At 36.0% G+C, this 282,266-nt stretch overlaps 19 protein-coding genes and 5 long non-coding RNA genes across 33 annotated transcripts; 13 read left to right on the top strand and 11 right to left on the bottom strand.

The window, feature by feature from the left end:
* Nucleotides 1-6,529: 6,529 nt before the first annotated feature.
* On the top strand, nt 6,530-6,923 carry LOC116402197. The gene is made up of 2 exons (XR_004214649.1): nt 6,530-6,631; nt 6,807-6,923. It is a non-coding gene; the product is annotated as an uncharacterized LOC116402197 (long non-coding RNA).
* A 37,673-nt stretch (nt 6,924-44,596) lies between these two features.
* Nucleotides 44,597-45,216, top strand: LOC116402171. Its single transcript, XR_004214615.1, has 2 exons — nt 44,597-44,924; nt 45,100-45,216. It is a non-coding gene; the product is annotated as an uncharacterized LOC116402171 (long non-coding RNA).
* A 33,791-nt stretch (nt 45,217-79,007) lies between these two features.
* Nucleotides 79,008-79,627, top strand: LOC116402169. Its single transcript, XR_004214612.1, has 2 exons — nt 79,008-79,335; nt 79,511-79,627. It is a non-coding gene; the product is annotated as an uncharacterized LOC116402169 (long non-coding RNA).
* Nucleotides 79,628-80,076: 449 nt separating this feature from the next.
* LOC116402199 lies at nt 80,077-81,347 on the top strand. The gene is made up of 4 exons (XR_004214650.1): nt 80,077-80,317; nt 80,410-80,482; nt 80,666-80,769; nt 81,299-81,347. It is a non-coding gene; the product is annotated as an uncharacterized LOC116402199 (long non-coding RNA).
* A 23,937-nt stretch (nt 81,348-105,284) lies between these two features.
* Nucleotides 105,285-107,198, top strand: LOC116402074 (soyasapogenol B glucuronide galactosyltransferase-like). The gene is made up of 2 exons (XM_031880870.1): nt 105,285-105,850; nt 106,509-107,198. The coding sequence occupies exons 1-2, from the start codon at nt 105,416-105,418 to the stop codon at nt 107,196-107,198; spliced, it is 1,125 nt and encodes a 374-aa protein (XP_031736730.1). The 5' UTR covers nt 105,285-105,415.
* Nucleotides 107,199-108,897: 1,699 nt separating this feature from the next.
* LOC116402073 (GTP-binding protein At2g22870) lies at nt 108,898-118,572 on the bottom strand (the record flags this gene model as incomplete). Its single annotated transcript, XM_031880869.1, is given in 5 exon segments — nt 108,898-109,317; nt 109,420-109,582; nt 118,033-118,102; nt 118,193-118,457; nt 118,459-118,572. Coding segments are annotated over 5 exon segments (822 nt in total), but the record flags the coding sequence as incomplete, so codon positions are not given.
* Nucleotides 118,573-123,941: 5,369 nt separating this feature from the next.
* LOC105434615 (cysteine-rich and transmembrane domain-containing protein WIH1) lies at nt 123,942-124,757 on the bottom strand. The gene is made up of 3 exons (XM_011651005.2): nt 124,596-124,757; nt 124,355-124,514; nt 123,942-124,168 (listed from the first exon to the last, which is right to left on the bottom strand). The coding sequence occupies exons 1-3, from the start codon at nt 124,645-124,647 to the stop codon at nt 124,123-124,125; spliced, it is 258 nt and encodes an 85-aa protein (XP_011649307.1). The 5' UTR covers nt 124,648-124,757; the 3' UTR covers nt 123,942-124,122.
* A 1,091-nt stretch (nt 124,758-125,848) lies between these two features.
* Nucleotides 125,849-128,321, bottom strand: LOC101208254 (peroxidase 51). Its single transcript, XM_004147032.3, has 4 exons — nt 128,028-128,321; nt 127,572-127,772; nt 127,277-127,442; nt 125,849-126,691 (listed from the first exon to the last, which is right to left on the bottom strand). Exons 1-4 carry the CDS (start codon nt 128,256-128,258, stop codon nt 126,282-126,284), a joined length of 1,008 nt encoding a protein of 335 aa, XP_004147080.2. The 5' UTR covers nt 128,259-128,321; the 3' UTR covers nt 125,849-126,281.
* A 9,311-nt stretch (nt 128,322-137,632) lies between these two features.
* LOC101208011 (formin-like protein 6) lies at nt 137,633-142,708 on the bottom strand. Its single transcript, XM_011651004.2, has 4 exons — nt 141,005-142,708; nt 140,730-140,929; nt 139,384-139,625; nt 137,633-139,293 (listed from the first exon to the last, which is right to left on the bottom strand). Exons 1-4 carry the CDS (start codon nt 142,510-142,512, stop codon nt 138,505-138,507), a joined length of 2,739 nt encoding a protein of 912 aa, XP_011649306.1. The 5' UTR covers nt 142,513-142,708; the 3' UTR covers nt 137,633-138,504.
* An 8,268-nt stretch (nt 142,709-150,976) lies between these two features.
* Nucleotides 150,977-158,938, top strand: LOC101222339 (glutamine--tRNA ligase). The gene is made up of 23 exons (XM_004147007.3): nt 150,977-151,311; nt 151,432-151,482; nt 151,573-151,644; nt 151,812-151,908; nt 152,029-152,124; nt 153,382-153,443; nt 153,592-153,693; nt 153,794-153,889; nt 154,111-154,263; nt 154,367-154,422; nt 154,599-154,689; nt 154,775-154,861; nt 155,069-155,266; nt 155,343-155,441; nt 155,999-156,130; nt 156,218-156,354; nt 156,467-156,566; nt 156,646-156,741; nt 157,221-157,321; nt 157,411-157,516; nt 157,615-157,704; nt 157,801-157,930; nt 158,437-158,938. Exons 1-23 carry the CDS (start codon nt 151,174-151,176, stop codon nt 158,526-158,528), a joined length of 2,382 nt encoding a protein of 793 aa, XP_004147055.1. The 5' UTR covers nt 150,977-151,173; the 3' UTR covers nt 158,529-158,938.
* Nucleotides 158,939-170,402: 11,464 nt separating this feature from the next.
* LOC101207767 (serine/threonine protein phosphatase 2A 57 kDa regulatory subunit B' beta isoform) lies at nt 170,403-172,269 on the top strand. Its single transcript, XM_004147030.3, has 2 exons — nt 170,403-171,431; nt 172,015-172,269. The coding sequence occupies exons 1-2, from the start codon at nt 170,403-170,405 to the stop codon at nt 172,267-172,269; spliced, it is 1,284 nt and encodes a 427-aa protein (XP_004147078.1).
* An 877-nt stretch (nt 172,270-173,146) lies between these two features.
* LOC101222100 (transportin-1) lies at nt 173,147-189,560 on the bottom strand. The gene is made up of 29 exons (XM_004147006.3): nt 189,122-189,560; nt 188,315-188,602; nt 187,804-187,893; nt 187,557-187,634; nt 187,378-187,458; nt 186,297-186,347; nt 186,007-186,092; nt 184,160-184,226; nt 184,008-184,064; nt 183,889-183,918; nt 183,681-183,740; nt 183,461-183,574; nt 182,798-182,911; nt 182,468-182,566; nt 182,105-182,230; nt 181,915-181,989; nt 181,690-181,761; nt 181,430-181,540; nt 180,711-180,794; nt 177,609-177,716; nt 177,277-177,378; nt 176,959-177,021; nt 176,809-176,883; nt 176,031-176,102; nt 175,626-175,750; nt 175,154-175,205; nt 175,010-175,078; nt 174,877-174,936; nt 173,147-174,055 (listed from the first exon to the last, which is right to left on the bottom strand). Exons 1-29 carry the CDS (start codon nt 189,302-189,304, stop codon nt 173,972-173,974), a joined length of 2,676 nt encoding a protein of 891 aa, XP_004147054.2. The 5' UTR covers nt 189,305-189,560; the 3' UTR covers nt 173,147-173,971.
* Nucleotides 189,561-193,776: 4,216 nt separating this feature from the next.
* On the bottom strand, nt 193,777-196,324 carry LOC105434614. Of its 2 annotated transcripts, XR_968719.2 has the most exons (3): nt 196,154-196,324; nt 194,598-195,554; nt 193,777-194,478 (listed from the first exon to the last, which is right to left on the bottom strand). It is a non-coding gene; the product is annotated as an uncharacterized LOC105434614 (long non-coding RNA). The 2 variants fall into 2 exon arrangements; XR_968718.2 differs by having other exon boundaries at nt 194,598-196,314.
* Nucleotides 196,325-196,968: 644 nt separating this feature from the next.
* LOC101207523 (phytoene dehydrogenase) lies at nt 196,969-201,258 on the bottom strand. Its single transcript, XM_004147029.3, has 13 exons — nt 200,809-201,258; nt 200,169-200,235; nt 199,865-199,971; nt 199,598-199,666; nt 199,449-199,503; nt 198,974-199,021; nt 198,730-198,887; nt 198,397-198,635; nt 198,194-198,284; nt 197,945-198,073; nt 197,703-197,856; nt 197,523-197,617; nt 196,969-197,446 (listed from the first exon to the last, which is right to left on the bottom strand). Exons 1-13 carry the CDS (start codon nt 201,013-201,015, stop codon nt 197,264-197,266), a joined length of 1,602 nt encoding a protein of 533 aa, XP_004147077.1. The 5' UTR covers nt 201,016-201,258; the 3' UTR covers nt 196,969-197,263.
* Nucleotides 201,259-202,900: 1,642 nt separating this feature from the next.
* Nucleotides 202,901-205,576, top strand: LOC101221865 (protein CHAPERONE-LIKE PROTEIN OF POR1, chloroplastic). The gene is made up of 3 exons (XM_004147005.3): nt 202,901-203,301; nt 204,334-204,682; nt 205,190-205,576. The coding sequence occupies exons 1-3, from the start codon at nt 202,963-202,965 to the stop codon at nt 205,363-205,365; spliced, it is 864 nt and encodes a 287-aa protein (XP_004147053.1). The 5' UTR covers nt 202,901-202,962; the 3' UTR covers nt 205,366-205,576.
* Nucleotides 205,577-206,275: 699 nt separating this feature from the next.
* LOC101207270 (protein ALTERED PHOSPHATE STARVATION RESPONSE 1) lies at nt 206,276-210,467 on the bottom strand. Its single transcript, XM_011651003.2, has 5 exons — nt 210,119-210,467; nt 208,954-209,947; nt 208,406-208,629; nt 207,558-207,781; nt 206,276-207,464 (listed from the first exon to the last, which is right to left on the bottom strand). The coding sequence occupies exons 2-5, from the start codon at nt 209,828-209,830 to the stop codon at nt 206,621-206,623; spliced, it is 2,169 nt and encodes a 722-aa protein (XP_011649305.1). The 5' UTR covers nt 209,831-209,947; nt 210,119-210,467; the 3' UTR covers nt 206,276-206,620.
* A 4,118-nt stretch (nt 210,468-214,585) lies between these two features.
* LOC101221640 (probable protein phosphatase 2C 60) lies at nt 214,586-218,282 on the bottom strand. 3 transcript variants are annotated; one of them, XM_011651001.2, is made up of 5 exons: nt 217,958-218,282; nt 217,051-217,495; nt 216,342-216,709; nt 216,005-216,241; nt 214,586-215,319 (listed from the first exon to the last, which is right to left on the bottom strand). In XM_011651001.2, exons 2-5 carry the CDS (start codon nt 217,367-217,369, stop codon nt 215,050-215,052), a joined length of 1,194 nt encoding a protein of 397 aa, XP_011649303.1. In that variant the 5' UTR covers nt 217,370-217,495; nt 217,958-218,282; the 3' UTR covers nt 214,586-215,049. The 3 variants fall into 3 exon arrangements, with proteins under 3 accessions (XP_011649303.1, XP_004147052.1, XP_031736974.1); XM_004147004.3 differs by having other exon boundaries at nt 217,051-217,408; nt 217,958-218,273; XM_031881114.1 differs by lacking the exon at nt 217,958-218,282 and adding an exon at nt 217,605-217,623 and having other exon boundaries at nt 217,051-217,408.
* Nucleotides 218,283-238,012: 19,730 nt separating this feature from the next.
* On the top strand, nt 238,013-243,483 carry LOC101207030 (translation initiation factor IF3-1, mitochondrial). 2 transcript variants are annotated; one of them, XM_004147027.3, is made up of 8 exons: nt 238,013-238,323; nt 238,704-238,800; nt 239,582-239,649; nt 239,804-239,902; nt 240,528-240,584; nt 241,683-241,751; nt 241,973-242,035; nt 242,137-243,483. In XM_004147027.3, exons 1-8 carry the CDS (start codon nt 238,123-238,125, stop codon nt 243,181-243,183), a joined length of 1,701 nt encoding a protein of 566 aa, XP_004147075.1. In that variant the 5' UTR covers nt 238,013-238,122; the 3' UTR covers nt 243,184-243,483. The 2 variants fall into 2 exon arrangements, with proteins under 2 accessions (XP_004147075.1, XP_011649302.1); XM_011651000.2 differs by having other exon boundaries at nt 238,182-238,323; nt 238,651-238,800.
* Nucleotides 243,484-244,939: 1,456 nt separating this feature from the next.
* On the top strand, nt 244,940-254,011 carry LOC101220698 (probable ubiquitin-conjugating enzyme E2 23). Of its 2 annotated transcripts, XM_011650997.2 has the most exons (9): nt 244,940-245,136; nt 245,226-245,279; nt 247,821-249,851; nt 250,468-250,608; nt 251,177-251,659; nt 251,847-251,916; nt 252,031-252,170; nt 252,274-252,585; nt 253,225-254,011. In XM_011650997.2, exons 2-9 carry the CDS (start codon nt 245,277-245,279, stop codon nt 253,474-253,476), a joined length of 3,432 nt encoding a protein of 1,143 aa, XP_011649299.1. In that variant the 5' UTR covers nt 244,940-245,136; nt 245,226-245,276; the 3' UTR covers nt 253,477-254,011. The 2 variants fall into 2 exon arrangements, with proteins under 2 accessions (XP_011649299.1, XP_011649300.1); XM_011650998.2 differs by lacking the exon at nt 245,226-245,279.
* A 2,098-nt stretch (nt 254,012-256,109) lies between these two features.
* Nucleotides 256,110-256,866, bottom strand: LOC101221163. The gene has a single exon (XM_004147002.3). The coding sequence runs from the start codon at nt 256,745-256,747 to the stop codon at nt 256,310-256,312; it is 438 nt and encodes a 145-aa protein (XP_004147050.1). The 5' UTR covers nt 256,748-256,866; the 3' UTR covers nt 256,110-256,309.
* On the top strand, nt 256,826-258,910 carry LOC101221400 (chemocyanin). Of its 2 annotated transcripts, none has more exons than XM_031880572.1 (3): nt 256,826-256,963; nt 257,464-257,582; nt 257,827-258,910. In XM_031880572.1, the coding sequence occupies exons 1-3, from the start codon at nt 256,893-256,895 to the stop codon at nt 258,177-258,179; spliced, it is 543 nt and encodes a 180-aa protein (XP_031736432.1). In that variant the 5' UTR covers nt 256,826-256,892; the 3' UTR covers nt 258,180-258,910. The 2 variants fall into 2 exon arrangements, with proteins under 2 accessions (XP_031736432.1, XP_004147051.2); XM_004147003.3 differs by having other exon boundaries at nt 256,830-256,963; nt 257,434-257,582.
* A 3,955-nt stretch (nt 258,911-262,865) lies between these two features.
* On the top strand, nt 262,866-266,933 carry LOC101220927. 2 transcript variants are annotated; one of them, XM_011650994.2, is made up of 5 exons: nt 262,866-263,359; nt 263,597-263,729; nt 264,554-264,700; nt 265,610-265,842; nt 265,947-266,933. In XM_011650994.2, the coding sequence occupies exons 2-5, from the start codon at nt 263,606-263,608 to the stop codon at nt 266,763-266,765; spliced, it is 1,323 nt and encodes a 440-aa protein (XP_011649296.1). In that variant the 5' UTR covers nt 262,866-263,359; nt 263,597-263,605; the 3' UTR covers nt 266,766-266,933. The 2 variants fall into 2 exon arrangements, with proteins under 2 accessions (XP_011649296.1, XP_004147049.1); XM_004147001.3 differs by having other exon boundaries at nt 262,868-263,359; nt 265,604-265,842.
* A 1,707-nt stretch (nt 266,934-268,640) lies between these two features.
* On the top strand, nt 268,641-272,060 carry LOC101220459 (pre-mRNA-splicing factor syf2). Its single transcript, XM_011650993.2, has 7 exons — nt 268,641-268,828; nt 269,405-269,561; nt 269,803-270,020; nt 270,099-270,339; nt 270,855-270,991; nt 271,083-271,311; nt 271,737-272,060. Exons 2-6 carry the CDS (start codon nt 269,438-269,440, stop codon nt 271,308-271,310), a joined length of 948 nt encoding a protein of 315 aa, XP_011649295.1. The 5' UTR covers nt 268,641-268,828; nt 269,405-269,437; the 3' UTR covers nt 271,311; nt 271,737-272,060.
* A 729-nt stretch (nt 272,061-272,789) lies between these two features.
* On the bottom strand, nt 272,790-279,219 carry LOC101220222 (heparan-alpha-glucosaminide N-acetyltransferase). Of its 3 annotated transcripts, XR_004214708.1 has the most exons (14): nt 279,045-279,217; nt 278,528-278,665; nt 278,273-278,354; nt 278,019-278,095; nt 277,083-277,183; nt 276,610-276,736; nt 276,189-276,305; nt 276,013-276,098; nt 275,055-275,121; nt 274,754-274,832; nt 274,531-274,622; nt 273,549-273,692; nt 273,312-273,428; nt 272,790-273,118 (listed from the first exon to the last, which is right to left on the bottom strand). XR_004214708.1 is itself a non-coding variant. In XM_031881495.1 (13 exons), the coding sequence occupies exons 1-13, from the start codon at nt 279,150-279,152 to the stop codon at nt 273,390-273,392; spliced, it is 1,257 nt and encodes a 418-aa protein (XP_031737355.1). In that variant the 5' UTR covers nt 279,153-279,217; the 3' UTR covers nt 272,790-273,389. The 3 variants fall into 3 exon arrangements, 2 of the variants coding, with proteins under 2 accessions (XP_031737355.1, XP_031737354.1); XM_031881495.1 differs by having other exon boundaries at nt 272,790-273,428; XM_031881494.1 differs by lacking the exons at nt 272,790-273,118; nt 273,312-273,428 and having other exon boundaries at nt 273,434-273,692; nt 279,045-279,219.
* Nucleotides 279,220-282,266: the final 3,047 nt, after the last annotated feature.

Below are 282,266 nucleotides of genomic sequence, written 5' to 3'. Positions count from 1 at the left end.
AAATTAGTAATTTTTTTTAAAAAAAATGAAATGGTAAACGTATGGAAATTGAAAATGTAGGATTATAGAGAATTGAAAAAGTAAGATTATGGAGGGTTGAAGAGGGATTGAGAAGGAAGAGAGAGAGGGAAGATGGGTTATGATAAGGGTTATGATAACCCTTCCCCCAAACAAGGGTTGGGTTACCATAACCCTAACTCAATAGTGATAACCCTTCCCCCAAACGGCCCCTTAAGTTTTAAAAAATAACCAACTAAAACGATCTAACCTCAAAATTAAAGTGCAAGATGAATTCAATATAGTTGGTCACAAGCTAAATCATAAGGCTACACCGCAAACCATTTAACATAAATGGAAGGATGAAGAAAAGAAAAACAAGACAAGGGAATATCATCCCTATTCAAAATATATTCAATCAGCCAGATAATCACAGGTTCACAATCATCTCAAGAAAATTTGATCATGGAGGTGATCATTGAACTCGGTTACTAAAGGAAGTCATTGGAGCTAGCCAATGGAGGGGTTGTGGTCGAAATTGGCAGTAGGAGGTGATTTTTGTTGGAGTGAGCCACCATAGTGGTCATTGTAGTTGGCTACCGGAGTTGAAACCGTAAGTCGTCGGAGGTGATTGTCGATTTGACTATTGGAGTTTAATTGTCAGAGCTAGTAATCATACATAGTCATTGCCAAAATTGGTTGTCAAAGTGATCGTCGAAATTGGTCACAGTGGTGGTCAAAATTCATCTTTGTCATCGAAGTTGGTTTAACCTTTTACCCCCGTATTTTAATATGTGTTCTACAAATGAGTACAATGGGGCACTTACCAAATGACTAAAGGACACGACTAACTATAATGTTTACCAATGGTATATTAAAATAAATCAATTTATTTCTGTATAATTATCTACTTTAATAATAATATGTATTGAGTTTTCTTGTAAGTTGAGAATCTTTTGGTTTTTGCAATATCTTTTATCGTTATGTCCTACGTAAACATATGTTGTGCTGTGACAAAACTTTTTCATCATATTTTAATTAATCTATAAAATGACTATTATATATATTTCCAAATTTAACAAAGCTAATTAGTTCTTCAAAGAATCCATCAATTCTATTGATTTTTTCTTCTTCTTCACGATGTCCCTAAAAAGTGATGATGAACTTGATATCATTTTCCTTCCATTTGTGAGCCATGGCCACTTGTTACCCATGGTCGATGTGGCCATGCTCTTCGCCAAGCTCGGCGCCACCGCTACCATTGTCACTACTGATGCCAACACTGCCCTCTTTCACACCAAAATCAGCCGTGACAGAGTTGCTGGTTCCTTTTTAAGCTTTTAGGGCTTAGGGCTTCGGGCTTGAGCTTTTAGGCCTAGGGCTTTTAGGGCTTGGGCTTTGGGCTTTTAGTGCGCCTAGGGTGTTTAAGGCGTTTAGAGCTTTTAGGGTGCTTAGGGCTTATGACTTTTAGGGCTTAGGGCTTTTAGGGCGTGGGCTTTGGGCTTTTAGGTTTTAGGGCTTATAGCTTTTAGGGCTTAGCGTTTAGGGATTAGGGCTTAGGGCTTAGGGCTTAGGGATTTTAGGGCTTAATGCTTAGGGCATAGGGCCTATGGCTTTTTGGGCTTAGAGCTTATTGGTTAGGGCTTGGGGCTTAGGGCTTAGGGCTTTTAGGGCTTTGGGCTTAGGGCTTTTAGGGCTTAGGGCTAGGGCTTTGGGCTTTTAAGGAGCCTAGGGCTTTTAGGTTTTAGGGCTTAGGGCTTTTAGGGCTTACCGCTTAGGGCTTAGTGCTTAGGGCTTTTTGGGCGTAGGGCTTAGGGATTTTAGGGCATAAGGTTTGAGCTTTTAAGGTGCTTAGGGCTTTTAGGTTTTAGGGTTTAGGGCTTATGGGTTTAGGGTTTAGGGTTTAGTGGTTTAGGGTTTAGGGGTTTAGGGCTTTTAGGGCGTGGGCTTTGGGCTTTTACGAGTTTTAGGGCTTTTAGGGCGCTTAGGGCTTTTAGGTTTTAGGGCTTAGGGCATTTAGGGCTCATGGCTTTTAGGGCTTAGCGCTTAGGGATTAGGGCTTAGGGCTTTTAGGGCTTAGGGCTTTTAGGGCTTAGGGCTTATTGGTTAGGGCTTGGGCTTAGGTCTTAGGGCTTTTAGGGCTTTGGGATTAGGTTTAGGGCTTTTAGGGCTTAGGGCTTGGGCTTTTAAGGCGCTTAGGGCTTTTAGGTTTTGGGGCTTAGGACTTTTAGGGCTTACCGCTTAGGGCTTAGAGCTTTTAGGGCATTTAGGGCATTTAGGGCTCTTAGGGCTTTTAGGGCTTTTAGGGCTTTTTGGGCGCTTAGGGTTTAGGGCTCGGGCTTTTATGGTTTGGGCTTTTAGGGCTTGGGCTTTGGGCTTTAGGGCTTAGGGCTTTTAGGACTTTAAAGGCTTTTAGGGGTTTTAGGGCATTTAGGGCTTTTGGGGCTTTTAGGGCTTTTAGGGCTTAGGGCTTAGGGCTTAGGGCTTGGACTTTGGGCTTTGTGCTTTTAGGGCTTAGGGCTTAGGGCCTGGGCTTTTAGGGCTTGGGCTTAGGGCTATTAAGGCGTTTAGGGCTTTTAGGGTGCTTAGAGTTTGGCTTTTAGAGCTTATAGCTTTTAAGGCTTAGGACTTTTAGGTCATTTAGGGCTTTTAGGGCTTAGAGCCTTTGGCTTAGGGCTTAGGACTAGGGCTTTTAGGGCTTGGGCTTTGGGCTCTTAGGGCTTTTAGGGCCCTTAGGGCTTTTAGGTTTTAGGGCTTAGGGCTTACCGTTTAGAGTTTACCACTTAGGGCTTAGGGCTTTTAGAGCTTAGGGCTTAGGACTTTGGGCTTTGGGCTTTTAGGGCTTTTAGGTTTTAGGGCTGAGGGCTTTTAGGGCTTACTGCTTAGAGTGTACCGTTTAGGTCTTAGGGCTTAAGACTTACCATTTAGAGCATACGACTTAGGGCTTTTAGGGCTTAAGACTTTTAGGGCTTTTAAGGCTTTTAGGGCTTAGGGCTTTTAGGGCTTAGGGCTTTTAGGGCATGGGCTTAGGGCTTTTAGGGCTTGGGCTTTGACGACTTTTAGGGCTTTTAGGGCGCTTAGGGATTTTAGGTTATAGGGCTTAGGGCGTTTAGGGCTTATGACTTTTAGGACTTAGCGCTTAGGAATTAGGGATTAGGGCTTTTAGGGCTTAGGGCTTAAGGCTTAGGGCTTTTAGGGCTTAGGGCTTATAGGGCTTAGGGCTTAGGGCCTAGGGCTTTTTGTGCTTAGGGCTTAGGGCTTATTGGTTAGGGCTTTTAGGGCTTAGGACTTTTAGGGCTTTGGGCTTAGGGCTTAGGATTTAGGGTTTAGGGCTTAGGGCTTACCGCTTAGGGCTTTTAGGGCTTACCGCTTAGGGCTTAGGGCTTTTCGGGCTTTTCGGGCTTTTAGGGCTTTTAGGGCTTAGGGCTATTACGGTTTTACGGCTTTTAGGGCTTTTAGGGCTTGGGCTTTTATGGCTTGGGCTTTTAGGGCTTGGGCTTTGGGCTTTAGGGCTTAGGGCTTAAGGCTTTTAGGGCTTGGGCTTTTAGGGCTTTTAAGGCGCTTAGGGCTGAGGGCTTGGACTTTTATGGCTTGGGCTTTTATGGCTTGGGCTTTTAGGGCTTGGGCTTTGGGCTTTAGGGTTTAGGGTTTAGAGTTTAGGGTTTGGGACTTTTAGGACTTTAAGGGATTTTAGGGCTTTTAGGGCTTTTAGGGCTTTTAAGGCATTTAGGCTTTTGGGGCTTTTAGGGCTTTTAGAAATTTTAGGGCTTAGGGCCTTTGGCTTAGTGCTTAGGGATTAGGACTTGGGCTTTTAGGGCTCAGGCTTTGTGTTCTCAGGACTTTTAGGGCTCTTAGGGCTTTTAGGGAGCTTAGGGCTTTTAGGGATTAGTGCTTATGGCTTATGGCTTAGGGTTTGGGCTTTTAGGGCTTGTGCTTTGGTTTTAGGGATTTTAGGGTTTAGGGCTTGGGCTTTTAGTGCTTGGGCTTTGGGCTTTTAGGGCTTTTAGGACTTTTAGGGCTTTTACGGCGCTCAGGGCGCTTAGGGCTTTTAGGTTTTAGGGCTTAGGGCTTAGGGCTTTTAGGGCTTAAGGCTTAGGGCTTGGGCTATTAGGGCTTGAACTATTAGGGCTTGGGCTATTAGGGCTTGGGCTTAGGGCTTTTAGGGCGCTTAGGGCTTAGGGCTTTTAGGGCTTATAACTTTTAGGGTTTAGGGCTTTTAGGACTTTTAGGGCTTTTAGGGCGCTTAGGGCTTATGGCTTAGGGCTTGGGCTTTTATGGCTTGGGCTTTGGGCTTTAAGGCTTAGGGCTTAGGGCTTAGGCTATTAGGGCTTGGGCTTTGGGCTTTTAGGGCTTTTAGGGCGCTTAGGGATTTTAGGTTTTATTGCTTAGAGCTTTTAGGGCTTATGGCTTTAGGGTTTAGGGTTTAGGGTTTACGGATTTAGGGTTTAGGGCGGTTAGGGCTTTTAGAGCTTTTAGCGATTTTAGGGCGCTTAGGGCTTTTAGGTTTTAGGGCTTAGGGCTTTTAAGGATTATGGCTTAGGGCTTAGCGCTTTTAGGGCTAGGGCTTTGGGCTGTAGGTCTTTGGGCTTAGGGCTGAGGGCTTATGGCTTAGGGCTTGGGCTTTTAGGGCTCGGGCCTTTCGGGCTTGGGCTTTTAGGGCTCGGGCCTTTAGGGCTTGGGCTTTTAGGGCTTGGGTTTTTAGGGCTTGGGCTTTGGGCTTTTAGGGCGTTTAGGGCTTTTAGGGCGCTTAAGGCGTTTATGGCTTTTAAGGCGTTTAGGGCTTAGGGCTATTAGGGTTTATGGTTTTTAGGGCTTAGGGCTTAGGGCTTTTAGGGCTTTTAGGGCTTAGGGGTTTTGACTTACGGCTTAGGGCTTGGGATTTTAGGGCTTAGGGCTTGGGCTTTGGCCTTTCAGGGCTTTTAGGACTTTTAGGGCTTTTAGGGTTTAGGGCTTAGGGCTTAGAGCTTTTAGGGCGCTTAGGGCTTAGGGCTTATAGCTTTTAGGGTTTAGGGCTTTTAGGGCGCTTAGGGCTTATGGCTTAGGGCTTGGGCTTAGGGTTTTAGGGCTTAGGGTTTTAGGGCTTAGGGATTTTAGGGCTTATGGATTTTAGGGCTTATGGCTTTAGTGTTTAGGGTTTAGGGATTTAGGGTTTAGGGCGCTTAGGACTTTTAGGGATTTTAGGGCTCTTAGGGCTTTTAGGTTTTAAGGCTTATGGCTTAGTGCTTTTAGGGCTTAACGCTTTTAGGAGGACTTAGGGCTTTTAGGGCTTTTAGGGCTTAGGGCTTTTGGTGCTTTTGGGGCTTAGGGCCTTTGGCTTAGTGCTTAGGGATTAGGGCTTGGGCTTTTAGGGCTTGGAATTTTAGGGCTTGGGCTTTTAGGGCTCGGGCTTTGGGCTCTTAGGGCGCTTAGGGCTTTTAGGTCTTTTAGGAATTAGGGTTTGGGCTTCTAGGGCTTGTGCTTTGGGCTTTTGGGATTTTAGGGTTTAGGGCTTGTGCTTTTAGGGCTTGGGCTTTGGGCTTTTAGGGCTTTTACAGCGCTTAGGGCGCTTAGGACTTAGGGCTTAGGCGCTTTAGGGCTTAGGGCTTAAGGCTTAGGGCTTTTAGGGCTTAGGGCTTAGCTTAGGGCTTAGGGCTCATTGAGGAACTGGATTTATCTATTGAGTATAGGTAAAATGGTTTTTTATATTGGATTTAATCAATGCAATGAATTGTTTGATCATAAGACCGATCCCTAATTAAATTGATGATCCCCATCCTAACAAAATGAATTTGATTCATACATGTACACACACGAACTGAACATAGATACATTCACCGAATCATTGATAAAGCAATTATACTTGGCGAGGAAAAAAATTTCAATAACTTGTTGATCCCTATCCCCAAATTTTAAAGTTTATCGTTCTTGAATTTCTTGGCTTAGTGTGAAATCGAAATATACCTAACCTAATCTTAACAATGAGTTAATCAATGAGTGAAAGTATGAGAAATGGAGTTTAATCCCGTTTATAGCATATGACAGACCAATCACTTCCCGAAGGGTACTAGCCTTCGTATTATTTAAATAAAAAAAGAATATCTTTTTTGAATATTTATTATTTTTGTTTATTTTAGACATTTCTTCTAATCACTACTAATCACTATTTTCATTTTATATTCTATAATAAGTAATATAACTATATATTCCAATTTGCAAATTTATGTATATTATTTAAATTAAATAAATAAATAAAAGAAATTAAATAAATAAATAAATAATGCAATTGAATTTTAAATAAAAGAATTTCTTCCCTACTTCTTCTCTAACGGCTCTCTCTCTACTTTCTCGTCCTCTCCCCTTCTCTTATCTTCTTCGTCTTCCTCAAAATCGCGATTCACGGCCATCTTCTTCTCCCGGCCCTAACAGCGCTGGATTTCTCAACTGTCGATCGAGTGACAATCATGCCTGCCTGCTTGACAAAGCCTTTTTCGGTCTACCAATAAAGGAAAAACGATTGCTGGTGACACGAAGGCTGTGCTCGACGCTCTTTTCCTATTCCACTGCGCGTCGTGGTCTTTCCCTTGCTGGTTGGATGACTACTATGGACGAAGAGCACAATTACTTCCAGTCTCTGGTCGATAAGTACCCAAGGAAGGTAAATTCCAGCGAAGAAAGTCGAGAGCTCCTTAGTTGATCACAAATCCTTCCAAATTCTTTGTTCGTAGACTAATTTGAAATCCTTTCAATATGGATCCATGCTGTCTTTTATATCCATAAGATACCAATTAGATTGTGTTAATTATTGTTTATAAGAAAATATTTGTGTGCAGAGTTGCAGTGGGTAAATCTTAATGGCTGGCAGAAAATTGGTTCGGGATATATTACTCTCAAGACAAAGTATTTTTTATCAGTTTACTTCCCATGGGGTATTTGCTCTTCCTATGCTTTATCCTTATCCCGTCTTTCTCCGCTGTAGTCTTCATAGGATGGATTTCTGTGGTGTAAATTTATTCATCTAGTTTGTTTGATTTATGGTTGCATTTAGGGAGAAGGTAAATTACATAAGCCAAAGTAGTTATGGAAAACATCTCCAATTTACAGCAAGTTAAAAAAAAAAAAAAGTAGAGAAAAACAGCAGTTAAAAAAAACTGGGCATCTTGCTTCTTTCTTATTGAAAGTTTGGCCGTTTCTTTCAAGTCAAATTGACCACAAAATGCTCAAATGAGATTCTTCAATAGGAAGATGTAAAAAAAATATAATATGTAAAAAATTTTGTGAAACGTGGGAGAGAAGCGGTAACATTATCCTTCAAAAAATTCAGGAGTAAATATTTATGTGAAAGGACATATTATTTGGCCATTTGACCTTATTTGTTATTGAATTATTTGGTTGGAAATGATAAACTACACATTATTGTTTGCTTCAGTTGTGATCTTGATTATGGGCTATTTGGTATTTTGCTTACAAACTGTATAGTTAATTATCTGTTAGCTTTTGTTTTCCTGTCACAGCTTTATGTTTATGTGGCTCATTGTAGCCGAAAGTTTTATTTATCAATCTTATTTTTCATAGCATAAATGAAACTATGTTTGAAGAATCAGGTGCTGCTACATCATTCAAGGAAATTCGTCGCAGAGGTCCGTAAGTTTTTCCTTTGGAGATGTGATACTAACCTGTTTGAATAAAGGAATCTGACTTGGTCTTTTCCTCTTTAACATTATGGATTAGGTCTTTCTCTTTACCAGATTTCGTAGCTGAACTTTAAGAAGCAATCAAACCGGTGTTAACTTCTTATATAAAGGTTAGTGCTAACTGCTAAGCTTATTTCTAAGATGAAAGATGCTTTTATCCCCTCCCCAAAGAATATCATTACTATTTATGTTGTATTTCTGCTAACTAATTCTTGCATAGCATCTGGTTTGATAAATAAAGTAAAGTTTCTGACATGGAGGTTTTCAAGTTGAATATATATTTATGTTTTAGGTAGATTCCCAAACTTTGAAGAAACGCTGCAGTACTGAGGTAATTGAACGTTGTAAGGCAGAGCATTGGCTTACCAGAGCCAAGGTATCTTCTTCGATAACAAGTAAGGATAGTCCTGATACTACCTTTCTTTTGTTATTGAAATTTATTGTTCCTTTTGTTGGGGGCTTGGTGGTTGTGCACCTATATTGATTTGTACTTCTGTTAATTAATTATAGTCATTCTCTCTTGTCTGAGTAATTATTGTCAACCATTTTGTTAGCAAAGGCTTCCCATGGAAATTCAGTTTGTTGTGCTGCATGTCCACGATGATTTTCGTGATTTTAGTTTTAGATACATAAAAAGGCCTTTGCATCACGACATGAATGACTACTTTTTAATATGAACCTACAATACCCCAAAATGAATGCTGAAGTAAGTTTATTGATGTATGTAATTTACAACAATCTTTTTGAACTTTTTGGTAGGTTATGAATTACGAACTTGTATTGAATATTTGTTAGGTCGTTTTAATAATTCAAGTGATGCTTAGAAAATGCAACCGAGCTTAAACAATTCTGCACATTTTTCTAAAATTTTTAGTTTAACCTCTTTAATAAAATGCGATGGAAATTCTTGTTTTCTTTTTGTAGGAATAAAGGAAAATGAAACATAACCAAACTTGGGATCTTTGCAAGCAAGCTTCCATGAAGAAACTAGGTTACAAGGGAGGTCTTCTGTTCTCTTTTTTTTTCTTTCCATCCGTAGAATCTTGCTTAAAATGCTTTGAGGACAATGCAAATTTTAAGTGGGGGTGGGTTGTAGCCTTGCACATTCCATGTCCTTTGGGAAATTTTCATTTTGCAAATTTTGCTAAAAATGTCAAAATTTAGAAACTTTTGCAATGCTCTATGCTTAGAATAAGTACCATGTCTACTTCGCTTTTTAGCATAAAAAAGCATATATGCCTAACCCATGAGAACGGAGCTCGGATTTGTGATTGTATTTGTTATTTGAATATGTTACATATGTTGAAAATGCATATATTGATAGCTTAGAAATGAGTAGAACACTTGGTTCATTTCTGAATATTGTGAATTATGTACATAATAATATGTGCGGTTGCCTTTTTTATCTCAATTTTAATCCCCTTTTTTGCCATATTCTACTGCCTTTTTTATATTAATTTTAAATCCCTCTTTTGGCCATACACATTTGTATAAGATTGTTTGAAAGCAAAATATGATTGTTAGGTCAAGTAGAAAGCAAAGTCGGCAAGTTCTTAGAGTTCTTCACCCAACATAACAGCCGATAAAAACAAAACAATACGACCAAGCTCCTTAGAGTTGCAAAACCCGACCCCCGCCTAGTGGGTCACTAGAGTTCTTCACCCAGCATGGCAGCCGGTAGAGAGGGAGAGAAAAAAAGAGGGAGCCAAGCCAGCCGCTTAGGTCAAGTAAAATGCGCGCCGAGATCCCCGGTTTCAGAATTTTCGTGGGGATCCTCTCCGCTTTTCTTGCCTAAGCAAAACCGACCCCACCTAGTAGGTTCTTAGAGTTCTTCACCCATCATGGCAGCAGGTAGAGAGGGAGAAAAAAAAAAGAGGGAGCCAAGCCAGCCGCTTAGGTCAAGTAAAATGCGCGCCGAGATCCCCCGGTTTCAGAATTTTCGTGGGATCCTCTCCGCTTTTCTTGCCTAAGCAAAACCCGACCCGCCTAGTAGGTCCTTAGAGTTTTTCACCCAGCATGGCAGCCGGTAGAGAGGGAGAGAGAAAAAAAAGAGGGAGCCAAGCCAGCCGCTTAGGTCAAGTAAAATGCGCGTCGAGATCCCCGGTTTCAGAATTTTCGGGGATCCTCTCCGCTTTTCTTGCCTAAGCAAAACCCGACCCGCCTAGTAGGTCTTAGAGTTTTTCACCCAGCATGGCAGCCGGTAGAGAGGGAGAGAGAAAAAAAAGAGGGAGCCAAGCCAGCCGCTTAGGTCAAGTAAAATGCGCGCCGAGATCCCCCGGTTTCAGAATTTTCGTGGGGATCCTCTCCGCTTTTCTTGCCTAAGCAAAACCCGACCCCGCCTAGTAGGTCTTAGAGTTCTTCACCCATCATGGCAGCCGGTAGAGAGGGAGAGAAAAAAAAAGAGGGAGCCAAGCCAGCCGCTTAGGTCAAGTAAAATGCGCGCCGAGATCCCCCGGTTTCAGAATTTTCGTGGGGATCCTCTCCGCTTTTCTTGCCTAAGCAAAACCCGACCCGCCTAGTAGGTCCTTAGAGTTTTCACCCAGCATGGCAGCCGGTAGAGAGGGAGAGAGAAAAAAAAGAGGGAGCCAAGCCAGCCGCTTAGGAAGTAAAATGCGCGCCGAGATCCCCCGGTTTCAGAATTTTCGTGGGATCCTCTCCGCTTTTCTTGCCTAAGCAAAACCCGACCCGCCTAGTAGGTCCTTAGAGTTTTCACCCAGCATGGCAGCCGGTAGAGGGAGAGAGAAAAAAAAGAGGGAGCCAAGCCAGCCGCTTAGGTCAAGTAAAATGCGCGCCGAGATCCCCCGGTTTCAGAATTTTCGTGGGGATCCTCTCCGCTTTTCTTGCCTAAGCAAAACCCGACCCGCCTAGTAGGTCCTTAGAGTTTTCACCCAGCATGGCAGCCGGTAGAGAGGGAGAGAGAAAAAAAGAGGGAGCCAAGCCAGCCGCTTAGGTCAAGTAAAATGCGCGCCGAGATCCCCGGTTTCAGAATTTTCGTGGGGATCCTCTCCGCTTTTCTTGCCTAAGCAAAACCCGACCCGCCTAGTAGGTCCTTAGAGTTTTCACCCAGCATGGCAGCCGGTAGAGAGGGAGAGAGAAAAAAAGAGGGAGCCAAGCCAGCCGCTTAGGTCAAGTAAAATGCGCGCCGAGATCCCCCGGTTTCAGAATTTTCGTGGGGATCCTCTCCGCTTTTCTTGCCTAAGCAAAACCCGACCCGCCTAGTAGGTCCTTAGAGTTTCACCCAGCATGGCAGCCGGTAGAGAGGGAGAGAAAAAAAAAGAGGGAGCCAAGCCAGCCGCTTAGGTCAAGTAAAATGCGCCGAGATCCCCCGGTTTCAGAATTTTCGTGGGATCCTCTCCGCTTTTCTTGCCTAAGCAAAACCCGACCCGCCTAGTAGGTCTTAGAGTTTTTCACCCAGCATGGCAGCCGGTAGAGAGGGAGAAGAAAAAAAGAGGGAGCCAAGCCAGCCGCTTAGGTCAAGTAAAATGCGCGCCGAGATCCCCGGTTTCAGAATTTTCGTGGGGATCCTCTCCGCTTTTCTTGCCTAAGCAAAACCCGACCCGCCTAGTAGGTCCTTAGAGTTTTTCACCCATGGCAGCCGGTAGAGAGGGAGAGAGAAAAAAAAGGGAGCCAAGCCAGCCGTTAGGTCAAGTAAAATGCGCGCCGAGATCCCCCGGTTTCAGAATTTTCGTGGGGATCCTCTCCGCTTTTCTTGCCTAAGCAAAACCCGACCCGCCTAGTAGGTCCTTAGAGTTCTTCACCCATCATGGCAGCCGGTAGAGAGGGAGAGAAAAAAAAAGAGGGAGCCAAGCCAGCCGCTTAGGTCAAGTAAAATGCGCGCCGAGATCCCCCGGTTTCAGAATTTTCGTGGGGATCCTCTCCGCTTTTCTTGCCTAAGCAAAACCCGACCCGCCTAGTAGGTCCTTAGAGTTTTTCACCCAGCATGGCAGGGTAGAGAGGGAGAGAAAAAAAAGAGGGAGCCAAGCCAGCCGCTTAGGTCAAGTAAAATGCGCGCCGAGATCCCCCGGTTTCAGAATTTTCGTGGGGATCCTCTCCGCTTTTCTTGCCTAAGCAAAACCCGACCCGCCTAGTAGGTCCTTAGAGTTTTTCACCCAGCATGGCAGCCGGTAGAGAGGGAGAGAGAAAAAAAAGAGGGAGCCAAGCCAGCCGCTTAGGTCAAGTAAAATGCGCGCCGAGATCCCCCGGTTTCAGAATTTTCGTGGGGATCCTCTCCGCTTTTCTTGCCTAAGCAAAACCCGACCCGCCTAGTAGGTCCTTAGAGTTTTTCACCCAGCATGGCAGCCGGTAGAGAGGAGAGAAAAAAAAGAGGGAGCCAAGCCAGCCGCTTAGGTCAAGTAAAATGCGCGCGCGAGATCCCCCGGTTTCAGAATTTTCGTGGGGATCCTCTCCGCTTTTCTTGCCTAAGCAAAACCCGACCCGCCTAGTAGGTCCTTAGAGTTTTTCACCCAGCATGGCAGCCGGTAGAGAGGAGAGAGAAAAAAAAGAGGGAGCCAAGCCAGCCGCTTAGGTCAAGTAAAATGCGCGCCGAGATCCCCCGGTTTCAGAATTTTCGTGGGGATCCTCTCCGCTTTTCTTGCCTAAGCAAAACCCGACCCCTAGTAGGTCTTAGAGTTTTCACCCATCATGGCAGCCGGTAGAGAGGGAGAGAGAAAAAAAAGAGGGAGCCAAGCCAGCCGCTTAGGTCAAGTAAAATGCGCGCCGAGATCCCCCGGTTTCAGAATTTTCGTGGGGATCCTCTCCGCTTTTCTTGCCTAAGCAAAACCCGACCCGCCTAGTAGGTCCTTAGAGTTTTTCACCCAGCATGGCAGCCGGTAGAGAGAGGGGGGGAGCCAAGCCAGCCGCTTAGGTCAAGTAAAATGCGCGCCGAGATCCCCCGGTTTCAGAATTTTCGTGGGGATCCTCTCCGCTTTTCTTGCCTAAGCAAAACCCGACCCGCCTAGTAGGTCCTTAGAGTTTTTCACCCCATGGCAGCCGGTAGAGAGGGAGAGAGAAAAAAAAGAGGGAACCAAGCCAGCCGCTTAGGTCAAGTAAAATGCGCGCCGAGATCCCCGGTTTCAGAATTTTCGTGGGGATCCTCTCCGCTTTTCTTGCCTAAGCAAAACCCGACCCGCCTAGTAGGTCCTTAGAGTTTTTCACCCAGCATGGCAGCCGGTAGAGAGGGAGAGAAAAAAAAAGAGGGAGCCAAGCCAGCCGCTTAGGTCAAGTAAAATGCGCGCCGAGATCCCCGGTTTCAGAATTTTCGTGGGGATCCTCTCCGCTTTTCTTGCCTAAGCAAAACCCGACCCGCCTAGTAGGTCTTAGAGTTTCACCCACATGGCAGCCGGTAGAGAGGGAGAGAGAAAAAAAAGAGGGAGCCAAGCCAGCCGCTTAGGTCAAGTAAAATGCGCCGAGATCCCCCGGTTTCAGAATTTTCGTGGGGATCCTCTCCGCTTTTCTTGCCTAAGCAAAACCCGACCCGCCTAGTAGGTCCTTAGAGTTTTTCACCCAGCATGGCAGCCGGTAGAGAGGGAGAGAGAAAAAAAGAGGGAGCCAAGCCAGCCGCTTAGGTCAAGTAAAATGCGCGCCGAGATCCCCCGTTTCAGAATTTTCGTGGGGATCCTCTCCGCTTTTCTTGCCTAAGCAAAACCCGACCCGCCTAGTAGGTCTTAGAGTTCTTCACCCATCATGGCAGCCGGTAGAGAGGGAGAGAGAAAAAAAAGAGGGAGCCAAGCCAGCCGCTTAGGTCAAGTAAAATGCGCGCCGAGATCCCCCGGTTTCAGAATTTTCGTGGGGATCCTCTCCGCTTTTCTTGCCTAAGCAAAACCCGACCCGCCTAGTAGGTCTTAGAGTTTTCACCCATCATGGCAGCCGGTAGAGAGGGAGAGAGAAAAAAAAGAGGGAGCCAAGCCAGCCGCTTAGGTCAAGTAAAATGCGCGCCGAGATCCCCCGGTTTCAGAATTTTCGTGGGGATCCTCTCCGCTTTTCTTGCCTAAGCAAAACCCGACCCCGCCTAGTAGGTCTTAGAGTTCTTCTCACTCAGCATGGCAGCCTGTAGAGAGGGAGAGAGAAAAAAAAGAGGGAGCCAAGCCAGCCGCTTAGGTCAAGTAAAATGCGTGCCGAGATCCCCCGGTTTCAGAGTTTTCGTGGGGATCCTCTCCGCTTTTCTTGCCTAAGCAAAACCCGACCCGCCTAGTAGGTCCTTAGTTCTTCACCTAGCACGGCAGCCGGTAGAGAGGGAGGGAGAAAAAAAGAGGGAGTCAAGCCAGCTGCTTAGGTCAAAGTAAAATGCGCGTCGAGATTGCCTGGTATCAGAGCTTGCATGGGCAACCTCTCCGCTTTAGATGGAATTTGATGAAATGCTTATGTCGAAAGTAGGCATTTCTCTACAGAGTCCTAATGGTCATAGAAATTTATTATGTTTTGTATTTATTTTACTTTGTTGTCAAGAATCAACTTCTTTTCTGATTTGTATGTTTATGTATATGTTGCATCTCTGTCTTGTTATCATGTTGTATTTCATTGTACTCAATAGTCTGATTTGCATTTTTTATTTGTGTTAATAAGTGTTCGTGTAATTGCAATTTTGTTCTTGAAGATATTTTGCTTGAATCAAGTTAGTTCTTTCTATAAGGATCATTTTCTTGTAAGGTTATAACTTCTTGTCCAATTTTTCCAACTCACATTTCAACTTGTAACAGGTGAATCCTTCTAAATAAGAGCTTAAAAAGAAAAAACAATTGGAACCTTTAACCATAAAATCAAGGTACTGCATCTTATTTGCAATGAATTGCTATAATTTTGTAGAGACTCCACAAATAAAATACTAAATTACCCAAACAGTTGGCAAACAGAGACAACACTCTGTAGATCTTTATTTATATATAAATGCCAAAGATACAGTAGAAGGAAATATAAAGAAAGCAATAAAGATGATAATATCATGTCAAACCTCCCCAGGAAAAGATAGTAGTCCTTCCTAGACCTAGCAGCCTCTACAGACCAAATGAAGACAAAAAGTTAACCTAGCCCCCAATCCCGATAAGGCCTTATTTATAGCTCTTTTCTCATTCTTCCCCGTGGGCCCCACTCTCATGTTCTTTTCCTAATATTCTCCCCTTTTCTGCTGCGTGAGCTTTTACGTTTTTACCCCTCCTTTTGTATGTATGGATAATAGGGGGCCTTACAATACCCCTCGGTTCCAGGTTCACCTTGTCCTCAAGGTGAAAGTCAGGGAATTGTTGGTTCATTTGGAAAACAGATTCCCAAGTTGTTTCACTGTCCGGCAGCCCTTTCCACTTAATTAACCATTCATTTCCTCCCAATTCCCGATTCCAACGGACTCCCAACACTGTTTCCGGCCATAATTGTAACTCAAACTCTTCCGTTAGCCTAGGTTGCTGGTGTTGAACAGCTTGTTGACTACCCAGTTTCAGTTTTAACTGAGAAATATGGAACACATTGTGGATACTGGCTTCCGGCGGTAACATCAATCTGTACGCAACTGCTCCTATTTCTTCAGTAATTTTGTAGGGTCCGTAATATTTAGGTGCTAACTTTTCACACTTCTTCCGAGCCAAGGAGCGTTGCCGGTAAGGTCTCAATTTCAAGTAGACTTCATCTCCTACCTTAAATTTTAACTCTCTTCTATTTCGATCAGCCATTTTCTTCATCCTGTTCTAGGCTACACACAGGTGTTCTTTTAAGGCATTGATGGCTAAGTCACGTTCCTTCAGCAGCGTGTCAACCTCATTATTAGGAGTTTTCTTGTAACCATAGGATAACAGGGGAGGAGGCGGTCTGCGGTATACCGTCTGAAAGGGGTCATTTTGGTGGATGCATGGAAGGTGGTATTATACCACAATTCTGCCCATGGAATCAGTCTATCCCATTTTTTTGGTTGTTCATTACAGAAGCATCGCAGATAAGTTTCGAGACATCTATTTACCCTTTCTGTCTGCCCATCAGTTTGTGGGTGAAACGCGGTACTCCTCTTTAGAATAGTTCCCATGGTTGCAAACAGTTCCTTCCAAAAATTACTAAGAAAGATTTTATCCCGATCTGTGATAATCGACTTAGGAATGCCGTGCTTGCTTACTATTCTGTCGATGAATATGGAAGCAACTTGCTTGGCTGAAAACGGATGTCTCAATGATATAAAGTAAGAATACTTACTCAGCCGATCAACTACCACCATGATCACATTAACCCCTCCAGCTAGTGGCAACCCCTCAATAAAGTCCATGGTCCAATCTTCTAAGATTCTGTCAGGAATTGGAATTGGTTGAAGTACCCCAGCTGGTTTGGTTGCTTCGTATTTGTTTCTCTGGCAGATCTCATTGTTCCACATATTTCTTTATTTCAGCCTTCATACCCCTCCAATATAGTTCTCCACTGATCCTCTTGTAAGTTCTTAAAAATCCAGAATGTCCCCCGAGGATAGAATCGTGGAAAGTATGTAGGATCTTGGGTATAAGTGTAGAAGTTTGAGATACTACCATTCTCCCCTTATAGAGCAATCTTCCTTTTTCCACTTGAAACTTGCTTCCTTCTTCTGCATTTTTCTTCAGATTTTCCATAATTTTCTTAAGTTCAGCATCATTCTCAACTTCCTGCTCGATTAGTTTCACATCAATGATTCCAGTAGTTGTCAAGCTGTGCAGCTCCACCGGTTGCTCCATTCTAGATAGGGCGTCCGCTGCCTTGTTCTGATGTCCGGGTTGATATAAAATCTCGAAATCATATCCAAGGAGCTTTGTCAACCATTTCTGGAATTGGGGCTGTACCTCTCTCTGTTCAAGCAAGAATTTAAGAGCCTTTTGATCTGAAAGTATGGTGAACTTCCTGCCCAGCAAATAATGCCTCCATTTTTGAACTGATAGAACTACAGCCATCAACTCTCTTTCATAGATGGATTTGTTTTGAGCCCTTGTGGATAACTTCTGACTGAAAAAGGCAATCGGGTGGCCATTTTGAGAGATCACCGCTCCTAACCCTACGCCAGATGCATCAGTTTCGATAATAAAGGGAATGTTCCAATCTGGTAATGCCAACACTGGTAGAGTAGTCATTGCTAGCTTCAAATTTTCGAAGGCAGTATTTGCTTCTTCATTCCACTTAAAAGCATTCTTCTGTAATAACTTGGTTAGCGGTGCAGCGATCTCTCCATAACCCTTGACAAACCTCCTATAATATCCTGTCAGTCCTAAGAAGCCCCGCAGACCAGATATATTCGTTGGTGGTGGCCAATTAATCATCTTCTTGATCTTATCCTCATCTGCCTCAACTCCTCTTTTGGATATCCTATGTCCCAAGTACTGTATTTGAGAATGGGCTATAACGCATTTTTTTTTGTTAGCAAACAGCTGGTTATCCTTCAAAACATTGAATACCATGCCCAAATGCTTTGCGTGTTCATCTATATCCGCACTATAAACCAGTATATCATCAAAGAAACCAAAACACAGCGCCGAAGGAAAGGTTTAAATACCTGGTTCATCAAAGATTGGAAGGTTGCCAGAGCATTCGTGAGACCAAACGGCATTACTAGAAACTCATAGTGCCCTTCATGTGTGCGGAACGCAGTTTTCTCCACATCTTCCTCTTTCATTCTAATCTGGTGATAACCAGATTTCAGATCTAATTTCGAGAAAACCGTTGCCCATTCAGCTCATCTAATAATTCCTCTATCACAGGAATTGGGAACTTATCCGATACTGTCGCCTGATTTAACTTGCGGTAATCGACACAAAATCTCCATCCACCATCTTTTTTCTTCACTAACAACACCGGGCTGGAGTAAGGGCTATGACTAGGGCGAATAACCCCTGCTTGAAGCATCTCGACCACCAGTTTTTCTATTTCTTCTTTCTGCACATGACCGTATTTGTAAGGTCTTACGTTGATAGGTTTATGGTCAGGTAGGGTTAATATTCGGTGATCAATAGCTCTTTTTGGAGGTAATTTCTTCGGTGTCTCAAATATCTCCGCATAATACTTGAGCAGGGATCGGATCATAGATATTTCCTCCTCATCTCCTTTTAGTCTTGTCCCCAGTTCATATTCATTCTCTACTTCCATCTCATAATTCTGGAATTCTAAGAGGAAGCCTTGATCTTCTATATCCCACGTTTTTTCCAATGTCTTCAAAGAACATTCAGCTTTCACTAAGGATGGATCTCCTCTTAACACGATTTGCTTGTCTTTTGCCCAAAAGGTCATGGTTAATGATGGCCAATGTACCTTCATTGTGCCGGTGGTATCTAGCCATTGCATCCCTAAAATCACGTCAATATTTCCTAGTTCCACCACTAGAAAATCAGTTATAACTGTCATTTCTTTCAATCTCAGTTCCACCTTTCTGCAAATACCTTTCCCTCTACAGCGGGTCCGTCTCCAATAGTCACTCCAAATTGTGTACCGGGTTCAATGTTCAACCCTCCTTCCATTGCCACTGCTTCATGGATGAAGTTGTTCGTAGCTCCACTGTCGATGAGAATCACCACCTCCCTTCCTTTTACATGCCCCTTCAGTTTCATTGTCCCTTTGGATGTTAACCCCGTGAGTGTCTTCAATTCAATTTCGGTGGTTTCAGCAACAACTAACTGGTTCAGCTCCATTACTTCTTCGGTCTCTTCCATTTTGACTTCCTCCCCACCACTCTCTTCTTCGTTAAGTATAAATAACATTAATTCCCTTTTCTCTCTCATCTTGCATCGGTGTCCGCGGTGAGTACTTCTCATTGCATCTAAAACACAAACCCTTGTCCAATCTTGCTCTGAATTCCGTGTCCAAGAGTCTTTTAACTGGAGGTTCATTTTTCTGGTAGTTTCCTTTAATGGGAATAGTGACTTGCTTCATGGGGAACTCAGTCTTCTTTGGTGAACTTTTATCTTGACTGCTTTGTCCCTTGCTTGAGCCTCCTCCTTCCCTAGTCACACTGTTTACCCATTCTGCCTTGGCTAATTTCAAGGCTAGGTTTCTGCCACTTACCAGTTGTGCCTCCTTCATACATTCCTCTAAGGTTTGAGGATGTCTACTAATAACTTCTGCTTGAAGAGCCGGTTCTAGACCTGTCACGAATGCATCTAAGAGCACGCTTTCAGCCATGTGCGGTAGTGGTGCAGAATATTGTACGAATTTCTTGACATAATCATTATAGGATCCATCTTGTTCTATTCGAATCAGCCTTGCACCTAAGCTCTTCTGCCCAGAATCTTGAAAAAATTCAAACATCCTTACCTTCAAATCTTCCCATCCTTCCACCTTCTTTCTATGGTTACTCCAACGGTACCAATCGATTTCATCTTGTCCGAAACTAACCACTGCTACTTTCACTTTTTCTGCTTCCGGTAGGCTATTAATTTCGAAAAAATGCTCAGCTCTAAACACCCATGACTCAGGATTTTCCCCGGTGAAAATCGGCATTTCCAGTTTCTTATATTTGCTTCGGTCGACAGTTACTACATTGTTTTCCCTGGATTGTCGGCTTCTTCCCATTTTCCTTTTAACTTCATGACTGATCCATCAGAAGTTCCGGATTCATCTCGCCTTTTGTAGCTGCTGTTTTCTTTCATTTCATGCCAGTCTATCCATGGATTTTCTTCGTTTCCAGAATCATTTCCTTCAAGCTCAGTATTTCTTTCTCTGTTCCATCTATTCTTTCTTCTATTTGCCTTTGCGCCATCAGCCGCGTCACCACCCCCAGCGTTTGGGCTCTGATACCAGTTGTAGAGACTCCACAAATAAAATACTAAATTACCCAAACAGTTGGCAAACAGAGACAGCACTCTGTAGATCTTTATTTTATATAAATGCCAAGAGATACAGTAGAAGGAAATATAAAAGAAAGCAATAAAGATGGAAATATGTCAAACCTCCCCAGGAAAAGATAGTAGTCCTTCCTAGACCTAGCAGCCTCTACAGACCAAATGAAGACAAAAAGTTAACCTAGCCCCCAATCCCGATAAGGCCTTATTTATAGCTCTTTTCTCATTCTTCCCCGTGGGCCCCACTCTCATGTTCTTTTCCTAATATTCTCCCCTTTTCTGCTGCGTGAGCTTTTACGTTTTTACCCCTCCTTTTGTATGTATGGATAATAGGGGGCCTTACAATACCCCTCGGTTCCAGGTTCACCTTGTCCTCAAGGTGCAAGTCAGGGAATTGTTGGTTCATTTGGAAAACAGATTCCCAAGTTGTTTCACTGTCCGGCAGCCCTTTCCACTTAATTAACCATTCATTTCCTCCCAATTCCCGATTCCAACGGACTCCCAACACTGTTTCCGGCCATAATTGTAACTCAAACTCTTCCGTTAGCCTAGGTTGCTGGTGTTGAACAGCTTGTTGACTACCCAGTTTCAGTTTTAACTGAGAAATATGGAACACATTGTGGATACTGGCTTCCGGCGGTAACATCAATCTGTACGCAACTGCTCCTATTTCTTCAGTAATTTTGTAGGGTCCGTAATATTTAGGTGCTAACTTTTCACACTTCTTCCGAGCCAAGGAGCGTTGCCGGTAAGGTCTCAATTTCAAGTAGACTTCATCTCCTACCTTAAATTTTAACTCTCTTCTATTTCGATCAGCCATTTTCATCATCCTGTTCTAGGCTACACACAGGTGTTCTTTTAAGGCATTGATGGCTAAGTCACGTTCCTTCAGCAGCGTGTCAACCTCATTATTAGGAGTTTTCTTGTAACCATAGGATAACAGGGGAGGAGGCGGTCTGCGGTATACCGCCTGAAAGGGGTCATTTTGGTGGATGCATGGAAGGTGGTATTATACCACAATTCTGCCCATGGAATCAGTCTATCCCATTTTTTTGGTTGTTCATTACAGAAGCATCGCAGATAAGTTTCGAGACATCTATTTACCCTTTCTGTCTGCCCATCAGTTTGTGGGTGAAACGCGGTACTCCTCTTTAGAATAGTTCCCATGGTTGCAAACAGTTCCTTCCAAAAATTACTAAGAAAGATTTTATCCCGATCTGTGATAATCGACTTAGGAATGCCGTGCTTGCTTACTATTCTGTCGATGAATATGGAAGCAACTTGCTTGGCTGAAAACGGATGTCTCAATGATATAAAGTAAGAATACTTACTCAGCCGATCAACTACCACCATGATCACATTAACCCCTCCAGCTAGTGGCAACCCCTCAATAAAGTCCATGGTCCAATCTTCTAAGATTCTGTCAGGAATTGGAATTGGTTGAAGTACCCCAGCTGGTTTGGTTGCTTCGTATTTGTTTCTCTGGCAGATCTCGCATTGTTCCACATATTTCTTTATTTCAGCCTTCATACCCCTCCAATATAGTTCTCCACTGATCCTCTCGTAAGTTCTTAAAAATCCAGAATGTCCCCCGAGGATAGAATCGTGGAAAGTATGTAGGATCTTGGGTATAAGTGTAGAAGTTTGAGATACTACCATTCTCCCCTTATAGAGCAATCTTCCTTTTTCCACTTGAAACTTGCTTCCTTCTTCTGCATTTTTCTTCAGATTTTCCATAATTTTCTTAAGTTCAGCATCATTCTCAACTTCCTGCTCGATTAGTTTCACATCAATGATTCCAGTAGTTGTCAAGCTGTGCAGCTCCACCGGTTGCTCCATTCTAGATAGGGCGTCCGCTGCCTTGTTCTGAAGTCCGGGTTGATATAAAATCTCGAAATCATATCCAAGGAGCTTTGTCAACCATTTCTGGAATTGGGGCTGTACCTCTCTCTGTTCAAGCAAGAATTTAAGAGCCTTTTGATCTGAAAGTATGGTGAACTTCCTGCCCAGCAAATAATGCCTCCATTTTTGAACTGATAGAACTACAGCCATCAACTCTCTTTCATAGATGGGTTTGTTTTGAGCCCTTGTGGATAACTTCTGACTGAAAAAGGCAATCGGGTGGCCATTTTGAGAGATCACCGCTCCTAACCCTACGCCAGATGCATCAGTTTCGATAATAAAGGGAATGTTCCAATCTGGTAATGCCAACACTGGTAGAGTAGTCATTGCTAGCTTCAAATTTTCGAAGGCAGTATTTGCTTCTTCATTCCACTTAAAAGCATTCTTCTGTAATAACTTGGTTAGCGGTGCAGCAATCTCTCCATAACCCTTGACAAACCTCCTATAATATCCTGTCAGTCCTAAGAAGCCCCGCAGACCAGATATATTCGTTGGTGGTGGCCAATCAATCATCTTCTTGATCTTATCCTCATCTGCCTCAACTCCTCTTTTGGATATCCTATGTCCCAAGTACTGTATTTGAGAATGGGCTATAACGCATTTTTTTTTGTTAGCAAACAGCTGGTTATCCTTCAAAACATTGAATACCATGCCCAAATGCTTTGCGTGTTCATCTATATCCGCACTATAAACCAGTATATCATCAAAGAAAACCAAAACACAGCGCCGAAGGAAAGGTTTAAATACCTGGTTCATCAAAGATTGGAAGGTTGCCAGAGCATTCGTGAGACCAAACGGCATTACTAGAAACTCATAGTGCCCTTCATGTGTGCGGAACGCAGTTTTCTCCACATCTTCCTCTTTCATTCTAATCTGGTGATAACCAGATTTCAGATCTAATTTCGAGAAAACCGTTGCCCCATTCAGCTCATCTAATAATTCCTCTATCACAGGAATTGGGAACTTATCCGATACTGTCGCCTGATTTAACTTGCGGTAATCGACACAAAATCTCCATCCACCATCTTTTTTCTTCACTAACAACACCGGGCTGGAGTAAGGGCTATGACTAGGGCGAATAACCCCTGCTTGAAGCATCTCGACCACCAGTTTTTCTATTTCTTCTTTCTGCACATGACCGTATTTGTAAGGTCTTACGTTGATAGGTTTATGGTCAGGTAGGGTTAATATTCGGTGATCAATAGCTCTTTTTGGAGGTAATTTCTTCGGTGTCTCAAATATCTCCGCATAATACTTGAGCAGGGATCGGATCATAGATATTTCCTCCTCATCTCCTTTTAGTCTTGTCCCCAGTTCATATTCATTCTCTACTTCCATCTCATAATTCTGGAATTCTAAGAGGAAGCCTTGATCTTCTATATCCCACGTTTTTTCCAATGTCTTCAAAGAACATTCAGCTTTCACTAAGGATGGATCTCCTCTTAACACGATTTGCTTGTCTTTTGCCCAAAAGGTCATGGTTAATGATGGCCAATGTACCTTCATTGTGCCGGTGGTATCTAGCCATTGCATCCCTAAAATCACGTCAATATTTCCTAGTTCCACCACTAGAAAATCAGTTATAACTGTCATTTCTTTCAATCTCAGTTCCACCTTTCTGCAAATACCTTTCCCTTTACAGCGGGTCCCGTCTCCAATAGTCACTCCAAATTGTGTACCGGGTTCAATGTTCAACCCTCCTTCCATTGCCACTGCTTCATGGATGAAGTTGTTCGTAGCTCCACTGTCGATGAGAATCACCACCTCCCTTCCTTTTACATGCCCCTTCAGTTTCATTGTCCCTTTGGATGTTAACCCCGTGAGTGTCTTCAATTCAATTTCGGTGGTTTCAGCAACAACTAACTGGTTCAGCTCCATTACTTCTTCGGTCTCTTCCATTTTGACTTCCTCCCCACCACTCTCTTCTTCGTTAAGTATAAATAACATTAATTCCCTTTTCTCTCTCATCTTGCATCGGTGTCCCGGTGAGTACTTCTCATTGCATCTAAAACACAAACCCTTGTCCAATCTTGCTCTGAATTCCGTGTCCAAGAGTCTTTTAACTGGAGGTTCATTTTTCTGGTAGTTTCCTTTAATGGGAATAGTGACTTGCTTCATGGGGAACTCAGTCTTCTTTGGTGAACTTTTATCTTGACTGCTTTGTCCCTTGCTTGAGCCTCCTCCTTCCCTAGTCACACTGTTTACCCATTCTGCCTTGGCTAATTTCAAGGCTAGGTTTCTGCCACTTACCAGTTGTGCCTCCTTCATACATTCCTCTAAGGTTTGAGGATGTCTACTAATAACTTCTGCTTGAAGAGCCGGTTCTAGACCTGTCACGAATGCATCTAAGAGCACGCTTTCAGCCATGTGCGGTAGTGGTGCAGAATATTGTACGAATTTCTTGACATAATCATTATAGGATCCATCTTGTTCTATTCGAATCAGCCTTGCACCTAAGCTCTTCTGCCCAGAATCTTGAAAAAATTCAAACATCCTTACCTTCAAATCTTCCCATCCTTCCACCTTCTTTCTATGGTTACTCCAACGGTACCAATCGATTTCATCTTGTCCGAAACTAACCACTGCTACTTTCACTTTTTCTGCTTCCGGTAGGCTATTAATTTCGAAAAAATGCTCAGCTCTAAACACCCATGACTCAGGATTTTCCCCGGTGAAAATCGGCATTTCCAGTTTCTTATATTTGCTTCGGTCGACAGTTACTACATTGTTTTCCCCTGGATTGTCGGCTTCTTCCCATTTTCCTTTTAACTTCATGACTGATCCATCAGAAGTTCCGGATTCATCTCGCCTTTTGTAGCTGCTGTTTTCTTTCATTTCATCAGCCAGTCTATCCATGGATTTCTTCGTTTCCAGAATCATTTCCTTCAAGCTCAGTATTTCTTTCTCTGTTCCATCTATTCTTTCTTCTATTTGCCTTTGCGCCATCAGCCGCGTCACCACCCCCAGCGTTTGGGCTCTGATACCAGTTGTAGAGACTCCACAAATAAAATACTAAATTACCCAAACAGTTGGCAAACAGAGACAGCACTCTGTAGATTTTATTTATATATAAATGCCAAGAGATACAGTAGAAGGAAATATAAAAGAAAGCAATAAAGATGATAATATCATGTCAAACCTCCCCAGGAAAAGATAGTAGTCCTTCCTAGACCTAGCAGCCTCTACAGACCAAATGAAGACAAAAAGTTAACCTAGCCCCCAATCCCGATAAGGCCTTATTTATAGCTCTTTTCTCATTCTTCCCGTGGGCCCCACTCTCATGTTCTTTTCCTAATATTCTCCCCTTTTCTGCTGCGTGAGCTTTTACGTTTTTACCCCTCCTTTTGTATGTATGGATAATAGGGGGCCTTACAATACCCCTCGTTCCAGGTTCACCTTGTCCTCAAGGTGCAAGTCAGGGAATTGTTGGTTCATTTGGAAAACAGATTCCAAGTTGTTTCACTGTCCGGCAGCCCTTTCCACTTAATTAACCATTCATTTCCTCCCAATTCCCGATTCCAACGGACTCCCAACACTGTTTCCGGCCATAATTGTAACTCAAACTCTTCCGTTAGCCAAGGTTGCTGGTGTTGAACAGCTTTGTTAGGTTGTTTTGAAAGTCCAAGTGATACTTAGACACGCCTTGACCACTTTTTAGGTTGGTTTGGAACTAAGTTTGTTGCACTTGCGCATGCCATTTTGGGTCGTGTAGTGTTTCCTTTTTTTCCATACTTCTTGAACTTTTTGGTAGGTTATGAGTGATGAATTTACAAATAAACATTCTTAGGTCGTTCTGAAAGTTCAAGTGATACTTAAACACGGTTTGAAATTTTTTTAGATTTGTTTAAGACTAAGTTTGTTTCACTTGCATACTTGGTTGCCATTTTAGGTCTCAAAGTGCATTTTTCACGCATTTTGATTTTTTTGTTAGTTTGTGAGTTACGAACTTACACTTAAGGATTGTTAGGTCGTTTTAAACACATTTTGCGTTGGTTTGAAACTAAGTTTGTTGCACTTACACATTGGATTGAAATGTTGGGTCTTGAAGTACTTTTTTTCACACTTTTTGAAATTTTTTTAGGTTGTGAGTTACGAACTTACGCTTGAGTATTGTTTGGTCGGTTTGAAATCTTAGACACGTTTTGCACTCTTTTTAGGATGGCTTGAAACTAAGTCCGTTGCACTTACGTACTTCGTTGCCGTTTTCGGCCTTGAAGTGCTTTTTTTACACTTTTTGAAATTTTGGTAGTTGTGAGTTACAAACTTACACTTAAGCATTGTTTGGTCGTTTTGAAAGTTTAAGTGATACGTACACACGTTTTGAATACATTTTAGGTTAGATTGAGTTTGTTGCACTTGGTTGTCATTTTGGTCTTGAAATGCTTTTTTCAACCTTTTTGGTAGATTATGAGTTACGAACCTACATTTAGGATTTGCTAGGTCGTTTTGAAAACTCAAGTAATACCTAGACACGTTTTGAGCACGTTTAGGTTGGTTTGAACTAAGTTTGTTACACTTACACACTTGGTAGCCATTTTGGGTCTTGTAGTGCTTTTTTCACACTATTTGAACTTTTTCTTGTAGGTTATGAGTTACGAACCTAACGTAAGCTGTTTTAGGTCGTTTTGAAAGTTCAAGTGATACTTAGACACATTTTGTTCAAGTGATACTGTTTTAGGTGTTTTCAAGTGAACTTTTTTCTTCTTGTATTGACTGTTTTACTATTTCTTCATGGTTTGTATTCATGGTATTTATTTTCGTAATGAATCTTTCATGATGTGGTAAACATTGCAGAAACACATAATTTCAGCAATCTGTCAAAGAGTTGAAGGAGAAGACAGAAGAACTTAAAGGTCACATGAAGACCTAAAAGTTAGGTAATTTTTTGAAAACTTTTTTCTTTGTCTTGCTTAGTTTTAGTGGTATTTGTTAACAGGCTGAGACATACTCTTGTATGCCAAGGCTGGGTGGCCAATTCAATGGATGGCCTGAGACGGTGAAATGACGAGTGTAGAACAAAGTAGACAATCGAGCAGATTTACAAGTAGGAGGATGGTGTTTGGTCTTACTCTAAAGCTACTGCTAGAAAGGTGATTCTCCCTTTATTTACACATGTTATCTATATTTAATTACTGTTTTTATGTGATGGTGAATAAATATTTAAGTCGTTTCAAGTTTGTACATCATGCTTGAGTTAATACATTTCCCAACTCGCACTAATTTTAAAGTTGAGACTAAGTTTGTTGCACTTACACACTTGGTTGCCATTTTGGATTTTGGAGTGCTTTTTCTACATTTTTTAAACTTTTGGTAGGTTATGAGTATATGAAGTAACACTAAAGCATTATTAGGTCGTTTTTAAGTTCGAGTGATACTTAAACATTTTTGAACACCTTTTAGGTTGTTACAAACTAAGTTAGTTTTACATACAGCCATGGTTGCCATTTTGAGTCTTGAAAGATTTTTTTTCACACTTTTTGAAATTTTTGGTAAGTTATGAGTTATAAACTTACACTTAAGCGTTGTTAGGTGTTTGAAAACTTATACGTGTTTTGAATACTTGTTAGGTTTGTATAGAACTAAGTTCGTTGCACTTACACACTTGACATTTTGGGTTTTGGAGTGTCTTTTTCAAAAATTTTGAACTTTTTGCTAGGTTATGACTTATGAACTTGTATTGAATATTTGTTAGGTCAAGAAAAACTTAGACACGTTTTGAACTCGTTTTAGGTTGGTTTGAAACTAAGTTTTACACACATTTGATTGACATGTTGGGTCTTGAAGTACTTTTTTCATACTTTTTGAAATTTTGGTAGGTTGTGAGTTACAAACTTACACTTAAGCATTGCTTGGTCGTTTTGAAAATTCAAGTGATACTTACACACGTTTTGAATACATTTTAGGTTAGATTGAGTTTGTTGCACTTGGTTGTCATTTTTGGTCTTGAAATGCTTTTTCAACCTTTTTGGTAGATTATGAGTTTCGAACTTACACTTAGGATTTGCTAGGTCGTTTTGAAAACTCAAGTATACCTAGACACGTTTTGAGCATGTTTTAGGTTGGTTTGAACTAAGTTTGTTGCCCTTGCACACTTGGTTGCCATTTTGGGTCTTGTAGTGCTTTTTTCACACTATTTGAATTTTTTCATAAGTTATCAGTTAGGAATCTACACGTAAGTTTTTTTAGGTCGTTTTGAAAGTTCAAGTGAACTTAGACACGTTTTGAACTCGTTTTAGGTTTGTTTGAAACTAATTTTAAACACATTTGATTGACATGTTGGGTCTTGAAGTACTTTTTTCACACTTTTTGAAATTTTGGTAGGTTGTGAGTTACAAACTTACACTTAAGCATTACTTGCTCGTTTTGAAAATTCAAGTGATACTTACACACGTTTTGATTACATTTTAGGTTAGATTGAGTTGTTGCACTTGATGGTCATTTTTGGTCTTGAAATGCTTTTTTCAACCTTTTTGGTACATTATGAGTTACGAACTTACACTTAGGATTTGCTAGGTCGTTTTGAAAACTCAAGTATACCTAGACACGTTTTGAGCATGTTTTAGGTTGGTTTGAACTAAGTTTGTTGCACTTACACACTTGGTTGCCATTTTGGGTCTTGTAGTGCTTTTTTCACACTATTTGAACTTTTTTCGTAAGTTATGAGTTATGAATCTACACGTAAGCTGTTTTAGGTCGTTTTGAAAGTTGAAGTGAAACTTAGACACGTTTTGAACATGTTTTAGGTTGGTTTGAAACTAACTTTTAAACACATTTGATTGACATGTTGGGTCTTGAAGTACTTTTTTCACACTTTTTGAAATTTTGGTAGGTTGTGAGTTACAAACTTACACTTAAGCATTACTTGGTGGTTTTGAAAATTCAAGTGATACTTACACACGTTTTGATTACATTTTAGGTTAGATTGATTTGTTGCACTTGATGGTCATTTTTGGTCTTGAAATGCTTTTTTCAACCTTTTTGGTAGATTATGAGTTACGAACTTACACTTAGGATTTTCTAGGTCGTTTTAAAACTCAAGTAATACCTAGCCACGTTTTGATCATGTTTTAGGTTGGTTTGATCTAAGTTTGTTGCACTTGCACACTTGGTTGCCATTTTGGGTCTTGTAGTGCTTTTTTCACACTATTTGAAACTAAGTTTTAAACACATTTGATTGACATGTTGGGTCTTGAAGTACTTTTTTCACACATATTGAAATTTTGGTAGGTTGTGAGTTACAAACTTACACTTAAGCATTGCTTGGTCGTTTTGAATATTCAAGTGATACTTACACACGTTTTGAATACATTTTAGGTTAGATTGAGTTTGTTGCACTTGGTTGTGATTTTTTGTCTTGATATGCTTTTTTCAACCTTTTTGGTAGATTATGAGTTACGAACTTACACTTAGGATTTGCTTGGTGGTTTTGAAAACTCAAGTAATACATAGACACGTTTTAGGTTGGTTTGCACTAAGTTTGTTCCACTTACACACTTGGTTGCCATTTTGGGTCTTGTAGTGCTTTTTTCACAATATTTGAAATTTTTTCGTAGGTTTTGAGTAACGAACCTACACGTAAGCTTTTTTAGGTCGTTTTGAAAGTTCAAGTGATACTTAGACACGTTTTGAACTCGTTTTAGGTTGGTTTGAAACTAAGTTTTAAACACAATTGATTGACATGTTGGGTCTTGAAGTACTTTTTTCACACTTTTTGAAATTTTGGTAGGTTGTGAATTACAAACTTACACTTAAGCATTGCTGGGTCGTTTTGAAAATTCAAGTGATAGTTACACGCGTTTTGAATACATTTTAGGTTAGATTGAGTTTGTTGCACTTGGTTGTCATTTTTGGTCTTGAAATGCTTTTTTCAAACTTTCTGGTAGATTATGAGTTACGAACTTACACTTAGGATTTTCTAGGTCGTTTTGAAAACTCAAGTAGTACCTAGACACGTTTTGAGCACGTTTTAGGTTGGTTTGAACTAAGTTTGTTGCACTTACACACTTGTTGCCATTTTGGGTCTTGTAGTGCTTTTTTCACAATATTTGAACTTTTTTCGTAGGTTATGAGTTACGATCCTACACGTAAGCTGTTTTAGGACATTTTAAAAGTTCAAGTTATACTTAGACACGTTTTTAACTCGGTTTAGGTTGGTTTGAAACTAAGTTTGTTGACCTTATCCAATTGGTTGCCATTTTCGGTCTAGAAGTGTCCTTTTCACACTTTTTGGACTTTTTGGTAGGCTATGGGTTACCAACTTACACTAAACTTTGTTAGGTTGTTTTGAAAGTCCAAGTGATACTTAGACACGCCTTGACCACTTTTTAGGTTGGTTTGGAACTAAGTTAGTTGCACTTGCGCACTTGGTTGCCATTTTGGGTCGTGTAGTGTTTCCTTTTTTTCCATACTTCTTGAACTTTTTGGTAGGTTATGAGTGATGAATTTACAAATAAACATTCTTAGGTTGTTCTGAAAGTTCAAGTGATACTTAACACACGGTTTGAAATTTTTTTAGATTTGTTTAAGACTAAGTTTGTTTCACTTGCATACTTGGTTGCCATTTTAGGTCTCAAAGTGCATTTTTCACACATTTTGATTTTTTTGTTAGGTTGTGAGTTACAAACTTGCACTTAAGCATTGTTTGGTCGTTTTGAAAGTTTAAGTGATACGTACACATGTTTTGAGTACATTTTAGGTTAGATTGATTTTGTTGCACTTGGTTGTTATTTTTGGTCTCGAAATGCTTTTTTCAACCTTTTTGGTAGATGTTACGAACCTACATTTAGGATTTGCTAGGTCATTTTGAAACTCAAGTAATACCTAGACACGTTTTGAGCACGTTCTAGGTTGGTTTGAACTAAGTTTGTTCAATTACACACTTGGTAGCCATTTTGGGTCTTGTAGTGCTTTTTTCACACTATTTGAACTTTTTTCGTAGGTTATGAGTTACGAACCTACACGTAAGCTGTTTTAGGTCGTTTTGAAAGTTCAAGTGATACTTAGACACATTTTGTTCAAGTGATACTGTTTTAGGTCGTTTTGAAGTGAACTTTTTTCTTCTTGTATTGACTGTTTTACTATTTCTTCATGGTTTGTATTCATGGTATTTATTTCGTAATGAATCTTTCATGTTCTGGTAAACATTGCAGAAACACATAATTTCAGCAATCTGTCAAAGAGTTGAAGAGAAGACAGAAGAACTTAAAGGTCACATGAAGACCTAAAAGTTAGGTAATTTTTGAAAACTTTTTTCTTTGTCTTGCTTAGTTTTAGTGGTATTTGTTAACAGGCTGAGTCATACTCTTGTATGCCAAGGCTGGGTGGCCAATTCAATGGATGGCCTGAGACGGTGAAATGACGAGTGTAGAACAAAGTAGACAATCGAGCAGATTTACAAGTAGGAGGATGGTGTTTGGTCTTACTCTAAAGCTACTGCTAGAAAGGTGATTCTCCCTTTATTTACACATGTTATCTATATTTAATTACTGTTTTTATGTGATGTGAATAAATATTTAAGTCGTTTCAAGTTTGTACATCATGCTTGAGTTAATACATTTCAACTCGCACTAATTTTAAAGTTGAGACTAAGTCTTTTGCACTTACACAGTTGGTTGCCATTTGGATTTTGGAGTGCTTTTTCTACATTTTTTGAACATTTTGGTAGGTTATGAGTATGAAGTAAGACTAAAGCATTATTAGGTCGTTTTTTAAAGTTCGAGTGATACTTAAACATTTTTTGAACACCTTTTAGGTTGTTACAAACTAAGTTAGTTTTACATACAGCCATGGTTGCCATTTTGAGTCTTGAAAGATTTTTTTTCACACTTTTTGAAATTTCTGGTAAGTTAATAAATTTACACTTAAGCGTTGTTAGGTGTTTGAAAACTTATACGTGTTTTGAATACTTGTTAGGTTTGTATAGAACTAAGTTCGTTGCACTTACACACTCGACATTTTGGGTTTTGGAGTGTCTTTTTAAAAAAATTTGAACTTTTTGCTAGGTTATGACTTATGAACTTGTATTGAATATTTGTTAGGTCGTTTTGATAATTCAAGTGATACTTAGAAAATGCAACCGAGCTTAAACAATTCCGCTCATTTTTCTAAAATTTTTAGTTTAACCTATTGAATAAAATTCGATCGATATTCTTGTTTTCTTTTTGTAGGAATAAAAGGAAATGAAATATAACCAAACTTGGGATCTTTGCAAGCAATCTTCCATGAAGAAACTAGGCTACAAGTGGTTATGGGTTTGGGTTTTTCGGGCTTAGGGCTTTTAGGGCTTTTTGGGCTTATGGCTTAGGGCTTTTAGCGCTTTTAGGGCTTTTAGGGCGCTTAGGGCTTTTAGGTTTTAGGGCGCTTAGGGCTTTTAGGTTTTAGGGCGCTTAGGGCTTTTAGGTTTTAGGGCTTAGGGTTTTTAGGTTTTAGGGCTTAGGGTTTTTAGGGCTTATGGCTTAAGGCTTTTAGGTTTTAGGGCTTAGGGTTTTTAGGTTTTAGGGCTTATGGCTTAGGGCTTTTAGGTTTTAGGGCTTAGGGCTTTTAGGGATTATGGCTTAGGGCTTAGCGCTTTTAGGCTTAGGGCTTAGGGCTTAGGGCTTTAAGGGTTTTAAGGGTATTTAGGGATAAGGGATTTTAGGGCTTTTAGGGCATTTAGGGCTTTTGGGGCTTTTAGGGCTTTTAGGGCTTAGGGTGTTTGGCTTAGGGCTTACGGATTAGGGCTTGGGCTTTTAGGGCTCGGGCTTTGGGCTCGTTGGGCTTTTAGGACTTTTAGTGCTCTTAGGGCTTTTTGGGCGCTTAGGGATTTTAGGGATTAGGGCTTAGGGCTTAGGGCTTAGGGTTTGGGCTTTTAAGGCTTGGGCTTTGGGCTTTTAGGGCTTAGGGCTTTTAGGCCTAGGGCTTGGGCTTTGGGCTTTTAGTGCGCCTAGGGTGCTTAAGACGTTTAGGGCTTTTGGGGCACTTAGGGCACTTAGGGCTTATGACTTTTAGGGTTTAGGGTTTAGGGGTTTAGGGTTTAGGGTTTAGGGGTTTAGGGTGTAGGGCGCTTAGGGCTTTTAGGCTTTTAGGGCGCTTAGGGCTTTTAGGTTTTAGGGCTTAGGGCTTTTAGGGATTATGGCTTAGGGCTTTTAGGTTTTAGGGCTTAGGGCTTTTAGGGATTATGGCTTAGGGCTTAGCGCTTTTAGGGCTTAGGGCTTAGGGCTTTAAGGGTTTTAAGGGTATTTAGGGATATGGGATTTTAGGGCTTTTAGGGCATTTAGGGCTTTTGGGGATTTTAGGGCTTTTAGGGCTTAGGGTGTTTGGCTTAGGGCTTAGGGATTAGGGCTTGGGCTTTTAGGGGTCGGGCTTTGGGCTCGTTGGGCTTTTAGGACTTTTAGTGCTCTTAGGGCTTTTTGGGCGCTTAGGGATTTTAGGGATTAGGGCTTAGGGCTTACGGCTTAGGGTTTGGGCTTTTAAGGCTTGGGCTTTGGGCTTTTAGGGCTTAGGGCTTTTAGGCCTAGGGCTTGGGCTTTGGGCTTTTAGTGCGCCTAGGGTGCTTAAGACGTTTAGGGCTTTTAGGGCACTTAGGGCACTTAGGGCTTATGACTTTTAGTGTTTAGGGTTTAGGGGTTTAGGGTTTAGGGTTTAGGGGTTTAGGTGTAGGGCGCTTAGGGCTTTTAGGGCTTTTAGGGCGCATAGGACTTTTAGGTTTTAGGGCTTAGGGCTTTTAGGGATTATGGCTTAGGGCTTTTAGGTTTTAGGGCTTAGGGCTTTTAGGGATTATGGCTTAGGGCTTAGCGCTTTTAGGGCTTAGGGCTTTAAGGGTTTTAAGGGTATTTAGGGATATGGGATTTTAGGACTTTTAGGACATTTAGGGCTTGTGGGGCTTTTAGGGCTTTTAGGGCTTAGGGTGTTTGGCTTAGGGCTTGGGCTTTTAGGGCTCGGGCTTTGGCTCGTTGGGCTTTTAGGACTTTTAGTGCTCTTAGGGCTTTTTGGGCGCTTAGGGATTTTAGGGATTAGGGCTTAGGGCTTAGGGCTTAGGGTTTGGGCTTTTAAGGCTTGGGCTTTGAGCTTTTAGGGCTTAGGGCTTTAGGCCTAGGGCTTGGGCTTAGGGCTTTAGTGCGCTAGGGTGCTTAAGACGTTTAGGGCTTTTAGGGCACTTAAGGCACTTAGGGCTTATGACTTTTAGTGTTTAGGGTTTAGCGGTTTAGGGTTTAGGTGTAGGGCGCTTAGGGCTTTTAGGGTGATCAGGGCTTTTAGGTTTTAGGGCTTAGGGCTTAGCGCTTTTAGGGCTTAGGGCTTTAAGGGTTTTAAGGGTATTTAGGGATATGGGATTTTAGGGCTTTTAGGCATTTAGGGCTTTTGGGGCTTTTAGGGCTTTTAGGGCTTAGGGTGTTTGGCTTAGGGCTTAGGGATTAGGCTTCGGCTTTTTAGGGTCGGGCTTTGGGCTCGTTGGGCTTTTAGGACTTTTAGTGCTCTTAGGGCTTTTTGGCGCTTAGGGATTAGGGCTTAGGGTTAGGCTTAGGGTTTGGCTTTTAAGGCTTGGGGCTTTGGGCTTTTAGGGCTTAGGGCTGTTAGGCCTAGGGCTTGGGCTTTGGTCTTTTAGTGCGCCTAGGTGCTTAAGACGTTTAGAGCTTTTAGGGCACTTAGGGCACTTAGGGCTTATGACTTTTAGTGTTTAGGGTTTTAGGGGTTTAGGGTTTAGGGTTTAGGGGTTTAGGGTGTAGGGCGCTTAGGGCTTTTAGGGCTTTTAGGCGCATAGGACTTTTAGGTTTTGACTTAGGGCTTAGGGCTTAGGGATTATGGCTTAGGGCTTTTAGGTTTTAGGGCTTAGGGCTTTTAGGGATTATGGCTTAGGGCTTAGCGCTTTTAGGGCTTAGGGCTTTAAGGGTTTTAAGGGTATTTAGGGATATGGGATTTTAGGCTTTAGGGCATTTAGGCTTTTGGGGCTTTTAGGGCTTTTAGGGCTTAGGGTGTTTGGCTTAGGGCTTGGGCTTTTAGGGCTCGGGCTTTGGGCTCGTTGGGCTTTTAGGACTTTTAGTGCTCTTAGGGCTTTTTGGGCGCTTAGGGATTTTAGGGATTAGGGCTTAGGGCTTAGGGCTTAGGGTTTGGGCTTTTAAGGCTTGGGCTTTTGAGCTTTTAGGGCTTAGGGCTTTTAGGCCTAGGGCTTGGGCTTAGGGCTTTTAGTGCGCCTAGGGTTCTTAAGACGTTTAGGGCTTTTAGGGCACTTAGGGCACTTAGGGCTTATGACTTTTAGTGTTTAGGGTTTACGGGTTTAGGGTTTAGGGTTTAGGGGTTTAGGGTGTAGGGCGCTTAGGGCTTTTAGGTTTTAGGGCTTAGGCTTTTAGGGATTATGGCTTAGGCTTTTAGGTTTTAGGGCTTAGGGCTTAGCCCTTTTAGGGCTTAGGCTTTAAGCGTTTTAAGGTATGATATTTAGGGATATTTTTTAGGGCATTTAGGGCTTTTGGGGCTTTGAGGGCTTTTAGGCTTTTGAGGGCTTTTAGGGCTTAGGGTGTTTGGCTTAGGGCTTAGGGATTAGGGCTTAGGGCTTAGGGTACTTAGGGTTTGGGCTTTTAAGGCTTTGGCTTTTAGGACTTTTAGTGCTCTTAGGGCTTTTTGGGCGCTTAGGGATTTTAGGGATTAGGGCTTAGGGCTTTTAGTGCGCCTAGGGTCCTTAATACGTTTAGGGCTTTTAGGGCACTTAGGCTTATGACTTTTAGTGTTTAGGGTTTAGGGTTTAGGGTTTAGGTTTAGGGTTTAGGGTGTAGGGCGCTTAGGGCTTTTAGGGCTTTTAGGGCGCTTAGGGCTTTTAGGTTTTAGGGCTTAGGGCTTTTAGGGATTATGGCTTAGGGCTTTTAGGTTTTAGGGCTTAGGGCTTTTAGGGATTATGGCTTAGGGCTTTAAGCTTTTAGGGCTTAGGGCTTTAAGGGTTTTAAGGGTATTTAGGGATATGGGATTTTAGGGCTTTTAGGGCTTAGGGTGTTTGGCTTAGGGCTTAGGGATTAGGGCTTGGGCTTTTAGGGCTCGGGTTTTGGGCTCGTTGGTCTTTTAGGACTTTTAGTGCTCTTAGGGCTTTTTGGGCGCTTAGGGATTTTAGGGATTAGGGCTTAGGCTTAGGGCTTAGCGTTTGGCTTTTAAGGCTTGGGCTTTGGGCTTTTAGGGCTTAGGGCTTTTAGGCCTAGGGCTTGGGCTTTGGGCTTTTAGTGCGCCTAGGGTCTAATACGTTTAGGGCTTTTAGGGCACTTAGGGCACTTAGGGCTTATGACTTTTAGTGTTTAGGGTTTAGGGGTTAGGTTTAGGGTTTAGGGGTTTAGGGTGTAGGGCGCTTAGGCTTTTAGGGCTTTTAGGGCGCTTAGGGCTTTTAGGTTTTAGGGCTTAGGGCTTTTAGGGATTATGGCTTAGGGCTTAGGGTTTTAGGGATTATGGCTTAGGGCTTTTAGGGATTATGGCTTAGGGCTTAGCGCTTTTAGGCTTAGGGCTTTAAGGGTTTTAAGGGTATTTAGGGATATGGGATTTTAGGGCTTTTAGGGCATTTAGGGCTTTGGGGCTTTTAGGTCTTTTAGGGCTTAGGGTGTTTGGCTTAGGGCTTAGGGATTAGGCTTGGGCTTTTTGGGCTCGGGTTTTGGGTACGTTGGGCTTTTAGGACTTTTAGTGCTCTTAGGGTTTTTGGGCGCTTAGGGATTTTAGGGATTAGGGCTTAGGGCTTAGGGCTTTTAGTGCGCCTAGGGTGCTTAAGACGTTTAGGGCTTTTAGGGCACTTAGGGCACTTAGGGCTTATGACTTTTAGGGTTTAGGGTTTAGGGGTTTAGGGTTTAGGGTTTAGGGTTTAGGGTTTAGGGTTTAGGGTTTAGGGTTTAGGGGTTTAGGGTGTAGGGCGCTTGGGGCTTTTAGGGCGCTTAGGGCTTTTAGGTTTTAGGGCTTAGGGCTTTTAGGGATTATGGCTTAGGGCTTTTAGGTTTTAGGGCTTAGGGCTTTTAGGGATTATGGCTTAGGGCTTTTAGGGATTATGGCTTAGGGCTTAGCGCTTTTAGGGCTTAGGGCTTAGTGCTTTTAGGGCTTAGGGCTTTTAGGCCTAGGGCTTGGGCTTTGGGCTTTTAGTGCGCCTAGGATGCTTAAGACGTTTAGGGCTTTTAGGGCACTTAGGGCACTTAGGGCTTATGACTTTTAGGGTTTAGGATTTAGGGTTTAGGGTTTAGGGTTTAGGGGTTTAGGGTGTAGGCTTTTAGGGCTTTTAGGGCGCTTAGGGCTTTTAGGTTTTAGGGCTTAGGGCTTTTAGGGATTATGGCTTAGGGCTTTTAGGTTTTAGGGCTTAGGGCTTTTAGGGATTATGGCTTAGGGCTTAGGGCTTTAAGGGTTTTAAGGGTATTTAGGGATATGGGATTTTAGGGCTTTTAGGGCATTTAGGGCTTTTGGGGCTTTTAGGGCTTTTAGGTCTTGGGGTGTTTGGCTTAGGGCTTAGGGATTAGGGCTTGGGCTTTTAGGGGTCGGGCTTTGGGCTCGTTGGGCTTTTAGGACTTTTAGTGCTGTTAGGGCTTTTTGGGCGCATAGGGATTAGGGCTTAGGGCTTAGGGCTTAGGGTTTGGGCTTTTAAGGCTTGGGCTTTGGGCTTTTAGGGCTTAGGGTGTAGGGCGCTATAGGCTTTTAGGGCTTAGGGTGTAGGGCGCTATAGGCTTTTAGGGCTTTTAGGGCTTTTAGGGCGCATAGGGCTTTTAGGTTTTAGGGCTTAGGGCTTTTAGGGATTATGGCTTAGGGCTTTTAGGGATTATGGCTTAGGGCTTAGCGCTTTTAGGGCTTACGGCTTTTAGGCCTAGGGCTTAGCGCTTTTAGGGCTTAGGGCTTAGTGCTTTTAGGGCTTAGGGCTTTTAGGCCTAGGGCTTGGGCTTTGGGCTTTTAGTGCGCCTAGGATGCTTAAGACGTTTAGGGCTTTTAGGGCACTTAGGGCACTTAGGGCTTATGACTTTTAGGGTTTAGGGTTTAGGGGTTTAGGGTTTAGGGTTTAGGGGTTTAGGGTGTAGGGCTTTTAGGGCTTTTAGGGCGCTTAGGGCTTTTAGGTTTTAGGGCTTAGGGCTTTTAGGGATTATGGCTTAGGGCTTTTAGGTTTTAGGGCTTAGGGCTTTTAGGGTTTAGGGTTTAGGGCTTAGCGCTTTTAGGGCTTAGGGCTTAGGGCTTTAAGGGTTTTAAGGGTATTTAGGGATATGGGATTTTAGGGCTTTTAAGGCATTTAGGGCTTTTGGGGCTTTTAGGGCTATTAGGGCTTAGGGTGTTTGGCTTAGGGCTTATGGATTAGGGCTTGGGCTTTTAGGGCTCGGGCTTTGGGCTCGTTGGGCTTTTAGGACTTTTAGTGCTGTTAGGGCTTTTTGGGCGCTTAGGTATTTTAGGGATTAGGGCTTAGGGTTTGGGCTTTTAAGGCTTGGGCTTTTAAGGCTTGGGCTTTGGGCTTTTAGGGCTTTGGGCTTTTAGGCCTTAGGGCTTTTAGGCCTAGGGCTTGGGCTTTGGGCTTTTAGTGCGCCTAGGGTGCTTAAGACGTTTAGGGCTTTTAGGGCACTTAAGGCACTTAGGGCTTATGACTTTTAGGGTTTAGGGTTTAGGGGCTTAGGGTTTAGGGTTTAGGGTTTAGGGTTTAGGGTTTACGGGTTTAGGGTGTAGGGCGCTTGGGGCTTTTAGAGCGCTTAGGGCTTTTAGGTTTTATGGCTTAGGGCTTTTAGGGATTATGGCTTATGGCTTTTAGGTTTTAGGGCTTAGGGCTTTTAGGGATTATGGCTTAGGGCTTAGCGCTTTTAGGGCTTAGGGCTTTAAGGGTTTTAAGGGTATTTAGGGATATGGGATTTTAGGGCTTTTAGGGCATTTAGGGCTTTTGGGGCTTTTAGGGCTTTTAGGGCTTAGGGTGTTTGGCTTAGGGCTTAGGGATTAGGGCTTGGGCTTTTTGGGCTCGGGTTTTGGGTACGTTGGGCTTTTAGGACTTTTAGTGCTCTTAGGGTTTTTGGGCGCTTAGGGATTTTAGGGATTAGGGCTTAGGGCTTAGGGCTTAGGGTTTGGGCTTTTAAGGCTTGGGCTTTGGGCTTTTAGGGCTTAGGGCTTTTAGGGCTAGGGCTTGGGCTTTGGGCTTTTAGTGCGCCTAGGGTCCTTATACGTTTAGGGCTTTTAGGGCACTTAGGGCACTTAGGGCTTATGACTTTTAGTGTTTAGGTGTTTAGGGGTTTAGGGGTTTAGGGTGTAGGGCGCTTAGGGCTTTTAGGGCTTTTAGGGCGCTTAGGGCTTTTAGGTTTTAGGGCTTAGGGCTTTTAGGGATTACGGCTTAGGGCTTTTAGGTTTTAGGGCTTAGGGCTTTTAGGGATTATTGCTTAGGGCTTTAAGCTTTTAGGGCGTTAGGGTTTTAAGGGTTTTAAGGGTATTTAGGGATATGGGATTTTAGGGCTTTTAGGGCATTTAGGGCTTTTGGGGCTTTTAGGGCTTAGGGTGTTTGGCTTAGGGCTCAGGCATTTAGGGCTCGGGCTTTGGGCTCGTTGGACTTTTAGGACTTTTAGTGCTCTTAGGCTTTTTGGGCGCTTAGGGATTTTGGGATTAGGGCTTAGGGCTTAGGGCTTAGGGTTTGGGCTTTTAAGGCTTGGGCTTTGGCTTTTAGGGCTTAGGGCTTTTAGGCCTAGGGCTTGGGCTTTGGGCTTTTAGTGCGCCTAGGATGCTTAAGATGTTTAGGGCTTTTAAGGCAGCTTAGGGCACTTAGGGCTTATGACTTTTTGGTTTAGGGTTTAGGGTTTAGGGTTTTAGGGTTTAGGGGTTTAGGGTGTAGGGCTTTTTAGGCTTTAGGGCGCTTAGGGCTTTTTAGGTTTTAAGGCTTAGGGCTTTTAGGGATTATGGCTTAGGGCTTAGCGCTTTTAGGGCTTAGGGCTTAGGGCTTTAAGGGTTTTAAGGGTATTTAGGGATATGGGATTTTAGGGCTTTTAGGGCATTTAGGGCTTTTGGGGCTTTTAGGGCTTTTAGGGCTTAGGGTGTTTGGCTTAGGGCTTACGGATTAGGGCTTGGGCTTTTAGGGCTCGGGCTTTGGGCTCGTTGGGCTTTTAGGACTTTTAGTGCTCTAAGGGCTTTTGGGCGCTTAGGATTTTAGGGATTAGCTTACGGCTTAGGGCTTAGGGTTTGGCTTTTAAGGCTTGGGCTTTGGGCTTTTAGGCTTAGGGCTTTTAGGCCTAGCGCTTGGGCTTTGGGCTTTTAGTGGCGCTAGGATGCTTAAGACGTTTAGGGCTTTTAGGGCACTTAGGGCACTTAGAGCTTATGACTTTTAGGGTTTAGGGTTTAGGGTTTAGGGGTTTAGGGTGTAGGGCTTTTAGGGCTTTTAGGGCGCTTAGGGCTTTTAGGTTTTAGGGCTTAGGGCTTTTAGGGATTATGGCTTAGGGCTTTTAGGTTTTAGGGCTTAGGGCTTTTAGGGATTATGGCTTAGGGCTTAGCGCTTTTAGTGCTTAGGGCTTAGGCCTTTAAGGGTTTTAAGGTATATTAGGGATATGGGATTTTAGGGCTTTTAGGGCATTTAGGGCTTTTGGGGCTTTTAGGGCTTAGGGTGTTTGGCTTAGGGCTTAGGGATTAGGGCTTGGGCTTTTAGGGCTCAGGCTTTGGGCTCGTTGGGCTTTTAGGACTTTTAGTGCTCTTAGGGCTTTTTGGGCGCTTAGGGATTTTAGGGATTAGGGCTTAGGGCTTAGGGCTTAGGGTTTGGGCTTTAAAGCTTGGCTTTGGACTTTTAGGGCTTAGGCTTTTAGGCCTAGGGCTTGGGCTTTGGGCTTTTAGTGCGCCTAGGGTGCTTAAGACGTTTAGGGCTTTTAGGGCACTTAGGGCACTTAGGGCTTATGAGGGTTTTAGGGTTTAGGGGTTTAGGGTTTAGGGTTTAGGTTTAGGGTTTAGGGTTTAGGGTTTAGGGTTTAGGGTGTAGGGCTTTTAGGGCTTTTACGGCGCTTAGGGCTTTTAGGTTTTAGGGCTTAGGGCTTTTAGGGATTATGGCTTAGGGCTTTTAGGTTTTAGGGCTTAGGGCTTTTAGGGATTATGGCTTAGGGCTTTTAGGGATTATGGCTTAGGGCTTAGCGCTTTTAGGGCTTACGGCTTTTAGGCCTAGGCTTAGCGCTTTTAGGGCTTAGGGCTTAGTGCTTTTAGGGCTTAGGGCTTTTAGGCCTAGGGCTTGGGCTTTGGGCTTTTAGTGGCCTAGGATGCTTAAGACGTTTAGGGCATTTAGGGCACTTAGGGCACTTAGGGCTTATGACTTTTAGGGTTTAGGGTTTAGGGTTTAGGGTTTAGGGTTTAGGTGTAGGGCTTTTAGGGCTTTTAGGGCGCTTAGGGCTTTTAGGTTTTAGGGCTTAGGGCTTTTAGGGATTATGGCTTAGGGCTTTTAGGTTTTAGGGCTTAGGGCTTTTAGGTTTAGGGTTTAGGGCTTAGCGCTTTAGGGCTTAGGGCTTAGGGCTTTAAGGGTTTTAAGGGTATTTAGGGATATGGGATTTTAGGGCTTTTAAGGCATTTAGGGCTTTTGGGGCTTTTAGGGCTATTAGGGCTTAGGGCTTACGGATTAGGGCTTGGCCTTTTAGGGCTCGAGCTTTGGGCTCGTTGGGCTTTTAGGACTTTTAGTGCTCTTAGGGCTTTTTGGGCGCTTAGGTATTTTAGGGATTAGGGCTTAGGGCTTAGGGCTTAGGGTTTGGGCTTTTAAGGCTTGGGCTTTGGGCTTTTAGGGCTTTGGGCTTTTAGCCTTAGGGCTTTTAGGCCTAGGGCTTGGGCTTTGGCTTTTAGTGCGCTAGGGTGCTTAAGACGTTTAGGGCTTTTAGGGCACTTAGGGCACTTAGGGCTTATGACTTTTAGGTTTAGGGTTTAGGGCTTAGGGTTTAGGGTTTAGGGTTTAGGGTTTAGGGTTTAGGGTGTAGGGCGCTTGGGCTTTTAGAGCGCTTAGGGCTTTTAGGTTTTATGGCTTAGGGCTTTTAGGGATTATGGCTTAGGGCTTTTAGGTTTTAGGGCTTAGGGCTTTTAGGGATTATGGCTTAGGCTTAGCGCTTTTAGGGCTTAGGGCTTTAAGGGTTTTTAAGGGTATTTAGGGATATGGGATTTTAGGGCTTTTAGGGCATTTAGGGCTTTTGGGGCTTTTAGGGCTTTTAGGGCTTAGGGTGTTTGGCTTAGGGCTTAGGGATTAGGGCTTGGGCTTTTTGGGCTCGGGTTTTGGGTACGTTGGGCTTTTAGGACTTTTAGTGCTCTTAGGGCTTTTTGGGCGCTTAGGGATTTTAGGGATTAGGGCTTAGGGCTTAGGGCTTAGGGTTTGGGCTTTTAAGGCTTGGGCTTTGGGCTTTTAGGGCTTAGGGCTTTTAGGGCTAGGGCTTGGGCTTTGGGCTTTTAGTGCGCCTAGGGTCCTTAATACGTTTAGGGCTTTTAGGGCACTTAGGGCACTTAGGGCTTATGACTTTTAGTGTTTAGGGTTTAGGGGTTTAGGGGTTTAGGGTGTAGGGCGCTTAGGGCTTTTAGGGCTTTTAGGGCGCTTAGGGCTTTTAGGTTTTAGGGCTTAGGGCTTTTACGGATTATGGCTTAGGGCTTTTAGGTTTTAGGGCTTAGGGCTTTTAGGGATTATGGCTTAGGGCTTTAAGCTTTTAGGGCTTAGGGCTTTAAGGGTTTTAAGGGTATTTAGGGATATGGGATTTTAGGGCTTTTAAGGCATTTAGGGCTTTTGGGGCTTTTAGGGCTATTAGGGCTTAGGGCTTAGGGATTAGGGCTTGGGCTTTTAGGGCTCGGGCTTTGGGCTCGTTGGGCTTTTAGGACTTTTAGTGCTCTTAGGGCTTTTTGGGCGCTTAGGGATTTTAGGGATTAGGGCTTAGGGCTTAGGCTTAGGGTTTGGGCTTTTAAGGCTTGGGCTTTGGCTTTTAGGGCTTTGGGCTTTTAGGCCTAGGGCTTGGGCTTTGGGCTTTTAGTGCGCCTAGGGCTTGGGGCTTTAGAGCGTTAGGGCTTTTAGTTTTAGGGCTTAGGGCTTTTAGGGATTATGGCTTAGGGCTTTTAGGTTTTAGGGCTTAGGGCTTTTAGGATTATGGCTTAGGGCTTTTAGGGATTATGGCTTAGGCTTAGCGCTTTTAGGGCTTTAGGGCTTAGGCTTTAAGAGGATTTTAAGGGTATTTTAGGGATATGGGATTTTAGGGCTTTTAGGCATTTAGGGCTTTTGGGGCTTTTAGGCTTTAGGGCTTTTTTAGGGTGTTTTGGCTTTTAGGGCTTACGGATTGGGCTGGGCTTTTAGGGGCTCGGGCTTTGGGCTCGTTGGGCTTTTAGGACTTTTAATGATCTTAGGGCTTTTAGGGCTTGTGACTTTTAGGTCTTATGGCTTTTACGGGTTAGGGCTTACTTATTTTCGGGCTTATCGTTTATGGTTGAGGGTTTAGGGTTTAGGGCTTTTAGGGCTTTTAGGGTTAGGGCTTAGGGCTTTACGGTTTGGGCTTTTAGGGCTTTGGGCTTTGGGCGTTTAGGGCTTTTGGGCTTTTACGACGCTTAGGCTTTTAGGTTGTTAGGGCTTAGGGCTTTTAGGCTTTTACGACTTTTAGGGCTTTTAGGGCTTTTTAGGGCTTTAGGGCTTAGGGCTTAGGGTTTGGGCTTTTAGGGCTTGGGCTTTGGGCGTTTAGGGCTTTTGGGCTTTTACGACGCTTAGGGTTTTTAGGTTGTAGGGCTTAGGGCTTTTACGGCTTTTACGACTTTTAGGGCTTTTAGGGCTGAGGCCTTAGGGCTTAGGCCTTAGGGTTGAGGGCTTAGGGCTTAGGGCTTAGGGCTTAGGGTTTAGGGTTTAGGGTTTAGGGTTTAGGGCTTAGTTCTTGTGCTTTTATTGCTTAGGGCTTAGGGCTTGTAGGGCTTAGGGCTTATGGCTTAGGGCTTTGGCTTTTAGGGCTCAGGCCTTTAGGGCTTGGGCGTTTATGGCTTTAAGGGCGCTTAAGGCGTTTATGGCTTTTAAGGCGTTTAGGGCTTAGGGCTTTTAGGGCTTATAGCTTTTAGGGTTTAGAGTTTTTAGGGCATTTAGGGCTTTTAGGGCTTTTAGGGCGCTTAGGGCTTTTAGGGATTTTAGGGCTTGGGCTTAGGGTTTTAGGGCTTAGGGATTTTAGGGCTTATGGCTTTAGTGTTTAGGGTTTAGGGGTTTAGGGCGCTTAGGACTTTTAGGGATTTTAGGGCTCTTAGGGCTTTTAGGTTTTAAGGCTTATGGCTTAGTGCTTTTAGGGCTTAACGCTTTTAGGAGGACTTAGGGCTTTTAGGGCTTTTAGGGCTTAGGGCTTTTGGTGCTTTTGGTGCTTTTGGGGCTTAGGGCCTTTGGCTTAGTGCTTAGGGATTAGGGCTTGGGCTTTTAGGGCTTGGGCTTTTAGGGATTGGGCTTTTAGGGCTCGGGCTTTTGGCTCTTAGGGCGCTTAGGGCTTTTAGGTCTTTTAGGAATTAGGGTTTGGGCTTCTAGGGCTTGTGCTTTGGGCTTTTGGGATTTTAGGGTTTAGGGCTTGTGCTTTTAGGGCTTGGGCTTTGGGCTTTTAGGGCTTTTACAGCGCTTAGGGCGCTTAGGACTTAGGGCTTAGGGCTTTTAGGGCTTAGGGCTTAAGGCTTAGGGCTTTTAGGGCTTAGGGCTTAGGGCTTAGTGCTTAGGGCTTAGGGCTCATTGAGGAACTGGATTTATCTATTGAGTATAGGTAAAATGGTTTTTTATATTGGATTTAATCAATGCAATGAATTGTTTCATCATAAGACCGATCCCTAATTAAATTGATGATCCCCATCCTAACAAAATGAATTTGATTCATACATGTACACACACGAACTGAACATAGATACATTCACCGAATCATTGATAAAGCAATTCTACTTGGCGAGGAAAAAAATTTCAATAACTTGTTGATCCCTATCCCAAATTTTAAAGTTTATCGTTCTTGAATTTCTTGGCTTAGTGTGAAATCGAAATATACCTAACCTAATCTTAACAATGAGTTAATCAATGAGTGAAAGTATGAGAAATGGAGTTTAATCCCGTTTATAGCATATGACAGACCAATCACTTCCCGAAGGGTACTAGCCTTCGTATTATTTAAATAAAAAAAGAATATCTTTTTTGAATATTTATTATTTTTGTTTATTTTAGACATTTCTTCTAATCACTACTAATCACTATTTTCATTTTATATTCTATAATAAGTAATATAACTATATATTCCAATTTGCAAATTTATGTATATTATTTAAATTAAATAAATAAATAAAAAGAAATTAAATAAATAAATAAATAATGCAATTGAATTTTAAATAAAAGAATTTCTTCCCTACTTCTTCTCTAACGGCTCTCTCTCTACTTTCTCGTCCTCTCCCCTTCTCTTATCTTCTTCGTCTTCCTCAAAATCGCGATTCACGGCCATCTTCTTCTCCCGGCCCTAACAGCGCTGGATTTCTCAACTGTCGATCGAGTGACAATCATGCCTGCCTGCTTGACAAAGCCTTTTCGGTCTACCAATAAAGGAAAAACGATTGCTGGTGACACGAAGGCTGTGCTCGACGCTCTTTTTCCTATTCCACTGCGCGTCGTGGTCTTTCCCTTGCTGGTTGGATGACTACTATGGACGAAGAGCACAATTACTTCCAGTCTCTGGTCGATAAGTACCCAAGGAAGGTAAATTCCAGCGAAGAAAGTCGAGAGCTCCTTAGTTGATCACAAATCCTTCCAAATTCTTTGTTCGTAGACTAATTTGAAATCCTTTCAATATGGATCCATGCTGTCTTTTATATCCATAAGATACCAATTAGATTGTGTTAATTATTGTTTATAAGAAAATATTTGTGTGCAGAGTTGCAGTGGGTAAATCTTAATGGCTGGCAGAAAATTGGTTCGGGATATATTACTCTCAAGACAAAGTATTTTTTATCAGTTTACTTCCCATGGGGTATTTGCTCTTCCTATGCTTTATCCTTATCCCGTCTTTCTCCGCTGTAGTCTTCATAGGATGGATTTCTGTGGTGTAAATTTATTCATCTAGTTTGTTTGATTTATGGTTGCATTTAGGGAGAAGGTAAATTACATAAGCCAAAGTAGTTATGGAAAACATCTCCAATTTACAGCAAGTTAAAGAAAAAAAAAAGTAGAGAAAAACAGCAGTTAAAAAAAACTGGGCATCTTGCTTCTTTCTTATTGAAAGTTTGGCCGTTTCTTTCAAGTCAAATTGACCACAAAATGCTCAAATGAGATTCTTCAATAGGAAGATGTAAAAAAAATATAATATGTAAAAGAATTTTTGTGAAACGTGGGAGAGAAGCGGTAACATTATCCTTCAAAAAATTCAGGAGTAAATATTTATGTGAAAGGACATATTATTTGGCCATTTGACCTTATTTGTTATTGAATTATTTGGTTGGAAATGATAAACTACACATTATTGTTTGCTTCAGTTGTGATCTTGATTATGGGCTATTTGGTATTTTGCTTACAAACTGTATAGTTAATTATCTGTTAGCTTTTGTTTTCCTGTCACAGCTTTATGTTTATGTGGCTCATTGTAGCCGAAAGTTTTATTTATCAATCTTATTTTTCATAGCATAAATGAAACTATGTTTGAAGAATCAGGTGCTGCTACATCATTCAAGGAAATTCGTCGCAGAGGTCCGTAAGTTTTTTCCTTTGGAGATGTGATACTAACCTGTTTGAATAAAGGAATCTGACTTGGTCTTTTCCTCTTTAACATTATGGATTAGGTCTTTCTCTTTACCAGATTTCGTAGCTGAACTTTAAGAAGCAATCAAACCGGTGTTAACTTCTTATATAAAGGTTAGTGCTAACTGCTAAGCTTATTTCTAAGATGAAAGATGCTTTTATCCCCTCCCCAAAGAATATCATTACTATTTATGTTGTATTTCTGCTAACTAATTCTTGCATAGCATCTGGTTTGATAAATAAAGTAAAGTTTCTGACATGGAGGTTTTCAAGTTGGAATATATATTTATGTTTTAGGTAGATTCCCAAACTTTGAAGAAACGCTGCAGTACTGAGGTAATTGAACGTTGTAAGGCAGAGCATTGGGCTTACCAGAGCCAAGGTATCTTCTTCGATAACAAGTAAGGATAGTCCTGATACTACCTTTCTTTTGTTATTGAAATTTATTGTTCCTTTTGTTGGGGCTTGGTGGTTGTGCACCTATATTGATTTGTACTTCTGTTAATTAATTATAGTCATTCTCTCTTGTCTGAGTAATTATTGTCAACCATTTTGTTAGCAAAGGCTTCCCATGGAAATTCAGTTTGTTGTGCTGGCATGTCCACGATGATTTTCGTGATTTTAGTTTTAGATACATAAAAAGGGCCTTTGCATCACGACATGAATGACTACTTTTTTAATATGAACCTACAATACCCCAAATGAATGCTGAAGTAAGTTTATTGATGTATGTAATTTACAACAATTCTTTTTGAACTTTTTGGTAGGTTATGAATTACGAACTTGTATTGAATATTTGTTAGGTCGTTTTAATAATTCAAGTGATGCTTAGAAAATGCAACCGAGCTTAAACAATTCTGCACATTTTTCTAAAATTTTTAGTTTAACCTCTTTAATAAAATGCGATGGAAATTCTTGTTTTCTTTTTGTAGGAATAAAGGAAAATGAAACATAACCAAAACTTGGGATCTTTGCAAGCAAGCTTCCATGAAGAAACTAGGTTACAAGGGGAGGTCTTCTGTTCTCTTTTTTTTTTCTTTCCATCCGTAGAATCTTGCTTAAAATGCTTTGAGGACAATGCAAATTTTTTAAGTGGGGGGTGGGGTTGTAGCCTTGCACATTCCATGTCCTTTGGGAAATTTTCATTTTGCAAATTTTGCTAAAAATGTCAAAATTTAGAAACTTTTGCAATGCTCTATGCTTAGAATAAGTACCATGTCTAACTTCGCTTTTTAGCATAAAAAAGCATATATGCCTAACCCATGAGAACGGAGCTCGGATTTGTGATTGTATTTGTTATTTGAATATGTTACATATGTTGAAAATGCATATATTGATAGCTTAGAAATGAGTAGAACACTTGGTTCATTTTCTGAATATTGTGAATTATGTACATAATAATATGTTGCGGTTGCCTTTTTTATCTCAATTTTAATCCCCTTTTTTGCCATATTCTACTGCCTTTTTTATATTAATTTTAAATCCCTCTTTTGGCCATACACATTTGTATAAGATTGTTTGAAAGCAAAATATGATTGTTAGGTCAAGTAGAAAGCAAAGTCGGCAAGTTCTTAGAGTTCTTCACCCAAACATAACAGCCGATAAAAACAAAACAATACGACCAAGCTGCTTAGAGTTGCAAAACCCGACCCCCGCCTAGTGGGTCACTAGAGTTCTTCACCCAGCATGGCAGCCGGTAGAGAGGGAGAGAGAAAAAAAAGAGGGAGCCAAGCCAGCCGCTTAGGTCAAGTAAAATGCGCGCCGAGATCCCCCGGTTTCAGAATTTTCGTGGGGATCCTCTCCGCTTTTCTTGCCTAAGCAAAACCCGACCCACCCTAGTAGGTTCTTAGAGTTCTTCACCCATCATGGCAGCCGGTAGAGAGGGAGAGAAAAAAAAAAAGAGGGAGCCAAGCCAGCCGCTTAGGTCAAGTAAAATGCGCGCCGAGATCCCCCGGTTTCAGAATTTTCGTGGGGATCCTCTCCGCTTTTCTTGCCTAAGCAAAACCCGACCCCGCCTAGTAGGTCCTTAGAGTTTTTCACCCAGCATGGCAGCCGGTAGAGAGGGAGAGAGAAAAAAAAGAGGGAGCCAAGCCAGCCGCTTAGGTCAAGTAAAATGCGCGCCGAGATCCCCCGGTTTCAGAATTTTCGTGGGGATCCTCTCCGCTTTTCTTGCCTAAGCAAAACCCGACCCGCCTAGTAGGTCCTTAGAGTTTTTCACCCAGCATGGCAGGCCGGTAGAGAGGGAGAGAGAAAAAAAAGAGGGAGCCAAGCCAGCCGCTTAGGTCAAGTAAAATGCGCGCCGAGATCCCCCGGTTTCAGAATTTTCGTGGGGATCCTCTCCGCTTTTCTTGCCTAAGCAAAACCCGACCTCGCCTAGTAGGTTTCTTAGAGTTCTTCACCCAGCATGGCAGCCGGTAGAGAGGGAGAGAGAAAAAAAAGAGGGAGCCAAGCCAGCCGCTTAGGTCAAGTAAAATGCGCGCCGAGATCCCCCGGTTTCAGAATTTTCGTGGGGATCCTCTCCGCTTTTCTTGCCTAAGCAAAACCCGACCCGCCTAGTAGGTCCTTAGAGTTTTTCACCCAGCATGGCAGCCGGTAGAGAGGAGAGAGAAAAAAAAAGAGGGAGCCAAGCCAGCCGCTTAGGTCAAGTAAAATGCGCGCCGAGATCCCCCGGTTTCAGAATTTTCGTGGGGATCCTCTCCGCTTTTCTTGCCTAAGCAAAACCCGACCCGCCTAGTAGGTCCTTAGAGTTTTTCACCCAGCATGGCAGCCGGTAGAGAGGGAGAGAGAAAAAAAAGAGGGAGCCAAGCCAGCCGCTTAGGTCAAGTAAAATGCGCGCCGAGATCCCCCGGTTTCAGAATTTTCGTGGGGATCCTCTCCGCTTTTCTTGCCTAAGCAAAACCCGACCCGCCTAGTAGGTCCTTAGAGTTTTTCACCCAGCATGGCAGCCGGTAGAGAGGGAGAGAAAAAAAAAGAGGGAGCCAAGCCAGCCGCTTAGGTCAAGTAAAATGCGCGCCGAGATCCCCCGGTTTCAGAATTTTCGTGGGGATCCTCTCCGCTTTTCTTGCCTAAGCAAAACCCGACCCGCCTAGTAGGTCCTTAGAGTTTTTCACCCAGCATGGCAGCCGGTAGAGAGGGAGAGAGAAAAAAAAGAGGGAGCCAAGCCAGCCGCTTAGGTCAAGTAAAATGCGCGCCGAGATCCCCCGGTTTCAGAATTTTCGTGGGGATCCTCTCCGCTTTTCTTGCCTAAGCAAAACCCGACCCGCCTAGTAGGTCCTTAGAGTTTTTCACCCAGCATGGCAGCCGGTAGAGAGGGAGAGAGAAAAAAAAGAGGGAGCCAAGCCAGCCGCTTAGGTCAAGTAAAATGCGCGCCGAGATCCCCCGGTTTCAGAATTTTCGTGGGGATCCTCTCCGCTTTTCTTGCCTAAGCAAAACCCGACCCGCCTAGTAGGTCCTTAGAGTTTTTCACCCAGCATGGCAGCCGGTAGAGAGGGAGAGAGAAAAAAAAGAGGGAGCCAAGCCAGCCGCTTAGGTCAAGTAAAATGCGCGCCGAGATCCCCCGGTTTCAGAATTTTCGTGGGGATCCTCTCCGCTTTTCTTGCCTAAGCAAAACCCGACCCGCCTAGTAGGTCCTTAGAGTTTTTCACCCAGCATGGCAGCCGGTAGAGAGGGAGAGAGAAAAAAAAGAGGGAGCCAAGCCAGCCGCTTAGGTCAAGTAAAATGCGCGCCGAGATCCCCCGGTTTCAGAATTTTCGTGGGGATCCTCTCCGCTTTTCTTGCCTAAGCAAAACCCGACCCCGCCTAGTAGGTCTTAGAGTTCTTCACCCATCATGGCAGCCGGTAGAGAGGGAGAGAAAAAAAAAGAGGGAGCCAAGCCAGCCGCTTAGGTCAAGTAAAATGCGCGCCGAGATCCCCCGGTTTCAGAATTTTCGTGGGGATCCTCTCCGCTTTTCTTGCCTAAGCAAAACCCGACCCGCCTAGTAGGTCCTTAGAGTTTTCACCCAGCATGGCAGCCGGTAGAGAGGGAGAGAGAAAAAAAAGAGGGAGCCAAGCCAGCCGCTTAGGTCAAGTAAAATGCGCGCCGAGATCCCCCGGTTTCAGAATTTTCGTGGGGATCCTCTCCGCTTTTCTTGCCTAAGCAAAACCCGACCCGCCTAGTAGGTCCTTAGAGTTTTCACCCAGCATGGCAGCCGGTAGAGAGGGAGAGAGAAAAAAAAGAGGGAGCCAAGCCAGCCGCTTAGGTCAAGTAAAATGCGCGCCGAGATCCCCCGGTTTCAGAATTTTCGTGGGGATCCTCTCCGCTTTTCTTGCCTAAGCAAAACCCGACCCGCCTAGTAGGTCCTTAGAGTTTTCACCCAGCATGGCAGCCGGTAGAGAGGGAGAGAAAAAAAAAGAGGGAGCCAAGCCAGCCGCTTAGGTCAAGTAAAATGCGCGCCGAGATCCCCCGGTTTCAGAATTTTCGTGGGGATCCTCTCCGCTTTTCTTGCCTAAGCAAAACCCGACCCGCCTAGTAGGTCCTTAGAGTTTTCACCCAGCATGGCAGCCGGTAGAGAGGAGAGAGAAAAAAAAGAGGGAGCCAAGCCAGCCGCTTAGGTCAAGTAAAATGCGCGCCGAGATCCCCGGTTTCAGAATTTTCGTGGGGATCCTCTCCGCTTTTCTTGCCTAAGCAAAACCCGACCCGCCTAGTAGGTCCTTAGAGTTTTCACCCAGCATGGCAGCCGGTAGAGAGGGAGAGAAAAAAAAGAGGGAGCCAAGCCAGCCGCTTAGGTCAAGTAAAATGCGCGCCGAGATCCCCCGGTTTCAGAATTTTCGTGGGGATCCTCTCCGCTTTTCTTGCCTAAGCAAAACCCGACCCCGCCTAGTAGGTCCTTAGAGTTCTTCACCCAGCATGGCAGCCGGTAGAGAGGGAGAGAGAAAAAAAAGAGGGAGCCAAGCCAGCCGCTTAGGTCAAGTAAAATGCGCGCCGAGATCCCCCGGTTTCAGAATTTTCGTGGGGATCCTCTCCGCTTTTCTTGCCCTAAGCAAAACCCGACCCGCCTAGTAGGTCCTTAGAGTTTTCACCCAGCATGGCAGCCGGTAGAGAGGGAGAGAGAAAAAAAAGAGGGAGCCAAGCCAGCCGCTTAGGTCAAGTAAAATGCGCGCCGAGATCCCCCGGTTTCAGAATTTTCGTGGGGATCCTCTCCGCTTTTCTTGCCTAAGCAAAACCCGACCCCCCTAGTAGGTCCTTAGAGTTTTTCACCCAGCATGGCAGCCGGTAGAGAGGGAGAGAGAAAAAAAAGAGGGAGCCAAGCCAGCCGCTTAGGTCAAGTAAAATGCGCGCCGAGATCCCCCGGTTTCAGAATTTTCGTGGGGATCCTCTCCGCTTTTCTTGCCTAAGCAAAACCCGACCCGCCTAGTAGGTCCTTAGAGTTCTTCACCCAGCATGGCAGCCGGTAGAGAGGGAGAGAGAAAAAAAAGAGGGAGCCAAGCCAGCCGCTTAGGTAGCAAGTAAAATGCGCGCCGAGATCCCCCGGTTTCAGAATTTTCGTGGGGATCCTCTCCGCTTTTCTTGCCTAAGCAAAACCCGACCCGCCTAGTAGGTCCTTAGAGTTTTTCACCCAGCATGGCAGCCGGTAGAGAGGGAGAGAAAAAAAAAGAGGGAGCCAAGCCAGCCGCTTAGGTCAAGTAAAATGCGCGCCGAGATCCCCCGGTTTCAGAATTTTCGTGGGGATCCTCTCCGCTTTTCTTGCCTAAGCAAAACCCGACCCGCCTAGTAGGTCCTTAGAGTTTTTCACCCAGCATGGCAGCCGGTAGAGAGGGAGAGAGAAAAAAAAGAGGGAGCCAAGCCAGCCGCTTAGGTCAAGTAAAATGCGCGCCGAGATCCCCCGGTTTCAGAATTTTCGTGGGGATCCTCTCCGCTTTTCTTGCCTAAGCAAAACCCGACCCGCCTAGTAGGTCCTTAGAGTTTTTCACCCAGCATGGCAGCCGGTAGAGAGGGAGAGAGAAAAAAAAGAGGGAGCCAAGCCAGCCGCTTAGGTCAAGTAAAATGCGCGCCGAGATCCCCCGGTTTCAGAATTTTCGTGGGGATCCTCTCCGCTTTTCTTGCCTAAGCAAAACCCGACCCGCCTAGTAGGTCCTTAGAGTTTTTCACCCAGCATGGCAGCCGGTAGAGAGGGAGAGAGAAAAAAAAGAGGGAGCCAAGCCAGCCGCTTAGGTCAAGTAAAATGCGCGCCGAGATCCCCCGGTTTCAGAATTTTCGTGGGGATCCTCTCCGCTTTTCTTGCCTAAGCAAAACCCGACCCGCCTAGTAGGTCCTTAGAGTTTTTCACCCAGCATGGCAGCCGGTAGAGAGGGAGAGAGAAAAAAAAGAGGGAGCCAAGCCAGCCGCTTAGGTCAAGTAAAATGCGCGCCGAGATCCCCGGTTTCAGAATTTTCGTGGGGATCCTCTCCGCTTTTCTTGCCTAAGCAAAACCCGACCCGCCTAGTAGGTCCTTAGAGTTTTTCACCCAGCATGGCAGCCGGTAGAGAGGGAGAGAGAAAAAAAAGAGGGAGCCAAGCCAGCCGCTTAGGTCAAGTAAAATGCGCGCCGAGATCCCCCGGTTTCAGAATTTTCGTGGGGATCCTCTCCGCTTTTCTTGCCTAAGCAAAACCCGACCCGCCTAGTAGGTCCTTAGAGTTCTTCACCCATCATGGCAGCCGGTAGAGAGGGAGAGAAAAAAAAAGAGGGAGCCAAGCCAGCCGCTTAGGTCAAGTAAAATGCGCGCCGAGATCCCCCGGTTTCAGAATTTTCGTGGGGATCCTCTCCGCTTTTCTTGCCTAAGCAAAACCCGACCCGCCTAGTAGGTCCTTAGAGTTTTTCACCCAGCATGGCAGCCGGTAGAGAGGGAGAGAGAAAAAAAAGAGGGAGCCAAGCCAGCCGCTTAGGTCAAGTAAAATGCGCGCCGAGATCCCCCGGTTTCAGAATTTTCGTGGGGATCCTCTCCGCTTTTCTTGCCTAAGCAAAACCCGACCCCGCCTAGTAGGTCCTTAGAGTTCTTCACCCATCATGGCAGCCGGTAGAGAGGGAGAGAAAAAAAAAAGAGGGAGCCAAGCCAGCCGCTTAGGTCAAGTAAAATGCGCGCCGAGATCCCCCGGTTTCAGAATTTTCGTGGGGATCCTCTCCGCTTTTCTTGCCTAAGCAAAACCCGACCCGCCTAGTAGGTCTTAGAGTTTTTCACCCAGCATGGCAGCCGGTAGAGAGGAGAGAGAGAAAAAAAGAGGGAGCCAAGCCAGCCGCTTAGGTCAAGTAAAATGCGCGCCGAGATCCCCCGGTTTCAGAATTTTCGTGGGGATCCTCTCCGCTTTTCTTGCCTAAGCAAAACCCGACCCGCCTAGTAGGTCCTTAGAGTTTTCACCCAGCATGGCAGCCGGTAGAGAGGGAGAGAGAAAAAAAAGAGGGAGCCAAGCCAGCCGCTTAGGTCAAGTAAAATGCGCGCCGAGATCCCCGGTTTCAGAATTTTCGTGGGGATCCTCTCCGCTTTTCTTGCCTAAGCAAAACCCGACCCGCCTAGTAGGTCCTTAGAGTTTTTCACCAGCATGGAATCCCTTCTAAATAAGAGCTTAAAAAGAAAAAACAATTGGAACCTTTAACCATAAAATCAAGGTACTGCATCTTATTTGCAATGAATTGCTATAATTTTGTAGAGAACTCCACAAATAAAATACTAAATTACCCAAACAGTTGGCAAACAGAGACAGCACTCTGTAGATCTTTATTTATATATAAATGCCAAGAGATACAGTAGAAGGAAATATAAAAGAAAGCAATAAAGATGATAATATCATGTCAAACCTCCCAGGAAAAGATAGTAGTCCTTCCTAGACCTAGCAGCCTCTACAGACCAAATGAAGACAAAAAGTTAACCTAGCCCCCAATCCCGATAAGGCCTTATTTATAGCTCTTTTCTCATTCTTCCCCGTGGGCCCCACTCTCATGTTCTTTTCCTAATATTCTCCCCTTTTCTGCTGCGTGAGCTTTTACGTTTTTACCCCTCCTTTTGTATGTATGGATAATAGGGGGCCTTACAATACCCCTCGGTTCCAGGTTCACCTTGTCCTCAAGGTGCAAGTCAGGGAATTGTTGGTTCATTTGGAAAACAGATTCCCAAGTTGTTTCACTGTCTGGCAGCCCTTTCCACTTAATTAACCATTCATTTCCTCCCAATTCCCGATTCCAACGGACTCCCAACACTGTTTCCGGCCATAATTGTAACTCAAACTCTTCCGTTAGCCTAGGTTGCTGGTGTTGAACAGCTTGTTGACTACCCAGTTTCAGTTTTAACTGAGAAATATGGAACACATTGTGGATACTGGCTTCCGGCGGTAACATCAATCTGTACGCAACTGCTCCTATTTCTTCAGTAATTTTGTAGGGTCCGTAATATTTAGGTGCTAACTTTTCACACTTCTTCCGAGCCAAGGAGCGTTGCCGGTAAGGTCTCAATTTCAAGTAGACTTCATCTCCTACCTTAAATTTTAACTCTCTTCTATTTCGATCAGCCATTTTCATCATCCTGTTCTAGGCTACACACAGGTGTTCTTTTAAGGCATTGATGGCTAAGTCACGTTCCTTCAGCAGCGTGTCAACCTCATTATTAGGAGTTTTCTTGTAACCATAGGATAACAGGGGAGGAGGCGGTCTGCGGTATACCGCCTGAAAAGGGGTCATTTTGGTGGATGCATGGAAGGTGGTATTATACCACAATTCTGCCCATGGAATCAGTCTATCCCATTTTTTTGGTTGTTCATTACAGAAGCATCGCAGATAAGTTTCGAGACATCTATTTACCCTTTCTGTCTGCCCATCAGTTTGTGGGTGAAACGCGGTACTCCTCTTTAGAATAGTTCCCATGGTTGCAAACAGTTCCTTCCAAAAATTACTAAGAAAGATTTTATCCCGATCTGTGATAATCGACTTAGGAATGCCGTGCTTGCTTACTATTCTGTCGATGAATATGGAAGCAACTTGCTTGGCTGAAAACGGATGTCTCAATGATATAAAGTAAGAATACTTACTCAGCCGATCAACTACCACCATGATCACATTAACCCCTCCAGCTAGTGGCAACCCCTCAATAAAGTCCATGGTCCAATCTTCTAAGATTCTGTCAGGAATTGGAATTGGTTGAAGTACCCCAGCTGGTTTGGTTGCTTCGTATTTGTTTCTCTGGCAGATCTCGCATTGTTCCACATATTTCTTTATTTCAGCCTTCATACCCCTCCAATATAGTTCTCCACTGATCCTCTCGTAAGTTCTTAAAAATCCAGAATGTCCCCGAGGATAGAATCGTGGAAAGTATGTAGGATCTTGGGTATAAGTGTAGAAGTTTGAGATACTACCATTCTCCCCTTATAGAGCAATCTTCCTTTTTCCACTTGAAACTTGCTTCCTTCTTCTGCATTTTTCTTCAGATTTTCCATAATTTTCTTAAGTTCAGCATCATTCTCAACTTCCTGCTCGATTAGTTTCACATCAATGATTCCAGTAGTTGTCAAGCTGTGCAGCTCCACCGGTTGCTCCATTCTAGATAGGGCGTCCGCTGCCTTGTTCTGAAGTCCGGGTTGATATAAAATCTCGAAATCATATCCAAGGAGCTTTGTCAACCATTTCTGGAATTGGGGCTGTACCTCTCTCTGTTCAAGCAAGAATTTAAGAGCCTTTTGATCTGAAAGTATGGTGAACTTCCTGCCCAGCAAATAATGCCTCCATTTTTGAACTGATAGAACTACAGCCATCAACTCTCTTTCATAGATGGGTTTGTTTTGAGCCCTTGTGGATAACTTCTGACTGAAAAAGGCAATCGGGTGGCCATTTTGAGAGATCACCGCTCCTAACCCTACGCCAGATGCATCAGTTTCGATAATAAAGGGAATGTTCCAATCTGGTAATGCCAACACTGGTAGAGTAGTCATTGCTAGCTTCAAATTTTCGAAGGCAGTATTTGCTTCTTCATTCCACTTAAAAGCATTCTTCTGTAATAACTTGGTTAGCGGTGCAGCAATCTCTCCATAACCCTTGACAAACCTCCTATAATATCCTGTCAGTCCTAAGAAGCCCCGCAGACCAGATATATTCGTTGGTGGTGGCCAATCAATCATCTTCTTGATCTTATCCTCATCTGCCTCAACTCCTCTTTTGGATATCCTATGTCCCAAGTACTGTATTTGAGAATGGGCTATAACGCATTTTTTTTTGTTAGCAAACAGCTGGTTATCCTTCAAAACATTGAATACCATGCCCAAATGCTTTGCGTGTTCATCTATATCCGCACTATAAACCAGTATATCATCAAAGAAAACCAAAACACAGCGCCGAAGGAAAGGTTTAAATACCTGGTTCATCAAAGATTGGAAGGTTGCCAGAGCATTCGTGAGACCAAACGGCATTACTAGAAACTCATAGTGCCCTTCATGTGTGCGGAACGCAGTTTTCTCCACATCTTCCTCTTTCATTCTAATCTGGTGATAACCAGATTTCAGATCTAATTTCGAGAAAACCGTTGCCCCATTCAGCTCATCTAATAATTCCTCTATCACAGGAATTGGGAACTTATCCGATACTGTCGCCTGATTTAACTTGCGGTAATCGACACCAGTTGTAGAGACTCCACAAATAAAATACTAAACTACCCAAACAGTTGGCAAACAGAGACAGCACTCTGTAGATCTTTATTTATATATAAATGCCAAGAGATACAGTAGAAGGAAATATAAAAGAAAGCAATAAAGATGATAATATCATGTCAAACCTCCCCAGGAAAAGATAGTAGTCCTTCCTAGACCTAGCAGCCTCTACAGACCAAATGAAGACAAAAAGTTAACCTAGCCCCCAATCCCGATAAGGCCTTATTTATAGCTCTTTTCTCATTCTTCCCCGTGGGCCCCACTCTCATGTTCTTTTCCTAATATTCTCCCCTTTTCTGCTGCGTGAGCTTTTACGTTTTTACCCCTCCTTTTGTATGTATGGATAATAGGGGGCCTTACAATACCCCTCGGTTCCAGGTTCACCTTGTCCTCAAGGTGCAAGTCAGGGAATTGTTGGTTCATTTGGAAAACAGATTCCAAGTTGTTTCACTGTCCGGCAGCCCTTTCCACTTAATTAACCATTCATTTCCTCCCAATTCCCGATTCCAACGGACTCCCAACACTGTTTCCGGCCATAATTGTAACTCAAACTCTTCCGTTAGCCAAGGTTGCTGGTGTTGAACAGCTTTGTTAGGTTGTTTTGAAAGTCCAAGTGATACTTAGACACGCCTTGACCACTTTTTAGGTTGGTTTGGAACTAATTTTGTTGCACTTGCGCACTTGGTTGCCATTTTGGGTCGTGTAGTGTTTCCTTTTTTTCCATACTTCTTGAACTTTTTGGTAGGTTATGAGTGATGAATTTACAAATAAACATTCTTAGGTCGTTCTGAAAGTTCAAGTGATACTTAAACACGGTTTGAAATTTTTTTAGATTTGTTTAAGACTAAGTTTGTTTCACTTGCATACTTGGTTGCCATTTTAGGTCTCAAAGTGCATTTTTCACGCATTTTGATTTTTTTGTTAGTTTGTGAGTTACGAACTTACACTTAAGGATTGTTAGGTCGTTTTAAACACATTTTGCGTTGGTTTGAAACTAAGTTTGTTGCACTTACACATTGGATTGAAATGTTGGGTCTTGAAGTACTTTTTTTCACACTTTTTGAAATTTTTTTAGGTTGTGAGTTACGAACTTACGCTTGAGTATTGTTTGGTCGGTTTGAAATCTTAGACACGTTTTGCACTCTTTTTAGGATGGCTTGAAACTAAGTCCGTTGCACTTACGTACTTCGTTGCCGTTTTCGGCCTTGAAGTGCTTTTTTTACACTTTTTGAAATTTTGGTAGATTGTGAGTTACAAACTTACACTTAAGCATTGTTTGGTCGTTTTGAAAGTTTAAGTGATACGTACACACGTTTTGAATACATTTTAGGTTAGATTGAGTTTGTTGCACTTGGTTGTCATTTTTGGTCTTGAAATGCTTTTTTCAACCTTTTTGGTAGATTATGAGTTACGAACCTACATTTAGGATTTGCTAGGTCGTTTTGAAAACTCAAGTAATACCTAGACACGTTTTGAGCACGTTCTAGGTTGGTTTGAACTAAGTTTGTTACACTTACACACTTGGTAGCCATTTTGGGTCTTGTAGTGCTTTTTTCACACTATTTGAACTTTTTTCGTAGGTTATGAGTTACGAACCTAAACGTAAGCTGTTTTAGGTCGTTTTGAAAGTTCAAGTGATACTTAGACACATTTTGTTCAAGTGATACTGTTTTAGGTTGTTTTCAAGTGAACTTTTTTCTTCTTGTATTGACTGTTTTACTATTTCTTCATGGTTTGTATTCATGGTATTTATTTTCGTAATGAATCTTTCATGATGTGGTAAACATTGCAGAAACACATAATTTCAGCAATCTGTCAAAGAGTTGAAGGAGAAGACAGAAGAACATAAAGGTCACATGAAGACCTAAAAGTTAGGTAATTTTTTGAAAACTTTTTTCTTTGTCTTGCTTAGTTTTAGTGGTATTTGTTAACAGGCTGAGACATACTCTTGTATGCCAAGGCTGGGTGGCCAATTCAATGGATGGCCTGAGACGGTGAAATGACGAATGTAGAACAAAGTAGACAATCGAGCAGATTTACAAGTAGGAGGATGGTGTTTGGTCTTACTCTAAAGCTACTGCTAGAAAGGTGATTCTCCCTTTATTTACACATGTTATCTATATTTAATTACTGTTTTTATGTGATGGTGAATAAATATTTAAGTCGTTTCAAGTTTGTACATCATGCTTGAGTTAATACATTTCCCAACTCGCACTAATTTTAAAGTTGAGACTAAGTTTGTTGCACTTACACACTTGGTTGCCATTTTGGATTTTGGAGTGCTTTTTCTACATTTTTTAAACATTTTGGTAGGTTATGAGTAATGAAGTAAGACTAAAGCATTATTAGGTCGTTTTTAAGGTTCGAGTGATACTTAAACATTTTTTGAACACCTTTTAGGTTGTTACAAACTAAGTTAGTTTTACATACAGCCATGGTTGCCATTTTGAGTCTTGAAAGATTTTTTTTCACACTTTTTGAAATTTTTGGTAAGTTATGAGTTATAAACTTACACTTAAGCGTTGTTAGGTTGTTTGAAAACTTATACGTGTTTTGAATACTTGTTAGGTTTGTATAGAACTAAGTTCGTTGCACTTACACACTTGACATTTTGGGTTTTGGAGTGTCTTTTTCAAAAATTTTGAACTTTTTGCTAGGTTATGACTTATGAACTTGTATTGAATATTTGTTAGGTCGTTTTGAAAGTTGAAGTGAAACTTAGACACGTTTTGAACTCGTTTTAGGTTGGTTTGAAACTAAGTTTTACACACATTTGATTGACATGTTGGGTCTTGAAGTACTTTTTTCATACCTTTTTGAAATTTTGGTAGGTTGTGAGTTACAAACTTACACTTAAGCATTGCTTGGTCGTTTTGAAAATTCAAGTGATACTTACACACGTTTTGAATACATTTTAGGTTAGATTGAGTTTGTTGCACTTGGTTGTCATTTTTGGTCTTGAAATGCCTTTTTCAACCTTTTTGGTAGATTATGAGTTTCGAACTTACACTTAGGATTTGCTAGGTCGTTTTGAAAACTCAAGTACTACCTAGACACGTTTTGAGCATGTTTTAGGTTGGTTTGAACTAAGCTTGTTGCCCTTGCACACTTGGTTGCCATTTTGGGTCTTGTAGTGCTTTTTTCACACTATTTGAATTTTTTTCATAAGTTATCAGTTAGGAATCTACACGTAAGTTGTTTTAGGTCGTTTTGAAAGTTCAAGTGAAACTTAGACACGTTTTGAACTCGTTTTAGGTTTGTTTGAAACTAAATTTTAAACACATTTCATTGACATGTTGGGTCTTGAAGTACTTTTTTCACACTTTTTGAAATTTTGGTAGGTTGTGAGTTACAAACTTACACTTAAGCATTACTTGCTCGTTTTGAAAATTCAAGTGATACTTACACACGTTTTGATTACATTTTAGGTTAGATTGAGTTGTTGCACTTGATGGTCATTTTTGGTCTTGAAATGCTTTTTTCAACCTTTTTGGTACATTATGAGTTACGAACTTACACTTAGGATTTGCTAGGTCGTTTTGAAAACTCAAGTAGTACCTAGACACGTTTTGAGCATGTTTTAGGTTGGTTTGAACTAAGTTTGTTGCACTTACACACTTGGTTGCCATTTTGGGTCTTGTAGTGCTTTTTTCACACTATTTGAACTTTTTTCGTAAGTTATGAGTTATGAATCTACACGTAAGCTGTTTTAGGTCGTTTTGAAAGTTGAAGTGAAACTTAGACACGTTTTGAACATGTTTTAGGTTGGTTTGAAACTAACTTTTAAACACATTTGATTGACATGTTGGGTCTTGAAGTACTTTTTTCACACTTTTTGAAATTTTGGTAGGTTGTGAGTTACAAACTTACACTTAAGCATTACTTGGTGGTTTTGAAAATTCAAGTGATACTTACACACGTTTTGATTACATTTTAGGTTAGATTGATTTGTTGCACTTGATGGTCATTTTTGGTCTTGAAATGCTTTTTTCAACCTTTTTGGTAGATTATGAGTTACGAACTTACACTTAGGATTTTCTAGGTCGTTTTTAAAACTCAAGTAATACCTAGCCACGTTTTGATCATGTTTTAGGTTGGTTTGATCTAAGTTTGTTGCACTTGCACACTTGGTTGCCATTTTGGGTCTTGTAGTGCTTTTTTCACACTATTTGAAACTAAGTTTTAAACACATTTGATTGACATGTTGGGTCTTGAAGTACTTTTTTCACAGATATTGAAATTTTGGTAGGTTGTGAGTTACAAACTTACACTTAAGCATTGCTTGGTCGTTTTGAATATTCAAGTGATACTTACACACGTTTTGAATACATTTTAGGTTAGATTGAGTTTGTTGCACTTGGTTGTGATTTTTTGTCTTGATATGCTTTTTTCAACCTTTTTGGTAGATTATGAGTTACGAACTTACACTTAGGATTTGCTTGGTGGTTTTGAAAACTCAAGTAATACATAGACACGTTTTAGGTTGGTTTGCACTAAGTTTGTTCCACTTACACACTTGGTTGCCATTTTGGGTCTTGTAGTGCTTTTTTCACAATATTTGAAATTTTTTCGTAGGTTTTGAGTAACGAACCTACACGTAAGCTTTTTTAGGTCGTTTTGAAAGTTCAAGTGATACTTAGACACGTTTTGAACTCGTTTTAGGTTGGTTTGAAACTAAGTTTTAAACACAATTGATTGACATGTTGGGTCTTGAAGTACTTTTTTCACACTTTTTGAAATTTTGGTAGGTTGTGAATTACAAACTTACACTTAAGCATTGCTGGTCGTTTTGAAAATTCAAGTGATAGTTACACGCGTTTTGAATACATTTTAGGTTAGATTGAGTTTGTTGCACTTGGTTGTCATTTTTGGTCTTGAAATGCTTTTTTCAAACTTTCTGGTAGATTATGAGTTACGAACTTACACTTAGGATTTTCTAGGTCGTTTTGAAAACTCAAGTAGTACCTAGACACGTTTTGAGCACGTTTTAGGTTGGTTTGAACTAAGTTTGTTGCACTTACACACTTGGTTGCCATTTTGGGTCTTGTAGTGCTTTTTTCACAATATTTGAACTTTTTTCGTAGGTTATGAGTTACGATCCTACACGTAAGCTGTTTTAGGACATTTTAAAAGTTCAAGTTATACTTAGACACGTTTTTAACTCGGTTTAGGTTGGTTTGAAACTAAGTTTGTTGACCTTATCCAATTGGTTGCCATTTTCGGTCTAGAAGTGTCCTTTTCACACTTTTTGGACTTTTTGGTAGGCTATGGGTTACCAACTTACACTTAAACTTTGTTAGGTTGTTTTGAAAGTCCAAGTGATACTTAGACACGCCTTGACCACTTTTTAGGTTGGTTTGGAACTAAGTTAGTTGCACTTGCGCACTTGGTTGCCATTTTGGGTCGTGTAGTGTTTCCTTTTTTTCCATACTTCTTGAACTTTTTGGTAGGTTATGAGTGATGAATTTACAAATAAACATTCTTAGGTTGTTCTGAAAGTTCAAGTGATACTTAACACACGGTTTGAAATTTTTTTAGATTTGTTTAAGACTAAGTTTGTTTCACTTGCATACTTGGTTGCCATTTTAGGTCTCAAAGTGCATTTTTCACACATTTTGATTTTTTTGTTAGTTTGTGAGTTACGAACTTACACTAAAGGATTGTTAGGTCGTTTTAAACACATTTTGCATTGGTTTGAAACTAAGTTTGTTGCACTTACACATTTGATTGAAATGTTGGGTCTTGAAGTACTTTTTTTCACACTTTTTGAAATTTTTTAAAGTTATGAGTTACGAACTTACGCTTGAGTATTGTTTGGTCGGTTTGAAATCTTAGACACGTTTTGCACTCTTTATAGGATGGCTTGAAACTATGTCCGTTGCACTTACATACTTCGTTGCCGTTTTGGGTCTTGAAGTGCTTTTTTTACACTTTTTGAAATTTTGGTAGGTTGTGAGTTACAAACTTGCACTTAAGCATTGTTTGGTCGTTTTGAAAGTTTAAGTGATACGTACACATGTTTTGAGTACATTTTAGGTTAGATTGATTTTGTTGCACTTGGTTGTTATTTTTGGTCTTGAAATGCTTTTTTCAACCTTTTTGGTAGATCATTACGAACCTACATTTAGGATTTGCTAGGTCGTTTTGAAAGCTCAAGTAATACCTAGACACGTTTTGAGCACGTTCTAGGTTGGTTTGAACTAAGTTTGTTACAATTACACACTTGGTAGCCATTTTGGGTCTTGTAGTGCTTTTTTCACACTATTTGAACTTTTTTCGTAGGTTATGAGTTACGAACCTACACGTAAGCTGTTTTAGGTCGTTTTGAAAGTTCAAGTGATACTTAGACACATTTTGTTCAAGTGATACTGTTTTAGGTCGTTTTGAAGTGAACTTTTTTCTTCTTGTATTGACTGTTTTACTATTTCTTCATGGTTTGTATTCATGGTATTTATTTTCGTAATGAATCTTTCATGTTCTGGTAAACATTGCAGAAACACATAATTTCAGCAATCTGTCAAAGAGTTGAAGGAGAAGACAGAAGAACTTAAAGGTCACATGAAGACCTAAAAGTTAGGTAATTTTTGGAAAACTTTTTTCTTTGTCTTGCTTAGTTTTAGTGGTATTTGTTAACAGGCTGAGTCATACTCTTGTATGCCAAGGCTGGGTGGCCAATTCAATGGATGGCCTGAGACGGTGAAATGACGAGTGTAGAAGAAAGTAGACAATCGAGCAGATTTACAAGTAGGAGGATGATGTTTGGTCTTACTCTAAAGCTACTACTAGAAAGGTGATTCTCCCTTTATTTACACATGTTATCTATATTTAATTACTGTTTTTATGTGATGGTGAATAAATATTTAAGTCGTTTCAAGTTTGTACATCATGCTTGAGTTAATACATTTCTTAACTCGCACTAATTTTAAAGTTGAGACTAAGTCTGTTGCACTTACACAGTTGGTTGCCATTTTGGATTTTGGAGTGCTTTTTCTACATTTTTTGAACATTTTGGTAGGTTATGAGTAATGAAGTAAGACTAAAGCATTATTAGGTCGTTTTTAAAGTTCGAGTGATACTTAAACATTTTTTGAACACCTTTTAGGTTGTTACAAACTAAGTTAGTTTTACATACAGCCATGGTTGCCATTTTGAGTCTTGAAAGATTTTTTTTCACACTTTTTGAAATTTCTGGTAAGTTAATAAATTTACACTTAAGCGTTGTTAGGTTGTTTGAAAACTTATACGTGTTTTGAATACTTGTTAGGTTTGTATAGAACTAAGTTCGTTGCACTTACACACTCGACATTTTGGGTTTTGGAGTGTCTTTTTAAAAAAATTTGAACTTTTTGCTAGGTTATGACTTATGAACTTGTATTGAATATTTGTTAGGTCGTTTTGATAATTCAAGTGATACTTAGAAAATGCAACCGAGCTTAAACAATTCCGCTCATTTTTCTAAAATTTTTAGTTTAACCTATTGAATAAAATTCGATCGAAATTCTTGTTTTCTTTTTGTAGGAATAAAAGGAAATGAAATATAACCAAACTTGGGATCTTTGCAAGCAATCTTCCATGAAGAAACTAGGCTACAAGTGGTTTGGGGTTTGGGTTTTTAGGGCTTAGGGCTTTTAGGGCTTTTTGGGCTTATGGCTTAGGGCTTTTAGCGCTTTTAGGGCTTTTAGGGCGCTTAGGGCTTTTAGGTTTTAGGGCGCTTAGGGCTTTTAGGTTTTAGGGCGCTTAGGGCTTTTAGGTTTTAGGGCTTAGGGTTTTTAGGTTTTAGGGCTTAGGGTTTTTAGGGCTTATGGCTTAGGGCTTTTAGGTTTTAGGGCTTAGGGTTTTTAGGTTTTAGGGCTTATGGCTTAGGGCTTTTAGGTTTTAGGGCTTAGGGCTTTTAGGGATTATGGCTTAGGGCTTAGCGCTTTTAGGGCTTAGGGCTTAGGGCTTAGGGCTTAGGGCTTTAAGGGTTTTAAGGGTATTTAGGGATAAGGGATTTTAGGGCTTTTAGGGCATTTAGGGCTTTTGGGGCTTTTAGGGCTTTTAAAGCTTAGGGTGTTTGGCTTAGGGCTTAGGGATTAGGGCTTGGGCTTTTAGGGCTCGGGCTTTGGGCTCGTTGGGCTTTTAGGACTTTTAGTGCTCTTAGGGCTTTTTGGGCGCTTAGGGATTTTAGGGATTAGGGCTTAGGGCTTAGGGCTTAGGGTTTGGGCTTTTAAGGCTTGGGCTTTGGGCTTTTAGGGCTTAGGGCTTTTAGGCCTAGGGTGCTTAAGACGTTTAGGGCTTTTGGGGCACTTAGGGCACTTAGGGCACTTAGGGCTTATGACTTTTAGGGTTTAGGGTTTAGGGGTTTAGGGTTTAGGGTTTAGGGGTTTAGGGTGTAGGGCGCTTAGGGCTTTTAGGGCTTTTAGGGCGCTTAGGGCTTTTAGGTTTTAGGGCTTAGGGCTTTTAGGGATTATGGCTTAGGGCTTTTAGGTTTTAGGGCTTAGGGCTTTTAGGGATTATGGCTTAGGGCTTAGCGCTTTTAGGGCTTAGGGCTTAGGGCTTTAAGGGTTTTAAGGGTATTTAGGGATATGGGATTTTAGGGCTTTTAGGGCATTTAGGGCTTTTGGGGATTTTAGGGCTTTTAGGGCTTAGGGTGTTTGGCTTAGGGCTTAGGGATTAGGGCTTGGGCTTTTAGGGGTCGGGCTTTGGGCTCGTTGGGCTTTTAGGACTATTAGTGCTCTTAGGGCTTTTTGGGCGCTTAGGGATTTTAGGGATTAGGGCTTAGGGCTTAGGGCTTAGGGTTTGGGCTTTTAAGGCTTGGGCTTTGGGCTTTTAGGGCTTAGGGCTTTTAGGCCTAGGGCTTGGGCTTTGGGCTTTTAGTGCGCCTAGGGTGCTTAAGACGTTTAGGGCTTTTAGGGCACTTAGGGCACTTAGGGCTTATGACTTTTAGTGTTTAGGGTTTAGGGGTTTAGGGTTTAGGGTTTAGGGGTTTAGGGTGTAGGGCGCTTAGGGCTTTTAGGGCTTTTAGGGCGCATAGGACTTTTAGGTTTTAGGGCTTAGGGCTTTTAGGGATTATGGCTTAGGGCTTTTAGGTTTTAGGGCTTAGGGCTTTTAGGGATTATGGCTTAGGGCTTAGCGCTTTTAGGGCTTAGGGCTTTAAGGGTTTTAAGGGTATTTAGGGATATGGGATTTTAGGGCTTTTAGGACATTTAGGGCTTTTGGGGCTTTTAGGGCTTTTAGGGCTTAGGGTGTTTGGCTTAGGGCTTGGGCTTTTAGGGCTCGGGCTTTGGGCTCGTTGGGCTTTTAGGACTTTTAGTGCTCTTAGGGCTTTTTGGGCGCTTAGGGATTTTAGGGATTAGGGCTTAGGGCTTAGGGCTTAGGGTTTGGGCTTTTAAGGCTTGGGCTTTGAGCTTTTAGGGCTTAGGGCTTTTAGGCCTAGGGCTTGGGCTTAGGGCTTTTAGTGCGCCTAGGGTGCTTAAGACGTTTAGGGCTTTTAGGGCACTTAGGGCACTTAGGGCTTATGACTTTTAGTGTTTAGGGTTTACGGGTTTAGGGGTTTAGGGTTTAGGGCGCTTAGGGCTTTTATGGTGATCAGGGCTTTTAGGTTTTAGGGCTTAGGGCTTAGCGCTTTTAGGGCTTAGGGCTTTAAGGGTTTTAAGGGTATTTAGGGATATGGGATTTTAGGGCTTTTAGGGCATTTAGGGCTTTTGGGGCTTTTAGGGCTTTTAGGGCTTAGGGTGTTTGGCTTAGGGCTTAGGGATTAGGGCTTCGGCTTTTAGGGGTCGGGCTTTGGGCTCGTTGGGCTTTTAGGACTTTTAGTGCTCTTAGGGCTTTTTGGGCGCTTAGGGATTAGGGCTTAGGGCTTAGGGCTTAGGGTTTGGGCTTTTAAGGCTTGGGCTTTGGGCTTTTAGGGCTTAGGGCTTTTAGGCCTAGGGCTTGGGCTTTGGTCTTTTAGTGCGCCTAGGGTGCTTAAGACGTTTAGGCTTTTAGGGCACTTAGGGCACTTAGGGCTTATGACTTTTAGTGTTTAGGGTTTAGGGGTTTAGGGTTTAGGGTTTAGGGGTTTAGGGTGTAGGGCGCTTAGGGCTTTTAGGGCTTTTAGGCGCATAGGACTTTTAGGTTTTAGGGCTTAGGGCTTTTAGGGATTATGGCTTAGGGCTTTTAGGTTTTAGGGCTTAGGGCTTTTAGGATTATGGCTTAGGGCTTAGCGCTTTTAGGGCTTAGGGCTTTAAGGGTTTTAAGGGTATTTAGGGATATGGGATTTTAGGGCTTTTAGGGCATTTAGGGCTTTTGGGGCTTTTAGGGCTTTTAGGGCTTAGGGTGTTTGGCTTAGGGCTTGGCTTTTAGGGCTCGGGCTTTGGGCTCGTTGGGCTTTTAGGACTTTTAGTGCTCTTAGGGCTTTTTGGGCGCTTAGGGATTTTAGGGATTAGGGCTTAGGGCTTAGGGCTTAGGGTTTGGGCTTTTAAGGCTTGGGCTTTGAGCTTTTAATGTTGAGGGCTTTTAGGCCTAGGGCTTGGGCTTAGGGCTTTTAGTGCGCCTAGGGTTCTTAAGACGTTTAGGGCTTTTAGGGCACTTAGGGCACTTAGGGCTTATGACTTTTAGTGTTTAGGGTTTACGGGTTTAGGGTTTAGGGTTTAGGGGTTTAGGGTGTAGGGCGCTTAGGGCTTTTAGGGTGATCAGGGCTTTTAGGTTTTAGGGCTTAGGGCTTTTAGGGATTATGGCTTAGGGCTTTTAGGTTTTAGGGCTTAGGGCTTAGCCCTTTTAGGGCTTAGGGCTTTAAGGGTTTTAAGGGTATTTAGGGATATGGGATTTTAGGGCATTTAGGGCTCTTGGGGCTTTTAGGGCTTTTAGGGCTTTTAGGGCTTTTAGGGCTTAGGGTGTTTGGCTTAGGGCTTAGGGATTAGGGCTTAGGGCTTAGGGTACTTAGGGTTTGGGCTTTTAAGGCTTGGGCTTTTAGGACTTTTAGTGCTCTTAGGGCTTTTTGGGCGCTTAGGGATTTTAGGGATTAGGGCTTAGGGCTTTTAGTGCGCCTAGGGTCCTTAATACGTTTAGGGCTTTTAGGGCACTTAGGGCTTATGACTTTTAGTGTTTAGGGTTTAGGGTTTAGGGTTTAGGGTTTAGGGGTTTAGGGTGTAGGGCGCTTAGGGCTTTTAGGGCTTTTAGGGCGCTTAGGGCTTTTAGGTTTTAGGGCTTAGGGCTTTTAGGGATTATGGCTTAGGGCTTTTAGGTTTTAGGGCTTAGGGCTTTTAGGGATTATGGCTTAGGGCTTTAAGCTTTTAGGGCTAAGGGCTTTAAGGGTTTTAAGGGTATTTAGGGATATGGGATTTTAGGGCTTTTAGGGCATTTAGGCTTTTGGGCTTAGGGCTTTTAGGCTTAGTGTTTGGCTTAGGCTTAGGGATTAGGGCTTGGGCTTTTAGGGCTCGGGTTTTGGGCTCGTTGGTCTTTTAGGACTTTTAGTGCTCTTAGGGCTTTTTGGCGCTTAGGGATTTTAGGGATTAGGGCTTAGGGCTTAGGCTTAGGGTTTGGGCTTTTAAGGCTTGGGCTTTGGCTTTTAGGCTTAGGGCTTTTAGGCCTAGGGCTTGGGCTTTGGGCTTTTAGTGCGCCTAGGTCGGCTTAATACGTTTAGGGCTTTTAGGGCACTTAGGGCACTTAGGGCTTATGACTTTAGTGTTTAGGGTTTAGGGTTTAGGTTTAGGGTTTAGGGGTTTAGGGTGTAGGCGCTTAGGGCTTTTAGGGCTTTTAGGGCGCTTAGGGCTTTTAGGTTTTAGGGCTTAGGGCTTTTAGGGATTATGGCTTAGGGCTTTTAGGTTTTAGGGCTTAGGGCTTTTAGGGATTATGGCTTAGGGCTTTTAGGGATTATGGCTTAGGCTTAGCGCTTTTAGGGCTTAGGCTTTAAGGGTTTTAAGGTATTTAGGGATATGGGATTTTAGGGCTTTTAGGGCATTTAGGGCTTTTGGGGCTTTTAGGTCTTTTAGGGCTTAGGTGTTTGGCTTAGGGCTTACGGATTAGGGCTTGGCTTTTAGGGCTCGGGCTTTGGCTCGTTGGGCTTTTAGGACTTTTAGTGCTCTTAGGGCTTTTTGGCGCTTAGGGATTTTAGGGATTAGGGCTTAGGGCTTAGGGCTTAGGGTTTGGGCTTTTAGGGCTTAGGGCTTTTAGGCCTAGGGCTTGGGCTTTGTGCTTTAGTGCGCCTAGGGTGCTTAAGACGTTTAGGGCTTTTAGGGCACTTAGGCACTTAGGGCTTACTTTTAGGGTTTAGGGTTTAGGGTTTTAGGTTTAGGGTTTAGGGTTTAGGGTTTAGGGGTTTAGGGTGTAGGGTTTAGGGGTTTAGGGTGTAGGGCGCTTGGGGCTTTTAGGGCACTTAGGGCTTTTAGGTTTTAGGGCTTAGGGCTTTTAGGGATTATGGCTTAGGGCTTTTAGGTTTTAGGGCTTAGGCTTTTAGGGATTATGGCTTAGGGCTTTTAGGGATTATGGCTTAGGCTTAGCGCTTTTAGGGCTTACGGCTTTTAGGCTAGGGCTTAGCGCTTTTAGGGCTTAGGGCTTAGTGCTTTTAGGGCTTAGGTTTTAGGCCTAGGGCTTGGGCTTTGGGCTTTTAGTGCGCCTAGGATGCTTAAGACGTTTAGAGGCTTTTAGGGCACTTAGGGCACTTAGGGCTTATGACTTTTAGGGTTTAGGGTTTAGGGTTTAGGGTTTAGGGGTTTAGGGTTTAGGTTTAGGGGTTTAGGGTGTAGGGCTTTTAGGGCTTTTTAGGGCGCTTAGGGCTTTTAGGTTTTAGGGCTTAGGGCTTTTTAGGGATTATGCTTAGGGCTTTTAGGTTTTAGGGCTTAGGGTTTTAGGATTATGGCTTAGGGCTTTTAGGTTTTAGGGCTTAGGGCTTTTAGGGATTATGGCTTAGGGCTTAGGGCCTTTAAGGGTTTTAAGGGTATTTAGGGATATGGGATTTTAGGCGCTCTTAGGGCATTTTAGGGCTTTTGGGGCTTTTAGGGCTTTTAGGGCTTGGGGTGTTTGGCTTAGGCTTAGGGATTAGGATTGGGCTTTTAGGGGTCGGGCTTTGGGCTCGTTGGGCTTTTAGGACTTTTAGTGCTGTTAGGGCTTTTGGGCGCTTAGGGATTAGGCTTAGGGCTTAGGGCTTAGGGTTTGGGCTTTATAAGGCTTGGGCTTTGGCTTTTAGGGCTTACGCTTTTAGGCCTAGGGCTTGGCTTTGGGCTTTTAGTGCGCCTAGGATGCTTAAGACGTTTAGGGCTTTTAGGGCACTTAGGGCACTTAGGGCTTATGACTTTAGTGTTTAGGGTTTAGGGGTTTAGGGTTTAGGGTTTAGGGGTTTAGGGTGTAGGGCGCTATAGGCTTTTAGGGCTTTTAGGGCGCATAGGGCTTTTAGGTTTTAGGGCTTAGGGCTTTTAGGGATTATGGCTTAGGGCTTTTAGTTTTTAGGGCTTAGGGCTTTTAGGGATTATGGCTAAGGGCTTAGCGCTTTTAGGGCTTAGGGCTTTAAGGGTTTAAGGGTATTTAGGGATATGGATTTTAGGGCTTTTAGGGCATTTAGGGCTTTTGGGGCTTTTAGGGCTTTTAGGGCTTAGGGTGTTTGGATTAGGCTCAGGCGTTTAGGGCTCGGGCTTTGGGCTCGTTGGACTTTTAGGACTTTTTGCTCTTAGGGCTTTTGGGCGCTTAGGGATTTTAGGGATTAGGGCTTAGGGCTTAGGGCTTAGGGTTTGGGCTTTTAAGGCTTGGGCTTTGGCTTTTAGGGCTTAGGGCTTTTAGGCCTAGGCTTGGGCTTTGGGCTTTTAGTGCGCCTAGGGTGCTTAAGACGTTTAGGGCTTTTAGGCACTTAGGCACTTAGGGCTTATGACTTTTAGGGTTTAGGGTTTAGGGTTTAGGGTTTAGGGTTTAGGGGTTTAGGGTGTAGGGCGCTTAGGGCTTTTAGGCTTTTAGGGCGCATAGGACTTTTAGGTTTTAGGCTTAGGGCTTTTAGGGATTGGCTTAGGGCTTTTAGGTTTTAGGGCTTAGGGCTTTTAGGGATTATGGCTTAGGGCTTAGCGCTTTTAGTGCTTAGGGCTTAGGCCTTTAAGGGTTTTAAGGGTATTTAGGGATATGGGATTTTAGGGCTTTTAGGGCATTTAGGGCTTTTGGGGCTTTTAGGGCTTAGGGTGTTTGGCTTAGGGCTTACGGATTAGGGCTCGGGCTTTTAGGGCTCGGGCTTTGGCTCGTTGGCTTTTAGGACTTTTAGTGCTCTTAGGGCTTTTTGGGCGCTTAGGGATTTTAGGGATTTAGGGCTTAGGGCTTAGGGCTTAGGGTTTTGGGCTTTTAAGGCTTGGGCTTTGGGCTTTTAGGGCTTAGGGCTTTTAGGCCTAGGGCTCGGGCTTTGGGCTTTTAGTGCGCCTAGGGTGCTTAAGACGTTTAGGGCTTTTAGGGCACTTAGGGCACTTAGGGCTTATGACTTTTAGGGTTTAGGGGTTTAGGGTTTAGGGTTTAGGGTTTAGGGTTTAGGGTTTAGGGGTTTAGGGTTTAGGGGTTTAGGGTGTAGGGCGCTTGGGGCTTTTAGGGCGCTTAGGGCTTTTAGGTTTTAGGGCTTAGGGTTTAGGGTTTAGGGTTTAGGGTTTAGGGCTTGGGATCTTTGCAAGCAATCTTCCATGAAGAAACTAGGCTACAAGTGGTTATGGGTTTGGGTTTTTCGGGCTTAGGGCTTTTAGGGCTTTTTGGGCTTATGGCTAGGCTTTTAGCGCTTTTAGGGCTTTTAGGCGCTTAGGGCTTTTTAGGTTTTAGGGCGCTTAGGGCTTTTAGGTTTTAGGGCGCTTAGGGCTTTTAGGTTTTAGGGCTTAGGGTTTTTAGGTTTTAGGGCTTAGGGTTTTTAGGGCTTATGGCTTAAGGCTTTTAGGTTTTAGGGCTTAGGGTTTTAGGTTTTAGGGCTTATGGCTTAGGGCTTTTAGGTTTTAGGCTTAGGGCTTTTAGGGATTATGGCTTAGGGCTTAGCGCTTTTAGGTTAGGGCTTAGGGCTTAGGGCTTTAAGGGTTTTAAGGGTATTTAGGATAAGGGATTTTAGGGCTTTTAGGGCATTTAGGGCTTTTGGGCTTTTAGGGCTTTTAGGGCTTAGGGTGTTTGGCTTAGGCTTAGGGATTAGGCTTGGGCTTTTAGGGCTCGGGCTTTGGGCTCGTTGGGCTTTTAGGACTTTTAGTGCTCTTAGGGCTTTTTGGGCGCTTAGGGATTTTAGGGATTAGGCTTAGGGCTTAGGGTTAGGGTTTGGGCTTTTAAGGCTTGGGCTTTGGGCGTTTAGGCTTAGGGCTTTTAGGCTAGGGCTTGGGCTTTGGGCTTTTAGTGCGCTCAGGGTGCTTAAGACGTTTAGGGCTTTTGGGGCACTTAGGGCACTTAGGGCTTATGACTTTTAGGGTTTAGGTTTAGGGGTTTAGGGTTTAGGGTTTAGGGGTTTAGGGTGTAGGGCGCTTAGGGCTTTTAGGGCTTTTAGGGCGCTTAGGGCTTTTTAGGTTTTAGGCGCTTAGGGCTTTTAGGGATTATGGCTTAGGGCTTTTAGGGATTATGGCTTAGGCTTAGCGCTTTTAGGGTTTACGGCTTTTAGGCCTAGGCTTAGCGCTTTTAGGGCTTAGGGCTTAGTGCTTTTAGGGCTTAGGCTTTTAGGCCTAGGGCTTGGGCTTTGGGCTTTTAGTGCGCCTAGGATGCTAAGACGTTTAGGGCTTTTAGGGCACTTAGGGCACTTAGGGCTTATGACTTTTAGGGTTTAGGGTTTAGGGGTTTAGGGTTTAGGGTTTAGGGGTTTAGGGTGTAGGGCTTTTAGGGCTTTTAGGGCGCTTAGGGCTTTTAGGTTTTAGGGCTTAGGGCTTTTAGGGATTATGGCTTAGGGCTTTTAGGTTTTAGGGCTTAGGGCTTTTAGGGTTTAGGTTTAGGGCTTAGCGCTTTTAGGGCTTAGGGCTTAGGGCTTTAAGGGTTTTAAGGGTATTTAGGGATATGGGATTTTAGGGCTTTTAAGGCATTTAGGGCTTTTGGGGTTTTAGGGCTATTAGGGCTTAGGGTGTTTGGCTTAGGGCTTACGATTAGGGCTTGGGCTTTTTGGGCTCGGCTTTGGGCTCGTTGGGCTTTTAGGACTTTTAGTGCTCTTAGGGCTTTTTGGGCGCTTAGGTATTTAGGGATTAGGGCTTAGGCTTAGGTTTGGGCTTTTAAGGCTTGGGCTTTTAAGGCTTGGGCTTTGGCTTTTAGGGCTTTGGGCTTTAGGCCTTAGGGCTTTAGGCCTAGGGCTTGGGCTTTGGCTTTTTAGTGCGCACTAGGGTGCTAAGACGTTTAGGGCTTCTAGCGCACTTAGGGCTTATGACTTTTAGTGTTTAGGGTTTACGGGTTTAGGGTTTAGGTTTAGGGGTTTAGGGTGTAGGGCTTTTAGGGCTTTAGGGCGCTTAGGGCTTTTTAGGTTTTAGGGCTTAGGGCTTTTAGGGATTATGGCTTAGGGCTTTTAGGTTTTAGGGCTTAGGGCTTTTAGGGATTATGGCTTTAGGGCTTTTAGGGATTATGGCTTAGGGCTTTAGGGCTTTTAGGCTTAGGGCTTAGGGCTTTAAGGTTTTAAGGGTATTTAGGGATATGGGATTTTAGGGCTTTTAGGGCATTTAGGGCTTTTGGGGCTTTTAGGGCTTAGGGTGTTTGGCTTAGGGCTTACGGATTAGGGTTGGGGCTTTTAGTGCTCGGCTTTGGCTCGTTGGGCTTTTAGGACTTTTAGTGCTCTTAGGGCTTTTGGGCGCTTAGGGATTTTAGGAGATTGGCTTTAGGGCTTAGGGCTTAGGGTTGGGCTTTTAAGGCTTGGGCTTTGGGCTTTTAGGGCTTAGGGCTTTTAGGCCTAGGGCTCGGGCTTTGGGCTTTTAGTGCGCCTAGGGTGCTTAAGACGTTTAGGGCTTTTAGGGCACTTAGGGCACTTAGGGCTTATGACTTTTAGGGTTTAGGGTTTAGGGGTTTAGGGTTTAGGGTTTAGGGTTTAGGGTTTAGGGGTTTAGGGTGTAGGGCGCTTGGGGCTTTTAGGGCGCTTAGGGCTTTTACGTTTTAGGGCTTAGGGCTTTTAGGGATTATGACTTAGGGCTTTTAGGTTTTAGGGCTTAGGGCTTTTAGGGATTATGGCTTAGGGCTTTTAGGGATTATGGCTTAGGGCTTTTAGGGATTATGGCTTAGGGCTTAGCGCTTTTAGGGCTTACGGCTTTTAGGCCTAGGGTTAGCGCTTTTAGGGCTTAGGGCTTAGTGCTTTAGGGCTTAGGCTTTTAGGCCTAGGGCTTGGGCTTTGGGTTTTAGTGCGCCTAGGATGCTTAAGACGTTTAGGCTTTTAGGGCACTTAGGGCACTTAGGGCTTATGACTTTTAGGTTTAGGGTTTAGGGTTTAGGGGTTTAGGGTGTAGGGCTTTTAGGGCTTTTAGGGCGCTTAGGGCTTTTTAGGTTTTAGGGCTTAGGGCTTTTAGGGATTATGGCTTAGGGCTTTTAGGTTTTAGGGCTTAGGGCTTTTAGGGTTTAGGGTTGGCTTAGCGCTTTTAGGGCTTAGGGCTTAGGGCTTTAAGGGTTTTAAGGGTATTTAGGGATATGGGATTTTAGGGCTTTTAAGGCATTTAGGGCTTTTGGGGCTTTTAGGGCTATTAGGGCTTAGGGTGTTTGGCTTAGGGCTTACGGATTAGGGCTTGGGCTTTTAGGGCTCGGGCTTTGGGCTCGTTGGGCTTTTAGGACTTTTAGTGCTCTTAGGGCTTTTTGGGCGCTTAGGTATTTTAGGGATTAGGGCTTAGGCTTAGGGCTTAGGGTTTGGGCTTTTAAGGCTTGGGCTTTTAAGGCTTGGGCTTTGGGCTTTTAGGGCTTTGGGCTTTTAGGCCTTAGGGCTTTTAGGCCTAGGGCTTGGGCTTTGGGCTTTTAGTGCGCCTAGGGTGCTTAAGACGTTTAGGGCTTTTAGGGCACTTATGGCACTTAGGGCTTATGACTTTTAGGGTTTAGGGTTTAGGGGCTTAGGGCTTAGGGTTTAGGGTTTAGGGTTTAGGGTTTAGGGGTTTAGGGTGTAGGGCGCTTGGGGCTTTTAGAGCGCTTAGGGCTTTTAGGTTTTATGGCTTAGGGCTTTTAGGGATTATGCTTAGGGCTTTTAGGTTTTAGGGCTTAGGGCTTTTAGGGATTATGGCTTAGGGCTTAGCGCTTTTAGGCTTAGGGCTTTAAGGGTTTTAAGGGTATTTAGGGATATGGATTTTAGGCTTTTAGGGCATTTAGGGCTTTTGGGGCTTTTAGGGCTTTTAGGGCTTAGGTGTTTGGCTTAGGGCTTAGGATTAGGGCTTGGGCTTTTTGGGCTCGGGTTTTGGGTACGTGGGCTTTTAGGACTTTTGTGCTCTTAGGGCTTTTTGGGCGCTTAGGGATTTTAGGGATTAGGGCTTAGGGCTTAGGGGCTTAGGTTTGGGCTTTTAAGGCTTGGGCTTTGGGCTTTTTAGGGCTTAGGGCTTTTAGGCCTAGGGCTTGGGCTTTGGGCTTTTAGTGCGCCTAGGGTGCTTAAGACGTTTAGGGCTTTAGGCACTTAGGGCACTTAGGGCTTATGACTTTTACGGTTTAGGTTTAGGGTTTAGGGTTTAGGGTTTAGGGTTTAGGGTTTAGGGTTTAGGGTTTAGGGTTTAGGGTTTAGGGGTTTAGGGTGTAGGGCGCTTGGGGCTTTTAGGGCGCTTAGGGCTTTTAGGTTTTAGGGCTTAGGGCTTTTAGGGATTATGGCTTAGGGCTTTAAGGGTTTAGGGTTTAGGGTTTAGGGTTTAGGGTTTAGGGTTTAGGGCTTTTAAGGCATTTAGGCTTTTGGGCTTTTAGGGCTATTAGGCTTAGGGCTTAGGGATTAGGCTTGGCTTTTAGGGCTCGGGCTTTGGCTCGTTGGGCTTTTAGGACTTTAGTGCTCTTAGGGCTTTGGGCGGCTTAGGGATTTTAGGGATTAGGCTTAGGCTTAGGCTAGGGTTTGGCTTTTAAGGCTTGGGCTTTGGGCTTTAGGCTTAGGGCTTTTAGGCCTAGGCTTGGGCTTTGGCTTTTAGTGCGGCTTAGGCTTGGGGCTTTTAGTGCGCTTAGGGCTTTGGCTTTTAGGGCTTTGGGCTTTTAGGCCTTAGGGCTTTTAGGCCTAGGGCTTGGGCTTTGGGCTTTTAGTGCGCCTAGGGTGCTTAAGACGTTTAGGGCTTTTAGGGCACTTATGGCTTAGGGCTTATGACTTTTAGGGTTTAGGGTTTAGGGGCGTAGGGCTTAGGGTTTAGGGTTTAGGTTTAGGGTTTAGGGTTTAGGGTGTAGGCGCTTGGGCTTTTAGAGCGCTTAGGGCTTTTAGTTTTATGGCTTAGGGCTTTTAGGGATTATGGCTTAGGGCTTTTAGTTTTAGGGCTTAGGGCTTTTAGGGATTATGGCTTAGGGCTTAGCGCTTTTAGGGCTTAGGGCTTTAAGGGTTTTAAGGGTATTTAGATATGGGATTTTAGGGCTTAGGGCATTTAGGGCTTTTGGGCTTTTAGGCTTTAGGGCTTAGGGTGTTTGGCTTAGGCTTAGGGATTAGGCTTGGGCTTTTTGGCTCGGGTTTTGGGTACGTTGGCTTTTAGGACTTTTAGTGCTCTTAGGGCTTTTGGGCGCTTAGGGATTTTAGGGATTAGGGCTTAGGGCTTTAGGGCTTAGGGTTTGGCTTTTAAGGCTTGGGCTTTGGCTTTTAGGGCTTAGGGCTTTTAGGCCTAGGGCTTGGGCTTGGGCTTTTAGTGCGCCTAGGGTCTTAAGACGTTTAGGGCTTTTAGGGCACTTAGGGCACTTAGGGCTTATGACTTTTAGGGTTAGGTTTAGGGGTTTAGGGTTTAGGGTTTAGGGTTTAGGTTTAGGGTTTAGGTTTAGGTTTAGGTTTAGGGTTTAGGGTGTAGGGCGCTTGGGCTTTTAGGCGCTTAGGCTTTTAGGTTTAGGGCTTAGGCTTTTAGGATTATGCTTAGGCTTTAAAGGGTTTAGGGTTTAGGGTTTAGGGTTTAGGGTTTAGGGTTTAGGGTTTAGGGTTAGGGTTTAGGTTTAGGGTTTAGGTTTAGGGTTTAGGTTTAGGTTTAGGGTTTAGGGTTTAGGGCTTTTAAGGCATTTAGGGCTTTGGCTTTTAGGGCTATTAGGGTAGGGCTTAGGGATTAGGCTTGGGCTTTTAGGGCTCGGGCTTTGGGCTCGTTGGGCTTTTAGGACTTTTAGTGCTCTTAGGGCTTTTTGGGCGCTTAGGGATTTTAGGGATTAGGGCTTAGGGCTTAGGGCTTAGGGTTTGGGCTTTTAAGGCTTGGGCTTTGGGCTTTTAGGGCTTAGGGCTTTTAGGCCTAGGGCTTGGGCTTTGGGCTTTTAGTGCGCTTAGGGCTTGGGGCTTTTAGAGCGCTTAGGGCTTTTAGGTTTTAGGGCTTAGGGCTTTTAGGGATTATGGCTTAGGGCTTTTAGGTTTAGGCTTAGGGCTTTTAGGGATTATGGCTTAGGCTTAGCGCTTTTAGGGCTTAGGGCTTAGGGCTTTAAGGGTTTTAAGGTATTTAGGGATATGGGATTTTAGGCTTTTAGGCATTTAGTGCTTTGGGGCTTTTAGGGCTTTTAGGGCTTTTGGGGCTTTTAGGGCTTTTAGGGCTTAGGGTGTTTGGCTTAGGGCTTACGGATTAGGGCTTGGGCTTTTAGGGCTCGGGCTTTGGGCTCGTTGGGCTTTTAGGACTTTTAATGCTCTTAGGGCTTTTAGGGCTTTTAGGGCTTAGGGCTTAGGGCTTAGGGTTTGGGCTTTTAGGGCTTGGGCTTTGGGCGTTTAGGGCTTTTGGGCTTTTACGACGCTTAGGGCTTTTAGGTTGTAGGGCTTAGGGCTTTTACGGCTTTTACGACTTTTAGGGCTTTTAGGGCTGAGGCCTTAGGGCTTAGGCCTTAGGGTTGAGGCTTAGGGCTTAGGGCTTAGGGCTTAGGTAGGGTTGGGTTTAGGGTTTAGGGTTTAGGGCTTAGTTCTTGTGCTTTTATTGCTTAGGGCTTAGGGCTTGTAGGGCTTAGGGCTTATGGCTTAGGGCTTTGGCTTTTAGGGCTCAGGCTTTAGGGCTTGGGCGTTTTATGGCTTTTAGGGCGCTTAAGGCGTTTATGGCTTTTAAGGCGTTTAGGGCTTAGGGCTTTTAGGGCTTATAGCTTTTAGGGTTTAGAGTTTTTAGGGCTTTTAGGGCTTTTAGGGCGCTTAGGGCTTAGGGCTTAGGGCTTGGGCTTTTATGGCTTGGGCTTAGGGATTTTAGGGCTTATGGCTTTAGTGTTTAGGGTTTAGGGGTTTAGGGCGCTTAGGACTTTTAGGGATTTTAGGGCTCTTAGGGCTTTTAGGCTTTAAGGCTTATGGCTTAGTGCTTTTAGGGCTTAACGCTTTTAGGAGGACTTAGGGCTTTTAGGGCTTTTAGGGCTTTTAGGGCTTAGGGCTTTTGGTGCTTTTGGTGCTTTTGGGGCTTAGGGCCTTTGGCTTAGTGCTTAGGGATTAGGGCTTGGGCTTTTAGGGCTTGGGCTTTTAGGGATTGGGCTTTTAGGGCTCGGGCTTTGGGCTCTTAGGGCGCTTAGGGCTTTTAGGTCTTTTAGGAATTAGGGTTTGGGCTTCTAGGGCTTGTGCTTTGGGCTTTTGGGATTTTAGGGTTTAGGGCTTGTGCTTTTAGGGCTTGGGCTTTGGGCTTTTAGGGCTTTTACAGCGCTTAGGGCGCTTAGGACTTAGGACTTAGGGCTTTTAGGGCTTAGGGCTTAAGGCTTAGGGCTTTTAGGGCTTAGGGCTTAGGGCTTTTAGGGCTTAGGGCTTAGTGCTTAGGGCTTAGGGCTCATTGAGGAACTGGATTTATCTATTGAGTATAGGTAAAATGGTTTTTTATATTGGATTTAATCAATGCAATGAATTGTTTCATCATAAGACCGATCCCTAATTAAATTGATGATCCCCATCCTAACGAAATGAATTTGACTCATACATGTACACACACGAACTGAACATAGATACATTCACCGAATCATTGATAAAGCAATTCTACTTGGCGAGGAAAAAAATTTCAATAACTTGTTGATCCCTATCCCCAAATTTTAAAGTTTATCGTTCTTGAATTTCTTGGCTTAGTGTGAAATCGAAATATACCTAACCTAATCTTAACAATGAGTTAATCAATGAGTGAAAGTATGAGAAATGGAGTTTAATCCCGTTTATAGCATATGACAGACCAATCACTTCCCGAAGGGTACTAGCCTTCCGTATTATTTAAATAAAAAAAGAATATCTTTTTTGAATATTTATTATTTTTGTTTATTTTAGACATTTCTTCTAATCACTACTAATCACTATTTTCATTTTGTATTCTATAATAAGTAATATAACTATATATTCCATTTTGCAAATTTATGTATATTATTTAAATTAAATAAATAAATAAAAAGAAATTAAATAAATAAATAAATAATGCAATTGAATTTTAAATAAAAGAATTTCTTCCCTACTTCTTCTCTAACGGCTCTCTCTCTACTTTCTCGTCCTCTCCCCTTCTCTTATCTTCTTCGTCTTCCTCAAAATCGCGATTCACGGCCATCTTCTTCTCCCGGCCCTAACAGCGCTGGATTTCTCAACTGTCGATCGAGTGACAATCATGCCTGCCTGCTTGACAAAGCCTTTTCGGTCTACCAATAAAGGAAAAACGATTGCTGGTGACACGAAGGCTGTGCTCGACGCTCTTTTTCCTATTCCACTGCGCGTCGTGGTCTTTCCCTTGCTGGTTGGATGACTACTATGGACGAAGAGCACAATTACTTCCAGTCTCTGGTCGATAAGTACCCAAGGAAGGTAAATTCCAGCGAAGAAAGTCGAGAGCTCCTTAGTTGATCACAAATCCTTCCAAATTCTTTGTTCGTAGACTAATTTGAAATCCTTTCAATATGGATCCATGCTGTCTTTTATATCCATAAGATACCAATTAGATTGTGTTAATTATTGTTTATAAGAAAATATTTGTGTGCAGAGTTGCAGTGGGTAAATCTTAATGGCTGGCAGAAAATTGGTTCGGGATATATTACTCTCAAGACAAAGTATTTTTTATCAGTTTACTTCCCATGGGGTATTTGCTCTTCCTATGCTTTATCCTTATCCCGTCTTTCTCCGCTGTAGTCTTCATAGGATGGATTTCTGTGGTGTAAATTTATTCATCTAGTTTGTTTGATTTATGGTTGCATTTAGGGAGAAGGTAAATTACATAAGCCAAAGTAGTTATGGAAAACATCTCCAATTTACAGCAAGTTAAAGAAAAAAAAAGAAGAGAAAAACAGCAGTTAAAAAAACTGGGCATCTTGCTTCTTTCTTATTGAAAGTTTGGCCGTTTCTTTCAAGTCAAATTGACCACAAAATGCTCAAATGAGATTCTTCAATAGGAATATGTAAAAAAAATATAATATGTAAAAGAATTTTTGTGAAACGTGGGAGAGAAGCGGTAACATTATCCTTCAAAAAATTCAGGAGTAAATATTTATGTGAAAGGACATATTATTTGGCCATTTGACCTTATTTGTTATTGAATTATTTGGTTGGAAATGATAAACTACACATTATTGTTTGCTTCAGTTGTGATCTTGATTATGGGCTATTTGGTATTTTGCTTACAAACTGTATAGTTAATTATCTGTTAGCTTTTGTTTTCCTGTCACAGCTTTATGTTTATGTGGCTCATTGTAGCCGAAAGTTTTATTTATCAATCTTATTTTTCATAGCATAAATGAAACTGTGTTTGAAGAATCAGGTGCTGCTACATCATTCAAGGAAATTCGTCGCAGAGGTCCGTAAGTTTTTTCCTTTGGAGATGTGATACTAACCTGTTTGAATAAAGGAATCTGACTTGGTCTTTTCCTCTTTAACATTATGGATTAGGTCTTTCTCTTTACCAGATTTCGTAGCTGAACTTTAAGAAGCAATCAAACCGGTGTTAACTTCTTATATAAAGGTTAGTGCTAACTGCTAAGCTTATTTCTAAGATGAAAGATGCTTTTATCCCCTCCCCAAAGAATATCATTACTATTTATGTTGTATTTCTGCTAACTAATTCTTGCATAGCATCTGGTTTGATAAATAAAGTAAAGTTTCTGACATGGAGGTTTTCAAGTTGGAATATATATTTATGTTTTAGGTAGATTCCCAAACTTTGAAGAAACGCTGCAGTACTGAGGTAATTGAACGTTGTAAGGCAGAGCATTGGGCTTACCAGAGCCAAGGTATCTTCTTCGATAACAAGTAAGGATAGTCCTGATACTACCTTTCTTTTGTTATTGAAATTTATTGTTCCTTTTGTTGGGGGCTTGGTGGTTGTGCACCTATATTGATTTGTACTTCTGTTAATTAATTATAGTCATTCTCTCTTGTCTGAGTAATTATTGTCAACCATTTTGTTAGCAAAGGCTTCCCATGGAAATTCAGTTTGTTGTGCTGCATGTCCACGATGATTTTCGTGATTTTAGTTTTAGATACATAAAAAGGGCCTTTGCATCACGACATGAATGACTACTTTTTAATATGAACCTACAATACCCCAAATGAATGCTGAAGTAAGTTTATTGATGTATGTAATTTACAACAATCTTTTTGAACTTTTTGGTAGGTTATGAATTACGAACTTGTATTGAATATTTGTTAGGTCGTTTTAATAATTCAAGTGATGCTTAGAAAATGCAACCGAGCTTAAACAATTCTGCACATTTTTCTAAAATTTTTAGTTTAACCTCTTTAATAAAATGCGATGGAAATTCTTGTTTTCTTTTTGTAGGAATAAAGGAAAATGAAACATAACCAAACTTGGGATCTTTGCAAGCAAGCTTCCATGAAGAAACTAGGTTACAAGGGGAGGTCTTCTGTTCTCTTTTTTTTTTCTTTCCATCCGTAGAATCTTGCTTAAAATGCTTTGAGGACAATGCAAATTTTTTAAGTGGGGGGTGGGGTTGTAGCCTTGCACATTCCATGTCCTTTGGGAAATTTTCATTTTGCAAATTTTGCTAAAAATGTCAAAATTTAGAAACTTTTGCAATGCTCTATGCTTAGAATAAGTACCATGTCTACTTCGCTTTTTAGCATAAAAAAGCATATATGCCTAACCCATGAGAACGGAGCTCGGATTTGTGATTGTATTTGTTATTTGAATATGTTACATATGTTGAAAATGCATATATTGATAGCTTAGAAATGAGTAGAACACTTGGTTCATTTTCTGAATATTGTGAATTATGTACATAATAATATGTGCGGTTGCCTTTTTTATCTCAATTTTAATCCCCTTTTTTGCCATATTCTACTGCCTTTTTTATATTAATTTTAAATCCCTCTTTTGGCCATACACATTTGTATAAGATTGTTTGAAAGCAAAATATGATTGTTAGGTCAAGTAGAAAGCAAAGTCGGCAAGTTCTTAGAGTTCTTCACCCAACATAACAGCCGATAAAAACAAAACAATACGACCAAGCTGCTTAGAGTTGCAAAACCCGACCCCCGCCTAGTGGGTCACTAGAGTTCTTCACCCAGCATGGCAGCCGGTAGAGAGGGAGAGAGAAAAAAAAGAGGGAGCCAAGCCAGCCGCTTAGGTCAAGTAAAATGCGCGCCGAGATCCCCCGGTTTCAGAATTTTCGTGGGGATCCTCTCCGCTTTTCTTGCCTAAGCAAAATCCGACCCCGCCTAGTAGGTTCTTAGAGTTCTTCACCCATCATGGCAGCAGGTAGAGAGGGAGAGAAAAAAAAAAAGAGGGAGCCAAGCCAGCCGCTTAGGTCAAGTAAAATGCGCGCCGAGATCCCCCGGTTTCAGAATTTTCGTGGGGATCCTCTCCGCTTTTCTTGCCTAAGCAAAAACCCGACCCGCCTAGTAGGTCCTTAGAGTTTTTCACCCAGCATGGCAGCCGGTAGAGAGGGAGAGAGAAAAAAAAGAGGGAACCAAGCCAGCCGCTTAGGTCAAGTAAAATGCGCGCCGAGATCCCCCGGTTTCAGAATTTTCGTGGGGATCCTCTCCGCTTTTCTTTGCCTAAGCAAAACCCGACCCCGCCTAGTAGGTCCTTAGAGTTTTTCACCCAGCATGGCAGCCGGTTAGAGAGGGAGAGAGAAAAAAAAGAGGGAGCCAAGCCAGCGCGCTTTAGGTCAAGTAAAATGCGCGCCGAGATCCCCCGGTTTCAGAATTTTCGTGGGGATCCTCTCCGCTTTTCTTGCCTAAGCAAAACCCGACCCCGCCTAGTAGGTTCTTAGAGTTCTTCACCCATCATGGCAGCCGGTAGAGAGGGAGAGAAAAAAAAAAGAGGGAACCAAGCCAGCCGCTTAGGTCAAGTAAAATGCGCGCCGAGATCCCCCGGTTTCAGAATTTTCGTGGGGATCCTCTCCGCTTTTCTTGCCTAAGCAAAACCCGACCCGCCTAGTAGGTCCTTAGAGTTTTTCACCCAGCATGGCAGCCGGTAGAGAGAGGGAGAGAGAAAAAAAAGAGGGAGCCAAGCCAGCCGCTTAGGTCAAGTAAAATGCGCGCCGAGATCCCCGGTTTTCAGAATTTTCGTGGGGATCCTCTCCGCTTTTCTTGCCTAAGCAAAACCCGACCCGCCTAGTAGGTCCTTAGAGTTTTTCACCCAGCATGGCAGCCGGTAGAGATGGAGAGAGAAAAAAAAGAGGGAGCCAAGCCAGCCGCTTTAGGTCAAGTAAAATGCGCGCCGAGATCCCCCGGTTTCAGAATTTTCGTGGGGATCCTCTCCGCTTTTCTTGCCTAAGCAAAACCCGACCCGCCTAGTAGGTCCTTAGAGTTTCTCACCCAACATGGCAGCCTGTAGAGAGGGAGAGAGAAAAAAAAGAGGGAGCCAAGCCAGCCGCTTAGGTCAAGTAAAATGCGTGTCGAGATCCCCCGGTTTCAGAATTTTCGTGGGGATCCTCTCCGCTTTTCTTGCCTAAGCAAAACCCGACCCGCCTAGTAGGTCCTTAGAGTTTTTCACCCAGCATGGCAGCCGGTAGAGAGGGAGAGAGAAAAAAAAGAGGGAGCCAAGCCAGCCGCTTAGGTGAAGTAAAATGCGCGCCGAGATCCCCCGGTTTCAGAATTTTCGTGGGGATCCTCTCCGCTTTTCTTGCCTAAGCAAAACCCGACCCCGCCTAGTAGGTCCTTAGAGTTCCTCACTCAACATGGCAGCCTGTAGAGAGGGAGAGAGAAAAAAAAGAGGGAGCGCAAGCCAGCCGCTTAGGTCAAGTAAAATGCGTGTCGAGATCCCCCGGTTTCAGAGTTTTCGTGGGGATCCTCTCCGCTTTTCTTGCCTAAGCAAAACCCGACCCGCCTAGTAGGTCCTTATAGTTCTTCACCTAGCACGGCAGCCGGTAGAGAGGGAGGGAGAAAAAAAAGAGGGAGTCAAGCCAGCTGCTTAGGTCAAGTAAAATGCGCGTCGAGATTGCCTGGTATCAGAGCTTGCATGGGCAACCTCTCCGCTTTAGATGGAATTTGATGAAATGCTTATGTCGAAAGTAGGCATTTCTCTACAGAGTCCTAATGGTCATAGAAATTTATTATGTTTTGTATTTATTTTACTTTGTTGTCAAGAATCAACTTCTTTTCTGATTTGTATGTTTATGTATATGTTGCATCTCTGTCTTGTTATCATGTTGTATTTCATTGTACTCAATAGTCTGATTTGCATTTTTTATTTGGGTTAATAAGTGTTTGTGTAATTGCAATTTTGTTCTTGAAGATATTTTGCTTGAATCAAGTTAGTTCTTTCTATAAGAATCATTTTCTTGTAAGGTTATAACTTCTTGTCCAATTTTTCCAACTCACATTTCAACTTGTAACAGGTGAATCCCTTCTAAATAAGAGCTTAAAAAGAAAAAAACAATTGGAACCTTTAACCATAAAATCAAGGTACTGCATCTTATTTGCAATGAATTGCTATAATTTTGTAGAGACTCCACAAATAAAATACTAAATTACCCAAACAGTTGGCAAACAGAGACAGCACTCTGTAGATCTTTATTTATATATAAATGCCAAGAGATACAGTAGAAGGAAATATAAAAGAAAGCAATAAAGATGATAATATCATGTCAAACCTCCCCAGGAAAAGATAGTAGTCCTTCCTAGACCTAGCAGCCTCTACAGACCAAATGAAGACAAAAAGTTAACCTAGCCCCCAATCCCGATAAGGCCTTATTTATAGCTCTTTTCTCATTCTTCCCCGTGGGCCCCACTCTCATGTTCTTTTCCTAATATTCTCCCCTTTTCTGCTGCGTGAGCTTTTACGTTTTTACCCCTCCTTTTGTATGTATGGATAATAGGGGGCCTTACAATACCCCTCGGTTCCAGGTTCACCTTGTCCTCAAGGTGCAAGTCAGGGAATTGTTGGTTCATTTGGAAAACAGATTCCCAAGTTGTTTCACTGTCCGGCAGCCCTTTCCACTTAATTAACCATTCATTTCCTCCCAATTCCCGATTCCAACGGACTCCCAACACTGTTTCCGGCCATAATTGTAACTCAAACTCTTCCGTTAGCCTAGGTTGCTGGTGTTGAACAGCTTGTTGACTACCCAGTTTCAGTTTTAACTGAGAAATATGGAACACATTGTGGATACTGGCTTCCGGCGGTAACATCAATCTGTACGCAACTGCTCCTATTTCTTCAGTAATTTTGTAGGGTCCGTAATATTTAGGTGCTAACTTTTCACACTTCTTCCGAGCCAAGGAGCGTTGCCGGTAAGGTCTCAATTTCAAGTAGACTTCATCTCCTACCTTAAATTTTAACTCTCTTCTATTTCGATCAGCCATTTTCTTCATCCTGTTCTAGGCTACACACAGGTGTTCTTTTAAGGCATTGATGGCTAAGTCACGTTCCTTCAGCAGCGTGTCAACCTCATTATTAGGAGTTTTCTTGTAACCATAGGATAACAGGGGAGGAGGCGGTCTGCGGTATACCGTCTGAAAAGGGGTCATTTTGGTGGATGCATGGAAGGTGGTATTATACCACAATTCTGCCCATGGAATCAGTCTATCCCATTTTTTTGGTTGTTCATTACAGAAGCATCGCAGATAAGTTTCGAGACATCTATTTACCCTTTCTGTCTGCCCATCAGTTTGTGGGTGAAACGCGGTACTCCTCTTTAGAATAGTTCCCATGGTTGCAAACAGTTCCTTCCAAAAATTACTAAGAAAGATTTTATCCCGATCTGTGATAATCGACTTAGGAATGCCGTGCTTGCTTACTATTCTGTCGATGAATATGGAAGCAACTTGCTTGGCTGAAAACGGATGTCTCAATGATATAAAGTAAGAATACTTACTCAGCCGATCAACTACCACCATGATCACATTAACCCCTCCAGCTAGTGGCAACCCCTCAATAAAGTCCATGGTCCAATCTTCTAAGATTCTGTCAGGAATTGGAATTGGTTGAAGTACCCCAGCTGGTTTGGTTGCTTCGTATTTGTTTCTCTGGCAGATCTCGCATTGTTCCACATATTTCTTTATTTCAGCCTTCATACCCCTCCAATATAGTTCTCCACTGATCCTCTTGTAAGTTCTTAAAAATCCAGAATGTCCCCCGAGGATAGAATCGTGGAAAGTATGTAGGATCTTGGGTATAAGTGTAGAAGTTTGAGATACTACCATTCTCCCCTTATAGAGCAATCTTCCTTTTTCCACTTGAAACTTGCTTCCTTCTTCTGCATTTTTCTTCAGATTTTCCATAATTTTCTTAAGTTCAGCATCATTCTCAACTTCCTGCTCGATTAGTTTCACATCAATGATTCCAGTAGTTGTCAAGCTGTGCAGCTCCACCGGTTGCTCCATTCTAGATAGGGCGTCCGCTGCCTTGTTCTGAAGATCGCGGTTGATATAAAATCTCGAAATCATATCCAAGGAGCTTTGTCAACCATTTCTGGAATTGGGGCTGTACCTCTCTCTGTTCAAGCAAGAATTTAAGAGCCTTGTAGATCTTTATTTATATATAAATGCCAAGAGATACAGTAGAAGGAAATATAAAAGAAAGTGTTGGAATTATTTCCTTTTTTTCTAGGCTTTTTCCTTGTTAGAATCCTAGAATAATTATGGAAAGATTATGGGAATGTATTCCTTATTTTCCTAAATCTTTTCCTTTTTTATTCCATTGTGTACTCTATTTATTCTCCCTTGTACCTATTGCTTTATTCATTAGAAAATAATAACAACACAAACAATCGTGGTTTTTCTCCCGGTACTCGGGTTTCCACGTAAATTGGTGTGAACTCGTTGTCTCTCCTTTCAATATAGTATTATCGCGGGACAATGAAAACACCCTAGAAACCAAAAAAAACCAAACCACTTATGAAAATCAAACAGAAGGGACAGCCATCAATTTTAGTGCTGCCGTAGCTGCTGCCATCGATGCTCGGATGAGTGCTGCCATGGACGAATTATTAAGCCGGCTACAGAAAACGTCCGAAAATAATTTTTCGTCATTACCGCAGCCGTCCGCGCCGTCACCGGACCACGCAGCGCCGCCGCCTGACCACCACGCGCCTGGTTTTCTTCCTCAGACGGCGCCGACCATCCCATCTGTCCAACCCTTTTCTTCGTCCGCGGCCTATATTGCTCCCCACGCCCCGATTTATGTTCTGCCATCTAATTCCAATCGCGCTACCACCGCTTCTGCCGTCAAATCTGTATGGCCAGCCACCCAATGATCCTAGCTACCATCCCGATGTTAAAAACTCTCAAATTCACTCAACATTTGAGGTTGGTGAATCTTCGGCATATTCCAACCGTAACGTGCAAGCTTCCTCGGGAATAGTTCATCAACAATTGGAAGGGCTTCGACAACAGATAGCATCACTTGAGGCTACCTTAGGGACGACATCCACTCTACCGATGTATTCTGAGAATCCGGTAAACTCGTTCCCTAATGTATCCTCTCCTTATTTGACTAATACAGTGGCTCAGTCTTCCATGTATCATCTTTCAGGAGAAAAGTTGAATGGCAACAACTATTTCTCATGGTCTCAGTCAGTAAAGATGGTCCTCGAAGGACGACAAAAATTTAGCTTTCTGACAGGGGAAATACCTCGCCCCCAACCGGGCGACCCACATGAACGATATTGGAAGGCAGAAGACTCTATTCTTCGATCCATATTGATCAATAGTATGGAACCTCAAATTGGCAAGCCGTTATTGTTTGCTGCAACAGCCAAGGATATTTGGGACACAGCCCAGACACTTTACTCAAAACGTCAGAATGCCTCTCGTCTATACACGCTGAGAAAGCAAGTTCATGAATGCAAGCAAGGAACCATGGATGTCACATCCTTTTTCAATAAGCTTTCTCTTATATGGCAAGAAATGGACCTATGCAGAGAACTAGTCTGGCGTGATCCCACTGATGGTGTACAGTACTCGAGAATTGAAGAGAATGACAGGATTTATGACTTTCTTGCTGGTCTTAATCCTAAGTTTGATGTAGTTCGAGGGCGTATACTAGGTCAAAGACCGATTCCCTCCCTGATGGAAGTTTGCTCTGAAATCCGCCTCGAGGAAGATCGCACAAGTGCTATGAATATTTCCGCAACCCCTACTATTGACTCTGCTGCTTTTAGTGCAAGATCTTCTAACAGTAGCAGTGACAAGCATAATGGAAAACCAATTCCTGTCTGCGAGCATTGCAAAAAACAATGGCATACCAAAGAACAATGTTGGAAGTTACATGGTCGTCCCCCAGGAAGTAAGAAACGCCCTTCCAACGACAAACAGAACACAGGGCGGGTGTATGTGAGTGAGTCTGCTGAACCTCCTCAACAATCCGATCCACACAAAAACCAAACTGATCTCAGTCTTGCCACTTTAGGTGCCATTGTCCAATCAGGTATACCTCATTCCTTCGGTCTTGTTAGTATTGATGGGAAGAACCCCTGGATTCTGGATTCTGGTGCCACAGATCATTTGACTGGGTCCTCTAAACATTTTGTATCTTACATTCCTGTGTGCTGGGAACGAGACAATTAGAATTGCAGATGGCTCCTTGGCCCCCGTTGCTGGAAAGGGGAAGATTTCTCCTTGTGCAGGGCTCTCTTTACATAATGTTTTTGCATGTGCCCAAACTATCTTATAATTTGCTTTCGATAAGCAAGATCACTCATGAGTTAAACTGCAAAGCAATATTCTTACCTGATTCTGTCTCTTTTCAGGACTTGAGCTCGGGGAGGATGATTGGCACTGCCCGGCATAGTAGGGGACTCTACCTCCTTGATGACGATACCTCCTCTAGTAGCATTCCTAGGACTAGCCTTCTTATCTTCCTATTTCACTACTTCTGAACAAGATTGTATGTTGTGGCATTTTCGTTTAGGCCACCCCTAACTTTCAATATATGAAACATTTATTTCCACATCTCTTCTCTAAAGTTGAGATGACTACCTTATCTTGTGATGTGTGTATTTCAGGCCAAACAACATCGAGTCTCTTTTCCCTCACAAACCATACAAACCAACCCAACCCTTCACTCTTGTTCATAGTGATGTCTGGGGACCATCCAAGATAACAACCTCATCTGGAAAACGGTGGTTCGTAACCTTCATTGATGATCATACCCGTCTTACCTGGGTCTACCTTATCACTGATAAATATCTGAGGTTTCCTCTATGTTTCAAAATTTCTATCACACCATTGAAACACAATTCCATCAAAAAATTGCTATTCTTCGGAGTGATAATGGTCGGGAATTCCAAAACCATAACCTTAGTGAATTTCTTGCTTCCAAGGGGATTGTTCATCAAAACTCGTGCGCCTACACTCCTCAAACAAAATGGAGTGGCCGAGCCGAAAAAACCGTCACCTTCTGGAAGTAGCCCGTTCCCTTAGGCTTTCTACTTCCCTTCCTTCATACTTGTGGGGAGATGCTATTCTTACAGCAGCTCATTTAATCAATAGAATGCCTTCTCCGTATTCTTTCATTTTCAAACTCCCTTAGATTGTCTTAAGGAGTCCTACCCATCGACTCGTCATGTTTCTGAGGTTCCTCTTCGTGTGTTTGGGTGTACCGCTTATGTCCATAATTTTGGCCCTAATCAAACCAAATTTACCCCTCGGGCTCAGGCATGTGTGTTTGTTGGGTATCCCCCTCACCAGCGTGGTTATAAATGTTTTCACCCACCATCCAGAAAATACTTTGTCACTATGGATGTTACTTTCTGTGAGGATCGACCCTACTTTCCCGTTAGCCATCTTCAGGGGGAGAGTGTGAGTGAAGAGTCTAACAACACCTTTGAATTCATCGAACCCACTCCTAGTGTTGTGTCTAACATCATTCCTCATTCCATAGTCCTACCCACAAACCAAGTCCCCTGGAAAACGTACTACAGGAGGAATCACAAAAAGGAAGTCGGTTCCCCTACTAGTCAGCCGCCGGCTCCAGTCCAAGACTCTGAACCTCCTCGAGATCAAGGTATGGAAAACCCTACTGAACCCTGTACTAAGAATATGATAAGTGAGAATGACAGGTCTAATGTTGCTGTTCTTGAAAACGTGGAAGAAAAGGACAGTGGTGATGAGATTGAGGTCAGAATAGAAACCCGTAATAATGAAGCGGAACAGGGTCATACAGGAAAATCAGATGAGTATGATTCCTCTCTTGACATTCCCATTGCTCTGAGAAAAGGCACCAGGTCTTGTACTAAACACCCCATTTGCAATTATGTTTCCTACAATAGTCTCTCTCCTCAGTTCAGAGCTTTTACAGCAAGCCTTGACTCTACCATAATACCAAAAGATATCTACACTGCTTTAAAGTATCCTGAATGGAAGAATGCTGTCATGGAAGAGATGAAAGCTCTTGAAAAGAATAGTACTTGGGACATTTGTACTCTACCTAAGGGACACAAAACTGTGGGATGCAAATGGGTGTTCTCTCTCAAATACAAAGCTGATGGTACTCTTGACAGACACAAGGCAAGGTTAGTTGCGAAGGGATTTACTCAAACCTATGGTATTGACTATTCAGAAACTTTTTCTCCAGTTGCTAAGTTGAATACTATTAGAGTTCTGCTATCTGTTGCTGTGAACAAAGATTGGCCTTTATATCAGCTGGATGTTAAGAATGCCTTTTTGAATGGAGACCTCGTAGAGGAAGTCTACATGAGCCCTCCGCCTGGATTTGAAGCCCAGTTTGGTCAGCATGTGTGTAAACTCCAGAAATCTATATATGGTCTGAAACAGTCTCCCAGAGCATGGTTTGACAGATTCACTACCTTTGTCAAGTCCCAAGGGTACAGGCAGGGACACTCTGATCATACTTTATTTACAAAGGTTTCCAAAACAGGAAAGATTGCTGTTCTAATAGTTTATGTGGATGACATTGTTTTGACTGGAGATGATCAGGCAGAAATCAGTCAACTAAAGCAGAGAATGGGCGATGAGTTTGAAATCAAGGATTTGGGAAATTTGAAATATTTCCTTGGAATGGAGGTGGCCAGATCTAAAGAAGGTATCTCCGTATCTCAAAGAAAATACATCCTTGATTTGTTAACTGAGACAGGTATGTTAGGATGTCGTCCCACTGACACTCCTATTGAATTCAACTGCAAACTAGGAAACTCTGATGATCAAGTTCCAGTTGATAAAGAACAGTATCAACGCCTCGTGGGTAAATTAATTTACTTATCTCATACTCGTCCTGATATTTCCTTTGCTGTGAGTGTTGTCAGCCAGTTTATGCAGACCCCTAATGAGGAACACATGAAAGCTGTCAACAGAATCTTGAGATACTTAAAATCAACACCTGGTAAAGGGCTGATGTTTAGAAAAACAGACAGAAAGACCATTGAGGCATACACTGACTCGGATTGGGCAGGATCTGTTGTTGACAGAAAATCTACCTCTGGTTATTGTACCTTTGTTTGGGGCAATCTTGTAACTTGGAGGAGTAAGAAGCAAAGTGTTGTGGCCAGGAGCAGCGCTGAGGCTGAATATAGAGCTATGAGTTTAGGAATATGTGAGGAAATTTGGCTTCAGAAAGTTTTGACAGATCTTCATCAGGAATGTGAGACACCATTGAAGCTTTTCTGTGATAATAAAGCCGCTATTAGTATTGCTAACAACCCTGTTCAACATGATAGAACTAAACATGTTGAGATTGATCGACATTTTATCAAAGAAAAACTTGACAGTGGGAGCATATGCATTCCGTACATCCCTTCGAGTCAACAGGTTGCTGATGTTCTTACCAAAGGGCTTCTCAGACCAAACTTCGACTTCTGCGTTAGCAAGTTGGGCCTCATTGATATTTACGTCCCAACTTGAGGGGGAGTGTTGGAATTCTTTCCTTTTTTTCTAGGCTTTTTCCTTGTTAGAATCCTAGAATAATTATGGAAAGATTATGGGAATGTATTCCTTATTTTCCTAAATCTTTTCCTTTTTTATTCCATTGTGTACTCTATTTATTCTCCCTTGTACCTATTGCTTTATTCATTAGAAAATAATAACAACACAAACAATCGTGGTTTTTCTCCCGGTACTCGGGTTTCCACGTAAATTGGTGTGAACTCGTTGTCTCTCCTTTCAATAGAAAGCAATAAAGATGATAATATCATGTCAAACCTCCCCAGGAAAAGATAGTAGTCCTTCCTAGACCTAGCAGCCTCTACAGACCAAATGAAGACAAAAAGTTAACCTAGCCCCCAATCCCGATAAGGCCTTATTTATAGCTCTTTTCTCATTCTTCCCGTGGGCCCCACTCTCATGTTCTTTTCCTAATATTCTCCCCTTTTCTGCTGCGTGAGCTTTTACGTTTTTACCCCTCCTTTTGTATGTATGGATAATAGGGGGCCTTACAATACCCCTCGGTTCCAGGTTCACCTTGTCCTCAAGGTGCAAGTCAGGGAATTGTTGGTTCATTTGGAAAACAGATTCCCAAGTTGTTTCACTGCCGCGGCAGCCCTTTCCACTTAATTAACCATTCATTTCCTCCCAATTCCCGATTCCAACGGACTCCCAACACTGTTTCCGGCCATAATTGTAACTCAAACTCTTCCGTTAGCCTAGGTTGCTGGTGTTGAACAACTTTGTTAGGTTGTTTTGAAAGTCCAAGTGATACTTAGACACGCCTTGACCACTTTTTAGGTTGGTTTGGAACTAAGTTTGTTGCACTTGCGCACTTGGTTGCCATTTTGGGTCGTGTAGTGTTTCCTTTTTTTTCCATACTTCTTGAACTTTTTGGTAGGTTATGAGTGATGAATTTACAAATAAACATTCTTAGGTCGTTCTGAAAGTTCAAGTGATACTTAAACACGGTTTGAAATTTTTTTAGATTTGTTTAAGACTAAGTTTGTTTCACTTGCATACTTGGTTGCCATTTTAGGTCTCAAAGTGCATTTTTCACGCATTTTGATTTTTTTGTTAGTTTGTGAGTTACGAACTTACACTTAAGGATTGTTAGGTCGTTTTAAACACATTTTGCGTTGGTTTGAAACTAAGTTTGTTGCACTTACACATTGGATTGAAATGTTGGGTCTTGAAGTACTTCTTTTCACACTTTTTGAAATTTTTTTAGGTTGTGAGTTACGAACTTACGCTTGAGTATTGTTTGGTCGGTTTGAAATCTTAGACACGTTTTGCACTCTTTTTAGGATGGCTTGAAACTAAGTCCGTTGCACTTAACGTACTTCGTTGCCGTTTTCGGCCTTGAAGTGCTTTTTTTACACTTTTTGAAATTTTGGTAGATTGTGAGTTACAAACTTACACTTAAGCATTGTTTTTGGTCGTTTTGAAAGTTTAAGTGATACGTACACACGTTTTGAATACATTTTAGGTTAGATTGAGTTTGTTGCACTTGGTTGTCATTTTTGGTCTTGAAATGCTTTTTTCAACCTTTTTGGTAGATTATGAGTTACGAACCTACATTTAGGATTTGCTAGGTCGTTTTGAAAACTCAAGTAATACCTAGACACGTTTTGAGCACGTTCTAGGTTGGTTTGAACTAAGTTTGTTACACTTACACACTTGGTAGCCATTTTGGGTCTTGTAGTGCTTTTTTCACACTATTTGAACTTTTTTCGTAGGTTATGAGTTACGAACCTAAACGTAAGCTGTTTTAGGTCGTTTTGAAAGTTCAAGTGATACTTAGACACATTTTGTTCAAGTGATACTGTTTTAGGTTGTTTTCAAGTGAACTTTTTTCTTCTTGTATTGACTGTTTTACTATTTCTTCATGGTTTGTATTCATGGTATTTATTTTCGTAATGAATCTTTCATGTCTGGTAAACATTGCAGAAACACATAATTTCAGCAATCTGTCAAAGAGTTGAAGGAGAAGACAGAAGAACATAAAGGTCACATGAAGACCTAAAAGTTAGGTAATTTTTTTGAAAACTTTTTTCTTTGTCTTGCTTAGTTTTAGTGGTATTTGTTAACAGGCTGAGACATACTCTTGTATGCCAAGGCTGGGTGGCCAATTCAATGGATGGCCTGAGACGGTGAAATGACGAATGTAGAACAAAGTAGACAATCGAGCAGATTTACAAGTAGGAGGATGGTGTTTGGTCTTACTCTAAAAGCTACTGCTAGAAAGGTGATTCTCCCTTTATTTACACATGTTATCTATATTTAATTACTGTTTTTATGTGATGGTGAATAAATATTTAAGTCGTTTCAAGTTTGTACATCATGCTTGAGTTAATACATTTCCCAACTCGCACTAATTTTAAAGTTGAGACTAAGTTTGTTGCACTTACACACTTGGTTGCCATTTTGGATTTTGGAGTGCTTTTTCTACATTTTTTAAACATTTTGGTAGGTTATGAGTAATGAAGTAAGACTAAAGCATTATTAGGTCGTTTTTTAAGGTTCGAGTGATACTTAAACATTTTTTGAACACCTTTTAGGTTGTTACAAACTAAGTTAGTTTTACATACAGCCATGGTTGCCATTTTGAGTCTTGAAAGATTTTTTTTCACACTTTTTGAAATTTTTGGTAAGTTATGAGTTATAAACTTACACTTAAGCGTTGTTAGGTTGTTTGAAAACTTATACGTGTTTTGAATACTTGTTAGGTTTGTATAGAACTAAGTTCGTTGCACTTACACACTTGACATTTTGGGTTTTGGAGTGTCTTTTTCAAAAATTTTGAACTTTTTGCTAGGTTATGACTTATGAACTTGTATTGAATATTTGTTAGGTCGTTTTGAAAGTTGAAGTTGAAACTTAGACACGTTTTGAACTCGTTTTAGGTTGGTTTGAAACTAAGTTTTACACACATTTGATTGACATGTTGGGTCTTGAAGTACTTTTTTCATACTTTTTGAAATTTTGGTAGGTTGTGAGTTACAAACTTACACTTAAGCATTGCTTGGTCGTTTTGAAAATTCAAGTGATACTTACACACGTTTTGAATACATTTTAGGTTAGATTGAGTTTGTTGCACTTGGTTGTCATTTTTGGTCTTGAAATGCCTTTTTCAACCTTTTTGGTAGATTATGAGTTTCGAACTTACACTTAGGATTTGCTAGGTCGTTTTGAAAACTCAAGTACTACCTAGAAACGTTTTGAGCATGTTTTAGGTTGGTTTGAACTAAGCTTGTTGCCCTTACACACTTGGTTGCCATTTTGGGTCTTGTAGTGCTTTTTTCACACTATTTGAATTTTTTTCGTAAGTTATCAGTTAGGAATCTACACGTAAGTTGTTTTAGGTCGTTTTGAAAGTTCAAGTGAAACTTAGACACGTTTTGAACTCGTTTTAGGTTTGTTTGAAACTAAATTTTTAAACACATTTCATTGACATGTTGGGTCTTGAAGTACTTTTTTCACACTTTTTGAAATTTTGGTAGGTTGTGAGTTACAAACTTACACTTAAGCATTACTTGGTCGTTTTGAAAATTCAAGTGATACTTACACACGTTTTGATTACATTTTAGGTTAGATTGAGTTGTTGCACTTGATGGTCATTTTTGGTCTTGAAATGCTTTTTTCAACCTTTTTGGTACATTATGAGTTACGAACTTACACTTAGGATTTGCTAGGTCGTTTTGAAAACTCAAGTAGTACCTAGACACGTTTTGAGCATGTTTTAGGTTGGTTTGAACTAAGTTTGTTGCACTTACACACTTGGTTGCCATTTTGGGTCTTGTAGTGCTTTTTTCACACTATTTGAACTTTTTTTCGTAAGTTATGAGTTATGAATCTACACGTAAGCTGTTTTAGGTCGTTTTGAAAGTTGAAGTGAAACTTAGACACGTTTTGAACATGTTTTAGGTTGGTTTGAAACTAACTTTTAAACACATTTGATTGACATGTTGGGTCTTGAAGTACTTTTTTCACACTTTTTGAAATTTTGGTAGGTTGTGAGTTACAAACTTACACTTAAGCATTACTTGGTGGTTTTGAAAATTCAAGTGATACTTACACACGTTTTGATTACATTTTAGGTTAGATTGATTTGTTGCACTTGATGGTCATTTTTGGTCTTGAAATGCTTTTTTCAACCTTTTTGGTAGATTATGAGTTACGAACTTACACTTAGGATTTTGCTAGGTCGTTTTTAAAACTCAAGTAATACCTAGCCACGTTTTGATCATGTTTTAGGTTGGTTTGATCTAAGTTTGTTGCACTTGCACACTTGGTTGCCATTTTGGGTCTTGTAGTGCTTTTTTCACACTATTTGAAACTAAGTTTTAAACACATTTGATTGACATGTTGGGTCTTGAAGTACTTTTTTCACACATATTGAAATTTTGGTAGGTTGTGAGTTACAAACTTACACTTAAGCATTGCTTGGTCGTTTTTGAATATTCAAGTGATACTTACACACGTTTTGAATACATTTTAGGTTAGATTGAGTTTGTTGCACTTGGTTGTGATTTTTTGTCTTGATATGCTTTTTTCAACCTTTTTGGTAGATTATGAGTTACGAACTTACACTTAGGATTTGCTTGGTGGTTTTGAAAACTCAAGTAATACATAGACACGTTTTAGGTTGGTTTGCACTAAGTTTGTTCCACTTACACACTTGGTTGCCATTTTGGGTCTTGTAGTGCTTTTTTCACAATATTTGAAATTTTTTCGTAGGTTTTGAGTAACGAACCTACACGTAAGCTTTTTTAGGTCGTTTTGAAAGTTCAAGTGATACTTAGACACGTTTTGAACTCGTTTTAGGTTGGTTTGAAACTAAGTTTTAAACACAATTGATTGACATGTTCGGTCTTGAAGTACTTTTTTGAAATTTTGGTAGGTTGTGAATTACAAACTTATACTTAAGCATTGCTGGGTCGTTTTGAAAATTCAAGTGATAGTTACACGCGTTTTGAATACATTTTAGGTTAGATTGAGTTTGTTGCACTTGGTTGTCATTTTTGGTCTTGAAATGCTTTTTTCAAACTTTCTGGTAGATTATGAGTTACGAACTTACACTTAGGATTTTCTAGGTCGTTTTGAAAACTCAAGTAGTACCTAGACACGTTTTGAGCACGTTTTAGGTTGGGTTGAACTAAGTTTGTTGCACTTACACACTTGATTGCCATTTTGGGTCTTGTAGTGCTTTTTTCACAATATTTGAACTTTTTTCGTAGGTTATGAATTACGATCCTACACGTAAGCTGTTTTAGGACATTTTAAAAGTTCAAGTTATACTTAGACACGTTTTTAACTCGGTTTAGGTTGGTTTGAAACTAAGTTTGTTGACCTTATCCAATTGGTTGCCATTTTCGGTCTTGAAGTGTCCTTTTCACACTTTTTGGACTTTTTGGTAGGCTATGGGTTACCAACTTACACTTAAACTTTGTTAGGTTGTTTTGAAAGTCCAAGTGATACTTAGACACGCCTTGACCACTTTTTAGGTTGGTTTGGAACTAAGTTAGTTGCACTTGCGCACTTGGTTGCCATTTTGGGTCGTGTAGTGTTTCCTTTTTTTCCATACTTCTTGAACTTTTTGGTAGGTTATGAGTGATGAATTTACAAATAAACATTCTTAGGTCGTTCTGAAAGTTCAAGTGATACTTAACACACGGTTTGAAATTTTTTTAGATTTGTTTAAGACTAAGTTTGTTTCACTTGCATACTTGGTTGCCATTTTAGGTCTCAAAGTGCATTTTTCACGCATTTTGATTTTTTTGTTAGTTTGTGAGTTACGAACTTACACTTAAGGATTGTTAGGTCGTTTTAAACACATTTTGCGTTGGTTTGAAACTAAGTTTGTTGCACTTACACATTGGATTGAAATGTTGGGTCTTGAAGTACTTCTTTTCACACTTTTTGAAATTTTTTTAGGTTGTGAGTTACGAACTTACGCTTGAGTATTGTTTGGTCGGTTTGAAATCTTAGACACGTTTTGCACTCTTTTTAGGATGGCTTGAAACTAAGTCCGTTGCACTTACGTACTTCGTTGCCGTTTTGGCCTTGAAGTGCTTTTTTTACACTTTTTGAAATTTTGGTAGGTTGTGAGTTACAAACTTGCACTTAAGCATTGTTTGGTCGTTTTGAAAGTTTAAGTGATACGTACACACGTTTTGAATACATTTTAGGTTAGATTGAGTTTGTTGCACTTGGTTGTCATTTTTGGTCTTGAAATGCTTTTTTCAACCTTTTTGGTAGATTATGAGTTACGAACCTACATTTAGGATTTGCTAGGTCGTTTTGAAAGCTCAAGTAATACCTAGACACGTTTTGAGCACGTTCTAGGTTGGTTTGAACTAAGTTTGTTACAACTTACACACTTGGTAGCCATTTTGGGTCTTGTAGTGCTTTTTTCACACTATTTGAACTTTTTTCGTAGGTTATGAGTTACGAACCTACAACGTAAGCTGTTTTAGGTCGTTTTGAAAGTTCAAGTGATACTTAGACACATTTTGTTCAAGTGATACTGTTTTAGGTTGTTTTCAAGTGAACTTTTTTCTTCTTGTATTGACTGTTTTACTATTTCTTCATGGTTTGTATTCATGGTATTTATTTTCGTAATGAATCTTTCATGGTCTGGTAAACATTTCAGAAACACATAATTTCAGCAATCTGTCAAAGAGTTGAAGGAGAAGACAGAAGAACATAAAGGTCACATGAAGACCTAAAAGTTAGGTAATTTTTTGAAAACTTTTTTCTTTGTCTTGCTTAGTTTTAGTGGTATTTGTTAACAGGCTGAGACATACTCTTGTATGCCAAGGCTGGGTGGCCAATTCAATGGATGGCCTGAGACGGTGAAATGACGAATGTAGAACAAAGTAGACAATCGAGCAGATTTACAAGTAGGAGGATGGTGTTTGGTCTTACTCTAAAGCTACTGCTAGAAAGGTGATTCTCCCTTTATTTACACATGTTATCTATATTTAATTACTGTTTTTATGTGATGGTGAATAAATATTTAAGTCGTTTCAAGTTTGTACATCATGCTTGAGTTAATACATTTCCCAACTCGCACTAATTTTAAAGTTGAGACTAAGTTTGTTGCACTTACACACTTGGTTGCCATTTTGGATTTTGGAGTGCTTTTTCTACATTTTTTAAACATTTTGGTAGGTTATGAGTAATGAAGTAAGACTAAAGCATTATTAGGTCGTTTTTAAGGTTCGAGTGATACTTAAACATTTTTTGAACACCTTTTAGGTTGTTACAAACTAAGTTAGTTTTACATACAGCCATGGTTGCCATTTTGAGTCTTGAAAGATTTTTTTTCACACTTTTTGAAATTTTTGGTAAGTTATGAGTTATAAACTTACACTTAAGCGTTGTTAGGTTTTTTGAAAACTTATACGTGTTTTGAATACTTGTTAGGTTTGTATAGAACTAAGTTCGTATCACTTACACACTTGACATTTTGGGTTTTGGAGTGTCCTTTTCAAAAAATTTGAACTTTTTGCTAGGTTATGACTTATGAACTTGTATTGAATATTTGTTAGGTCGTTTTGATAATTCAAGTGATACTTAGAAAATGCAACCGAGCTTAAACAATTCCGCTCATTTTTTCTAAAATTTTTAGTTTAACCTATTGAATAAAATTCGATGGAAATTCTTGTTTTCTTTTTGTAGGAATAAAAGGAAATGAAATATAACCAAACTTGGGATCTTTGCAAGCAATCTTCCATGAAGAAACTAGGCTACTAGTGGTTTGGGGTTTGGGTTTTTAGGGCTTAGGGCTTTTAGGGCTTTTTGGGCTTATGGCTTAGGGCTTTTAGGTTTTAGGGCTTAGGGTTTTTAGGGCTTATGGCTTAGGGCTTTTAGGTTTTAGGGCTTAGGGCTTTTAGGGATTTATGGCTTTAGGGCTTAGCGCTTTTAGGGGCTTAGGGCTTAGGGCTTAGGGCTTTAAGGGTTTTAAGGGTATTTAGGGATATGGGATTTTAGGGCTTTTAGGGCATTTAGGGCTTTTGGGGCTTTTAGGGCTTTTAGGGCTTAGGGTGTTTTGGGCTTAGGCTTAGGGATTAGGGCTTGGGCTTTTAGGGCTCGGCTTTGGGCTCGTTTGGCTTTTAGGACTTTTAGTGCTCTTAGGGCTTTTTGGGCGCTTAGGGATTTTAGGGATTAGGGCTTAGGCTTAGGGCTTAGGGCTTAGGCTTAGGGTTTGGGCTTTTAAGGCTTGGGCTTTGGGCTTTAGGGCTTAGGGCCTTTAGGCCTAGGGCTTGGGCTTTGGCTTTTAGTGCGGCCTAGGGTGGCTTAAGACGTTTAGGGCTTTTAGGGCACTTAGGGCACTTAGGGCTTATGACTTTTAATGCTTAGGGCTTTGGGCTTAGGGCTTGGGCTTTGGGCTATTAGGGCTTTTAGGGCTTTTAGGGCTTTTATGACTTTTAGGGCTTTTATGGCGCTTAGGGCTTTTAGGTTTTAGGGCTTAGGGATTTTTGGGCTTTTAGGGCTTAGGGCTTAGGCTTTTAGGGCTTAGGCTTTTAGGGCTTGGTCTTTGGGCTTTTAGGGCTTTTAAGGCGCTTAGGGCTTTTAGGTTTTAGGACTTAGGGCTTTTAGCGCTTAGCGCTTTTAGGGCTTAGGGATTTTAGGGCTTTTAGGCCATTTATAGCTTAGGGATTTTAGGGATTTTAAGGCTTTTAGGGCATTTAGGGCTTTTAGGGCTTTTAGGGCTTTTAGGGCTTAGGGCTTAGGGCTTTTAGGGCTTGGACTTTTAGGGCTTGGGCTTTGGGCTTTTAGGGCGCTTAAGGCGTTTAGGGCGCTTAGGGCTTGTGACTTTTAGGTCTTATGGCTTTTAGGGCTTAGGGCTTACTTATTTTCGGGCTTATCGTTTAGGGTTGAGGGTTTAGGATTTAGGGCTTTTAGGGCTTTTAGGGCTTAGGGCTTAGGGCTTAGGGTTTGGGCTTTTAGGGCTTGGGCTTTGGGCGTTTAGGGCTTTAGGGCTTTTAGGACGCTTAGGGCTTTTAGGTTGTAGGGCTTAGGGCTTTTACGACTTTTACGACTTTTACGACTTTTAGGGCTTTTAGGGCTTAGGCCTTAGGGTTGAGGGCTTAGGGCTTAGGGCTTAGGGCTTAGGGCTTAGGGTTTAGGGTTTAGGGTTTAGGGTTTAGGGCTTAGTTCTTGTGCTTTTATTGCTTAGGGCTTAGGGCTTGTAGGGCTTAGGGCTTATGGCTTAGGGCTTTGGCTTTTAGGGCTCAGGCCTTTAGGGCTTGGGCGTTTAGGGCTTGGGTTTTTAGGGCTTGGGTTTTTAGGGCTTGGGCTTTGGGCGTTTAGGGCTTTTAGGGTGCTTAAGGCGTTTATGGCTTTTAAGGCGTTTAGGGCTTAGGGCTTTTAGGGATTATAGCTTTTAGGTTTTAGGGTTTTTAGGGCTTTTAGGGCTTTTAGGGCGCTTAGGGCTTAGGGCTTAGGGCTTGGGCTTTTATGGCTTGGGCTTTTAGGGCTTGGGCTTAGGGTTTTAGGGCTTAGGGATTTTAGGGCTTATGGCTTTAGTGTTTAGGGTTTAGGGGTTTATGGCGCTTAGGACTTTTAGGGATTTTAGGGCTCTTAGGGCTTTTAGGTTTTAAGGCTTATGGCTTTTAGGGATTATGGCTTAGTGCTTTTAGGGCTTAACGCTTTTACGAGGACTTAGGGCTTTTAGGGCTTTTAGGGTTTAGGGCTTTTGGTGCTTTGGGGCTTTTAGGCTTAGGGCCTTTGGCTTAGTGCTTAGGGATTAGGCTTGGGCTTTTAGGGCTCGGGCTTTGGGCTCTTAGGGCTTTTAGGGCGCTTAGGGCTTTTAGGTCTTTTAGGGATTAGGGTTTGGGCTTTTAGGGCTTGTGCTTTGGCTTTTGGATTTTAGGGTTTAGGGCTTGTGCTTTTAGGGCTTGGGCTTTGGGCTTTTAGGGCTTTTACAGCGCTTAGGACTTAGGGCTTAGGGCTTTTAGGGCTTTTAGGGCTTTTACAGCGCTTAGGACTTAGGGCTTAGGGCTTTTAGGGCTTAGGGCTTAAGGCTTAGGGCTTAGGGCTTAAGGCTTAGGGCTTTTAGGGCTTAGGGCTTATAGGGCTTAGGGCTTTTAGGGCTTAAGGCTTAGTGCTTAGGGCTTAGGGCTCATTGAGGAACTTGATTTATCTATTAAGTATAGGTAAAATGGTTTTTTATATTGGATTTGATCAATGCAATGAATTGTTTCATCATAAGACCGATCCCTAATTAAATTGATGATCCCCATCCTAACGAAATGAATTTGATTCATACATGTACACACACGAACTGAACATAGATACATTCACCGAATCATTGATAAAGCAATTCTACTTGGCGAGGAAAAAAATTTCAATAACTTGTTGATCCCTATCACCAAATTTTAAAGTTTATCGTTCTTGAATTTCTTGGCTTAGTGTGAAATCGAAATAGACCTAACCTAATCTTAACAATGAGTTAATCAATGAGTGAAAGTATGAGAAATGGAGTTTAATCCCGTTTATAGCATATGACAGACCAATCACTTCCCGAAGGGTACTAGCCTTCGTATTATTTAAATAAAAAAAGAATATCTTTTTTGAATATTTATTATTTTTGTTTATTTTAGACATTTCTTCTAATCACTACTAATCACTATTTCATTTTATATTCTATAATAAGTAATATAACTATATATTCCAATTTGCAAATTTATGTATATATTTAAATTAAATAAATAAATCAAAAGAAATTAAATAAATAAATAAATAATGCAATTGAATTTTAAATAAAAGAATTTCTTCCCCTACTTCTTCTCTGACGGCTCTCTCTCTACTTTCTCGTCCTCTCCCCTTCTCTTATCTTCTTCGTCTTCCTCAAAATCGCGATTCACGGCCATCTTCTTCTCCTGGCCCTAACAGCGCTGGATTTCTCAACTGTCGATCGAGTGACAATCATGCCTGCCTGCTTGACAAAGCCTTTTCGGTCTACCAATAAAGGAAAAAACGATTGCTGGTGACACGAAGGCTGTGCTCGACGCTCTTTTTCCTATTCCACTGCGCGTCGTGGTCTTTCCCTTGCTGGTTGGATGACTACTATGGACGAAGAGCACAATTACTTCCAGTCTCTGGTCGATAAGTACCCAAGGAATGTAAATTCCAGCGAAGAAAGTCGAGAGCTCCTTAGTTGATCACAAATCCTTCCAAATTCTTTGTTCATAGACTAATTTGAAATCCTTTCAATATGGATCCATGCTGTCTTTTATATCCATAAGATACCAATTAGATTGTGTTAATTATTGTTTATAAGAAAATATTTGTGTGCAGAGTTGCAGTGGGTAAATCTTAATGGCTGGCAGAAAATTGGTTCGGGATATATTACTCTCAAGACAAAGTATTTTTTATCAGTTTACTTCCCATGGGGTATTTGCTCTTCCTATGCTTTATCTTTATCCTGTCACGAATGCATCTAAGAGCACGCTTTCAGCCATGTGCGGTAGTGGTGCAGAATATTGTACGAATTTCTTGACATAATCATTATAGGATCCATCTTGTTCTATTCGAATCAGCCTTGCACCTAAGCTCTTCTGCCCAGAATCTCGAAAAAATTCAAACATCCTTACCTTCAAATCTTCCATCCTTCCACCTTCTTTCTATGGTTACTCCAACAGTACAATCGATTTCATCTTGTCCAAAACTAACCACTGCTACTTTCACTTTTTCTGCTTCCAGTAGGCTATTAATTTCGAAAAAATGCTCAGCTCTAAACACCCATGACTCAGAATTTTCCCGGTGAAAATCGACATTTCCAGTTTCTTATATTTGCTTCGGTCGACAGTTACTACATTGTTTTCCCCTGGATTGTCGGCTTCTTCCCATTTTCCTTTTAACTTCATGACTGATCCATCAGAAGTTCCAGATTCATCTCGCCTTTTGTAGCTGCTGTTTTCTTTCATTTCATCAGCCAGTCTATCCATGGATTTCTTCATTTCCAGAATCATTTCCCTTCAAGCCCAGTATTTCTTTCTCTGTTCCATCTATTCTTTCTTCTATTTGCCTCTGCGCCATCAGTCGCGTCACCACCCCCAACGTTTGGGTTCTGATACCAGTTGTAGAGACTCCACAAATAAAATACTAAATTACCCAAACAGTTGGCAAACAGAGACAGCACTCTGTAGATCTTTATTTATATATAAATGCCAAAAGATACAGTAGAAGGAAATATAAAAGAAAGCAATAAAGATGATAAACATCATGTCAAACCTCCCACGAAAAGATAGTAGTCCTTCCTAGACCTAGCAGCCTCTATAGACCAAATGAAGACAAAAAGTTAACCTAGCCCCCAATCCCGATAAGGCCTTATATTTATAGCTCTTTTCTCATTCTTCCCCGTGGGCCCCACTCTCATGTTCTTTTCCTAATATTCTCTCCTTTTCTGCTGCGTGAGCTTTTACGTTTTTACCCCTCCTTTTGTATGTATGGATAATAGGGGGCCTTACAAATTTCTTCCAACACTATGAAACATTTATGTTATAGTTTTATTATTGTAAACATTTTTGCTAAACATCATTGTAATTTCCAAACACAACTCTGCCAAAGTTCCCAAGATAGTTCTATAGCAATGTTCCACTGCTATCTTGCAAGTGATGTGGAACTCCTTTGCTTTTTGAATAGTAAGCTGGCCTTCCTCTTTTGTTATGCTTTGTTTTATTCTCAATACTTGCTTTTATCTTCGCCTATTTCATTCCTAGTTGATATATTACATAGTCCTCTTAAATCTACATTCTTTTTCTGTTTTATGATTCGCTTGAGTTTAATGACTAACTTTGGCGAAATAATGTTTAACTATATTACATGTTTTGCATCTAAACCTCAATTGAAAAGGTTTGTTACCTGTATCATTATAAGGTTTCCATGATTTGTTACCTGTATCATTAAAAATATTGGGTCGGGTGCATTCGCTTACACACCATTCCATGGCCAGCAGCAGAGGTTGTACTCTACGATTCAATTCCTTTCCTAATCACAATTTTGATAGATTTGTTTCTGAAAAACAATATTTAACTTCCTGTTTTTTTTGTTTTTTGATAAATCTATTAGTATATTGGTAAAAAGGTCTATCGATAATGAAAATCTATAACTAATACATAAGTGATGGACTAACAATTTAAAATATCATCGTATTTATAAATTACGTGGTTTTGTGACATATTTGCTAATGCCATAGAAACCTAAATTATATATACATTTTAGGTTAGTCACGATTTTGAGTCTAGAGTTTAGACTTTAGAGAAGCGTCGTAAATGAACTCTTTAATCTTTTAGGCCTTTGCGTCTGGATCTATAATACAATTGTTAATTTCCTCTATTCGTGAACAAATTTAACTATATGTTAGTGAATAATCGCATAAATCTCATTGTCGTTTCTTACCGTTCACATTTTTACTTATCGATTTTGTTTCTATCCTGGCATTTGAAAATACTTTTGTTATCAACTTATCTATGACAATTATCTCTTAACGAAAGATTCTTTTTAAGTCGTCATGTATGAAACGAAGTGATCTTTTCGTTCATATTCTTAACAGGTCGGTCTCTCTCCTGCTATTCAAAATCTTAGTACTGCCACATCGATGAAGATGACCAAGGTTTTCCAAGCGTTTCTCATGCTCCAACCCCAACTCGTAGACCTTATCCACGAGATGCAGCCAGATTGTATCGTTTCTGACGTCTTTTACCCATGGACGAGTGATGTGGCAGCCGAGCTCAGAATCCCACGGCTTGCCTTCAACGGTTCAAGCTTCTTCAGTTATTGTGCGGAACAATGTATAAAGGAGCATAAGCCACATCTTGAAGTTGAATCCAACAATGAAAAGTTCAAACTTCCGGGGTTGCCTGATGTTATTGAAATGGTGAGATCTGAGTTGCCAAGTTGGATCACTAGACATAAACCAGATGGTTTCTCACAATTGCTTGATGTCATTAGAGAATCAGAGAAACGATGCTATGGAATGTTGATGAATAGCTTTCATGAATTGGAAGCCTCATATGAAGAACACTTGAATAAGGTGAGGTTTACCTCAAACCATTGTATATAATAACTACACATTACTCGTTTCTTAACGTAATCTTTTGGTTTTGAAATTTGTACTTGATTTATGATCACGATTTCGTTAGAATTATATTATTCATATTTTTTTAAAAAAAAGGAGAATATTTGAGAACAAAAATTACATCTTGAAGTATATATTTGTTTAGAAGCTTGATTTTTAGAAGTTGTTAATTAAGCTTCACATATTTTTAAAACACACTTGAATTCTAAGTTAAAGTTTTTCAAGAAAACTACAAATTTTACTTTAAGAACGTGTTTTTAAAAGGGTTGTTGTCAAATAATACAACATGAGACAAATTATTTACTTATGTAGCATGAAATTTTATTGTCTAATAAACACTAATAATATATAGAAATAGACATGTGATAAATAAAAAAGTTATCATTACGTTTGCCTGTTGCACTCAGCCTTGTATATCTCCTTCGGTCGCAAAGAAGAAAAAAATATTCAAATTATCGTTTTTAAAAAAGAGAAGTTTGTCACGTGGTAACGTGTAATCTGGACATTGAATAAGCTATACAAAATAGATGGAGCTCAAGATGCACCCAAATATTTTTGAATTGATTCGAGACTTCGAGGATTTGTTTTTATTATTATTATTATTGTTTGATAGATTATAGGGATCAAAACATGGAGCATAGGGCCAGTATCATTGTTGGCAAACAATGAAATTGAAGATAAAGAATCAAGAGGTGGAAACCCCAACATTCAAACCACCAACTTACTCCAATGGCTCAATGAGAAAGAACCAAATTCAGTTCTCTACATCAACTTCGGAAGCTTGATTCAGATGAGTCGTAACCAAATAACCGAAATAGCACATGCGATTCAAGAATCCAGTCAAAGTTTCATCTGGGTCATAAAAAAGAACGACGAAGACAACGATGACGACGTAGTAAACAAAGGGTTACCAAAAGGGTTTGAGGAGAGAATGAGTAGAACCAAAAAGGGTTTGATAATAAAGGGATGGGCTCCACAATTGATGATATTAGAGCACAAAAGTGTTGGAGGGTTTTTGACTCATTGTGGTTGGAACTCAATTCTTGAAGGAATAAGTTCAGGCTTACCAATGATCACATGGCCATTGTTTGCTGAACAGTTTTACAATGAGAAGTTGTTGATTGAAGTGGTGAAGATTGGAGTGGGAGTTGGGTCAAAGAAATGGTGGCATTTGGGAGAAGAACCAGAAATTATTAAGAGGGAAGAGATTGGTAAGGCCATAGCTTTTTTGATGGGTGAAAGTGTTGAAGCTTTGGAAATGAGAGAGCTAAAGAAATGGGAGAGGCTGCAAAAACAAGTGTGAATTGTGGTGGTTTCTCTCATACCAACTTGGTTTCATTGTTTGAGGAACTTCAAGAAATGAAGCTTAAGAGAGTGAGGAATGGTCAGAAGAATACTTAGATGTTTGTCATAGGATAAAGTATTGTTTTTCTTTAGGTCAGTCTATTCAATCGAACGGCTATAATTTGTTGTATGGTAAAGTATTTTTGTTCTAAATATATTTTGAGTTACTTTTACTATGCGACTAAGTGAGTTGTACTATTGTAATCTTCTACATTTAGTCTATGAGATGAATGTTCATGTTTAAAAATATTTGTGATTCACCCGAGTGTCAAATTATAAATTATCCTCTAGTAAACTTTTTTAAAGATAAGAATTATTTTGTGATCAAGGAGATGTACAAAGTTTGTTGGACTAAAGTTGGATAATATAAATTTGTTTTCTTCTATTGGCTTAAGGCCTTGGTTCCAATTTAATTAAGAATCACTTCTAGAAATCTCAGTTGAGATTTTCTTAAACATTTGACGAAGTCTACAAAATGTGTTAGAATAGAATTTGTATTCGTAACGAAAAACTCTAAATTGATTCTCATGTTTTGCAATGATATTTTTCAAAACCAAAGTCCAAGGACGTAAATTTATAAGCTTATGGAAGTTTATGTGATTAGATTACTAAATCCTATATGATTTAAATTATACAACCTTCCAAGCGTAGGGGCATAAATTATTTAAAAGAAGTGAATTTGTTATCAAGCTGTCAATATTGATGTAGAAAAAAGCTTTTGGAGAATCTTTATTTCAAGAAGGAAGCTGCCCTTCTAGAATCAATTTGAGCATTAACATGGCTTTTAGAATCAATTTGAGCATTAACATGGCTTTTAGTCGTTGGAAGCTGCAAAGAGAGCGTTCCTAGAAGATGAATGTTGATGTTGCATGGTTGGAGAACACTCATAGAGGTGGGACTGGTTGAATTATTCGTGATTGGGAACCCAGTTAGGGTGGGTGGGTGCTTTCCAATTGTCTTTCAATTGGTCAATCCATGCATGAGACGAGTATCATATGCTAATGTCATAGTCAATTACTTAAGTCACACCTTGGTTTTCCAACTTATGTTGGGTTTAGTAGAACAAAGTTGTCCATAATCAAGTAGGTTTGTCTTCTTCATTTGGGAATTCCTCTTTCTAGGAGAGTTTTTCTCCTTTTATATTATCTCTCATTCTCGGGAGGGATTTATGATATATGTATGAAGAAAAAACAAGTGAATACTACTAACAGAAGTGAACCACGAGTTTTTAAGTACAACAATCGAGGTATGAAGGATCGAACCTCCCATCTCTAAGGAAAAAAAATTACCATAAAACTAAGCTTGCTTTACCAATGGGAATGGATTTAGTTTTTTAAAAGAATTTGTATTGAAAATAAAATTAGCAAAAACAAGGCATTGGCATTTTACCAATCTATTTAGGTAAAAGGGGTATTTTCTTTCTCACAAAGCTGCATTCAACCGACCATTAAACCAAGTTTGACCAAACACTCAAATTATAAAAAGAGGTTATTCAGTTGTGATGGCCAAAAAGGATGAACAAGTGAATACATATTTCTTCTGTTGTATTCTATTGATCTTTTCCTTAAGTTCATGTGTGTTGATGTATGACTTGCCATGAGAATGTACGAAATCGATTAACCCATTTCAAACTCCAGACAGTTCGAATTTAGTCCTACTTTGATAATGGACAAATCCACTATTTTTGTTCTTCCTTTTTTCTTTTCCAAAGAAAAAATTTCACATTTTAATCTCTCTGGAACTTTCCAATGAAATTGACATAAAATTAGAAACAGAAAAGGGCAAATGAATTTCTAACTTTTGATTACAATATATTATACAATATGAATAGCCAGTTTTTAAAACTAAACAAGGCTCTAGATCACTACTTATTGATCCCAATAATTCCTTAGTTGGGACATGTATAGAAGTAATTCATCCCGACCTAAACCTGTGACACTACCAGTCATGATCCAAGAAGGATGTACCTTGTAATTCTGTCTGATAAGTTGTTGGAACTCCCTGATGTTCTCGTCAGGTCGTTTTCCTTTGCTCACCTTCATTTTGTCACATTTCGTGAACACAAATGTCATCGGTATCTGAAAATGAGCAACACAGCATAAGATATTTGGAAATCACATGTGTATTCAACTAGTACTGCATTTCAACATAAGCAATGAACTTAAATTTAGATTGCATACGTTATTTCGGCCAAGCCAATTGGCACAATCCAAGTCTATTTTTTGAGGTGGAACACTTGCATCAATGAGAAGCAGCACGGCTACTAGAGTATCTCGGTTCATAAAATACCCTTTTGTGAATGAGGACCAATCCATTCGAGCAGTTTCTGAGACTTTGGCAAAACTGAATCAAATTTGAAGTGTTAAACAACTTTAAAAGTTAAACAAGTTGTATAAGTAGAAGTAGGGATTGCTTTACATTTAGAGTAAAATAAGTTAATATAAGACATAAATTAGTTATAGAATGTCGAAAATCAGTGTCTGATACATAATAAGTTAAGAACTATATCTACAAGAAGATAGCAATGCTCTTCCGACCTATTTTTGGTCGAAAGTCGAAACCTTTTTGTTTAGATACCTCCTAAAAAAGAACCCAAGAACACAAACTTAATAGATTATATCAATGAGGAACCTACAACATACCGTAGCTTTTCAAGAGGGCTATTCTCTACCAAAACTCACATCTCTGACCTTCCTTTCACCTACTATTCAAACTCTATAGCCAATTACTATAACACCCTTACTACTTAATTATACTAATTATTCTAATATTTCCCTAACTAGGAGTTTTTTTACATGAAAAAATTGTAAGCATGAGAACTTGAGAGGACTCTGTCCTAAGACGAACTTTCTGATGAATGAGGTAGGTGAAAACTTTTATAAATTTTTTTTTTTTATAAGAGACAAGTATATTCATATAACAAAACAGAACATCCTAAGGGCGAGGGACAAGAGGGCCCTCCCCGGAAGAAGCAAAAGAGCTAGGACATAATGGCCTTCCAATTGTTGAAAATCATAGAAAGGCTATAATTACAAAAGTGTTTGGTGTAATTCGTACTCCACCAAGAGGCTGTGTGTTGAACCACAGTCCAAAAAGAATCAAAAGAATTAAATCTATCTTCAAAAATTCTGCTCTTCCTTTCTTTCCAAATGCTCCACAAAAGGGAACGCGACGCACATTTCCATAAGATGTTTCCTTTAGGGCTGTAACCTATAATATTAAGACCTTCAATCATCCATCTATCAATCTTGCTAGGAAGGCAAAACTCCAAGTCGAAAATACCAAACAGCGTGTTCCAAGCTTTTCTTGTGAAGGGACAATGTAGGAATAAGTGATCCAGCGTTTCCTCATCTTTAGCGCATAGGCAACACATCGAGGGGCTAAGCAATGTGTTCTGGATTTTTTTTTGTAGTTTCTCATGGGTGTTGAGGCTTCTGTGAGCAAGCGACCATAAGAAAAACTTTCACCTTCTTCGGGATTTTATTCTTCCAAATCTGACGAATCAAGGGGACGGCAATGTTGGGGGATCTCTTAGTTAAGTTAAGAAAAGTAGATTTTGTAGTGAAGTTGCCATTCATGTTAGGAATCCATTTAAGACTATCATTCCTTTCAGTGGGGGCCCAAGAGTGAAGAATTTCTAAAGCTGAGGCCGCATTGGCAATCTCGTTGTCGAGCATATTTCTTCTAAGGCCCAAATTCCAAGAATGAGTAGCAGTACACCAGCAATCAGCCACATAAGCTTCCTTATTCAGCGCCAAAGAAATAAGTTAGGGAATTTTTCTGCAAGTGTTTCCGCGACACACCATTTATCCTTCCAAAATTTGATTTTTGTTCCTTCTCCCAAAACAAAAGCAGAAAAATTGAAGAATATCTCCTTATGCTTTAAAATCAGCCCATAATCTATGAGATTTTCCCCTGTTTGGATCTTTGGTAGACCACCCATTCTCATCTAAACCATAGATGGCCACAATTAATCGCCTCCATAATGAGGTTTCTTCCTTACTAAACCTCCAAACATTTAGTGAGAAGAGCAATATTCTTTTGCCTAAAAGAGCCAATCCCAAGACCACCGTAACAAGTTGGGGTGGAAGTGCATTCCCAGTTGACGAGATGAGCAATTGGATTCGTAGATCCACCTGTCCAAACAAACTTCCTGATCATCTGTTCCAATCTATTAATAACGCCAACTGGAGCTTGAGCAAGGGAGAAGAGATAACAAGGGAGGCTGTTGAGAACTGATTGCACCAGAGTTAGTCTACCCCCTTTGGAGAGGGATACATTCCTCCACCTATCAAATTTGTGTCTGAATCTCTCTTCAAGATTGTTCCACATCTCTTTTCTATTATGACCCCTTCCAATAGAGAAGCCCAAATATTTAAAGGGAAGATTATCAACCGAGCATCCCGTAGATTCACTAAAAGGAGCTAAGTCATCATTGCTAAGGTTAATACCGATCAGGGAGGTTTTAGCTTTGTTAAGGGAAAGACCGGCTCCCATAAGGAAGATATTAACCACCTTCCACCAGTTCTCCAGATTTCCATCCTCCCAAGAGAGAAAAGAAGCGTGTCGTCTGCGTACTGAAGATGGGTTAAATCTTCTGACAGGTTCTCAAAATGAAAGCCTCTTAAACTCCTTTTCTCATTACAGTAGTGGATAAGGCAGCTAAGAGCATCTCCCACAATCGTAAAAAGAAAAGGAGCAAGAGGATCACCTTGACGAATGCCCCTTTTAGCAATAATTTTTCCTCTAGGCCTCCCATTGACAATTATGGAGAAATTAGTTGTCGACAAGCATCCCCAAATCCATTTCCTCCATCTCTTACCAAAGCCTTTAAGTTTCATGATCATATCAAGAAAAGACCAATCCACCTTATCATAAGCTTTCTCCAGGTCGAGCTTCAAAAGCACGCCTTTTCTGCCTCTTAAAGACCATTCGTCAACAGCCTCGGAAGCAGTTAAAATAGCATCAAGGATTTGCCTTCCCTCCACAAAAGCCATTTGAGAGTCATTAATTATCGATGGAAGAACTTTTTTAAGCCTTGAAGCAAGCACCTTGGAGATAATTTTATACAAGGAGGTAATCAAGCTAATTGGTCTGAAGTCACTGACACGGCCCGCCTCTTTCTTTTTTGGGGATGAGGCAAATATAAGTCTCGTTACATCTTCTATTAATAACTCCGTTTTTAAAAAAATCTTGGAACACCCTTACGAGGTCGGGCTTCAGAATGTTCCATGATTTTTTATAAAACTCTCCAGTCATGCCATCAGGGCCAGGGGACTTGAGACAACCCAATCATAAAAACAGCTTCTCTAATTTCTTTTTCGGTAAAGGGAGCCTCAAGTAAATTCGAATCCTGTAAGCTAAGGCCTCTCCAATTAAGACCGTCACAAATAAACGGCGAGGAGATCCTTGTGCCATATAACATTGAAAAGAAGCTGAGGATCTCATCCACAATCTCCTTCTCTGTGACAAGAGTCTTCCCATCAATACTAACCAAGGAGGAAATAATACTTTTACTTTTACGAGCCGAAACCCATCTGGGAAGAAGCTTGAGTTTTCCTCCCCTCCTAAGCCAGTGAAGCTTCGACTTCTGAATCCACAACTTCTGTTCTTTCACAATCAAATCAAGCAGAGCCCCTCTACAGTTTTCTCTTTCCTTCACATTTTCCTCGTTGAGACAGCTTGACTCTTCAAGTGAGTCAAAAGAGTTAATCTTATCAATCAGCACCTGTTTTTGGGAGAAAATATTACCAAAAGTCTCCTTATTCCAACTTTTTAGTATGGCTTTCAGACCTTTTAGCTTTTCCATGAAAGAGAATATAGGCCAGCCATCAGCCTCCAAACTGCCCACCAGTTCTCAACATTTTTAAAGAAAGAGATGATGATCCAGCCAAGCATTTTCAAATCTAAAAGGTGTGGGACCCCAGGAATGAGCCCCCATTTTTAAAATTATCGGAAAATGATCCGATGTGGTACGAGGAAGTCTTTCCACTCTTACTTCTCTAAAGAACTCCATCCAAGGCTTGGAGAGAAGGAATCTGTCGAGCTTTGAAGCAGCGGGCCTAACCCCTAATCGGGACCACGAGAACCTTCCGTTTCGGAAGGGAATATCCACCAGGTCCATCTCCTCAATCAGGTTGTTAAATCGAAGCATGCTTCTAGTCGGGCGAGTGCCAGAGCTCTTCTCATTCAACCATCTGACTACATTGAAGTCACCCCCTACGCACCAGTTATCATTGCACAAGCCATATAAGCTAGAAAGCTCCTTCCAGAATTGGTTTCTACGTTTATAAGACGAGGGGCCGTAAACACCTATTATCCATCCACAGAAACCAGCATTAAGTTTACAATGAATAGAAACAGAGAACTCCCCTTGAATTGAGTCATCTACCGTGAGTGATTCCTCTTTCCACAATATAAGAATACCACCCGACGAACCATAAGCCTCTAAGGAAGCCCATCCAACAAACCGACTACTCCAAACGGACTTCACCAACTGACGATCGACATTGCTTACTTTAGTTTCTTGCAGAATTACCACATCTGGATTGAATTTCGTAAGCAGCTCTTTCACAATCGCTCTTTTGGGGCGAGCATTAATACCCCTTACATTCCAAGAGATAACTAACATGGATCACCCTCACAGTCCGGCTTATTATTATCTTTTTCCGCTTGGGCTTCCCTTTCCCAACTACCTAGCAGTGCTTTGACTTCTCTAGTAAGCTTTTTGTTGTTGTTGTTCAAGGAGGCCCCACCCTTCCTATGTTGTTTCCCTTTTCTGGTTACAGCCCGAATGCATAGATCATATTCAAGTAGAGCCGCTATCACCTCCTTACTCAATAGAAAAGGATTCTGTATAGAAGCTGCTGGTTCTAATTCGGTTACGCTTTCAATTTCAATTAATTCTTCATTGGAAAAAGGAAGCTCATTGGTATCCTCAACAGCTATTATCTGGAGACCCTCTTCCCTGCCTCTTTCCGTGGTGCTTACCTCATGGAAGAGTCTTTGGACGTCGGAAGAAAGATCTGAGATGTGCTGCACGTCGTCGGCTTCAAGAGGAGCAAATTTATTTTCAGATATGAGACTGCCCGGGCTAGAAATAGGAACGTCCAAAGTTGGATCTATTTCTCCATGAATGCAGTCTGATGTGAACGTTAAGGTTGAAGGGCCTCCCTTGCCGTCAGGTTGGTTTGTAGAGCAGATCACACTGTTTTTAAAGAAAGGTCGAATTTCTTCCTTTTCTGCAAACTATTTTGGTGGGCTTGGGCAGTTTTAGTAACAGAGGTTGATTGGCACGGGTAGCTTGGGAGTTTTCTCTAATAAAAAGCCCAGTTTGCTTTTTAATATTAGTGGGCTGTTGAATAAGAACTTCATCCACTGCTATGCCTTTCCCTTTTAAATCAGGGAGGCCCACATCTGTAATGAGGCCCACTTCGTTGGTCAAGCCCAATCTATTAGTCAAGTCCATTAGGGTTTGCTTGGGCGGTAAATTTGAATTTGTTCCTCTAGTCTCTCCGTCAGTTTGCAGAGAAGGACAGAATTTTCCAGCTTCTTCTGTCGCCGTACTCACCATCTCAGAATTTTGAAAAGCGAAAACTGCCAGCCTTGAGTTCGACTTCTCCACACACCAAATATCAATCGGATTCGGATCCGGGCCACCCGGACCTTTGAAGAACTTCTCAGCTTGTTCCGACGAGAAGGATCCATGGATTCCGGCGACTTTATCAATAAGAAGATTGGGATCTTGGAAGGAAACCACCTGCACAAGATAAGAATCGGGCCCTTCTATCAACTCAAAGTCCGCCGGAATGAAGCCGCAGTAGCTCCCTTTAACTTTGATATTCACTTCCAAGCAGTTAATGAGGCTCGAATTTTCTTCCGCAAACTCAATGAAGCCTCCAAACTTATCACCAACCCTCTTAAACACCTCCTCGTTCCACAGATGCAAGGGAAAGTTTCTTAGTTTGATCCATCCTCCATAAGATGGAACAAGCGCCATTCTCCCATGTTTTTTTGGATCCCACCATTCCATTTTCAAGGTTAAAGGGCCGTAGGTAGCCCAGTCCTTGTTCATCGTGAGAAGTCTAGCTATCGTCTGATCAGGGCATTTGAGCAAAGCTTTATCCACGTGGAACGGATTGATAATAAAGGTTTTTTGTGTTTGATTTTGAAGGACGTCCAGAATCCTCTGCCAATCGTCATGGAAATCGCGCTTAGTGACCACCAGAGTGTCCTCCCAGCAAATCTTTCTAACTCTTCTTCCTCCTTTGCTTTTGCCTTCCTCTTGACTATGAGAAACCCTTGGATACCCTCCATGATTAGAGATTCGCAAAGGATGACGAAGCTGATAATGAGATTCCCGTCTGCTTCCAAAGGAAGGCTTATGGATTAATTTCTTCTCAGAATGGAGGGCCCTAGAGTCGACTTCGTCATTCAAGAAATCCATCAGTAAGCGCCTAAAACTTTCCCATCCTTTTAAATCAACACCAGCTGGGACCACTATGTTTCCTTTTTTCCCCGACTTCAGCACCTTCGAAATCTCCAAGAAGCTTCCTCTCTTGTTTGTCGTCTTTTGGATCCAGGTGAAACCGCCATTACAGTGTCTTTCTGAAAAATTTTTGGGGCTTCGGGGTCTGCAGAACTTCCTCCAAGGAATCAGCCAGCCAGCCAAAAAGAGATTCTTCTCCAAAAAGGGTATAAGACTTATTCAAATGAGCTTCGGTTAGGCGTATCACCCTTCCTCTACTATTCGGATCAAACTCGCAGGAGAAGGATTTATTTTCAATTTTTGTCGAAATCCGTTTTGATGTCCCCATAGTCGTTCAGTGAGGAGATGATCGGAGAGGATGAAGTCAGTCGGGGATGAAGAAATAATCGGATGAAATGTTGGCATCCCACATCAGAAACATAACACAAAGACACTTTTGAAACAGCATCTGAGAAATTGAAGATGATGGGGTTCGTCAGCGGCAGGAGAAGTCAGTTCCAATGGGTCAAGATCTCAACCCCAAATCTTAGATACCGTGTGAGATAGCCAGAAAAGAACGAAGCTACTGAAGATTCGGCTAGCGGGATGACGGCGAAAGATGGTTAGGTGTTGAACGGCTCGACTGACGACGAAATCCGTGGAGGAAGTCGGAGAGAGCGACGCCGATCAAGGCCGGTTGACCCTTCAAATCGGCCTGAAGAGTTGCGGTGCAACGTGGTGATCGTCGTCCGGTGAGTCGAGCGGCGCAACGGAGGTCAGATTTCGGTGGGTGGTTCGTTGGCTGGCTTTTGTTAGTCGTAGGAAGACATTGCCTAGCCGTCGCCCCCTCAATCTTCACGAACTCTGACCAGACGACCCGTACCCGACTCGTTCCGTTTGAAGACTCCCAGATCGTGTTTCTCAGATCCGCCGATCCGTTCGACGACGCTCAGTTCCCCTCAGATTCAACGACGCTCAAATCCGACGCCCAGTTCCGCGCTGCTCCGGTCCCCTCACGTTGAGGAGTAGCGCGAAAGGCAAAACCCATTCTGGAGCAGTACTGAATAGTTCCTCGAGCTCTGTTGGACGCCACGCTGTAACTGCGAAGTTGAGCCTTGACCTCGCACACCGAAATCGAAAGGGAAAGCTGTTCAATGAGCTTCGGAAGGCCGGCGACGGAGCTTCGGGGCCGGCGATAGATTCAGATCTAACCAATAAAAGTTTTTGAATAAAAGTTTTTGAAAGTAGTTTTTTAGAAATGTTTTGTAAATCAAGCTACTCAACAGCTTCTGAAGTTTCCAGTCATGGCCGAAAACTTTTATAAATTAATTCTCAAAACCTTCATAATTTTGATTCCAGAGTTCAATTCAATTTTTAAAATTCTTAAAGAGAACCCCAGCTGGTCAAAAAATATGTTTCATCTTTCACGATATTTTCCTGCTTACTAAGTTCTATGAAAGCTTTATTTCTTGCAAAAAAAAAAAAACAAAGCAGAAGTATAGCAGTATAGCACCACTAGCATGAAAATAAAATAAAACACTTAAAATAAGCCTCTAATGCGTCAAATTAGTAGTTATAATCACTTAAACAGGTTTACATAGTAGTTGGAAAATCCTCCAGTTTACCTATTAGTATTAATAAAGAAATTATAGACAAGATCGACCCTATGACAATCCGATCATCCAAACAGCAACAGAAACTAGAGAAGTAGCTGTCAACTTAAAAGACCAAGCACACCAATTTGGAGGAGCAATGCTGTATTACTAAGAGAAAAAGAGTAGATAGCAGCCGTTGAATTACACAACTAAAAACCTGAAAAAAGTACAATAGCAGTTGCTAGCAAAAATGAAAAACAGTACTTTATGTTCCTCCAAAGTACTAATAAAACCATATCAGTTAACATAGAATCTCCAAAAGGTGTTTAGGCTTCCAACATCGATGGAGTGAGCTATAACCATGTTTGAGGCTCCAATTATAATAGTTGGTGTTTACAACTACTATAACCTAACAATAAGGTTAACCATTGTATTACTATTTCAAATTCCTCTTTGGACTGTATTTATTATTTCATACTCAGACTAAAATAGGCTGCTTTCTGCACTCCATACACCAACTATTACACTCACATACGACTATAGTAACCAATTCAGTGTGCCCAAATACCCCCAAATAGCTATCCAAAACAAAACATCGCAAAAAAAGGACAGCCCCAGCAAGCAAAAACGAAAAGTAATAGCACAAATTTTCACATAAACATATAAATGACTAGACTTATGCAAAAGAGTAAAACCCAAATATAACTTGCAAGAAAAGAAACAGGAATTACCCATAGCCTGGTAAGTCCACAATGTACCAGCTTTTATTCACCAAGAAGTGATTAATCAGCTGCGTCTTCCCTACGACCAAACAGAATTTCAATAGCATTAACCACTAATACAATCCAATAGCACACTGAATAGTTATAAAAAACCTAAAATCAACCAAACCTGGCTTCTTAGAAGTAAGAGCAACTTCCTTTTTGCGAACAAGAGCATTGATAAGGGAAGATTTACCGACATTAGAACGACCCAGAATCGCAAATTCAGGTTTGCTGTCTTTAGGGCAATCCCTAGCTCGAGCGCTGCTTTTGACGAACTCAACCTCCTTGACACGGGAGTCGCCGGCATAAGGGCCGAGCACAATGTTGGAACCTGGAAGGAGCATTTCATCGGAGATATCATCGGCGTCGACTCCAGGAGGAATAAACAGAACCCGTGCGAGCGAATCGAGCAGAATCAGAGATTGATGACTTGGCGGTGGCGTTGGAAGAGGAAAAAAGGCGGGATGAGAAAGTGAGAGAATGCGGGGAGGGCCTAGGAGAGGAAGTTTAGGAAAAAAGAGAGGCGAGAGGAAAGGTATGGAGGCGACTGAAATTCTTGAGTAACATGACGGTTGTAAATGGGAGGAGGACGGGAGCCACCGCCACCAAGGTTTAACGAAACCACAGCGGCCTAGATTGGGAGCTTTTCAATATTTCTTACTCCAATTTACGAAGCCTACAAATGCACTTGGATAAGCCCTTAACTATTAATCAAAATTATGCTAAACTCAAACTTTTCATATTTAAATTCATATAATAGAGTTGATATTGTGATATGTGATAAAAAAAAGATAATAGAGTTCATATTTAAATTCTACTAATAGTCATTATTACTAATTATTTGCTTTATTTATATTATAAAAAAAATAACGTTATAAGTTGTAAATATAAAAAAAAAATTACGTTATAAGTTGTTTTTTCTAAATGTTTTTGTTATCTGATACAACTTTTGTTGTTATAATCTAAAATAAGAGGTTTCATGCAAATAGTTTATATTTTTATGATGACTTTCATTTCCAACAAGTGTAAGATTTTTTTTTTTTTTTTTTTGCACTCCTAGTAGTATTGATATCAAGATCAAAATAAGATTTATAAAAGTACAGTCAAAATTTGATAAGTATTGAGAGAAATTAAGATCCGATAAGGATAAGAAGAAACTAAAACAAGATTTATGGAGTAAACTTTTAAGGTTTTATTGCTTTGATTTACTACTTGAGATTTCGAGATTTAGATGTTCAGAATTTTTTTCATAAATTTATTTCAAAATTTAAAATAAAGAAATATGAATCTGTAGTTGAATTGACATATAATTGACGAATTGTCAAATTATATATTAACCATGAAGTTGAGTTTCGACTCCTCCACTTTACATATTGTCCAATAAAAATACAAGATCAATAACATCAATATTAATTGCTCTACTTTTATCGTCATACCTACGAGCATGTATTTTTCTGAAGGGTACATTATAATTAATCACACTCATATTTATGCATCACTCGACTATCTAATCATAAGTTACTACAATGGATGAGATTTTCTCTTCTTTTCTAACAAAAAAAACATATATTCTTTTATATATTTTCAATTGTAATTAAGGGGAGTACGTAAACATGCAAAACTATATTTGGGCAACATGCAAAACTATATTTGGGCATCACTTATTTCAAAGATTGGTCATGGTGTGAGTGAGGTCAATTGGGGCAACGTCAAGGTGAGGCTATGCTCGATGAGTCTTTTGAGTTCAAATAATTCAGTATTTTTTACTAAAAACATAACTTAATTGTAGTAACAAAAAGAGAGCAAACTAAAGACTAAACCTATCACATTTAAATATTAACATTCTCAAATACTTAATTAGTTTGAAGCTAACTAGTTGTATAAACAATATGATTTATTTTTAACAAATGTATATATATATGTATCTTGTGATCTCTATTTGTTCTCATATATTATATTATTTTGATTTGATCTTAAGTTTTAGAAAAGACACTCCCGCTATAAAATTTGAAAAATGTTTCTAAATAGTTTTAGAGTTAATTTATGGTAATTGACTAACAAAATTATTGAATAATTTTTCCAAGTCTCCTTTTTCTCTCCCCTCTTGTAAAATCTTTGAAAAGAACTTATCTCATAGTCATAGATGTTAAGACTGACTTCTATTTTCAAATAGCTTTCCAAACTTAAATGATTAGTTGTTAATACTAAATTACACTATGAAGTCTAACTAATAAGTGTTCAAACCAAACTTTAAGGGCCGTTTGGGAAGGATTATCACTATTGAGTTAGTATTATGGTAACTCAACCCTTGTTTGAGGGAAGGGTTATCATAACTCTTGTGTTAGGTTTATCACAACTCATCTTCCCTTTCTCTTCCTTCTCAATCCCTCTTCAATCCTCCATAATCCTACTTTTTCAATTCTCCATAATACCACCTTTTCAATTCCCCATAATTTTACCATTTCATTTTTTAAAAAAGAATTACTCTTTTATTTATCAAATGTCATTTGTTTTTTAATTAATTTAATAATCTTAAAAGAATTTTATTTTTAATTTATTTTATTTAGAAAATAAATATTATTTGTGATTAGTTTATGTATTTAGTACACGTATTTACTTTAATTTTTTTTTATTGTTTTATGTCTTTTATTTGTTTTTTACATTTTCAAATATTTTATTTTAAAACTAATCTATATGTACCTAAACTATTTCGGATAAATTTGAGTTAAATAAATTTTTAAAAAAATGAATTTTATTAAACTTATAGAAAAATCAAAACAAAATCAAATAAGACGATTTAATATTAAATTAATTAACTTTAGAACTCTTAAACAACCTAAAAAATGTATAACAAATATTTTTTTTGGAAGTATTTAAACTTTAAATGTATAAGAATTTTCTTTTCAAAAAATCAATTTATTGGTGAGATTTGATTTAAGATTTATTTGAATTTAATTTTTACCAAATGACGCTATATTTTTCCAAAATGTATTTTTTTTTCTCTTTCTTCTTCCTTATTTTTATATCTTTCATTGATTTATTATAATTTTTTTATATTTTTGTTGCTCTTGGAACAACAATCCTTTAATTTAAAAAGAGGAGAAAAAAAACATAATATTGAGATAAAAAGAAAACTGAGAATGTTTTATCCTTAAAAGAAAAATAGTAATTTATTCAACCATTCCTTAAAAAAAAGTTCATATTGTATTTAAATAAATTAAGAAAAATTGTGTTACGAAAACTAGAACGATTAGATAAATTAAATATACAAAATTTGTGTATTGGAGTTAGAATATGAATTTTTTTAAAAAATTAATAATTTATTTACACGTAACAATTACGTCAAAGAAATTTGTGTATTAGATTTAGAATATAAATTTCTTTAAAAAATCAATAAATTATTTGCACATAACGACAACGTAAAAAATGTTGGAAATAGACGTCACATTTAAAGAAATTATTAAAAATTGTTTTACGAAAATAGAATAATTTAGTAAATTAAATATACAAAATTTTAGTTGGATTTAGAATATGAATTAAAAAAAAATGTATAAAAAATAAATTTCATAACACTACATACATAACCCTTCCCTCAAACACATTTTATCATAAAACTATCATAACACTAATCACATAACTCTTCCCCAAACACATCTTATTATAACACTATCATAACATTACTCACATAATATTTCCCTCAAACAACTTTTATCATGAAACTAGTTTTATCATAACACTAGTTTTATCATAACCCTAACCCTTCCCCAAACGGTCCCTAAAGTTTCCAAGTGCAACATAGTTCTTCCTAAGGTTAAGTATGCAACATAGTTCTTCATAAGGTTAAGTATCTAGAAAAATATCCTAATATTATTTTGTTACTTTTAATGGTCTAATTTTAGTTCCTAATTCACCTTCTTCCATAATCTTAACTTAAATATTTAAGGCCAAATTAAGTTTATTATTTTTTAAAATGTTATTAAATAGTATTTTTACTACAAATTTCATTCCCATATCTGTATTATTTCCATAGTTACATGTAAATGAACTACAAAAATACAAATTGAAAATTTATTGAGAGTATAAAAATTAGAATTCAACCAAATTAAAGTATTAAGAAAGAAAGAAAGAAGAGATAAAAATGACATGAAAACTCCAAGAATTTAGATAATTAATATCTGTGAGAGGACTGTCCCAAGAAAAAGCCACCCTCTCCCTCCCCGGACAAATCCCGAGGTCGTGAGGACTGATCGGCGAGATCAGGCCGTGGAGGCGGCATGGCTTGAAGACGACGATCCTGAAACTGAGGAGCTGCAGTTAGCTTCTGAACAACATCCCGGAAGTTGATAGGATCCACCTTATAAACCTGCGGTGGGGATGGGCGGGGAGGCGCCACAGGCTTCTTCCCCGTCTTCTGAACTGGCGCCCCCTGATCCATGTAGTAAAAGGAAAAAGAGTGAGGTTCCATTTTGGGAAAACAAAAACCTGATCAGACGATTTAGTTTTCTTTTCTTTGTTTTGTTTTTAAATTTGAGAAGTGGGTATGTTTTTGTATTTATATATCTATATATATATATAGAGAGAGAGAGAGAGTAGAAGAAGAAGAAAAAAGAAGGTTCGTTTGGGTGTCAGTTTAGTAGAAAAAATAGCAGTCGGCGGTGAGGTGTAAGTAGTGGACGATTATGACTTTGACTGGGCATTACACAATGCATCGCACGTGCTTACGTAGATTGATGAATGATGAGAAAGAGGAAGGAGTTTGACCAAATGTCAACAATGCATCCTTAATTATTTCTTAAACTTATTAGATTGTTGCGTCTGCCTGACGACTACTACTGACGGCTTAACTCTAACTACTAATTCACGCGTGTAGAAATATATATATGATTAGTAAAAAATTTAGATAATATAATTTGTATAATCATAAATATTTTAGTTCATTTTGTTATATTTTAGTTTGTGTTTGACAGTAGAGATAATTAAAGATTAGTTAGTAGTAGTTGGTGATGGTGATGGTGGTCGGAGTTGGTCGTTAGTGGCTATCTAAGGTTGTGACCTATGGATTTTTCATGTAAATGAGAGGAGTATTAATCATTTCAAATTTATTCTTCTAAAATTTGATTTCAATGCTTATCATAAACCAACTTGTTTTATAGACTCGTTTTAATAATAATAATAATAAAAGACATTCCAATCACACTCTTGATTTTATTCAACAATCATTAATTATTCTTGGTCTTTGGGTTATTTTTTTTAACCCTAATTTTAATTGTCCAATTTTAACGTATGCTTCTAATAAAACTTAAAAATGGTCTCTGCTATTAAATTATTTAACACAAGTTGATGTGTTGACAAAGAAAACGATCAACAATTAGGGTTTTAATTCTCAACTAAAATGCTAGAGAATACGTGTTCAAGAGGAATTCTGAGTTGCGAAAGCTTCTTCACCGATAATTTGTTGAAGCCAAATCTGCAGGAGTTCTTCGAAATCATTCTTCACCCACCGTCCTTCTTCTCTCTGTTGAAGGTTAGTAGTACTATATGCCATGGGTTTTAGAAGGGGAAAAAAAATCAAACTAAGGGGTAGGTTGCCATGGGTTTTAACCAAATTTCAAGTGGCTACCAAATTAGGAGATGCAATGTTTGTGTTTTCCTGTTCTTTCTTTCTTTCTTTCTCTTTTGTTGAATTGGAAGTTTCTAATCCGGCCATATATTTTTTAGGAGTCGTCGTATCAATAAAACCATTCTATAGTTTAGTATCAATCAATCAAACCTCTTAAACTTTTTAGACTCTTAAGACAATTCTTTTTTAAAAATCATTCATCTACTTGCTCTAATCATCGTTTAAAGAAGGTTTAGAAGCAAGGAGAAAAGATGGGAACAAAGAGAAAAAGGCAAGCAGTTAATTTGAATATATTGTTTTCTAAACAACATAAGTTATTAAGGGTAACAAAGTTACATGTGATGATTGTCATATACTACAATAATGTGACATTGGAACATTATATTGTAAGTACATATATAAACTTTGATCATATAGTCCCAATGATCCTGACGTTGTTAGAAGCAAGCATCCAATAGACAACAACAACAAAGTGCTGCTAAACTGCAAAACAATCATACAATACATTTCCATTAGCAATAATTAGCAAATTCCTATTTGGATTTTTATTCTAGTTCGCGTATTTCATTTGATTTTTTATCTTTCAAAATAAAGAAAAAGTAAATAGATTAAGAAGAGAACTAAAGGGAGATAGATATTAAAGACTGAAAAAGGGGAGTTGTGACAAACCATCCTTCAAGGCAACCAGTTGTTTCATTCTTGGGAGGAGGTTGACTATACTGTGGGGCATACCCCGGCGGTGGGGGTGGTGGCGGAGGATACCCTTGAGCTGCAGGGTAGCCTTGGACAGGGTACCCTGGCGGAGGGTAAGCATCCTTGGGAGGGAACCCTACAAAAATAATAGTTATATGGGTCAATCAACAATGAAAGAAGCAAAATAATAGATAAGAGACGATGTTCAAGTGCTGACCTTGCGGCGGGGGAGCCCCGACGGGTGGCTGTTGGTGGTCGTAGTAGCTCATGGGTATAAAGGAGGAGGGAATATGTTTGAATTGATTTGAAAAGGAGTAGAAGAAGAAGAAGGAAGAAGAATAATAGTGTGGTAATGTGTAATTGATGCTTTATATCGAAAATCCCACTTCAATGGAATTGGAATTGGAATTTTGGCTTTTTGGTTTTCTTGGAATGAGGGAAATATGGTATTCTTTTTCTAAGCAATTTTAAAGAACCCATTATTATTCATTCATTAAAGAACCCATTATTATTCATTCATCATATCCAAAACGATTCCCATTTATTACAATGCTATTGACGCGCTTTCTTCACTTTTTCTTTTCACTTTTCACACTCCTCAATCCAAGGTGGTGAAGGCAAGCAGACCTTCTCCATTTCCCGTCTTTGCTCCCCATTTCATTTATAATTCTATATAATTTTTCGTTTGATTTTGTATGGATTAAGATTAGGCGTGAGGGTGATAGATTAAAAATTTAAGTTATGGATCCAAAGTTTATCGAAGAAGGAGATGTGTTCGTTGGTGTTGAATTGATTTGAAAAAATTCAGATGAACAAATTTAAAAAGAAACCAAAGAATAAAACCTACCAAACTAACGACCAACTTTAAATTCCTTGACTATTAAAGATAGATTTGACCATACAACACTTATCATGGTCGATTTGTTGGTCATTTATGGTTGTAAAACTAACTTCACTAGTCGATGCTCACCCTAAGAGAATAATTACTTGTGGTGAATTTATAGGGAACAAGGTAGAATTATTCATGTAAATTTTTCGATTCAAACAAACTATTCTCTTCGACAAATCCTTGCTTTCACATTTATTAACAGACAAATCTTTCGTTTTTAAAAACTAAAATCAAATTATGATTATTAAATATGATTTTAGTTTTTGAAAATGAAGCTTATAAATTATAATACACGTACATATAAGCTAGCTAGTTTGATTGATTTGTTATCTAATTCGTAACTTATTCTCGGTGTTGAAGACCCAAAAAAATGAATTGAATTTTATTTTTTAAGAGTTCAAATATGATAATAAAGTTATCTCTAGTCATGAATCTTTCTACACTTACACATGAGACATTATAATTTATTTTGAAGTCATAAAAGGATGTTTGGGCCAAAAATGAGCATATATATAATCTTGAATATAAAAAATATTGAACTTAATAAATTAGATGTCAATTACTATTAAACAAAGTTCATATAAACATTTAAAAATGTAGAGTTGGAATTATAGAATTCAAAATATTTTCATAACGACACCCAAAGTTGTTACGTCCTTACAAGAAAAGTACATCAATCCAACACATGACACCATGTGATTGAACAAAGAATGAAAATCAAACTAGAATATGAAACTATTTTTTCTTTTTCTTTTTTGTACAAATACCCATCTCTCTTTCCCTCTCTTTTTCTTTAACTCCCTTTATTCCAATATTCCATCTTAATAATAATAATAATAACAACAACAATCCCAAAACTCTAAAGTCGGTTTATCGGTTTCTTCAAAGGAAATGAAGGAAATAAAAGTTTGAAGTAGTTCGTGACTCACGACTAATTTTGAGACTACAAAAAAGCCTAAAACTTTTCAAACTTTACAACTTCATGACTCCTTGATCCAAACACTCTCTTTATGTTCAAGAGTTGAAAACACCACAATCAGTACGAATGTTACCATCGGATCCGGTCTTAACACCGACTCGACCCAACTTGGTCATGGCATCAATAAAGGCTGTGTAGAAGGTTCTACCACTATGTGCCCAAATGTTGACAGTGGACTTAGACCTTCGGTCAGTGAAGAGGATTTGGTCAGAAGTGAAAAGGCCCATTCCTTGTTGAAGATTTTTGAAGTACATATTATCAAACCTTCTGGGGGTGTTGGGATCCATGTCAATGGCTATCCTTGGATCCACATCTTGGGGACACATATCTTGAAGCTTTTTTGCATACGTCGGATTTATCGTTGGATCAACTGGATTTGTACGACTGAAATTGTAGATTCTGTTTGCAAACTTACTGCAATGGGAGAATCCTACCGTGTGTGCCGCTGCAAGTTACAAATATATCAATTAAATCATAAGTATTCGCTGCAAGTTACAAATATATCAATTAAATCATAAGTATTTACCAAATATAACATGATGAAAAAGCATTTGTAGATATTATAAAATTTAGATTCAATTCTCGAATATCATATTAATAGTATATATAGGAGTCTATAAGTGATACAATTATCTAAAAAGGTTGGTGTTCACATTTAATTATCCTCTAAAAATACTCTTAGTTAAAGACACCTAAAATCACTATGCTAACATAATATCTTTGAAAAACATGTTATTGTTAATATTATTTATAACAATTCAAATTTCAAGAGAGATCGTGAGGTCGGGCTCGAGCTCCATCCCTAGACCTAATCAATATTTGTCTAAGGTTTAAAAACTAAAACTATCAAACAACGATGACTTAAGCGATTATGAAAGTTTAAGAGTCGTCTAGTTTTAGTAAAATTAACTTTAATTTGACATAACTAAATTTGGTACAATAGTAATCATGTATGGACTATAATAACCAACTGTGAATTCGTCCAACAATTAGAAATGTAAGGGAAAAAGGAAATTAAAAGTATAAATACCAGAGAGAGCAATCATGTCAGCTTGAGAAAGACCATTGGCAGCAAACATAGCATTAAGTTGATTGAGATTGAAGGATGGTTGAGGCAATTTTCCTTCAACATCTGAAGCCCTGGAAACGAGCCCATCTTTTCTTCCCAACTCCACTGCATATGAAGGTCCTCTCGCCTGTTTTCCAATCATAATAAATTCGATGATTGTTATTGAGAACGTACGTACTATAAACAAAATCGTTATCAAAGGATATTGAGAGGGTTGTTAATTAATCAGTTGAGAAAATCAACACCAATTACGAACCAATGAAATGACATCTCGAGTAGCCATGACGAGAATATCAGCACATGAGACTTTGTTTTTACATCCTGGTACAGCATCAACTGCTGCTTTAGCTTTGATAACGGTATCGAATCCATCACCGGCTAACGAAAGATTATCAGGATGATCCTTCTCTGCCTTGTTGCTTCCATCTGAAGCGATCATCACTGACGCATCACATCCCTACATTGATTGAATGAAACCCAAAAAACTCTTTTAGTCTTTAAATTGCATTATATATATATAAACATACACATCATATCCTTTCTCATGCAACTATTTAAATCATTTTAAGTCGAGTAATACTTTTTTTTTCTAATCGATTTTTAAGAAAATTCCAACAAACTACTTTTTTTATAAACTCAAATTACACATTTAGTACTTAAATTTAAATTTACTTTTCAAACTTCAAAGAACTTAATTATTATTGCAAATTACCTGAACAAAGCAGTCATGGAAGAAGAGGCGAAGAGTAGCAGGAACAGTAACAAACGTTTGTTTGAACTTCTTTGTCACAGCGCTTCGAACTATACTCTCGACGTTAGGGCATACATCGGCATAGAAATCTCGTCGGAGCTGCGCCTCGGTCGTGGGAACAACCGCCAACAAAGTTGTCAAAACAAGAACAAAACCCACAAAAGAGCTTACCATTCTACCAATCCCTCTCATTTTCTCTCTTTCTTTTGAAAATGGCAACCTTCGTCTCTCTTTCCCTCTTCTGTTTACAAGTTCAAGAACAACAAGCATACATATATATATATATATAAAAACACACACACAAAGACTAATCTCAAGGTTTTGTTGTTTTCTCTTTTTAATAATTTATTTTGGAAAAGAAAATTCTAAGAAAATATTTTATGATTGTGATGAAATGATCAGATTGGGGTTTAGATTATTCCAATAAATTTCATATTGTCAATTGAATTCTCTATTTTAATATTCACACTCGTTTTGTAAACATATCCAAATCCATGTTGTTTCCAAAATAATAATAACAATAATATTCCATGTGATGTTTAATATATTTCATTTATTTTTAATTGTTGGTTGTTAAGTAAGACAACGTAAAACATTAGAACATTAGTCATCTAATTGGCTTTGTTATTATAAAATTGAATTCACATTTTACCATTAGACATAGTTGAATAGGTAAGACATTCTTTACCATACCCTGAAAGATTACTACAAATTAAATTGAAATATATGATTGAATAGTATGAGTCGTGTTACATCAAGCAAATTATGAATATTTAGACCAATTAAATTGTGTGTTGATCGCTACATATATATGTCGATCTCGCTCCTTGAAATCGATAAATATATCTTGTATTTGCCAGCAATGACTTTAGTTTATACAATGATTAATTTATTTAAAAAAATAACTCTCAATTCAATAAGTGAATTTATATGAAATTTTTAAGGAAAACAAAATGGTGATACTATATTTGAAAATACATCTCTAAATAATTTCCTAAAAATGTTTTAGATTTGCGTTATTTTAGGAATAAGGATGATGTATATAGTAGCATTTAAATTTTTTTTATAAATATAGCAAAATCTATCAATGATAGACCAATATATACAGCATAATATATCAGCGATAGAGTTTTATTGTTAATAGATTTTGACAAATTTTGCATATTTGTGAATTTATTTTAAAATGTTACTATATACTTCATCATTTTGAATCTAATTCATATATTTGTAACTATAACAAAAAAATATAAAAAACTTGACGAAATTGATTTTAAATATCTTACCAATTAAAGTCATGTTATATGATTAAATGAATTGTCTCATGAGACGATAGATACTCACAGATAAATAAAAACATACATATACATATTCTTAGTTATTATGGTTTACATTTTATTAGTAGAAGATAGAACTTCAAACTTTAATTATCTATGTTTAACGGTAATTGAACTATACTCGTAATGAACCTATCATTCATATATTAAATTATGATATCACAAGGGATTTGACTTTGAATTGGGCAACTTCAACCAATGGCTATGATATATCGTGCGAAATTAAGGCAACTTAAAATTTGAAAATTTAATCCCTTTCATTGGCAACTTGTCTATATTTTAATTAATACAATTAATCAAACTATTTTAATTTAGATTTTCCATTCATATTTCTCTCTCCAAATTTATATTTTTAAGAAAAATGTCTCTCTTTCTCATTAGATTATTTTAATTTTTAGTGATTGATTAATAATTAACATAAATTGGAATAATTGTTTGTTCTTTTTTTTTTAATTATTTCATTTTACAAAGACTTTTGTTTTTTCCTAATTTTTTATCCAACATGGCTAGCAATTAACTTGATAATCATCTTTGACTTTTTTTAATCTTTTGTTAATTTTGATTTTCTAATTAATTGCATTTCAATTCCTCTCTCTCCCTCTCTTTGTGATATATTTATAATGTTTGAAAATCAATATTAAGAAGCTAGAGTATTTATTAAAGATTAGTAAATTGATTGTGGCTTTAAAATTTTAAAATTAAAATCACTTTGACATAATCACCCTTGACTTTGTTTTAATTTTGAAAAAAAAAAAAGTCATTTAACTTTCATAGATTTTGTAGTGTTTGGAGAAGCACTCAAAAATTAATTTATTTAAAAAATGAATTTGAGAAAAGTAAGTTATGAATTAAGTGAAACAAGAGAAAAAAATATGTATATATTCAAGTGTTTATTGAAGAATCTTTCAAATTTTCAAGATATAAATATACAAAAATATATCTCTCACACTACATTTACTTTTTCACACTCGTGATGGTAACCTAACCAAACCACTTGTGACGACTCTCATCTAGTTAATTTGGGATAAACTATTTGATCATGAAACCTCTTGTATTCTCATGTATAAATAAATGTTTTTATAAGCATCTTTTATACTATTTCGTGGTTCAAATCTCACACTCCTATTGGTATTAAAAATACTTTTAAAAAAATAAAATATATATATTAAGTTTAATTACGGATGATTTTAATAGAAAATAATTTCTCTTAGAAAAATACATATTTGAAACAAAAAAATCTTTTCTACCAATCCTAATGGTCATTAGAATTCATATTGCCATTTATTTTCACATTTACTAGTTTAAAACGCTAGGCAAAAAGAATTAAAAATACAATAATAATAAATTCTGATTTTTTTAAGAAATTCTTTTATAAATATAACAAAACAGTCAAATATTTACGGGTAACAAAATAAAAAGGTCCATAAAACCAACCATTTTTAAAAAGAATATTTCAAGTTTGCCCCTCATTTCCATCATCTTTCTCTCCAATTTTTCTTTATCTTTTCATCGTCTACTCGTCTTTTTCTCTTCTTCTTCAATTTTTTTTTTCAAAATGTTATATGGTTGTTCAATATTTTGTAATAGATATAAAAGATTTTGAAAAAAATATTGGGATATTGGTACACATAGCTCCCAAATATAAACAACAATGTACCAAAATCTAAACGATTTATTTTAAACGTCAAATCTAAATGATCCTGTAGTAAAGAATAGTCAAATTTAAATACCAAAGAATAGCCAAATTTAAACGAGTACCAAAGGAATCTTGAAAAAAGAAAACTGTTTAGAAATTTAGGTAGCCAAATCTAAACGACCTTGGTACAAGATTGTGTATCAAATATATTGCACGCGGATGCCAATTAATCGCGTGTTGACGGGAGCATATTTTGTATTTTTCATAATGGGCTAATTGTTTTATATAGTGTAAATATTTTGCCATTTTTTTATATATCTTTTAAAAAACTCATTTTTCAAGTATAAAATAATAGAGGAACATTTTTATTGCTTTATTATATGATTGAGTTCTATTGAACATAAATCTTTTATTTTTTTTGAATTTTTAAAAATCGTAGATTTTTAAAAATATTTACAATCTATAGCAAATTCTATCACTGATAGTCATTGATTTGCTTATAGTGATAAAAGATTATAGTGATAAAAGATTATCAATGACATAATCTAAAATTTTGTTATAGCTTGTAAATATTTTAATTTATGTTGCTATTTTTAAAAATACTCATTTTTTCTTTCTTTTTTTTTTAAAATAAATTATTTTATTTTATATTTAGAATATTAAGTTATTTAATAGATTTTTCTTTTAATAATTTAATGTTTTAGAGATATCTTTAAGCTTTTATTTTAAAAAGATTAAGCTTGGCAGAAAAAAAGAGATTCTATTTTAGTATTTTCCAATTTGCCATATATATATATATGAACCGATGATATATAAAAAAATTTATAACATAACAATTAAAATTGTGATTACTAAACATGCCATTGTAACCATATCAAAACAAGTATAACTCAATTGATAATGCACTAACTTTTACTTAATTAAAATGATAAAAGAGATATTCTATTAATTACATTATTTATATCATAACTAACTCAACCAATTATATGAATTCTTAGTCGAATAATTTTTTTTAGTAAACTACACAAATGGGTAACATTTTTAATTTCCAAGTGATGTTTATGTCAATATACTTTTACCGATCCAATTCTAACTCATGTATTAAGTAGATGTGAATAAAATAGACTACACTATATATATATTTTTGTTATTAAATAAAACTTAACCTGCATTCCCTTTCATCCTAGTGATAAAAAATAAATATTTTTTAAAAAAGAAAAGTTTAGCACGTCATAAAATTTACAAGTTAACACTTGGATAGACCGTACAAAAATAGATGTAATGAAATTTTTTTTAATTATTTTAAAGCTTTTCTACACATTTGACAACATTTTTTTAAAACTCTAAAATGTGTTTTTACTAACATATACATCATACATCATATTTTTACTAACATATACACATATATACAATGATGCGAATATATCAAGAACTTAGAGTTAGCAACGGGGTGGAACAAAATGAATGTACTCTCCATCCTCGTTTACACGGAGATTTATAATTCCTGTCTTCACCCGATTTTTCGTTTTGGAGAATCGAGTCGAGATTGAAAATTAAAACCCTAAAAAAAAAAAAGAGAGAGAGATAGATTGATTGATTGTATTAAGTTGCATGAAGTATAATTAGATATAGGAACAATTTTTGGTTAGGTATACTGAGGAAGGCTCAATTATAGATTAAAAAAATAGGTTCAACTAATAATTATTAGTATGAATATATAAAATGAGTGAATTTGAATGGGAAGATTATGCATACAGCTTGATGTGTTTGTATCTTTAGCTGTCCAATTCACATTCTCTATACGTTGATTGCGGTTTGTGAACTCAAATCTCAAATATTTATTATTATTTCTTTTCATCTCATTCCCTCACTATATATTAATTAAATTTATGAATTCGGTGTGTGCATATTAATTTAATTCCACTTCAACTCTCTTCGCTTTATCAATTCGACTTCTCAACTCTCTTCCAATCATTTTTTGATCAAATCATATATATATAACTTATCGGATTTATGTTTAGTGTGTTGATATGTAATATTAAATCTATATTGGAAGACAGTATATATTTTTATCATGAAACTCTTATGTGTACAACTTGAAGTTAAATAATGTCTCTTCGAGTTTGAGTTTAGGGTGGGTGCTTTGAGTCACCTCACCTCATTTTAATCCATGCATGTATATATTATGACTAATGTTATATTGTATCGAACACAACTCTCATCCCGTTAATTAAGGGAGGGCCTCTCTATTCTTGGGATCGTGGTCAAAATAGTAGTATATATTTAGGGGGTGAGAAAAGCAAAATCTTTATTTTCTAGTTCATTTCACACGTGACGAGAGTTAGTATGTTGTCGTTTGTCATACTTTGGTCACCAAGAACACTTTCAAATTGGACGATCTAATCCTCGTGAGCTTTTGACAATTTTAATCATTGGAGTAATATTTCGTCTAGTCTTACAGTTTAGATGAATCTACGAAGTGTATGAAGGAAAGATTGATGGTCATGCTTGAAATATCAAAGGGAATATGATAACTTAAGTTTTTTGGTCACTCGGTGATTTAACACGGTATCATAATAGAATTTTCGATGTTGAAATCCCTACAATGTTATTTCCTCTTGAGTTAATATTGATTTCCGTTTTATGGAATCTTCTACATATTTTCAAACACACAAGTACTAGATGAAAGTTTTGGAGTACTACATCAACTTAAATTTTCATATCAATCACTACTTTTAACAATTCAAGTGAATACAAGTCAATCCATCTAGAACGTAAATGCAAACGTCAACATTGGTTTAAGGTGACCAAAATTGGTTTGGTGTAGGCAGAAGCACTTTACACTGACATGCATGCTAAACCATTTCATGTCAACAATTTTATTTCTTGATTAATCTAGCTACAACGACGATTTCTTTTGACTATATTCTCATGCCAACATGCTACATCGACACATTTTCGTGTCGAATAATAGTTGAGTTCCTTAACCTTCGAATCATCCTTTTTTAAATCTTATCATCCTCTCATTAAAGGAAAATCTCTCCAAATTTGTAGAGTTTCAATTATCACCATAGATTTGAACTTGTTTGCCTTTCATCGCTACCATTAGGCTTTGTATTTAACCAAACTCAGTCTTGCATTTAACCCAAACCCCTCTAAGTAAATAATCAATCCAATTAGCTAATATTATTGGAAGATATATTATAGACAAAAATTACATTATTTAGTTTTCTAATTGTTAATTATGTCTTTTAATTTTATTCGAGAACAAATGTAAAATAATTTGTCACAAATTTAACAAACATATATTTTTTTAATATTGATTAAATTCACACCAAGACAATTTGTTGAACCAATATATATCATTCAAGTTGATAAATTGGGCATAGTTGAAGATGTGTCATGTGAATAATAAACAACATTTTGCACATAGTCAATATGTAGTGACTATAGAGTCATGTTAGTACTATATATGTTGAATCAATTAGAAAAAATAGAGAACTGCTAGCTTATAGATATTTAGGTAGTCTATTGTTATGTATAATATCATAGTGAGTCAACATCCTAATAGCTGACTCTTTATATCCAATTGATTATGGGCCAGGCCCATGAAAAAAACCAATTTATACTCTTTATATCCAATGGGCCAGGCCATGAAAAAAAACAATTTATACTCTTTATATCCAATTGTTCCCTTACCTATGTGTTAAAGTTCTTGACACGTGCCCTAACTTCGTCCGCTTGAAAATCTTTAATCCATTCAATCATTTGCAGAAAGTATTCATCCCTTAACTTTGTCTGCTCAAGTCAATGAGTTTTTTCATACATTCAAGATTCATTTGAGCTCTAAATCAACCAAAAGGTAAACTTCTAAATCGGCTATCACAAATAATGATAGAGGATGTACCGAAAAGAAAGCCCTCGATGAAAACTATAACATAAAAAAAAAACGTCTAGTGAAAATTAACATGAATATTAACGTTACAATTGACACAATAATTTTTTTAAAAAATAAAAATAAACAAAAGTAAGTTGATAATATTAATTAGCACGATTTTAGAGGACGATAAAAATTATAAATTCAAATTGTTATTAAAAATATGTATTATGCATTATTTAATAATTTTTTTATAAAAATTTTAGCATATAAAGAAGGGAAATTTTTAAAAGTAGTAAATTTTACAAAATATTTACAACCTATAGCAAATTTTATCAGTGATGGTGATTGATATGCTATAGTAATAGAAGACTACCAGTTATAGAATTCAAAATTTTGCTATAACTTGTAAATATTTTAATTTATTTTGCTATTTTTAAAAATGTCTCTACAAAGAATCTAAAAATATTTAATCCTAAGAATTTAAAAATATTAAAATATTAATTGAAAACTCTTCTTATCTCCTCTTCTAGCTCACGAAGGTGCTCTTCAAATCTAGTAATTCAACATTTTTATAAATGTTTTGAAATATAAATAATATGAAAATGTTGAATTTATGTTTGTCATTATTTTAGGGATATCAACGCAATAACATGATTTTAGGAGATGATAAAAAATTTAATAAAATAAGTGGAAAATTTAATTAGCACATCATTTGAAAATTAAAATTGTTATAACAATATGACTTTATTTTCTTGGAGGTGTTTAAATTCAGCTGTTTAAGTTCAACTTTTCTATAAATATTTTGGAATATAAATAAATCCAAGTATAATTTTGTTTATTTTTAGTAATTTTGTTCGGAATAGTTTATCAATTTTTATATTTTTAAAAAAATGTATGCCGGCTTGACAAGCATTTAAAAATGATTTTTTTTTTCTCAACTCCCTCGTCTTCCTTGTTAGTTGCCCCTTTACCTTCTCCTACCACTGGTCGAAACTTTAACGAGTATGAGCTTTCGTTAATTTTTATGAATTAAATTAGACGTTTTTTTGTGGTTAGATTTAATTTGAAGAACTTTTGGGATGAATTTGCAAACATTGAACCAAGTCATATTTAATTATAATTGAAGTTACTTCAAAACTCATAACATATTTACATCAATCTGACTCGATTGAAAAAAAAAACTCTAGTGGTTCATGACACCATACTTTTCTTTTCATACCATAAATTAGTGTTGGTAAATGTGAGTCAACCTCACTCTAATTTTCAAACAAAATTAGAGTAATTCAATAATAATTTATTTGAAAGAAATTGCAAAAGGAACCTAAAATAAAATATAAGAAAATAGTTGTTTTGTTGTTTTTCTTTGTAGTCATTATATAGTTTTTTAAAATTTTAGTATATATAAAAATGGGTTTCTTTTAGAAATGAATGGAAAGATATTTTGGCATGTTTTGCCGACGGATGGTGTGGGACTTCCAAAAAGTAGAATAAAAATTCCTTGAGGACAAAGGGAAAACATTCTTATATGTAAACGCATCTTCCACTGCCTCATTGCCTTTCCCACCCTTACTCTATTATTACTTCTACTCTCTCCCTCTCTTTTTATCTTTTCTTTTCAATCAAAATATATGTATTTTTTTAATTTTAATTTTGATTCCTAAACTTTATTCTTATATGCTTTAGTTTCCTTATTAAATTTTTAAAAACTTTATTCTTTCTTACTCTTTCTACTTTATTCTTATTATCATCATCATTTCCACGTAAACATATGTATACGTTGTCGTTCGCATAAAATAAAAAAGTTAAGATGAAGGATAATTGTAGGCACGGTAGTTAAATGTATAACAATATTAAATTATAAATAAAAACTTAGTTCAAACAATATTAAATTATAAATAAAAACTTAGTTCAACTGATATTTGAGTATACTAGTAACTACGAAGTTGATCTACCACTCCTAATAATTTAATTTGAGTATGATGTTTACTTCTTTTATCGTGAGATCCATTGCTATTTTCTAGAATAAGTTCATTGCTATTTTCTAGAATAAGTTTGTATATGGTTGTTTAATCATTTTGTTTTCAATTAAAGTATGTTTTCGTTAATTCTAAAACTATTAATTTTGGGAGATAGAGTTTTCCTTAACAAGGTTTGAACTCTAAAATTAAACCCATGTCATGTTAAGGTTAATTAATTTAGATTTTAAATTACTTTATAAATACCAAAACCCGTAATGAGTTATATGACAAACGATGAAAATATTTAAAAAAATATAACAAAATTTTATATTCTAACCACGTCAGTGTTATTAGTCACCATAATATAACATTTTAATATATTTTGTAAATACACCAGAATATAACATTTTAATATATTTTGTAAATATTATATATATATATAATTGATAAAATATTTACACGTAACTAATTGTAACTGTCTTTTGTGGTTTTGATCGGAATAATTTGTTAATTTTTTCTACTTTTCAAAAAATCCTAAAAAAATTGTTTTTCATTCGTCACTTTTTACATACAATAAATAATACAAATATAGTTATTTATTTGTTTTGTACATGTCCAGAGCTATCTCTATCACTTTTATGAAAGTCAGATATTTTGGAAAAGAAAAAAAAGAAAAGAATTTAAGACCATAGAATGAATTTGAATGAAAATAGAATAATAAATACAATGAATGAAGGCAAGACTATGAAGCAATATTGTGACAAACAGAGAACAAAGTACCCGATTTCCCGACTCATCTAAAAAGCAAAATACATAGATTTTCGTGTCATTTTAGATTTCGTATACATTACTTTATAATTTTAAAAAAATAACCTATACTTTATTTTATTCAACAAATACCCCTACTCCTAATCACATATAATCAAATAAAACTTCCAAACTACCCTTTTAAAAGAGACAACCACCAACTACAAAATAGGAACGAATGATTAGACTTTATGGAATATATTCATACATATCAACAACATTTTTGAACAAAAAAATTTTGATATTTATTTATTTATTTATTATTATTAAACATTGAACAAATGCAAGAACATATTACCAAAACAAGTCAAAAAAAATAAAACATTCTACTTTCTCTGGAAATGTGTAGGAATCTGATCTAAATATAGAGAAAATCTGTCCTATTCTATTAGTTTTGTATTCTCAAGTGGAATAATTTTTAGGGAAGGAAATATGTTTTTGTTTCAAATCACTTTCTTTCTTTCTTCTTCGTTTATATCTTCTTCTCTTTTTCGTTTTTCTTTTTTAATTATTATTTCATTGAAACATACCTTTCAGTGTGTTGCCATTGCTCCCTTCCCATGCTGTATTTTCGTGTCTTTGTTGCCTTTTTGCTTCGATATCTAATCTATCATGATTCCCTTCTAGGAAACTCGGGTTTGAGTAATGGACAAATCTCGTCGGGGTATCGCTTTCTCGAAAGGAGATTCTCTGCTCACCGTTTTGTTCTTCGTCTGAAAGATGCTTAATGTCTAAGTAACTAATGAAATTCTCCTTCTGTTGTCATTAATGGGTAGGATAACGCTAATCTGATGAACTTCCTAAAAGGTATAGTTATGGGAGTTCACGGAGATGAGCTATCCTCGTCGGAGCTTCGGTCATGTCTGACATTATACCTGCTGAGGACTGGGAGTGAGGCTGTAGCGGATATTCGAAAGGATCGAGCAGCACCGACCATTACTCCGTCCTGCATTCTCCCGACTTCTTTGCATACTTGATCGAGTATGGTTAGGAAATCCCGAACGATCATGAAGATTCGGAAGGGGTGGGCTTCTTCCTTAGCTGCATCGCCATGGAAATACTCCGTCACTGCTTTCACGAGCGTTAAAGCTTGTTTTTCATCAGCCTTGATCCTGACTATTTCCTCTTCTGCCTCTTTCAAGAATGTTTTCATTGAGTTAAAGAATTTTCCCTGCATTCCTGGCTTTTCGAATTGTAAGACCAACCTTACTTTTTCGAGCCCCATTTCGAGCTTTGTGACATAACTGCTCAAGACGTCTGAGTCCATCCCTGCTGCTTTTTTGACATTGGTGAGGTCTCTGCTTAGTCCAGCCACAACTTGCAAGCCCTGCTTTCTGAATTCATCCTCGATTTTAGCTTGGGTACGGGGTTGAAGGTTGTCATTAGTTGAATCAGCACCACCTTCTGATCTGATGATTTCTTGAACAACAAAATGAAGCAATGTTGTTTTTCCATCTGTTCCCTTTATATCTACTAATTTTAAGAGGGTTTCAAGCTTAAAGGCTTTAGCATCACCGCGATTTGTACCAACATTCATCCTATTTCCTGTCTTTAGAACTGCTTCAAGGAGTTTAAGAAAAAGTCTACTGTTCTTTAATTCTTCACTTGCACCCTGGAAGAAATTAAAACATGGATTACACTGGGATACAAGAAAATTCATGGCAACTCTTACGGTTTACTAAAAGAATCATAAACAAACTACCTCAAGGGTTTGGAAAGATTTTCTCAGGTACTTTACTTCTGAATCAAAATTGGCTCTGTACAGCATTGCCTCAACTCTTCTAAAGGCAAATGGAACTTCAAGCACTGACTTGAGAAATCTTTCGGCAGTCCCTAATTTTGAAGCATCACCACAGTACTCTCTAAGTTTTATCTCTTCCTCTTTGGTTGGAGCCATCTTTACAAGAGTTTCTAAGAGCTCAGTACCAAAGCCTTCTGGGTTACCTGTTAATGAAGATGTATTTTATATGATGAGAATGAAATTGCAGACCTAAGTGACAACAAAACACATTCCTAAACAGAACGTACTATTGATAAAAAAAAGAAGAAAAAGAAAAAAACAACTCAGATCATAATGTGGGAGTTCAATGGAAAATAATTGAACAATGGATACAAACTATTCTCCAAATCACCACGACTCAGATTTTTAGAACACAAGAACACTATTGACAACTTACAGAATAGAACATGTTTATGTAAGGTCGTCTAGTCGTAGACAATATAAAATTTTAAAAAATGTCCATACATATATTCCCGCATAGACTCTTTGAAATATATGCCGCAGTTGAGGTCTATATTGCAAAATATCTCTTTCAGAATGGAATTCAATTGAAACATCTATTTCAGCAAGGTACATTCTGTACGCAACCTAGAACTAGTGAATCAATTCTAGTTCATTGGCAGAGAAAGAATGAACGATATGTCAAGTTTATGGAAATTCAACATCAAGGCATAAAAGCAGGGAAGGAATGAAAATCAGTAGTCGAATAAGGTAAATATGCATTGCATAGGTGTGACAGGAAGAATTGCGAAAGTGGCAGAAAGAATATAACATTGATATTAGACATATAACAAGGAAATCCCTGGGAATGAATACTGTTTGAAACTTAGGAATTAGTAACATATGAACTCAGTATAACAACCGATCAGAATGCAGAATTTTAAACTTGGTACAACATGACATAAAAAATAAAACAAAATCATGATTTAATCAATGGAGCCCCTCAAGAAATATGCCAGTGATTATATCAGCTAATGTTAATTTGTCCATAGTCGAAATTATCAGAAAGAATCATGAATTTCTAAAAGATTCATAACTAAAACGTATGGTGAGAACAAAACGGTATCAACAAAAAAAAAAGGATGCAAAATGATGACCAATCTTCTAATGCTGATAATGATGACGATGGTGGTCATTCCTTGAAACATACTGAAACTACTCATAAAAAACAGTCATTACATCGATGATTCTGAGCTAATTCTTCCGTATGTCAGATCCCAAATTGTGAAAAGAAATCATAATTGGAGGGCAATATAGAAAGCACTCACCATCTTGAAGAGCTTCGATCACTTCATCACGCGTGACATTAAGTGCTCTTAGAAGTATTGCTATGTTCTGCGATTTTTTTGGGTCTAATACTCTGTTTTCCTTCTCAACGGGGGGAAGAACAGACTTTCTCGTGGCTTCTTTGGGAACAGAATTTGCAGAATTGAAGCCAAAAAGTGTCTCCATCATATCCTCGTTTAATCTTAAGAAATCTCAGTATAGAACTTCATAAATATTCAAATAAACTTCAAGAATTGAAATTAAAAGGCCTACTTACTGGAATGAGCTTGATTTAAGTTGATCCCAGACCGTAGCTCGGTCTGATGTTGCTCGTACTTTGTCCCAGTGCAAGGGCTTCAATCTCGGTTTTGCACCATCTGCATCTTCTGCTTCCAGCCTCTCCATAGAATTAGTGCTTGGGACAGCGTCTTCTTTAGCAGAATTTGTTGCCGTAGAACTCGGTGTGGATTTCGGAGATGAGTTTGATCTCGCTGTTGAGTAGGATTGTGATTTAGAGGAGTCTGGAGGAGTGACTGCCGACATTCTGTTTTCTGACAACCCTAGTTTTTGTGGTGTTGAATAAGAGGCCGGACGCGCCGACGGCCGTGGAGGTGGAGGTGGGGGAGGAGGCGGCGGAGGCGGAGGTGGAGCTCCAGCAGGTTGCGGAACTTGAGGAAATGTAGCTGTATTGCTAATTGTTTGAAGAAGCGCCAAATTCGGCGGAGGAGGAGGCTTCGAAAATCTAGGTCTCGTGGCAGAGAAAGGCATTGTTTCTTTCGAATTCGGAGTATCACGAAAATCATCAAACTGACGCGGTGGAGGAGGAGGCGGTGGCGGTGGCTGAGGCTGAGACGATTTACGCTTCGTCGAAGAAACCGAAAATCTCGATTTAGGAGAGGTTCTTTTGGAATGCGGAATGGGAGGAGGAGGATTGGAATTCATATGGTCATTCTTATAACTCGCCGCTGAACAGCTCTTAACCGAATTACTCCGACGAGAAGCCGGTGAAAAATAGCCATCCTCATGACTAACAATCGACGAGCATTGTGGAGTATGAAATGCCGTATCCAGACTTTCCTCATCAGAAGATGACAAAGCCGGAGGCGACATAGCCACCGGCGGCTTAGGCAAAGGCGGTAGTGGCTGCAACTCCGGACTCGGACGATACCGATCCGACCTCTTAATCGAATTCAGCTTCCGATAAGGCGAACTATTAGCACCATTAGCACCATTCTGCTCCACAACAGAGCTCTGACTCGGCTCAACAGTTCCAATATAAAAAAAACTCGAAGGAGGCGCTCTCGAATCCTCCACAAATCTCTCCGGATTATTACTCCCTCCAACAAGCTTCTGCGACTCCCCGGGATGCTTCGCACGATGACGATACAAAAAGAAGGCAAGAGCCGAAAGCATCCCCAAAGTCACAATCCCAACCGAAATGGCAATCGCAACAGTCTTGGTAGGCTTAGACGGCTGCGCCGTAGCAGCCGGGATAGGCATAGTTCCATTACTGGAGGACGGAGGCGGTTGACTCTGATCTGGAGTCGTCGGTAGCTCATGGAAAAATGGTTGATCATCGGCAGGAGAATCCGGCGGAGGTGGTGGAGGTGGAGAGAACTCAATCTCCGGCGGTGGCTCAGAGCCTATAGGAAAGAGCGGCTGATGCAGAATTCTCCGGTATGGAATGTAGGAATCAAACGTTAAAGCAGTGGCTGTAAAGAATGTAAAGAATAAAGGAAGAAAGAAAATGAAGAAGAAGCTCAAAGGAGGGTGAGCTAATTTCATGGCGAATTTGTTTGAATCTCAGTGATTAAATTGTGTTCTTGAATCCAATTCATAGCTTAGTGGAATTGGATTGAATGTGGTTGTAGAGAGAAAAATGAAGAAGGAGAGAGAGAGAGAGAGAGAGAGAAAGAAAGAGAGGGAGGAAGTGAGGAGTGAGAAAGGGAAGCTTCTTAGAGCTGCAAGATCTGGATACCCACAAGTAGACGTTCACGTCAATTGAGCCTAAACAGTTTCTCTCTTATTGTTAATTGTTATTAATTAAATTGTTACGATTTTATTAATTAATCAATATTCCTTTATGTATCAGCGTACACGTGGCGCTTCATTAGAAATATATTTGCTTTTATTTAATTATTTAATTATTTAATAAAAAAGAAATTGTAGAGAGAGATCATGACTCCCTAATACTATAGCCTACAAAGTCCTACTACTATTCAATAAAAATATATATACACTATTTTAGACTTTGTTTTTTTCTTAAATTATTGTTCAATCTTATTTTTTATTTTCAATTAATATTCACCTTCTCAATTTTATTTGACAAAATTACAAGGGAAATTATTTGACAAAATTACAAGGGAAATTATTCTTATAACACACATAAAATTTTGCTATATTTTTATAAATAGTTTGGTCGTTTTCCATATTTGACTATAATGAGACATTGACGTTAGTAAAATGTTAGGTTTAGAGTTTTGTACTTAATTTTAGGTAAAAGAGACAATGGTCGTTATCTATATGTGAGATTTAATATTCTACCAGTTTCTTTCATACCTAAATTTTATTAAATAATGTCGGTTGTTCTTCAAAATTAGTTTAGTTGCATGCGTGAAGGCTTTTTAGACACTCATGTATATAAAAATAGTTATGACTATTACTATTATTGTCACTTAATCGGTTTTAGCATAAAAAAACATAATACTTTAAGAAACTAAACTTAAGATTGGTCGAGTTTTGCGATTGAAAGTAGATGTACACAAATTTAACAAATGTCAAAGTATAGAAAACTAAATTCGTATTTCAACTAGAAAACTTAACCACTTGTAATCGAGAGTTTAAATGATCATCTACCCCATGTCATTAACTTTAAGAAAAATTATATTAAATAGAGCTTTTTTAAAGTATAATTAGAAATAGAAAGATTCTAGCCATACATTTGGTGAGCTACTAATACATTTACATGACAATTAAGGTAGGCTCAATTTGACTTGTAAATAAATCTTTCTTGTCAATGTATTTCTACCGTTAATAATCAGAAGGTAAAATTATATTTTCAGCTCTAAGTCTCGATCAATATGTAATTTTGGTCCATTTGTTTTAGGAACGAAACAATTTCAATCCTAAATTATTGCATATTAAAAAAAAAAAGGAGGTTGATTAATATTTTTGGTCAATTAAGAAAGGAAATAAAATATTTGTGTAGAAAGAAAGAATTGTGAAGAGAGGGCAAAGCACATATTCCCATAGGTATATAGCTTTTGTCTTCTTTTTTTTTTTTGCTGGGTGCCGTGATATCCTTCGTCAAGGATCATGCTTTAAATTACTTTTGCTCGGCTTCAATCCCCTACCCACACAACTACACAACCTTCCATCTTTTGTAATATCATCCTCATCATCCACGCCTCTCATCCAACCAAGCCCTAAGGAATGTTCACATTAAACGCTTCTACGCTAATCATATCTTTTCTAAAAAACAATTTAATTCAATATCTTCATTCCCCCACGACTTCTTCTCGGATTTGGAACCCTACGTATGTAATTGCATTTAAATTAAACAAATTTTAAAATACACTATTCAAATCATATTTTAACCCAAGAAAAAAGTTTGATTTGGGATGAGCTTTGTCTTTATGCTTTGATGTAGATAGATCTCTTTTTTTTTCAACCCCACATTTTTTCATTGAAAATCCTCCATTGTGGGTTGTAGTAAATTTTAGATTGGTCCCAATTTCCCACCATACTATTATTTACTATGCTATATGCTATATTATCAAAATGTGTGATCAATTAATGATTCTGTTTTTTTAGTTCTAATTTATTCCAATCTTGTTTTGGGAAGTAGAGTTTGTTATAATAGTTGGTGATATGTTATGATTTAGGGGAAAATACATTTTTCATTACTAATGTTTTACTTTAATTTTTATTTAGTCTATTAGATTAGGTTCTATAAATTATATTTTGATTTCTGTTTCAATTTAGTTTTAAGATTTTACATTTTTAAGTGATTTTTTTTTATTGAATATCGACTTACAAAATTATTAATTAATTTTTAAACAACTATGAATTAAAATTTTTAATCTAATTTTAAAAGTGGTGAAAAATAATTAATTATAATTGATTTGATTATTTTAAATTCGAATGTATTTTGAAAGAAAATATTTATGAAGGGTAAATATTTTGTTAAAATTTATATTTTTGACAAATTTTTGAAGATGAAAAATAAGTATTTGAAGAAAAATTAAGGTTAAAAATGTAAATATTGAAATGTAAGGATATAATTGAAACAAAACTCAAACATCAATAATAAAATTATACTATTTTAAAAATTAAAGTTTAAATTAAAATCAAATTCAAAACTTAAATATTAAACCTAGAAGATTTTGAAATTGTGATACTTAATAACCCATTGCTCAGATACAAAAAAATCATTTTTCTATATTCAATAATGTTATAATATATAAAATTAAGATGTTTAGTGTTTAGGGTGTAGATTATTTTATTATGTATTCAAAAAAATTTATGTTTAGAGTGGAAGCTATTGTAATCCAAATTTAAATTATAATACGATTAGTTTCTTAATTTGTTTAAGAAGACGGTTATTTAGGTTTAAGGTTGCTTTCAACTTTTCGTTTTTGTATTGGTATCTTAAATTTTATATTTTATAAATAGAATTAAAATGATTTGCTTCATCCACTTTTAAAAATATATAAGATTTTAAGTTAAATTGTTTTCAATCGATTTTTCAATTTAGGGCATGCTAATACTATATATTGAACATATACTAAATACATCATATACTAAAAGTTTCATATAGTTGATTAAGTAAGAAATTCTAATATTTTGAGGTGTACAAAACAATTAATTTACTAAACTCCATAGAGTATTGCAAAGAAAAATATTATTTAGGAAATGATTAAGAAAATGATGATAGGTTATTATTTAAGCAATTTAATAAGAATGATTCATCAAATAGTGCTTTTAGAGAAGGACCCCTCAATAATACCAATGTAAGTTATTATATCATATGAATTGAATTAAAATCATAAAACTTATAAAAAGTGGTAAATGGGAAGGTTTTTTTCTTTCTTAATCTCTATATTAATTTTAGGAACGACATTTTACTTTTAAGTACACAGGAGTTTTTTTTTTTTACTTTAAACTCTGATGAGATCTATGAGATAAATTATACATCAGAACATGTTTAGATTTGACTAGGAAAAAGTTGTTTTCATTTTAATTTTTGATATAATAGTTATTTAAAATAAATGCACTCATATGTTTAATTGTTTACATTGTCTTGAAAGTGTTTTTATACATATGTGTTGTTCAGTTACAAATTGTTTAAATTGATATCAAATTAGTATTATGAACTAGTCATTAGAGATGATCGTTCGAGTTATCCATGGATGTAGTTGTCTTTTAAATCGACTGTCATGGATAATCTTATCTAGAGTTTATATTTTATGATTTCAAACATCTTTACTCAATTCTAGAAACACAAAAGAGAAAAGTAAATACTTATTTGGCTAAGCATAGTGACTAAGCATAGGTCGACCATAAGGCCATAAATTTATTTTCCTAAGCATAGATACCAACTCGTACTGTCAACTATAAAGCCATAAATTTATTTGGCTAATTACATAGATTGAATCATTAGGATTGGACAATTAAACCACAATGCATTAGCATAAAGGTTAAATACTTATTTGGTTAAGTATGGTGACGAATGTATAGTACAATTTGATTAAAGACTTGAGAAGTCAATCAACGAATGACTATTACGAAATCTATTTCTATATAAACGAGAGGGTTCCTGACATTTGATGTACGTTGAAATATATTTCGAGATTTGTACTAGGTTTTTTTTTTTTTTAATAATTAAAGTTTAAAAAGAGAAAGTAATTAAAAATAGGGAAGGTGGTGCAGACGCACAACGGCTCAATCACAAATGGGCATGGGATGGTTTGTGCTTTTAAGTGTTGCTTTAGGGCTTTGGTTGGACACCACCCAAAGGGACCATAATGCAAAAGACAACATTGTTTTTTTCTTTTCAGTCCCTTTACTTTTACTTTATTTTCATAAAAAACATTTAAAAAAAAGTAGTGTTTTTCTTTTATGTTTGATTGACATAAAATAAAAGATGATGATGGTAATGATGATGGAGTTAGTAGTGGGATGTAAGTTATTAAGATTATAATCATAGTTGTCTCTCATCCCTTTCCTTCTCATTTACATTCATAGACGTTACCAAATTTCTCTCAAAAAAAAAAAGGTAAATTCGAAAATATAGTGATAGTTCAACCACAATCAAAATTGAGGACAAATGGGATTTAAATTATTTAGCATATATAACTATATTTAAATAAATAAATAAAAACATAATTTATCAAAGTCTATCGATAACAAAATCTATAACAATTAAACCTTGTTATATTTGTAATTTTATTTAAATGTTCTCGTAAACTTGATTATTATCATTAAAATTGCTATTTAAAAGTGTTAAAAATCGGACTCTCAAGCTTATAATACCGATAAAAATTGAACCTATAAATGATAAAAATTAAATCCTCTTTATTTAAACATATAATTATGTAAGTTTGAATGTCCAACTTTAAAGTCCGAATAAATTTGAGTACTTAACTTAAAAAAAAAATTAAGAGAATAATTGCAACGGCTACCGTAGTTTTTGCAAAAAAAAATTATTTATACTCTTGAATTTAAAAATTGGTTTAAAAATATCTAAAGAAAATTTTCTTTTGAAATGATATGACTAACATAAAAGAATTAGAAGACATCTCAATCTAACTTATTACACACACTACGTATTTTAATTTATCTTTTGATGTTATAACATCAACCTAATATATATATATATATATATATTTCAAAACAATATCATGTATCACTTCTATTATACATTCGCTATTACGTCAATTTTTATAATTTATTGAGCGAGGACTGATTGATCAAAATATTTAATTTGAAACAAAATTTCGAAAACAAAATGATCAAAATTAATTAAAAAGGAGATGTTAGCATATATCAAAATTGTTATGGTCATTAGGTTAGTGTTTGTCGGTGGGATGGTGGGTCTAATTTTGTTGTTAGTGCAAAAAGGGTCTATTGATAATATATTAAGTTATAGGAAGGAAATCCTATAGGGAAGGAATTAGGATTATTCCACCGCCCAACTGACATTCATCTTCACAAAATTGATGTCAATAACCAATTACTACTCCCTTTCCACGTTCCAAATTAACCTCATTCGGGTCAGCATTTTGTTCTTTGTTTTAGATATGTGAAATTAGCCTATTTTCTCTTTGTTTCTTACCTTTAGTGGTTGAATTTCTTAACTAAATTGAGAAAACAATACTTCTTTTTTTTCTTTCTATTTTCAAATTTTGGTAAGAAAATATATTGGTATGAAAGTAGACAGTAAAGTAAAAAATTTAAAGGTGGAAGTAATTGTTATAGATTTAATTTGTAAGAACAGAAGAGTTAAAAAATGAAAAGTTAGTTTCTTAGCAAGACTTTCAATTAATTAGGCATTTGGTCCATGTTTTTGACTTGAGAGAAATTATATTGATCATGGTTTAGAGGTTGACGATGCAGGGCACTAAAGTAGTGTCACGATGGTATCGTCTTTTATGCTATTAAAAGTGTCATTTTGAATCAAAGCTATGAAGGAAATGCGGTTGGTTTGGAGTTGGGGAAAATATCTATTTCATTGGTTAATTTAGCAACATGATTAATTATCATTTTGAAGGATAAAAGTGTCATTTTGAATCTCTATTTCATTGATTAATTTAGCAACCGTACAAGTTTAAATATACTATAAAAAGGAATACGAATACGAGAATATAAAATATGCCAATAAACCTAAAAAACTGAGTGGATCTTATAGATATAATTCTTTCTATCCTATTCGTAGTTAATGTTCTTGAATGTCATTTGTTTCTATATGTATGAATATTTGATTTGAAAATATGAGTAGCTAAACTATTATGTTTTTAAGGGTTCAATGTGTTTACGTGGATTGTTGATAAATTGAATTGCACTTTATTGAATTAGATTGATGTTGATTGCATTCTAGCATAGTTGTTTTCAATGTTGTTAAGTACTCGATCGCCATTAAATTCATTCCTCTACATTTTCTTGCTTGAGAGAGAATTTTAAGCCATGTCTAATATATACTAAATTGTTGTTCAACTATGGATGATTAGACGAGCAATAAATGGAGTACGACAAAAAAACTTAGTGATGTTTGAGGTGAGGAGTGAGTTATATTATAATTGTAGGTTATAATAGTTTGTGTTTCGAATAGAGATTATTTTACTTTTGGTTATAATAGTATGTATTTGTGATCTAGATTATTTTAGTTTGAGAAATAAATAGTAAATACTGAAGCAAACAATAAATATGATGAATGTCAAATAGTAAAAACTATAGCAAATGTAAAATTTTGAAATAGAAACAAGAGAACTACAAGTCCACAACACACAACGCAGTGGGTTTCCTTTTTTCCAAATGGGTTATAAGGAAAAATATCCCTTCTTCTCATCCATTTTTATTTCATTCATTATTTCGTGACAATTTTTCCTTGATTAAGCATTTGAATACGAGACTTCTTGTTTTCATATACATACAATTGAGACCCTTTGGTCTTTGTACATACATGTGTCAGTTGAGCTATGCTCTTAATGATTTTTTTTTTTTTTGTTATCTTCACTAAACTCTGAAGTTCTTGATTTTAAGGGAAAATATTGTCTAAAATTAGAATGCAATTATAACTTTTTTTCTTGTTTTGTTACATCTTTTTCATTTTCACTTAAAACCTCATTCTTATCAAAACGATAGCTATGTTCAATAACTAACATGGTGTCTTTGTACTATCAACTTCGAAATTATAAGTTCGATTTCTTTGTTTCACATATTATGTATTTATAAATTCATCACATTAAACAAAGGGCTAGCTAAACAGAAGGGCAGGATGAAGTGAAGAAAAAAACATATGGGGAATTGAAGGAGAGATGATCATGGGAGAAAATATGAGAGAGATTTTTTAAATGCAACATGACATGGAAAGACTAAAAATAGAGAGAATAAAAGAGGAAGGTCTCAAGTCAAATATAGCAAGAAACCAAAACTTCAAAGCGTGAGAAGCAAGCTCATGATCAATAGAATTACCTTTAAGATTAGTCCAAAAAAAAAACAAAAACATACACATAATATATGCAAGAGATCACAACTAGGGTCAAAGAAAGCTTAAGCCTCTAACGGGATTCTCCTACCAAAAGTTTTCAAGTAGGGAGTCGGTTTCTCCCTAAGGTGGGAATAAATCAACTTCAATAGCTCTAGAAAGGCCATCAAACATGAAATTTAGAGATGAACGATACGTTGATAAACTTTTTTTTAAAGGTAATGGTTATTGAGCTTTAGGTTGAATATAATTTTTACACATTAAAAAAAATTAAGATTTATTTTGTCACTACCATCCTATTATAAATACATTTTTTTTTTTATTTTACTTCGATGTACAGTATAAGGTAATCAAACTTTCAACGGTAGAAATCCATATTATTTCAAAACAATAAGATTTTGTTTCGTACAAATTTAATTTAGTTTCAAGTTACTTAAACTTTATTTAAATACTATTTTGACCATTGTAATTTGAAATTTGTTTAATTTAGCACTAACATTTCCAATTATCTAATTAGTTTCAAATTTCAATAAATCTTAAACTTTAGGTTAGTTTTGATAAGTATAACAAACCCACCAAATATTTACACTCTCGTCTAACAAAATGTAAAAGTTCATAAAATTTGTATTTTTTTAAAAAAATATTTTAAGTGTCCTCTTCCTTTTCATATTCTTCCTTTTTTTTCTTTTTTCCATCCATTTTTTCTTTTATTTGATTTGATTATCCAAATTTAAACGACCATTATTTTCCAAATATAAACGAGTACCAATTTTTTTTTTAAAAAATGTAAACTAGGAAAGAATAGACAAATATAAACTTTCCCAAATATATTAGATATTTTGTATGGTAGGCGTTGGACTTTTTTCGTTTTGGAAATCGTTAATATTTTAAAACTTTCTTATATTTTTTAAAAAGACTACTAAATTTAGTCTTTTACCCAAAATTAAATAAATAATAAAAAGGATTTGCTTGTTGAAGTATTTTATTTATTTATTTTACTTGAAGTTCAAGTATTTAGTTTTGCAAATTGACCCTTTAGAATATTTGACTTCTCATTTTCTATCCATTTAAGTCAAAGCAAATACCTTGTCCTAAATTTGGAATCCAACCACCGGAATCTCCACTCCACAGCTCACAGATTCCTTCCATTTCCTTTCAGCTTCATTAGGGTTTTCTCCATTACCTCTCCTTCTTCTTCCCGGCTCCATTCCCAATTCATCCACCTCCATTGACGCTCTCAAATGACGTTGAATAATGATAACATCGACAAGGACAAGTTGCTGGAGCAGTTCTTGAGAATCGGCTTGGATGAACGCACTGCACGCAACACCGTCGCCAACAATAAGGTCACTGCCAATCTCAGTGCTGTTATTCATGAGGTATTCTCACTTTTCTCTCATCTCTGTTAGTTTCCTCGATTCCTTCATCAAAACTAGTGAAATAATGAGAAGGAGTGGAAAGAAGGTGATGTGCAGTATGTAATGTGCTTCATTTTTTAGGCTGGCGTGCTTGATGGATGTGATAGGGCTGTTGGAAATCTCTTGTATAGTGTAAGATTCTTCAACCATTTCTAATTTCAGGTTGAGGAAATGATTTTATCTGAATTATTATTAATGGCTTCGGGTTGTATTTCTGTTCAGGTTGCAACAAAGTATCCAGCAAATGCACTTATTCATCGACCAATATTGCTGGATTATATTACCTCGAATAAGGTTTTTGGATGGAGATTTCTTAATATATAATTATATTGATATAGATAATTATCTATATTTGAGATACTTTCTTATTGTGTCGTCACTTTAATTTCTTGTTTAAGTTGCAAGATGATTGTAATCATACAACAATTTTTTATCTTTTAATATCTTGTGTTACTTTTCAGGTAAAAACGCCGGCGCAATTGGAAGCGGCATTTTCATTTTTTTCTGCTGCAGGCTCAGAAATTAGATTGAATGAATTTGAAAGTGCATGTGGTGTTGGTATGATAATTTTTCATGTTATTTGGTTTGGTCCTTTGGTGGGATTGCACACTTGTCATTGGTTTCTCTTCATTGTCATATTATAGGGTAATATCTTGATTATATTATATATTCATGCAGGTGTGGAAGTTTCAGTTGAAGAAATTGAGCAAACTGTGAATGAGGTTTTTGAAGAACGTAAAAATGAAATTCTGGAGCAACGTTATCGGACAAATGGTTAGTTCATTTCTTCTAGTTGAGATTTGAAATGTGATGAGATTTTTTTAACCTTCTATTCGAAGATATGTAAGCCGTTAAACCTTTATTTTTTCTGGATGAAATTCTCCATTTCCCAGATCCCTTGTTGCCTGTGATTGTGTGTTTTTCTTCTCGGGGATGGTTGAAATTATTCAATTTAAGATGGGTTAGTTAGTCTCTATAAGGAATTGTTTTTGCATTTCTTTAGAGGGGTTTTTGTGGTCTTAGTTTTGTTGTCCTCGTATTCTTTCATTTTTTATCGATTGAAGCAATTGTTTCTGTTAAAAGAAAAGATTCTTCTTGCTTTCTTATAGATTATTGTTTATCCAATATTAATTTCTCTATCTAATAAATCTGTTTTGACTCCATGCTTCATGTTTTTATGCTGTACTGCAAACTGAAAAGTGGTTGTACTTGATTGAAGATGTTTTCAATCAATCATTTTTAACATACGTGTTGCTTCTTACATTTTTAACTTACCGCAAATAGATCTTTCTTTGTTTTGAACTTCTATTCATTTTTAATTGTTATGTATATGGTTGTACTTTGAGACAGCATGAATCGCCACATTGAACTATTTTTTGACTCTCTAATAGATTGCATCCATCTGAAAGAATGTGTTTAGTTGTAACTCAGGGTTCCTTTCAACTTATCCTATAATTTTGTATTTACTTATTATTATTTATTTTTATGTTCGTTGATTTTATGAAATGGCATCCCGGCATAGATCTAGTGGTGACATCTCGCAATGAAATAAATGTAGAATCAACCACCATAAGCTAAAGCATTGGTAAAGTGAGGAGCTGTAAACCCTTGTATATTTAAGCTTGTAGATTTATGCTATGGTAGCTAATCAGAATATCGAGCATCCATTTTAGTGTCCAAAGCCAAAATTTTTAGGCTAGGTGTTCCATGAATTTTTTTAGCCATTCTCTTTTACTTTCTAATTTTTGTGAGTGAAATTGTAGTAAGCAGTAAGCGCATGCATATAGGATGAAGGTAGGGATCGAGGACAACAAATTTATTCCAGGAGCAAAATTGCATTTAGGTGCTATGGGTTGTCTCTGCTCTCTGCGGCAGTGTTTAATTGACGATTGCATGCCAGTTGGTATTAGTATGCTGCCTGTTTTTTTATTGGATGAAACATTTCATTGAATTGCATGCATATAGATAGTTTGTATTTGAAATTTATTCAAGTTTGTTCAAGTATCTTTGACACATTACTTTTGGTTGCAGTGGGTGACTTGTTTGGCCAGCTACGGAAGAAGCATCCATGGGCTGATCCAAAAATTGTAAAGGTGCTTCTACATTATGAGAACTTTATTTTAGGAGTTTACACTATAAGTGTATCTGATTGGGCTCATTAGTTTTCTTGTTTGTTAATTTTTTAATATTATATTTGCTCTAACGTTGTTTTTCCACTGTTTGTTTACCTTATGCTGACAGCAATTTATTGATTCCAAATTATTTGAATTACTTGGTGAAAGGACAGTAGCAGATAACGAAAAGATAGCGAAAAAGAAAAAAGAGAAGCCTGCTAAAGTAGACGTGAGCACATCTTTTGTACTGCAGAGTACCTGTATCTATTCATGTGATGTCTAGTCCTTTTATACCTTATTTTCTGTTAAAACTTTTGGCTCTGGTGCAGGATAAACTTGCTGCTACTGTTGCACCAAAACAGCCTCCATCTGAGGAAGATCTTAACCCATATTTAATATTCCCTCAACCCGAGGATAATTATAAGGTAAAATAAATTCCTAAAAGTTACTTTCCTATAATGAATTGTGTCTTCTATTTTCTAAATATTTTTGTACTTTTTTTTCATAAAAAACATATTGGCTATTCTCATTTCTCGAGACAGAAATTTGCACGAATGGAATTAGCAATTAGTAAAAATTGTCGTGAAGGATTTCCTGCCAACTAATACAATATTTAACACAAGTTTCTTTCTTTACAAATTGAAAGGTTCATACTGAAGTATTTTTCAGTAATGGAACTATTTTGAGATGTTGCAACACCAGGGAGCTGCTTGAAAAACACCTAAAAGCAACAGGGGGAAGAGTTTTAACTCGGTTTCCTCCTGAGCCAAACGGTTATCTCCATATTGGTCATGCTAAGGTAGTATCAGCTATTCTTGTATGATTTTTATTTTTCCAATATCTGTCTTTAGTTTTTGACCAGAAACTTTCTTCAATGTTTTATTATCCTTATGATCGAGCAGGCAATGTTTGTGGATTTTGGCCTTGCTAAAGAGCGAGGTGGAGGCTGTTATTTGAGGTTAAATTTCTTTTCTTACATTTTCCAACGATCTCAGTGTATCTTTTTTATTTGTAACTAAGTTTATTATTCTTCTACTTTAAATCTCTTATGGGTTCAACAGTTTCTGACCAATGCTTATCAACACCATAGTTGGCTGTTTTATTTATGCTGTTGTTTCAAATGGGTGCTTGTAGGTATGATGACACTAATCCAGAAGCTGAGAAGAAGGAATATATTGATCATATAGAAGAAATTGTCAAGTGGATGGGTTGGGAGCCTTTCAAGGTGTAATTTTAGTCCACTTCGGTCAATTATTTGTTTTATCTATTCTTATCTTGAACCATTTAGTATTTGTTCGTTTCTTTTCCAGATTACTTATGCCAGTGATTACTTCCAAGAACTTTATGAATTAGCTGTGGAGCTCATACGTAGGGGTCATGCTTATGTTGATCATCAGGTCAGTATGCAAATCGTTTTTTCTTTTTCTTTTTTTAATAGCAATGGGAGTGTTTCCTTTTAGGATTCTATTTGCGAGGCCTCAAGGTTTACGATTATCATGAGTTAATCAGATTCCTTAACTTTTGTACTTGTGTTAGTTTTTTGTGATCCATGAGAACATTGACATCTGTTCTGACTAAAGTACATTTTCAATTCTTGCTTTTAGACTCCTGATGAAATAAAGGAGTACAGAGAGAAAAAGATGAATAGTCCTTGGAGGGATAGGCCTATCGCTGAGTCACTGAAATTGTTTGACGAAATGAAGCAAGGTCTGATTGAGGAAGGCAAGGCAACTCTTAGAATGAAGCAGGACATGCAGAGTGAAAATTTTAACATGTATGACCTTATTGCATATCGTATTAAGGTGAGTTCTATCTTAGCCTCTTGGCTCACACGGCTGAACTTTGTGGACACTGAGATGTTGCCACTTTCTCATCCAGTTCACTCCTCATCCACATGCTGGAGACAAGTGGTGTATTTATCCAAGTTATGATTATGCACACTGCACTGTGGATTCTCTTGAGAACATAACACATTCGGTATGTTTGCCTCCTTGATATGCCTTCATTTTTTAAATTTTTTTATATAGACATAATAAACACTTCATTCAACCACCAAAACTTAGCCTAGTGAGAAAAGCCACAAGTTGCTACTGCTCTCTTCCCAACGAGAGACGAATTACATAAAAACCTTCTAATCTGAGTTGATGAAGAAAGTTAAGTAATTACAAAATAACTTATGTTGGCTACTCCAATTAGAAACAGTGAACTAAGCTCAAAACAAGTAAACCTTTTTTTATTATGCCATTGTTACAAGTTACTATATTTGAATTTTCTGTTAGTGAGTTATAGCATCGTTCTTATATGGGCGGTTTTGTAAATGCTGAAGGTTGTGTTCTTGTCTTGGGAGGTTAGTCAAGTGTGGAAGAATTCTGACCTCTCGAATTGGTCATAGTTGAATGGTTCTATGCTCTCAGTTGAAAATTCTTTAGCAAATAAAGGATGGCTATCTCAGTTGCATAATGATTTTTGTTTACCATAACTGATCGTCAGAATATGATATCTCTACCTTCTTTTATTCTATTGCTTTCGGGCAGCTGTGCACCTTGGAATTTGAAACACGTCGTGCCTCGTACTACTGGCTGTTACATGCTCTGGACCTTTACCAACCATATGTGTGGGAATATTCTCGTCTCAATGTTTCAAATAATGTGTTGTCCAAGCGTAAGGTGTGTGGCATGCTTCTAAATTCATCTTTGAACAACATAGATATTTAACCTTTTGCTACCTTACTGACCGCATTTTGTCCTTTGCAGTTAAATCGACTAGTGACTGAAAAATGGGTTGACAGCTGGGATGATCCTCGTCTATTAACACTTGCTGGTCTTAGGCGCAAAGGTGTTACATCAACTGCAATTAATGCTTTTGTTCGAGGAATGGGAATTACCAGAAGGTTGGAACTTGTTGTATGTCTAGTTTATGTGCATGTAAAAATATGTCAGTTGTATTTGATGCTACATTTTGTTTTCTGTTGTTACCATAATCATCTGATGTCTTCACCACAGTGACTGTTCTTTGATTCGGTTTGATCGTCTTGAATATCACATTAGAGAAGAGCTAAATAGAACAGCTGCACGAGCAATGGTTGTCTTGCAGCCACTCAAGGTGCACATCTTTGATTGTTATTAGATTTCTTACAATTTAATTTTTGTTTGTTGTTTTTGATGATTTTTTATGCTCTCAGGTTGTTATTACAAACTTTGAAAACGGATCAATATTGGATCTTGATGCCAAGAAATGGCCCGAAGCTCAAGGAGATGAGGCATCAGCCTTCTATAAGGTGGACATCGTTTTCTCTATACTGTTTATATGCATTCGTTGTTGATGATTTATAAATAAAAATTCCCCCAGAACGTTTTCAGCTGCCCAACAATTTTTTAAATTGACGCTAATTCAGCTTTGTAAGGAGCATTTTATCAACCAATATTATGCTGATCCTTAAATTGTGAACTTTATCAATAATAGTATTCAATTTCTTGTAATTTCCCATTTCTTTCGTAGTCTCAACCTTTTTTCATTGATGATCTCAAACTTTTTTCATCATTCTTATGTTGCACAATCCTTATTATACGGTTTACACCACGTTTGTTTATATTTTGATTTCTTGTAAATTTTCATGAGATGTTTTTTTTTCTCTGTGATGTTTTTCTTATTAATATATTATCATATCGTTTACACCACACCACCTTATTCTTTTTGCATTGATTTTACTACTAGAACTGAATAGTTTTCTTTCCAATCGTCCTGTTCTTGCATTAGGTTCCCTTTTCCAATATTGTGTACATAGAACAATCAGATTTCCGGTTGAAAGATTCAAAAGATTATTATGGTCTTGCACCTGGAAAATCTGTCCTCCTGAGGTAGTTAATGCTTGAAATTTGTTTTTCCATTATGTTCTGTTCGCATAAAATGCACGCCAGAAAATGATAACAATCTTCTCTGGTTACAGGTATGCATATCCTATTAAATGTACGGACGTTATCCTTGCGGATGATAAGGAAACTGTACTTGAGATTCGAGCTGAATATGATGCTTCCAAGAAATCAAAGCCAAAGGTTTCTTTTGTTTTGCCAAAGTTATTTATTCTCGAGTTTTAATTCTTCTTAAAGCTTGCAGCACAATAATCAGGGTTCCTGCTTATTTTTTTATGCAGGGGGTCTTACATTGGGTTGCACAACCTTCTCCAGGAATCAAGCCACTGAATGTGGAAGTTAGATTGTATGACAAGCTCTTCCTTTCTGAGGTTGGAATTGCCCATGGCTTTTATCCATGCGTTTGTTTGTTGTCCATGCATTTTGTGTAATTTGTTTTTTCTAATTTTTGGTTTTTGCCATATCAGAACCCTGCTGAACTTGATGACTGGCTTGCTGATTTGAACCCACACTCTAAAGTAGTTCTCCCAAGTGCATTTGCTGTACCGGAACTTAGAAATGCTGTTGTTGGGGATACGTTCCAATTTGAAAGGCTTGGTAAGTTTTTTGGCATTTCTTAGTTTTAATTATTTAATTATTTATAGGGAAATTGCAAAAACCACCATTGCAATTATGCTCTTAGAATTTCAATTTTAAAAAATGAGCTCTCAAATCTATACATAATCGTTTCAAATTGAACCTTCAAACCTAAGTGATTGTATCAATTGCACCACTTATATAAGTTAGAGAGGTCGATTTGGACATTTATGAGTCCAATTTCTACCACTATTTTAAGTTTGAAGATCCAATTTTAACATTTTTAGAAGTTCAGGAATTCAATTTTCATGTGACAGTTTGAGTATGTATTGCAACTACTCTATTCTCCATTGTCATACCCCTACAACTATGCTTGTGCACGTTCTCAACAAAAGTAAATTTTCAAAGAATATAGTTTGAAATCACAAAGAATACGATAGACTACTTCAGAGAATACGCCTTATTGATTCTTCACGTTTTGGTTCTGTTTTGACTTCTGTAACCATCAATTTTCTGCATTTTGTCAGGGTATTTCACCGTTGATAAAGACTCGACTCCCGAGAAACTCGTATTCAATCGGACAGTAACGCTGAGAGATAGCTATAAAAGCAGCAAATAAGTTGAAAAGAAAAATAAAAGAAAGAAATGCAAAGATCAAGATTAGAAAAAGAAAGCAAGGTTGTTTTAGCTGGTAAAAATTCCGCTTTATAGATCGTATACGTCTACAGTTTGTTTGTCCATAACACATGCTAATATAGATTTTGTGGCTTAGTATACACACTTGGACAGGTTTTTGGTAGCTTTAACTATTTGTAGTTTCCACCTCCCTTTGGTTTTTCATTTTGAAAGTTCCTTGCTTTATTAGGAAATGTTTTACAAGTTGATGTGCTTTAGTTTTAGGAAGTTATTGTATTCAGTATTTAGTAAGCAGGTTTATTAGGCTTTGCTTATTCCAACCTATAAGTTCGTTAACCTTACATGCTAAGGCTATAATTGAGCTAGGTCGGATTGGTTTTTTCTTTTATAAAACCTAAACTGTCCCAAGCAGGTTAGAACTTGGATTATACCAATGTAGTACAAACCTTGTTGCCTATCTGCAAAAACTTCAAGCTTCACGGATTAACACTTCTAGCATAGAATAATATACTTCGAGAGACATGGCATACACATCATTACCCCCATCCTAAAAGATAAGCAAACTATTTGAAAACTTTGATTAAAACTGATTTATTACACTCAATATTAAGTCTCTAAGATTTCAAAATCATAAGTAAGAGTAAGAAAAGAAACCATTAAAGTTCACATTAACTCACACCCAAAGTGTTTTTGACTTTTATTAAAGCTTTCTTATGAGGATAATAGACATGAAGAGTATAACATTACTCTTAAGAAACATCAATGATAAAGAGAAAATAAATTAGACAAAAGAATTTATGATGTGTTAATAACTATTTTTTTTTTTTTAAAAAAAGGCTAACTATAAAGAGAGTATTTTTAATTTGTCCTAATTGAAAAAGGCAAAGAGTTGGGAAGTCTTTGCTTGGACCCAATATATATCTAATAATTAGTGATCTGCCCCTCAAGTCACAAACATTTTACCTTTGAAATTGTCACGTAATAATGTGACTTTCTTTGGAGGGCTTTGATTTTGACCATAAATAGTATTTGTACTAAATAGTTGACAATATGTTTCATTTACTTGATTACCATAAATGTTAGTGTTACTACAAAAGGAGTTACTAAATGACGAAGTATTAATTGAAATATCGTTTGGGTTGATGTCCTTAAATTTCATGGTTGTGTAGATTGTAACTGTATTGTACAAACATTTTATTTATCCAATAAAATATTTAGTTGCATTAACCCACAAAATCAATAAACCAACCTCCAATGTTTGTGGAGATATCATGTTTAAGTGATAACATAAACGGTATGTAGAAGATGGATAAGGTTGGATATCTTACCTTATTCGGGTGACACTTTGAATACGGCCCACTTTGTAGTTGTTACAATTGTTCTAAAGTTCTACAAAAGATATGATCATGATCATGATCATTCGTGTCGAGACATTAGAGTGATGATATTCTATATACAAAGTTTGTATAAAATCGGACCATGAAATAGATAGTTCGTCTCTTATTAACATTCCTTCAGATTTATCGATTCTTGATTTTTTTCGTTTTTCAGATATTCCCTTGTCTTTTCTTTCGTTACTATAAGAGACTACATTTCACCAAAATAACCATAAGAGACTTGATCTGATTCTTGAATGAGTTGTGAAATCATGGCTAAAAAGGTGGTCATTTGCTTTGCATGAGTGAGAGTGACTTATGTCGCCGACTCAATATGATTACTATTTAAACATTGGTGGATGAAGGGAGTTATTTGATTCCTCCAAAAATTGTTAAGATATAAGGAGAAATTAAAAAATAGAAAGTATTTTTTTTGCTCCCAAAAAACAAAATCACATAAGCCCACGATTATACGTTATTCTCACATTGAGAATAACAAAAAAGATTTGGTAGTGGTGTTCTTCCTATTGGGAAGTGATTCATGTGAAGAAAGAAAAATTTGTAAATGTTACTTTTTTTTCCCCCTTCCTCCATCGAAAAGCATGATAATCGGTTTGAGATTTATTATTATTATTATTATTTTTGTATTTTCTGTTTTTCTTTTTAAATTGAATTTCACTTGCACTACTTTCATACACTTCTGCTACGGAAAATTCATTCCTTTAAATATAACTTAGTTTGTTAATATATATTTTTACTGATAGTTTTTCCGTTATAAACTATCAAACTCTTAAAAAAGCAAATCATATAAAAAAATAACATAAGCACATTATGTAATCATGCTAGCTATACAAGTCATTGTTTTTATAAAAGCTAAGAGGATATTCTACGTGACAAACATGAGATAAGAAAGATAACTTCGTTTACATAAAAAGTGCTAAAAACCTTAGTGTTGGGCTCCAATTTTACGTAAAATAGCCAATTTAAGTCAGTATTAATGTTTGGTTCACTAGGTTTAAGTCGGTATTAAATAACTAAAATTCATCAACTTCCATAGCGTTTGTTATTGAATTTTAGCCATTTATCAAGAAACTTCAATTTTTTTTCTTCTAATTTCTCTCGTTTCCATGTTTCCAATTCGTTCAACATCATCGACCAACAACTTCGAAAACAATGTTGTAACAACCACCTTTGGCAAGTAACTCGGTCTATCAATTTCGACAACTACCTCCAATGTTTATTTAACCTTTTGATTTAAATCAGATCCCCAGACCTTAAAGATTTATCTATTTAATTTCAAATTCGAACCACAAATCTCTCGATGAACTGACCTACTACGTCAGATGTATAGTAAATAAAATGGTAATATGCGGTGTTGCAATCAAAGGATGATTGGACCAATTTGTCGGCATAACCTCAAACTTCGGACCCAATGGCTCTTTTCTTTTGGACCCACTCCGATTGCCAAATCTCACCACGTCATTTCCGCGTTCCTTTTCTTTTGCCATTATAGTTTTTATAATATTAAATATAATTAATCCCAATATTTGGAAAGTCTTTTTTTTTTTCTTTTTTCAAGAATAAAATATAGTTTTACTATTTTAGAATAAATAATTTAGTCAATGTTAAAAGATAAATCACAATTAAAATGGCAAAAGAGATATTCTATTTAAATTTGAGACTAAAAGGCCAACCTCATTAAGAACTTAATTGAAGGAAAATTTTCCATTATTATATTATAGGAAGAAAAACTTTTTAGTACCATGGGTGTATGTGTATTTAAATTAGTTTTACCCTTTTAACTATTAGAAAGAGTTATTATTATTTTCTTTCTGTTAAAAAAATACTATATTACAAATCTATAAAAAAATACTATATTACAAATCTATAATATGACTCGAAGAGATTATTAATTATGACTCGAAGAGAAGTATCACAAAGTATTTACATCGATTTTTTTTCCACGTCACGTATGCTTGTTATTATATGAACATCAAACTTATTTTTCTATTTAAATTTCGACATCAACATACACATAAATAAAAAGAGTGTATGAACCTAAAACATGAAAGAAAATTCAACTAGGTTTGTCCTAAAAAGTAGTCCTTTTGTCTCTTTTACTGAGTTTATATATAAGAAATTATGGTAGGTGCTAGCAAATAAAGGATCTTACCTAATTGATATTCCAAATATTACTCGTCTTAAAATCATATATCCACACTTACCCTCTTATACTAATAATAAAATAAAAGCTAAATTATAAAAATGTTTTTAAACTTTTGAAAATAGTTAGAAAATATCTTTACCATTAATTTTGGATGGTAACATTAAAGTTTTGTTTCAAAAATACCCTTAAACTTATAAAAATTCAAAAATACTACAATCAATCTAATTTTCATACCAAATTTCTTAACCCTAAAATAAAAACAAAAAATTTAAGTTAAAACCTTAGTTTAAATTTTCATCGATATGTGGATGTTTTTAGACTTTTCTAGGTTTGACATTGATAGAAGGAGTGAATCGATATTTTCATTATATCAAAGAAAAGTCCATGAATCACACAAAATAATAATGACAATAACACTAATAAATATTAGATATATTTATTTATTTGAAAATAATAAAATAATTATTTACTAATTTAAACGTATGTTTTTGAACTTTTTGTTTTTACAATTTTTTCAGATTCATCAAAATCAAAATTTACGTAGAATTAAGACTTCGATATATATATGAATCAACATCTATATTTTTAAAATTGTTTATAACATAAAATTACACAAAATATGGAGAAGTTTAAAAAAAGTTCCCCTAAAACATAATAAAACAATAACTAGTAAAGAAAATCTTACATTAATAGATCTATTAGACTATACTGTGTTAATAATAAAATAAAATTTTTATTTGACAACTGACTATATGTTTATTACAATAATAAATATTGAGATTGATTGTGTTTGTTTTAATATCAAATTTTGATTTTAGTTAACAAGAAAATTAATATAAAATTTGGATTAAGGAGAGCATTTGTTAACATCTTTTTAAGCTCAAAAGTATTTTTAAAACTTTTCAATAGTTGAAGTTCATTTTTAAAACAAAACTTTAACGATTTTCATCTAAAACTAACGATAAGTATATTTTTAAAAGTTTATAAAGGTATATTTGAAACATTGAAAAGTTTACGAGTAATTTTTATTCAAACCAAAAAGGTTAGAGAGATACTTTTGTAATTTAGCCTAATAATAATAAATATTTAGTAAAAAAAACAAACAATAAAGCTGAATTAAGAAATTAGTATTAACTTCAAATTCTCTAATTGACAAGAATCAGCCGCACGTGCCAAACTTTATCTCACACTCTGACAACGAATCCAAGGATCATACGTGCACACGTGGCCAGCGTGTACAATCCGCAGGCCGTTAAAAACTTTCAACTAAACTAACTGCCGTTTACTTAATCTTATAATAAAAACAAACTGCCGTTAACCTTTAGAACGGGAAACTAACTGCCGTTTATACAAACGTGAAATATGGGGGTCCACGCTCCACGCTCCACGCGCCTACCTTGACCATCAATTTGCTGCCACAGTGCACTGTCCACGTGGCCTTTATAGTGGGCCCTACTGTTGATGATTTTTCTAATTTTGGCCGGAAATACACTTTGACACTTGTATTCATTCTCTTCCAATACTTTTGTGTATATTTATTGATGCATATATTGTGTTATTAGAAAATGAAAAACCTCTCCTTTTCTACCTTTTTATTAAATTTTAATCTCATCCTTCTATCTACTAAATTTCTAATGTCTTCGTACAACTAAACGACTCAAACTAGAAAGAAGTAAGACGAGAAGACTCACGCTCTTCTGAAGCTTTAAATACAAAAGAGTACGCTAGGATTATTGTGGTACCGACGGATGTAAGAGAAACAAATAACTCCAAGAAGATTACCGCATGTTTTTACCTTCTAGACCTCTAGGTATGCTATTGATTACAATGTTATTCAGCTGGTTAAATTAATCACCTCTAAGTAGTAATAAGTTTTGCTCAAGAGATTTCCAATAATGGTTTGGGCTACACTCTAACAAACTTCTATCTCTTCAAGGATATTAATCCTCTCCCGTCCCCTCCTCACACGCATCTAGGAATGATCTTTATATCAAGAAGATGAACACTAACCTAGTTGATCTCAAAGAATCCACGCCAAAGACCTCTCACCTTAGATACATAATTATGTGCAAACCTCAATGTTCAATTTCCAATATGACTACCTTTGGGACAGGGAAATGGAAGTAGTATTTAGTCTGACCTCTTCTTATCAATCTGCCTCATTCTATACATCTAGACTAATTGACTCAACATCAACATTTTATTCCTTGCCTCCTGATTTTGTGTCAAATGAAATCACTGGTTAGAATTAAGTAACTCTTTGTTAAGTATACTAAATTTGTGGTAGATGAGTCTTATCTATCAAATTCAACATGAATTATAGTAACTCTACTGTCATATTAAATGATATATTGATACTATTGTTAATGTACAAAAAGTATATAAAAAAGTTTTTATATCGAGACAACACATTTCTTAGTTTCTAGTATTGGTACATTACATAGGATTTATATTTAAATTTAAAATTAGTTTTTCCTTAATAAAGATGTACGAAAAATATATTGTTTTACTTCCCTATAGAAAATAGAAACATTAGACCATTTTTATTTCTCACAAAAGTCTCTTCAATAATGTTCTAAAATTTTCAATTCAAATAGTAAAGTTCTTGTGTTATACATATGATTCACCATTCAATACCAAAATTTAAAGTTTAAAATACTTTTGGTATTATGTTTAGTCTAATTCACTCATTGGATGGAAAGTCATTTTCTAGTTAAAAAGACAAAAAAAGAAAACTTTTTTTTTTTTAAATGGAAAATTTATATACCAAAATAATCTTTTTTTTTTATAAATATAAAAAGTACAAATATTTTAAAAAGAATTTCACCTTAATGCTATAAATCACATCACTTTATTTTTTTAAAAAAAGAAAGATATTTTACCTATTAAATTAAAAAACTAAAAAAGAAAATGCCACCATAATAATTAATTAAAACATTTCTTTCCTTTTACTTATTTATTTATTTAATTTAATTTAATTTTCTTTTATTTTTTAATTGTCAAAAAGTCTTGGTTTGCCCATTATAAAATATTGACACGCGTCAATAAGCAAAAACATTATAAATATTTCACCAAACAAAGTGGAATAAAATTTGCTACAAATCATATACATCCACAAAATCATGATATTAATATAATATATATATATATATATTATAACATTATACAAATAAATCTCAGTTTTAATTACACATCACTACATTGATCGATCACTCCCAAAGAAAAATAAAGGGAAAATGACATAAATATTTTGTAAAATAAAATATTGTGTTTTCTTCAAAAGAAAAAAAAAAAAAGGAAAATACATGAAAGTTTCTGTTTTTTTTTTTTTTTTCCTATCCGCCAGTCAACTACTAGAGAATGAAGCTTCATCGGAATCTCAAACACGACGAACTTCATGGACGACGGCGGCGAGCCACTCGATGCAACCAAAACCGTGCTTCTTGAGGATACGGAGAAAGGTAGGGTGGGAGGTGGTGGGTGGGGTGAGCATGGGCTGAAGGTAGGCGAGGGCGGCGTGTTTGACAAGAGGGTTCTTGATGGGGAGTTGGTCGAAGGCTGGGGAGGTGGCGGATGGGGGCGGAGAAGGGGAGTCGGGGAGGAGGTCTTTGAGGCTGGTGTAGGATTGAAGAGGGGTCATTTCGATGTCGTCGGAGAATTCTAGTTCGGGAGAGCTGAGAGGGTGATTGGGAGAGAGGAAGGAAGTTGGAGAAGGAGAAGGAGAAGGAGAAGGAGAATCTTCCATGGTGGAGATGGAGAGGAGAGAGAGATTGAAATTGGGATTTTAATGGAATTACTAAGAAAGATTTGGAGAGAAAGAGAGAGGGAGAGTCTGTGTGTGATTTGGTTTGTACAAATAATGGTGTAGGAGAGAAGGTGTGTGTGTGTGTTGTGAGGAGTGGAGAGGAATTTGATGGGAGTTTTCGAGCGTGGGAACCACGCGCTTTGTAGGAGGGTGGGACTTGATTATCAATTATAATTACTAACGTTTACAAATATAGCTGTAAAAATCAAAGTCTATAAACCATATTACAAATATGATCTACCATTCAAACATATATAACAAAAGTCTATCATTCGATTTTGCTATATTTATAATTTTTAAAAATGTTACTAATATTTTTAATTATTATCTATAAAATTGTTGCTCAATAAATTGTCGATGTAAATGGAAATATTATTGAAATCTCAATTTTCAAGAAACATCTGTTATGTTTTGTATTGTATTTATATCAGTGATAAATTGTTGTTTATGTTTTCATGGTTTTTGAATTTTTAGTTACGATATAATGGAAATTAATATCTATGAAAATATCAACATGTAGGTGAAACTTTAATTCTATCATTATAATTAAGGTCTCATCTTACTTGTCTATGATGCTATTTAGAGAAAAGTAATGTTGATGCATCCTATACTCACCACTAAAACAAAAAAAATGTTAAATAATCAAAATGTTATGAGTAAGAAACATGAAAATGTGTTAAGTTATGATCGAACAATTTGATGAGGTGCATAAAGATAGGTATTGCTCAATATGTTGCACCTAAGTATTTTTCTTTAAAATATGAAAACATATTATTTATAAGTCACACTTCATTGCGAATAAAGAGTATTTACTAAACTCTATACAAGAAAATAGGATATGAGTCCCAACATTTTTTTATTATGACATCCTATAATCTAATTGTTACACTCAAAATATTGGAATAATAGTACTAGTAGTCATGTGAGGGACAAAAGGAGAACATGAATGGGCCAAGTGAGGAAGAGAACATGAAAAGACATGATATTTTTGGTCGAATGACTTGTTATATACTTGCCTCAACTTGGCTGAGGTCAATACCTTTTGAGGCTAAACAGTCCAACATACTCGCCTCGACCTCAAAGACTGAGGTTGAGATCATAACTCTCTTTCATTCACGATGACTCACTTTAAACATCATCCTAAGGTAAAAGTATTTCCTCCGATCTCTAACATCATGATCTTAAGGTAAAAGTACTTCATCTCATCGCTATCCTATTCTATTTAGATTAAAAACTTGGTTCTTTATAAGAATGCCCATTTATCACTATTGTTGAGAATAATCCAAATTCCATGCATAAACTAAAATAAGTATTTAAACTTTACCTTTGTACTAACGTTTTAAGAATTTGAAGCGTATGAATAACTACTAATAATATACTTTACAAAGTATGGAAACTCATCTTTAACTTTTTCAATATTTTTAGACATACTCTCCAACTTTTCATTCTTATTATTATATATCAAAACATCCTCTAAACAAGTGGCGTATCTAAATATCGACACATGCCATGTTTGGTATGTCTTTATAGACAAGAGACTTACAATCGGTTGGTAAGACCCATAGTGTTAAATTTATAAAGGAGTGGGTGACTATACTTTTAAGCCTTCTTTATTTACTCTAATTTGTATATCCATATGCACACCTTTCCAATATTTTAAACTTAAAAAGTTGGATATTTAATACATGTTTAGATAAGAAGAAGTGATCTAATATAGGTTCAATGTAAATTAGATTAGATTATCAATATAAGATGTAATCATATTTGTTAGGTGATTTATTTAAACAATTGGTTAATAAAGTTGGATTTGGTTTTATTTGCAGAACTAAACATTATGCTATATTATATACTCATACCTAATTCTATGCTGTACTCATTTTGATATCTCTTCAAAGTATATACACATGTATAGATATATATTAATTGTTGAAAATACAATTAAAGTCTCACACCGGTTAGATAAGACGATGATGATGAATATATAAGTGATAACAATTAGCTTTTAAGAAGTTACTGAAAGTAAAACAACGAGGTGTCCGAACAAATATGTTTAAGACTTTTTATTATTATTGTTATTATTATTTGAAGAAAATGAAAAATGAGTCCATGCTTATGTTTAGTCTCTGTGGATGACAATATATATTTTGTCACATTCTAAGTTAGAGAAGGGAAATTTCTATTGGTTTTATTTTGACTTTAAAATTAAATATAAATTTTTGTGACATAGAATTATTATTAGGGAACTATTATTTTGATCATAGGTTTTTGCATCAATAAGATGAGGACAAGTGTTTTCATTGATTCCATTCATATATGTGAACTGATGGATCTCTTTTCTTTTTCTATAGATTTGGAAGAAATTTGAAAGAGATATTTTTCTTTTTGTTTGAATAAAATAGAGTTATTTGATTAAGCTAAGTTGAATATTTAAATAATAGAATGTTTTACTTGGTAAATAATATATTAATTAAACACGTGTATATTTGTTATTTGGGCTACTCAATAAGTTTTTAGAAATTGTTAAGATTATTTATCTTAAAAATTTTAAAATAAATAAATCTTAGAATATCATTTTACACGTTTTTGAATGAGGTTAATTGGAATAAAAATTTAAAGCCTCCATTGATAAATTTATCAGATTTTTTTTAAAAAAAATTTAAACACTATTTCCCAAAATCTAATAAATTAATATCACTAACAATTCAAATATTCATTTGTAAAGAAGACAACCAAAAATAACAATTGAATTCAAATTTAAATTCTAAGACAGAATAAAAGTTCTTGAGTTTTTTTTTTTTTTTTGGATTTTGGTAAGTATATTGTTTTGAAATTTTTAGCCAAATTCTAAAAAAAAAAGTTTCTACAATCACTTCTTTTAGTTTTTGAAAATTTTGCATGATTTTTTAAAATATCAATATAAAGTAAACAACAAGAAGTTAGATGTAGAAAAAGTGTTTATAGAAAAACTTCTCAAAAACTAAAAAAATGATTACTAAAATGGAAACTACATTATTTAGTTTTCAAAACTTGACTTAATTTAAAAATATTAGTAAAAAATGTATAGCATATATAACTAGAAACTCACAAGAGTAGAAATAGTGTCTATAGATTTTAATTTGAAAAACTAACGAGTGTTTAGGGTGAGGATCAAACCCTATCATACTATAATAACCACCTCTTGTTATAATAAATACTATCTTATAGTTCCTTGTTAACTATAGTTAATACTTTTAAAACCTTCATTTTGCTACCGTTTTCACTATTTGCAATGATTTTACGATAAGACATTTTTTAATAGTTTGGTGTGAGTTATAATAGTCCATCTCATCTAAAGTAAGTTGGGGGTCACAACTTCTAAATGTATAACATTTTGAAACTCGAACACGAAATGAAAACTAATAAAATTTTGAGTGGAGGAGCAAAAAGAGTAGACTAGCCAAGTACATATAAGTAAGCCACATGTAGCCAAAGAAAGAAAGAGCAAGCAACAATTTGTCTTAGTGGTTTTTGGGTTTCATTTAAGATAAATGAGCCCAACCCAAAGAAAGTCTATGTTTTGTGTAAATCTTTTATTGAAATTGTTCCTATGATTTTAGGCATGGATTAAACCAATATAATATTTATCCTTATCAAAATACCCACTTAACATCAAGTAGTCCAACTGTTTGGAAAATTATTATTATAGTTCAAGATCATGATAAAGATTATATAATCAAGATATTCGAACTACATACTTAAACGAGCTTCAAACAAAAAGAACATCTTGAAGAATAATAGAAAGGATAAATTGAGAAAAATTGGTCAAAGAACTCGTTCTCAAGGTCCTCGTGAATGTTTTTTGTCCTACTTTTTAAAACTTAAGAATTGTGATCGATTGCTTACCTCGTTTCAACTAATTTTACAAAATTATCCTTGCTTATTTTCTTTCTAGTGTTTTTCTTCTCCGATGTAACCAACTTCTACAAGACCATGTATCAACTCTAGGTAGCTACACGAGCAACTCCATTTCGTGTTACCAAAATACTGATTTACACTCCAAAGAGCGAGAAAAGTGAATTCAATAGGTTCAAAGTCCTGTTTTGATAATTTCATTTAAATTTGACGTCAGCAAAGAGTAAAAGAAGGCCCTCGCGAGACAAAATCTTGTTTCATGACCGGGGTGAAAAGAAGATAGAGAGAAAAGAGTGGGTGGAAGATTTAGAGAGAGATGAGAAGAAAACAAAATATATTTAAAAAGAAGCAAAAACCAATCAAATAATCCCTAGTTTTTGTAAGAGTCATAGGCTCCTTGTGAATAAAACAATGCAAGCCGTTTGAAGTATCTTTCAAATTTGATCATATCAATAAGAATTTTTATCTTCTTCCCATTGCATAACTTTAGTAATATCCGTTTCATCAAACTACAAATACAATCAATCAAAACTCAAGATTTCCCTCTCCCTCTCTTTCTGTTCATCATCTTCCTAAACCCTAAACCTAATGAACTTCCTAACCTCAAAAAACTAATCAATGGGTGCTCAAACCAACACTCAAAGATCCTTCTCAAAACTTTCTAAGTCTCTTCCAACTCTAAAACATCTCTTTGATCATGATCCATTCACCAACAAACCCTTTGGCTTAACTAATATTGTTCTTCAAGACGAAATTCTTTCCATCATTTCCTTTTGCTCTTCCATGGCACTACCAACTACTTCTCATGAATTGAAAAGATTCAAACTTACTCATCTTTTCACCGTCATTAAAACATCAAAGAAACCGTTACACCGTGACGTTTTATCGTCGGTGATGTCGTTGATATCCATTAATCTCTTTCGTCCACTCCCTCCCCCTTCCCCGGCTTTTCCAATCACATCCTCGACCCTTGCTGAAGAAAACGAAGTCGTTGTCTGCTCCACCATTCCTTCTCTCAACTGGCTGCAACTTGAAGTTGTTTATGATATCCTCTTGTGGCTAGTAATCAACATTGATACTCAAACACTTGAGAAACATATAGATAAAACTTTTCTTCTCGGACTTCTTTCGCTATTCGATTCGGATGAATCGAAGGAACGAGAGAGTTTGAAGAATGTTTTTCATCAAATGTATTACAAGTTCACAAAGTATAGATCATTCATGAGAAAAGCAATGAGTGGTGTGTTTTTGGAGTATATTTTTGAAACAGAGAGGCATAATGGGATAGCTGAGATGCTTGAGATTTGGGGAAGCATAATCAATGGTTTTGCAGTTCCATTGAAGGAAGAACACAAAGTTTTTTTGAAAAGGATATTGATTCCTTTACATAAGGTTAAAGGAATGCAGAGTTTCAACAAGCAATTGAGTTATTGTGTTTATCAATTTGTGGAGAAGGAGAGTGAGCTTGGTGGGTTCATAGTGAGAAAGATTATGAAGTATTGGCCTCAAGCTAATAGTCAAAAAGAGATAAAGTTGATTGAGGAATTGGAGGATTTAGTGGAGAAATTGGATCCCAAACTATATAGGGATTTGGCTTTGCCCTTTTGTTCACACATGACCAAATGTTTCAAGAGTTTGAACTCCATGGTAAGATTGAATCCCCTCCTCAAATTCCATAACTATTTGACTTTTAGTTTGAAAATCTATAAAAACATCTTTCATCTCTTAACTTTTTGCTTTTTTATCAACCTCTTTTCAATATTATTAAACATCAAGTCAGGTTTTGAAAACTAAAACAAAATGCTTTTAGAAATTTATTTGTGTTCTTGGAATTGATCGAACACAAGTATTTTGCTTACGTTGTAAGAAGTGAAGAGGAAATAGATATCTAATTTTCAAAAATCGAAAACCAAATAGCTAAAGAGGATCTAAAATTAATAATTATAAAAAAGAAAAAAAAGATGAAAGGACCATCTTTGGTTTTATTATGCATCTGTCATAAAAACTAATTTACTTCATAGTTTTTCTCCCTTTAGTTTTTTAATTTATCTTGGGTGTTTTTTAAGTACTTTATCATAGAAAATTTCTCTCTTGTGGGAATGCATACTTCTTGTAGTAGAGGTTGAATTAAAATAACTTTTCAATATAACTTAATGAATCAAATCAAGGTTGTTTCTATGTCTATTGATACTGACAAAAGCTCCTCATCAATGGCATCTTTTAAATTCAGGTGGCGGAGCGAGCTCTATACATATGGAATAGCGAAGCATTTGTGACGATGGTATATAGCGCCATGGAAGAAGTATTTCCAGTAATTATAAGAGGAATGGAAAACATTATTACGAGTCATTGGAACGAAAACATTAAAGAATTGGCACATAATGTGAAGGCCATTCTTCAAGAAATGAATCCAATTCTTTATCACAAAACTCTCCATCAAAACCGCTTTAAATATTTCGAAGCAACCCAAATTCACAGATTGTAATCAATCTCGTTTGGTAACGATTTTGTTTTTTAAACTTATGCTTGTTTTCTCTTACACTTGATTATGTGCTTCTCATATTTCTTTAAAAACCACTCAATTCTTAATCAAATTCTAAAACAAAAAACGTTTTGAAACCATTTTGCTTTTTTTTTTCTTTCTAAAATCTAAGTCTAAATACACTACTTCCACCTCCAAAATTCTTCCTTTGTTATTGATTTCATTTCAGTTTTAGAAGTGTCAAAATTTGAAAACTAAATGAAAAAGTAACTTTTAAAACCTTTTTGTTATTTTTAAAATTTAGTTAAGAGTTCAATCATTATAATGAAGAAATATGCAAATCATTGTAAAAGTTGAGAGAAAATAGCTGTAATTTTCATAAACAAAAGAGGTTACCAAACCAATCTTACAAAATAGGTGAAGAAGCTTAGATTTTAAAATTTTGTTTGTGAAGAACAAGTACGAAGACAAAAAAAAACTTAGAGAGTCAAAACTTGAGGATGCTTACAACCATAATATTCACCAAAAAGAAAACTAAATAGTTGAAAGATGTTCCAAATTTTGTTGCAACAAATTAAAGTGCACAACCAATTGTCAAATATCAATTCTATACAAGGATGAAGATCAGATGAAGAGTTTGGTCAAAGCATCCATAATTAAATAATGCTAAATGGCAGCATTAGTTTTATGTAGTTTGTACAAGTTGAGGTTTTAATTAGAGAATGTCAAACTATTTGTATCAATTGAGTCAACATTGAATGGTAATTTACAATAGTTATCTCAAAAATCATAATATTTCTATTAGCATTTCTTTGTAGATTTGAAAAGGCAATACTTAAAAAAGGCTCTAAGTGTAAACTGTAAGATGAGAATGTGACAATTCATCCAAAGAATAAACTTTAATTTAAAGCCCAGAGATTTACATCAATTCTGTAAGACTATAAGAACTCACTCATCCTCATTTCCTCAAAAACTTCACTCAAACCCTACAATACTATTCATAATTTGCTTTTGTAGGCTGATTGTGAAGATAAAACCCAAACAAAAAGAGGAGGTTTTAGTACAAACATGATATGGTTTAATTATATGAGAAAACTAAAGTACATGAAGGTTCCTTATTGCTTCCAAAGACAAACAAAAAATCCCCAAATCACCACCAGCTGCTAAATGTAGCAAGAATAACTCAGCTCTATCTTTCATAATAGAAAACCTATCGCGCCGATGCGCCCTATTCATTAATGGAAAAATCATAGGACCAAAGTCGTAAAATCAAAAAGGAAAAGAAAAATGTGCTGACTCTCTACCTATAAACCATCGCCCCAAAATCGATATAACGAATCCAGACTCATGATGAAAGAAAAGGAAAAGGAATGGGAACACTATAAGAAGGGCACCACACTATCTCAACATATCTCCCTGTACAACATTTTTTTTTCTCACTTCAGCTGGCTTCATTTTCAAGTGCTGTCTCAACCAACCAAGTCAACCTGTATAATTATCTTAAGAAGGATGTGCAATCTTCTTCAAGCTCAGCAGCAAACTTGATTATTTTTTTTTTTTAACTTGAAGTTTGCTCCAATCATCAATAATAAGGACACACAGACAACGCCACAAAACGACCCATCCCATCGGTTTTCGAGACAGAATTTGAAGCATATGTTTGAGAAGAATGCTTGCTGATAACTGATAAAACATCATCATCATCCTATACTTGATATTTTGATAGTTTGTCCTTCACGGATGGTTCCAGAGACGAAATACACTGGTCCCACCCACCATTTCTCAGCATCTGTCAAATGGACATTTGATATGAACATTAATAATTACTAAGACTACTATATTTTTATAACTAGTATGAAGATCTTGGTGAACAGAGATACTGATTTTGCCCTCCATTTAAGGCTATCAACCAGTTGACAAAGACCTCCACCCCTGGTCAATAAATCTGAGACTCCAAAGGAGCTGTCAATTCTTACCATTTATCATTACCCCGCCCATCGCAATTATGTGACATTTATCCTTTTCCCATCTTTTTAATGGTAAGATAAAAATTATTATGACAAATAAAATGGGATAATTGCAATAGTTATCACGTTTAGGCTAACAATTAAGTGTATAGCAATATTTTTAGAAAACTGAAAATATAGAAAAATCTATTAGTAATAGACTCCTATAGGCAATATAGTCTATCACCGATACTTCGAGAGTTGGATCTAAATTTTGCTATATATGCAAATTCTTTTGCATTGTGTTATATCTGCTAATACTTTAAAACCTAAGTGCTAAATTTTCAGCTGTCCAATAAATTAATATAAAAGGGCCCACAAATGTGGCCAAGCCAAACGGTGAGGAGCACAAAAAAAATCGACGTCCTTGGGAAATTTGGTCCTTATTTTCTTCACCTATTTCTTTTCCTTATAATTTTAACCACAAAGCTAACTATGCCAGCCTAGCCCATCACTTCCATCTAACTCTTAAATAGCATCATAAAGGAACACCACCAGTTTATAATGTACTCCAGAGTTACTTTCTTTGAATACCAATTATTTAAAAATTATTTCCCTTAAAAAGGGGAGTAGGGGAATAGTCGGAAGTAATTTAGCTACAAACCTGCTTATAACCGTGTAGAACCTGGCATACTTCATTATGAAGATCTTGACTTCTTATTTCCTGCAGGCAACAATCTCATCTTAGAAAGAAAACATCAAGCAATGTCAGATATTGATAAAGTTTCCAGGCTTACATGCCAACTGGCAATAGCTTTGCACATATAAGGAAGTGAAGTTACTGCCCCTGAAGGATTTGATTTAACCTGAAACCAACCAAGACACAACAGTTGTTAATAATCAGAAACACGTATAGTATTTGCTACAAATTTAAGACTTACCAGAGCGCAAAGACCTCGAAAAGCATCCTCCTTTTCTACATCATCACGTATCCTGCCAGTAAAATAAAACCTTGACCCATGTTAAAAAAAAAAAAAAATACAACGGATTTAAAATTAAAAATAAATAAACAAAATTGCTTCGGTTTTTCCTAGGGATACAGAGATGTGATTTGGCTAATGCTGGTGTCTAAGTTAAGTAACTTATGTGCAGATACAGAGATGTGATTAAAACAAAAACAATCAGAAGTCTACAATTTGACCTAGCAATTAATTTGAAGGTCCTTAAGTTCACAACCATGGTTTATAACTTTAGAACAGTGAGACAACTATAAGCCACTTCTACTTAGAAAACAGAATACATAAACTTTTGGCATTCAGTAACAAGGTTGAGGTGTCATGTCTTAGGTGCAATTATATCTAATAATAGAACATCCTTAAGCCTAAGAACGTAATGTAAAGAAGAGAACCTTACATGGATAAAGCAGTGCACCATGGTTGGATGAAATGTTCCATATGTGGTGACACTAGCTGAGGGCAAACCCATGCGATCCTTCCAAGTGTAATTGCACTGTTTTCTACCAGAGATTTATTTAGCTCCTGCATCGTACAAAGAAATGAAATTACATAATAATGATCCTGTTAAGTACAATCAACACATTTCAAAATCCCTCCTAAGGATGCAATGGGAACTCTTTACACACAACATTCTCTCATGAACTGAACCTACATATATATATCTACCTTTCCTCTTTATATATATATACCTACCTTTCCTCTCATATGTTTCTAGTTCTTAGTGAACAAGAAGCTTATTGGTGCCATAATACAAAAATGATGAGACGTGTTCTATGTTAGTGCAAAAGAAAGGGATCATCACCTGTGCATGTTGAAGAATCGGGACCAAGCTTGAAATCACTGTCATAACGACAGGAGAAATTTCTTGGCGTACCTGAATCAATAACAATTCCATATCATGTAAATAACTGCTTACAAATTCCATCTGTCACCAAGATTGATGTAGTTCGTGCAACGGAATGCTATAAATTTTAAATTCAAACCACCATCATAAAGGAAAGTTTAAGTATTAAATCACTAATTAACCCAAAAGCTTAAGCTAATAGACAAAGGTAAGTTTAATACTATATCGACACTTTTAGATTCCCTAACTTGTGGGTTTGGAAATTTTTAGAAACTCCAACAAGTGAATCAATATCAATTGGAGAGGAAATAACATTGCAAAATATCAAAAGCTAAAACTAATAGGTGAAGGTAAAGTTAACATGATATCAACATTTTAAAGATAATATGATAAAAGACCCTCTTTGTTAGGTTGAAGTTCTGCCTTTTCTTTAAGCTATTGATTTGAAATAATTCCTTAACTAGTCCTTTTCTTTAACATTATAGTAGGGAATAGTGATGAATTTCCAGGTTGAGGCCATTTTACCATCGGATGCATTACATCAGTACTGAAATTTACTTGCATGAGAAGAGAGGGAGAGAAAAAAGAAAAAAGAAACTTTTTTTGCTAATACATGTTCTTCATCCCAAAGCCAAACATAAACTTAAATAGTCACAATAAGAGGGATGTGTGAAGACATGTATACATACAAGCTCATATACGGCACTCTGTGAGTGTATGAAAAGTTTACACATACCTTAACAGCTAATTCTCCAATTGCCCAGCAGGCATTGTTTGCCACAGAAACAATTTCCTTCAGCTTAGGAGTATCCTGTGCAAATTACACGTATAAGACTAGTAAAATAACCTCAAATTAGAAACGTAAGCCATAAAATAGCTTAATTACCAGTTGCTTTGCTGCAGCGGTAAGAAATTCTGATAAACGCGGTTGCAAATGGACGTGGCATACCTGACCACATAATATAAATAAACCATAAACACAAGAAAAATATCAAGAAACAGAAGTTCCTAGTAGTCAGCAAAGACTTGCATATAAATCATGTGCCTCCTCCCTCCACTGAAGAACATTTCATTACTTTTTCAAGGGCAAATAGGCAAGCACGATTAATGCTGAGAGGCTCATTGCGATTAAAAATTTTGAATAACCTACTAAATATAATGGAACAAAGGAAAAACAATCCAAGAGATTAATCCAAATGCTTACTCTTCCAAGATCCCCAAGCAATGCAAAGGCACTCTGTCGGACATCAGAAGCTTCATCCATGCAGCATTGCAAGAGCAAGTCCCTCAAATTGCTTTGAGAAACCTGAGGGGAATTCCATAAAATGCCACATGCAAGCAAGTTCAGAATATATTGTCGTATCAATTACTACTAGAAGAAAGCAGTCACATTCGATCAGAGAAATATACAATAAAACAGTAATAAAATAGTCCTAAAAAAATTTATCAACATCTGATATCCTCCCCTTTTCAAATCTTACAAAAGGATCACAAAAGAAAAAGGTGAGGCAAATGTTTGGTTTAGAATTTAATTACCAAACTTTCAATTCCACTGCCAAGACCTTCTGCGAGTCCTGAAAGAAGATCAAGACAGCACACAATGAACTCTCTATCATACTGAACCCCAGCAGAAACAGGCTCAACCTGCAATAGGAAATCAAATCAACATCTTAGATCAAACAATTCAAGCATAGAATAGCAGCTAGCAGTGATCAACGCTATAATTCAAACTTAACCACACATATCATCAAAGAGTAACCAGACTTCAGGCACTTAACTTAGTACAAGGTAACATGAAAATAGTGGGAATGAGAAAAAAAAAAGAACAAATCTATGAATTATAGCATTTTTTACTGAGGAGAAACATATTGATCATAATTTCATCGATGGTATGATTATTAAACGGGAAATAGAGTGCCGAGAGAGACTACAAAATACTAATCCATTATAAGGGACATAAGAGGGTGAATGTACACCAAATGATCCATGCATACAAAAGATCAAAAAATTGAGTGAAATCCATTTCTCTCTTGAAAGATGTGGTGATTTCGCTCGTTCCAAATAAGCCAGAAGTAAGCTTTGATGATGAAAGTCCACAAGATCGCTTTCTCATTCTTGTACGGATGGCCATAAGAAGCATATTCAAAAGAGTTATAGGGTTCGTTTGGGAACATCACATTATAGATGAAACACGATAAGCTACTCCTCCAAAAGGATTAGCCATAGATACAAAAGATCAATAAGTGCATGATGGATTCACCACTGGCAACGAAGAACAGATCAATTAGTGGCAGACACAATCCAAGGGACCTTTTGGATAATGATATCAGTTGTGTCAATGCATCCATGGCCGACCTCCCATATGAGGAACTGTATCTTTTTGGAATGAGTCCTTTCCAAATGTTCTTATAAAGGAATGCATTTTGATCGTTTCCACAAGAGGAAAGGTGATGAGAGATCAATTTCAATGAAAACTGACCAGATTTGTCCAAATTCCATCTCCACAAGTCACCGACCATGGGGCTATTAGGGGGCAATAATAATGTGGAAAATCCAGATCATTCTGTAATTTTGTGTTCATTAAGATATGTCTCCACCCAAGGACCCATGCTTTGTAAATCTGGTTCCAACAATGTGCAATGGCGGCCTCCTTCTAACGGACTAGCGCAAATAATCTAGGAAAAGCACTATTGAAATAATAGTCTCCAGCCCATATATCATTCCAGAAAGATGTATTGTCACCATTGCCAACAATCTGAACAATATTATCATGAATTAGATTCCTCTGTTCTCCAATATAGGTCCACGGGCCTTTAGTCTTTTTAAAGAATCTGCTTTGTGGTTGTAGGGGTGATCATATTTAGCATCAATAAAGCACCTCCAGAGGGCATTTTCCTCCAATTGATAACTCCAAATCCATTTCACCAAAAGACTTTTGTTCCTTTGTTTAATTCAGTGAAGCCGAGGCCCCCTTCAGATGTTGAGACTTGTATTTTCCATCATTTGATTTAGTGGATACCTCTTTTATCTTTATGCCCGTTACAAAGGAAGTTCCCGCAAAGCTTCTTGATTCTGTCAACACACAGATTTGGAGATATCTTAAAGAGAGAGGAAATATGTAGGCAGATTGAGAGTGGCTTTGATCAAATGTGAGCCTACCACCTTTGGAAATATAATTTTCATTCCGACTCTTAAGGCACCTTTCAACCTTCTCTTCCCAAAAAGCATATGTGAAGGGTTTAGCATTCAAAAGCAAACCAAGATAAGTCAAGGGCAAAGTACCAACCATACAGCCAAATGAAGCAGCCAGAGAAGCAATTGTACTATTGTTTAAGTGTATGCCCATGAGTTCCGACTTTCAGTGATTATGCGAAAACCGTATGTATTCTCAAATGAATGCATATTCTCAAAAGAATTCCCAGCTTTTCCTCATCAGGTAAGGAGAAAAGGATGGTATCACCCACAAACTGTAAATGGTTAATACTAATCTCAGAATTCCTGAAAACAAAGCCCTCAATGAGATCGAAGTTTAGTCCCTTCGTAGGCAGAATGAAAGTGGGTTTTTCTTTCAACCACCAATGTGAATAAGAATCGGGAAAGAAATAAAAGCCACCAAAGAGGATTTTTTTTTCTATTGAGATTCTTTGATTTCTTCTATTGAGGGCCTCACCCATATACTCCTCACGTCTTGACTTTCACCCATTTGTAACTTCCTAATTTCTTATTTAAAATTTCTAATTATCAATGAAAGAGTTTTCTTTTCCTAAAAAACGGGGAGAGAGAGAGAGAGAACAGAGCAGAACAGAACAGAAGAAAGAAACATACAATACTTCTTATAAGGAAAAGAAATAAAAGTTAAATCCTATGACAGAAGACATGTTTGAGAGAAACCAACAGGTCTTCCATAATAAATCTTCCTCCTGGAAGGATAGATTTGAATTGGCTTGGTTGAATGCCTCCTCACGGTGCTCACATAAACAATTCAAAGATTTCTCTCTACAAGATATTTTGATAAATTGGAAGGCTTTCATCTTTCACCGTTGACTGAAGCTCTAATTCTGGACTCTGGCTTTAGATGACTCATATGATGGCTGTCTCCTTCTTTCAGTTTTATATTCCAGTTTTCTGTATCTGTTCGTATTGTTCTCAGATTTTTTCAGATTTTTTTGGGTTGTAGTGGCTATGTTTAAGCCGGATTAATCATATGGTTGCTTGGTTTGTATTGGCTGCATGTAGCCTTTTGATCTTTAGTTACTTAGGTTGGACTCCTTTGTTTGAATATGATGAGAGTGCTACTGGGGTGTCAACCTAGTTGAGATGCCCGGATGCACCTGCTGATCCTTCTCGTTCTAATGTCATAACATTTGCTCATTGTATACTTATATTAATGCATGAGTTTGTTTTCTTTTTTTTAAAAAAAAGGCAGAAGACATGTTTTATCACAGCTACTGAGGACCTTTCTTGCATTATCACATTGGTGATTAATAAAGAAAACTGACCCTATGCACAAATATGAAATAAAGCTTAATCACCTTAATACTATAACAAGAAGAAAGACAAAGAAACAAGGAGAAAACTACAGTGTATAACAATGGGAGTTAAATAAGTATTTATTCAAAATCAAAAATCAGGAAAAACCTTTGCCATTTGTTGGGTCTGGATGATGTTTATGCATCTCTGATACACAGGCGGAGCAAATTGGGTAAATCCAGTCCCCAAAGCCTAGAAAATGGAAAGAATATTAATTGTTTTTCTCAAAATTACAGTTATTATGACTAATAGATAAGTAAACCAACTCCTGGCTGAATCCATGAAGTACAAACATTGCAAGAAACAAAGCTTTCTCACGCAATGAATCCTCTCATTTTCCCCAAACTCCAGTCAAGATAAATTTCCAAGAACATCGAATTTCACAATACACGGAATTTTGGAAGTCCGGTAACTAGTTTGTGACATTTAAACTCTCTCCCTCACCTGTAATTTGGTTTTGTGTGTGTAGTGGTGGGGGTATAAAACTAGTAGAGAGAGAGAACTACATGACATAAGGAACCATACATCACCCAGCTCACTTTTTTTATGCCAAAAACCATTAGTCCAAAACACCAGAAATTTTGTCAACGGTTTCCAAAACATTCAAACAGAAACCAACCACCAAAACCATGTGAAAATTTCAGTGCAAACATTTGGGAGAGTGTAAAACTTACAAGATTATTTATAATATAAATAGGTATTTCACAGCTTTACCCACTGTTCTCAAAATCAATTCAATAATTTGTTAAATGACCTTTGGGGAACTTGAAAATAAATGGGACTACGCATAAGAAAATGAGCCAATAAGCCAAAACACGAATCAACACCTGTGCTATAGATGTGAAGCACTCCAACAGGGGGAAAAGATCTTTGTCTGAGTTAGAAAGTTGCTGCCATTTGGCAATTAATGGTGGCATGAGAATATCAAGATAAACAGGCTGCAATCATGACAAATCAGACGAAGTCAGTCTTTTATGTACTACATGCAGAAGATCAAAATTATTGTACACTCAATAAGTTGCCGATCTACAATGCATCAAAAGAAAATGAGATGATGAGGTGAAAAGCATCACAATTCACATGTTACCTGATTTAGCTCCCCTCCTACAGCATCTGCTAAGGTTCCAATAGCATCATACACTATCCGTAGATTCCGTCTCTGCACAACATACATACAAGCTTTAAGCATAGATAGTTTTCATTCCAGAAAGAAAGACGGACTGTTGTCTATATTTATTATATATATGAAATTAATGTCTGTAGCAGACGTCTCTTTCTCTATAAGAGAAAATTAGGCAGATAGTTAGGATACCTGATATTTTCCGAAAGCACATATTAGGTGCTGTAATATATTTTTCAAATGGGGTGCTAATTCCTCGGCAGCTTCCTGCAAGTTACTAAACCCCCATCATGAACTATATAGAGAATAATTCATTAGCAGGTAAATGAAGAGTCTTTTTTTTTAATGAAAAAGCAGGTAAATGAAGTTTCAATAGAAGAACCTCCTCCAGCGTTGCAAAAGCAGAACAAGCAGCTTCTTGCACCCTCTTGTTATTGTCTAATAATCTTCGTAGAAGTCCCATGAGAACTTTATCAAATTGTTCGTAACCTTTCTGAGTTCCAATGCCCTAAGATGGGGGAAAAGTGAAATAGGATACACATCAAACGCATGCTTCGTGAAAGTCCCATGAGAACATTATCAAACTGTTCATATTCTCAGGGGCCCTTAGCTTCTATCTTTGGCATGGAATAATAAAACCACAGGATTCAAAATACCACATAATTTAGAAAAAGTACAGTAGTTTGTACAAAATTTTGCATAAACATTCCCAAATAAAATAAACTGAACACTCACAAACACATACCTGCACAATGAACTTGCTGAAACGAGAAAGTGTCCAACAAGATATACTCCTTATTAGAGGAAATCTATCATCTAAAAGAGGAATGAGAAATTTAACAATCTGCAAAAAGCACAAACCATTGAATATTTTGATTTTATAGGTGAGAAAGCAACACGAGCAACATTAAGTTATAAGATATCACAAACTGCCAATTAAAGGAATGGATCTATTAAAAACAATGAACAGTATTTACTCAACAAATTTCCATTGAAAATATTAATTATAGGAACTTGTATCAATCAGAACCCAAAAGTTATGAACATGGCTGATTAAAATCATAGAGCACATCACCTCAGGCAGATGAGGATAAAGTCCAGTAATGCAACCTTCAGCTATCGCACCAAGAGCCAGTACAGCAGCTTCTCTTTCTTTCCAGGCTTCATCACCATTAGCGGACAAATTGGCCTAATAAAAATCTCGGCGAAGTTCATATATCAAATTAAAACATCTACCAAGAAAGAAATTGAAACTATGGAGAATTCTAGGGCACAATAATATATAAAATCCAAATAAGTCCATAGAACTAACAATTCCCTCATACCAGGTATTTTTTATGATGCATCAAAGCAAGATAAATGCCAATAGTAATGAAGAATGGCATTTAATGAATATACACATCAAGTCTTTACTTTGGTAAATAAACAGAAATCTAAAGTTCATTCAAGTGATTAAACTGTCATGCGAAAGCAGTTTTAGACAAGCACGCCACAAAAGCAACAATGCCTATAACTGTAGAGGGAAAGAAAATAAATAAAAGGGCAAATAACTGAAGGAAAATACAAGATAAAGTTCACAGTGAATGATGTCCTGAGCGACTGACAATAGAAAGAATATAGAAACAAAAACAGTGAAATGTTACACACCAGAGTTTTGCTTCTTTTGCCAATTATTTGTCTACCTGGACATTTTTTTTATAGAAAACAAAGTCCGCTAATGTACGGAATTTTTGCCTACCTCGACAACAGGCATCAACATAGGAAGAATGTCATCCCCAAACACATTTGAGAGAATATCAAGAGCTGCAGCACTGCATTTGCGCAAGTTCCATATATTTACAATGTCATCATCCTGAATTATGCAAAGATGTAGATAATTAAACCAAACATAGTAATTGTTTTTATCTGTTGATCAAAACCAATAAGCCAAAAGTAAAGAAAATATCAACATGACATACATCATCTTCTGCATTCTCCGACCCATGTAACCTTGATGAATGGAAACGGGGTTTTAGATCCTGGAGTGCAACAATTCAGGCAAAATATTAATAAAGATGACATCATTAAGTAAATAGCACGTGCTCATCATGAACATCAAGGTGGTGAAACACTGATATTTTCCACGTATGCTCTCCAAAATCAGCATTGAAGAAAAAATAATTGTACCTGCTCTCGGTCTGGAAGAGATCCATCTTCCTGTAAAGACGAGTAGAAGACACATAATGAAATATACTAATGGGCAAACCTAATTATACAAATATAAAAATCTAAGTATGCCAGTTCACCTCAGCCTCAAGAAGTGATTCATCGTCATCAGCATAGACCATATTTGACAATAATGCCTACAGAAGTTGAAACATGCACATAAAAAGCATTACAAATATCTCAACAGCAAGGTATCGAAAGGAAGAAATATTTATCTGAGCATGTGCCATACTGGAATTAAACGTGGCAAGAACTCTCTTAAGTTCTCAGGAGGTAATTGGGCATCACAATATGCAGACCTGCCAAGCATAACTTAAAATGAAACAAATATAACAAAGAAAATAACCAACACAAATATTCATTAGGTTAGAGGGGGAAATTTTTAAAAAGAAGCCATCATCCATTAGCAGTCTCAAAGGCCAAGGGCGGAAGAAACATGAGTATCCATTAGGAACATGATTTACCGTGAATTTGCAATGACAATAAGGGGAAAAAAACTTTATCTTGGAGCAAAATATCTTCTCCATTTGGTAATTACAGCTTATTCACCCTCATTTCACATTGAAGGTGTTTTTGTAATTGTTCACTAATAGAATATTCTTTTGTAACTAATTTCAAAAATAAATGAAATGGGTTTGTTTCACATCAAGGGGAAGAAAAAACATAGTAACAACACTCTTATGCTATGAAATAAATAATGTTGTATCCTTGGGTGAAAGTAATTGATTTCCCTAATAGTAAGGGCCCTTCAATGGAAGGGGGCTACAATGTGGACCAAATATCCCACAGATCTTTGGCAAAAACGTACTAAATGTGAAGAAAGCCCACCTATATTCCACCTTTTCCACACAACATATTATGAGGATCAAGACAAACGGAGGGGAACACCTTAAAGGTGTCTTTCATATCTGAGGCAAAACTATCAAACAATGTACTGAATCATTTTGGATTCTCAAACGGTCTATCTAAAAGCAAATATGGCATACCATGGGTATAAATGCTTTTTGAGCATCTTAATTTCTAAAAGAAAAAAACCAGAATTTTTGCTATAGATTGATAGTGAAGAAAATGTGCAAGTAGCATGAAAATTAGTTTTGTATGAACTCAAAGCCAAAAATTACTTGTTTGGGATATCAAGGCAAGGCCACAAACAAACATGATTAAAAAAATAGAAAATAAAAAAGAGAAGAAAGGTGCACATATGAGCATTGAGCATTCAACCAAGCTAACAAAAGTTTTCAACTCGTTCAAAAAATGAGCTTTATCAAAACTCAACAGTTCAGAAGCCTTCCAAAAAGGAAGGTGTATTTTTTTTATATTCGTGAGTGTCCACGCACCTCAACTAATCTCATGAAACAAACCGTATGACCCTACAACATTTGGGTGTCAAGGAAGCTCTTAGGAAATTAATTCATAGGTAGATGACCACTATAGATTGAATCTGTGACCTCTTAGTTAGTTATTGAGACTATGTCTCCTTTCTTTACCACTAGGTCAACCCATTTCCAAGAAGGTATATTATGATAGTGAACTTAAACCTAATGACACACAAAATAACAAACACTAAAACACAAAATGAAACAAGTAAGCACCTTCCGGCAAGCACGGTTGGAACAAGACAAGAAAATTTACAATAGTCAGGAGACTTCAGTTTTAGATCTTGCCTTACTTGTGGCGTCCTCTCGAGTTATCTCTCTAAATCTTTTCATGACTAATCTATTTCCTTGGTAGAGGCCAACCACAACACCTCTTTCGCAATTCCTAGTGTTCTTAAATACATGTCCCCTTCGTATTTGCATATTTAATTCATCGATGAAGTTTGTTCTTATAATAAAATATAGAACTATATCCAAGAGTCCAAAAAATCATGGAATAGAAAACCTATCAGTATAATTCCCGTTTCCTCAAAATTATGAAGAATAAGCAAACAATTAAAGAGAAAATAAAAGAAATCAATGAAACTAGAAAAAATGACAACAATAACCAAACTCATCTACAAAATTAAAGTTGTATAAACAAGTAACAAGCTATACCAGTTAAGATAGATAGAGAGGTGTAAAGTTACAAGATGACGATTACCAAAATTCACAGGCTTCAAGCGAAACTTCCTCATCAGCATCCTTATTAACTTGCAACATGTATTCGATTACATTCCGCAGATGTGGCTGCAAAACCACATGATAAACAGTTTTTTCAAAAACATGCAATGAAGAAAGATATTAATGTAGTATAAAGAATGATAAAATTATTGGTTCAAGAAGTGAAGGAATTAGACAGAAACCAACTTAATTTTTGTGTCCAAAGCACGTAAGGCAGGAAATTTTTAAGATATGATACATAATCCAACTAGGAGCAAATAGGAAACCAACCTCCAAGAAAGTTGGGCGTACTTCAATTAGCTGCACAAATGCTTGGCAAACCTGCTCGGAAAAGATGCAAAGCACAGAGAAGAATTAAAACTACTTGTTAAATCAACAATTAACCCAAAAGTTTAACTTGATGTGTTAGATAAAGTTAATTATATCAATACTTGAACACTTTCCCTCTCTTGTAGACTTACAAATTTGTAAAAAGTCCAAGTGAAAATCAATACTAATCAAGGGGGTCAGATGAACACACAACCTTCTACTCTAATTGAATGCTAAATCACCGATCAATCCAAAAGCCTAAACTAATAGATTACTTAAATCTACTTATATCATTATTTCAACACTAGATTACTCCAAGCCCACATTATAGGTGTCAAATAGATGGTTTATCGCAACATCCTAGGGCTGCATTATTTTTCTTCTATGAGGAACCAAAGGATTTATTAATCAATGAAACTTATGCACACAGAAATATTTGAAGATAAGATACTTGCGGGCAGAACTAAAAAGAAAGGAAAATTGGGAGAACGAAAATGGTGAGAGATAAAGCAAAATCTTTAACATCTATGAGAAAATATTAAAAGCAGTAAAGAAAATACGACATCAAGTTACGTGCAAACCCTAATACTGGGAGAAAAACCATGATCTGAATTTCTTAATATTATCTCATATGAACAAAAGATACAACAAGGGAAAAATAAATAGACAACGATCTTAAGATAAAAAAGGAAAGAATATTAGGGTTAATCTTTCGTTGGGCTTAAGCCCACTAATTCTAACAGTCCCCCTCAAGTTGAGACATAAATGTCAATAACGCCCAACTTGCTAAAGCATGAATCAAACTTTGTAACCTTCATGAGAAGATATGTTTGTATATTTATTTATTCAGAAGAAAAATACAACTGACACAAAAATTCCCACTACAGGTCAAGTAGCCACTTCCATTCAGCACAAGAGATATATACACGTAGACAAGACTGTATCAATCTCGACATATTAAATTTCTCTTGAGGCAAAAGAAAAAACAGATCACCAGCTATAATAACACATATTCTAGATGCACTTAGAATAAAGCACTAACCAACTTTCGCACTTCTGACGTAGAGTCATTTGCAAGAACAAATAAACCTTGAAGATACTGGTCCATGGATATGTAAAGCGCCTGCAATCATACATATTGTAAGAACCACTATCAATACAAAGACCAGAACAAGGTCCAAAATAAGTATTGACAAAGTATATCACATACTTATTACTTACAGTGGGCATCAGCATAATGTACTGATTCACAGAACTCAAGGAGAGTTTTCTCAATGTAGCATGTGGAGACTGGAAGAACTGTTCAAAAACACCCAAACGCAATAATCGGGAAACAGAGTTACAGGTAAAAGTGAAAAACAAACTGAAAGACCTTAACTGCAGTAGGTAGATAGAGCCTACAATGCCAATTGAGTCAATGATAACTATAAGTAGAAAAACAGATATGAGGGGTACAAGATGACCATACCTGAAATAATCTAGGAAGAAATACGTTGATTGGGCGTTCAGACAATCCAGGTACATCAGAGTCAAGCACTTGAGGTATATCTTCACAAATCTGAGCCAAAATTATAAATATATATAAATAAATGTCAAAGCTTGGTAACACACACTAAAATATCAAATTGTCTCTATATGAATTTAATATAAAACTATGTTCTAGATCTTCCTTGAGAGAATGCATAAAGAATTTCAAAAGTTAAAGGCCAAGTAAACTGTTAAATTGTCCTTGTAAACCTGGTTTTTAGCATGGACCAAAATATCAAATTTCATTTTCACAAAGTTTAAATCTGCCACAATCAGATTGGTCAATTTACAAACAAAACAAGCCGCCCTCAAGGGGCAGTCTCGTCTAAATATTGAACTTCACCATGCATATATAGAATATAGACTCAACAATAATATGACCAGAAATTTGGTCCGTACATTTGAACCTCTTAAAACTAGACGAAATAATATTCTAGGATAGAGAATAAAACCTTGGACAAAGCATCCATAGCACCTTCCATGTGATTTTGGTCTTTACTGTCTAAGCATCTTACAAGTGCTTGCAACAACTCAGGCCACCCCAATATTCCCCCTAGTTGAACAATGACACTGATGATGGTCCCGACTGTAGACCTAATATGTCTGTCTGCAGCTCCCATACATGGCAACAATTCGGATTTAATATATTGCTGAAAGACAGGAGTCATTGACTTGTATGCAGTTCTAAGGTTGTTTTTCAAAAGTAAGCCAGCAGCTTGTCGAACCTCAACTGATTTACCCTGCAGAAAGCTCCAATACATCAATTCCATTTCTGAATTCCAAAACTAGAATTTTGCAAATGAATGATAGGCTAAATCTAAAAGCAACTCGGAGGAACCTAAGTGACTAAAGAAGATTACCCTCCAGGAATCAAGCTTCAGAATCGTTATTACGAATCCAGTAGTATCAAATACATGAGAAGCGACTTCGTTTACAGGGAAGTAATACAGAAAAGATAGTAAAAAAGATTAACCCAGAATTTACTCATGAAATCAAACTTCCACTAAACAAATATGAACAATATCCACGAAGGCTCCATCTAAGTAAACAAGCATTCTCCTCGCATCAAGAAGAGTACTAAAAAAATTGATCAACCAATTAATCCCAACTCTACAAACTTTATCAAACCCAAACCCACAAATTAAAACCAAGAAGGTTGAAGCATCACACAGCCCATTCCAGCCAACCCCATCAAAACCCAATAAGCGAAATTGCAAGACCATTCAAACAACCGCAAAATAAGAGAGAACTGGAAGAACCTCAGCTCGTGCAAGAATAAACGCAAGATAATTATTGAAGTCAGGGAACTGAGAGTATTGCTGAAGTTGCTGCCAAATCTGGGACTTATCCGGATTCGAAGTAGGAGAAATTTGCTGCTCCAGCAAGCCACAGATCTCGTTGAACCCATTTTCCTGAGGATGCCAAGATGCACTCGCCGCCATAACAATCGATTAGAATCCAAAAACAAAACAAACCCAATAAAAAAAACTAAAACTGGAAATCGTATTTGATAAAAAGGGTTTTAAGGGGCATAGGCAAAAGGGGCCGCAATTTGATTGAATTGAAAAATGAAGAACAATGATAAAAGAAAGAATTTGTTGGAAGCGGCCAGTGAGGGAAGAAAGAGAGGGAATTATATAGGTGGGTCGGGTTATACGATATCAAGCGTGAGTGACAGTATCGTCAAAATTATTGGAGGCGACGACAATTCCACTGTCTTTTTAACTTTAACGTTTCCTTTAGTAAATTGAATGAACACACCATTTTGTATTGTTCTTCGAGTGTTTTGCTCGTGGGTTCTTAACAAGTTTTTCTTTTTCCAATGAATTTCTTTATTTCTATAGTTTAAACTTCTTTCTTTTTTCTCTATTTTTTAATGTTTACTTCATGTTATCAATTATGTGACTTTTGGATTCATAACCGATGACACCAAAAATATGTGATCATCCAAAATTATTACGGTGAGCTAATAGATCTTGAATTGAGAAGAGTGTGGTGAGGTAGAATGTCTCTTTATGTGCCCAAAAGTTACTTGGTGAGCTTATATTAAGTATGTGATCATCAAGGATTAACCTAAACTTGTAGCTTGTCATTTTTTTTATCAAGGTCGTGCACTTTATTTACCATTAGGTTAACTCATAATGATTGATGCATTTTTTACTTGTTTTAGATTGATAGTGACATTATACTTGTATGTAAGTTGTGCATTCCACAAATTGCATTCGTTGGTTGGACCATCTCAAGTGATGCTTGAATTAAAGACATTTTTAGGATATATATTGGACTCATCTAAAAGCCTAAGTTGAACCCTATCTAAGCTAATGTTATTCAATAAGAGCACTTTGGGATTCATATAATATAGGTATGAAATATAAGTCAACGTTTAGATTGTTTGACATTCATATTGGATTGAAACGTCAAAATGGATCGATGTTCAGCTTACAAAACTTGTAGTTTATTTTATGAACATTTGCAAAAATAGTAAAAAAAAACTATGGTAATAAGGCTCATGTCAGTACATTTTCTAAATTGCAACAAATTTAAAAGCGAATAACGCAATTTGATAGCCTTTTTATAGTGCTCTAATATATCTAATTATTTATCATGTTTGCAATTTGCAAAAAGTATGTGCTATGAGTTACTTTTTTTTCTAAATTTTCCTGTCATCTAGCGCAATTTTCCTTTATTTTATTTGACGAGTTATATTGAAACTTAATCGAAGAGTTTTTTTCAAGACAATGCGATAGAGTTAACATTTTATTAAGTATTAGTTTTAATAGTTGTTTTCACACACAATATAATTACAAGGTTTTTTTCTTTACACTACGTGGGATGGTCAAATTGAACCTTTAACTTTGACATTGATAGTACAAGCATTAGTTATAGATGTTTTGTGCTGATGTTGACAGATATATTTACTAATCTATGAATAAACACTATAAAAAAATGATTAGTATATATAACAATGGGAGAGCGTACGAAAGTATCTGTAGTTTACAGACAAACTTAAGTAAGTCTATGTGATAGGTCCTCTCCCGATGCAAAATTAGTGTTGACAGTTCCCATTTAAAATCTCTCTTATAATTTGTTTCACATATATGCGAAGAGGGGTTTGAGAGAGAACAAATGGTATGCGAAGAGAAGACTAAAGATAATGAGCGGCGCGATAACCCACCGTCGTCCTCGTCTTTTTCGGTACCGTTGCCGCCTCTATCTCTTCGGGTAAGTTTAAGCTATATTTAAATTTTGCCCTAATTTTTCTTTGGGCGTTCTTGCAGATTTGATGTTTTTCTTTGTTCCATCGTTGAATGGTCGATCGATCTTAGTTTTTGCATATCAACATTCTTACAACCATTGCTAAAATCATGCAAGGTAGTTTTTTCTTGATATATGGATAAAATATTGACCAAGTTTTAGACCATCATTCTTATATGATCTAAACTATGCAATGTAATTATCAGTATATCAGAAGAACAAAATGCTACTAATTTTACTGTTGCATGGTTTATTTGCTTGGACTCTTTTTTCACACAAGCAATAATTCAATCCTCTCAATATTTTTTTATTTCTTGCAGAGGAGGAAGAAGAACAAATTTGATTGGGAATTAAAAAATAATAATAATAAACAAACTCTCGATACATTTTTGTATATCTCCCGACAGTTTTATGCGTTGGAAGATCTCTCATTTTTTGTAATGGAACAAGGAATGTTTTTAGTTGGTAGGATAACTTTGTATGACTAATATTATTGTTGTCAAACATTTATTATGTTACATGATATATTATTTGGATTGAATGAATATATATACTATACTACCATACAAAAATTTCTTCATATGATGTACGGTTCATTTTTTTAATACGTACTCGTTAAATGGGAAATTTTGAATCAATCACAAGTTGTCATTAATGATGAAATTACAAATCATCATATTTGAAACCAATTAATTGACAAGTGTTCTAAATTGAAATTGAATACATATATTAGAAATAAAACCAAAATTCAATTAATTGGGTCAAAGTGTTAGATGTATGAACTAACTAAGTTCAAATCGACAAAGTACACCTAAAAACTTTATAAATAAAAAGTTATTATTCATTTGAAGGGTTAGAAATTTTATATTCCAAGGAGTTGAAAAGAATTTTTCGAACAGTACTCATAAAGTTAATCACTTTTGAAGACTAAGTTATTGGATATACCATTCTTCAAAAATTCCAATTTCTCAAGAATGTCCAAACGCTCCATTTCAATACATCAAGCGTACGCATCTATCGAGAGTAAATGAGATGAGTAGTTCTAAATATCGAATCACATCACATCAAATAAACATAAACACAAATTCAATTTTACGAAACACATTTCTTCATAAAAATATGGCACAAACAACAATACTACATTTTATTCTATTGTGCAACAAGTTAGTCAATATCACAAGTTACATAAAACTAAACTGTGTCAAAATGAATTTAACTCAACAGTACTAGCATAACCTCCATTCTTAACAACTAGAGGTTCAACCCTCCACCATGTACTTGTTATCGTCTTTTCAATCAAAAAAAGAAAATCGGGTTGATCAACTTTAAGATTTTAAATGCAACAAATTAGTTAAGTTAGAATCTAAATTATTTTTTAATCTCTTTTTTCACTACCCAAGTTGGGTGTAAAAAGATTGGTATATGAATTACAGTTGGGTTAAATTATGCTCACTTTAATATTATCTATTAAGTTTGATATTGTTTTTTTTTTTTTTTTTGTTGAAAACAAGTTGCATATAAATTATTTGATATTGGTTTTTGACATAGCGAACTTAAAAAATCTAAATTATTACATTGTTTATTTTTGTTTTTCACTGCAATAAGAATAAGGTGACTCAAACACAAATCTCTAAGTTATATTTAAACAAGTTAAAAGAAATGAAAAGACCAAACTAACCTTCACATCCATCACTGGTAAAAAGTGGTAAGATTGAGTTTAACTTGTCTACACATCAAATCAAGACCATAGTTTGTAGATTTCCAATACTTCAACTTAACTTTTAAGAAAAGTAACTATAATCAATATGTTCTAATTCCAATTCCAAAATTTACTTGGGTTAAATTGTAAAAAAAAATAAAAATAAACATTATATGTGAAAATTACTCAAATTTGATTTTTGGCATTATTTTTCCTTTGATTGATTAAGAATAGTTATGATGCAAATATTTTAAATTAATTGCAATGGTGACAAGGAGATTAGTGAAAATTTATTTAATTATAATTCATCTAAATTAACTATTAGTTACCGAATACAAATATGAAAGTGAATTATTTTATTTTTGTAAAATATTAAGGGTAGAAATGTAAACCTTAAATGAAATGAAAACAAAAAGTAAGGATAACACTATAACATTTTAAAACTTAAAGATCCAAAAAATACCAAAGTAGAGATGAAAGAGAGAAGCAAGATGTACGGGTCCAATTAAATAATAATAGTAAAAGATAGTGTGGGATGTAAGAAAATCCCATAAGTAGCTAGATACAATAATCCCATAAGTAGATCTTCAATGATCGTCACATGTGTCATGTACATTAAAGAAGTGCCAATGATGATAGACAAAAAATAACATAAACTTTAGAAATGTTGTAACAATACAGATAAAATGGAAAGTAGGCCTCAGATACTCTATTATATGGTTAAAATCACTTTTGGTCTCTTTGTAATAATTTAGTCCACATGTTTGTTTTAATATTTATGCTGAAATAATATATCATGAGTTTAAGTAGAATAGAAAAGACAACACATCTATATACTCAAAACTCTAATCTTTCAAACTCACCAATCAAATGTTGTTTGCCTCCGTATTTAGCATTAGATTGGTTTCTTAAACTTGTAAAAAGTAGAAAGCAAAATAGCCTTTTTTTCTTCATCAGATATGGAAGGAATGATTGACATAAAGTACAAGATTTCCCTTTAGAATTTGATTAACAATACAAGAACTTCACAAAAGCCATTAAACTTTTACAAATAATTTTCACTTAGATTACCAATAAGAAAGAAAAAAAGGACCCAACTGCACTAATAGTTGCTCCAAAAATGGTAATGGTTTAGTCTACGGATTTGGAGAAAGTTAAAATCTATTCCTTCTCATTTGATAAAACTTTATCAAATCAGACACTAAATTCTAACTGTTTTTCATATCACATAAAAGCAAATTTAAAATTTATTCTCTCAATAAATCTATTTCTATGACTCTCATCCATACACAAAATAAATATTTTAAAAAATATTTGTCATGTAACAAACCACGGTGTGATGCACAAAGATAGATGTAGCAAGTCCTCCTTAAGTATCTTTCTTGTTTAAATACTCACCTCAGGATTGTCGCCGTCCGTACAACCAAATCTACATTGATTCACTCTTCTTTCGGTGAATAAGTGATTAACAACCAAGCATCCATAGATGGTGGCAGTGGCACAACTCGTTTTAGACATGTAGGTGGGACTGTCCACCAAAGCCTTAACTTTGATCTCTCTAGCAAAAGCTGCCATTGAAGCTGTAGAAGGTTGGGCGTTGCATGATGACTGTTAGTTGGGTTGGGAGTGACCTGCAGTTTGAAAAGGCTTCATTTATCATTCCTGCAAGGGAAAATCCAAGGAGATAGAGAGAGAGGATAAAGAAGAGAGGAAAAACACAAAGTCAGTAATACATCTGATGTGACGTAAGTAGCAATAGGGGACTGTAATTAAATCTGTACCACTTTTTGTTTTGCTTTCTCTTTTCTATTTTTTCCTGGTGGGGGGGCTGCTTTCAGAACTCTGATCTTCATAGAGTAAACTTACCTGCAAATTTGCTATTCTCTCTCTTACCTTTTTCTTTTTAGACAAACACTTTATTGAATGGCAACTTGGTGTGATGATGTGATGTTTCTTGTTCAAATGGTTTTATTCAAACAAACTAGAAATGAAACCAACAAAATTTTGAACATGTTTACAGATCAAAACAAGGTAACTGAGAAGATGAGAATCAAAATGATCTGAAAATTGGAAAAGATCAATCGTAGAGGGAGCCAGTGAAGTATACTCAGGACTGCCTAATAATGCACTACCCCAATCAATGAAAGAACAGAAAAACTTAAGCAACACAAAATGGATAATGATGGTGAAAAAACAATTAGGCCCACATGGAAAGGCTCTTTTAGCACAAATTATATTAGTCAGCTTTGGGGGAAAAAATCTCATAAGCACTAAAATCTTAAGCAGAACAACTTTATCAGATCCAAACGAGTACTCTAATCATATCAATCTTGCAATATACGGTTTCATAACCAGTGGATTCTACGTACTGATGTTGATTAATGAGAAATAACTCAATTTTTTGCTTCGGGATTTATTTGTTTTATCAGTGGAAACAAGTCAGCAGACAGAAAAAGAACTCAAATTTTATAAAGCAGAGCACACAACATCAAAAGTTTTCAGCTGCAACCAAAAGCGACAAGAACTTGCCTGAAGATAGTATTTTGTAATGGTTTAGGCTTTAAAGATATGGTTCAGGGGTTCATATAAGTTTCCAGTACTGAAAAAAAACGAACAAAAGGTTTGATGACACACGTACATACGACAATGAAAGTCCATAAGAATGCCTCCAAAAGTTGTATACAAGTCAATAAAGAACAACCACAGTTTCCCATCAACTTGAAAATGATGAAAAATACCTAAAATAAAAAATGTTATTAGTTAATAAGAACACCTCCATAAATTGTAGACAAGTACATAAAGAACAACCACAGTTTCCCATCAACTTCAAAATTGTGAAAAAGAACTAAAATGTTCTCAATTCATAACCATCTTCTAATCTTTACCGTGAGTTTCCGACCCAATAATGGATTCCTCTCCATTTTCAAGATCAAAAACCAACAAAATCAAGCCGCAAGCCGTACAAATTATATTGTCGGAACTCTGAGAATCTCGCTCTATTAGCATGGTACAATTCCCAAGGTCCTTCCTATACTCTACAGGCTTCCAGCACACATGCTAAGACCTACTCTCTTTCCCCAAAGTCAAAACGATAGGAAATCTATAAGTACCTACACTGTACTACATCTCTATCCATAATCTAGCAGGAATTAAGCTTCCGTGAGGTAGAATTAGAGGTGCGATTAACGTCAGCTTGATTGAAATTCAATAATGTTGATCTACATACGAATTATCTGGGCACATTGATTCGGCGATAAAATCAAAGAAGTGAAACGATCACTAATTATCCAGTACGCTAAAGAACTAGTACATAAAAAAGGCCCTAGAAGATGCAAACCAGCGTCTCGGGATATCGGGATTTCGGGGCACCAACGAGCATACAACAGGGCGAACTCCTATGGTGGCTTGCATCGCGCAGAGGCAGCAACGGCAGTCGCCACCGGCGGATCCGGTGGATATATCCATGGCGCGACTTCTACGCTATATAAACAAAATGCATAAATATACTAAAAATAGGAAATGCAACGAAATATTTACAAAAATATAACCAAAAAAATTATCTATAAGTTTAGATTCTAAAATTTTCTTATATTTTGTTACAATTTTATAGTTACAACAGTTTTCATTAAGAAATTTAAAGTTCTTCATAGTATTTTAGAAAACTATTAAGAAATTTAAAGTTTTTCGTAGTATTTTAAAAATTAATATATATAACGAGAAAACACTTAAATTGATGCGATAAATAGATTATAGATTAATCCAATTAACTTTCTCATTCGCACAATCAGAAAACATAATTTAGTTAATTCTATATAATTTGATTTAAAATTAGTTTTGATGAGTTAATCTAACTCCGAGAATATTTGAGACTAAAAATAATGTTTTAATTAAAGTTTAAGTATATTTTTTAAATGAGTTTTAACGATTTACATTTATCTACCGTCATTTAGGAAGTTTTTAATCTTTTTCTTAAAACTCATGTTTGAAATCATTAAAAGTTGAAGGAACAAAACACCATGATAATCCAAAACCAATGGTGAAGGACAATGTTTTTTAGAAAAACAAATAAATAATAAAGATGCAATGAGTTGAATTAAGACGTAAACATTTGAACCCTTTCTCCACAAACACTAGGAATATGGGTAAATCACCTTTAACAATATGTTCCAAGTGATATAGAACTAATTTTTATCATTACAAAGAGCACGTTAAATATTATTCAATAGAAGTTAAAGTAAACCGATCCAAATTATCAAAATCCTTGTAACTAGCCAGAATAAGAATAACTCAGTACTCGATTTGGACATATACCCTTGACAAATAGGTCGAGTTTTAATAAATGAAAGTTACTTATAATTAAATCCTCAAATGTTTTCTTTTGTGTAACTATTCTTGAAACTATTGCAAAATTATTAAGACTAAACTTTATTGTTTCTCTGTTGATTCATTAGAGGAAGAACCCGTTGAATGGGAGTTGGGATCTAATCTCATCAATCCTTCTATTGAGACCACGAAGAGCCTCCACATGAGGCTCATCTTCCTCTACTGGCACAATTTTAGCAAAACTTCCTTCTTCAAGAAAATCCACCACTCTATTTGCAGCTTCAAGGCCAGTCACATATGATTTCTCCTGTTCAAGTCATCAACACATCCAATAACAAAATGATCATCACATATCAGCAAAGGAAAGACTTGTAGATACGAACCTGTGACCACGATCCGTGACGGTTTATGATCCAATCTCCAGCCATGAACACGTTTGGGAACGATGTAAAGCCGCGCATCATGTATTTGTATGAACCTTTTGGAGAATCAGACAGCCACAAATGAAACAAAAAGTTTGCAAAGTGATAATTGAACCAAACGTAAGTTGTGGTTTTATATACCAGGAAAGAAGTGAGTTAATGATTCTGGAAACCTTCCGATTTCCTTCTTCACCACGATGGCATTCTCAAAGTCTTTAATGCATGTTGAGAGGTAAGATTTGACCTTTTCAACGATAGCTTCATCATTTAGTGGCAACAGCTCTATGGCGTGATACTGTTTGTGGAAAAGATGATTGTAACCTTTTAAAGTACAGAAGGAAAATTTATAAACTAGTGGCGGGAGAGGGTGTTCTTATACTCACAAAGTCAGCTTGCAACACTGTAACTGATTCGTCTTTGTATTCGTCTTGAATGGCATTTAAGTTGAAGAAACTCCACCCAAATGAATTATCCAAGGTCGAGCAAGAATTACTTGCAGTTGGAATATTTACCTGTTTGAGATTGTATTAACAAGGCTCCATCATGTAGAATTCTTCAGAAAGAATTTAAGGATACTTTTTTTAAACTTTGCAGTTTGTTCAATGAAATTAGTTTCTTATCATTTTACTTACTTTTCTATCAAACCAAAGTTTAACAGTGAGCAAATCAACACTTCTCAAGTTTAAAACCTTGACGAACTCCTCTTTTGTGTATAATGCTGCACTAAACAGAACAAGCGACAAGGACAACCAGAACAGTTATAGACAAACCAAAAACAGGCAACAATAATAACTACGTAACCTGCACTGTTGTTTAAGGGGAGATGGAACCATACGAATTACGAATGAGTTCTTGGAGTACAGAAATTCCAACAGCAAATACAATTGCATCGGCCTCATATCTTTCTCTGCCACAAAGAATGTCCGATAGACAGTTTGTTTCATCATCTACAGTTACATCTGTTATTTTTCTACTCCCAACAAATCTACATCCCTTGCTCTCCAGCAAGTCTATCCATGGCTGGAAAATCATTTCTTTAGCAGTTCCACGGCACCAAACTAGATTGAAATCATTCTGCATGCATCCACGAGTTTAGAGTACAGAACATTGAAATTATTAACAACAGAAGAAGCAGGAGTGTTGGTTGGAGTAACTTGATTCTCCAAACCTGGTGAGCAAGGATAGTGTAGTATAAAATTCCCAAGGTTGCTGCAGCACTGCACTGCTCGGCTGGAGCATATAATCCTACTTGAAGCAATGGATTGAGTATGCTACTATAGAGCTTTTCTGAACAGCCAAACTGCCTGAATAGCTCCCTGGCGGTAACTATTGGCGAGAAACAACTATTGATCAGACACTTCAATTTGCATTAGTCCACTACCAAGAGTCTACACAGGTGACAAAGGTATTACTTGAGTCATATTTTCTCCATGCCGTATCCGTATTGTCAAAGTCAATAACTGAAAGAAACAAATTCAGCCAAATAAAGAAGTGGGAGAAATGCATAAATCACTTGTAACAAATATATTCCTGCGTTGACCTTCAATGATGGATGATCAAAATAGAATAAAGAATGCATTGGAAATTTAGAAGTTAGTGTGTTGTACATGGTATGCGTTTGCTACAATTAAAAATCACAATTACCATGAATTATAATCGTGCTTTAACTTATTGTATTAGAAAAAATCCAACATTTTATGTTCTTTTTCACACAAGAAAGCATACTAGGAACTAACCAAAGGGGGGAATCGAACATGTTGACCTTTTGGTCAAGAAAATCTACCTCAACCAGTTGAGAATGCTTTAGTTGGAAATTTCATTTTTAATGTCAAATTTTTCTACACATCGTGAACTATCTATATTGAAAGATATGTGAAAGAAATGCACCTGCAGCCATCAAAGGAAGTGATGTTAACCTATCCACCAACGGGAGCTGGGGGAACTGTGACCAAAAGAACCAAAAGGGTGATTTTCATAAGACCATTTTAAAATATGCAATTAATTGTGAAGTCATGAAAACTTGAAGCTATCCATACTTCTGGATAAATTAAGGTTCCGAGAGGCGTTGGCAGTTGAGGCAGATCTTGGAATAGTGGAAATTTTACCTACACAAGAACTACATCACATCACGATTCACAACACAATTCAAAGTAACAAGCCTCAAAGCTAATTAACTGTAAGATCAAAGAACACATAAATGTACATGGACTAATATGAAACTTGGAACTATTGGAAATTAATTTATCAATCAGAGAGTCTCGGTATTTCATCAATGATTGAAAAAATTATCATGTATTATCTACCTCCAACCCGTCAACTGAATAATGAGCAGGTGCTGTCCAGTTTGTGAAAGGAGCGATACCAAGCTCATCAACAAGGCCAAATATATTCTTATAGGGACGCCAGTAACCTACAGCAGGATGAAACATTACCAGGACTGCCAGAATACATAACAATCCAAAACATAAGTAAACCAAGCATATATATCTACAGAAACAACAAATTCAGTGCTTGCTTGGTAACACTCACATTCTTATTTTTCCGAAAAACAAATGAGAAACAAAAACACTACTCAATCGATCCTAAACAAACACTTTTGGTTATTACCACGAATTCCATGAATATCAGCACCACCAAAATTATTGCTTGGTTCAAGAACAGTGGTATCAAATCCCTGCAACAAAAACATCGTTCAACATCAACCAAATCATATTCAGTACTCATCACTCGACTGCATCCAAGATAATATAGTATCAAAATATTGTTAAATCAGTTATTGACCCAAAATTATTAAACCACCAATTGAATCAACATCGGTCGAAGAGAAAATAATAGGAGTTGTACTTCTTGCTTTCATAAAATGTTAAATAGCTTTGATACCATGTTAAATCAACGATCGACTACAAAACTTAATGCTGACGAGTGGACTTTAATTTTATGTCAACACTTTAACACTCCCTCTCATATACCATGTTAAACCATCAATATTAATAGGAGAGAAACTAACATTGCATGGTTAAGAGAAGTCTTCCTTTAATAACATGCTAAATCACCGACCCAAAATCTTATTCTGATGGATGAAGCTAAATTTCACCAGTTAAACTGACACTGGCACCAAGGTAGAGAGAGTCAGAGAGCTAGGAAGTTAATATGGACTGCTATACTAATTTATTATTCTTACTCTCCCTGTCCTATTGTTCATTTGCAACTTTTCTTCAAATCATATGGCTAATTTAACAAAGAGAACCTGATTGCAGAGGTGATTAGCAGCGGCAAGGCCAGCCCAACCGGAGCCGACGACGACGACCCTTTTCTTCTTTCCATCCTCTCCTCCATTAAAACATAGGTGTTTAGAATAAGCTTTAATGTAAAACCCAGTTCGCAAACTGTTCGAGAAATGAGGTTTGTAGGAGATGGAACTTCCAATTCCCAAAGTAGACCCAATCAGAATCATGTTTGTGCTATCGAGCTGGTACACTCAAGAAGTCCAGCAACTTCTAGCGCTCTTATACCCCAATTTATTGGAATTGAACGTCGTGTTGTTCTTCTTCGGTGAGAGGAAAAAATCTTGCGAGTGGGTATGGCTACTGGGTGGACACATCGCTCTGATTGTCGCTTGTACAACAGATACCGGAAATCGACTGGAAGAGAGAAAAGGTATTAATTTATGAATTATTTCTGAACAATAATTCTCGGGCTTCACATTAACGAACGAATCTACCTCGCTCGTGTGAATGTATATTTTTGTTTCTTTTTTTCTTTTCAATATCCTATTGGTTTCATTTTTTCGGAAAATGGTAAAAAAAATGAAAGTTTTTGACAAAATATTTCACTTTGTAGATTGTAATTAATTTGGTTAAATAGTTTGTGGTTTTTTTCTATTTAAAAAAATCCTTTATTTTTAACAAAATCATCGATTTAATCCATGCAGTTTTAATAGATCTTAACCATATTTTTCACGGTGTCGTGACATTTTTTAAAATAATAAAATAAATTAAAATATCTACAAACTATACCAAAATTTTGATCAAAATCACGGTAAAGTTTGTTATAGGTTGTAAGTATTTTGAGCATTTTTAAAAATAGTAAAATAAATTAAAATATTTATCGGCTGTAGCAAAATTTTAGATTCTATGATAGTCTTCTATCACTATAGTACATCAATGACTATCGTGGATAGAATTTGCTATAGATTGTAAATATTATGTAAAATATGTTATTTTTTAAAATTTTCGTAATTACTTTGTATTTGGTGTTTTTGAAATTTTCTCTTAATTGCTATTGAAATTAGGGAAAAAATTAAATAAATGTATTTAAAATTCTATCTTTGAAAAATAATTTGTAGTGAACATGAGCAGAACTCAAGTGTAAGCTGACATCTATCTTGTAGAGGACAATAAATCTCATATTCAAATTTTCCTATTCCAAGTTGGATTTAATAAAACCTCGAAAAAAAGAAAAATAACTTGTAAGTAAAAAAAATAAAGAGAAATGATCAAAAATATAAATTTTGACCAAATATTTATAACATATAACAAATCTTTTAGATTTAATATATAATAGACATTGATGGTCACTAATAAGCTTTTATTAGTGTGATTGATAGACATCGATAGAAGTTTACAAGCGACTACATTGATATAATCTAAAATTTTGTTATATCTTATAAATATTTTAATTTATTTTTTTAATTTTAAAAATGACTTAAAAATAAACTGTTTATTGTAAAAAAAAAATGTCATCAAATTTATTTTTCAACCACTTTATTATCTCACATTTGAATCTATTTTATGAGGATATATTTGAAAACTCCAATACCAAATGGATTTAATTTTATAAATACAAAGACAAAAATTAGCTTAGGTGATTCTTTTATAACATTAGAAAATAAAAGAACATCTCTATCAAATTCTGGTAGAGATAATCTAAAATTTTGATAAATTTGATATAGGTCATAAATATTTTAATTTATTTTGTTGTTTTTGAAAAAGTTAGAAAATAAAAGATTTGAAAGATGAATATGCAGAATTTACACGTGTGAAAGTATACCCATTTTTGGTAATGTAATTTTACTTGGAAAGGTGGGACAACCTTTAATCATTCACTAGTTGTCCACTCCCAAAATGCCCCGTCAAACATGAACTCTTCTCTACACAATACTATAACATTATAGTCAACAATTTTACCCTCACGAGGAGAGATACAACAGATCCGGACCGTACATCGTGAAACTCGAAGGATCTCTTGAACGTTCAACGGCCGAGATGAGATGATAAAAAGAGCTCAGTCTAAGAACGAGTAATCATAGTATTCCTCAATTTTTAATTGAAAAATAAAGGGAAGCACGCTACAGCATCAACGAAGGGCAGCCTCACGCTTCCACACAAAATCAATTCCATCAATGGCAGCCACCCTCTCCGTCCGGCCCAACCGCCCCACCGCCGGCTCACCGTTTCCTAGGCCGCCCACCGTCCGACGATCCGGCTCAACATTTCCCGGTAGAATAGCTTCTTGGAGCGGTGGTGCCGCTGGTGCTCTCCCTCCACGCCGCGCATTTACTAGGACGCTGCTGTTGCCTGTTCAGGCAAGCTCCCGCGCTGATGACTCGGCGCCATCTGAAATGTCTCTTGAGAACGCGCTTAAGCTTCTTGGAGTCTCTGAAGGAGCTTCGTTTGATGAAATACTCCGCGCCAAGAATTCCATTCTTGCTACTTGCAGTGACGACAAGACGATTGCACAGGTGATTTTGTTGATCGTAGCTTTTGAGTGTCGTTGTTTCATTAATTTTGGAAATTTTAGTGTCTGCTGTTGTGCGTTTGATGTGAATTTGATTGTTTTGGGTCTCAATTTTGATTTTTTTTTTCTGTACTGTTTCTTACTTCGATGAGTGGAACCTAGTAGACGAGTATCAGTATGTTGCATTGCATAATAGATTCTCTTATAGTTTGGCTTAATTTAACTACTGTGTATTATAACGAACCCCATGTGAAGTATTGAAATTGAAATAATTTGAGCTTTCCCCCTCAATGTGTTTTGTATATTGTTATTTCAGTTACAATCAAATTCGTAATTGTTACGGACATTATTACAGCTTGTTATGATGATAAAATGGCTATAGAGCATTGTCCGCAAGTTCTACCCACTTTCCCATTTTACATATTCTGACATGTAGAAGCGAAGCAGAATTCATATCTGCAACTCCCACTGCCAAATGTCCATCTTATCCATTTATTGAACATTGTTTTGTACTGTTTGCTACTTATATAGCCTTTTTGTCTGTGCATTAACCTTCTTTCTAAATATGTTTGGTTTCTCTTACCTGCTGTTCTACCATGTTTGTCACTTATCACTTCTATGGCACAAAGAGTTACTCGTTCATTCCATTTTGCTGTTTTGTTGATAATCTACTGGCAAAAAAAGTTTCTTGTTATTTGAGAAAAATCCTCTGCCTGGATGCTATAAGTAGGATGTCGAGTATCTTACACTTTTCATGAATGGCCAGAGGAAATAGTTACATCATTGTTACGATTTAGTCTTTCCAGTTCCCTGGGTGAATGTTTGATTGTCTCAAAGCTTCTAATACTGCCAGAATTTGTGTTTTTAACAAATGATTTTATGTGTTCTGTTTTATACTATAGTTGGAAGGTTTGCTAACTGAAGCACAGGGCTATGCATTGAGAAAAGATATTTTCTGTTATAAGCATTATTGCTCCTCTATAGCCTATATGGTAGGAAAACCTTAAAATTTTCCTTGTTGCTTTACGTGATTCAGGTTGAAGCTGCATATGACATACTACTTATGCAGAGCTTGACTCGGCGTCGAGCCGGGAAAGTTGAGAACAATCGCATCCGATATGCTGATGTTAAACCAATAAATTCTCCTAGTGCAGGTTCATCGTCTCAGTGGCTGCAGAATTTGCCTATTTCTGTTGAAACTCCATCTACTGGTGACTTGGGCATACAAGCTGGTGTATATGGGGCATTAGCAGTCTTGACTTATGTAAATGGAGCTTCTTCGTCTTCTTCACTGCCGTATGCAGGTGCTGATGTTCCTGGACTGATCTTGGCTGGAAGCTTTGGTGCTACCCTGTACTTCATGACTAAAAAGAACGTAAAGTTAGGTAAGGAGTTTGATGAAGAAGGTTTACAATGTTTTGTTTATAGGTATTGGAAGAGTTTGATTCTCATGAACTAGAGAGTTCTGCATAGAAGCATCATGTTTAATGTTTTAGAGAAGTCCAGAGATCGTCTGAAGAGCATATTACAACAAAAAGTGTGGATAGAAAAAAATGAATGAATCTTAATTAGTTTCTATAAGGTTTGTTTCTCTTTGTTGAGTTAGCATATTTCTATTGATTGACTTGTTGGTTCCGTGTTCGTTTACCAGTGTAACCTTCTGAACAACCAACCAAACGAGATCATGTAATAGTGATTGCATTACTAGTTCTGTAGTCTACTTTCAGAACATTTTTAATTTCTTAGTTAAATTTTAAGAACAATGAAAGCTCTATTAAAATTTCTTTTGAACAATATTAATTGCAGCCCTAATTTTCTGGAATTTCACAAGTTGATACAACTCTTATTCTTAAAAGAACGTATCTGATTATTGATCTTTTTCTTAATTGCAGGAAAGGCAACGGTACTAACACTAGGTGGCCTTGTGGCTGGTGCAGTAGTGGGGTCTGCAGTTGAAAGTTGGTTGCAGGTTGACATTGTTCCTTTCCTTGGTATACATTCCCCTGCTACTGTAGTAAGCGAATTTGTACTTTTCTCCCAATTCTTGGTCTCTTTATACCTTAGATAGAGTTAATAGAATCTTGTAGTTGTTCCTTGATTGCAAAAGTTGTAATTATTCAATTGCTCTATCCCACGTTAGTTCTGTAAGGTTATGTGCTTTTGGATGCACAAAAGCTCAATAGATTGTTGGGAATGACGTGTGTTTATAGTGAAGAACGTAATAATCATCCTATATTCTCCATACTTGATGTGAATGTTCAAAGTGCCCTTTATCCATCCATGCCGTTTGTCACTATTTCTTTTTATATCTTTCATCTGCCATATTCACATATTTTAGACTTTATAGGCTCGACATGTCATTACCATAAGAAGCCCATGGTGTCAGCCTGATTTTTTTTCCAATATGGAGTTCAGTGATTTCAAACAGGAAAGAAAAAAAAAATGAAGAAGCATGACAGAAGATCATGAAATTCGTTCATTTCCTCCAGGCTGTTCTTCAATTGCAATCTCATGGGATATTGGTTCGAACAGTTTTAGACCAGATATTTTGTGGTAAGAATGGTCCACCTTCCAAATGCCTTCATATAATCCTTTGTTGGAAGACAAGTATCAGGTGGCGACCATTGGCTTGCAGGGCATTCTCGAGATACTTGAGCCATTTTTCAGCTTGCATTACATAGAGGGGATATTATGATGAAAGAAGTCTACAAAAAGTATACAGGAAAAGAGAAATTTTAAGAGCTTTTAACAACCACGTGAATATCTTTTGTTTTTTTGCTAGTTTCAGACTCTGTTTTCACGTGCCCCACCACAATAATGGAATCAAACCGCATACATGAAGACAAAGCTTTGCAACTGCCATTGATGGTGCCTCGAGTTTCAGAACTGCAAGCAAACATCACAGATCAAACAACTCACTGCTGTGAGATTTGCATTCTAAATTTCTCCAGAGGGAGTGAGAAGGCCAATTGGTTTGTGGGAAACTGAAAAGGTTAAAATGGAGCTGTTCAACCATTAAATTTAGGTCTCAAGCTTCTTTGTTTTTCAGGTACATTGAAGCTACTTACAATAATTGCCCACTTAAAATCTCCAAATCTACATTTCTTTGGTTTCTTCCCAATAATATGTAGAAAAAAAGCCAATAAATTGACATCTGCAACAAAATTGTGGGCAATGAAAGCATGTAACAAAAATCTTAACAAATTTCTAAGAGGAGATGCTAGAATAAAAATACAAATTGCAATGTCTCAGCGAGCTGCTTCGACAAATTATAATTTACAGAACTCTGAGTAAACCGACCACTTTTTTGGTATTGTCCTTCATTATCTGCCAACATTTTCTTCAGTTTGTGAGGAGCCCTCAATATAGTTTATGTTTTCAGATTTATTGGCATTCTCACTGTAATTCACAAGGTGGTCGTACATTTTTTGGGACGCCTTGGAGAACTCGGATAACGATTCAAAAACTGTAGAAAACCCTGTTTGGATTCCATTTAATGTAATCCTTTGAGCTTCTTGAATGCAGTTGTTGTGTTTTTCCTTCTCCAAATCAAGCTTCTTTTTGAACAAGTCCAGCTGATCTTTCTTTTCGGTTAAGTACTCGTTCTGATTTTCCACTTCCAACTCTGATTTCGTCTCGGTAAAGTTGAACTCAAAGAACTTGTTCTCTGTTTTCTGTAATGACAAGATCCTTCGGTCAAGTTCCTTTCCGAGACTTTCGACTCTTCTCTTTTGGTGTTGCTCCTCCATCTGTATATCTGATAGAGCTTTCATATCTTTTGCAAAACTTTTCAATGCAAAGGCAACTGGTTTATCAGGTAACTTTTCCATGGAAGATAGCCAATTGTGGCAGATTGAAAGCAATGGAGGTCCGTGCAGCCCATACGGCACAGCTGATGCTCGACCCCGAGAGTAGAACTCAACCTCAGGCACTACGAACTTGGTCAGCCATCCATGGAGAGCTTCAACGTAAGCCTTTTGTGATTCAACATATTTTGAAAAACACGAACGCCAGTTTTGGAGCTCAGCCCCAAGCTGAAGAGTTGCAAGACGATGAGATTCGTTACAGAACTTCAGATAGGAATGACAGGAATAAGTCTTCACTTCAAGAATTATCTTTTTCTGGGTTTCATGAACTTCCAACATGATTTTCCATGATCTTGTTAAGCTGCAAAACGGTTCGGGAAGAAAATCTAAGTGACAAACTCACAACATTACCTAGATTATTTTCATCAGAAATACAGGCATCTTCCACTTTTACCCTTTTAATAGCTCAATAATCTGAGGTTGTAGCTCGTCGTCTCTTAGTTTCTCAATTCTTGTCGAGATCGATTCTGCACTCCGTATGGCAACCAAGATCCTGGCATATAAATCCTTTACTGCAACTCGAGTTTTATCGGTACTAACTCCATTATCCCCTTTAACGTCTTGGTTCCTTAGTCGCGAGCACCTTTTCTCATACAGTTTGCGCATGCTGTCCCCAGCCTAGGTATAACAATAAGAATAACAATCACAGCACATTAGGAAGAATCACAAAGTTGTATGTCGACAATTTACCTTCCTAAATGCAAAACAATGTAAAATTCGGTCTAATAATCTCCCGGGCAACATTTTAAATTCAATTAGAGAAATCTATAATGAAGTACCAAGCTATCAAGTCAAGAAAGATCAAAGTTTTATTCTTTTCAATTAGCTAAAAAATGTAACGAGTTGCAGCAACAGCACGAGAACAACTAATCAGATCCTGTTAACCGTTCTCGAGTAGTTGAAGTGGCTTAAGATTTTGAAATGTTATAAATAACTCAAAACAATAAGGTTTAGGATAAAGAAAGCTAAGATCAAAATTAAATATCAGCCGTAAGAAAATGTTATTGCAAGGTAATAGCCATGTGAGTGTGTTTTTATTTTCTATCCTATATGACAATCTACATGATTTTCAAATCTGGATGGACTAACAAGAGTCTCAATAAGATATAAAGTAGAAAATGATGTGTTCTTATTTTCTATCCTAACTGTAACATGTTTAATAATGTTGCCCTCTCATACTATGATGTTCTTCCCTGCATTATGGTAATCTTTCAAGAAAAGAAACAGCTTGAGGATCTTCACCTTGACCTCTTCGTAGAGCTTCTTCTCCCAAGCATATAATCGTCCAAGAGTCGAAGAATGACTTCCTGAGTCCATTACATCGTAATCATCAAACAGCTCATTCTTAAACTCTGTCCATGCTGGAGAACCTTTTGAACTCGATGCTACTAGACTTTTACATGATGAAGGCTTGCCCGAAACAGAACGGTGCCAGGTAATCGCTTGGATGAGTTTCGTCGAGTTTTCTGCAGTAAAATGAACTAATTTACTTCAATAACAAGAGGAGTATCATTAACTTTAAGCCATGAAAGTCTGTATTTGCTACTAATCACATAGCTATAGAGCATAGCCCTCATATCCAATGAACTTAAACCAAATTTCAGATAACTAAAAATGTAATGAACATTCATCATAAAGCTTGAACAATTCACATTATTAGATACAAAAACCAAATTCTGTAGTCTACAAGGAAACAAAGTTCTCATAAATTTAAACAACCCATGCATGTCTAGTAGAACAAACTTGAGAGCTTAATGAATGAAGCAAATGAAGATATATGAATGGCCCACCTTTAATTTCTTCTAAACCAGATTGAAGTTGAATTTTGTTAGCCTCTAACATCCTAGAAATATCAACTCCAGAATCATAAGCCCTGATAAAATAATCCTCAACGTCTTGTAATGCTTCCAAAAGCTCCCTTCCTTCAACTGGTGTATCAATGACTGTTAGCCCTTTCTGCTTAAATTGACCCTCATCTTCCTTGTCTCCAACTTTAATCACTTCAACTCCATTCCTCTGCTCTCTAAAAGCTCCAACATTTTCCTCCTCAGCAACAGCCACAACTCTCTGGTTTCCATCTTCTTTCTCTACCTCGGCTTCTTCCAACTCTGGAATTCCTTCTTCCTCCCTCACCATCCTGAGCTCATCCTCGCGATATTCGCCGACGACATCAGTCCTCATTGACTCAAATGGATTGAAGAAATCCCATCCAAACTCCCTTTGAGGGGATGGCATTGGGGGTGGCATTTGCATGTAGAAATAAGGAGGAACTTGTTCGATCCTCTCCTCTTCTACTGATTCTTCTTCTCTTTCTTCAATGGAGGATTGTGAAGAGGTTGAAGAAGAAGAAATACAAGAAGGGCAGGTGGCTATGGTTTCATGAGTGGAATCAGAAGGCATTTGCTGAAGAAACATTGGATTGGTTATAACTTTTTCAGAAGGAGGAGAGGGAGGAGGGAATGTAATGAGGAAAGGAGAAGGAGATGAATGGCGAGCTACAAAGAGTTTAATGGCAGCTGAAACAGCATATAAAGCTTGACAATATTTACAATGTGCTTCTGCAAGAGCATACCTTCTCTCAACAGCTAACTTTAAATGGCGTTTTCTTTCTCTACAAATGGAAACTACTTCTTCTTCCTCCTCTAACTTTGAGGCAACACAACCCATTTTTTTCTTTGTTGGCCAAAGCTAAAGCAGCTTCTTCTTCTTTTTCTTCTTTTTTCTTCTTCTTCTTCTTCTTCCTCTTCTTCTTCTTTTCTTTTTCTTCTTCCTTTAATCAAATGCCTGAAATTGAAAAAGATAGTTTATTTTTTTCCCCCTTCTTGTATTATTCTTTACTGATAAAAAGGAAGGTGAGTTTTTGCTGTTAAAAGAGAAGGATTTTCGTTTGTTTTTCACTTGGGTTCAGAAAAATAAAGTGTAAAAATGCAGCCTTTTGAGAAAAATACCACCGACCCATTTCATCTTCTTGCAAGTAAAATGGTGGGATTGCTTAAAACAAATAACTTTCAAGAAGGTCCCTGATTGAAGGAGGTAATAACAATCCTCTCCAGCCAAAAACCCCTGTTTATCAAAGAAAAACAAAAACTCTTCTTTAGAAGTTTTTTAGAAACTCGAGGGAGTTACAAGAAAACCCTTGTGATATTGGGCTAAGAAATGAAGAACAAAGCTGATGGAGAGAAAGAGAGAGAGAGAGAGAGAGAAGCATAGGCAAGGAAGAAGGTAGGGGCTCGAGAAAGAGAGAGAGAGAGAGAGAGAGAGTGAGGTCTGTTCTGCAAAAATTTGTACTCCATTAATTGGCGTGTTAATGTTAAACAGTTTGAAATAGGAAAAAAATTCAGAACTTGGTTTAACTGGTTTTTACTTTACATATTAGAATTTCTTTTTTGTTTTTACTTTATTTGCCAATATCTTAGCATTGATTAATGGGTTGAAACTGTTTCATTCTCTCTCTTTCTCTATAAAAAGATGAGTCAAACTTAGTAAAAAGTGACCAAAAACACAGAGAGATGGAGTAGGAGATTTTTGTTGTTTTGTATGTGGTGGTAATGTTGTTTTTTTGTAGTGTTTGGAATGTTGAGATTAAATAAAAAAAGGTATAGTTGTTGTCTTTTTTTATCAACTAAAACACTACATAACATAACAAGCTTAGGCTTAGGGTTTTGGTTTTGTGTTTGGAGAATCCACAAAATCACAACTGTCACTTTCTTTCTAGCTTAACACACAATCACTTGCCTCCTTCCTGGAGAATGCTCTACTTTTCTTTCTATTTTTCTCTTTTTATTTTACCATTCTATGTTTCTAATTGTTCACAATAGAATTTTGTGATGCAAACATGTATTCAAATACTAAACTAGTTTTGAGTGATTGTTTTAAAATTCCTCTCAATTTTGTCTTAATTGTGTATGTCTATTGTCTTTTTGGAAATTGTGAATATCTCTCTCCATTTCACCTAAATTAGGTACTAATCTCTTATGGTTGGGTACTAAACAAGGTATGTCATTTGGCACAAAAGAAAACAAGTATGAAAAAGCAACAATGTTAATAATATTGAGGAAAAATATCTGTTTAATTAATTTAAACTGCAAAATTTTATTGGTAGATGACTATAAAAATTAAACTAATAATTTTAACGATTTAAACTCTAATATTTCAAAAATAGATCAATTTATACTCTCTGTTCTCTGTTAGCTTTTATTTGGACAAATAATGTGTGCGACTTGTAATTTTATCAATTAAACCCTTAAACTTTTATAAGTGAACGAACCAATTTGAACTTTCAATTAAGATTTCTTTTAAAGATAGTTAGTATGCAATTCTAATAGTCCATTTGAATTTAAATTGATTAACTTTTAATAGATCAAAGGTTTAATTGAACGGTGTGTATCACATGAGTAACTCATGTGGTGAATTGAGACCACTTGATATTAGAAGTTAACTTTGCGTGTAGGCAACGTTGTTTGTTCTACTATCGACTCGAGATTTATTCATGGGTAGACTTTCTTAGATTTTGTCTATAGGCTTCCTCTATAGTTTTCCAAGAATTGACTCACTATCCATTATTCCATAGGGCCTTTTTTAATAGGAAAAAGTCTTATGTTTCCATCAAAATCACTTGGCTTCCCCTCTTCCACTGTCCATGCTCCATTTCCCACCTATGCTATGCTCCCTCGACACATGCCTACCACGCTTCATGCTTGTGGTGTTTCGCTATATGGTCTTTGTCAATAGTGTCATTTTCTTGTTGGCTATATCAACCGGTTGTCTTAATGATGAGTTCAACTAGATCGTGGATTAGAAACAAATGTAATTAAATGAGACAACAAGTAGGTTACATGTTTCATTGCGCGAAGATATGAATTGTAAATGGTGGGGATCACTCTGGATATGCAAAAGTTCCTTTTTGATAGGCACTCCATGCTTTACCAACGCTCATGAAAACCTAATCGGTTGATCCTCCCATCTAATCAAATGTGTATATAATAAGGTTGTCTTCACAACATTCTTCCTTTTATGTTGTAGTAAGGTTGAGTAGTTCGCTTGAGTAACTCAACCACCCCTTAGTCTAATGCTCATGAGGCGCAACATAACCTTCACAATGTTAGTGGACCAAATAAGGCATATCTTGTGATTTGCACTCACCGTTTGAAACACTCAAAAGTTTGAATTGAAGATCACTTATCACAAGTGCCGATAGTTGTTGTTTAACCTACTTATTAATTTTTAATTTAGTTTGTTTTGACTTTTTTTTACTAAAAAAATCTAGATATATAGTTTATTTAATACTTTTAATTCTCATAGTCTCTGCCATTAATCAATATTATAAAGAAAAGTTCATAAACAATTAATTAGACAAAAACTTGATAAGGATCTCTACTTTTAGTTCTTTGTTCCCTCAAGTCTATTTACTTAATCCCTAAGCTCCTATCACATAGCTTCCAATAATTTGTCTAAAGCCTAAAAAAACGAGTAAAATACAATTTTGTTAGGGTTTAAAAAGTGACTAAATGTCTTGGGTTTTTTTTTCTTATTTACAAATTTGCCCACAAGGTATTATAGTTTATCACGTCATTTAATAGAAAAATATTTTGAAAATTGTTCATTAAAATTTAAAAGTTGTTCGGTTTAAAATTATTCTATTTTCTAAAAACATATTTAAACACGTGAATGTGTTATTCAAAATAAATGAATTTTCTTAATTGACAAGTCAAAAAATTTTGTATCTATGAATGACTCAGCTAATTTATCTATATCTCAACTAATCTCATAAAACAATCTACTAACCTTACAACATTTATGTTAAGGAAACTCATATACTATTAAATCTTAGATAGACGACCACCGTAAATTAAACTCACGACCTCTTACCCATTTAAATTTTATTAATAGTAAGCTGAGCTTTTTATGTTTCAAGAAACAAACGATAGACATACAAATTCATGCATTTTGTTTTTTCCGTGAATAAAAACATATATTATTGGAGAATGAGGAACATCAATGGTCTGAATATGCCATACTCACATGCCTAAATATGCTAATAGAACAACAATTGAAGACAAACTTGTCAACAAATTCAACATCTTTTTTTTAATGTGAAGCCTTAATTGAAATTTTCTAATGCATTACCAATGAACTTGGGAATTCAAAAGATTAAAGACCAAACATTGTGTGTGTGTATATATTAAAAAGAAGAATCTAACATATGTGAAGAATGAGAATTTAAACCTTAAATCCAAAGAGAAGCATGTGCAAATTACAACTATTCTCATGTTAGTCACTGTACTCACACTTCTAAAATAAAACAACAGTTGAAGACAAACTTTTCTGTTAACAAATTTCAATATTTTTTTAATGCAATTGCTTAATTAAAATTTCAAAAGACAAAAGGATGAAATTCTCAAATTGATTAAAAGAGTAACCTCCCCTCTATGTATATTAAATCCTATTTTGGTATATACATTTGGTGTCTTGTTCATTTTAGTTCATAAACTTTTAAAACGTTTGTGTTTTGCCTTGAACTTTTGAAAAAAAATAACACTTTGGTCATTGTTGTTAGGATTTCATAATGTGACTTCTATATTTGGATGATTAGACTTTAGATTTAAGTATGTTGATTAAGTTTTTGCGTTGCCGTTAAAGATTTGTAGAACAAGTTAACAAAATTTCTAATACATTAACAAGTGAACCAAAAATCATAAAAAGTAACTTTTTTTTGAAGTTAAAAAACTAAATCAGAGGTTTTAAAAAGTCTGAAGAAACAAAGTGGAACAAAATAAAATGTGAGAGACCTCTTTTGTTTGAACTTACCTCCACCAAATACAATTTATTGAACATAAGTTTGTAGGTTGATTCCACCCAATCCAAAATGAACTACTGAAGAAAAAGAGCACACAAATCTATCCCATCTTAACTTTAGAGGGATAGAGGGTTGTGACTGAGTGCAGTGGGTGGGGTGGGGTGGGGGCAGTGAGAAATGTGCCATTTTACTTGGGGGTGTAAATAGAAATGACAATTATAAGAAGACAACCATTCACTATACTTTCTTACATAGGGACCTTCAATTTTTCTGTCTGGATTATTGTGTTTTATGCTCTTACTGACCAATCTGACAAACTCAGATTAAAGCTTCCCCCGCCCTATATTCCATAACCATACTATATTCCTACATATTCCTATTTCTTCTTTTCTCCATTCCTCATCTAATCCATATCCCATGCCCTATTGATTCTTCATTCTTTCATGAAATCCTTCTGTTACTCATGCCTAAACTGCAAAGATAGGAGAATATGGAATAAACCTTTGAAAGACGTATTTGACAGGTATTCGACGCATTCATGAGTGTTGTGTATGAAGATGGTATCTGTATTCATCCGATGAGTTTCAGCATCTACCGGAAATTAGAAGGGAGAGAATGGAGGAAAATAACAATCAATCATTCAAGTGGCTTCATAAATAAGCAAAGATGTAATAACACATTAGGCAGTTCAGCATGAATTGACACAGATCAAAACAAGCAAAACTGAATTTCCATAGTCATCATACATACAATTTACAAGAGCTAAGTAGTGAGCAAAATGGGTAAAAGATAAAAAAAAATAATAATGGGAAGGATGTGAAATATGCCAAGGAATTAGCTACAATTACAGGCAACTTGAAGCTGTCTACTTCAGTTGCTTTGGTTTGGACAGAAAGCTGAAGCTTCTTTCTTTCTTTCTTTCTTTCTTTCTTTCTTTCTTTCTTTCTTTTTTCTTCTTTTTGAGTTAAGAGTTACAAAGTATAGTAAAAGGATTGATGCCTGGCTCCATTTTATCTCTGTTGGAAGCTACCTTGTATTCACATATGAGAACAATACAACAGACAAACAAACATGAGATGATATAGCCAAATCAGGCCATGCCAGTGTCTGATGGTGTGGTGCAGGGGGCCAATGAGTTTGGACGTAAGTTAACTCCACCCCCTCGCACTGATAGGCTTGCACATTTTGTAGAGCTAGCTCGGCTCACAAGGTTTGAGTCGAGAAAAACAACAATCACTGTGATGTCATCGTGGAAATGTCGCCGTACCCCCCGGTCAATCTTCTTCAAATCTGAGTATCTCATTTCTCTCTTCTTTGCTGCCTCTTGTAGTGCTGCTTTCACCAGCCTCCTTGCACTTCCCTGCAATGAGAGATTATTCAAATGAAAGTTTGAGTTTCTTTATCATCTCTCCTTTCCTAACACTATGTATGAAAACAAGACGTTTGACGACCTCTCTCTTTAGGAAAAATATTGATTTAAAAAACTTTAAATAAAACGAAATATAAGCATCATATAAGCCAACACAAAAAGGAAAACGCAAAAGAATCTAGAACCATTGTGGCAGGTTGCTCTTAATGAACAGAAAACATGCTGAATCTATTTTTCAATCAACTAGAACAAGATGTAAAATCTGGTTTCGAGAAGGCTATACTACATTTTCCAAAACACGAGAGAGGATAATGAAGAACAAATTTAGATCATCGATCTAAGCTGCTTAAGGTTGCTAAGATTGTGTTTGAGTAGTAACCAAAAACATGAACATGTTGCAAGGACCCTGCCGAGAGTCACAATATATTGACAAGATCACAAAATACAAAGTTCAGAACAATTCGAGAGGGTGGGCTCTCCCACTCTGACACTATCACCAGCACAATACAAAACATAGCCCATTCAAAACACAACCACATGCACAATGTAGAAAATATAGGAAGTATCAGGTGGCCAAATTTCTTTTGTCCATTTTCTTTTCCAAATAAAACTAGTTGATCATTCAAGAAAGTGATAGCATCTTATTCTCTAATTTTAGCTGGTAGAAAAATCTTACATTACGTGGATGGTTTTGGACAATATCAACAGCTTCCTGATTGCTAAGGTGTTCCCAGAGCCCATCTGAAGCAAATATAATAAATTGATCCTGTGGCTGCAATTGGAGCACTGAAATAGATGGTTCGGCGCTCAGTATGGGCTTTTTGATAGGTTCACGAAGGCGAAACTTAGCATAAAGAGGCTCTCGGTTAAACTCAGCTCTCTTTAAATAGACATCGCCAATAGATCGAGAAACCTGAGAAAGAAAATGCGCTTAACACGGTTAAAAACATATTTCAGCCACATCAAAAGACAAAGAATGTGCATTTTCAATATTAATGCATCAAATAACTTACCTGTATAAGGCCCTTAACGCGCCATACATTATGCTTCAAGACTACAATATGTGGATCATCAGGATGCAGGGCACGGAGCTCCTGCCTCACAGACTCTATAGAAGCATTATGCTCAGCTGACAACTGAACGGACAAAACTTCCCCTGTCGCCTTTACAACTCTCCCTAAAACAGCTCGTGAATCGCCAAGGTTGGCAATGTAAAGGGTTCCAGCACAAATTACACCAACAAGGCAGCAAGATCCAACAGCTGCAATTTGTGGCCTCATTGACCATTGTTTTGAAACTTGAGCAATGACCCCCTCTTCAGTAGCTTGAAATGCCTTCCGTATGACATCCACTGACATGGATTGTTGCTCTGAAGTAAACCCTAAAATTTAGGAAACAAATCATGAGCACTCTAGAACCCAAGTTTTATGAACGATTAAAAGCAAACTTGAATTATGAAACAAATCCAACTTATAAGAGATGGGAATCTGCTTTTTAGAAAACTATAAACAAGTGAAAGCACTATGAAGTACGAGCATAATATTCTTCAGTTTTTCAAACTAAAATCCAACTGTATTGAATCTGAATTTCACCTTTCATCCCTTTCTAGATGCATAATCCACTTGCAAACCAACTCCAATCAACTTGTTAAGTAATCAAGCATATGGGAAATAAATAATTGAACAAACAGGATATGGGAGATCAAAGTTTTCAGTTCCTTACTTTTAAGATGCTGGAAAAGGTGATCATTTACATAACGAGATGTCTCGGGCCCTCCATGCCCATCATACACACCAACAAAAGTACCATACGGCCCGGCCTCGTGCAAGCTCAAATTGCCTGACTCCATCTGGCTTTGATCCTCAAGTAAATTGTTAGCCTGAACTACAGCCATTGAAAACTCACCATTGGCATGCTGCCCACTATCTTTGTACCATAGGAGACCATCCTGTCGACCACCAGCATCGGAACCTTTGTGTACATGTCGATCCGACCTCGGTCGAAAACAAGCTCTCAGAAAGTTCATCAACTCTGAGAACATCCCTCATCTCACCCAAACAACCCTCCAAAATATCCGCATCTGAATACAAGGAACAAAATCAATTTAAACTCAATGAATTCAGTTTCTTCAGCTGTTCTGATGTTTAAAATCACAGAATCATACACCCTACAAAAACAACCAATAAGAATAAGAACATCAAATAAAAAACATAGACAGATGAATATGGATTTTGCCAATCAAAACGAGAGAGCCATGAGAAATAGGTAAAGCATACAGTTAATTTCAATTGGGAAAATCTGAAACCGGTTCTGTTTCCTGTTTAAACAAAACTCATGTAGAATATGGCCGGTAACAGTGGAAAAAGTCAGATTGGGGGAGGGGGAAGAATTAAGAGGTCAAAGGCGATTTTTCTTCAACAATTCCTTAGTCAGCCTAATATCCATCCACAGAAGTCTACGTCTTCACATTGAAACACAAGACTTAAACCCATCACAGATTCCAAGGAAGGAAAAAGAAGATAAATTTGAAAAATTCAACATCCTCATCAACAAATTCAACAAACCCATATGGAAAAAACTGAAAAGAAAGTGGACCCAGATGAAGAAAAAACCAAAAAAGAGAGCTTACAGCAGTTAACACATCAATGGAAGCTCCCATAAATGAGCAAAAGCTGAAGAAGAGAAACAAGATGAAGGGGATCTCTGAAGTTGCACAAAAGATCAAAGTGGGTCGTCTGAAAGCACTTAGATCTGTGGATCCATGAAAGAATTAGAGATGAAACAGAAGTGGGTTTGGTTTGGATTAAGAGATATGTTATGATGAAGTTGATGTTGAAGAAGAGAGAGTGGAAAATTGAAAAGAAGAAAAGGGTCGATTGAAAAAAGGAAGAATAAGAGAAGTGAAAACCCCTATTTCTTTCTTTCTTTGTCTTTCTTTTTCTCTCTCCCTCTGTGAAAGGCAGACAAGCCCCATAAAAGACCAACAATGGAGAGCTTGAAGCCAGCAAAGCAGAGGTCCAGCAATGGGGTCCACGCCACTATGCTACACACAGAAACAGAGAGTCAAAGAAACTTAATAATAATAAATAATAATAATACATTACCATCAATTTTCAAATGATAACTTAAACGTCGGTATTACACACAAAAAGAAAATCCATACAAACAATGGTAAATTTCATACACCTCCAAACCAAAAAAAAGAAACTTTTTGCTTAAAAAAACAATCTTTATTCCTTTTTTTCTAAAAAAAAAAGAAGAAAACTTTTAGTTATTATAGGTAGTCCATGTTGTTCTTTTAGGTGATCTAGTTTCCCTACTCTCAATTTTGTTATATTTTCAAGGTTGAGCTATCTTATGTTATTAACTTTGAGGTCATATGCTTGAGTTGTAAAAAGGGACTTTTTAATATGTAATATGAGCAATTAAAAGTTAATGATTCCTCTTGATCACACGATTACGTGCATGAGTAGATTTGAGTGGCTAGTGGAAGAATGTTCCTTATGATTAGGTTAAGCATGTTGTTGTGTGGAAAACGTTCTATAACTTTTTGCTCACTTGCTAGAGTCTTAAGCGTTGGTATTGGTTACATGTTTTCCTTTCTTGTCCGTTTATGTGAGATGAGTTTGAATCTACGGAGCATGTGTTATTTGAATTTAGTCAGGCTCCAACTTGAAATCATATTTGAGTTCAACATTCATACACCAGAGTTTGGATGAGAGAAAGATTTTGCTCTTGCTTTTGTTTTCGAGTGTGGGTTAATTACCAGGGGAGATCACAATGAGGTAGGTTTACCATCAAAACATTGTTTTATTTTACTGGTTCGTAGGTGTGATTTTGGTTTGTTGAATATGATGTGCCTTTTTAGGTTCTACATTTTTTACACACACGATAATTTTGAAAGTTCCGTTGTAATTCCTATTAAAGATTTAGGAGTCTTTAGTCATGTATGGGAATGTGTCATATAAAGACAAGAAAGTTACTAGAGACCTGGAATTACATTTATATTATTTGACGAGTTTTTTGATGTCAAGGTTACGTTCTAATATTTTCAATTCAAAATATGGATAAAGTGAAAACATTCAAAGTTTTTCTTTTTAAAAAAATTACATTATTGGAATCACATCATCCAAAAATATAATTTAATCTGTCAACCATTAATCTAAAAACATAAAATAGAATATGAATCTCCTACCAAATATGTCCTCAGTCTCTCGATGTCATCATGATAAATAAAATTTTTCATTTTGCAAAAATACAAGCATCCATTTAGAGGAAAAAAAAAAAAGTTTTGTGATAAACCACAAGTTTCCATAAATGCAATACTCATTAGAAGGGCTTTCAAAGTTTCAGAGGAATATTTTCTAAATTTAATCCAGGGATGATGTAGATGTATATATTTGCTAGGTTATATACTTTTAAAACCATAAATTACATTCATTTTTGAATCTAACGAGTATATCTAATGCACTTTATATTTAATATATCAATCAACTAACATACTATATAAAATTTATCATCTATACAACTGATAAATCATGACTTATCTATTATTCGTACATTTATAATGAATATTATTTTGTTTTGACTTGACGTTATTCTCATTTAATTAGCATGATGTTGATGGTTTTAATTTAGGTTTTGGTTTTAGTTGTATTATAACTCTAAATTTCTAATATGATACCCATGATATACCAATACAAAGTGTATCGATTAATTTGTTATATTTTCGAATATTGATAGTACATAACACATATTACAGTTAAAAGCTTTTTATATATGTATATATTGTTATTTTCTTGTAACCGCGCCTTAAAATCGGAAAGGTATTTTCAAACATACAACCACAAAACAGTTGAAAAATAAAGAATAGTCCTAAGGAAGGCTCAATTTAGCCCACACAATATTAATATCAATCTATATAGTCATGAAATCAAGTGATGAAGAAATGTCTAGACATAGCATTAAAATGTTGAAACCTATATGCTAGCCTTTCAATTAACCAATAATTATGCTATTTCACTCTCTATTGTGATTTGACTTTTTTTTTTCTTTTCCAATTTATTTGGTTTTAAATTTCTAAAGAAGCAACGGTCCTATGTAATTGCTAAGGACATATAACAATATCAGAGTAATTTTATACATCTTTAGTCTTCATTTACCTTTACTAGTTGAAAGACATGTGCATGTGACTATAATTTTTCATGACATAAAGTTTCACCACATAATTTTAATTTTGTTTAGTATTTATTGTATTTAATAATTTGTAGACGTATAATTAATATGAAAGGAAAATGTGAATTTTTAAAAATAGTAGATAATAAGCTTGAAGAATTGAACTAAAATATGTAGCATGTTGAATTTGGAATTTTGGGTGGGAAGAATATGTAATGCTCATAGAAAGGTGTATACAATGATAATAGGGACATAATTTTGAAATTTTGGCCTTTAGGTAGAAAACAAAAATTAGTTTAAGATTTGGATTTAAAAGTTTAAGAACTGTTCAATTTCCAATCACAAAAAACAAATTACTAAGAAGTGTTGATAATATAACTTCGTCCATTTTTGTGATGACAAAAAGAAGGCCAATGTCTTCATCATCTATCTTTAATATTCATTGCAAAAATATGAATTGGAAAAATTCTATTGTAAATTGTCCATTTCCATTCATAAAATTATTCTACATGACGATTACAACTTTTTATATACAATAACGGTAGTGATTGAAGATCAACCCTGATTGACTTCAAATAATTGAGTACATGTCAATTACTGTTTAGGGAAGTCCATTTTCACGTTATAGTATCAATATATATTAGCTATCATTCGTACCATATATTATTTCAATATGTTGATTTCATCCGTTGGGTTTCAATCTGTTGTCTTTCATCAAATATGTATTATTGTGCTAAAACGAGTATATCTCAATTGACATATAATATGTGTTAGCGATTAAAGGTATGTTGTTATTATTATTGATATAAAAGTTGAGTTCATTGACTAACACATTATGTGGTAAATACTATTCTACTTCTTTGATTTGGTATTGTGCACTTCAAACTACACATTTTTGTTCCATGCAATAATCTTAAAATATCTATTTTAGTTTACAAACATCCTTTTAATCATTTTTAATATCCAAAAATATCATTTTTCTAAAATATAAGAATGAAAATAAAAAAGTTTGAGAAATTGTAAAAGTGATAAAATTAATAAAATATTTACAAAATATAATAAAATTTTAGATTTTATCAATAATAGAGATAACTATCAATTTTTATTAGTATATGTTAGTATCACATCCATAGAAATATTGTTAGAATCTTCCGTTAATAAAATCTAAAATTCTATTATATTTTATAAATATTTTAGTTTATTATAATATATAAAACTTCTCACCTGTTCTTTATTTATTTATTTACTGTTGTTTTCTCAAATTTAAGATATATTTTTTTCAAAAAAATATTTTTCTTAAAAAAAGAAAAAGATATATTTCAATCTTTTTTAAGTCGTCACATCAAATAATAAAGTTGTAATAGAAGAGTAAATTAGACGTTTGAAAAATGTAGATTATTGAAAATTTTGTTCGAATTTATGTTTTATTTTGAAAAAAAGATGTATAGAAATAAAATATAACTTAAGTTGGATTGTAATCAATATTATTTTAGAATGCAAAATAATCTATATATACTACATAAGTTTGCTTCAAGTTATGAATGAATGGCACCTCCATCTAATTCAATACTATATATACACTTGAGAATGTTTTGTTTAACTAACCATTTTAGTTGTCATAGTCTTTTTATTATTTAAATCAACTTTATTTTATTATGGTATTTAATATCTTTGACGGTTGATTTAGTATCCTTGTAAGTATGTGAGACTCCATCTTGCTGAGCTCTTTCCAGTGAACTCCTTTTCATTGGAATAGCTTAGGCTCCCGACCCTAAGCTTGAGAAGAATTTCTTAAGTAACGGATAAGAATATGCTCTCAATCTAACTATGTGCCTCAGGCTCTCCCTAAAACAAAATAATATGACTATGCACTATTGACACTTTCAAGAAAGAACTTCAGTAGAATGAATTGTTGTATGCTAAGTTGAAAACTTTCTTTTTCAAACATTTGCATAGTAAAATAATGTTTGTTATCTCTCAATAAAAGTTCTCGTAAAATAATATATTGCAACAATCCTAGCAAAAAAAAAATGTTGTGGACTTGAATAGTGCATGGAGAAAAGATGGAAATATCTCCAACCAAATTCGAAAAAACATCAAACGAGAAAAGTAACCTGAAGAGAATACAAATAAGATTAAATCATAGAAGGAAATGAATATTTTACATATATAACATTCTTTGAGACAACATCTTTAGTGACAACATTGAAACTGTTGGAAGAGAACCATATATATAAATATCCAATAATAACATTCTAACATCATGCTCATAAGTAATAGATGGCTATTATGGAGGAAGAGTTATTCCAAATGACAATCTTCTCTTTGAAAATAGAGGAAGTTGATGGGACATAAAAAAAAAATGGAATCGTAAACCCTTCCATATAAGAGCACGAAAACGACAGATTATAAAATCTTGTCAAATGAACAAAAGAGAAAACACTCGATTGAGGAGCTAAATCCCTATTGTGAACAAGTCTTTACCTACCAATGCTGTGATTAATAGAAATAATTTGAGATTAAAATAAAACAACCAAAAGAAGGAAATACATGAGTTTCCGTGGAAAACTCCAAGCTCGAGACAAATCACAGTAAACAGTATAGAAATTCACCATATTAAAATTCATTACGATCACATCAAATTTTCTATTAAATTTTAATTACAATGGGGTACTTCATTGAAGCTTTTGCAATGCTTACATCGTTTTTCAATCCCCATGATAATACAAAAGAGAATCTAACTAAAGTTTCAACGTACTCAAATTTAAAAGTGGATATATCTGACACAATTTGAAATCAAAGCCATAAATTTTTTTCAAAGTGTTTGAAGTTTATCGTTTTTTTAAGTGGATAACTACCCTTTTAATATTTTGTCAAAATTCCACGATCTCGCATCTATGAGATGAAACACTATTAAATAAATAAAACACAAAAGAAATGAAATCATCATTCTATTTGGACCCATTGCCATTTAAAAAAAATTGGATACTTTCATCTTTGTCGAGATATATATATAACAAAAAGTCAAAGTATCCATTTGTATATATTTGTTTTATTTATTTAAAGGACATATTTAATTTTTTTTAAAAATTCAATTGATCAAGAAGATATATGTAGTAATTTTAGGAATAATAATTAAGTATAGCAATATTTAAAAAAAAAAACGGTAAAAGTATAGCAAAGTCTATCGGTGATAGATTTTTATAGCTTATAGACTTTTATGATTTATAAGTGATAAACTAATATTTGCAACATCATCTATCAATTATAGAAGTCTGTCACTGATAAACTTTGACATATTTTACTATATTTACAAATTTTGTAAAATGTTGCTATATACTTAATTATTATAAATTTAATTGCTATATTTGAAACTATCTCTCCTATTTATGTTTAAGCATAAATCTAAAAGGAACTTGTATACACATTTAAAATGTACAAATCGGTCAAACTACATGAACTTAAAATCGACCCTAAATTATTTAAGGTTTAAAATGTCATTGTCGGTTGAAACTACGTTGTACACTCGTTAAAAAATGTGTTATTCATATTATAATTACATTTTTGTTATTTATTTATGTTTTCCAATATTCCATAGTTTTTTTCACTATATATAAAGGACCAATAAAAATGTAAAACAAATACAATATTAGTTTTTGTAGAAAGAAAACGAAAGAGTTGGAATTGCAAAGCTAACCTCCAACAGTTTGCCCAGCATCAAACAGCTCATGGATAGCCTTTTGTGATGTTTCCAAATATGACCCACCCAACTTCTATTTTCATTTTCCCAAGTCTTAAAATTATATATATATTTTTTCGGTAGATTTATAACGCCCCTAGATACATTAATGAACTGATATCACTTGTGAATGAGAGAGATCGTGAAGATACGAAAACATGGTTAAGAAAAACTTAACAAAATTGGAAGTTATATTGTATAATGCACACTTTTTCTTCGGTGGCTCAATCATAAGAATTCCAAAATTAAATGTACTTAGTTTGGAGTAATCCTATATTGCATGAACTCGTGATCAGAGTATTTCTCAATGGGAATAAAGCATGCGAAACGAGCTCCTGTTGATTTGTGGAGACAAATTTCACTCTTTGAAACATTCAAGACAAGCAAAACACGAGTAGATAATGTTGCTAGATCGCAGAGGAATATCGAGACCATTAGTTGCCAAATCATGACATGTTATACTGTTTATGTTTTTGCAAACTAAACTTATACATGTCGTCCTTCAAAATAGGGACATTTGCCTCACTTAATTGTATTGAAAGTTTAGGCTAATACGCTAGAATTAGTAAATTGGTGTTTGAGACGTAGAGTTGAAAGATTGAGTTGCATAGTGATAATAAAAAAAAGTAGCTTAAAAACAGTAGAATTGAGTATATTGGCAAATCCAAAAAGTATAAAAAACAATAGAAATGTTAAGTTACTCGATAAATGCGTAGTAAAATCGAGTTGTTTACATCATCAATGAAGTGGCTCGAAGTAGACGAGTCAAAATACCCTACATTTTTTTTTTTAAAGAAATCATTTTACAAAAATCATGTCAAAAATTGAAAACCAATCCCGTTTTGACAACAATTTTTTTTTTTTGTTTTTCTATTTTGGAATTGATAATTTTTCCTCACTAGTCCTTTAGTATGATCACAGAAAAGTTTGAATCATTAATCACTTTCAATTTTTTTAAAAAATTAAATGGTTTTTAAAATTTTATTTTGTTTTCCAAATTTAGCTAAAAAAATGAAATATTTATAAAAACAATATTGAAAAGAAAAATGTGAAAAAGTAATTAAAAATGTTGGTTAGTATGGGCACACTAATTTTCACCCCTAACTATTTGGTCAAATAGTTTGAAAATTTATCAATATAATGAATCAAAATGTGGGTTAATTCAATTGTTTGACATTTTTTATGACTAGAAATTATTATAAAAAAAATTGTGTCAATGATATAGAAACCTTTCTTATCTAAACATTACTAATAATATCTTTCTGTTCATAAATTGACTTCAAACTTTAAAGAATTCAAAAGTATCTTATAAATTTGTCATTATGAGAAAATTTTGAAGATGAAAAGATATAAAAATTTATTTGTACCTACTCCATTTGACAAATCCATTCTTTAACACCATGTGAAATGAATCAATTTATTGAAAATATTTATAATTTAATTTAATAGGTTATACTTTTCCTTCGTACAAATTGGTGCGGAAGATTTGAATATGAAACTTATTAATCCAAATATACATACATCGATACACGTGTCAATTGAATTAGACTCTTGTTGACATTTAATAGATTGGATTTGATGTTAATTAAGTTGTGTACGAAAAAAAAAACGTTACAATATATAAAATGGGTTATGTAGAGGAAATCTTTATATTCTCATCTTGTCCTTACATATTCGGTAAATCCTATTTTGTCATTGGTTTCAACTATTTGGGTTGAGGTGGTTAAACACATGAATTGGTGTTTTCTTTCCTGTATGAGTTTGATCTAGACAAATCATAGATATGAAAAATCACAATCTAATAATGAGTATATGTTTGAACAAATAGTAACGTCATTTGCCTTATTAATTAAAATTGTTTGAGTTGAGTAGTTACACGACGGAGTGATATCTTTTCGTGTATGAGCGTGATATATAGATCATACGTATGAAATATCACGATCTAACATTGTAGAGATATGTTTGAACAAGTGTGATTTAAACCATAGATATGAAACACATTATAATCTAACATGACTTATCTTTTATAAACAATCAAATTCATTTTTCATAAATGTTTATTTTAAATCTTTCTCTTCAAATAGTTACAAATATTCCAGCTAAGCAATATAGAAAGAATTTCATTAAATTAGAATCTCTTATTTATGTCATGCACGTGAAATTAAAGTTTTATTAGGTACGTACCTAATATAAAGCTTCAGTATCACATGCATGACATGCATTATGGTCTAATAATATATAAACACATTGAAATCGTTTTGACACAACTCATATGAAAATCAAATCTTTATTCAATTTTTTTCCGATGCAGTAATGTGAAATTCGATAAGAAGAGATACCTACAAGAGTGCATTGTTCAAATAGTCTAGCTAATAGGATAGTTAAAGAATAAATAGTCTTGTCACCCGACCCACCTTAAATCACACAACCAAAACCTATTATCAACACAAAGTTTAGATGGCAAATTTGCTTCTTTACAAGATCAAGCTCAAATATTTAAATCTATTTTGAAGGTTTAATTTTTACCTATCTCTATACTTTGAATCTTTGAATTCATCAAGCAAAAGTAACTTTAGTCCTCACTATTATTCAACTTATTCAACTGTCAATTACTTAGATAATAAGACTTTGAATATGTATATAAGTTTTTGGAGGTCAGAGTTCCAATTGTCACGCCACATATATTGCAGTAGAAAAACGTATTGAGGAATGATGTAATTATGTATGGAAGACATATTAGCCCTTTGAAGTAATCAATGGAGCGAAGTAGTATACCATTGTTTTGAGTTGAACATGTGAATTTCGAAATTAAATTCTCAAACCTAACAATTTTGATACTATCGTTTTCACGTATATTTTGATACTATAATTTCCACGTATCTATCAAAATTTCTTTAACTCACATACAAATGATAACAAAAATAATAATTTAAAATTTGATTCATTAATTGTAATAATATCACATGTTCTTCACAAATTAACCATTAAATTATTCAATAAAAAACTCATATTTAAATTAGCTACGAAAATGTGATAGATTTTATTATATTTATAAATAGTTTCAATTTGTTTTCACTATATTTAAACATTCCTATATTTTTCTTAGAAATATTATCAATTTGTATAAAATATATATTTTATAAGTCATTCAAGTACGATAATACTTTTTACAAAATTTCAAGGAAAAGTTTATTAGAAGGTAAAAAAAAACATTTTAAAGGATAAAATCGTTAAAAATATTTACAAATATAACAAAATTTTAAAACCTATAAAAGATGGATATTAATTATTACCGATTAATTATAAAACTTTATTTTGTTATAGAGATATTTTTAAATATAGCAAATCAAATTATTTTAATTAAAATTTTGATTGTTATATTTAGTAAATAATTTTAATTTCTCCCTATTCATCAAAATTCCTCTTCTACTATTATATTGGGTAAGTTTAATGCAATTCTCTTTCTAATTAGAAAAAAAATCTTCATAATTATTTTGATAAACTCATTGTATAAATATTTTACAAACTACTTTAGTTTTTCCTATCAGTTATTTAATTTCCAAGATTTTATAGAAAAGAAATTCAAAGTTATTGTACTTTGAGGCCCATCATATGAAAGGATATAATAATAAAAATAATAATACATTAATTAATTCACTAATCAAGTATAATTTGATTTTGAACCAATGATCTTGACTATATTAATTATAATTTTTAAAAAAAGTTAAAAAAAACTAATATATAGATATTTTGTCCGTACGTAAAAATAAAATGATAGAATACATTCATTGTATATTAATTTAATTCAGTCTCATCGACGTTGCACGTGCACTTGTTTTCTTTTCACACCAACTATTTAAATCAATACATTTACATTTAGCATTAAATATATTTACTCTTTTTCTAAAATAATCAAAATCTAAAATTAATTAATCAACACCTTCTTAAAAGCTACCTAATAATTTAGAGGTCATTTTCTAACGTGTTTCTCAATACAATTTTTTTTTTTTTCATTTTCATATATCTTACAAAATTTTACGATCTATATGTAATAAACCACGATTGATCAAGATAGATTACTATACGTGTTTATCTTTGTTTGTTTGTTGTGGTATTTTGTAAAAAGAATTTGTTGTTCATTTTACTATATTTAAATATTTTCATATATTTTATTTAAGTGTTTTTGAAATTTTATTTAAAAAGTATTTAAATCCTTATTGTTCATCTATTTGTAAGCTAATTATTTAATTAAAATCCTAACATGGACATACCTTTTTTTTTTGTTTATTTATTATAAAATATATATGGACAAAAATTTGAAGCCACTTATAATGGGTTTGGTATTGGGTGTCATTTTTAACCAAAAAGAAAAAAGAAAAAAGAATATATATATGAATATTAATGGAAAAAAATAAAAAGTATTTTTTTAATATTTTTTCTTAAAAAAAAAAAAAGGAAAATCATTCAAAATTTAGAGACCAAAAATAAGTGGAGATGGAAATAATGCATCTAAACATTTTTAGAACAAGGATAGAGAGATTCGAAATAACGTATCTGTTAGTTACTAATGCATCTATTTTTTTGATTGAATTGAACTTGTTTTGTCGTAAATATAACCATTTTAAAGATAACCAAAAGAGTATTTCATTTCTTGGTTGAGAAAGTAAGACTACTTCATTTATCACAATAACATTAGAAATTATGTAAACTATGCAAACAAGATACACAATTTGAATAATGGGTGTAAAATTCAAATCCATCAATAATTACATAATAATTACATAGAGGAAGGTTATTAATACTTTGATTATCTTAATTATGCTTAAGTTATCAAAAGTTTAAATTTAAAATTGTACGTAAAGCATAAGTAGCGATTACATATGTAAACATTATATTTAATATATAAAACAAAGAAAACATAATCTTTCGTAGTTTTACACAAAAGTGAGTTTAGTTCAATGATAATTGACAAGATCTTTTTCATAAATCGAAGATTTGATTTCTCATTCTCGAAGTTGTTGTGCTAAGAAAAGTGTTTCACAATTCCACCCAAACCTATAATTATGTATATAGATAGAGAGAGAATGTCAAATATTGGCCATGGACATTATCTACTTGAATTGATGGTATTTTGTGGTGATGGAGTAGGGAGATATATAGAGAGATATTGAAAGGGAAAAAATGGTATCTTTAGAAGAAGATATGTTCCTTTACCTAACATAAAAAAAGAGGATATATATTTAGAGGGAGGGAGTGTCCAATAATATTTCATCTCATCTCATCTCATCTCATACACAATGTTTTGCATTTAATGGTAGGAATTGAATTTAAGAGCAAAGTTTTTTGCAAGTTGAAAGTGTGAGAAGAAGAGAAGTCACAAGTACTTGGTGGGGGCAAATATGACACTACCATACATATATCAAACTCCATAAACCCCACACCCTTTGCTCTTCATCATTGCCCCATTCTGCACTGCCATCTCAACATAGATAAAGACATCACAACCTTTTCCACTTTTCACATCTTCCCTTCTCTTCTCTTCTCTACACACACCAAGTCTCATTAGGGAAAGACTTTTAGGTCTATATATACTCTTTATTGTACTCTTTCTAATAAAATAAAATAAAATAAATAAATAACAATTTTATGTTTTTTTTTTTAAATCATTGGAGAGGCTTTGGGACAAGGGTGTGAAGTTGTAAAATCCAACGAGTTATTGTTTAGTCATGAGGTTGTGTAAGAAGTTATTAAGACATGAAATTATTTATGTTTTTTAGTCATGGGGTCATGAACTTCTTTAACCGAACAAGAGATGGAGGATCAATTCTCAACTCTACTTTTTAGAACTACCAACTCTTTATATAGATCAAACACCTCCTAAAAGATTAGGTTCCTATTGGTAGTTAAAATTATCCATCAATAAAAAAAATATCTATGATTTTGAAAATATATAGGATTATGTTAGGGGTAAGGTTAGCAAAGCCAATGTGAATTTTTTGTGCGGAAGGTTCATGCCAACTACGCCACACATAGCATAGAACATGCAACAAAGAGAATTACCAAGTGGGAATATGTCACGGTATTTAGTCACTACATGTAGAATTTTTGCGATCATATTAAATACAAACATGTCAAAGAAGCGATATGAATTTCTATAGAAATATAAGAAAATTTTCCAGGTCAAAAGTGTAAGGATATCAACCCTATCTTGACTCACCACCACCTTGATCTAAGTACTGATTTAGTTTTGGATTGTGCTCCACATAACATCAAACACCAATCTAAGTTTCTCCATATTCATTTAGTTTGATGCTTTGACGATTGGCCACCTTGGCCATTAACTTACGTGGACCTAACTTAATAACACTTTGATACAAGTACTGAATTTGTCTTGGGAGTGTGTTGCACATAACATCAGACACCAATGTAAACTTCTCTCTATGAAAATTAGTTTGACACTTTGACTGGACACCTTAAGCGGCCACTAGCTTATGTGGACCTACAACAAATCAAGTAGAAATTGTCTAAGTTGCACTGATGAGATATCAATCAGACCGATTCAAAGACACTAAAATTTAGGATAGCTTATAAATGAATTACGTAGAAGAATGAAGGTATATATGACTAAAAATATTAAAGTATACTAAATGTGTGTCCTACTCATATATTCATTCATACACTAATTCACTAATTAATGAAGTGCTTTTATTAAGTAGATTTAGCATGACAATTAAGCTAAATGTTTTAAACTTAATTTGTAAGTGTTAGCTTACAAACCTAATTTTCACTTAAAACCACTAAAAAAAGTTAGTTTTTAAATAGACTGTTTGTTGTAATGGTCATTGTTTGTCTTAATAATGATTTAGCTTTTCTTTCAGAGAGATAAATTGGAGTGTGTTTGGTTTCCTTAACCTCTCCATATTGTAAAAAAAAAAAGATGAAGAAGAAAGTACATATTATTGTGTATATGAATTACCCTAAAGTTTACTTTTGAAAAATAAGTCGTTATAGCAACATTTAAAACGAACTTTAGAGAAACGTGTTTGAGAAAAATCATTGTGATTGAAACACACTTAAAACTTAACATTTAGAAGGCGGTGTTTTGAGTGTTTAATAAAAAAATCTCTCAGATTTTTGTAATATATCAAAATTACCGTCACACTACCCTCTTCCAAATCTATTCATTTTTACTTCCACCATAGTTTTCACCAACAAACAATGTGGCCACTTGTCGATTGCCTATTGTAGCGATATCCACCACCTTTGATGACCATTATTATTGTCGCTCTCTCATCGACCACCTCATGCTGGGGTTATCCGACAACACCTCACGACTATGGATCACCATCCACTTCCAACAACAAGTGAAAAAGGATCAACAATCTAACTAGTAAACAATCGACGACCACCAACCCACCATTGGAGACTATCTAATGATTATTGTTAACCTCCCTCTTTAATTGAGATCAATTAGTAATTAACTACCAACCACTTTGATGATGGATCTCGATCGTTGGTCACCTATAGTTGATAATTCTAGAACTACCCTTATAATGTAACTTTTAAAAGAATAAACATATTTATGAAACAAATGACAAATTCCGTGATTTTTCTAATAACGTAGCTCATTTGATGGAAGCAATAATTTTGTTGTATTAATGTAATTTGAATAATTGATATGAGTATGCACACCAAAGGGTTTTAAGAGAAATTAATAATGAAAATGCTGTTCAACTCAATCCAATGTAATGGTCAAAGTTTGTAGATGTCGAATGAATGAAAACAATGTACTTAAAAATTGTGGGGTAGTGTTCCATTAATGAGATGGCCCAAATTTTAACTCTTCAAAAACTAAAACTATCTTTTTATATATCTCTACATAATTTCTCTCTTTCTTTCTCTCTTTCTTTTGGTTTATAAACTTTTCAAATAATTGAGTTATCTCCTTCATGGTCAATCCAATGAGACAATAACAATTCAACAATATTTGTTGAGGGATGTGAGGATCCAAATTGATGTTTGTTTTTTTTATATACATAAATGCTTGACTTGACACCCTGTTCCTTTTTACCATAATAATAAATAAGAATATTTGAAATGATAAAAAAAAGAGCGAAATATAGTTAAGGGTTTGTTTTAATTGACGAGAAAAAAATGTTTTAGATGTTTATACGTAAGTTTTTTGTTTGGCTATGTCTTAAGGTGTTTCTATTAACGTTTAATTATTATAAAGGATGATTATTAAGTATTATGAATTAATAATTTAAAAATATATTTATTTATCGAGTTTATTTTTAGTATCTATTTATATGGACTTGGTTGCTAGGAGTTAGTTTTATTGGAAATAATCAATCCAAATATTTGACAAAGTAACTCGTTAGTCATGGTTGTTGTTGGAGTTGGGGTTCAATGTAGAAGAGGGTCGTATGAGTTGGCCGTTAAGGTTTATTAACATAGATGGTTTCGTTAGAGTTGACCATTGATAGTAGTGATTAGAGGTGGTTTTTGAAGTTGGACATCAATGGTGGTCAGGGAAGTTGATCGTTAGAGTGAGTGGGAAAGCCAATGGTTGGTGAGGCGTGAGGGTAGTGGTAACATTGACAAAGCATATTTGTTTTAGGTAAAATTTTAATTTATACTCATAAACTCTGAAGTTTGTATCAATTTAAATCCTAAACTTTAAGAGTTGTATCAATTTTAACTTCAAACTAATAATTATATATCAATTTAGATCTCAAACTCATATGAGCGTATTAATTTAAACCCTCAAATATGTATTACTTAGACACGCTTACGAAAGTTTAAGGTTTAAATTTATATAATTATTAGTTTACATTTTAAACTGATACAATTTCAAAGTTGAATGATATAAATTGATATTTCTCTTTTTACTTTAAATTCAGCAACTATTTGATGATTGTTATTAGTTCTTAAGGAGAAGTCCATGATTTAGTTCACTTGTAAAGAACTAACTATAACATATTCGATAATACGACTTGATTTGATGGAAGTAGTTGACATTTGTTTTACACATGTACTCCCTCGAGAGAAGAGAAAACCCCTCCAAATAAGCACTACACACACATCTAACCATTAAAGTCTACTTTAGAATTTCCATTTTTTTCACACATAATTTTAATTAAAATGTCCTATCAATTGATTTATTAGCTCAAAATCAATAATGGATATGATATTAAAAAAAAAAACATATGATAATGGATGATATAGACTACCATTAAAAAAAATCCCCAAAATCAGGGAAACTGCTAACTCAAAATCTTTTTAAATGTATTTAAAATATGAAATAAATAAGATATTTATTTATTTATTTATTATTTTAAAGTTAAACAATAAAGTGGAGTTAATTTTTATACATAGAATAATTTAAAGGAAAAAGTGGATGACATATCACATTTTAGGATTAAGTGTAGATATTAAGCAAAAAGGTTAAGAATTTGAATATATATCTTTACCTTTTACTTAGTTGACTTATGATTGGGCTCATTAGTGTTAAAGTTTCTAAAGTTTTAAACTGTTTGTATTATTAAACTAAATTGGGTGTGTTAGATATTTTCTTTAAACTTTTGTTCAAAGTGTGTATAGACTAGTTTTGAAAGTTAATTTTATCGGTAGACTTTATGCCATTGGAAAAATTGGTAACAATGGTGCAAGAAACGTATACATTATACTATGCAATTTTGTGAGAATAGAATTAGTTTTGAAGTTTTACGACTTTGAAAGTATGTTTGTGTTAGTTGAACGAGACTTTATGTCTCATCATTGTCATGCATGTATAAAACGTGGATATGTATCGAATTCCTAACAACGTGGACGATGTCTAAACGTTCAATAATAAATATTAAAGAGTTTTGAACACATTTTAAAATGTTTTTAATTTGTGTTAGTCATATTATAATAATAATAATAATAATGTTGTATGAAGTGATTTTCTTAGAACCTTTGGATTTTGAATTAAATTAAAATATTATGATTATATGTGATCTAAAGTTGTTGAAGAAAATTGTAATGATGTGTTCTTTTCCCATTCAAAATTCAAAAGAAGAACCGAAAACAAGGGGATACGTAGACGTTTTCATTAATTTAATAAATGTGTTATTTTTAACATGAATTAAATGGCCTTGCTTGAATCAACCTACTCTTTTGTGTGTATATATATATATATATATATATTATATGATGTGACAAGAAATCATAATAGAATTCCTGTGTTATAATAATAGGTAGGAACGATCCTCGGTCAATCGGATTCGGTTTTTTTTACAACATTATCATCGAAGCGACTATAGTTTGTTAAGTAAATGTTTAAACCGACTTCATCTTCTATGAATAAGGGTTGGTTGGTCGGTTTTTTCGGATCAGTAGGTTAGTTTAACACTTAGAAGTATTTTTTGAAAATTCTCGATTTAAAACTTTTCGACCGATCGATTTCGATTTGATCGGTAAGATCAGTTTTTCAGTTTATCATGTTCATCACTAATAATAAGAAGAAGAATAAGAAATTTATTTTTAAATATAGCAAAATGAACTAACATTTTCATAAAAATATAGCAATACTTCACATTTATCGTTGACAGATATATAGCGATCGACTTGAGTCTATACATGTGTCCGTGTTTTTCAATAAGAGAATCTAAAATTTTGTTATATTTATAAATATTTTTAATAATTTTATCATTTATATAATAAATAAAGATTTTATGATGTTTATTTGGTTTTTTTAGGTACTATGTATTTAATTCAATGTATTTTTTCAACCATATGTTTTGAATTTATTAAATTAATGTCTACATGTTGGTTACGTTAGATATTCACATGCTTGTTGTTATGAACTTTGATTATCATCACCATCATTATTATTATTTGACAAAATGACTTTGATGAACATGACAAATTATCTAACTCGATCTTACTTTTTAAATATCAATTAAACTAGATTAATATAAATGGTTCTCGAACAAATCGTGAAAAATACCCTAAAATGGTATAGTAGTTACAATTATACCCATACACTTTCAATTGTAGAATTAAACCCTAGAACTTGTATAAGGGTTAAAATTGGAATCTTAAACTTACAAAATTGTTAAAGTTAGAGCGATTTTATTAAGTTTCAGAAATCAATTAATTTTGTCATTTAGTCAAGGTCTAATTTCTACCATTTTTATTGTATGAGTGTCTAATTTATACTTATCCTTCATAAATGAGTTTCATCTACGATGATCACAATAGTACAACTCGCATGAAACATAGTGTATATAAATCCTCGTCGTTTGGCCACTTCATATATATTTTCCCACCATCTTGCATTTTGTTCTTAAATATTTGTTAGGGGTGACTCTTTTTTTAAAGAAAAAATATCATCTCCATTCTTGGCACGTTTTTTCAAAATGTGTCGAAACCAATCGATGTAAAAAATGTATTATCAATTGAGATCAGAAATCTGATTTTTTCACTTCACTTCACACATTTTCAAAGAAAAAAAATACAACATTAATAATAAACTTCGAGTAACTATTTTGATTTTGATTTTCTATATTATACAAATATAAATGTTATTGGCTTAAATCCATGCTTTGCTAAATGACGAAGGTAATACCATTTCATATTCCTAAACTTGTTGACTTTCTAACACTTCAAAAAAATGCTTTATAAATCATTATAAGTTTCTTTTTATCCACTTATTGATATGCTTAAACTCAACGAGTAGTCTCACTTGACATGGGGTGTCGTGTCGAAAGCATCATTCTTTTAAGGGTTGCGTTCAAATGGCCGCGCTTGCGGTCCAGAACATCTAAGGCATCATAGACCTGTTACCTCAAACTTCCTTGATCTAAGCAGTCATAGTCCAAACTGGTCTTGAAAGGGTACCTCCGAATAGATAGTTAGCAGGTTGAGGTCTCATTCGTTAACAAAATTAAATACACCAACTAACTTTGCATTTGTTTTCTCACTCTTTCTTTACAGTCTTTTTTTAGTTTTTTCAATTTTTAAAATCTCACTTTTTTTTTGTTTAGATTTTGAAATCATTCTAACTGTGAAAAAAAGAATAAATCAAATAAAACAATAATGTATGCACGTATATATTTGTATTTGATTTGATTTACTTCTCAAAATAGATTTGATTAAAAAAGTCAAGCTTTTATGTGAAAGTGAAGGTGTGAAATTGAGAAAAAAAAAAGATCTGAATGAAAACTAAAGTCAAATGATGAAATAATAATAATTGAAAACCCTATTATTTGTCAATAAAAATTATTATGGAATAAAGAAACAAAAAAGGTAGAATGTGAATTTAAGAAGCAATAATTTTTCTTTTTTTGATTTGAGCTAAGAAGAAGAGTGACATTTACAATTATTTGTATGATATTAAATGAATTTATAAGAAGTGTATTTGATGTAACAAATCATAGAACTTTTTTTAGACAATATATTACAAACAGACATTGATAAAAGTACATTTATAATAGATAATGCATGTAAGAACAAATTCAAAAAAAAGAAAAAAAATCAATTATATTTGATTAATTAAAAAATGAACAAAAATCCTCAAATCAAATTCCTTTGGTGATTTTGATAGAAAATATAAAAAATATGAGATATGCCATGCAAATAATTAATGGAAAAGAAACTCTAGGGCAAAAGCCTTCAACCCAATCAATTCACGATTATATATGATACAAACGTTCATTTCATTAAAAAAAAATATTTTTAAATATAACAGTGTCCATAAATCAAAATATTTATAAATAAAGTAATACGTGACAGTTTATCGATGATAAGTACTGATATATTATAGACATTGATAAACATTTATTGTTAATGACATATAATAGTAGTTTATAAGTCTCTTTTACTGTTTATTAAATAAACAAATATACGATTGTTTTTAACCATGGTAGAGTATAGAACAATAAAATAAATTTAAAATTTTCAATCTACAATTAAAGATTGAGTTGTAAATACATGGGTAAACTCAAATGAGTTTGAGCAAAAAAAAAGAATATATAATCGATTCTCTGATTTCTTTGTTTTAGTAAGTTCTTCGATCGTTGTGGTAATCTTTTTTGGATAAAAGATGATAGCTTTGAGCCTATTTGACTTAATCAAATTTGAGATTGAAAAAGAAGATGCAAAGAAAAATGGTTCGAGGATGGCAAAAAATTGAGAAGGGGTGCTTCATATGTGCCAATAGTTTCTTATTCAACTACTATTAGACATCCATTTCGATCACTTAGAATTGCCCTCAACTATGTAAGGATGAAGTTGAGCGTTGAGAATGCACTAGTTTTCAATTGGACACGTATAATAACCGAAGTTATTATAACTTAGTTGTTTAGAAAGTATACAAACTAAGGTCCTGGTGGGTAACTATTTTGTTTTTTGTTTTTTTTTTTAAATTAAGCTTATTGACACTATCCTACCTCCAACTTTACTTCTTCATTATTTATATTCTACAAGTGATTTAAAAAATGAAGCCAAAGTTTGAAAATTAAAATAAGTAGTTTTCAAAAAAATGTTTTTTTTTTGGAATTTTACTCAGAATTTAATAATTCAAATGTAAATCATTGTAAAATATAGAGAAAAAATATGTTTAATTTTAAAAAATAAAATTAAAAAAACTAAATGGTTATTATGAAGCCCATTTAGCATGTGAAAAGCCCAATAACCATCTCTGTTAAATTGGGCCCAATTTTACCTTTACGGGCTTTGAAACTGGGCTCGAGCTTTGAGCTCTACAACTGCGTCCGGCGAGAGCCGCCGTCTTGTTCATTTGAAGAAAACCCGGAAGGAGGAGGGTTAAAGGCATCGATCTCCATACCAATTTTACGGTGATTCTATGGTTGGGTCACTGAAACTAGAATACCATGGCATTCTTCTGTAGAATAAGCCAATCCAAGCTGAAGTCCTTTTTGGATCAATTCAAGAGACATTACTTTCAAATCTCTCACTCTGCTGCGCTCGATTCTCGTCGTACCACGCACAATGTTTATGGGTATGTAGAGCGGATTCCCCGTAGACCAGCTGATTTTGCCGATAAATTTAGGTTTTATGCTGCTCCGGTTCAGGTACCGATTATAATCCTTATGGATGAGTTAGTGGGGACTTGGTTTTTTGAATTTGAGTTAAATTATATGGAGGCTTGTGTTGGGGTATTTCTTTTTTTTCTTTTTCTGTTTTTATGGTTTCAAATCCTGTTCTCGTTGCTAAAAATTCATGCCTTGAACCTTCTGAAGTTACAAATTAGAATAGGGAATCAATTAAGATTTCAATTGTTTTTTAATTATTTATTTCTAATGTCAGATTGGTTTTCTGTAAAAAAAGGTATCATTAACGAGTTAAGTTCGAATTGACTACTGGGTTTAAAATAGGCACCTTGTTTGTTTGAGCTATAGGCTGTTTAGTTTATGGTGACTGATGCTGTTCACTCTATGACATGCTATGGAAGTTTCAAGGTAATGCGAAGAAGGAAGAGAAGGACAAGAGTGGGCCGCGACTTAATGATAAAATTAAGGCTGACTTTGTGAGGCTTGTATCTGATGATGGTAAGTGGGATAATCAATATTGAACTTCTTTTAATATCATAGTTTGAGATACCTAAGTTGTGATGCCTTTTCATGTTCTTAAGATTGATACCACGTTGACAGTGATGCATCTAGGGGGTTAGAATAGCTCTCTCCTCTCTGATAAAATGGGAAGAGTTCATTAAATTCTCATATTTGGAGAAGAAACTCGTGTTTACTACTATTTGATAAGCATTTTGGTTTTTTTTCATGTATTTCATGTACAATTACACACTATATGGATGAAATTTGCTAGAAAGCAACTATTGCATCTATGAATTGCAATGAACGATGGGTATGCTAACTTGTTTATGGAGAAGTAGTAGCATGAATATAGTGGAAGTATGAGTAAGAAAATTATCGTATGTTTTTTAAGAGAAGGAAGATGTATAATTTAGACAAGGAATGTGTCCTCCTTATGGGGGACAGGAGGTACACAACATTGTCCATTTGACTAGAATGTCAAACACAGGTTAGTATGGAAAAATTCTTTTAGGAGACGCCATTAACAAACCTAAAAAGAGACTCTATTAAATAACTAAATTAAAAGAACTGTATCAAAAAAGTTCTTTAAAGTTCATACTGCTTCGTTAAACCAGTAGCCAAGCAAGAATCAATTCACCCACCATCATACATCTCCAAAATCTCTAACAGAATGGATTTTCTCAGGTAGAGAAGGTGTGTAACATTGTGTTGGGCTTTCATTATGCATGTCGATTATGTTTATTAATTTATTGTTGATGTGTTGCATGTATTTATGCAGGACATACAATTCTTTCGCTACGTGATGCTCTTAAACGTGCTCGTGAGCTCAAGCTTGATTTGGTTGAGGTAAACTTCCATTTTCAATGTTGCTATCGTAATACCTTATGTTGTCTTCTTATATTTATTATAGCTGTACTTATAATCTTGGTAATTAATGCAGTCTTTTCTAATTATTATTAGGTCTTGCAAAATTTGATTCCATGTGTCTAATATTTTTCAGGTTCAACAAAAAGCTAATCCACCCGTGTGTAAACTCATGGACTTCCACAGAGAGAAGTACAAAAAGCAAATAAGGGAAAAAGATCGTGTGAAAAGCAAGGTGAGTTTCTCAAGGCCATGTACAAATCTGTTTGTTAATACTGTTAAGTTAAGGATACTGCTTTTAGTCGAGATGTGAAATTCGATAATTGTTATCTATATATATATATTACTTTCTGCCATGTTGATGCTTCTCTCTATTCTATCATCAAATTATATGTCGAGTTAGTGTCGCATTGTTGTACATTCTGGTAATGAATAGAACATGATTTTAATCAGCCAAAAAACATGGATGATTGAACACATCTAATATTTTTCGACTACCTTCATAGTTGCATAAATAAAACACACAACAGAATCTGGTTGTCCTAGCTTCATTACCACCCGTATGAAAATTTTGTTTTTTCACCATGCCTTTGCTTTGTTAAGTTGGGTGCTATGAAAGATATCATTAATTTGCTCCAATAACTTTGACCGTTTTAAAGGCTATCTATGACATGCAAATATCTTTAGCTCTGGCTTCAATTTATTTTTATTGAATGGCCCTTTTGAAGTTATGCCAGGTTTTTTAGTTACCTTTTCTTGTTAGAACTTAGAAGTAGTACTTTCAGGCATTCAGAAATGACAACTTAAAGTTGATATTAGATGAAGCGTTGTTATCATGAGACAAATTCATATTCTTGCAGGTTGAAATGGTTATGAAAAAGGCTGGACACAAAGAAGTTCGCTTCACGGGGAAAACTGTAAGTGACTTATTTTTTAATGTTTCCTTTTGCTGTCTGGAATGTACTTGTAGACTCTCTGGTGGTGATATGATTGAATTCCATGCTGATGAAATATAATTTACTATCTCAGTCTCTATCTTTCTCCATCTCTATTCTCTATAGTAAAACTGAATTGAGTGACCATGATTGTTGTGTTTTAAACTATGGTTTGTGCTCTAGTTCAATGATGAAAGTTCTGTACCATCTTTTTTAAAGCAACTTGTTAGCTCAAGATAAGTATGTTCTTATTGATTCATCTTTAGCATTTTTTTCCTGCACATTTTAGGTGTATGAAAATCAAGTGGCCAAAGATGTGTTAGGATCCCACCTAACAAAGAGACTCAAGAACACCCAGTAACACTCCAAAAAACACTAAAATATCGATATATATTGCAATATCAAGAAGAAATTACAATATACCTCAGCACATTCAAGAGGGCTGAGAATCCTCTCCCACATTCCTCAATTTAGGAAATCCCCACTACAAAATTCTTCACAACTTTACCTCAACCCAACCCCTCTATTTAAAGCGAAATAACCTAACCAGCTTAGTATCTAATTACTAAAATGTCCTTCCTACCAAACATACTAATTATCCTCATATAATCCTAACTAGGGGTCTTACAAGATGTTAACCAACTTATATTTGAGAATTTCGTGAAGTATCTGTCTATCTATCTATATATATGTATATGATGAACCAAACATGTTTGTGGATAGAAGCATTTAAAAGTCAAAGGTGGATATCTTCATTAGCCCATTTGTCATTGCCTGAAATCTAAAAGTAAAAAACTTGAAATATACGCATAGATTAGTAATATTGCTATATTGTTTCAGCTTTTGTTTATTTCCTCCGATTGTTTTTACTACCACAACACGAACAATGCTTTTGATCTTTTCACTCACCAAGGATTGTTGAGGATTTGGTTTCTTTCTCTCTATGAAACGATTTTGTTGCAAATCTGTCTCCATTCCAAGTCCTTCAGCTCCAAATCAACAACATTTTGCTCTCTAAGAGGGCTTGGAATAACACTTTTGGTATTTGATTCTAAAGCTTTTTTTAAATCTGATCTATAGGAGGAGAAGGACCTAAGGATGAAAGCTGATATGGTAAAGCGATTGATGGAACGTGGTTACCGCGTGAAGGTATTACTTTTTCATCTTACAAAACGACTCCTTATAATTTCTGTTCTTTTATTTTCTTATTTCTTTTCAGAGGTTAATAGCCATTTGTTAGTGTGTTTCTCTATACGCAATCCCCTCAAAATGTCCTACCTCGCCTCTCATTTTTCTTTCCGCATTTGGAATTGCCGATCATTTCACTCATGGTGTCCAATAGTAGTTTACTCTGTTTGTTCCCTTTACAGTGTACTGCCAGGGGTGGTGAGAATCAGGACTTAGGCGCCTTGTTATCTCGTCTCACTGCTTTGGTATTACTTCATGAATTACTTCACTTTCTCTCATAAGGTTTCCAATTTATCAGTTTCTGTTTGTCTTATTCTTTCCACGGCTTTATCACTATCTTTCACAGATAGAGGATGTGGCGTTGGTGGAAAATGGACCGAGTGTGGAAAAAGGGCAGGCATTTATTATAGTTAGGCATGTTAAATTTGGCCCCTCGAAGAAAGGGGGCGGCAGTAAAGCATCGAAAGTTGTTGCAAATGCAGAACAGAAGGTTCAAAATGGCTCCACCCCTCTGGTTTCAACAGTGGATCCTGAAGATGGTTTTGAGAGTTCTGAAGAAACTACCTGGACAGTTGATGGTACTAGTGATTCTGACGAAGCGTTCGACTTGAAAGATGATAGAAATGTGATTACCTCAACAACGGCTACTAAGAAAATGAATGTTGTTTCAGACAGGGATGTTCCTGATTCTGGTAGAACCAGCTCAGTTCCACTCTTTCAACAAGATTCTTCCATCAAAACCGATAATAGACCCAAAAAGATTGAACCTATGAACCATTTCCAACCACCAAATAGCCAAGGTGCTAGAGATTCACTCCGATCAGGACCCCAGATTCGCGAACCTGTGAACCGTTTCCAACCACCAAATGCAACAGACCGCTACAGCCAAGGTGCTAGAGATTCACTCCGATCAGAACCCCAGATTCGCGAACCTATGAACCGTTTCCAACCACCAAATGTAACTGACCGCTACAGCCGAGGAGCTAGAGATTCACTCCGATCAGAACCCCAAATTCGTGATCAGAGGTGGCACCCTCCTCCAAATACAAACTTCTCTCCCACAATGAGAGAAAGCAGACAATATGATAACAATACTTCTGTATCACGAAACATCAACCATTCTTCAAATTCGACATCCACACCTGCTCCATCACATCATTCCGATTCAAGTCCATCCAAAACTAGCTTTGGGATCTTCAGTTCTTCAAACTCCAATGCTCCAGGAAAGCAAGATCCACCAGCCACAGGTTATCAAGGGAATCGAGGGCCTCCATACACACGTTTGACTAATCCTAATGCACCTGGAGCTGCAGAAAATACAAAGTTTCCAATAACAAACACGGAAGACAATTCGAACAAGGGACAAAAAAGCTGGGGAATTTTCAGCAAGTAGAAAGGATATCAAAATCTAAGGTTAAGGTAAAATATGCTTAGAGTCATTGTTTTAGATAATACATGGTAGATTGAATTTTGGCGAGGATATTTATTTAGACATAAGAGCAGAGATTTTTGTTCCAAACAAGTACTGCTGATCATGCCCTGTTTTAAATGGGCAACATAATATTTTTTTTTTCAAATGTATTTGTAATAAATTTATTTCTTGTCTTTTGGAGATGTTTGGCAGCTTACTTATTCAGATATTATCTCTTGTGGTTCAATTTATTTAATAGATGAGGTTGAGCATTTTAATTTATTCCCTATTTTTGTTTGATGATATATCCTAAATTGATTCACATACAAAATGTATTTAAATTCAGGGTGTAGGGTGTAAATAATTTTCATATTTCTTTTTTAAAGCATTTAGTTTCATAGACAATAAAAGGTTAAACTCTAACTTGCCTTGTGAAACATGTTCTTCCATTTCAATATTTAAAGTCAATATATTCCTCAAGAAAAGCACCTTTCAATTTCCTTTGCTTCAATTCCAAATTTAATATGTATATTTATTATGTTCCAATCACCCAATTTTCTCATGGTTTGGTTTACTTTAGTTATGAAAAATTCTAATTCTTAAACTTGCAAAATAATAATTTGAAAGCTAAAGGAATACGTCAAAATCCTTATTCATTGATGAAGTTGGACATTTATTAAACCGTTTGAGGTTAATAAAAAAAGACCGTTTACATTTTATGCCAACAAAATCTACAAATGAAAAAATAAATTATTAGACTATTTTGTCAATTTTATCATTTATTTTTTTTACAGTTTTTCTATTAATAAAAAGAATGGTTTGGTTTAGACCTCAATTGGATCCACTCATCCCCTCTAACTTCAAACATTTACAAACACAAATACCCACTTGCAAGGAGATAGGAAAAGTGGTTTAAAGGAAGCCAAATAGAGAAATTTTTCTTTTTAATTTTCTGTGGCAACAATTTAATAATTATTACTGTTTATACAAATAACTTAATAATTGTTATTCAAAAGTTGAAACTAAATAAGAATGTTTTCAACTTAGGAGCTTAAGAAATTAAGTATACAAATTTAGATAATCGTAATTTTAAGAGAAAGTATGAACTTATACAACTAAATTTGTATCGTTAAAATTGAGTACACATCATTACGTCAATTTACCTTTCTTGGTTCGTGTGAAATTTTAATAAGTAAATTAAATTTATGATAATTAATTGAGACTATTTATGATATTTATATTTGAAATCATCTATATGCATTAATTTTCAAACACGTGTAGACTTTTTCAAATGTTTGTTTCATAAAATAGATTATTACAATAAATGTACATACATTTCTAAAAAAGAATTTTGACTAAGAATGTGATTTGAATTATTTATAAATGTTAAAATATTTAACGGATGGTTTTTCCAAACAAAATGTAATTGAAGGTAAAAAACACTATAAATCTGTCAAGTTGGATGTTATATAACTATCCAATTTTAAAAGTATTATATTTTGATATGAGCTTAACAATGGAGTATGAAAGTCCAATGTATCACAAAACTTTCAATCACTAAAGTGAAGGATCATCGTATCGACCTGAGTTGTGATTTTTCTATTTTATCATACCATTCGATGCATATACAAATATGTAACAATAAGGCCCAAAAGCTTTAACGTATTCTCAAAATGGACCCCAAATTGTAGAATATTTACAAATCCATCCCCCTCGGCCCCGGTGCTTTCTTTCCAGCTCCTCCCTCAAATTTTCTCTCCCATTTCTTGGTTCTCTGGCAATATATTCTTGGGTTCGAAGTGGGCGTTTGAAGGAACCCTCCGTTCAAAATCAGAGACCTCCTTTTTTTTTTTTTCTTCATCGCATCGCCTTCTTTCCCTTCAATCCACGAAGATTCTCAGATTGCCCTTTCTCTTTCCACTTCTCTCTCCACAGGTTCTCATTTTCCTTAGCTCTTATTCTTTTGGTTTCTGTATTGGATTGAGCTTTTGGATTGAATACTTTTTCTTTTTTGTTGGTTTAAGCTTCTGGGGTATTTCAATTTAGCTCAAAGGATTGATCTGTGAAGGTTTTCAATGGTGGGTTTCAACTTCTTTTGTTTGTTTTTTTGTTATTTATTTATTTATTTCGATGATTGGTTCATTCTGCTGGTATTTATTACGTGCTTTGAGCATTTGAATTGTAAGTCTAGGATTGGTATTGGTTGTTTTATCCATTATTCTTTCTTGTGGCATCTGATTTAACCAACTTGGGATTGTTTGTCCGAAGGCGTCAATTGGGTGCCTTCTTATGGGCAGTCTGATGATTGCTGGTTTATAGAATCAATGGATGGTTATAGTAATTGGTGGTATAAATGGGCTCCTTCTGGGGACATTTTTTATATTCATGTTGCTCCTTTTCTTTTAGTACAACTGTAGGATGGGGATCAAACCTTCAAGTTTGAGGGAGGAAGGCCAATTACTATTGAGTTGAGCTACGCTCACTTGGGTTGGTCCTCTTGTCTTAGTAGAAATATTAGCAACCCCGAATTTTTCATTTTGTGTTTGTGTTAGTGGTGATGATTTAGAGACACTATTGGAAATTTGGAAATGTATTTGGTCACTGCTTCTAAGTGCTTGCAGAAATTACCTGCAAAGCATCTCAATCTCCTAATTGTTTCGTCCAAAATTTGTTCTAAATGTCCACCTACTGCTTCTCTGTTCTTTCTATAACTTTTCTATACTTGAAGAAAATATTATGAAAGAAAAAGGAAATAAATTTAGTGTGTTTATTTGACTTGATCGTTCGCCTTGAGTAAAATTTCAATGATTAGTTCATGCATTATTATTTTTTGCTTCCTAAGACTTGAAAGACTCAAAGCCTGCAGATTTTGTTTGTTCATTTTCTTGGCTGCCAAGGTTGGCGCCTATGAAGCATGAATACTCTTATTGTGTGTGGAGTTGAAGATCCAACCCGAACATCTATTGGCATATGATTTGAAGTGTTCAATTCTTTTAGATCTTTCACACAACAAGGATACACAAAGCATGCTTTGGGGACCTTAGAAACATGAAAACTTAGTTTCGATAGAGTTCCAGACAGATAGACACTTGGACCTTTGACATTTGTTGGATGTGTGTTAGACACTTGTTAACATAATAAATATGTGTTTGACACAAGTGGTCAATAAAGGTCTAACATTTGTTTGACACATATTGAACATTTGTTTTTTAAGCATAATTGAAAAACAAAAATACCCAAGTTAGAGAAACTAGAATATGAAAGTAAAAGAGAATGCACACATGGAGGGTGTTCTTCCACCCGAATCACCGACGATCTTGTATTCAAAGATGTCACGCTAGCTTGTGGGCAACTATGTTGCACTTATAATTTAAGTATAAATCCCTTAATAGCCTCTTTATGAAGAAGATCACGAATTGAGAACAATGTTGGTATAGCGATATTTTCCTATGAGAAGGTTCCCGAGGATTTTGGAATTTGTTTCAGCCCAAAGAGGAGAAAGGTCCATCTCTAAGACCTTATATCTTCATGGAGAGCAACTACCTCAGCAAGTTCAACTAAACCAATTAGTGAGAAGGAACTTTCTAATACCATTATCGTGTCACCTTTGGAGTCATGAACAACCACTCCGATACTGATTTTATCATTGATAACAACTGTATCAGAATTCACCTTGAAAGACTGCTGAGAAGGGGGAGTCCACTTGACAACATGTGGGCTAGAGAGTCATGTGAGGGCATTGTTGGAGGCTGAATCACAGAAGGATGGCAAGATCTGATACCCAAATCTTGCACCATAGAGATAGCGCACAAATAATAAAACTTGAGAGCAAAATACATCACATTACTTTTTTAGCATACAAATGAATAAACTTATTGAATTTGAATTTTCTATTTATTTTAATAAACATGTATTTGTTGTGTCTTTGTCCTAGGTTTTTTAAAAATGATGCATTTCTGTGCTATGTTGTATTCATGTGTTGTATTCATATCTGTGCTTCTTAGTTATGGTCATGGGACACATGGGAGGTGCATTTGGTTGAGAAAGTTAAAATAAAAAGGTTTAGTAGTTTTCCGTCAAAACTAAGAATATTTACATCAAGTACTCAAGAATCTGAGATAAATGACCTATAGAAAGCTGAAAAAGGATAATATATACGTTTTACTTTCTACGTCTTAATCCAGTATGTAAGAAGTGTGGAAAATGATGATTGAGGTGATCTTTTTAAGAATAGGATATTATGTGGAATGCTTGACTATATTTTGTTGTTCGAGTATGTAATGTCAGTAGAGTAATATATTTGAGCTGCGGACATCAAACCTGTTTAAAATTGAATAGATGGATGGAAGTCTGTACCTTCAATTCTTTAGAACACACAAAAGTATACATAATAACTTCTATGCAATGTTCCCCAACCTTGTTACTGGTCTAATTCTTTTATAACTGATATGTTGTCATTCTATACTGCTTCATTTATGTTTCTGATTTCTGTTTCTGTGCTTCTTAGTTATGACTTTGACAAATGTAAATCACTAGGTTGAGCTGAAAATTATCTTAATATACTTGAATTACATATTTCAGTTATGGATTTACTTATCTTTCTCCCTTCTTCTTTTCAGATGGAGCAACAGGATTCTGTGGACAAGGAGTCTCTTATTGGTACTTGCAACAACAGAGATGGTGTTTCTTCAAGTGATATCCAGATTACAACTATAAATAATGATGAAGCTAGAATAAAAAATGAGAATACAAGCGATAAACCTAATATTCCGCATATATACAGGCAAGATATTGTAAAAAGCAAAGGTAGTGGTATGATAGGGATTGTGACTGAAGTTGCTGGTGATGCTGATTCAGATAGCGACATTACTGATGATGAAGATGAAGATGATGACGGTGAAGATGGTGGGAATGATGATGAGTGTGATGATAATGATGGTGATGGAGAGAAAGAAGGTCAGAACAAGGAAAATTGTGGTGATGACGGTAATGGCAGACATTCCAACGGAGATAATTATAAGAGCCAACCTCTTCCTGATAATGAAGTTCGTGTCCTTTGGATGGATGAAAGTGAGACAACTCAGCATGTCAATGATTTAACAGTCATTGATAGGGGGTTTGTACATGGTGATTTTGTTGCTGCTGTTTCTGATCCAACAGGGCAAGCAGGTGTTGTGGTAGATGTTAATATCTCTGTTGATTTGTTAGTTCCCGATGGATCAATCATGAAAGATATATCATCTAAAGACTTAAAACGTGTGAGAGATTTCACAGTGGGAGATTATGTGGTCCTTGGTCCATGGTTGGGTAGAGTTGATGATGTATTGGATAATGTGACTGTGATGTTTGATGATGGCTCTAAGTGTAAAGTCACAAAGGCAGAGCCATTGCGGCTCAAACCAGTTTCTAAAAATACCCTTGAAGATGCAAACTTTCCCTACTATCCTGGTCAGCGTGTAAGGGCAACTTCAACAGTTTTTAAGAATTCTAAATGGCTTTCTGGTTTATGGAAACCTAATCGCTTGGAAGGCACTGTCACGAAAGTTACAGTTGGTTCAGTGTTCATTTATTGGATAGCGTCTGCTGGATATGGACCAGATTCTTCTACTGCCCCAGCCGAAGAACAAACCCCAAAGAACTTAAGGTTATTAACTTGTTTCTCACATGCTAATTGGCAGTTGGGTGACTGGTGTCTTCTTCCTCCATCATTCTCCGCTGGCCTGACTAAGGACCCATCACAAACAGAACTTTCAGTGACCAACACATTAGATTGTGCACAATCGGTGGGTGCTTGTGATTCAGAGGATACTGTGCTAGATGAATTAAGTGGGACAACTGAATCCACTGATCTTGATTCCATTAGTGCATGCGATGGAAATTATAGGAATCCTGTGGATAATAGTTTGCCCGAATCTAGTAGTTCTAGAGCTCTCAAGGAGACTGCCCATGAGACTTGGCCTCTACATCGCAAAAAAATTCGCAAAGTTGTTGTCAGGAGAGATAAGAAGGCTAGAAAGAAAGAGGAAAACTTTGAGAGAGCCCTTCTAATTATCAATACTAAGACACGAGTTGATGTTGCATGGCAGGATGGACAAACCGAACTTGGACTGGATTCAACAAGCTTGATTCCAATTGATAATCCAGGTGATCATGAATTTGTTCCAGAACAGTATGTGGTTGAGAAGGCCTCCGATAATGATGATGATGTTAGCGAAAGCAGGCGAGTTGGAGTTGTGAAAAGTGTACATGCAAAGGAGCGAACAGCCTGTGTGAGGTGGTTAAAACCAGTCTCCAGGGCAGAGGATCCTCGAGAATTTGACAAAGAAGAAATTGTTAGTGTATATGAGCTAGAGGGGCATCCAGATTATGACTACTGTTATGGTGACGTGGTTGTTCGATTGTCCCCTGTTTCTGATTCTGCAGAGGCAATGTCTTTGGGAATCAATACAGAGGAATTAAAGCAGCAGAGTTCAACGAATGAGATGATGAGTTGTACAGAGTTCAACAATGCTTCAGGAAGCCAGAAAATAGAAGATACATCATGTAGTGATGATTGCATCGACTTCTCAGATCTCTCTTGGGTTGGAAATATAACTGGCCTTAAGAATGGTGATATTGAAGTTACTTGGGCTAATGGCATGGTTTCAACGGTATTTTTCGTTTCTTAAAATTTTGAAAATGATTCTTGGTTAGTCTTGAACGTTATACAATGTGACCAACTGGTTTATAATCTTCTCATAAAAGATAGAATGCCTTATAATTGGAATTAAACAATTTTGTTATGTAGGACAGGATTACGAATTGTTATTCACTTATTCTTATATTTTCATAGGTGGCAAGAATTAGATGCTATTTTGAGTGTTACATCCACTTGGCTTTTAAGTTTTATTGAATAGCAATTCATATTGTTTAGTCCTTGTGTGTTCTCTTTGAATTTTCTTGAGCAGACCTTTTTGTAATTACTCGCTAGGGTTTATTTTGTTGGATTGAATCCCCCTTTTGTGGTTTGTAGTTTTTCTCCCTCTTTTTTGAGCTTCTTTTTTGTATGGACAAACATCCTTTCATATTTTTTCAATGAAAGTTTGGTTTCTCTATTAACAAAAAAAAGTTGTAAAAGTATTAAATTTTTTTTTTTCTGTTTGCTTTCTCTTGATGATGGAGGCTATGGTTTATCACTTTGTAACTCATTTAGTTTTCAATAGTTTTCACCTTTCTCATCCTTATAGTTTAGTAATTAAGTGAAAAAGTGTTTGTTGATTTACTAAGGTTGGCCCTCAAGCAATTTATGTTGTTGGTCGAGATGATGATGATGAATCAATTGCTGCTGGTAGTGAAGTAAGTAATGGTGCTGCAAGTTGGGAAACAGTTGACAATGATGAAATGGATTCTGTTGAGAATGCTGCGGAGGTATTATTCTTTTCAAACACCAAAGTTGGTGTATCTCGTACGTAGTTTTGAATGGTTCTATCCTAATAATTTAAACCTTAGATTTTCTGTCTATGAAACTGAAGAAGAATCAGGTAACGTGTGAATGTGATGATGAGGGGCCTCTATGCACTTTTGTATTAGTTATACGTATTGCTTGCAAAAGGTCATTGTCAGAATTTCTGTATGTCTTGTCAGTTGCAATTTTATTTTAATGGATGGGATTCAAAATGTATTTTAGTAGATAGTTTATTGCATCTGTCACTCCACTTTCCATGATATCATTTCTTTCAATTTCTTTATCCAAGGCTTTGGCAAGTATCATTTGTTTATTGATTTCCCTCCATATGTTATGCCCCTCGTGCTGTTGATTGACATTGTGACAGTTCTTGTAAATCTAAATCTGATTCTTTTTCATTTACTTTTTTCATTGGTCTACCTTTGAATTCAATGGTAATGTTGTTATCTACGGTTTGAAGAATAATTGCACCTGATATGTATTATGGCATCTCTTTCTAAGCAAAATAATGTTCCATGTCAATGTCTCTAGGATATCGAACTGCAGGATACTGGTGCAAATTCTGAAGAGGAAGAAAGTGAACAGAGTAATTCAGGAAGAAATCTAGCTCTATCTGTTCCACTTGCTGCACTTCGATTTGTTACTAGATTGGCTGCTGGAATATTCTCACGAGGACCAAGAAATCCAGATTCAATGGATTTGGATTCCCACAGTGAAAGTGAGATTCAATCCTTGGATATTCAAGCTTCAGAGGGAAAAGATTCTGGGCTTCAGTCTACCTCTCTTAAATCCAATTCTTTTGATGCTTCTGATATGAACTCTGATTGTGGAAGAGGAGAGGATGGTGTTGCTTCTGAGCCATCAGAAGTGTTAGAATCGGCAAAAACTTCAAGCAATCTGAGGACTGTAGAATTAGATGCTTCAGCATGCCATGAGGATGGTACCTGCAGCTTCAAGGGCTTTGATATAGCTAAAGATCCTTTAGACCATTATTTTCTTGGTACAAATGGACAAGTAAGTAATTAACAAAACAATCCAAACCTTGTTATATTTTGAAGATTCGACACCCCACTTTCATGATGTAAGAAAAATCCTATTCGCGGTTTTTGTTTTAGGATATTTTTTTTCTTTTGATCAATACTTGGATGTTCACTTGAAAAATTCTACACAAGTTTGAATGATTGAGCTTTGTTGCATGCAGACTAACAATGGAAGGAAATGGCTCAAGAAAATCCAGCAAGATTGGAGTATCCTCCAGAATAATTTACCAGGTAAACAATGCTCATCTTTGCTTGATTATGTGGTTATGTCATGTCTCCTGAGATTCATCCATGTATCTGTTAGTTGGCTTCTGATTTTGACCCACAAGTGAATTCTTGTAACAGATGGAATATATGTTCGAGTCTATGAAGATCGTATGGACCTTTTAAGAGCAGTCATTGTTGGGGCTTACGGGACCCCCTACCAAGATGGTCTCTTCTTCTTCGATTTTCACCTCCCACCAGAATACCCTGATGTTCCTCCAGTAAGCAATACTTGCCTTTTAATCATTCCACCTGTCATAGCATCAGGCCACCTCTGGATACCATAGTTTATATAATTCACTGACAGAGTTCGTTATGATGCAGTCAGCGTATTATCATTCAGGTGGGTGGCGGATAAATCCCAATCTTTATGAGGAAGGGAAAGTCTGCCTTAGCCTTTTAAATACTTGGACTGGCAGAGGAAATGAAGTGTGGGATCCAAAGTCATCTAGCATCCTTCAAGTGTTGGTCTCGCTTCAGGGATTGGTGTTAAATTCTAAACCATATTTTAATGAAGCTGGATATGACAAGCAAGTTGGAACAGCAGAAGGAGAGAAAAATTCATTGTCGTACAACGAAAACACTTTCTTATTAAACTGCAAGACAATCATGTATCTTATGAGGAAGCCTCCCAAGGTGAGTAATCTTTGTTGTGAGCTTTTTTGGACCACAATCTCTCAATGACATACATTAAAAAGTCTAGAACGTATCTCGAGTTTCTTTCTTTCTTTTGCCCCTTCAGATGGAAACTTACTTTTAAATAATAACTGAAAACTGCAAAAGGGGATGAAAGCCATCATGGGCTAATTGTTTGTTTGTTCCCATTAAACTACGTAGTTTTTCTATATATTCAAATGACTCTCTCTCACACATTTTGCATCCATCCTGTCATATAGTTAGTTCCACATTGAGTCGGTCACTATTCTCCATGCTCCATAATATTTTATTTTGAGCATATATGTTAGCTCTTTGACAGGATATGACCATGGGTCTATTTTTTAATCCAATTAGTTATACTATATTTTTAGCAAATGGGTTGCTTATTTGAATTCTCTAATTTTCATGCCGTAGGAAATATGATTACCTTTTTTCCACTATCCTCCTAAATGGGTTCAGATATTGCATTGCCTTATGCTTGCTCAATCATGATGGTTTTTGTTTTGTGTTTTGACATTTTATTTGTGCTGACTCAGGAAGTTCATGATGTAATTATTTTCCAATTGATATATTCACTTAAATATTATGTTTGACTATTTGAAGTTTGTTCATGAATAGGACTTTGAAGAACTCATCAAGGAACATTTTAGGAGGCGTGGATATTTCATCCTGAAAGCCTGTGATGCATACATGAAAGGTCACTTAATTGGCTCTCTCACGGAAGATGCTTCTGTAAGAGTAGAAAGTGATCCCAACTCGACATCTGTTGGATTTAAGCTTATGCTCGCTAAGATTGTTCCAAAGCTCTTCTCGTCATTGAACGAAGTCGGAGCTGATTGTCAAGATTTTAAGCATTTTCAACAGTTGTAGCATTAAAAAAAAAAAAAAGGAAAAACTCCCAAGACAAGCTTTCATCATTTACATATAGCTGACAAGGTAATTTTTTTTCCTTCTTCAATTCAATTCCCATTCATGTCGAAGCCTTTTTCACTTTACCCATTATGATCAACGATGCACCTTGTTTATAAGTTATTAACTGGGGCCTCATTTCTCTGAAAGTAGAATTCTAGGATCTGGGTTTTTGGTACAACTTTTTGGTCGTGTCATCGATTTTTTTAGGAAAAAAAAAACAACAGAAAGGTCATATTGCATAGCGAAGTTAGGATTTTTTTGCTCTTTCTAGCTTGTTTGTGCCTAAAATGGAATTCATTGATGATTTGTTTGTTTTTTTTTTACTTCTTCCAAGTATTTTTGCTCAAAGAAGAGTAAAGAAGTATGATATTTTTGTGCGGCCTCTTATTCGAGGCTTTTGTTGCGACTTAGTGAGAAACTGATGGTAACGTTAGGAGGATATGATCAATAACATTTTTCCCCTTACTTTAATATGTGAGCTGGGGAATTCGAATCTTCGATTTCAAAGTGAACAGTATAAAACTTTTATCAATTAAGCTATGCTTGTGTTGACTATACATTCACTTTCACAGGTATGAACATTTCCCATCTAAAATATTTATAAATCATTCCTGAAATTGAAACTATAGAGCATATCATGATGAAGTATTTTAATATCATTTTAAACTTTAATGGTTGGATACATTATTTAGTTATTTTTAAATATAATAAAATATTTAAATCTATCTACGATGAACTATGACATACTAATATAGTACTATTATTTTGCTATAGTTTCTCGATATTATTTGACATGAACTATATGAAATGGAATGTTTTTTTTTTAGGATTATATCTACTAGATTTTATTTTATTGTAATAATACACTTTCAAATATCTTGATTTAGTCCTAAAAACAAGTTAACTAATATGTGTCTTATTTTTATATCTGAACATTTTATAGAAAAAATATTTACTTCTAATTCTCATTGTTATTATTTATTAATATTTTTATTAATTACTTTGAGTGTTCAAATTCATCCTTAACTATGGATCAAATTACAAAAAATAATCTTCCAATTTCTTCAAACTATCGTATCTTTAGAAGTTTGCAATATTACTAGACTTTTAATATTTGTTTTAAAAAAATAGTGGGTGAGATTTATGAATCTTTTTTTAGAGAGGATGTTAATTTATTCCTCAATTTAAATTTGAAGGTTTTGTAGCTTCATCAAATTATACATTCCAATTTTGTTTGAATAAACTTTGTGTGATCCATCATTTTAGTAAATCATAAATGAATCAATTTAAATTATTAGTTGGGATTAATTTTGAAAATTGTTCATGCTTTAAACACGTGTAATCAAATTTACTTATGGTTTCAATACGGATACATGAATAAAGAGGATTTAAATTGGCTTAAACGTTCATAATTTAACTATAATACCTTGTTGATTTTCATTTTTCCTAGAAAAATGATAGAAGTAGTTTTTATATTGATTAATAAATGAGCAAATTTTAATAATAAGAAGAAAAAAAATCTCTTATTTTGCTTTTGTTTTGCAGGATCATCACTAAACAATATTGGGAGATGGGAGAATTAAATTTAGTCAAAATGTTATGTTTTATAATTAGGTATATAGCAATAATTTAAAAGAATTGTAAATATAGTAATTGTGTTTTTAATGTAATTATTTGTTTTATTTTTATTCCTATTATATGCAAATCACAACTTCAAAATCCTTTTTTTTCTGTTCTTTTATATATATATAGGTTCTATTGTTTGTTTATTACAATTCCCATTGTGTTTTCATATCAAGTAATGATGTATTTTGGTTTCCCATTTTTTATGATAATTTGATGGGCATATGCATATCATATGTGGGTCTAATTTCTTAGGCATACTTATCAACGTGCTTCTATCTTTGTTCTTTCCTAATTAGTTAATGAATATGAATGCAAAAAATAATTCACATGTATTTATCTATCACATACTTTAGTTATCGTTTAATAAAAACTAACAAACCATACTGATCCTTGACTGGTCCTTGACGGTTGAAGTTATCGTTTAATAAAAATTAACAAACCATATTGATCATTGATGGTTGAGTTAAACTAATCTTGAGTGACGAGCTTATATTAACAATTAATTTTAATTAAAATTTATGGTATAGTTTCACTAAAAAGGAAAAAATTAATCTACAACTATACTATAATTGTGAGAGATAAAGAAAAAAAAAATAATTCCATAGTTTGTAATTATTAAATTATATTGTTCATAGTTAGGGGGTGAAATTTTATCAAATTATTACTAATTCTATCTTTTTTATTTTCATGTTCCCTAATGTAAAAAGTTATTAGAATTTAGAAATTAATATGATAATTAATCTTACAAATTCAAGATTAAGCTAAATTTGGAACCAAATAATAAACCCTTTGTTTAGAACTAAAAAACTACAAAAGAAAATTTTTAACATTTTAATTTTGTATTCTCTAATATAATATAATTTCCAAGGTTGAGCTCCTCTCAATCTCTCATAAGAGGATCTAAAATTTCAAACAAAGTACATTGAAATTCAATTGAATGAAAAACAAAACGGAAGAACAAGATCAAGATCAAGTACTAAGGGTGAGATTTTTATTTATATTTTGACAATGTGAACACAATTATCTTCTCAAAATCTGTCGTAAATCTTTCTTGAAAAAAAAAATTGATTCTCGAAAGAAAAAGTAGAAAATGAATCGCAGTACTCTGTTGATCTCAAGAAGCAGCAAATCCACGAAGAAGAAGAAATGAGATGGATTCAGTTCCTCAACCACTTCTCACAATCCCTCGCCTCGCCAGCAACCTCGCAATCGGCGGCGTTAATGCAATCGTTATTGGGATCCGAATAGGCAGTAACGCTTTGTTGCAAAGCACAGCCAAAGCCAACGCACCGCCAGTCGACGCTGCAAGTTCGGCGGTACGATTCCTTGTCGGTTGAATTTCCGAAGCGGATCTTTCTTCGTTCATAAATCCGTCGTCTACGGACGATGTGGCTTCCGAGGGATTTATCTGCGGCTGATCTTTAGAGAAGAATCGATCCATATGTAGCTTATCGAGTAGTGATTCAACATCGACATTGTTCTTGATGGCAACATAGAGGCCAGTGATCGAAGCCCCCGATACTGAGAAATGAACTCCAATTGCGACTTTTCCGTACTTCTTAAGAAGCTCACGGAATCTTCCGCCGCCAGTGAAGAAAGACATTAATGAAAGAGAAGGGAAGAGGTCCGGGAAGGGGAGGCGGCGTGTCGGAGCTTGACGGTGGAGGGTTGAGGCTAGGGTTTTCAAGTTTCAGGAGAAAGGGTTTTGAAATTCACACTTTTGATTGAAAAGAAGTCAACAGAATCAGATGCAATGGGCCACTCAACGTAGGTACAGCCCATGTCCTCAGCCGCAGCTAATGGGCCTAAAGCCCATCAGGTAAAACCAATATATGTAAATAACATTATTTTTTTAAAAACATTATGTTTGTTAAAAGAATATTTGGTCTCAGTATTGTTTTCAAACCCAAAGCAACTCCGGCTCAACCCGAATTTTTTTGGGTTTGGAATTGAGTTGACCCTTGCATGTTCGTTAAACCGATATGGTTCATTATTTTAGTACAATAATCTTTTGAGGGTGAGGATAATTATTTTTTAAACAGCTAACAAAATTTTGTTGACTAGTCATCAAAGTTAAGTCTTTATCTAAATATAGTTGAGATTCAACATTTTTTGTTTTAAAAAGTTGATATGTTATATATTAATATTTCATAGCTGTATCCACCAAAAACATAGTGATTACTATTTTGCTTCAAGATTAAATTTACTTATATATCCTCTTCTTCATCTTCTTCTCTCTCTCTGATTTAGAGAAAGCTTAATGATGGTGAAGTTATATCATAATTGCAGATTGATTCATTATTTCTTCCTGTTTCTAAGTTTTTTTGGAGTTTCAATGTGTGAAGTCTTTGTTGTTGGAGATGAAGATGGCTGGAATTCTGGCACCAATTTTGCTACTTGGTCTCAATCCCATAATTTCACCAAAGGAGATTTTCTAGGTATTCATCACCAATTTCCCTCTCAACTATTTTCTTTGGATTCAAATTGTTCCTCTTTCCTTATAAGGCTCGTGTTGAAAACGAGCAGTTTTAAACTTTTTGATCTTGTTGTCGATAGTACTTTCTTATTCTATTTAAGTTAGTTAGCGTATCTAAATAGTTATCTTACAATATATTTAAGTACTAGCCGCTTAATCTCTTTCATTAACACTACAACTAAGATTGGTTGGTTTTGATTTTGTAGTTTTCAATTATGCAAAGAATGTACACAATGTGTATGAAGTTATTGAAGAGACATATAGATCTTGTGAGGCAAAGAATGGAGTATTGGGTGAATATGATAGTGGAAATGATAAAATTGAACTCAAAGAAGCAAGAAATTATTGGTTCATTTGTAATGTGGCTGGTCATTGCTTGGGTGGAATGAGGTTCGGAATTGTGGTTAAAGAATCCAATTCTTCTACTCATCTTCCACTTAATCCAATTGATCAATCTCCTCCTCCAAACACCAACCATGCTTCTATTTGTTGTGGAAGGTTTCCTATGTGGTGGACCTTTTTCATTTGCATTCTATCCTTTAATGTTCTATTTTATTGATATCTGATGTTCGGGTTAAGTCTTGTTTGGTAATTATTTAGTTGTTGTTTGATAATTTTTTTTTTAAAAAAAGTTAAGCCTATTTTCTATCATTTTCTTACCACGATTTTCATCTTTCTTGAGTAAAAGAGTTGAATTTTTAACCAAATTTAAGAGAAAAAAAAGTTTTAAAAAAATATTTTTTTAGTTTTTAAAACCTAGCTTGGTTTTTGAAAATATTGGGGAAAAGTAGGTAATAGCGGAATAAACTTTGATCAAATGAAAAAAAATATTTATAGAGTTATATTTAAAAACTAAAAGCGAAAAAAGTCAAATGGTTTCTAAACATGAAATTAGTTTAGAAGGATTTTTAGTTTTTGAAAATTGAAGGTTTCATGATCTTAATTTCTCACTCTCGTCTTTTCGAAGTAAAAGAATCGTATTCTTAACTAAATTTCAAAACAAAACAATCTTTTTAAAACCTAATTTTTGGTCTTAAAAATTTCGCTTGATTTCTAAAATGTGTAGAAAGAAAATATTGCATCCAAAAAAATTTGGAGGCAGAAAAGGTGTTTGTACCCTTAATTTTCAAAAACATGAAAACCAAACACTAAATAGTTATCAAATCGAGACCAACCTTCATCTTTTAGAAAGCACATGTATTACACTTGTGAGGTTTGTAGATTTTGAGGCGACTTATAAATTTATTATTCCAAAATAAATAAAGAAGAAATCAAATATATTTTTACCAATTGCTAATCTTACTTAGCATCATATTTTTCTCTCTCGAAACTCGTTTTCAAAATTTTATTAGTATAGTTTACATCAATCAATGAATCGATTGAAACTTTTAAGTTATTTAACCTGTCAAACAAGAATGATATTTGGCTTAACTGTGTCAGAGGTTGTTTAAATTTGTTACTAGGGATGAATATAAGATAAAGAAACTAAAACATATTTGTTAACTCTATAAGGATTATTTTAATTATCTTATGAGTGGAAATTGATAGATCTTAAAAAATTTAAATTAAAATAACAAGTGGGTGAAAGTGGATATAATAAGTAAATTAATATATGGACAACTCTTTTGAATTAAAACTATAGAATAAGTCGTGGAAGCAAGAACTATTTGACATTCCATAATTTTTATCAATCTAAAATGGAAGAAACAAACTTCAACTTGCACATTTATTTATATATTTGGACTTACTTGCATGATTCTTCTTCTTATTTTTTTTAATTAAATGATTATTTGGCTAAGAGAAAAAAGAAATAATCAATCAATGAACCTCTATGATAGAGTTGACCTTTTAAATTAAATACACTTCTTAACCTCTTTAAAATTAAATTCAATTCTGATTTTGGAAAACATCCATAAAAAAACAACTTCTAGTTTCTAGACTTTTACTAATTTACTAATTTAATTCTTAAACTTTAGTTCGTATTGATTGGCTCATCAGAGATCATTTCGAGAAGCAAACATAAAATACTTTTTGGAAATGGATCAAGGTCTTAGAAGTTAAAGTTGTTTAGATGACTTAATTGAGATTAACAAAATAATGATTGAGTCAGATTCCTTCAATAACTTAAGCTTTTGAGTCAAATTGTAATTTAAGATGATATCAGTCATGTCTTTAAGCCTCTCTAATGTTATTTTCTTCCCTTATTAAAATTAATAGTTTCCATTTATAGGGAAGCGAAATGAAAAGCTTAAGCTTAATTTTGTTTTTGTTTTTGTTTTCTTTTTAAATTAAGGTTGTAGACTCTACTGACACCTTTAATTTCTTACTTTGTGTTCTACATTTTATCAACGATTTAAAAAATGAGCCAAATTCTAATAACTAAAAAAAGTAGCTACTTCTAAAAGAATGGTTTACATGACTCTAAAAAACGCCACTACCACTTTCTATGTCTCTTTTCTTAGTCTTTTAATCCACCGTCAAGATAAGTGTATAAACAACTCATGAAAAAGTGTCACAGTTGGTTGTTTCATGATTTTGAAATTCAATCAACAATAATTATTTAGTGACATTAATCACCTATCGTGGTAACATTTTCTATGATAATATATATTATCATGGTAACATTTTTGAAATGTTTCGTCAAATCGCACCCTTTTGATTTGAGTACATTAAATAACTTTTTTTTTCAATCATAAATTGATGAAGAAAAAAAAAACAGTCATATTAGATGGAAAATCTGATAAACTATGTTTTCTTCTACATAAAACTCGTGAAATGAGTTTTTAAGAAATTAACTTGTACTTTGAAAAATGCAAATTGTTGTACGAAATGAAGATAATATAGCCTTAATTTTTAAAAACTCAAATAATTATTAAATGAGAATCAATATGTTTGGAGTTGGTCTTTTTTCAGTAAAGACGACTCTCAATCTCTACGTATGTAAATATCTTTCACTTTTGCAAGGTTCTTAGGAAATAAGAAATTGTCCATCAATAAAATCTTGGGCTTTTATGGGTTAGGAAAAGATCCATCCAAATGATCTTCTTGAAGGGTGTGGTACAGTGGGTTAGTTGTTTTGGTCTGATTTTTTTGAGTATAACAATTTGTGAGTTTTAATTATGAGATTTCAATTCGATTACATTTCAGTTTTTTTTAATAAAATTATAGAGATATAAAATAATTTCTTCTCCTCTAATTTTAGAGAAGTGATGCATTAATAACTTTTTTTTTTTTTTGACAAAGTAATGAACATTAATTAAAAGTGAAAAAGAAATATGTAAGTATCATAAATGAAATTTGACTTTGAGATAATCATTAATGAAGAGATATTAAAACATTTATAGAGGAAGATGACGAAAAGAAAAGAAAGATGACGAAAAAAGTTTCGATATCTAGCAATGATATTTTATTTTGTTATAAGAGAGAGCGTGACAAATACTCCTATTTTCACCTTATCATTTTTTGAACTCTAATAAGAAAGAAAAAAACCTAAGAGAATTTTTAAAAAATAGAATATTTAACAAAAAATATTTACCCTTAATTTAATTAATTTTGTCTTTTAGTAGTTTTGTTCTATAGAAGGTAAATAGCTTGTCATTTTTTTTCTATTTTTGAAAAACTCTTCAAAACTAAATATAATAATTTTCAATACATTCATCTTCATTAAACAATTATCCTAAAGTCAAATTTTATTTAGGATCGTTACATGTATCAGAAAGAAAAAGAAAAGAAAGATGACGAGAAAGGTTTACGATGGAGTATTTGATAATGTTGCTGAATGATATAAAAAAAAGACAAATTTCTTAAATTTCAAAACGAGGGACAAAAACTACATTTATTTGTTTCTTTAAATTTTGCCATTTAAACTTATTTTTAATCTCTAGATTTATAATTTATTATACATTTCTCAAACTTTCATATCATTTTAAATAGAGTATTTAGGGCAATTTTCTTAATACTTTTGTGTCAAACACTTATACAATACCCTAATGATCTAAGTGGAAATACATTTTTCTTTTCATATTTGCACAGAAGGTGTTTGAGTATTAAATTTCAGCCTCTAGGTCCTCATATTTTAATATAATTACACAATTGGTGTAGACAAATAAAAAGTCAAAAATAATTCTATATAAAGGTTAGAAGAGTCAATTTTTGTTTGGTAAGAAATTATTCTTTTTTATTACAAATAATTAGACTGATGACAATGTCTTTTTAAATGTAAATAATTATATTGAAACTTTCTAAATCTAAAAACAAAAATGATAATTTAAACATAACTCAAAATGTATGCTATCCCTTAATCCAATATTCTACATGTTTGAACTTAAAAAAAAAATTGAATTTATGTAGAAAATATACCAACATTTAAAAGTACACATCTGAAATTTTAATTTTTGACATTTTCCAAAGGCATTGTAAATTTTTGCTAAACATCAAGTTCAATCTTATATTTAATAAATCAACTAATTTTTTTTACCATTTTTTCTGTTTAAAAATAATTCAGTTAAAATAATTAATAGAGATTATCATAAATAACAAAATATTAAAATTATTTACCTAATATAGTAAAAAATAATTAAATAAGTTTTTAGAGAGTTTGAATAATTTCAATATTGTGTTATTTTGAAAAATATACCTAAATAATATCAAATTTTGGAAGTTGGTAGGTGATTTTTAAGATATATATATATATATATATATGTTTTTAAAATGACATTTAAAAGTACAAAACTTAAATTCAACCAAAGTTGGCCATAGCCCCACTAGCCAACCTTAATCTTGGGAAACACAAAATTCCATTCATGGGAAAAATATTTTCTACAAAGTTTTGAAAAAGAATCATAAAGTTTTTTAAGTCGTTGAAATGGTTTTTCTTATTTTTTTTAATTATGCCATGATTTACAAAAAAAATCAAAATCAAAATTGAAAATTATTAAGTAACAAATTTTGATTAAAAAAAATAGCACACAACAAGGTTAAGAATGATGCGTCATAAATACTATAACCTAAAGAATTGCCGAATGAGCAAAATGAGCCTAGAGGGAGATGCTCTCATAGACTAAGATTGATGCCAAGCCTAATCAAACAAATTGCCGGACATGTTCACATAGCTCCATAAGATATATAATACTCTTTAAAATTAAAATGACTTTGAAACTCTGATGAAATAATCTAGATCAATTATCTTATAAATAGAGGATATTATTATAGATTCATACGATTATTTTGAATTCTATTCCCAAACTCTTTCTCTAACATGGAGTGATACATAAAAGACAGTTACAAATGACAATTTTCTCTTGCAGTGAGGCGTGAAGGTTAGGTGCTAAACAGTTTATAGACTCAAACTATGGATCATTCCACCATAACAAAAGGCAAATTTGAGTCAAACTGAAAAAGAAAATAAATTTCAAAAAATGAAATGGGAAAGTCAAACAATTTCGCCGAACTGACTTTGATGATCAGACTGTACCAACAACCAAATCGGAGGCGAACTAAAGTTACTTGCTTTCAATTTAATGGGGTTTCCACTTTCCACCCATAATTCCGACCAACCCTCCACAACTGGACACCTTCATCGCCTCTTCTTTTTCATCTCAAAGTTCTCTCTACAAACCCCTTTTTGCTTTTTGCTTTTTCTTCTTCTTCTCTATATTGGGTCAGATTTTCAACACCCTACTACAATCTCCCTATTGGGTTGGTAGGTTAGAAGAACAAACACTTTGATTCAACGGACAGGTTTGTTGCTGTTCTGTATTTCTTACTGTTTGATTGATTGGCTTAAGTTCTAGGGTTTTAGATTTTCTGTGTTGTGGTCTGCTCTTCTGATGATTTGTTTGTTTAGAATATCATGGGAAGGTCTTTAGGTTTTTGTTTGAGAATCTGTGAATGGAATGTTATTATTCAAGTCAAAGTAATTATCTAGAAATGGTTTTTTCTCTCTCTTAAGAATTTATCAATCTTTGGCTTCCACAGGTTTTCTAAATGGCTGGAAAAGGGAATGGAAGATTAGATTGTTCACATGCTTCCAATCCCTACCATGTTTGCTCTGAGTACTGTTTTGAAAAGAAGGGTGAAAGCAAGAAGCAGATAGTTAGGAAGGATTCAGGTTCTTTAACTTTACTCTTCATTCATTCATGCAATGTCGGCTAATTTTCAAATATGAGTTGATAACTTTTCCCAAAACTGATATCCATTAGACTTTGTCAACTGTTAGATGGTATAATTATATTAAACTTAAGCATTTGGGTAAATTGGGATTTAAGATGGTTTCTAAGTAGGTTGGTTCAGATTTTCAATGAATGGGACATCTGATTCCTCATATTTTCATCAAATATGAGTTATAACTGTCTCGCTTTGTTTCTGACCCTTGTAACATTTGACTGCTGGGTTAGATTTAAGTTGTTAAGAAGTCGACACAGTGTTTGATAAATGAGTGCTTATTGCAGCAACAAATTTTCTAATCCCCTAAGTTACATAACTTCTTGAGCTCATTTTTTATCTTACATGCTAGCTTTTATCATTCACTTTTTGGCAATCTAAATGTAGATAATTCAAACTTAGGTTTCTGAATATTTTTTTTTAGTTCAACAACATCTGGGGTGGTTGATCTCTTGGTTGAGGGTATTTTCTTGGATTGGTTGAGCTTAGGTTGGCATAAATGTAATATATATTAAAGCTATTAACCAAATATTCACATATGATTTCTTTTATCCATCTTTTTTATATCAACCATTAAAATCAACTGACAACTTGACTTGGAATTTTCGCGAGATGTCTTGTTCCTACATTTTGAACATATTTTGTTCCAAGACAAATGACTTAATCATTGAATATCTTAAAAGATTCATTTTTATGCGTTGTGTAAATTGATTTCCATCAAGTATGACTGAAGTGTATATTATTTCTTTGTCTCCATCCCAATTTATGAAGGCGATAGTGCTTGGAAATTTAGTAGCGAACGTAAAAAGACAGTTCGTTCAGATTGCACTAGGGGATCTAATCCTTACCATAACTGTGATGAATTCTGCTCCAACATGACCACTCAATCTGGTAGGCCAAAAGCAGAAAGGGGTTCAGGTATTTTTCCTTGGCTTAGCTATGTTTTTCTTAAGAAAAAGAACCTTGTTAAATCATGATAATCACAAACAGTGTAGGAAAGTAATGCAGATTTGATAGCCAAGTAACAATTCTTTTACTGGTCATAGAAGTTTGAGAGATTAAGGTTCTGTTTAGCATACTCTCTGGTTTAAGAATTTTTTCTTAAAGTACTTTTAAGAAAAATCTTTTAATTGCTGTATATTTTTAACAGTGCTTTTAGTGGCAAACTTGTTTAGATACATTACATTCAAAAGTGGTTTTCTTAACTACAAATGTTTTTTCTTACTGCATATTTTAAAGATATTTGGTAAATCACGTTGAGAAGTCATTTTTGGATAATCATCTTGTGTTTCTCTGAAAAGAGTTCTGAAATTATTTTACAAGTGTTCTTTTATGCATCTAGATTTGATTAAAAAGTGGTTTTAGTTATCTAAAATTAACTAACAAAAGTTATATTATACACACTTCAAATTAGCTTTTCTTCCAAAGGCACTAATACCAAAAGTGATCTGTTATTATAGAAAAAAAAAAAAAACATTTCTTTGGTCTCTAGGATTTAGAATTTTCTACTTTTAGTCCTTAAGTTTTGGGTTTGATTTCAACTTAGTTCCTAAGTTTCAAAATATTACGAACTTTACCCTTGAGGTTTCAGTTTGGTCCCTAAGTTCAAGATTTACATTTTTAACCTTAAATTTTCACTAAATACTCACTTTCAGTCTTTAGCAAAAAATCAAGGTTAAAATTGTAAATCTTAAAACCTAGGGACCAAATTGAAACGAAACTCAAACCTATTAAGATCGACGATGATGACAATACGTAGCATTTTTAGGCGACATTTTAAGAATGTCAGTCTATATCTGAATCTGCTGATGCATTTTTCAGCTGTAGGATCAGGTGGAGCAAGGAGGGATTCACTGCCAAAATCGCCCCGAAAACTCAGTGATCCTTTGGCAAGTGCTGTTTCATCCAAACCTCAAGTAACTAAAACATGTGTTCCCCCAGAGAGTTCTAAAACATCTGTTCCCCCAGAGGAAAGAACTCACTTTGTTGAAGACTCTTTGACGATTGAGGAGCAAAATAAGTTTTCTAAGTTGATTCTAGTTTCTGCAAATGCCCTGAAGGTCCCTTAGCTTTTCATACACACAGGACAACACTTAACTTTGTTTACCTTTTTCATAACTAATTTAAATCCCACTTTACATATTTTCTTTGTCTTACATGGCAGGTTGAGGCTAATAATCTCCAGAAGCTCCACAAAACTGAGACTTACTCAATTACTTCTGTGAAATCAAAAGAACACATCACTAAAAGTTCTGAAATTTCTGAATTAGTACAAGATGAAGATCCTTCAGTTCATGAGGAGGAAGAAGGTAATCATAAAACTACTTCACCTAATATCACTAGCTTTCCTTTCCCCACAATGGCTCCTAATCAAAAAGGAAGTGACGAGAACGACGTTAAATCTGTATCATCTGAGCCCTATGTACCTGTGGGGAAGTACCACGTTAAATTAAGTTTAGCTCCCATTCTGCAATCGATCTTCAATAAGCATGGAGATATAGCTGCTTCATGTAAATTGGAATCAATTTCGATTCGTTCTTATTATCTGGAGTGTGTGTGCTATATCATTCATGAATTGCAGCACACAAAATTCTCTCAGAAGGTGTCCAAGTCCAAAGTTAAAGAACTCTTGGCCATTCTCAATGATGTAGTGTCTTCAGGAATGAATGTTGGTTGGCTGCATAGTATACTAAATGATATTGCAGAAGCTGTTGAATCCAGTGGCCAACAATTTACTCTGGAGGTGGCCAAGGCAAATTGTGACCACGAGTTGGAGCTCATCAAGAATGAACTCGAATCTCAAACACAGGATTTGACAAGAAAAGAAAAGGAAATGAATGATGCGAAGGCAAAAGTTGCCGGTACCAGAGCTCGCTTGAGTGAGCTTGAGTCCAAATATTTACAGCTGAACAAGGAGATTTCATCTCTGCAGTTTAAGGTTAATGGTTTAAAATGCAACGACTTGACTGATGATCTTTTGTAAAGTTTGTGGTACTGATTTATGATTTGCTGTCATTTAAAGATCATATGAAACCTCCTACGAGGCTAACTCTTAGGGAAGCTAGAACAGAAATACTATCATACAAAAAGATGTAACGAATAACAAGTTTTGAGCTTTCATGGCAGTTAGTTCTTGCATATATTTTGTTTTTGCCGTTTTTCCATTCTATTTTTCCTTTTATTTCTGTGTAGAGTTGGAAATTTAACTGGTGAGACTCTTAACTTTGAATATCTATTAGATAAGTGATTTTTTTAAAGATATTAGGAACTTGATCAATAATGGTTTTTAGACATAGAAATTACAAAATGGAAAGATTTCTTCTACCTTATAAGCTTTCCTTTATTGATGTTCACATTTACCCTTGGCTAAAATTTAGCATTTGATATTATGAATTATATTAACTATGCTCGTTTCATTTAAAATGAGAGCAGTAACCACTTGAACTTGAAATTTTGCACAAAAAGAAAAGCAATTTGTTAGTGTCAACCTCGAAGCGTCTTGAATCACCTAGTCATCACCTTACTTATTTTCAGCTAAGATATTTGAATCAACGTTTTAAGATCATATTAGTTTAATTCTTAATCTAAATAGGTCAAGCCATCCATTTAACATAATAAGTGAAAAACACTCCACCTGAGCTTGACCAATGGTGAGATGTCTAAGATATGTATGCCTAAATGGATCCATGCATGCCTCGTTCATCAAATGGGGAGGTTGACTAGGTAGTGCATATTAGCTTTGGGCTTTTGGTTAAAATTTCCTCTCTTCTCCTTGTGCTCAATTGGGTTCTAGATTTTGAATTTTTGGTTTAGGTTTCATCACTCATGTCCAAATGTATGCATAACACAATATATAGATATGTTTACAAAATTTATTTTGAAAATGATAATAGTTAATAGAAAATAATTCTAAAACAACCCAACAATAAACTATTTTATCAAAGGTGAAGTTTAGGTTCAAGTACATGAACCTTAAATATAATTTGTCTAACAAAAAAAACAATATATTAATAGTAAAAAATAGAAAAATTCTCGTTTCAATCCAATTCATATTTTCGGGTTGGTTGGGTTGGATTGGGTCTGTGGTAGGATTGCATTGTGTTTCTAGGATGACTTTCAAATTTAAAGGATCGTCTAGATCATGATACATGATCTCGAACCTTAGTTGCACCGAGATGAAAGAATTCACCTTTTAAGTCATTTGATTTCGAGTATGCAATCCTCCGAGATGAAAGACTTCTTCATTTAGTTATAGGATCTCGGGTCTTAGTGGCATCGAGATGAAAACATTTTGCCTTTATTTTATTCAACCTTGGACACCTTGGGATGTTCGAAATGAAAAACTTATTCCTTTAGTTATTGGATTCCGGGCTTAGTGATACTGAGATGGCCTAGAATGAAAAGAATTCTGTCTTTATTTTATTCAATCTATGGCCTTAATTGCACTAGATGACCCAAGATTCCAATTTTCCATATGAACTCCGTATATGTATATATATATATTAATTTGGGTTGGGTTAAACTTAATTTTTCAAAACCCAACCTAAAAAAGACCAAAATTTTCAATCAAACCCAACTAAACCCACGTTATAAACTAACTCATTCATATAATGTGGTTTGGATAGTTTATTCTTGCACCCCTAATTCTATCAAAATGATAGATACCAATTATTTATATGAATGTTTTTATAGTTTGATTCATTTTGCTATGGTCATAACTTTTTTATGGATGTGTTTATAGTTTGATTCATTTTGGTATGATCATAATACCACTAAAAAGAATATTTTTTTTCTTCTCATGAAATAAAAAAGAAAAAGAGAAGAAATTGATAGATTTTTCTTAAACTTTAATTTGGAAGTGGTAGAGAAAAGAGTATAATTATTTATAATTTTGGGAGGGATCTTGTGCAATTCTTCTCCCTTCTTCCCAAAACGCGAAGAGGAATCTATTCCCTTCTTCTCCTTCTTCTTCTTCCTCTTCCTCTTCCTCCTCCTCCTCCTCCTCTTCTACGTGTTCTAACCCAAGCGGAAAAACCTAGGCTTCAGGTACTGTTCTGTAGCTCTCTTTTAGCACCACTCGTTCTTTTATTACTTTTCTCATAGTTTCCTATGCTTGCTTTTCCTTGAATTTCTGTTTTGCATCGCAAGATTTGACTGGAAGTAGCGATTGTTTTCATGCTGCTATTTCTGTTTTTTTTTCTTGCTTGTTCGCTTTCCGGGAATACGAACAATAAAAAGGATTGTTGTTTCCCCCACTTTTTGGGTCTGTTTTTCTGGATGTTTTAGTGGACTCAATCCTGTGTTATGTTGCTGTTCTTCGCTTCTTTTCCCCGGAAGTTGAATTGTTCTAGTTGGTGCAGGAATTTATTTTGGAACATATAAAGGCATATGTAAAAGAATCAATTTTCCATCGAATAATTGCGTTGGTTCGATAAATTCGGTTGATTTAACAAGATTCAGTTGGAAATTTGAATGTTTTTTTTTTTTCTTGTTTGATTGATCATGTAATGCGACCATTGCATTCAATGATGCCCTTTTACGGTTGTTTTGTTTATGGGTTTAAGAGCCCATAATCCTTTTATAAGATTTTTGAGCTCCATTTAATTGTGTCTCTATTTGCAGTGTATTATTGGAGTAAGATAAGTTGTTGCAGAGATGTCTGATGAAGGAAGAGTACACCCTGATTGTAGAAATGCTTCTAATCCTTATCATGAATGTAGCGAGTACTGCTTTAAAGTAATAGCTGAATTGAAAGCCCGGAGTCAGAAAAACGAGCCAGGTTTTGTAGCATACTGCAATGTCTTTGCAGTTACCTTGAGCATCATAACTTTCTCTAATTGTCATCACTGCTTACCCTTTTATCGAATTATTAACGCCCTCTTCGATTTACTTACTTCTTCAAAATTGGCTCTATAAATTGCTTAATCGTCTTTGATTCCCTCCACCCTTCAGTTTTCTGATTATGTCATTAGTTACCTTTTCCTTCTCATTTAATTTTTTCTTGTGAATTGCGATCACAGTTCCCACTTCATCAGAAACTGTACAAGCTGGTCGAAGTAGTGGTTCTTCCAGTTTTGTGCCTCCTGATGAGTATGAAGATCTTCATGATGAAAAGCCTGATGAAGAAGGGCACAGTGATGGTGATCTTGACAAATTTAGTGGCGAGGAAAATGTGGAAGGAGACTTCACAAAGCTCACGGGGAGGAAGAAGAAATTGTTTGAAATTAGGCTTAAGATGGTAATTTTCTATAATTTTTTTAAAAAATAACGATCAATTATTATTGAGTAGTCATTGACTTAGGAATGGTGGATGCAGAATGAGGCTCGGAAAGCTAATCAAACAGCAATTGCTGCTGAGAAAAAGAAAATGGAACCTCCATCAGAATCAAGAGGCATTTCTAAACAAAAGTGGCTTGAGGATCGGAAGAAGAAAATTGGGAAGCTTTTGGATGCAAATGGCTTGGATATGACAAAAGCATATATGTTAGATACACAAGAGGCAGCAGAAAACAAATATAAGAAATGGGAGAAGGATCCAGCTCCCTATGGATGGGATGGTGAGTCTCTATTCTTTTGTGCACATGGGCTCTTTTGAATACATGCAACTGCACCTATAATTCCCTTTGACATAAAATTATACTATGCTGATTTTAGCTTTGTGTGTATAGACAGATGCATCTTTTAGTAATTTGATAAGGAACCCTATTATACTGGTTGATGATGGAAACATGATCTGATTCTAGGATATAGATATTATGTGGTGAGATGTCTAGGATACGTATGCATACTCCTGCACTAATTGGTGTGAACTCTTGCCATTGCTGATATCTTCTTTCTTATTCATGTAGTATGGTTTTTCATAGCTATAGTCCTCCATGTTTCTCTCTGGTACAGAGCCAATTAAATTGATGGTTTAATTTTGATTTGTATCATATTCCAATGTAATTACTTTTCTTTAGGGATGGGGGATGGCTTGGGTATAAAGTTTACTTAACTGGTTGTATTTGACCTATTTCTTGCACTATGTTAACACTTGTATTACAAAAAGGTTAAACTACGTTTGTTTTGACAGTCTTTAACCAGAAAACGTTGTATAATGCATACAAAAAGAGGACGAAGAATGTAAATATTGACCTTGAGGAATATAATAAAATGAAAGAATCTGATCCTGAGTTCTACCGTGAGGCTTCAAGTCTTCAGTATGGAAAGGTAATATTAGTTCCACTGTATAATTTCCAGTCTCGACCGTAGATGCAATTACTAGATTTCTTAGGATGTAGCTTTCCCCTCTACACTGCAGGCACCTAAGATTTCAGAGGATAAGATTGACAATATGGTGAAAGAACTCAAAGACCGAGATGAGAAGCGAAAGTCGTTTAGCCGTAGGAGGAAGTTCCATGAAGACAAGGATATCGATTCCATCAATGACCGTAATGAGCATTTCAACAAAAAGATTGAGCGGGCCTTTGGTAGATACACTCTGGAGATCAAAAACAATCTTGAGCGAGGAACTGCCTTACCTGATTAAGGTATTGTTTAGAAGTGGCTCTGGTTCATAAGTCAAGTTAGTTCCTTCATGCAACTTTTTCTCTCTCCATATGCTTGATGCATGTTTTCCTCCTTTTATTGTTTTTTACTCCCTGCTAAGGAAGACGTTCTTCTACGTACGTGCAACCTAAATGCACCCATATTCATGTATCTCTTTCAATCTCAAAGTGAAAAAGTACTTTTAAAAAAGAAATTTTTGTGATGTGGCAACTTGGAATTAGGCACTTGGGTGGGTGGGCTGCGAAAAGATGGTGCAACCAAGTGTTTTACTCCTTTTTACCCTTGCTCCCCTTTCTCTGTTGTAACAAAGTGTATCTGTTTGGCTGAAATTATGTTTTTTTTTTTAATTTCTAACCATGGTTTCCTTTGCTTGATTGAATTTTATATTCTTTTTCGTTTTGTGTAGGATTTTCAAGGAAGATCGGAATTCTAGTAGTTGGGAGTATCTAAAGCCTTTCTTCTTTAGTTTCGAAAAGAAGTTATTTCTGTAAAAGATTTCTGGCAAAGCTACATAATTCTCCTTTTAAGTGAAGAGAAAATTGTAAGGTCACATGTCTTAGATTGCAATGTACCATGTAGCAATATATTTGACAATAGCAACTTACTTTGATTGTGTTTCTTTCATTGTGAATACCTTTGTTTCAACAAGTACGAATTAACCCAAACAAAGGATATCATTTTTTCTCCCCCTTCTTAACAAATATAGTAAAGAACGAGTAATTTTGACTTACTGATAACAGTTCCATCTCGTACGAGTTAGATTTCCTTCCAAGTCAATCTGTGCTTCCACGACAACAAAGAAATGCTTCCTAGTTTGGTAGATTACTTGTAGATCATGTAGCTATCATTGTGTATTGTGTGTTTATAGTAGTAGTAAGCAGAAAGTTCGATTATCAACATGAGCTTATTTCTCATTGGAGGAGCTATCACGACATTGCATATTTGTAGTTAAATATATCCTTCCATGTCATATATTTGAAGTTAACTAGGTCCTTACATAATGTGTCAAGTTCATTCGTCCACCCTCCTTGAAAACTATATTTTTAAATTTTAAATTTTTTTCATGTTGGTTTCTAGGTTTTTGTTTAATGGTTTTTTTTTATTAATTACAAAAGAGTTTAAAAAAGAGATCAAGATCCTAGGCTATGACCATTCTTGGAGGTTTTTTCTACGATACCACTTCTTGAGGATGATATTAATATCTAGAAGTGATTAAGCTTTTGAATCATGAGTCTCTTAGACTTCATAAGGACTAAATTCCTGTTAATAAACTATTGCAAGTGTGAGGAGAAATCTCTTTTTGTTATACTCTTTGTTGTTATAATGTTTTAGTTCATTCTTTACATTCCAAGTTGAAAATTGATCACCTCCCCACTGAGATTTTAAGTATGGGTTGAATATATTGTTAATGTACTAGAAAATATAAATATACATTGCATACATCAAAATAAACAATCAGTTTTTCTCGTAAATATTGTGAAATTTTCATTAATTATAAACATTAGAACACCCCATCAAATGTTCAAGCTCCTAAGTCAAAACCTCGTTGGCTAATAAAGGCTTTCCCCTTCAAAGGGAATAATAAAAAGAATTCTCAGTTCTAGGAGTTGCACACGTGAATACAGCTACAATTTTTTTTAATCAATGTTAAACATATATAACATACATACCAACACTACAAATCAAGTAATGATCATCGTCCCGATGACTCCATTGCCTTCTTACCGACTTCAAATCTTTGCTCATTATTTGCAAGGTGATTTTGAACATGGTGGATAAATCTGAGCACTGTGGGTTTATTGATAAGTAAGAGTATGTTTAGGAATGATTCTAAAATGATTAAAACCATCTTTTATATTTTTAAAATTACTTTGAAATATGCTTTTAGTCAGTCAAAACTAATTTTGAGTGATTCAAGACCTGTTTCAAAGTAATTTTAAATAGGATAAAAATGATTTTGAATAATTTTCAAATCACTCACCCAACATGCACTAGATTATCATGGCAAGTTAACAAAATCCCAAATGTTGAATACTCTGCAAAGGTACTCAGAATTATTTCAACTTCGAGCTTTGACATGACTAACAACCCAACGCACCTGTAAGAATTCAAGTCCAAACAAGATTGAAATGAGTCTCCATTATTGCGAGAAATAAAAGACTCCCCCCTTCTCACCGAACAAACAAACAAATAAATAGCTCCATTGTTTAGTGCTTACAATGTTATTGTTAGGAGATTTCCAGTAGAATCCTTGGAGCCCAATAACGAGTATGTTAGAGATTACTAAAACATAAATACTTAAAGAATGCTTCCCCATCCATTCCAGAGCACATGTCAGTCGTCGATAGCCGTGGATATCAACCTGTAGAAATTAAAATATATTCAAACCTCACTTGAACAATTTTTTTTTTTTTTTTTTGTCTAAACGGAAATGACTCTTTTCATTGAATTGGTAAAAAGAGACTTAATGCTAAAAATACAATAACAACCAAACCAAAGTAAACACAATGGATAAGTGTTCAAATAAGAGCAAATACAAACACTATAAGTATTAAGCTGAAAAATATGGCATTTAAATTTAAGCATAGATCTCGAATGGAAAAATCTGCAGAAGTCCTTAGTTGTCCGTTTAGTTTGGTTACACAAATTACATAGGATGGAATTTAACACAAGGAAAAAGCGTAGTGAGTCGTTCTTTATAAGACGCCGCCCTGATACTGTTATTTTTAGACTAAATCATAGAGAACACTTGTTTCAAATACTCTTAAACTTAAAAAAGTTTTAAAAAAAGTCTTCAACTTGGAAGAAAGAATTAAAAATACTCTTCTATTAGCTTTTTTATAGAAATCATTGGTACTGTTTCAACCATTAAACTTTTAAAAGTTTCACTAATATTTTTATAAATTTTTAAAGGTTTCGAAATATCTCTACAGTTAGTATTTTCTTTCAAGAATATTCCTAAAATTTCAAAAGTTTTATTAATACGGTTGACCCTTCAAAAAAGAATTCAGAAAATGGCGGTTTCCAAAGTTTTGTGGGAAATTTTTTATTTGGAGATTTGTAGGGATTTTATAGTTAACCGAAATTTTGAATCAGAAAATTGCTATAACAATCGGACAAATGAGGGAAAAATGAGAGCGTCTTTCTTCAATTATGATAGTTTCATCTTCGATCCAAAATATCAAAATGGATGAACTCACCAAGATATATAGAGCACAAAAGATTATTCCCGCTGACGCTGAAGTAATCAACATATAGCTGACCGTATAGAGAGATTTATTTACAGGGATACCTGAAGGATAATTTCAAAACTAGAATCAAATTCAAAATCAGATATTGTAAACCATAACGAGTGACCATGCCTAGTTGATATGATGATAGATACGTGTTAATTGAACAATGGATCTTCCATCAAGTTTATACCTATAAAGACAAGGAATATTCCGAAAGCCAAAATCTTAAACGAGAGTAAGAACCAGCCATTGGTGCGAGTTTTGTGATCCTGGAAAATGTTGAAGCGATGCAATTAGTAAACAATATTTTACCGAAACAAGGTAATCAAAGAAAAGCACGAAGGATGAACTGACTGCTTTCTCTAAGGTGGATTTATATTAGAAGCAAAATATCCATTATACTAAAATTTCCACTGAAAGAAGTTAATTGTGTGAAATGTGAACTTTGTAATCAGAGTAATGAGATACGCAAAGTTATTGCTCAATCTCACCTGTGCTCTGGCAAGAATGTGACCATACTGAAGTCCTATTATGCATGCCACTGTAGCAGTTAAAGAGCTGTAAAAATTTCAAAGATGGGGAAATGAAAACAAACAAAAAGAAAACTGATGAAAGATCAATCAAAAGGGATAATTGAGTCTGGAACAAAGTGAATGTGGTTTATTGGTCTGTTATCTTTACTATAGATCAAGGGAGGGAGAAAAACCAAGGTGTGATAATTTTATTATTTCCTAATACTCATAAAAGTACAATAAAAAAAGTAATAAATAATACTCATAAAGGTACAACGGAAAAATATTTATAGGCAACACGAGGTTAACTGAATAAAAAAATAGGACAAAACAAATTACATAACTAGCTTTCAACCTGATCTAAGCCTACTATTTCTAACGGATATACATGTGTTCCATTCACTAGCGCATTTTGATTGTAAAAATAAAAATCTTGGTTCAACATTATGCAGACGAAATTTTAAGGACATGTAAAGTCTTTAAAGGTCTGGTTGCAAGTTTTGTCTCTTTTATTTGAGAAAACAAAGAAACATATTAATAAGTACAAAATAAACACACAGGATGCGAGAAGATAAAAAATCAGGTAATAATAGCAATTTTTAAGGAAAAAAATATAACTTGTATTCAATAAAGCATACGAAATGCCACAATCTAAAGATTTCATAACTTTAAAATAAACAATTTGTAGGGGGGTTAAACTTTATCGCATACATCTACATCTCGATGTTAATATTTGTCCTATGTATTTCTCTCTAACCAAATGGTCTAACGTAAAACTAAGGTTGCACATTTTATAAAGCACTTTTCTCCTCACCAATCGTTCCCCATAACATCTCGTCAAAAGAAAAAAGAGCACACTTGAAAAAGTCCCATGGATCAAAATGAATGCATAAATCTTTATAAATACAGTTTATTGAGAAGAAGTATAGATCTTCACCTTAAAAGACCTTCTGGCTCAAAAGGAGCACGACACCATGAAGGTGAAGTCTCAGGAAATTGACCGCTGGAGGAAATATTGCACTCCTTCAAACCACATTCTTCATTAGGGCTGATCCAAATGCACGACAATGGTGAACATTACAAGATGAAAAAAAAAAAACGATTCACTGATACCTTTAGATTTCTGTAGACAGGTTTAGTATACAAATGGTGAATACCAAGAACATAACGATCAATCATGCCGGCAGAATTACATGCGGGTCCCAGATCACCTCGAAGAGAACAATTCACCTACAACAAGAATGGTTTTATTTTCAGCGGAACTTATAGTCTAAAGCTCTTCCTCTCTTTCATCAAATAAAGGACAATATTGTTCGGCAGCCTATAGATTTGAGGCCAAAGCAATTGTACATCGTTGGATTTGACAAGCATCATTCGAAATGCAAGGACTTCATCCTTTTAATACTAATTCTCACCTCTTTAACACCAAATCATGAAGATTGGTCTCTCTCCTTTTCTAAATAGCAAATGTTGGATATTAAAAGTAAAGCTAAGAGAGAAAAGAAAGAGAATATGGTACTTAGAATTTCCCTACCTTGTAAACGTAGCTTCCACTTAGTGGAAGTGAAGAGCTGGGGGCTGATATTTTAAAGTCCCAATCCGGAACATATAAACCATACGATAGTCCCATATACAATGACAACAGAAAAAATATAATACACCTGCAAATTAAAAATGCTAAATGTGAAAAAAAACATGATAAATAGAGAAGTTCTTATAAAAAGCAATCGCTTATTGTTAATGGTCATTTCAATGACTCTGATAACATAATTTGATGAACCATTAACATCAAATATATGAAAGTCTGTTAAACCCTATAGGAAAAATTTGCAACTAAACTCATGTATACAAATATCATAAAGAGGTCATATCTAGTAATATATTAAAAAAAAAATTCTTAACAGCATTATACAGTATACACCTAAAAAAAGAATGAAATTGATATTTACATACTCTTGATATAATGCATATGTAATATGAACGATGGTGCCAAAGTCATATCCTTACCAATGCCAGCTGAAACTCTTAGTATGTTGAGCTTCTTCACGTGTGCAACGAGTTAGCCAGATCTCACAGAGTGCAGCAATCAAGTATCCAATGGATATTCTCTACAATAAATCAAAAGAGACACAGAACATGATTTTATATGTTGAAAGGAGGAAGAAAAGTTATTTAGACCAAATCCCTGCCTATAAGTTTAAATGTTAGGTTATTTTGTCAACTTAAAATCCTAGTTTGGAAGCCATTTGAGCTATCTGGCAAGTATTTAGTGGCAGAGGAAATCATATCGTTCAAAATCCAAATCATCTTCCCTTCATCCGTTTATGTAGTAGACACCCTATCATTATATGCTCTGCTGGGAATAAACTTAGACCATAGTTATAGAATATGCTTCATGATATGAAACCTTAGTGGCTTGAAATTAGAAACCTTTGAGATATGTGAACGGTGAAACTCAAATTTACAAACACTAAACCCAATAAATCTATACGATTTCAACTCTAACGATTAAGTTAGGCATGAATGGTCCAAAGATCAAAGCTCTTGAAACAAAAAACAAGTTCCTTAGCTCAAGGTTTGAAAACTCTACAAGATAAGATGATCAATCCTCTTGGTATAGAACTCAAAACAAGAACAAAATCAAAACTCATGGCTCAACTTGAAAGCAAAAGCATAAAGGTTAAAACTCTAGTCGTCGTTATCTATGGTACAACTTAATGGTGAGTGTTTAGATATCCTTCCAACTAACCATAAATGCCACATCATCAAATAGAAAAGAAAGGACGAAAAATGCCCCTAATGTACTTTGAGAAACAGTAAAATTAAAAAGCAATTATATGACAATAGTACTCAAATAAGAAGCGAATCATAATTTGAAGGCCATGAGCAGTTCATATCAATTGTAGCGATTGAACAAAGAAACAGGATTACGAATTGCAACACCTGCAAAATGCCAAGCCACCTAATGCTTTCCAAATCAACACCATATGTCAAAGACGTTATTCCATGGAAGTAACCACCTGAAATAATTTGGAAACATGATGATTCATCTTAATCAAATGCAATCAATGTAGAAAATCTAAACCACAGTATGTCACTAACTACAATTTGACACTCTAAGTTCACATGCGATTATGTCACCATAATCTAATGAATATTAAAATATTTGGTCCAAGAATAAACAGCAATAACTTCACCTTGAAGAAAAACTCCAAGAAGAAAGAGGTACAGGCCCCTGCATGCCGCGTTCCTTGCAGCGGCCACCTTACTTTCTACTTCCTATATTAAGCAATCCTTGCTCTTAGAAAAAATCCGGATAAATTTAACAAAAACAGAAGAAACCACGATTCGTCTCGACAAGTTTTGTTTCCACTCATAGAAAAGGTCAGTAGCTCGTTGAACGAAGAAATCAACAAGAGGATAAAAATTCTTGGTTGAATCCATTCACTTACTTTATAAACAAGAGCAACCGAAACTCCCGCGATAAATAGAAACCAAGGCATCACAAAATCAGCCAAATGAAGTCCAATCCATGGTGAATGAGAAATAATTGGTAAAAAAGAACCACCATAGTCCACAAGCATCATCATCTATACACAGCAGGACATTCAATCAAATAATCAATCATCAAGAATTTAGCAGGCAGTAACAAATTCTAATCTGCTCGCTAAACTGAACAACTGAAGAAATGATATTCTCATCTTATGCCATACATTACAGAAGTAAAACGTCATCAAAGTAAAACTCAAAATCCGAACTAACATAAGTTACAAGAAACTAATGATTTCTCCATGCGAGCTCCAAACTAAATCAAATGCATTAGTTTGAACATAAGAGTAAGATTCAGCTTCAATTAGATTATTTTTCAGCTCTCGCATTCTCAATCCAAACTCAAATAAAAACCTAGTCAAACAAGGAGATGCATTCAGTGAATCAAAAGATCCAGAGAGGGAAAAGGAGAGAACTAACAAAGACGCTAAGGCCGCGAAAGACGTCGAGTGAGACAACTCGGGGAGCCTTGCCAGAGGACGCCGGTAGCTCCTGTTGATTCTTGAGTAGCGGTCGAGAATCGGCCATTGATTCCGGCGAGAAATGCTGAGAGAAGGGAAAAACGATCAACGTCGCTGAAAGTCATTATTTATTTTGTAGTTTATATAGTGCTCTTTTTCCATTGGCTGGAAAATCCGACAAAAATGTAATGCGTAATTCAAAAATATATATATTATTTTTTAGATCTTTTTTTTAAAAATTAATTTCTTATTTTTGATAACTATTTTTTATTATATAGAATATTATATTTCATGATTAATTAGAAAATTATTAATTTTCTTCATGCATTCTTTTGATGATATGGTATTTAAAAAAAAAAAAGATTATACAGCTCATCAGAAACATAAAGTTTTATCCATCATGTGCCTTAACAAAACCAAGAAATTAATCAATATGTTCGTTTTTTCGTTATTAATTTTAAAATTTGTTTATGAAGTATTTAGTTTTGATCGGGTGGATACGATATCAATATGTTCGTTTTTTTGTTATTAATTTTAAAATTTGTTTATGAAGTATTTAGTTTTGATCGGGTGGATACGATATCTTTTTGATGTTTGGAGTAAAGAGTGTAATAGTAAAAAGTTGCAAAGTTTAGATATGAATTCTTAGAGGCTATAGTATAAAAAGTTATGATAAGATATAAAATTAATATTTTCTAGTTTTGAAACTCAAAACTCTTTTGGACAAACAAAGAATGAAATTCACAACTCTTATTTTCCAACTTCTTCCACTGAACACTACCCATATGAAGCTTTATATCATGAAAGAGGTATAAAATTCCTTGATGATCTTTGAATACACGTCTTCATAGTAAATTTGGAGCTCTCCATTAGTTTATGTAGTCAACAAAGAGAAACTTTTTTGTTGCTTAGTATTAAACACGTGTTAAGTTTTGTTTTATAAAAGAAATTTTTAAAAAAGTTTCAAGTTTATGCAATTCAAACTTGAGACTTTCCAATGATTTATGTAGTCAATTACGAGAAACTTTTTTCTTCTCCTTAGTAGTGTGAGCTCAAGCATGTTATTAGTCTTGTGTTATAAAAAAAAATTTAAAAAAATTCAAAGTTGTTCTTAGACTTCAGTTGTCAATTGCCTTATACTTCATATTGAAGTACCAACAAAGAAAATTTTTCTTTCAATGTTTGAACAAAGATTTTGACAAATAACTCTCCTAGAGTATCAACATTTTTACATGTTTCGATGAAATGAACATGTTACTTTGAATTGTCCTACTCATCAAACTAGAAACTTCAGTGGTTGGTATATTTGATTGGCATTCTCAAATGATCAATTTTTATGTATATGATTTAGTATACAATAAGAACTTTGAAAGGATTATCACATTCAAACTTCATTCATTTTTTTTTTCAAATCACTTTTATTGAATTAAAAAGCCTCCATTCCATCACTGATCAAAATATACACTAATAAAAAATAATTCATAATATGCAAGTTATAATGAAGGTATACATTGCCAGCAAGTAACAATATGAAAGTATTACAAGTATTGATTTCCCATGAGACTATTAATGCAATCCAATTCTTTTTAAGAAATAGTTCTCCGAAGGAAGCCAAGTGGTAACCAATAAAAAAAATGTGTGGTTTTATGTTGTTCAACAACAAAATAAATACAAAATGATAAAGAAATGGGATTCAAATGAAGCTTCATCACATAAATACACCGCAATAAGTTATGCGGCCGCATTGCAATTGCATCAACCAATTTATATGAATCCACGATATAATGATGTAATATATGATTTTGTATATTCTCAAGAAAAAGTAGAATTCTTTGTATTTTGAAATTAGTCTTGGGACACGTGTATGGAGCTCCAAAAAGTAAAAAATTTATCTCTTACCTTTTTCATCTTCTTCTACTCTTTTTCTCACCTTTTCACTTCATTGCTTGTCTTACTTTTGCATGCTCAACGATAGAGAAAAAAGGAAACAAAGTTCCAAGAGAAGATCTCTCTCGAATTAGCTATGGAGGATGAAGAGATGAGAAGATTATGCAAGTGTGGATTATAGTGATTCAGCAGATTTGCTTACGTCCACTTTTCAAGGTTTCCAAGCCTTTTTTATTCAACGAAATGATTCAAAATAGAACAAATCAGTCTTTTTATTCTCCCTCTATTTCTACTAAAGTTTCCTCTTTTAAAGCTACAATAGTTAAAAAACTTGGTTATTTTGTTGAAACAAAATAACTCCCTCTTTCTAACAAAAATTCATTACAGAAGTTTAAAGCTAAAAGATAATTAATTTCATTTGGTATCTTTAACAAATCCAGAGGGTTGTATATTGTGCAGAAGATTAGTTCATAAAATCACAACAATCTATACACATTTTTTTTTATCATAATTTTCAATTTTCCCTAGTTGAATAGGATTGAAATCAACTTTGTCTAAATTTGAAGAATATCTAGAATAGTTGAGTCAAAAGAAGGAAAAAGAAAAGAATCCAATCCATTGGATGTGGAATAAAATGAGAGTGGGAGAAAGTGTGTAGAGTGGTTGGGGCTGTCCATTGCGAGGATGCGTGTGGAGCGCGCAGGTTGGAGCGTGGCGGGGCGAGGGCCAGCGCGCGCGCGGGCATTGAAAGGTGCGGCTCCACCAAACTTAACCCTTTACCTTTAAATAAAGAACTCTATCCATTCTTTTTCAAACATCACAATCAATAACTTCAAAGTTTCCCATGTGTCACATTCTGCCGCCCTCTTTAATATTAAAATTCCTGTTTTTCCAAACTCTCTTTTCTTTGCAATTTTTTTTTTTTGAAGTTTTATTTCACACGTAATTGAATAAGATAGGAGTAATATTATCAAATCAACCAAAGTTGGAAACTAGGCAAATTAAGTTGGCTGAACAAAATCGAGAGAATTATTGATGGTCGGATGGAGAAGGGAAGGGGCTTGCTCAACGTCAATTTGAAAAGAAGTCAAACTGACAATTTAAAAAAAGTTTCTAATGCCTTAAATTGATCTATCAATCGACTTATACTTTTGAATGATTGAAGTCAATTTGAACATTCACTAAATCAATCATAATTGGTTTAATTATGGTTTCATCGAAAAACTTACTTTGAATGACCATTGCACATTCAAGTGTTTGTTTTGAAATTTAAAAAACTAAATACTAAATGAAT

Source organism: Cucumis sativus, chromosome 2, assembly GCF_000004075.3.
Source record: "Cucumis sativus cultivar 9930 chromosome 2, Cucumber_9930_V3, whole genome shotgun sequence".
NCBI classification, from domain to species: Eukaryota; Viridiplantae; Streptophyta; class Magnoliopsida; order Cucurbitales; family Cucurbitaceae; genus Cucumis; species Cucumis sativus.
This window is presented reverse-complemented; position numbering and strand designations above follow the sequence as displayed.

Excerpts from the sequence above, each read along its gene's own strand:
- LOC116402074 (XM_031880870.1), top strand. The coding sequence starts at position 105,416 with ATGAAGATGACCAAGGTTTTCCAAGCGTTTCTCATGCTCCAACCCCAA. Across the intron at positions 105,851-106,508 it reads ATGAAGAACACTTGAATAAG|ATTATAGGGATCAAAACATG; the intron begins GTGAGGTTTACC and ends ATTGTTTGATAG.
- LOC105434615 (XM_011651005.2), bottom strand. The coding sequence starts at position 124,647 with ATGAGCTACTACGACCACCAACAGCCACCCGTCGGGGCTCCCCCGCCG. Across the intron at positions 124,515-124,595 it reads CGGGGCTCCCCCGCCGCAAG|GGTTCCCTCCCAAGGATGCT; the intron begins GTCAGCACTTGA and ends TTATTTTTGTAG. Across the intron at positions 124,169-124,354 it reads ACTGGTTGCCTTGAAGGATG|TTTAGCAGCACTTTGTTGTT; the intron begins GTTTGTCACAAC and ends ATTGTTTTGCAG.
- LOC101208254 (XM_004147032.3), bottom strand. The coding sequence starts at position 128,258 with ATGAGAGGGATTGGTAGAATGGTAAGCTCTTTTGTGGGTTTTGTTCTT. Across the intron at positions 127,773-128,027 it reads TCCATGACTGCTTTGTTCAG|GGATGTGATGCGTCAGTGAT; the intron begins GTAATTTGCAAT and ends CAATCAATGTAG. Across the intron at positions 127,443-127,571 it reads CTCGAGATGTCATTTCATTG|GCGAGAGGACCTTCATATGC; the intron begins GTTCGTAATTGG and ends ATTGGAAAACAG.
- LOC101208011 (XM_011651004.2), bottom strand. The coding sequence starts at position 142,512 with ATGAAATTAGCTCACCCTCCTTTGAGCTTCTTCTTCATTTTCTTTCTT. Across the intron at positions 140,930-141,004 it reads CTTAAATCAAGCTCATTCCA|ATTAAACGAGGATATGATGG; the intron begins GTAAGTAGGCCT and ends AGATTTCTTAAG. Across the intron at positions 139,294-139,383 it reads AATCTTTCCAAACCCTTGAG|GGTGCAAGTGAAGAATTAAA; the intron begins GTAGTTTGTTTA and ends AATTTCTTCCAG.
- LOC101222339 (XM_004147007.3), top strand. The coding sequence starts at position 151,174 with ATGACGTTGAATAATGATAACATCGACAAGGACAAGTTGCTGGAGCAG. Across the intron at positions 154,690-154,774 it reads TGGGTTGGGAGCCTTTCAAG|ATTACTTATGCCAGTGATTA; the intron begins GTGTAATTTTAG and ends TTTCTTTTCCAG. Across the intron at positions 155,442-155,998 it reads TTGAGAACATAACACATTCG|CTGTGCACCTTGGAATTTGA; the intron begins GTATGTTTGCCT and ends GCTTTCGGGCAG.
- LOC101207767 (XM_004147030.3), top strand. The coding sequence starts at position 170,403 with ATGGGTGCTCAAACCAACACTCAAAGATCCTTCTCAAAACTTTCTAAG. Across the intron at positions 171,432-172,014 it reads TCAAGAGTTTGAACTCCATG|GTGGCGGAGCGAGCTCTATA; the intron begins GTAAGATTGAAT and ends TTTTAAATTCAG.
- LOC101222100 (XM_004147006.3), bottom strand. The coding sequence starts at position 189,304 with ATGGCGGCGAGTGCATCTTGGCATCCTCAGGAAAATGGGTTCAACGAG. Across the intron at positions 187,635-187,803 it reads TTCTTCCTAGATTATTTCAG|TTCTTCCAGTCTCCACATGC; the intron begins GTATGGTCATCT and ends GTTTTTGAACAG. Across the intron at positions 177,717-180,710 it reads AGACCCAACAAATGGCAAAG|GTTGAGCCTGTTTCTGCTGG; the intron begins GTTTTTCCTGAT and ends TTCCTATTGCAG.
- LOC101207523 (XM_004147029.3), bottom strand. The coding sequence starts at position 201,015 with ATGATTCTGATTGGGTCTACTTTGGGAATTGGAAGTTCCATCTCCTAC. Across the intron at positions 197,857-197,944 it reads CAGTGTTGCAAGCTGACTTT|TATCACGCCATAGAGCTGTT; the intron begins GTGAGTATAAGA and ends TTCCACAAACAG. Across the intron at positions 197,447-197,522 it reads GTCACGGATCGTGGTCACAG|GAGAAATCATATGTGACTGG; the intron begins GTTCGTATCTAC and ends TGACTTGAACAG.
- LOC101221865 (XM_004147005.3), top strand. The coding sequence starts at position 202,963 with ATGGCAGCCACCCTCTCCGTCCGGCCCAACCGCCCCACCGCCGGCTCA. Across the intron at positions 203,302-204,333 it reads ACGACAAGACGATTGCACAG|GTTGAAGCTGCATATGACAT; the intron begins GTGATTTTGTTG and ends TACGTGATTCAG. Across the intron at positions 204,683-205,189 it reads TAAAAAGAACGTAAAGTTAG|GAAAGGCAACGGTACTAACA; the intron begins GTAAGGAGTTTG and ends TCTTAATTGCAG.
- LOC101207270 (XM_011651003.2), bottom strand. The coding sequence starts at position 209,830 with ATGGGTTGTGTTGCCTCAAAGTTAGAGGAGGAAGAAGAAGTAGTTTCC. Across the intron at positions 208,630-208,953 it reads TGGTTTAGAAGAAATTAAAG|AAAACTCGACGAAACTCATC; the intron begins GTGGGCCATTCA and ends ATTTTACTGCAG. Across the intron at positions 207,465-207,557 it reads ATTATTGAGCTATTAAAAGG|CTTAACAAGATCATGGAAAA; the intron begins GTAAAAGTGGAA and ends ACCGTTTTGCAG.
- LOC101221640 (XM_011651001.2), bottom strand. The coding sequence starts at position 217,369 with ATGTTCTCAGAGTTGATGAACTTTCTGAGAGCTTGTTTTCGACCGAGG. Across the intron at positions 216,710-217,050 it reads CCTTTTCCAGCATCTTAAAA|GGTTTACTTCAGAGCAACAA; the intron begins GTAAGGAACTGA and ends CCTAAATTTTAG. Across the intron at positions 216,242-216,341 it reads GCGTTAAGGGCCTTATACAG|GTTTCTCGATCTATTGGCGA; the intron begins GTAAGTTATTTG and ends TTTCTTTCTCAG.
- LOC101207030 (XM_004147027.3), top strand. The coding sequence starts at position 238,123 with ATGGCATTCTTCTGTAGAATAAGCCAATCCAAGCTGAAGTCCTTTTTG. Across the intron at positions 239,650-239,803 it reads TCAAGCTTGATTTGGTTGAG|GTTCAACAAAAAGCTAATCC; the intron begins GTAAACTTCCAT and ends AATATTTTTCAG. Across the intron at positions 240,585-241,682 it reads TTCGCTTCACGGGGAAAACT|GAGGAGAAGGACCTAAGGAT; the intron begins GTAAGTGACTTA and ends TCTGATCTATAG.
- LOC101220698 (XM_011650997.2), top strand. Across the intron at positions 251,917-252,030 it reads CCTCCAGAATAATTTACCAG|ATGGAATATATGTTCGAGTC; the intron begins GTAAACAATGCT and ends TTCTTGTAACAG. Across the intron at positions 252,171-252,273 it reads AATACCCTGATGTTCCTCCA|TCAGCGTATTATCATTCAGG; the intron begins GTAAGCAATACT and ends GTTATGATGCAG.
- LOC101221163 (XM_004147002.3), bottom strand. The coding sequence starts at position 256,747 with ATGTCTTTCTTCACTGGCGGCGGAAGATTCCGTGAGCTTCTTAAGAAG.
- LOC101221400 (XM_004147003.3), top strand. The coding sequence starts at position 256,893 with ATGCAATGGGCCACTCAACGTAGGTACAGCCCATGTCCTCAGCCGCAG. Across the intron at positions 256,964-257,433 it reads ATGGGCCTAAAGCCCATCAG|ATTGATTCATTATTTCTTCC; the intron begins GTAAAACCAATA and ends TCATAATTGCAG. Across the intron at positions 257,583-257,826 it reads CACCAAAGGAGATTTTCTAG|TTTTCAATTATGCAAAGAAT; the intron begins GTATTCATCACC and ends TTGATTTTGTAG.
- LOC101220927 (XM_004147001.3), top strand. The coding sequence starts at position 263,606 with ATGGCTGGAAAAGGGAATGGAAGATTAGATTGTTCACATGCTTCCAAT. Across the intron at positions 263,730-264,553 it reads GATAGTTAGGAAGGATTCAG|GCGATAGTGCTTGGAAATTT; the intron begins GTTCTTTAACTT and ends CAATTTATGAAG. Across the intron at positions 265,843-265,946 it reads TTTCTGCAAATGCCCTGAAG|GTTGAGGCTAATAATCTCCA; the intron begins GTCCCTTAGCTT and ends CTTACATGGCAG.
- LOC101220459 (XM_011650993.2), top strand. The coding sequence starts at position 269,438 with ATGTCTGATGAAGGAAGAGTACACCCTGATTGTAGAAATGCTTCTAAT. Across the intron at positions 269,562-269,802 it reads GAGTCAGAAAAACGAGCCAG|TTCCCACTTCATCAGAAACT; the intron begins GTTTTGTAGCAT and ends TTGCGATCACAG. Across the intron at positions 270,992-271,082 it reads CAAGTCTTCAGTATGGAAAG|GCACCTAAGATTTCAGAGGA; the intron begins GTAATATTAGTT and ends TCTACACTGCAG.
- LOC101220222 (XM_031881494.1), bottom strand. The coding sequence starts at position 279,152 with ATGGCCGATTCTCGACCGCTACTCAAGAATCAACAGGAGCTACCGGCG. Across the intron at positions 277,184-278,018 it reads GGTGGCTTGGCATTTTGCAG|AGAATATCCATTGGATACTT; the intron begins GTGTTGCAATTC and ends GATTTATTGTAG. Across the intron at positions 276,306-276,609 it reads GTGGAAGCTACGTTTACAAG|GTGAATTGTTCTCTTCGAGG; the intron begins GTAGGGAAATTC and ends TTCTTGTTGTAG.